This window comes from Apodemus sylvaticus, chromosome 4 (genome assembly GCF_947179515.1).
Source record: "Apodemus sylvaticus chromosome 4, mApoSyl1.1, whole genome shotgun sequence".
NCBI lineage: Eukaryota > Metazoa > Chordata > Mammalia > Rodentia > Muridae > Apodemus > Apodemus sylvaticus.
In genome coordinates, this window is record NC_067475.1 from 165,066,889 (window position 1) to 165,324,069 (window position 257,181).

Below are 257,181 nucleotides of genomic sequence, written 5' to 3' on the forward strand. Positions count from 1 at the left end.
CTTCACATGTAGGAGAGGATGGCCTTTCCAAACATCAACGAAAGAATATGCCATTGGTCCTGTGATGGATCGATGCCCCAGTGTAGGAGAATGCCAGGTCAGGAAAGTGAGAGGGGTATTTGGTAAGCAGGAGGAAGGGGATTTGATAAGGGGTTTTCGGAGTGGTAAGGAGGAAAGGGGATACCATTTGAAATTAAGCAAATCAAATATCTAATAAAAGAAAAAAAAGACAACTTAGACTATGTAGGGAGACTGACAAGCGGCTGCGAAGCCAAGCTAGCATCTGTGGTGGATTAGCCTCGACTGCTCTGCAGCAAAGTTCAGATGCCTTTGAGCTTCATTGTCAGAAGAAAGTGTTACAGTGATGTAGATGCCACGAGGACTAAGTATAGCTTATACACAAAGTGCTCAGAATGACAGCAAACCTGAATCAGATAATCAATAAGTAGTACTTCCTCTATTACTATTCCTAAAAGACGTAACTAAGGGACCTAGGCAGATATAATATTGTTTGGTATAAATGAATTTCAACATCGAGATAAACCTTGAAAAGCCAATTGAAAGAAATGCTACTTACTTGAAGTATACTAAATATTTAAGAAATTATGAGACTTCATTTTCCAGAATTATCTCTGAATAAATGATATCCAAAATTAAAAAATAAAGCAAGTAACCTATAAGGTTACAAATGGATCAAGTGTTTTACTCCTACATCTACTAAAGAGAATAGGAGGATAAAAATTTTGGTAATAGGTAAAACAAACATAATACATATACAGTCATACATGTGCATTCATAAATATTTGGAAAAACAAGAAGGGCACAATGAAAATATTATTTTCAATTAACTGTATACCACAGGATTTTTTCTTTTCTAATTAGCCTACCTAGTGAATTTCACATACTGGTTATTCTAATAATATAAGATGGTGTTAAATTATCTTACTCATAGGTTTCCATACATGTTATAATTTATTTCTCTTTTTTCTGATAAAAATCTTGATACAGAACAAACACGGGAGCCTGGAAAAATGGTCCAGAAGACAAAAGAACCCACGTGGTAACGAACAACCATACATTATCTACAGCTTTAGGGATCTAGTGCCCTTTTTTGGCCTTCAAAATACTGCACACATAGGAGGCACAGCAATACAAGCAGTTAAAACACTCATATACATAAAAATAGCAATAAATACTTCTTCTAAATAATTTTTAAAACAATAATAACTTAAGACTGGAAGAGATTATTTGGTTCATAACTCCAGGTTACAGTTCATCATTTCTAGGAAACCAAGATAGAAACTTAAGTAGCTAGTTATGTCAAATCATAGTGCAAGACAGAAACAAGTGAAATTTGCATAGTTCTCTCGCTCTGACAGTATCCTGCTTTCTCAAGTCTAATGTAGATGTTGACACCCTGCTTTCAGAATGCTGCTGCCCACAGTGAACTGGATCTCCCTGCAAAATTATCAATCAAGGCGATCTCCCACATACACCCTTGGGCAACCTAACCTGAATACATGTTCAATTGAAGCTATTCCCAGATAATGCTTGATTGTGTCATGAAACTTAAACATAGCCATCACACAACTTTTTTTTTTTTTTAAATTTAAAGACAGGGGGTGGGGTGGGAGCTAGAAAGTTACTCAGGAAGAAAGTGTGGAGACACAACCGTTATTTTCAAAATATAAAGTATTAAAGACATTTTAAAGTAATTATTTCTGCTCCAAATCATGGCATTGAAATAAAATTTTCTTTTTGGTGTACTACAAATACAGATGTGAAACACAGATGGCAGGTCAACGTGGACTGGACCTCGGAACCATTAGTCAAGGAGAAGTGCAAGAGAGAGAGGGAAAGCAGAGTTGGACACATGTGAAGTTTCCAAACACATCAGCAGAATTCACAAAGGCAGAGAGATCTAGAAGACAAGCCCATCTAGTCAGAGACCATCAGTTGACTGACCTTGACCTCGGCCTTTCCTGAGAATGAGGCCTCCAGAGCAAAGAGAAAGAACATAGCTGAAAGGGTGTAGTTCAGAGCAAGAGGAAGCATAAAATCTTGAACCTGGATAAAATGACAGAGAAATGTGTGCAAGGCTAGTGAAGAGTCCACAAATCCTAGGGACACTGAGGTTACGGCCCAGGCTGCAGCAGGAGACTGTGAAGGTTAGTGCAGTGAGTATAGTAGTGGGTATAGGTTCAAGGTCTGCGTTATACCGTAATCACAAGAGATGAACAAATTAGTCCAATCCAATCACCCTGGAAACTTGATTTTAATCATTCTTGTAGTTTGTAAATACACAATATAAACTTTGTATTTTACTTACTAGGGTGTGCGTTATGTTAGTATGCATACATTATATACATATCCATATATACATATATGAAATTAATCATATTAAATCTATACAATCTGTATAATTTTTTAAAATTGAAATCCTAATTCTAATGTAAATAATTCTCTGATATTCTGTGGGCATTTTATTACCCTGATCCATTTTATCTAACACATAAAATTTTTTTAATTTATTTTTTCAGTTTGCTTCTGATTCTAAGGATATAATTTAACCAATAATTTGTTTCCAATTAGATGTAGTCAGAACTTAAAAATAAATTTTTATGTGCAGTTTCAACATGGATTTGGAATAGTTAGATGGGAGACACTTAAAATCTCACCAGATGATCTCCAGAATATTGTGACAACTTGGATATCCACCAGGGTTTTAAAATACTGAATACATAAACACACACAATCAATTGCTAATATTCATATGTTAAAATGAAATTTTCTAGTGGCTTTAATTCTAAATGATGAAATTAGGTATTACTCAGTTACTTATACCTATATGCAACCTGAGAATTACTGGAAATAATTCAAATTTATACTTTATTGTCAATGAAGGATATAATTATTTATACTATTATATGATTTATGACTTATTTATACTTATATACAACCAAAGAATTACTTGAAATAATTGAAATTTATACTTTATTGTCAATCAATCAATTAGTAATTTAGTAAAATAAATTACTAATGTTAGTAATTTATTTTAATTCAAGTACCTTGGGATCTATCATGAATGATGCAAACACAGTGGGTTGCAGAGCAGAAGGAACAGTCAACTGAGACCATTCTGTACATATTGACTGATAGGATCAAGAATAAACTTAATCTGAGATCTGATGAAGTAGAATAGTAGAATAGTTTATTTAAAAATTGATATATATATATATATATATATATACTGAAAATTAAACCTAATGACTTCAAATATAACATGTCTTCCTGACTTTTAGTCCCAGTTCACAAGTATTTTTGCATCTTTATAATCATGTTTTATATTTACATATATACATATATATTTACATATGTATTATATGATTGTGTATAGATATACACTAATATTTTGACATATATAAAAATAATACTTATATGAATAATTTTATAGCATATGTTTATGTTAGTCTTTAAGAACTTGCTTTATTATTAACCTAATACAACATTTTAGGCTTCTTCACTTCTTTTGTAGCACAAAATAAATCTTATATGAAATCTCTTTTGTCATATGTGTGTTTACTTGCACAATGGCATGAGCACTTACACAATGTAGATCTTAGAACCACTATCATTGACCCAATAATTTTAGACAATCATTAATGTTTCATAGATACCTTAGTTGGTTATTTTGTTGCTATGACAAGAAACCATGAACAAAGCAACTTATAAAAGAAATAACTTGGGACTTATGGCTCTATAGTGTTGGAGTCCATGACCCTCATAGCAAGGAGCATATTAGCAGGCAGACAGGCAGGTGGGGGTGATCCTACAGCCTTGACTGAGAATGCATATCTTGATCCACAAATAAGAGATTGAGAAAACTGGAAATGGTATGAGTCTTTTAAAACCTTAAAGCTCACCACAATGACATGTCTTCCACCAAGTCCATACCTCCTAATCTTTCCCAAACAGTTCTACCAACTGGGGACCCAGTATTCAAACATGTAAATCTATGGGGACCATTCTTATTCAAACCACCACAGATAGGCAATGTTAATGTTAAAGTTAACTTCTTCAAACAAGTTTACATTTTTGTCACTATTGGTGAAGGTGATCCTGTTCCTTATATTCTTGAGAACCCTGAAACTCAGAGACCAAGGGGGAGAAACCATCTAAGCATAGACACCTCTAAGCAACATAGATATGATGACTCCAGAACCCTTTACCAAATCCTCCATAATTAAACAAGCTGCAGCTTAGATAGTAGCACAGCAACTATACCATAAAAGTGTGTTTCTACTTCATATGTTAAACAAAATTTAAAGCCCTAATTTTATGTTCAAAGGGTAGTATTTTTAGGGGTTATTAAGTTTGGGAAAAGTATAAATATAAACTATGCTCTCAAATGCTGGAGGAAGTTAGGAGTCATTCAAAGTTCGAAGGTGGAGTCTGGAAAGACAACTGTGACTGCTCATAGTGTACTTAAGAACTTTTCATGTCCAGATAGGGAATAAATCATTTTGCTATGTGTCTGACTCATTCTCTGAATCATTTTATGCTCAGATGTTAATTATGCCATCTACATGCATAACTGACAAGTTTACTTTTCCAAAATAAACACTGTGTTAAGAAATGGCACTTGCCTTCCCATTGTTGGCACCAGCAGCTAATGGAAAAGCTCTCTAAAGCTAATCGCTTGCTGGCTAACTGACCAATCCTTGCCCCTCAACTCAGCCCAAGAAAACCTAATGGTCTCTGACAGAGGAACTCCATTTTCCATAGCTGATGATACATCCTTCCCTTAGAATCAGAAAAATCATTATTACCTCAGAGCCAATGTTTCTTCTTTTTCAGGGTGAGGCAATTAGAATAATCTGTTACAATGGACAAGGTATATTCAGATCAAGACCCTTGAATGCCTCCTGTTCTCTAAGATAGACTGAGTGATCTTCAAAGCCATCCCTAGAATAGCTTTTCTCAGACATGGAGGCTGGATCAGGCAGAAGGCACCCCATCTCATCTTCACTTGGCCATACAAAAGATGGAAGAAAAAACAGCTTGGCCACAAGTATGTGAAGGCTCTGCTTAAGCGGGCATATGGGGTTCACACTCAGGTTTTCACTTTAACATTTTAAAAAGAGCCCTCAGCCATCAAGCCAAATAGCTGTCTCACTCCATACAAGGAAAAGCTATGAAAGAGGAAGTTGTCTTTGTCACAATGCCCTCCGTAATTTTAGAAGAAAGAGAGGAAATTTATACCTGATAGAGTGAGTCCTGTGTTGTGGTTTTAGAGGAGAAAGCAATAGCAAAATAGTAGCTGGAAATCCCCAAATATTTTGAGATGGAAAAGCATATTTCTGAACATCACATTCACTAAAATACTGAAAGAAAAATTTAAAATACTTGTAATAAATACAAATGAAACCCTACTTATCAAAACGTTTGATTTCAGTATTAGCAGTACTTAAAAGGAAGTATATTTAGTAGTATTAGAAAATAAAATAACGTAATATTCTACCTTAAAAAGTAAAAAAGGAACAATAAATTGAATAGTAAATTCAATTCAAATAAATTACCCAAAATTGAATAGTAAAATATATAATAAAAATAAATATATAATAAAAACAGAAATCAGTGAAGTCGAGCACAGAAAATCAGGAGGAAATCAGTGAAGCAAAAGTGTGATTGTGTGGAAAGGTGATAAACTCTTAAGTTCTTAGACTGACCACCTGCAAAACCCTGGGTAAGGAACAAATTATTAGTGTTATAAACAAAAAATAAGGATAATTTCTGAGCATTGAAAGGGCAATAAGAACTGTAGGAATGACCCAGTGGGCAAAGCACTTACCATATAAGCACCTTAAACTAGGACTTTAGCTTAAATGTCCAGAATGTAAACCCAGACACCCATGACAAGCAGCACTCTCAGTGTCCCTGCAGAAAGATGGGACATGGAGACAGAATCCCTACAAACTTATAGACCATCTACCTCATGCACACAGAAGTGAACCAGAAAGGGAACTGTTTTCAACAAGAAAGAATGACACTCATTATTGTCTTCTGATCTCCAAACACAGATCTTGGCATGAGCATGTTGCGTGTAATATTAAAAATCAGTCCTCACCATTGCCAGCTAGGCACTAGCCAGCAGTTTTAGTCTGTTCTCAGCCTGGCACATAGCCTAAGACTGCAGGTTTCCCTTTGCCAAAGCCTGTCCCACCAAGCTGGCACTGCCTCTCCAGAGCTCCAGAATCACTCTCTCCTCCCATGGCTGACTGCTTGGCCAGTACTCCCAAGTTTCCGCAGCTAGCTGGGGCACGCCCTGGCCAACCCAATGCTCTGCTGTGGTCATCTTTCCCTGGAGCTCGGTTGAGCGGCGGCAAAATGGAAAATACAGACAACCTTACTTTATTTTTTTATTTTGATGCGATATATTTTTTATTTACATTTCAAATGATTTCGCCTTTCCTGGCTCCCCACTCCTCAAAAGTCCCATAAGCCCTCTTCCCTCCCCCTGTTCCCCCATCCACCCCTTCCCACTTCCCTGTTCTGGTATTGCCCTAGAGTGCTGCACTGAGCCTTTCCAGAACCAGGGGCTACTCCTCCGTTCTTCTTGGACATCATTTGACATGTGGATTTTGTCTTGGGTATTCCAAGTTTCTAGGCTAATATCCGCATATCAGTGAGTATATACCATGACTGATCTTTTGAGACTGGGTTACTTCACTTAGTATGATGTTCTCCAGTTCCATCCATATGTCTAAGAATTTCATGAATTCAGTGCTTCTAATGGCTGACTAGTACTCCATTGTGTAAATATACCACATTTTTTTTGTATCTATTCCTCCGTTGAGGGACACCTGGGTTCTTTCCAGCTTCTGGCTATTATAAATAGGGCTGCTATGAACATAGTGGAGTATGTGTCCTTATTACATACTGGGGAATCCTCTGGGTATATGCCCAGGAGTGGTATAGCAGAGTCCTCCGAAGGGACGTGCCCAGTTTTCTGAGGAACCGCCAGACTGATTTCCAGAGGGGTTGTACCAATTTGCAACCCCCACCAGCAGTGGAGGAGTGTTCCTCTTTCTCCACATCCTCTCCAGCACCTGTTTTCTCCTCAGTTTTTTTATCTTAGTCATTCTGACTGGTGTGAGGTAAAATCTCAGGGTTGTTTTGATTTGCATTTCCCTAATGACTAATGATGTTGAACATTTTTTAAGATGCTTCTCAGCCATCCAAAGCAAATCAGTAGCCTTCCACTACTCAAAGGATAAGCAGGCTGAGAAAGAAATTAGGAAAATGACACCCTTCACAATAGCCACAAACAATATAAAGTACCTTGGTGTGACTCTGACCAAACAAGTGAAAGATCTGTATGACAAGAACTTCAAGTTTCTGAAGAAGGAAATCGAAGAAGACCACAGAAAATGGAAAAACCTCCCATGCTCATGGATTGGCAGGATTAATATAGTTAAAATGGCCATCTTGCCAAAAGCAATATACAGATTCAACACAATACCCATCAAAATCCCAATCCTATGAAGAACTCAGTTCTTCATAGAGTTAGAAAGAGCAATTCTCAAATTCATCTAGAATAACAAAAAATCAAGGATAGCTAAAACTACTCTCAACAGTAAAAGAACTTCTGGGGGAATTAGTATCCTCAAACATTACTACAGAGCAATAGTGTTAAAAACTGCATAGTATTTGTACAGTGACAAGCAGGCAGATCAATGGAATAGGACTGAAGATCCAGAAATGAACCCACACACCTATGGCCACTTGATCCTCGACAAAGGAGCTGAAAACATCCAGTGGAAAAATGCTAGCCTTTTCAACAAATGGTCCTGGTTCAACTGGAGGTCAGCATGCAGAAGAATGCGGATCGATCAATTCTTATCTCCTTGTACTAAGCTCAACTCCAAGTGGATCAAGAGCCTCCACATAAAACCAGACACTCTGAAGCTAATAGAAAAGAAAGTGGGGAAGACCCTTGAGGACATGGGCACAGGGGAAAAGTTCCTGAACAGAACACCAATAGCATATGCTCTAAGATCAAGAATTGACAAATGGGACCTCATCAAATTACAAAGTTTCTGTAAAGCAAAGGATACCATCAAAAGGACAAATTGGCAACCAACAAATTGGGAAAAGATCTTCACCAACCCTACATCTGACAGAGGGCTGATATCCAATATATACAAAGAACTCAAGAAGTTAGACCCCAGAAAACCAAATAACCCTATTAAAAAAATGGAGTACAGAGCTAAACAAATAATTTTTACCTGAATCTTAGTTTAAATAATACAATCGTTGGGTGCAGAACCTAGCATCCTAAATTCACCAACTATTCTATGTTAGAAATCTTCTGGTGGCAGATCCTGGTGGATTCTGCCACCCAAACTAACAGTGCTCAGCCTACATCTTTTGTGCCTTGCTCCCATAGTCCAAAAGGAAGTCCCCTTCTCCTGCCCTCCCTCAGACTAGCAAAACCCACCTTCTTTTCACCCAGTGATCAGCTTCTTGTAGACTTTATTATTTAATCAATCAGGGGAAAATTTTGCTATAGGGCAAAATTGATCTGCACACACACATATACATTATATGCATATCATTTACATTGTACATATTTACATATACATCCAGAGTAGCAAGCAGATAGCTGAAGCTCTATGATAATGAATTAGATAATCTTGAAGGAATGCATAAATTTCTCAAAGATAGCATCTCTCAAGTTCACACAAAAAGAAACTCAGAGTAGATGAAATTACGGAAATTAAACCAGAAGCTCTGTTCAAGCTTAAATCAATAAAAATGTATTTTGCTGGATGTATTTATCAATTGTTGTACATTCAGTAAAAGTACACCATTCATCTCTAAGGTGAATCAAACTCTGCTTTGACTGTAGACACATATCTTTGACCTGAGTTTAATCGTCACAGAACACATTTATAAAACTGCATGGAGGTGAGAGCAAGCAGTCCCAATGCTAGGATATGGAGACAGGCAGATGGTGACCAGCCAGCCTAGCCTATGTCGCGGGTTCTCATCCAGTGAGAGACTTAGTCTCCAAAAAAAAAATGGTGGCAGCGTCGAAGGAACTACAGTGAGATTGTTCTCTGGTCTCTATCTTCACGTGTGGATTTGTGTATCTACCCATATACACACGCATAGTGCCACACACACGAGCACACATACACAAACACACAAAAGGAAATGAGTTCTCAAGCCGTGGGAAGACACAGAGGAACTTAGATGCATGCTGAAAATAAAAAAAGAAATTATCTGAAGAGGTTATGTAGTGACTGACTCTAACTGCATGATTGTCCAGCAGGGGGTGCTGTGAGGGCAGGGAGTAAGCCAGGCCAGGGGCTTCTCCGCAGGATGTTTAGGATAATGACAATTATCCTAACCTGTGCCGCAGCAGCTCAGGTCCGTGATGGTGATGGGACCACCGCAGTTCATTAGGACTCTTGATTGTGGAGAACCTTCTGAATCTGCGGACCTAGAGCTCTTGGGAACTCTGCACTTTCTGCTGCCATTTCCTCTAAACATACTGGGGTGGGCTCTGAGTTCCCAAGCCAGTCCCAGTGTCTTCCCATTCACTTTGCCTGTGGATCCGGATGCCAACCTCTCTGTAACTCTCTGTAGACACTATGTCTTCCTGTGTGCCGCCATGCTTCTCACCACGATAACAGACTGAAGTTCTAAAACTGTAAGAAAGCCCCGATTAAATGTTCTCTTTCATAAGAGTCGCCATGATCATGGTGCCTCTTCAAAGCAATAGTCTGACTAAGGCAGAGACAAGTCGGTCCCTTTGAGTGACACTCCTAATCCTATCTCCATCGATTATTCCTGATGTAACACGCAGCCTTCCTTGTGTTTTCTGTTCTTTTATGTATATATATATATATATATATATATATATATATATATATATATATATATATATATATACACACACACACACACACACACACACACACACAAAGAGATCTTATACATTTAACAACGTTTGAAACCATGTATAAGGATCCGTCTATAATTTTTTTTGCTCCAAAAATAAAATGAAATAAAATAAAAATAAGGAGGAAAACAAAAGGAACAGTAATGTGTCATTACTCCTTGCTACACCACCATCTGGAAACTGTTTTTATTTAGTGCCCAAAACTCTACTCCAGCAAATTCAAATCAGTGCCATGTCCCCAAAACAAACAAAAGCTAAATCAAAAAAACTTAAACAAGGCACATAAAAAGCTCTGAAATACACCCTGAGATGCATATAAATGGCTCTGACTAGTGTGGCTTGTTTTTACCATTTACCAACACTGAAATAATAAACCACCTCCTCAAACTTAAGGGAACTAAAATGGAAACAGTATCTCCTGCCTTTCAAAATTATCTTAATGTTTCATTTTTAACAAAATGTTGAATTAAGGGCCGAGAAGACTCAGAGATTAAGAGCATTGGCTGCTCTTACAAAGCATCTGTGTTCAGTTCCAAGGACACACATGGTGGCTATAACTCTAGATCCAGGTTATCTGATTTCCTCCTCTGACCTGCCCAGCTCCTCCACACATGAAGTGTACACAAATGTATGCGACTGTGCATATTCATAGAAGTAATAAAATAATTTATTTTTATTTTTAATTTATAAAAAACCTACACATTTAATGGAACCATTTTTATTTTCATCTAAAAGTTTAGGAGAGTGTTTCAATTGAGTCAAAAAATTAAAGATTTACAAGCTTTTCTATAAAAGGCCAGATATTTAATATTTCTAGCTTCGTTAAAAACAAGATCTCTAAAAAGTCAATTTTTTCTTTATTTCTTCCTTGACCAAGTTATCATTGAGTAGGGCATTGCTCAGCTTCCATGTGTATATGCGATTTCTGTTGTTTCTGTTGCTATTGAAGACCAGCCTTAGTCCATGGCTATTTCAATCTTCTTGTTTCTGTTGAGATCTGTTTTGTGACCGATTATATGGTCAGTTTTGGAGAAGGTACTGTGAATTGCCAAGAAGAAGGTATATTCTTTTGATTTAGGATGTTCTATAGATATCAGTTAAATCCATTTGGTTCATAACTTCTACTAGTTTCCCTGTTTCTATGTTTAGTTTCTGTTCTCATGATCTGTCCAAATGAGAAATGGGCATAATATTTGAAATGTGAATAAAGAAAATATCTAATAAAAAGGAAAAAACAAACCAAAACAAGCAAAGAAACAAATAAAACAAGATCTCTGCTACTACCAACTTTGCCTTTAAAGGCATTAGCTATAGAAAACAAAAGGCTAATCCAACAAACCCTGTGGGACAGAAGCAGACGTACTGGCTAGATTGATTCAAACTCCTGTCTGCCGCCAAAGTGGCCTGGAAGCCACTGAGTGGCCTGGAAGCACTACTCCAATGAGTACTGCCACTCAGGAGAGAGCGGGCGTTCACTTTGTGTTGGATGATTTCCCTTCTCAAAGCATGACAATGTTCTACCATTTCCACTAAAAACTCCACAGTTTCATTTCAGATCCCTTAGCTGCAACTGGTAGCATTGATACCAAATGTAATAACTGAATTTTATCACTGGACATTTGTGTGTCTTATGTAGTTAAATTGTATTTTAAAAATGAACACCAAGCTCATCACTGAGTAAGTGAGTGTTTGCAAACTAAAGGGTCCGCCCTTTGGCAGTAAATCGATGTCCTGAGGGCTGGGACCTCAACTGGTCTGCCCTTACCAGGATTGCCTTCTGTTGCCTGCTCAAGAGCAGAGCTTCTTCTGTCCCAGAGTACTCTTAATTATACCTTCCCTATTGGATGTTTTCTATCCGTTAAAACATATATTCCTATTTTCTTTAAGAACTAAAATTTCTTGATCTCATTTCCCAGGTTGTTACTGCCAATGACTTGGCCCTCCATCGTAAAACACTCACAGGATTTGTGCAAATGTCTGCCTGGCTCCAATTGTGTCTACTTTTATAGCTATTTTTGCCAAGTCCACCCGTGATTTTTATGGTATCAAATCCTAGGGTTGCTCACAGATTTGAGAAGAGATCGTCAATGCTTTAACTCCAATATGAGACAAGGTCACATTACAATACCCAGCATGTGGCTATGGTTCCAATCCGTGACAAGTTTGTGAAGAGAAGCCCTGCCGGTGCAATGTTTAAGGCGGAGCCGTCCCGCCTTTGCACTGGTTACACCAGAACATCTGGGCAAGAATGAAGAGCTACGAGGAAACCTAACCTAGGATGCATTGCTTATTTCTACATTGTTTTGTTTAAATGGCAATACAAATTACTTCAAAACTAGAACTACGAAAACCATGCAATACACACCCAAATAAGAAGACAGTGCCACAACAGCAGCAAATGCCTGTTCTTTTATGTTTATCCACATGCACTGTTCTTTTAACATATGGCAGTAATGGGAGTCAGCAACATTTTATGACTAATTAATTTATTTATTCACTTGACATCCTAATCTCCCTCCCCTAATCCCAGTCCTGCCTTTAAAAGTACTTCCCCTACTACCCTCTTGCTTTCTCCTCAGAAAATGAGAACCCCTTCAGGACCACCCTACCCTGGGGCATCCAGTCATAGCAGGACCAAGGGCATCATCCCCCACTGCGGCCCATTCAGGCAATCCAGCTAGGGGAAGGGGATCCAATGGCAGACAACAGAGTTAGAGATAGGGTCCCCTCCAATTTCAGCAATATCCTTGATGTACATTAATTTTCCAATTTCTATAATGCACATTTCCTTTTTATCATTACTGAAGCTTATATTTTGATCCTTGTAAGTTATATTTTGATCCTTGTAAGATGGTTAACTATTACTCTATTTAATCAGAATATAAAAGTAAGAAACTTACACAATTTCCAAGTATGAGCCTGCTTCAAACACTATAAAGTTTCTTAGGCAGGATTAGTTGAATAAATTTACCCATTTTTTAAAAAATCTTCTTATTTGAATTCCAGTTAACAACAGTTCTTATATACATTAAATATCTTTTTCTTCTGTTTGACTTTTCTATTCAGATTATCTAATATTGATTTCTTCTTTTGTTTTCATGTGCGCTGGATGAACTTTTTTAATTTTTGACACTAAACTCTTTGGACAAGTCTCTCCCACACACATGGACTAACTTTGAACCTATTAATCAAGTCTTGATTTCTTCCATGTGTGAATCTTACTCTTGTTGGTTAGTGGTTGGTTCATGGAGACCAAGAGAAATGTAGAGAAATTCTATACAGGAACACAAGTATCCTTGTATACCAAATCCATGAAGGCTGTTAGTAATCCTCAAGGCTGAGCGAGCCCCCCCTCACCATTCTCTCCAGAAATACAGCTGCAAGCTTGGGACTTGTGGACTCGACCTAGGTGAGGTAGTTTGTTGATAATGGTGTTGTTAGGTGATACTTCTTCTAGTTTCATGTTTTGAAACCATTTAATATAATGTTTACAAATGGAAAATTCCTTTGCCAATGGGTTGGCCCTGTGCTATTCAGTGCTATTTGCCAACTATTTCATTTTCATTTTCCATGAGGTCTATACTCAAGTTTGTTGAGGTTTTAGGTCATCCTGTGCTCACAAGACTCCTAGAGTGATGCTGAAGGAATTGGGCTTTATTCAAGTGTTTAGCTATATTCAGCGCTGCCTCTCCCAAGCTAGGTTGAAAGATTCTCTCTGTCTGTGAGTGTCTCTCTCTATCTCCCTCCATGTCTGTGTCTGTCTCTGTGTCTCTCTGTGTCTCTTTTTGTCTCTGTCTATATCTGTCTCTGTGTTTCCGTGTCTCTGTGTCTCTGTCTATGACTCTGTCTCTCTGTCTCTGTTCTCTCACTTTCTCTCTCTCTCTCTCTCTCTCTCTCTCTCTCTCTCTCTCTCTCTCTCTGTGTGTGTGTGTGTGTGTGTGTGTGTGTACTGTGCACATGAGCATGCACACCTGTGCATCTGTTTCTATGGTTGCAGTTGTGTGTGTAATTGCATGCATGAGAAGGTCATAGAACAACTTTCAGTATAATTTCTCAAGAACCAACCTTGTTGATACAGCATTTCACATTGGACTGGATAGAACTTACTAAATGGCTAGGCTGGCCGGCTCAGGGACCCACCTGTTTTTGCCTCACCTCTATTAGAATTACAAATGTAACCCACTATTTTTGTATAGTGGTGCATTATAAACAACACCACTATTTTTGTTTGGTTTTACATAAGTTCTAAGGTTCAAACTAAGGTTCATATGCTTTCAAAGCATTCTTTTCACTGAAATGTCACCCATGCTGTGAAGGAAAATTTCACAGGCACTCTTAGTTACTGACAGCAATTCTAATGCTTTTCTTAGCCTTCACATTGATTCCTCAATTCCTCTTCCAGTTTCTGACTTCCATGTCTGTAGGCTTCTTTCCCATGAACATTTTGGATTGTTTCCATCTTTGTGGTGAGGAGAGGTCAGGATTAGCTACTTGTCTTATGTTTTGATATCAGTTTCATCATTATTTCAAAAATGATCTTGTTCACTGATAATTCAACAAGCAGTTTGCCTTTTCAACCTGATATATTATGTATGTTCTATGAAATTAATACTCTGAAAAATCTGAAATATTTTTCTCAACTTTAACCCTTCTCTAATGTTTTTCGGGAGTTTGTGGATTTGCAGCTGCTGTTTGCCCTAGTCAATTTTCTAGACTGATTTTCAAAATGATTGGCAAGAGCCACCCAGTCCAACAGACTTCTCAGAAAGGCTTGTCTGACTCTGGGACGATAGGGACTGTTACAGCAGCTCTGGTGCTCCCCCTTCATGACAGTGGGACCCCGAGCTCTGTTTCTGCTGCAATCATGTTGGCCTTCTTAGACTCATTCTGGACTCTGGTTATAAAGGCCCTTATTTTACCCTTCTAGAAGTACATTCTCTCTCTTTTTACCATTTCTTTCAATATTCACATCTAATCACTGAAATATTCATAATTGCTTTGTAAACATTAAGCACAGTCCATGAAGGCATTAATTATTAAATAATCACTAGAGAGAAAAGGTTTCATTATTTGACAATTGTATGATTACATACATAAAATCCAAGTATTTTTTTTTTATAAATGTTGTAATAAGGTGGGAGAATTCATTAGTCTCACCAATTTTAAGGTTTACATACAAATTTCCATTGATTTTTATTATGATGACCAGGCTCTACACCACACACATGCGCGCGCACACACACACACACACACACACACACACACACACATATCTCTAAGGACAATTAAACAATAAAATGAATGAAGAGATGTATTTGCAAATAAAAGCTAGTTTGCTAAAATGGATATTGTTCTGCAATTACTCTTTAAAAGAAAGATATCTAAATTTAAATTAAAATATATCTAATCATGAACCGTAATTTAAAATTCATGTGGAAAGTCAATAAAAACAAAACTATTCTGAGAAAAAACAAAAAATAAAGAGATAAACATAAAACATTAAACATTTAAAAAACAAATATTATAAAAATATAAATATTAAAGAATAGAAGGAAGAAGAATGTTTAAGAATTTCTACCTATGTAGAAATTTTGCATTGACCAACATATATATAATGATAGCCAGACATCTATATATTTTTAATATCCCAGCCATGGATTATATATAAATATAAATCCAGTATGCATACTAACTTCCTCTGATATACATATGGCTATATAAAATGTTGACCAAATTTTCAAACCAAGTAGAAAATTATATACCATTTATAAGATTATGTATTTAACATAATTCTTGTTTAAAAATGAAAATTAGGCAATGCCTATTAACAGTTTAGAATATTAAATATTTTTAAATGATGGGGCAAGCATGAAGAAATTTCAGATAGTCGTCAGGGTGATATCCAGAGTGCCATACAGTCAGGTTACAGAGTTCAGTACTCACTCAGCAATGGAAAACGTCTCCAGATCATCTCCTTTCTCTTCAAGCAAAGAAGTATTATGCTTATGCTATGTCAATGGTCAAATAGAGCTAACAGGCATCTATAGATTATTCCACTTAGAGAATTGATAATATGTATTTTATCCAGCAACTCACAGAATGTTCTCTAAATTGTCTATTTTTAGGCCATTAGTAAAGTTTCACTAAATAGGATGGGGCTCAGATTACATTCCTATATATTATCAAGTAACTTGGAATATTATTAAAGAAAATCAATAGCTGTACAAATAATGTGAGCAACCATGCATTCTTTCAGACTTCTCTATGTGTGCAAGGTAATCACCCACAGTTGTGAACTTCCCTCTTAGGATTGGGTACTTAGTACTTAGTACTTAGTACTTGTTACTACATAGTCAAGGAAAATACAGGAAGGGCCAAACCTTGGAGATAGAGAGGAAAAAGAACAACAGATTTCAATCATATGTAGAATATCATTAAGAAGTAGTTTAAATATTTGTTTTCAAAAATGGAAAATTAGGGCTGGAGTGAAGGCTCAGTGGTTAAGAGCACTGACTGCTCTTCTGAAGGTCCTGAGTTAATTCCCAGCAGCCACATGGTGGATCACAACCATCCATAATGAGATAGGACACCCTCTTCTGGGGTGTCTGAAGATAACAACAGTGCACTTACATATAATAAATAAATAAATCTTTAAAAAAGAAAAATTATTAAAAAGTAAATTTATTTGTAGAGACATATGACCTACTAAATTTAAACCTAGTGGAAAAAACAACTTAAACCCATAGCAAGCACTACTATTGAAGCATATTGGAAATTTTCCCAAATACTGAGAGTCCAGGACTAGATGAATTCAAGCGCCAAATTCTGCCAGATATTTAATGGTGAAATAAGAGCGATAATCCCCAAGGTGCTCCACAAAATAGAGAAGTAATGCTGGCAAGCTCATTTTATGACCTGTTGTTAGCTTGATCCCCAAACTAAATAAAGATAAATAAAAACAAAAATTATAGACTACTAATTCAACTAAACTTGGGTGATGAAATTTTCAGTAAAATACATGAGAACCAAATTCAGCGGTTCTTCCAAAACACGTGCTATGATCTACATGGCTTAATTTAGGAATGGAAGGATGGTTCAATACATGCACATCCAAAAGTGGAGTGCTGTATATAAATAGACCCAAGGACAGAAATAACATAATCATGTCAATAGGTATTAAAAATGTCTTTGAAAGTATCCCTACACTTTATGATAAGATGTGAGAGATAATCATACAAATATATATATATATAATTATCAATAATCAAAATTAATTAATAAAAAGCTAAAAATAGAAGAAACATACATAATACAGTCTTGATATATACCATTACTTCCTATATTTTTCCAATAGATATTTCCAGAGCAGTCACCTTGTTTTAATTACAAATGTAAAAGAGTGGCACTTATGATCCAAAAATTGTGAGTTAAATATAACAACATCCATACTTTGGTCTTCCTTCTTCTTAAGCTCCATAGAAGAGGAAACAAAATAATCACAGGAGGTAGAGGGAGGGAAGGGTATGGGGGGGAGGAAGGAGAAGGAGGAGGGAAAAGGAGGCAGAATCAGGCATTGGAAGGGGCAGGAGAGAAGCACAGAGGGTCAGTTAATCAAATAGAAATATGTAGCAGTGGAGGATGAGTGACTGGGGGCAGCCACTAGAAAGTCCCAAATGCCAGAGAAGCAAGAGGCTCCCAAGACCCAACATGCATGACTTTAGTTGAAATATCCAGCAAAGAGGAGAGAGCCTGTAGAGACCACCTCCAGGAAGTAGGCATAGCCCCACCCATTTCAAAAGTGTTAACCCAGAAATGTTCCTGTCCAAAGAAAAGACAGGGACCAAATATGTAAGAGAGTCTGAAGGAAAGGCCATCCAGAGACTGCCCCACCCAAGAATCCGCCCTGCCTGGAGATCCAGCCCATCTGCAGACACCAAACCCAGACACTACTGCTGACGCCAGTAAGTGCTTGCTGACAGGAGCCTGGCATGGCTCTTCCCTGAGAGGTTCTAGCAGCACCTGACCGATACAGCCGCAGATGCTCATATCCAACCATCTTACTGAGTCCAGGGACCCCAGTGGAAGAACTAGGGGAAGGACCGAAAGAGCTGAAGGGGATGTCAACACCATAGAAAGAGCAATATCAACTAAGCAGATCACCCAGAGCCCCCGGAGACTAAACCACCCAAGAGTAGACATAGAGGGATCCAAGGTTCTAGATACATATGTAGCAGAGGATGGCCTTATCTTACATGAACAGGAGGGGAGGCCCTTGGCCTTGTGGAGGGTCGAAGCCCCAGCATAGAGGGATGTTAGAGCAGTGAGGCGAGAGTGGGTAGAGGAACACTCTCGTAGAGGCAAAGGGGGGTGCAGGGAGGATGGAGTGAGGGGGTTGGGGAGGGGTAACCGAGAAGGGGGATATCATTTGAAATGTAAATGAATAAAATGATTAAAAATAATTAGTTAAGAAAAAATAAATATAAATCATGATTCAGAAAATAAAATACATAAATAATCTGAGTGTTTTTAAGTACAACATTAATTAAAATAGTAAACTAAATTTTGGCCTTTATGGTTAATCATATATTGAATATGATTTTCAGCAAAAATTCTTTGCTACTTAAAAATACTGTTTCCTCTTGTGAAGGGAAAGTTGAATTTTTTTAAGGCTGTGGCCATTGGTGGGTGACCAAAATGCAGTGGATGACTCTACATTATGAATATTTGCTCAGCATGAACTGTGTTTAGTGGGTTATTAAAGGAATAAACACAAAGGACACAAACTTTGGAAGAGCAGAGATGTAGGGCATGGACTAGCTGGAGTTAAAGAAAGGAATAGAGGGTGAATAGGATTAAAATTATTGAAAAAGAATTAAATGACACACACATACATGTACACAAAGTTTTACAGAGCATTTTACAAGCTATCTTGGATGTGGTACTTCCAATATAATATAGATAATTATGTCAGTGAGTACTTAACACAAATTATTCAAGGTATGTTTGATATGGTTACAAAAAACACAAAAATATGATCAGGTAATCATATATTTACCTCTCACTTTCACTATATGTTTTAAATGAGCCAACAAGAGGTATCTGCACCCAGGCATGTTAGTACATTCCTCTAGTTCTAAAATACAAGAAGCAGAGGCAATTGAACAGTCACAACTTCAAATATAGCTTGACCTACATAGAAAATGTCAGACCAGTCAGACTACATAGCAAAACCCTGAAGCAAGGAAAATAACAAATGCTACATCTGCTAATGGCGGACATTTGCCGTCATGGATTGATAGATGATCCATCTTAATGGAGATGAATCCCACAACTAAAGTGACACCAAGAACATGTATATGTATAATATTTATTGCTTATTCAATTTATTTCTTAATCAAATATATCATATCATATGTGATGTATCATATTAGATACATAGATAGATAGATAGATTAATGTTACATCTGAAAATATAACAAATTCGAAAATAGAAAGCTAATTGTATGATTGAATCAAGATGTTGGTGTACGGATTACGTAGTATTATTATGTGTACTAAAATGAAATATATTTTTCAAGCTGCCTTAAAATTATGTCCAACAAGGCCATTCTCTGATGCCTATGAGTCTGGAGCCATGGGTAACATATGTGCACTATCTGGTTGATTGTTTTGTTCCTGGGAGCTCTGGGAGTCGTGGGTGACTCATATCCTTGTTCCTCCTGTGGTGCGGCTAACCCCTTCGGGTTCTTGAGTCCCTTCACTAGCTCCTCCATTGGGGACCCTGTGCTCAGATCAATGGCTGGCTGAGAGTGCCCCCTCTGTGTTTGTCATGCCCTAGCCGAGCCTCCCAGGTGACAGCTATACCCAGCTCCAGTCAGCAAGTACTTGTGGGCATCGATAAGATACCCTAGTATTTTATCATGGGGTAGTCTAGATGGGGTAGTCTCTAGATGGTCTTTCCCTCAGATTCTGCTCCACACTTTGTCTCTATATCTCCTCCTTGTGTGGGTATTTTGTTCCTCTTCTAAGAAGGACCAGAGTATCCATACTTTTTTCTTCCTCCTTCTTGGGTATCATTTGATATGTGAATTGTGTCTTGGGTATTCCAAGCTTGTGGGCTAATATCCACTTATCAGTAAGTGCATAACATGTGCATTCCTTTGTGATTGGATTACCTCACTCAGGATGATATTTTCCAGTTCCACCAATCTACCTAAGAATTTCATGAATTCATTGTTTTTAATAGCTGAGTAGTATTCAATAGTGTGAATATACCACATTTTCTGTATCCATTCCTCTGCTGAGGAACATCTGGGTTCTTTCCAGGTTCTGGCTATTGTAAATAGGGCTGCTATGAACAGAGTGGAGCATGTGTCCTCATTACATGCTAGAGAATCCTCTAGATATATGCCCAGGGGTGGTATAGCAGGGTTGTCCAGTAGTATTATGCCCAGTTTTCTGAGGAACCGCCAAACTGATTTCCAGAGTGGTTGTACCAGCTTGCAATCCCACCAGCAGTGGAAAAGTGTTCCTCTTTCTCTACATCCTCACCAGCACCTGCTGTCTCCTGAGTTTTTTAATTTTAGCCATTCTGACTGGTGTGAGGTGAAATCTCAGGGTTGTTTTGATTTGCATTTCCGATGACTAAGGATGTTGAACATTTCTTTAGGTGCTTCTCAACCATTCGATATTCCTCAGGTGAAAATTCTTTGTTTACCTTTGTACTCCATTTTTTAATGGGGATATTTGGCTCTCTGGAGTCTAACTTCTTGAGTTCTTTATATATACTGGATATTAGCCCTCTGTAGGATGTAAGGTTGCTGAAGATTTTTTCTCAGTTTGTTGGTTGCTGTTTTGTTTTTTTTGACAGTGTCCTTTGCCTTACAGAAACTTTGTAATTTTATGAGGTCTCATTTGTCAATTCTTGATCTTAGAGCATAAGCGATTGGTATTCTGTTGAGGAAATTTTCCCCTGTGCCCATGTGCTCAACGGGCTTCTCCAGTTTCTTTTCTATTAGGTTCAGTGTGTCTGGTTTTATGGGGAGGTCCTTGAGCCACTTGGACTTGAGCTTAGTACAAGGAGACAAGAAGGGATAGATTTGCATTCTTCTGCATGCTAGCCACCAGTTGAACCAGCACCATTTCAAAAACAAAAGGCTATTTTTGTACATGGGATGGTTTTAGCTCATTTGTCATAGATCAAGTGACTATAGGTGTGTGGTTCATTTCTGGGTCTTCAATTCTATTCCACTGATATACCTGTCTGTCTCTGTACCAATACCATGCTGCTTTTAACACAATTGTTCTGTAGTACTGCTTGAGGTCTGGGAAACTGATTCCTCCAGAAGTTCTTTTACTGTTGAGAATAGTTTTAGCTATCCTGGATTATTTGTTATTCCAAATGAATTTGAGAATTGTTCTTTCTAACTCTATGAAGAATTGGGTTGAAATTTTGATCCCATAGATTGCTTTTGGCAAGATGGCCATTTTTACTTTATTAATCCTGCCAATCTATGAGCATGGGATATCTTTCCATCTTCTGAGGTCTTCATCAATTTCTTCAGAGACTTGAAGTTCTTGTCATACAGATCTATCACTTGCTTGGTTAGAGTCACCCCAAGATTCTTTATGTTATTTGTAACTATAGTAAAGGGTGTCATTTCCCTAATTTCTTTCTCAGCCTGTTTATCTTTTGAGTATAGGAAGACAACTGATTTGTTTGACTTAATTTTATATCCGGCCACTTTGCTGAAGTTGTTTATGAGCTGTAAGAGTTCTCTGGTAGGGACAACACCAATACAAGGAGGGAAACTCCACCCTGAAAAAAGCAAGATAGTAACCTTTCATCAAACCCAAAAGAAGTTAAGCAATCAAATTTAAAAAATAACGTCAAAAATGATAGGAAGTAACAATCACTATTCCTTAATATCTCTTAACATCAATGGACTCAATGCCCCAATAAAAAGACACAGACTAACTGACTGGATACGTAAACAGGACCCTACATTTTGCTGCTTACAGGAAACACACCTCAGGGTCAAAGACAAACACTACCTTAGAGTAAAAGGCTGGAAGACAATTTTACAAGCAAATGGTCTCAGGAAACAAGCTGGAGTAGCCATTTTAATATCAGATAAAATTGACTTTCAACCCAAAGTCATCAAAAGAGACTCTGAGGGACACTTCTTGCTGGTCAAAGGAAAAATACAACAAGAAGAACTCTCAATCCTGAACATCTATGCTCCAAATGCAAGGGCACCCTCTTTCATAAAAGAAACTTTATTAAAACTCAAAGCACACATTACACCTAACACAATAATTGTGGGTGACTTCAACACTGCACTTTCCTCAATGGACCGATCAGGAAAACAGAAACTAAACAAGGACACAATGAAACTAATTGAAGCTTTGGACCAATTAGACTTAACTGATATATATAGAACATTCTATCCTAAAACAAAAGAATATACCTTTTTTTCAGCACCTCATGGTACCTTCTCCAAAATCGACCATATAATTGGTCACAAGACAGACCTCAACAAATATAAAAAGATAGAACTAATCCCATGCCTCCTATCTGATCACTATGGAATAAAAGTGGTCTTCAATAGCAACAGAAACAACAGAAAACCCACATACACGTGGAAATTGAACAATACTCTACTCAATGACACCTTGGTCAAGGAAGAAATAAAGAAAGAAATTAAAGACTTTTTAGAACACAATGAAAATGAAAACACAACATACCCAAATCTATGGGACACAATGAAAGCAGTGCTAAGAGGAAAACTCATAGCCCTGAGTGCCTCCAAAAAGAAAATGGAGAGAGCATACATTACCAACTTAATGACACACCTGAAAGCCCTAGAACAAAAAGAAGCTATTTCACCCAGGAGGAGTAGAAGGCAGGAAATCATCAAACTCAGGGCCGAAATCAATCAAGTAGAAACAAAGAGAACCATACAAAAAATCAACAAAACTAGGAGCTGGTTCTTTGAGAAAATCAACAAGATAGATAAACCCTTAGCCAGACTGACCAAAGGGCACAGAGAAAGTATCCAAATTAACAAACTTAGAAATGAAAAGGGAGACATAACAACGGAAACTGAGGAAATCCAAAAAATCATCAGATCCTACTACAAGAGCCTGTACTCAACACAACTGGAGAATCTGGAGGAAATGGACAATTTCCTTGACAGATACCAAATACCAAAATTAAATCAGGACCAACTAGACCATCTAAACAGTCCCATAAAGCCTAAAGAAATAGAAGGAGTCATAGAAAGTCTTCCAACCAAAAAAAGCACAGGACCAGATGGTTTCAGTGCAGAATTCTACCAGACCTTCAAAGAAGAGTTAACACCAATACTCTTCAAACTATTCCACAAAATAGAAACAGAAGGAACACTACCCAATTCCTTCTACGAAGCCACAATTACGCTGATACCAAAGCCACACAAAGATCCAACAAAGAAAGAGAACTTCAGACCAATTTCCCTTATGAACATCGATGCAAAAATACTCAACAAAATTCTTGCCAACCGAATCCAAGAACACATCAAAACGATCATCCACCATGATCAAGTAGGCTTTATCCCGGGAATGCAGGGTTGGTTCAATATACGGAAATCCATCAATACAATCCACTACATAAACAAACTCAAAGAACAAAACCACATGGTCATTTCATTGGATGCTGAAAAAGCATTTGACAAAATTCAGCATCCTTTCATGCTTAAAGTCTTGGAGAGAACAGGAATTCACGGCCCATACCTAAACATAGTAAAAGCAATATACAGCAAACCGGTAGCCAGCATCAAACTAAACGGAGAGAAACTTGAAGCAATCCCACTGAAATCAGGGACCAGACAAGGCTGCCCCCTTTCTCCTTATCTTTTCAATATTGTACTTGAGGTACTAGCTCGGGCAATTCGACAACATAAGGAGGTCAAAGGGATACAAATTGGAAAGGAGGAAGTCAAACTATCATTATTTGCAGACGACATGATCGTCTACCTAAGTGACCCAAAGAACTCCACTAGAGAGCTCCTACAGCTGATAAACAACTTCAGCAAAGTGGCAGGTTACAAAATCAACTCAAGCAAATCAGTGGCCTTCCTATACTCAAAGGATAAGCAGGCTGAGAAAGAAATTAGGGAAATGACCCCCTTCACAATAGCCACAAACAGTATAAAGTATCTTGGGGTGACTCTTACCAAACATGCGAAAGATCTGTATGGCAAGAACTTCAAGACTCTGAAGAAGGAAATGGAAGAAGACCTCAAAAAATGGGAAAACCTCCCATGCTCATGGATCGGTAGAATCAATATAGTTAAAATGGCCATTTTGCCTAAAGCACTATACAGATTCAATGCAATACCCATCAAAATCCCAACTCAATTCTTCACAGAGTTAGAAAGAGCAATTATCAAATTCATCTGGAACAACAAAAAACCCAGGATAGCTAAAACTATTCTCAGCAACAAAAGAAAATCTGGGGGAATCAGTATCCCTGACCTCAAGCAATACTACAAAGCAATAGTGTTAAAAACTGCATGGTATTGGTACAGTGACAGGCAGGAGGATCAATGGAACAGGATTGAAGATCCAGAAATGAACCCACACACCTATGGCCACTTGATCCTCGACAAAGAGGCTGAAAACATCCAATGGAAAAAAGATAGCCTTTTCAACAAATGGTGCTGGTTCAACTGGAGGTCAGCATGCAGAAGAATGCGAATTGATCCATCCTTGTCTCCTTGTACTAAGCTCAAATCCAAATGGATCAAGGACCTCCACATAAAGCCAGACACTCTGAAGCTAATAGAAAAGAAACTGGGGAAGACCCTTGAGGACATCGGTACAGGGAGAAAGTTTCTGAACAGAACACCAATAGCGTATGCTCTAAGAGCAAGAATTGACAAATGGGACCTCATAAGGTTACAGAGTTTCTGTAAGGCAAAGGACACCATCAAGAGGACAGATCGGCAACCAACAAATTGGGAAAAGATCTTCACCAATCCTACATCAGATAGAGGGCTAATATCCAATATATATAAAGAACTCAAGAAGTTAGACTCCAGAAAACCGAACAACCCTATTAAAAAATGGGGTACAGAGTTAAACAAAGAATTCTCACCTGAAGAACTTCGGATGGCGGAGAAGCATCTTAAAAAATGCTCCACTTCATTAGTCATTAGGGAAATGCAAATCAAAACAACCCTAAGATTTCATCTTACACCAGTCAGAATGGCTAAGATTAAAAATTCAGGAGACAGCAGGTGTTGGAGAGGGTGCGGAGAAAGAGGAACACTCCTCCACTGCTGGTGGGGCTGCAAATTGGTACAACCACTCTGGAAAGCAGTCTGGCGGTTCCTCCGAAAACTGGGCACCTCACTTCCAGAAGATCCTGCTATACCACTCCTGGGCATATACCCAGAGGATTCCCCACCATGTAATAAGGATACATGCTCTACTATGTTCATAGCAGCCCTATTTATAATTGCCAGATGCTGGAAAGAACCCAGGTATCCCTCAACAGAAGAGTGGATACAAAAAATGTGGTATATCTACACAATGGAGTACTATTCAGCCATTAGAAACAATGAATTCATGAAATTCTTAGGCAAATGGATGGAGCTAGAGAACATCATACTAAGTGAGGTAACCCAGACTCAAAAGGTGAATCATGGTATGCACTCACTAATAAGTGGTTATTAACCTAGAAAACTGGAATACCCAAAACATAATCCACACATCAAATGAGATACAAGAAGAAAGCAGGAGTGGTCCCTGGTTCTGGAAAGACTCAGTGAAACAGTATTTGGCAAAACCAGAACGGGGAACTGGGAAGGGGTGGGAGGGAGGACAGGGGAAGAGAAGGGGGCTTACGGGACTTTCGGGGAGTGGGGGGGGCTAGAAAAGGGGAAATCATACCACATTTTTTGCATCCACTCTTCTGTTGAGGGATACCTGGGTTCTTTCCAGCATCTAGCAATTATAAATAGGGCTGCTATGAACATAGTAGAGCATGTATCCTTATTACATGGTGGGGAGTCTTCTGGGTATATGCCCAGGAGTGGTATAGCAGGATCTTCTGGCAGTGAGGTGCCCAGTTTTCGGAGGAACCGCCAGACTGATTTCCAGAGTGGTTGTACCAATTTGCAACCCCACCAGCAGTGGAGGAGTGTTCCTCTTTCTCCACACCCTCTCCAACACCTGCTGTCTCCTGAATTTTTAATCTTAGCCATTCTGACTGGTGTAAGATGAAATCTTAGGGTTGTTTTGATTTGCATTTCCCTAATGACTAATGAAGTTGAGCATTTTTTAAGATGCTTCTCCGCCATCCGAAGTTCTTCAGGTGAGAATTCTTTGTTTAACTCTGTAGCCCATTTTTTAATAGGGTTGTTCGGTTTTCTGGGGTCTAACTTCTTGAGTTCTTTATATATATTGGATATTAGCCCTCTATCTGATGTAGGATTGGTGAAGATCTTTTCCCAATTTGTTGGTTGCCGATTTGTCCTCTTGATGGTGTCCTTTGCCTTACAGAAACTTTGTAATTTTATGAGATGGTTGGGAAGAATTTTATTGAGTATTTTTGCATTGATATTCATAAGGGAAATTGTTCTGAAATTCTTTCTTTGTTTATTGAATTCTTATTATAGTACTGAAAATTCACCTGAATCATAGCGAATGATTTCAATTTAAACTCAGGAACATTGAAAGAAAGAACATGGAAAATGTAAAGACTCATATGCATTAAGATATTATTGCATGATGGTAGGCTGAGAAAAAACATTTTTCTGTAATTGAATTATTTTGCTCATTTGTCTCATTTCTATGTTGATCTTGGAAAACTAAGACTTCACTCAAGTTCAAAGTTTTATGTTATTTTAAGATTACAGAATATATAAGAAGGGCTGATTACAGTGAGGGCAGACTTTGGAAACAAGAGCTAGGACGGGGATCAAGAGATGATGGAGTCACTTCACAAATCCTGAAAATCAGTCTCCAGAGACCACAAAAGGTGCAGATCTGAGTTTACTGTGCAGCCCATAAGCTTATATACAGTATCTGAGCTAATCCCATGCTCCTAGGTCCTCTGCCAATTGTTTCTCTAGGCACACATGGAGAGGGATCATCACGCATCTGGGATTCCGTGAAGATGGGGAAAACAGAACCTGGCCTAGGTTCCTTTTTGTTATCTCACCAGTGTTCTGCCAGGGCCTGCCTTAGATCTAATGCCCTGTGTGACAAGGAGTCGCAGGAGCCTGGCCTCATTGCTCTCTATTCCACTTTTCCTTCACATGGTTGATCTCCACATCCCCAATACAGGCTCACAGATTTCTTCTGGGTTGGTTTTGTTTGTTTAACCAAATGCATTGTCTTAGGCTTGCATTGCTAATGATAATATGACCAAGGCAACTCTGATATAGGCACATATTTAATTGGGCCCGGCTTACAGTTTCAGAGGTTTAGGAAGAAATGCAGATTTAGTGCAGGAAGAAATGGTGTTGGAGGAGTCAAGAGTGATTTTTTTTTGTTTTTTTGTTTTTTGTTTTTTTGTTTTTTTGTTTTTTTTATTCGATATATTTTTATTTACATTTCAAATGATTTCCCCTTTTCTAGCCCCCCACTCCCCGAAAGTCCCATAAGCCCCCTTCTCTCCCCCTGTCCTCCCACCCACCCCTTCCCACTTCCCCGTTCTGGTTTTGCCTTATACTGCTTCACTGAGTCTTTCCAGAACAAGGGGCCACTCCTCCTTTCTTCCTGTACCTCATTTGATGTATGGATTATGTTTGGGGTATTCCAGTTGTCTAGGTTAATATCCACTTATTAGTGAGTGCATACCATGATTCACCTTTTGAGTCTGGGTTACCTCATTTAGTATGATGTTTTCTAGCTCCATCCATTTGCCTAAGAATTTCATGAATTCATTGTTTCTAATGGCTGAATAGTACTCCATTGTGTAGATATACCACATTTTTTTGCATCCACTCTTCTGTTGAGGGATACCTGGGTTCTTTCCAGCATCTGGCTATTATAAATAGGGCTGCTATGAACATAGTAGAGCATGTATCCTTATTACATGGTGGGGAATCCTCTGGGTATATGCCCAGGAGTGGTATAGCAGGATCTTCTGGAAGTGAGGTGCCCAGTTTTTGGAGGAACCGCCAGACTGATTTCCAGAGTGGTTGTACCAATTTGCAAACCCACCAGCAGTGGAGGAGTGTTCCTTTTTCCCCACATCCTCTCCAACACCTGCTGTCTCCTGAATTTTTAATCTTAGCCATTCTGACTGGTGTAAGGTGAAATCTCAGGGTTGTTTTGATTTGCATTTCCCTAATGACTAATGAAGTTAAGCATTTTTTAAGATGCTTCTCCGCCATCCGAAGTTCTTCAGGTGAGAATTCTTTGTTTAACTCTGTACCCCATTTTTTAATAGGGTTGTTTGGTTTTCTGGAGTCTAACTTCTTGAGTTCTTTATATATATTGGATATTAGCCCTCTATGTGATGTAGGATTGGTGAAGATCTTTTCCCAATTTGTTGGTTGTCGATTTGTCCTTTTGATGGTGTCCTTTGCCGTACAACTGGAGGTCAGCATGCAGAAGAATGCGAATTGATCCATCCTTGTCTCCTTGTACTAAGCTCAAATCCAAATGGATCAAGGACCTCCACATAAAGTACAGGGAGAAAGTTTCTGAACAGAACACCAATAGCGTATGCTCTAAGATCAAGAATTGACAAATGGGACCTCATAAAATTACAAAGTTTCTGTACGCCAAGAGAGATTCTATATCTTGATCCAAAGGCAGCCCTTGAGGAAGCTGGCTTCTGCAGGCAGCCAGAAGGGGGCGCTCCTTCCATACTGGGCAGAGCTTGAGCACAGAGACATCAAAGCCCACACTTACAGGGACACTCTTCCTCTAACAAGGTCACATCTCTTCCAATAATGCCACACCTCCTAAAAGCGCCACTTCCTTTTGGTCAAACATATTCACAACCCCACATGGACTTTGTGTGCTACTAGTAATAAAGGCAACTATAGAAAGTGTACCGAAAAGCATACTGTAACATGTTGGAGGGCTCATTGTAGTTCTGCATAGGAGATGCAAATTTTACTGGAGAGCATACTTACAGATCAGTACTATCTGTCACGATGCTGTGACCCTTTAATGTACTTTTTCATGTGTGGAGACCCCAACCATAAAATTATTTTCATGGCTCTTTCATACTTTTGCTACGTTTGTAGATGCAGTGAAAATATATTTTGGAGATAGAAGTATGACAAAGTAGTCTCCACCTAGAAGTTGAGAACTGATGTTCTAAAAGACCTTTGAGCAAGGTAACTCAGACCCAAAAGGACATGCATAGTATGATGGTATGTACTCACTAATAAGTAGATATTAGCCAAAAATAAATAAATAAATAAATAAATAAAGTAAAAAAGTAATAAAAATAAAGGAAAGAATACCCAAGATACAGTCCACAGAACTCAAAAAGATGAAGTGCCCAAGTGAGGACTCCTCAGTCCCACTTGGGAGGGAGAAGAAAGCAATCACAAGTAGGGAGGGAGGGACCTGGGAGGGAAAGTGGACAGGGCAGGGAGTAGTCTGGGGGAGAGGGGAACCTGATCTGGTATTGGGTGAGGGAAAAGGACTGAAGCTCAGAGGGCCAGCAGAAAGAATGGAAACAGGCAACCTCGGGGGATAGGAGGTTGGGAGGATGCTCCAGAATGAACCAGAGACCTAGGAGGTGAGAGACTCACAGGACTCAAAGGGATGGACCTTAAATAAAATGCCCAACAGTAGGACAGGGAACATATAGAGTCCACCTCCAGCAGGAAGACAGGGCATCAAATGAGGTGGGGGGCATCCCACAGTCACAACTCTGACCCATAATTGTTCCTGCCTGAAAGAATTACAGGGATGGAAATGGAGAGAAGTCTGAGGAAAAGAAGGTCCAGCTACAGGCCCTAAGTGGGATCTAGCTCAAGAGGAATTTCCAAGGCCTGATACTATCACTGAGGCTATGGAGCACTCACAAAAAAAGGACCTAGCATGACCACACTCCAGATGACCCAACAAGCATCTGAAAGTGTCAGATGCAGATATTTGCACCCAACCAGTGGACAGAAGCAGCTGACCCCTGTTGTTGAATTAGGGAAGGCTGAAAGAAGCTAAGAAGGGCGACCCTGTAGAAGGACCAGCAGTCCAATTAATCTGGACCCCTGAGATCTCTCAAACACTGTACCACCAAACACCAGCTGATATGAGGCCCACAACGCACATATAGTAGCAGACTGCTGGGTGTGAGTTCATTCAGAGATGCTACACCTAACTCTCAATAGATTAGAGTCCCCAGGGAGTTTAGAGGTCAGGTGGGGTGGGGGTGGGGACATTCACATGGAAACAGGGAGTGGAAGGAGGTATGGGATGTGGAACAGTCAGAGGTGGACAGGGTGGAGATAAAATATGGAGTGTAAAAATTAATTAACTAATTAATTAAAAATATTTTAAAGCCATTTTTCTGAATTATTTATAAGTAACAAAATACTGAGCCTTACTACCTATTGGACTATATAACATAGGGTAGACTGTAGAAGAAATAGAAGAGAAAAGAACTTGTGTCTCTGATATCCTAGTCCTAGCTGCATAGTGTAGTTTCATAATTCAAGTGATTTGGAGATCCTATGGCTTAATAGACAGACTCTGGATCATAAACAAAAGGTCTAAGGATAGAAATGTAAGTGGAGTTCAACTATTTCATCTCATGTCTGAACTTAGCATCCAAAGCCTTTCTTCTTGCTACACGAATCACCATTTATCTACCACTACCCGAGTATCAGGAGTTTATGGTGATTTTTCCCCTTTGGAGGTTAGAAAAGACCAGAGGCAGCTTGAGCATGGAGACCTAACTGAGAGTTATTGTCATATCATCTCAGAGTAAAGGGAAGTCATTGTCAAAGGGCACACTGTGCTTTATAAAACCCTCCGTTAAAATAGCGATTTGTCTACTGATCCAAAAGAGTTATTCACAAAGAAAAATATAAATATATGATATCCAAAAAATGGCATTTCCATAAGCAAAGCAAAACTTCATCGATAAGAATTCTAGAATTTGAGTAGATCCTCAAGTAAAATTAACAAATGCCAAGTGAACCTTCATATATACCTGTTGAAAAGACACAGAGAGATAGTGTCCTGGGAGGGAATGTTGCACTTCATTTAGTGTTAGGAAGGCAGGAGACTACCATAGGAGTTACTTAACATAGTTGTCCCACATCGGTGATAGAGATGAGACTGTGAATGTCACTCATGAGGGTTGGGGAGTCTCCCAAGGGAAACATCACAGTTGTGTGGATGCCACCTGCCTCATTAAACTATTAGCAAACTCCAGATAAGCCTGTGTACATTTTTAAATAAATGCTTGCAATTTAGACCTCTAAAAGTATTCATCATCCTCAACAAGTTGTAAACTAGAACAATTCTGAGATTTTTATCATACCCCAGGGAGAATAGCTAAGATTTAAAAAACCGGGTTTTTGATAATTGTTGATATATTTATATGCAGCTGCACTGACATTTTTCCTCCTTTTTATACAATTTCTATCTAACTTCATTGTTCTTTCCTCTTTTTGTTTTACCCATTTCCATGCATTTAAATGGTCTCTTACAAGCTTTTATTTTTTCTAGCGTGCTTAAAAGATATATACTATTTATAAAATAACTAGTGGCTTATTGAAGCTCTCAGGGCCCATATTTGATGTAAACTTTTGAACAATAAAATATTTTAAACACAGAATGAGAGGGAAGAGGAGGAAGAAGAGGAGGAGGAAGATGATAATGAAGACAATGATGAAAGAGACAATAGCAAATGCTAATGAGGATGTTCTAGAGGAAAAACCTTCATTTGCTCTTCATAAGACTGAAAACTGATGCTGCCACTGTGGAAATCAGGTTAGATAATCCTCAAGAATTTAAAAATAAATCCACTACAAGACCTAGCTGAGTATCTCCTTGGCATATGCCCAAAGGACTCACCTTCCTGCTCTACAGATATTTGTCAGCCATGTTTGTTGCTGATCTATTCATAATAGACAGAAAACAATATAAATTCCTTCAACTGATGAGTATATAACAAGAAATGCTAAACACATATGCACACACACACACACACACACATGCACACACACATATACACTAGACTGCTGTAGCTATGGTGAAAATGAAATTGTGAATAAATGGAGCTTGAAAATTTTACATGGACTGTGGTAACTCAGATCTGAAAAGACAAATTGCAAATGTTTTCACTCATTTTGGATTCCTAGCTCCAAAACTTCAGATGTTAGTGAATAACCTGGAGTAACCACAGAAACTAAAAGAGCTCTAGAAAAGGGAGTAGGAAAATGCAGGTTATAAGAAGGGGGAAATTGGGAATATTTAACTGGCGAAGTTATAGAAGGGCAACATATGAGAGGGAAGAGGTATAAATAACATTAAGATTATGAACAAGCCATAATAAACCATTATTTATCCTAAATTATATACATTACATGAATTTGTGCATGTGTCTGTGTATGTATGTATAGTTCAAATGAAGTTATGCCACTTGGAATAATAATACCCCTCCCAAGAATCCCAAGGAAAGCTCCAGTACCAGGTATGAGAAAACTTAGAGATGTTGGTCAGGGCAGTTCAAGAGATTCCCAAACAGTATAGGCTATTGATGCGGGGCCTCGACTGCCTCCCAGAAGTTAAAGGTAAGTCTTTCTTGCTTAAGACATTATGCACTTCCAATACAGAACGTGCAGGGATTGAAGCGGATTGGGCTGGAAAGCATTCTCCCTGAGGAATAGATCTCATCACATTGAGTTAACATGAAAGCTACTAAGGGGGGAAAGAAATCAACAGTTCTAAACAGCTGTGAAGCACAATGACCAGTACTGCAAGATGGCCCCAAAGGTGCAGTAAAGGCATTTATTTTCTGGAGGCAAGCACACTGTCTCGTTTGACTTAAGACACACTCAACTGGAAATAATCCATGCCTGGTACTATAAACTTCGCCAATTATCTATGATCTGTGAGATCGTGAATATATAAACAACATCATGAGCTCTTTTGCACTGATTACCTATTATTCTAATATAATCATGATGTGTGCAGCAATTCCATTTTAAAGTAGATTTGTTAATATCTATTTCACATATCTACCTTTAATCTCAGCACTAAAGGGGCAGAGGCAAGCAGGTCTGCACATCAAAATCAAACTGGTCTACAAAGTCTGGTCTTCAAAGTATTTTCTAGGGCATCTAGGGCTAAATAGTAAGACCCTGTCTCAAAGAAAATCAAAGAAAGAAAAAACTTAAGATCAGTTATTTAAAATCTGCAATTCAACTTTTATTACACTCACAATATCATCTTCCTAAGAATTTTGAAACATCTGCATAAGCCACCCCCCCCAAAACAACTGCATGTCTACTCATTTCTCAATCCCTTGCCAGCCTACATTATAAAAAGCTCATTTCTGACTCTAAAAATTGACTTATATTGAAATTTGTAAACGAAGGAAGAAAGGAAGGAAGGAAGGAAGGAAGGAAGGAAGGAAGGAAGGAAGGAAGAAATGAAGGAAGAAAAAAGAAAGAAAAAAGAAACCACACAATATGCATGCATTTGTGTCTGATATCTTTTGGGCTGTTTTCAAGATTTGTTTATGTTGTCACTTATATCAGTGTTCTCTGTGGGTAATAGACTTCACTATATGCTGTATTAGGCATCAGCATTGTCACAGCTAACTAAGTTCTACAATCAGATGTCTTAAAATAACTGCAATGTGCAAATGCATACTACTTTGAGATTTTATTATATACCAGTCAGAATCGCCAAGATTGAAAACAAAAATCACAGTCATGTTAGACAGGATGTGAGCCAAGTGGAACACTCACCCAATACTAATGGGGTTGCAAACTTGTACAGACACTGTGGAGAGCCATGAAACAGTTCACTGGGAGACTGGGAATTAATCTACCTCAAAATCTAGCTATACCGCTAGCTATACCCAAAGAACTCTACATTCTACTATGGAGACACTTGTTATTTATGTTCATTGCTGCTCTATTCATAATAACCAGAAATTGGAAATGAACTAGATGTCCATCAATTAATGAATAGGTAAAGATAATGCAGAACCTTTACAAAATGGATTATTACTCACGTATTTAAAAACAAAAACATGAAATTCACAGGTAAATAGGTGGAGCTATTAAAAAAAATTCCTGAGTGAGGTAGCTCAGACTCCAAAAGACAAATATTTGCTTCTATGTGGATGTCAGCTATTGAGTCTTCGAAAGGCAGGTTAAATCTTTATAGCTGCAGAGATTAGGCCAAGACTAAGAGACTAGGCTGGGGGTGTGGAAGATCTCCCTAGGAAAGGGAACTAGAATAGTTATGGATGGATTAGGAAGAGGGAGGACAGAGATGCAAGGATAACACCGAGAAGTGGATAGAAGCAGAGAGAAGGGAATACAAGGAGGACCAGCTAACACCAGGGGTCATTTGAAAGTTTATATGTAAACCTAATATGCAAGAAAAATTGAAAAATACATATGAATATAAAATAAATCTAAATTAGAATCACTAAATAATGGATTTGACAAAAAACCAACTCTTCCCACCAAAAGAAATCTTCAGTTTCTGGAATGGATTACATCTAGTCTAGTTATTAGCCAAAGGTACCCCATGGAAACTCCCCAAACAAACCAATATATTTCCAATGCAATAGATTTTTCTCCACAAATGGACAGCAAGGCTCTCTTGCTGAAGATGTTCATAGAACTCACTGAATACAGGAAACCCACACTTGTGCCTGCTTACAGCCTTTACCCTACTGGCTAGTGTTCATTCCACCAGAGGAGAAAGGTAAAAATCATCTCAGAGCAAACCCTTTGATCTGTCACCACTGATTATAAGTAAGGCCCACTCCATGAAATGGGACCCATGCCTAACACTACTTGGTGATCTTATGGGAAAATCCCAAGGCTACTACTGTTTTACTAATGAAACATAGCACTAAAATGACCCCTGATGAAATTTTGTATAACCATAGATCACTGTATTTCCCTGTGGCCATCAAGAGAAGCTTCCTCCTACAGTAGATAGGAAAAAATACAGAGACACAATGTGGACAAGGTGTAAAGTGAGAGATCTTGGAACACATAGTCCTTAATGGGATGTTTCTATAAAATCCCTTCCCTCAGTGTTTAGGGAACCCTTTGGAAGAGGAGGCAGAAAGCTTTGAGGAACCAGCCGGGTACTGACCTGCAGTTCTTTTTCCGTTGTGTCTTTATTTAGTTTGGCTATAGAGTTATCAAACCCTTCCGTCAAGACTCCCAGATATCTGCAGAAAAGTAGGTAGAAAGATTGATGGATGGGATGAAGAACAGAAAGAAAACAAGGCCTTTTAGCAACAACAGGGCTGACACACAGACGCTCAAAAACAAAACAAAACAAACATGGCAGCATGGACAGGGCCTGAGCTTGTCTAAGCCACATGACATCCCAGGCTAGAAGTAGACACAGCTCCCATTCCTAACCCAGAAGCTACCTCCTCCGATTGATAGCGGCTTGTAAAGAAAACTTATTTTTTCTCCAATGAAGTCTAATGGCTACAAAAATCATGTTTTAAGGACAGGTCCAATGCCCAGCAGTAGAACTCAATGGTATTTTGGAGGTTTTTCTGTCTCACAGGGCTTTGTCTGGAATTTTTATTTTTCTATTTCTTTTTGGTTGGTTTGTTTATTACCTTACAGATGTTTTGCTTATGTATTATGGTTTCTGATTTTGTTTTCATTCGTTCTCTCTCTCTCTCTCTCTCTCTCTCTCTCTCTCTCTCTCTCTCTTCTCTCTCTCTCTCTCCCTCTGTGTGTGTGTGTATCAGTATCGTATGTGCTTCTTACTCTTTTTATTTATCTCCTTTCCTGTTCGTTTGTGTGCTTTGTTTTTTTTAATTTTATCTTATTTTATTATTATCATTTTTCAGCTGCCTACTTTTATTATATTGTAATGAAAGAGAAACAAAAGGGTGTGAATATGGGTGGGTTGGGGATGAAAAAAAACATACTCAGAATATATTTTATTTAAAAAGTCTGTTTTTAAATTTAAAAAACCTCAGAAATTTAATAATTCTCTTTTTTGATATGACCATGTGTCTAGAGCGTGTCCAAATGTTTATTGTAAGAATTTGTTGGTTTTAGTTAAAAATAATCTATGGGGGTGTAAAAAAAGAATTTACCCAAGATTCTCAGTTTGTAAATGGACTTTGTTAACTCAGTTGTTTCAGATTTCAGAATGAAGTCTTTTGATAGCCCACTAAAGGGTATGTGACCACAACATAGTGGCTAACAACCAACAACAATGGGGAACAGAGGATGTCCCAAGAAGACAAGATTATAATGAGGCCATTGTCCCTTAAAATTCAATTTTATAAATGTCTACTCTGTGAAACTTTTGGTGTTAACTCAGTAGTAGCATCTTCCATGTTTATGGGATATTTCACATAAAATCATTTATGAAAAGAATATCACCCCACATTCACATATTAAAAAAATAAAGCACATACAAAAAAAGCAATTACAATAAGAGCAAAAGCCAGAGAAAACAATTTTCCTAATTTTTTCTAGTGATAGTTATAAATAGTGTGGAAGAGCAGGTAGATGGCTCTTAAGGTCATTTCTCGGTCAGACAGTCTGTTGGAACTTTCCTTGAGTTCCTTGAGGCATTAAATCTATCTATTCCAACTGTGTAAGAATGAAGAAAGCCCTTCAGTAAGTCTAGACTTTAGATTGTGTGTAAATCAAAACCTAGAGCCATCATTTCTCTCAAGGCTTTAAATGCTATATCAGATGACAGTAGTGCTTTTTAGGAATATTTTTCATCAGTGGTAGTTGGTGAGTAGTACTTACCTCCTTTTCCTCTGTCCTAAACATCTAGTACAAGGCCAGATATCAAGTAGATGATCAATAAATAAGAATGTATCTTCTGTGGCACATCAAAAAGAGTTCCAAGATCCATAAATAAGGTTGTGTTTGGTATATCACAGTATATTAAATAAAATTCATAGGATGAACTGGATACTAAAGGATCAATAATAGATAGATAGATAGATAGATAGATAGATAGATAGATCAATAAAAGGCTCTCCTCTTGGAACCTCAGTTTTCTTTTTCCTAAAGTGAGTTGATTGGGTCACATGTGTAAGCTGATCTTTTATTCATTCAACAGTCACTTAATTACCACGCTCTATCACACTCTAAAGACAAGCCTTCTGGGAGCTTAACTCCATTAATGTGAAAACTAGACCAATAAACGAAGAATTATAAAACAGTGTAAAATGTTCTGTTAAGGGAATGCCACTGACTAGGAGCTGTTCACTCTGCTCTAAGAGCTAGTGAGAAGGCCCTGTGATCAATTGCATTGTCAGTGAAGGCCCATATGCTTGATCTAGCGAGTGCAGGTGAGGGTGCCTACGTATGATGATGAAGCGTGGAGCTGAGAAAGGACAGTGTGGACAGAAATACCCATGAATTTGAAGGGAGCAGAGCATTATATGGCATCAGAATGTCTTGCTGAAGAGTCTTGATGCAGAGGAGTGGGAGCTGCTGGGAAGGGGACTTGGGGAAGTATAAAGTACTGATTACATTTGGTCATACGACATCGCTTAAGCAATATGTGTACAGTTGGCAGAAACAGGATTGGTAGCATCAAGTATAGGTGGTAATGAAGGTAACAGTGGTCCAGAGTAAAATTAACAGACGGTGGGTCTGTAGGTAAGGTAACAGTGGGCTGAGGTAGAACAGAGTGAACTAGATGGGGTTTAACAAATATAATTATTGTTTAATCAATACTTTTTAAATTTTATTTATTTATTTGCATTCCAAATGTTGCCCCCTGCTGGTCACCCCTCCATGCGTTCTTCACCCCATACCCTCTCCCCTTCAGTGCTGAGAGGGTGCTCCCTCATACACACACCCACTCCCACCTCACACTGCTCTCATACCCCTTCCCTGGGGCTTCGAGTTTCTACAGGATTAAGTGCATCCTTTCCCACCGAGACCAGACACAGCAGTCCTCTGCTACACATGTAGTGAAGGCCCATCCACGTGTGCTCTTCGGTTGGTGGCTTAGTCCCTGGGAGCCCTGAGTGGTCCAGGTTAGCTGATACTGTTCTTCCTATCGGGTTGCCATCTCCTTCCGTTCCTTCAGTCCTTCCCCTAACTCTTCCATATTGCTCCTTACCTCAGTCCAACGGTAAGTATCTGCATCCATCTCAGTCAGTTGCTAGTAGAACCTCTCAGAGGACAGCCATGCCAGGCTCCTGTCTGCAAATACAACATGGCATTACTAACAGTGTCAGGGTTTGGTGCCAGCTCCTGGGATGGACCCCAAACCTTGTTGTGCTGACATTGTCTGTGTCTCCTTAATCCTCCTCCTCTTCATTTGCTCAAATATTAAAAGGATGATTTTCCTTCACTCGTTCTTTTCTTATTCTGTTGCTTTGGAAATTAAGAATAAATGTTTTTAATCCAGTTTATCCATTCATAAAACAAATAAATAAATGATGTGCAGATCCATGGTTTTATTCTGTTTTGCAAATTGATGTGCACTAAGAGCTATGCTGATATCTATTAAAGAACAATGCGTTTTGACCAGAGCTGACAAGTTAGCACCTATAAAAACATTCATCCTTTTGTTGTTTATAATTATCCTGCCATCTTGTCGTGCTTAGGGTCCTTATTTCAAACTGTGTAACTTATCTCAGTCTTGGTGTCATTGAGATAGGTCTTCTGAATGTCTTTTCCAGATCCTCTGTGCCTGCTTACAAGACTCAGTCACTATAGAATCTATACCTGTTGAAATTCCCTAGTAGAGTTAGGGGGTGGGGAGGGTCCTAGAATTTCACTGAGTGTCCAGTCATGCCTACCTTCATAGATATGAAACTCAACCCTAGTTGCAGGTACCCTTGGGGTCTTGGGAAACTGTTAGAGAGCATAGGCTGGGGTGTGCTAACGGGGCCCCACCCACGTTTGGTGAAGATTCCTCAGTCCTTCAACCAGAAACCTTTCACCCATGCACTATAAGCAAGCTCTGGAATGGCCTTTGGTGGACTTGATTTGGTTTGTCTTTGGGACCTTGTTGAGAGGGAATAGGCATGGTTTAGTTCTCTGTGGGGGAGAAATTCTCTCAGCACCTTAGGCAATCAAGCCACAATGAATGGACATGGCAGTATTTGTATCTGTAGTCTTCTACAGAGAGGAGGCGTGGGAATTAATAGAGATTTTCTTTATCACTTGGGTTGCACTTTGAGATGCCTGAGCCTAGGAGAGCCTCGTGGGAAAACAGACCACAAGCCTAAGGATCAAATTGGAACAGGAAATGCATCACTCACAATAAAATAATAAGGGGAGAGATGTTTGGAAAGCAGCCTTACTTCCACATACCCATCAGCAAATCATATTCAGTAACTACCCCAGATGAAACACTGTAATGGCGTCACCATTAACTGTGACTAAGGTTTCAATAATGTTATCCATCTCTAAAGTGATTGCTTCTCTTGTGGATGAGATCTGTGTCTGAGACAGTTCTGTGCTGCTTAATATTTTACAGCCTCCTGAAATATATTTTCCTATTTCCTTTCTTTGATAACTCTCTTCCTCTTCTTACAATTGTGATGAAATCATTTGCTTTTCCCCCAAGCATCCCATTACCTCCTTGTCTTCAGCTGCCAGTGGGGTGCTTTCCTCCTGTATTAGCCTAGTACAACACTACAATATTATTTCCTATTTGTAACTAAGCAGGGATTCTATAATGTCCAAATTAGGATACTTTTGAGATTAAAAAAGGAGCAGATAATAACTATAATTTTACAGATCGGCAACCAACAAATTGGGAAAAGATCTTCACCAATCCGACATTTTGAAATCAAGTGTCTGCTGACATATAATTTAGGACTTATAGAAGGCCTATAAATATTTTAAAAATAAGACTTTTTCTTACAAAGCAACATGTCTGTTTTGGTTATCAGTGAAAAGTTCAGTATTATATAAACCATTTTTAAAAAACACAGAAAAAGAATGACTGCCCTTGTTGTATATTTATATAATTAATACATACTCCTAAGAGCACATGTTTTATTTTGTCATTTCTATGTACTTCTGAAGAATGCTTTTGAAGTGCATCTTTTTTATTATTTTTAAAACAAATCTGTTTGTAATATTCAAATCTGTAATTCTTCTTAAGTGCAAAACACTGAGATTTTCAATTGCTTAGTCTTTGTAGAATGTAGTGTTTTATTAATTTTAAATTTACATTTTAGTTAATGTAAAAAATAACTACTTGCATAGGATTCTTAAGGTTCACCCAAACTGAAGTATATGATAGTTTGTTCCTATATTAAATGTACATTATTATACACATACACCACATTAAGCATTTTTATCAGAAAACTTAGTTGCAATGCACCAAAGAATGGTACATGAAAGGGAAATAGCTTATTGTAGTTTGGGATTTAACCATGTGTTAATTTGAAAACTGTTCATTAAATGAGTCCCATACAGGACTATGAGAATTTTTCCTAATTTTTTTTAAGGAAACCATTAACGAAATATTTTCTTTAATATATGAAATATCAAGAAGAGATGTTAAACCACATGGGATGCTTGAACAACAGATGCTAGGCACGTGCACAGCAAGTGTATAGTTGCCCAGCTTCCATAGTAAGCACACTTCTGTAAGGACGGAAGGGTGGCATCAGGATCTGTAATGACGGAAGTGTAGCATCAGGATCTTGGTACACACTTCTAAATGGCACCGTGAAGCCATTTTTCAATTATTATGATTTAAGGACATGGGGGGAGATTGTAGGAGTCAGAGAGGATGGAGATTGCCAGGGGAATGTGGTTCTGTGTATCAACCAAGCAGGACTCACACAGGCTCACAGAGATCCAAATGGCAAGGACCGAGCCTGATGGCTCCTCTGTGTGTATGTTATGGCCACTACCTTGGTGTTTCTGTGGGACTTCTGACTGGGAGCGGTGCATCTCCTCCTCTTATGTCTGCTCTTGACCCCTTTCTCTCCTATTGGGTTGTCTTGTCCAGTCTTGATATCAGGTGGTGTACATTATCTTTGTTTTATTTGGTTGCTGTCTTTGGGAAGGAAATCGATGGGGAGTGGATCTGGAGGAAAGAGGGCGTGGGGGGGAGTTGAAAGGAGTCAATGGGAAACTATGGTGGGATATGTTTATGAGAGAATAATCTGTTTCAATAAAAATAAAAACTAATTTTTGAATGTCCATCTTTAAAAGTAATTGAATAAATTCCATGAAGCCTTATTTTGAGATCCATAACCCAATTCTGTTCTCAATCATCATAATCTAGGCCTAAATCAAACAATAGTTCAAAATTTATTTTCTTGATTTATAATTTTAACAATTAATAATACATGTAAATTAATATAATACTCATTTTTTAGATTTTTCTAAAAATATAAAATGATTTGCAATGCATTATTTTAGTTAATTCTCATATCTCATATTACTGATTTTACAGGGATGTAATTACATCTATGGAGGTCAGATCAGCCCACTGAAACACTGACCATGAAACAGAGAGCAGTGTTATTACAACATTATAATCAGCAGAGCTGCTGCTGAGACTGTAAAGTGACCACGCTCAGCTGTCTTCCCCTCCCTCACCCTCTCCCTCCCTCTCTCTCTGTCTCTTTCTGTCTCTCTGTATGGAGGTGTGTATGCTCACATAAGTGCATGATTATAAAACCCAAGGAAAATCAGTTGTCACCCTCTGAAGCTATCCACACACTTTTTATTTATCAGATTGGATCATTCAGGGGACCTGGTGCTCATGGACAAAAGCTAGACTAGATGAATAGTGGGGCTTAGGAATCCTCCTGGCTCTATTTTCTCAGTGTCGGCACTCAAAGTTCCACCTGGCTTTTTGTGGGTGTTGGAGATCAGACTCAGGCCCCCATGCTTACACGGCATGAACTTTACTATCTCACTAAAATGTACACACACACACCACACACACACACACACACATACACATCACACACACACACACATACACACACATTGGGAATTGCAGAGTTTAAAACCTACTTTCCCCATCTGCCTGCTGAAGTGTCAGGACACTAGTTTATGAAATAAACTTTTCATAGACAGTGAGCGGGGAACAGATACAGTTGGTTAGAAGCCGGAGGCGAGGAACCACACAGGTACAATAGATGAGTCAATGCACAGCACAAGGGCTGGATCCTCTTCTGTTGTAAAGGGAAGGCTAGGGCTTTAGCAGCTGTGGCGGGGTAAGTCATCAGGCCATAGACTGAGGGACTGAGGGAGGGACGATACACTCTCGAAGTCTATGTCATTTCTGCCCTGTGGTCTTCCAGGTGAGGTACACTTGAGGTCACTGCGGTTCCCACCACACGTGCCGCTGGTATCTTTGCTACAGAGGAAGTGGATGGAGTGTCCCCAACACAGGCTTCATCTGTGTCTGCTCTTCACGGACTTAGGCAGGTGACTGAAAGGACAGCTTTGCAGTCGCTCCTGTATCTGTGAAAGTCTGCATTTTTTAAATAATCATCTTGAAATACGCCAGGAAATGTATGTGGGGTGGTGTGTTTGGTTCTTGCAGGGAACCAACACTTGGGAAAGGAGGAAGTAAAACCTGGCAGAGGCACAGCGGCTCTGCAATGTCTGAGAACTCCAGCGCGCTCCAGGGGGAATTCCAGAACAGACCAGTCCTGCAGGGTCGCAGCAAGCTGTGGGAAGAAGCCTTCTCTTTATTTTATCAGTCTACGGATGTAAGGCATGGGCTCTGGCCAGGACAGCAATCTCCAGCCCAGACAAATTCTAGTGACAGGGACGACAGCTGAAGGCTGTCTAATGACAAACCTTCCAGCAGTTAGAGAAACAAGATCTTTATCCCTAAAGGGCCTCGGGGCTATAGATCACAGTAGCAGTGACAGCCATTGCCTACAGTTTCATTAACCTTAGTAAATGGATTTTTACCCCATCCACTCAGGGAGAAGGGGAAGGGCTGGCAAAGGATTATGGGAGGAGGCGACCTGGAGGGGAGCAGTGAGCCGGACCTAAGTGAATAAGTAAATAACTAAACTAAATTTTAAGATGTTAACTATCCTGAAACTCACTTTTTACATATTAAAGTGCTGTAGACTATATTTGAAAACACCTAAAGTCTCTCAAATTATAACTATCAGTGTGTGTGTATGTGTGTGTTGTTCAGCCTTCTGTTAAAGAATGTGTAGTGCTGAATTAGTTAAACCGCTGTGGCTCTCGGTAGGTCACCTCTGCGCTGTGCCCACCCAGAAGTTCTGGATTCACTAATGAAGGACACACACACACACACACACACACACACACACCAGCTAATTCGCCTTGGTTAGCTCAATGGCTGGACACTTTCCCCACAGTTCCCTCTGGTATTCCTGAGTTAACATCTTTTAAAATCTGTTTCATCTCTGCCACCCCAGACCTAATGGAGGAATGGTCCCTGGGGTCACTGCCCCTGAGTCTCACTTGTTGGCTGGTCTTCAAGTCTCTTGCTCCCCTATCATGGCAATGCCCCTCCTCTTCTCCCTCAGCCGAAAAGTCCTGCCTCTGTCTCCCTGCTCAGCCCTATAGCTCTATAGCAATTCTTTATCTCTAATCAAAGCCATCCTGGGGCAGGGACCCTCGGCATCTGGAAGCCTCGCTTTTGGGAGTCTAATTAGGCAAGCATCAGAAGCAGTTCCGACACCTGTGTTCTTTCCATTAAGCCAGGGACGGCCGTCGGAAGCACTGCTGCAGTGTTCTCTCACTATAGAGCAGACCACTATACACTTAGCATTGTCTTCATCGGTTCAAAGGTCCACAGTTCCAATGTCCACAGGACTCTGCAGGCTTTTCGGTTGGTGTGTCACGAGAAGGAAATCATCGCCGCTGAACTGAGGTGCCTTTGGCACATGAGGTTTTCTTTCAAGCTCATTTAAGCTGTTCTTAGAAATCAGCGGCTTGTTGTTGTGGGGCTAAAGCTTCTAGGTATATTCTAGATTCCTACTAGATCACTCGTGCAGGGAGCCAGTCTATGTTGTGTTTCTGTTACAAAAATGCTTGAAATGATAAGCTTAAAAGAAGAAGAACTTCTTTGGCCTCAGTTTTGGTTTATTAGGTGTGGCCAGGTGACCTCATTACTTTTAGTTCTGTGGTGAAGCAGGACAACATGGCAGGACTGTAAGAATCTGGTCACCACGTGGCACTCGATACATAAACAAGGAGGAGAAAATATCACAGCCCTATGCCCTCTTCATTGGAAATATCAAATAACCTAAGTACTCTTTTGTCCCTTCTGTCCAATCTCATAAGATATCTACAGCCTCCCAACACAGGCTAGAGCACAGATATTTAAATCACATTTGTCTTAAAAGAACAATTATCAAAGCCATAGCAAATCCAATTGGCCACACAGAGAGTGAGATCATTGGAAGGATCTACCTGAAGCCCCCTTCCAGGGCTGAGAAGTAGGCTAGGGAAACTTAGAATTACATGTAGGGCAACGTAGCCAAGTAATCACTCAGACAACTCATTTCTGAAAGTACAGAGATGTGCAAAGTCAGAAATATGTCAGGCTAATATATCTTCTAATGAGGAAGAAATTATCTGTCAATTTAACAAGGATGTTCCAGGAAATTAGCATTTCATTTTAATATATGCTGCAGCTAAAGTCTAGAGATGATTCTAAGTAACTATGTGCCAAAACATAATAATTTGAAACATATTCAAATTAACATATCAAATTCAAATTTCATATTTCTAGCACTGTTATTATACAAATAATATTGAATTTAACATCAATATGATAAAGAATACTTTATTTTTAGAAAACAAAGCTGAATTCAACAAAACCATTATCATAAGTACAATTTAGTATTTGTATTTACCTTGTAGAGTTTTCTTTCCTATGGCCAATGGATACTGGATTTTTGTATGTATATGTATGTGTTCTGTACACATGTTTATATATGTATTTATGTTCATGTGTGCATGTGCATGTGTCTGTGTGTCTGTATGTGTGTGTATGTCTGTGTGTTCACATGCACATGATTGTGTATGAACATGCATGTGGAGGTCATGGGTGGATATCAGACACTTTTCCCAGTCATTACTGAGGCTTCGAGGTTACAACTGTTAAGCATTCCAGAATAAGTCCCTGGAATAATAATTATTATTATTCATAATAACATGAATCTTTGTGTTATGTTCACCCACTGTGACATCTGATTCCCTTCAAGGGACCTCTTGGATGAGCTTTTTAAAAGCCCTTCCTTACCAGGGGACCTGGACCCGATCACTCCAGTTTGGCAGAGGTGTTTTGATGTGCGGAAGGATCAGACATGCGATCCCTTCCTCCCAAGTGTTTCTCTAGACTTCATGTGACAGCTCACATCCAGCCCCTGGGATAGCTCCTATAGCAAATGACATCGTCATCTTTTCAGGCAAAAAGAGTTCTAGCTCAACCTGCTCCGGAGAAGCTATGCAAGGATGGTTTATAATGTCATGAATGAATAAAGTCACTCATGTTATGTAGTGAAAAGGAGCCTAGTGGTCCTGCACAGTGGTATATTCACATAGAAAAGATATATACATGCCTTCAACTCAGCCTCCTCAGCCTATCCTGGTCTCATTTAACATTACACTATACACATTTTAAATTAATTTACACAATAGAATATACTAAACATAAGTGGTCTGAAAACAGGCATGAGGACATACATGCAATGACTATAGAGATACTGAAGTCTTAAATGCCACCAAGTTTTCTGAGTAATATGGCAAGGTGTATCCTACCTCTGCCTAAAGAGTTTATCCCTGATTTTCTTGAAAGTAATTGCCTTCCAGGGCAAGGTATGTATTCTTCTAGAGAATCCAGCTTCATGATCTCTGTCTCCTTCAGGAGATCCTGAAGAATATCTCCTGAATTAATTAGATTTTAGCACCTGCAGTGCTTCAAGGTTTTTAAGTAGACTGAACTCCCAGCAGACCTCTGTGTATACAATATACAATGAAACCCACAAAGATAAAACAATCATGGTCTTTCCAATATATACATTAGAACTTTGAGAATGGGCTAGAGAAAGATTTTAAGAATATGGCAAATGGTAGAAGGAATATGAAGTTTAAGGCTGTTTTATTGACCTCATCAATAAAGATGGCCTTTAAAGCATTCTGGCAACTTATTTGATTTGCTGACTGAAACAGCACATGAATGAGATTTATACTCAATTAATTTGGAATGCCAGTATTACCCTTACCCATACAAAGTAAAGTGCCTGAAAAATATGAAACTAGAATGAATTTATTACCATGTAAGGCCTTGTCATCCAATCAGGACAATACAGAAAAATAGTTTTTATGCCAACCTTTAGGACAAAAAAAATTGTGGTATATATTTTTAAAACACAAAGAACATCCCAGCATCATCAGGTGATTTCTGTTTATTCTTCTTCATAACTAAAATTATAGCAGCAACTATAAGTTAAAAGGGAAAATGAAATGACATAGTACCAGGAGCTGAGAGTTGTTATGTGCTCATTAAGAAAAGATGTATATAATTACTGTAATGAATATCAGAGTCAGATAAATACCAGAATAATCTAATTCCAAGAGACCTATAGCCTCTGAAATTAACTGTAGTATTCTATAAAAGAAACAGTTTATTAAATTCTTATTGGTGAGTGCAAGTGGAAATCTTCCACATCTAGTAAACAGAAATCTAATTTGTAAAGGGAAAACAGAGAAGCAGAGCCCTCAGTCAGTGTCCAGACTGGGAAATTACAGTCCTGGAGGGTATTTGGTGAGGGGAAGTTTTGCTGGCTCCTTTGAGGAAGAATCCACTACATGACCAAAACTTCATATAGTTGGTCTTTCTTCTCATCTTGTTCAATGAGAGCCACGGCTATTGCACAGGGAGATTACGCTTAAGGGAAGGGAAAATCAACGCTCTGAGGACTGTAATAATTATAAAATTTGTTTCTTTGTTTTATTTAAATACACTTATATATATATATATTAAATTAATATATAAGTTTATTTTCTCATCACTGACAAAATTCCCAATAGAAGTTATTTTCAGGATGGGGAGGTTTTTTGTCTCACAGTTTGATAATGTGCTTACATCAAGGTAAAAAGGTTCTAGTATTAGTAGCTTACAGATGAGACTCCTCATATCTCCACATATCATAAATCAGAAGTCAGACTGAATGTGTGAAACATGGCTCTAACTGTAAAAGCCTGCACCCAGTGACACACTTTCTCTCACTAGGCCTGAAATTCTACAGCCTCCATGCAGTGAGCCACCAGTCAGGTACCATGTATTTAAACACCTGAGCCTGTAGAGTATTTCATACTCAAACTGAAGCATTTTGTCAATGGCTGCCACAAGCCCAAAACAATTCATAAAAAACAGTAAATTCAATGCAAATTTAAAAGTCTCCATTATTTTTTTCTTTCTTTTCTTTTTTTTAATTCGATAGTTTTTTATTTACATTTCAAATGTTTTCCCCTTTCCTGGATCCCCACTTCCTAAAAGTCCCATAAGCCGTCTTCCCTCCCCCTGTTTCCCCATCCACCCTTTCCCACTTCCCTGTTCTGGTATTGCCCTAGAGTGCTGCACTGAGCCTTTCCAGAACCAGGGTCCACTCCTCCATTCTTCTTGGACATCAGTTGATATGTGGATTATGTCTTGAGTATTCCAAGTTTCTAGGCTAATATCTGCTTATCAGTGAGTGCATGCCATGATTGATCTTTTGAGACTGGGTTACCTCACTTAGTATGATGTTCTCCAGCTCCATCTATTTGTCTAAGAATTTCATGAATTCATTATTTCTAATGGCTGAATAATACTCCATTGTGTTTATATACCACATTTTTTGTATCCATTCCTCCTTTGAGGGACATCTGGGTTCTTTCCAGCTTCTGGCTATTATAAATAGGGCTGCTATGAACATAGTGGAGAATGTGTCCTTATTACATGCTGGGGAATCCTCTGGGTATATGCCCAGGAGTGGTATAGCAGGCTTAGTACAAGGAGATAAGAATGGATCAGTTTGCATTCATCTGCATGCTGACCTCCAGTTGAACCAGCACCATTTGTTGAAAAGGCTATCTTTTTTCCACTCGATGTTTTCAGCTACTTTGTCGAAGATCAAGTGGCCATAGGTGTGGTTTTATTATAGCAATTCCGGTATTTTCAAAATTATAAAACCCAATGTCTCTTCTAAGACTCAATTCAAATTCTTAGCTATATAAACCTGTGAAAAGAAACTAAATATTTACAGTATGTAGTAGTCAGAATTAAACATTCCCATTTCAAATGGATGGAAAAATGTGCATTATAAGGAATGAAGGGACCAAAGCAAGACTGAAACACAATGGGGCAAACACTAACTCTTACATCTCCAAGCCCAGGACTCAGAGTGGCATCATTTAGGTTTCAACAAGCTTAAGTATTCCTACCTACACACCCTACTGCCTGAAGCATCATTTGTCTCTCTGGGCCTGGCTCTGTATGTTTAATAACTTTTCTCAGGCATCCCATGTTCTTAGCCTCCTCAGCATCTTGGGGTCTCTGTTGAAATGCTTGGTTTTACTGTTCCTCCATCCTCCCTCTTAGAGACTATCTTAAGGTAATCTGATCATGGTATAGATTAGTTATACTCATCAGCAACATTTCTGGAAATCTGATGCAACCTTTCCTGACTCCACAACTTCTACCTTCTTCATGACTCTAAGGCAGTGCAATGTGGACGCTGCTTCCTTGTTCCGCTATAGGCTTTGTATGCGTCCTGACCATGTTCTGCAAGAGCTACAGTGGCTTGTGTGTATCTGAGCTTCTAAACTTGGGAAAGTACTTCTCTAGAGGTCATTTTGTTCAGGGAGTCTCTACAACACTTTGTTGAAGCACTATAATTTTATTGACTATTCATTATCTAGTGAGCTTTCAGTTTCCTACCTTGGAATCTTTAAGGCACTCTTCTCAAGTTCCACTGTAAAGTTTCTAACTAGTCAGGAATCACAGCTGTATCCCACCTGCACCCAGAGCCTGAACCCTTCTTCACAGCTTCCGCTGGGCTCACACAATTCATGACAAGCTACATATTTTTCCCATCATTCTGCTTAACTTTTGATCTCACTGAAATTCTGGTTAAATGCAGCAAGCAGTAACAGTCCCACAGTCTGACTGCTGTGCAGCCTTGAACTTCCTTCTGCCAAATGAAGTAGACCACGATTTTTTAAATTAAACCTCACTATGATATTCAGGACATAAGTAGAATGTAGTAACAGTTGTGTCAAAATATATTTGACATCTTACCTACTTCCAAATTAAGTTCATGTTTCCCTCTAAAGAATCATGAACGCATTCTTACTGACTGGTATTGAAGCTACCTATGGCCAGAATTGTCTATGATGTCCTGTATAAAGCATCCTAGAGATTCTGTTTCCCATGACTTTAAATTATTACATCTTTGTACAAAGTGACCAACTCCTATTTCTACTTACAGCCTGATCATATTATCATATTAAATAACTCCATGTCTTGCTAACCATTTCATGTATTAGTAATTTATATTACTCCTGTGACAAAGTAACAGACAGCAGAATGTGGTTGGAAAGCTTCATATAGCTATTGACTAGAAAACAGAGAACTTAGGCCAGAATTCAGACTGACCTATGGCCTCCAAAGCAGGCTAATGACCAATATTTCCCAACTAAATGTGCTTCCTAAAGTTTCCATCTCTCAGACCAAACAGCACCAACTGGAAGCAAGTAGATTAATGACCCTCATTTGGTAGGACCTTTCAGATTCAAGCTATTTACATGGAATACTTTGGTTGTGCTATCTCATTGTCTTGTCTTCCACCTTAAGTTAATTACTTCACATAAAATTATCAGCAAAGAAAATATCATCTGGGAACTATGAATCCTGTTCTGAGGAAGTAGTAAGTATCCTTTAATATGTTAATAGAATAGTAAGACCATGGTAAGTGGAATTTTAATTTTATTTCTAGACTTATTTAGAGTTAAAATGTAAGTTACAGATTATGTATTGGGGATCAGCACTCGGAGTGACGCTTCCCTGCCATCTTCGATCCCTGACAGAGCAGACTGGCAGCAGCAGGTACTGAGATTTCCCAAGTTTAAGATCTCTGGGGGCGCAAACTGCTGGGAGTCTGCCTGTGCCCAGGACCTAGGTAGACGAGCAGTTCGTCTGTATGCCAGCCAGTTGTGGGTTCTGTGCCCTACATGGTGATCAGCACTTGGAGTGACCCCCCCCCCCACCATCTTCACTCCATGACAGAGCAGATAGGCAGGACCAGGATCACTTAGACAACCCAGTATAACATTGCTTGGGACAAGACACAGCAGGGCTCCAATGGCACACAAGAGGAAGGCAGCACATCAGCAATCTGTACCAGTGGAAACCCAGTTATCCAGTGGTATGGAAATAGCTTTGTAGGCTCACAGGAGGTTAAAGCACTAGCCAGTGACAACAAGACCAACTAACACCAGTGAGAACCAGATGGCAAAATGCAAAAGTAGGAACGTTACTAACAGAAATCAAGGCAATATGGCAGCATCTGAACAAATTCTCCAACAACAGCACGTCCTAGATACGCCAACACATCAGAAAAACAAGATTTGGATTTAAAATCACTCATCATGATGCTGTTACAGGAACACATAAAGGACATAAATAAATCTCTTAAAGAAATTCAGGAGAAAGCAGATCAAAAGTTAGAAGCACTAACAAGGGAAACAAAAAGTCATTTAAAGAAATTCAGGAGAATATGGGTCAAAAGATAGAAGCCAATGAGGAGGAAATGCAAAAATGACTTAAAGAAATACAGGAGAACTTGAGTCAACAGGCAGAAGTCATGAAAGAAGAAACACAAAAATCTCTTAAAGAATTACAGGAAACCACAAACAAGCAAGTGAAGGAACTGAGCAAAACCATATAGGATCTAAAAACAGAAGTAGAAACAATTAAGAAATCACAAAGGGAGATAACTTTGGAGATAGAAAACCTTGGGAAGAAATCAGGGGCCATAGATGCAAATATCAACAACAGAATATAACGGATAGAAAAAAGAATCTCAGATGCTGAAGATACCATAGAAACTATGGACTCAACAAAGAAAATGCAAAAGCTTATAACCCAAAATATCCAGGAAATCCAGGACACAATGAGAAGGCCAAACCTAAGGATTATAGGCATAGATGAGAGTGAAGATTTACAACTTAAAGGACCAGCAAATATTATCAACAAAATTATGGAAGAAAACTTCCCTAACCTAAAGAGAGAGATGCCCATGAATATACAAGAAGCCTACATAATTCCAAACAGACTGGGCCAGAACAGAAATACCTCCCATCACATAATAATTAAAACCCCAAATGTACTAAACAAAGAAAGAATATTAAAATCAGTAAGAGAAAAGGGACAAGTAACATATAAAGAAAGACCTATCAGAATTACACCAGACTTCTCAGCAGAAACCTTGAAAACTAGAAGATCCTGGGCAGATCTCATGCAGACTCTAAGAAAACACAAATGCCAACCAAGACTACCATACCCACAAAAACTCTCACTCTCTATAGATGGAGAAACCAAGAAATTCCATGACAAAATCAAATTTACACAAACCCAGCCCTACAAAGGGTAATGGGGAAAAACACCAATATAAGGAGGGAAACTATACCCTGGAAAAAGCAAGATAGTAACCTTCATTCATCAAATCCAAAAGAAGATAACCACTCAAATATAAAATTAACATCAAAAATGACAGGAAGAAATAATCACTATTCCTTAATATCTCTTAACATCAATGGACTCAATTCCCCAATAAAAAGAAATAGACTAACAGACTGGATACATAAACAGGAACCTACATTTTGCTGCACACAGGAAACACACCACAGTGTCAAAGGCAAACACTACCTTAGAGTAGAAGGCTGGAAGACAATATTACAAGCAAATGGTCTCAGTAAACAAGCTGGAGTAGCCACTCTAATATCAGATAAAATTGACTTTCAACCTAAAGTCATCAAAAGAGACAGGAAGGTCACTGCTTGCTGGTCAAAGGAAAAATCCACCAAGAAGAACTCTCAATTCTGAACATCTATTCTCCAAATGCAATGAACCCTCATTCATAAAAGAAACTTTACTAAAGCTCACAGCACGCATTGCATCTAACAATGGGTGAGTTCAACACTCCACTATCCTCAATGAACTGGTCAGGAAAACAGAAACTAAACAGGAACATAGTGAAACTAATTGAAGCTTAGGATCAATTAGATTTAACAGATATATATAGAACATTTCACCCTAAAGCAAAAGAATATACCTTTTTCTCAGCACCTCATGGTACCTTCTCCAAAATTAATCATATAATTGTTCACAAGACAAACCTCAACAAACATAAGAAGATGGAAATAATCCCATGCCTCCTATCAGATCACTATGGAGTAAAAGTGGTCTTCAATAGCAACAAAAACAACAGAAAGTCCACATACACATGGAAGCTGACAATGCTCTATTCAATGATATCTTGGTCAAGGAAGAAAAAAGGAAATAAATCAAAACCTTTTTAAATTTTAATGAAAATGAAGGCATAAAATATCCAAATTTTTGGGACACAATAAAAGCAGGACTAAGAGGAAAACTCATAGCTCTGTGTGCCTCCAAAAAGAATATGGAGAGAGAATACACTAGCAGCTTAACGACACACCTGAAAGCTTTAGAACAGAAAGAAGCTTCTCTTTCTTTGTTGGTCCTTTGTGTGGTTTTGGTATCAGTGTAATTGTGGCTTCATAGAACTAGTTGGGTAGTGTTCCTTCTGTTTCTATTTTCTACTCCCAAGAGGAGTAGAAGTCAGGAAATCATCAAACTCAGGGCTGAAATCAACCAAGTTGAAACAAAAAGAACTATACAAAGAATCAACAAAACCAGGAGCAGGTTCTTTGAGAAAAATCAACAAGATAGATAAACCCTTAGCCAGACTACCCAAAGGTCATAAAGACAGTATCTAAATTAACAAAATTAGAAATGAAAAGGGAGATATAATAGCGGAAACTGAAGAAATTCAAAAAAATCATCAGATCTTACTACAAAAGCCTATACTTGGAGAATTTGGAGGAAATGGACAATTTCTTAGACAGATACCAAATACCAAAATTAAATCAGGATCAAATAGATCATCTAAACAGTCCCATAACCCCTAATGAAATAGAAGGGGTCATAGAAAGCCTTTCAAGCAAAAAAAAAAAAAAAAAAAAAAAAAAAAAAAAAAAAATCACAGGACCAGATGGTTTTAGTGCCGAATTCTTTCAGGCCTTCAAAGAAGACCTAATACAAATACTCTTCAAATTATTCCACAAAATAGAAACAGAAGGAACACTACCCAACTCGTTCTATGAAGCCACAATTACACTGATACCAAAACCACACAAAGGACCAACAAAGAAAGAGAACTTCAGACCAATTTCCCTTATGAACATTGATGCAAAAATACTCAATAAAATTCTTGCCAACTGAATTCAAGAACACATTAAAACAATCATTCACCATGATCAAGTAGGCTTCATCCAAAGAATGCAGGGATGGTTCAATATACAGAAAACTATCAATGCAATCCACTACATAAACAAACTCAAACAAACAAACAAACAAACAAAAAACCCACATGACCATTTCATTGGAAACTGAAAAAGCATTTGACAAAATTCAACATCCTTTCATGCTTAAAGTCTTGGAAAGAACAGGAATTCAAGGCCCATACCTAAACATAGTAAAAGCTATATACAGCAAACCAGTAGCCAAGATCAAACTAAATGGAGAAAAACTTCCAGCAATCCCACTAAAATCAGGGACTAGACAAGGCTGACCCCTCTCTCCATATCTTTTCAATATAGTACTTTAGGTACTAGCTAAGGCAATTAGACAACATAAGGAGGTCAAAGGGATACAAATTGGAAAGGAAGAAATCAAACTATCACTATTTGTAGATGATATGATAGTATACTTAAGTGACCCAAAAAAACTCCACCAGAGAACTCCTACAGCTGATAAACAACTTCAGCAGAGTTGCAGGTTATAAAATCAACTCAAGCAAATCAGTAGCCTTCCTATACTCAAAGGATAATCAGGCTGAGAAGGAAATTAGGGAAATGACACCTTTCACAATAGCCACAAACAATATAAAGTGACTCTGACCAAACAAGTGAAAGATCTGTATGACAAGAACTTCAAGTCTCTGAAGGAGGAAACGGAAGAAGACCTCAGAAAATGGAAAAATCTGTCATGCTCATGGATTGGCAGGATTAATATAGTTAAAATGGCCGTTTTGCCATAAGCAATGTACAGATTCAATGCAATACCCATGAAAATCCCAACTCAGTTCTTCATAGAGTTAGAAAGAGCAATTCTCAAATTCATCTGGAATAACAAAAACTAAGGATAGCTAAAACTATTATCAACAACAAAAGAAATTCTGGGGCAATCAGTATCCTGGACCTCAAGCAACACTACAGAACAATAGTGTTAAAAACTGCATGGTATTGGTACAGTGACAGAAGGTTGATCAATGGAATAGTATTGAAGATCCAAAAGTGAACCCACACACCTATGGCCACTTGATCTTTGACAAAGGAGCTGAAACATCCAGTTGAAAAAAGATAGTCTTTTCAGCAAATGGTGCTGGTTCAACTGGAGGTCAGCATGCAAATTCATCTGTCTTTATCTTCTTGTACTAAGCTCAACTCCAAGTGGATAAAAGACCTCCATATAAAACCAAACACACTGAACCTAATAGAAAAGAAACTGGGAAACACCCTTGAGGACATGGGCACAGGGGAAATGTTCCTGAACAGAACACCAATAGCTTATGCTCGAAGAAAAAGAATTGACAAATGGGACCTCATAAAATTACAAAGTTTTTGTAAGGCAAAGGACACCATCAAGAGGACTAATCGGGAACCAACAAATTGGGAAAAGATCTTCACCAACCTTACATCTGACAGAGGGCTAATATCCAATATATAAGGAACATGTATCCTTATTACATGCTGGAGAATCCTCTGGGTATATGCCCAGGAGAGGTATATCAGGGTTCTCCGGAAGTGACTATGTTCATAGCAGTCCTATTTATAATAGTCAGAAGCTGGAGAGAACCCAGGTGTCCTTCAACAGAGAAATGAATACAAAAACTGTGGTATATATACACAATGGAGTACTATTCAGCCATTAGAAACAATGAATTCATGAAATTCTTAGACAAATGGATGGAGCTGGAGAACATCATACTAAGTGAGGTAACCCAGACTCAAAAGATCAATCATGGCATGCACTCACTGATAAGCAGATATTAGCCTAGAAACTTGGATTACCCAAGTCATAATCTACATACCGAATGATGTCCAAGAAGAACGGAGGATTGACCCCTGGTTCTGGAAAGGCTCAGAGAAGAAGTATAGGGCAATACCAGAACAGGGAAGTGGGAAGGGGTGGATGGGGGAACAGGGAGAGGGAAGAGGACTTATGGGACTTTCAGGGAGTGGGGAGCCAGGAAAGGGGAAAACATTTGAAGTGTAAATAAAAAAATATATCGAATTAAAAAAAATGAAAGAGTAATTGTCAAATTCATCTGGAATAACAAAAAACCCCAGATAGCTAAAACTATTCTCAATAGTAAAAGAACTTCTGAGGGAATCAGTATCCCTGACCTCAAACATTACTACAGAGCAATAGTGTTAAAAACTGCATTGTATTGGTACAGTGACAGGCAAGTGGATCAATGGAATAGGGTTGAAGACCCAGAAATGAACCCACACACCTATGGTCACTTGATCTTCAACAAAGGAGCTGAGAACATCCAGTGGAAAAAAGATAGCCTTTTCAACAAATGGTGCTGGTTCAATTGGAGGTCAGCATGCAGAAGCATGCAAATTGATCCATTCTTATCTCCTTGTACTAAGCTCAACTTCAAGTGGATCAAGGACTTCCACATAAAACCTGACACACTGAACCTAATAGAAAAGAAACTGGGGAAGACCCTTGAGGACATGGGCACAGGGGAAAAAGTTCCTGAACTGAACACCAATATCTTACACTTTAAGATCAAGAATTGAGAAATGGGACCTAAAAAAATTACAAAGTTTCTGTAAGGCAGAGGACACTGTTAGAAGGACAAAACAGGAACCAATAAATTCAGAAAGGATCTTCTCCAACCCTACATCTGACAGAGGGCTAATATCCAATATGTACAAAGAACTCAAGAAGTTAGACCCCAGAGAACTAAATAACCCTAGTAAAAATGGAGTACAGAGCTAAACAAAGAATTTTTACCTGAAGAACTTCGGATGGCTGAGATGCACCTCAGAAATGTTCAACATCATTAATCATTAGGGAAATTCAGATCAAAACAACCCTGAGATTTCACCTCACACCAGTCAGAATGGCTAAGGTTTAAAAACTCAGGAGACAGTAGGTGTTCGCAAGAATGTGGAGAAAGAGGAACATTCCTCCACTGCTGGTGGGATTGCGAGATGGTACAACCATTATGGAAATCAGTCTGGAGGTTCCTCAGAAAACTGGACATGACACTTCCTGAGGACCCAGCTATACCTCTCCTGGGCATGCACCCAAAGGATTCCCCGCAATGCAGTAAGGACACATGCTCCACTATGTTCATAGCAGCCTTATTTATAATAGTCAGAAGCTGGAAAGAACCCAGATGTCCCTCATTGGAGGAATGGATACAGAAAATGTGGTATATTTATACAATGGAATACTACTCAGCAATTAAAAACAATGAATTAATGAAATTCTTAGGCAAATGGTTGTAACTGGAAAATAATGAGGTAATCCAATTACAAAAGAATACACATGGAATGCAATCACTGATAAGTCGATATTAATTAGCCCAGAAGCTGTGAATTCTCAAGACACAATTAGCATATCAAATGTTTCCCAAAAAGAAGGAAGGAGAGGGCCCTGGTTCTGAAAAGACTTGATCCAGCATTGTAAGGGCATACCAGGACAGAGTAGTGGGAGGGGGGTGATTGGGAAATTGGAGGAGGGAAGAGGGCTTATGGGACTTATGGGGAGGGGGGAACTGGGAAAGAGAAAAGCATTTGGAATATAAACAAACTATATAGAAAATAAAAAAAAGAAAGAACATGGAAAAAAAGGATTAGGTATTGGTGCGAAATGATTGGTGAACTCTGTTGGTGACTTTGATGTGCCAATTGGAATAGATTTCAGAATCCAGTTAATCAAATATTAATCTATATGTGGTCAACAGGCATAAATAAGGAATCTACTCAATGAAGAAAACTAAAATTTGAAATAGTTATTAATACTGTATTTATATTTAAATACTAGGTACATTTATAAATTAATCCATCATGTTTAAGCATTTTTCCCAGATTTTTGATTGCTGATACATTCCCAGTAGTTATGAATCATATATTCCTGTTTTAAATAGTTCAATCCTAATAATATAATTGTAGGAATTGATCTATCTCTCTGATGTTGGTCATGGTTCACTGTATGATTCTTCTTAAGAGTCTTATGATTCTTTATCTATCTTTAGAATCAGTTATAATCCCTTATATTTATAATTTTCCTTCTGTGACATTTCTTAAGATAGTGAGTCAATTGTCTATAATGTTATTATTTGAAAGTAAACTCTTATCTTTCATATCTAGAAATTCAAATCAAAACATAGTATCTATTATATAGGATGGCTAAGATTAAAAAATAAGCATACACACACATATAAAGTGCTAAACAGCTGGGCGGTGGTGGCATATGCCTTTAATCCCAGCACTTGGGAGGCAGAGACAGGCAGATTTCTGAGTTCGAGGCCAGTGTGGTCTACAGAGTGAGTTCCAGAAAAGCCAGAGATACAGGGAGAAACCCTGTCTGGAAAAATCAAAATAAATAAATAAATAAATAAATAAATAAATAAATAAATAAGGTGCTAACGGGATGTGAAAATGGAAAACATCTATGTATGTTTGGTGAAAATGTAAATTGAGATAATTCTTATGGAAAATAATACAAAATTTCTTCTAGAAAATTATAAGCGATTATAACCATCAATTCAACTTCTTAGTATATAAAAATTAGTCAAAATCAAGATCTTTCCATCAGTACTTCTACACTCATGTTAGCACTCTCCCCAACAGAAAGGACAAACAAAACTAAAATTAAATGATAACACATGTGTGTCAGAACATGTTCTAAGAATGGAGTCCTGTGAGAAGAATTCTGAGTGCTTGTGAGAACACACCAAGAAGACAAGACAGAGTCTTGGGACCTCAATTTCTTCAAAACAAAATTGTTCTTGGAGTGTGTTTTTGGGCTTCTCCCAGTTGTACTGGATTGCAGTCAGTTTATTTGGTCAGTTGTAAAAAGCAATCAAAGTCTACTATTTCCTATATTAGGATTTCATTAAATTCCCTGAGGTTTTCACATGTAGACATGGCCGTATAAAGTCTCCTAGAACTTGCTCCCGTTGTTCTTCAGCCTTTAAAAAAAAAATACTTGTGCTGGTAGTTTTGACTGAGGCTGCTATTTTAAAGATGATTACAAGGATTTTTTTGTTTTGTTTTTTAAATTATAATGAGAAGGATATAGTATTGTGAGCTATGGGCACTATGCTGTAGAGAAAAATCACTAAAATATATTTATCATGATTAAGTAAAACTTTTATCTATTAAAGTCTTTACCTGACCCTACTCTATACCATGGTGTTCTCTGCTTTGATTAGTTTAAGTTCATAGAGACATCATGTAATTAGGCTTAATATTATTTCTCTTTTCTGGATATTTCAGTACAGAAATACAGTACTATATATCTATAGTAGAATGCCTTTAGATTCACTTATATTGCCTCAACTGTCAGGTTATATTCTACTGTTAAGTTATATTCTATTATATAATATGTTACCTATTTTTTCATTCACCTGTAAGTAACTGGTAGGACCATTCTCAATCTTGTAAATAATCCAACAGTTAATGTGAGAGTATACAATAACTCCAATATACTGATGTCAACCCATTTGACATTTGATAAAGGATGGGTGAAGAATTTCTAGATCGTGTAGAGTCGTTCTCAGTTCAAAACTAAATGAACTAACAAAATAAAAGGCAAGGGAACATGACGACCCTTTGAGGGTGACAGGTATAACTATTACTATAATTACAATGACAGCTTCATGAACATTTTCAGGTCTGAACTCATTAAATTGTACATATGTACAAATTTGGTTTATTTTTCAATTAAATTTAACAAATAAGCAAAATAAAATGGTTGAGCAAACACATAACAAATATTTTCAATGTGCAGCATATTTTGCTATGCCAATAAGATATTATCTCATTTAATCAGTACATAGATTTTAGTTGTTACACTATTATTTCAGATTACAGGTGAACAAAGAGGAGGGAATTAATTGGCTATAAATCACATAGCTATTGAGCTAAGTTCTGTATAACTCTAGAGTTCACACATTCAAAGCATTATTTGTTGTTTCATAATGGTTGGCACCTAATGATTAATTATTTAATTAATTTACATCAAACCCTGCCCCTCCCAGAGCCTCATTCTAGTCCGTGTGTTCTTTGGTTGGTGACTCAGTCTATGAGAGCACCCAGAGATCCAGGTTAGTTAACTTTGTTGGTCCTCCGGTGGGGTTCCTATCCTCTTCAGGGCCTTCAATCCTTCTCCCAACTGTTCTGTGAGAGTCCTTGACCTCCATCCAATGTTTGGCGGTGAGTATTTGCACCAATTTCAGGAAGCTGTTGGGTAGAACCTCTCGGAGGACAGATAGACAGCTATGCTAGGCTCCTATCTGCAAAGCATAACAGAGTATCCTTAATAATGTCAAGGATTGTTATTTTCCCATGAGATGGGTTTCAAGTTGGGCCTTTTATTAGTTGACCATTCCTTCAGTCTGTGCTACATCTTTGTTTCTGCATTTCTTTTGACATGATACATTTTTGAGTCAAAAGTTTTGTGGATGTTTTCTTGACTTAATCCTTCCACCCTCCATCTTGTCTGACTACTGGAGGTGGTCTCTGCAGGTTCCATGTCCCCACTATTAGGCATCTTGGCTAAGATCACCCACATTGACTCCTGAGAGCCTCCCCCATCTTAGGTCTCTAGGACTTCCTAATGATTACCCCCATCAACCCACCCCCACCCCAGCAGCTGCAGATTTCCATTCATTTCCTGGCACTCCAGGTCTTTCTCCTGTCTCTCTGTACACCTGATCCTTCCCTCCATTCCCCTCCCACTGCATTCTTGTTTCTAACTTCTTTGATTATGTGGGGGTGCATCATGGGTACTCTTTACTTTCTGGCTAATATCCACTTATCAGTGAGTACATGCCTACTTTCTAGTTCTATCCATTTATCTGCAAAATTCATGATTTCCTGTTTTTAATAGCTGAATATTATCCCATTGCATAATGAACCACATCTTCTGTATCTATTCTTTACTTGAGGACATCTGGATTGTTTCCATTTTCTGACTATTACAAATAAAGCTGCTATTAACATAGTAGAACACGTGTCCTTGTGGTATGGTGGAGCATCTTTTGGGTATATGCTTAGGAGCATTGTAGCTAAGTATTCAAGTAGGCTTGTTTCTAATTTTCTGAAAAATCACCAGATTGATTTCAAGAGGGATTGTACAAGTTTGCAATCCCACCAACAATGGAAAAATGTTCTCCTTTCTTCACACCCTTGCCAGCATGTATCATTACTTGAGTTTCTATTTAGTTTAAGGGGATCTCAGGTTTGTTTTGATTTGCATTTCCGTGATGACTAAGGATGTTGATGTCTTTCATTATTTCTTGACCATTCAAGATTCTTCTGTTGAGCATAATCTGTTTAGCTCTGTATCTCTTTTTTAATTGGGTTATTTGATTTTTTAAAGCCTAACTTTTGAGTTCTTTATATATTGTGGATATTTTCCATCTGTCAGGTATAGATGAAGATCGTTTCCCAATCTGTAGGCTGCCAATTTGTCCTATTAACAGTGTCCTTTGCCTTACAGATGCTTTTCAGATTTTTGAAGTGCCATTTATCAATTGTTGATCTTAGAGCATGAGCCCTTGGTGTTCTGTTTAGGAAACTGATCACCCCATTAGAAACTAAGAAAGCCTTTGACAAAAATCAAACACCCCTTTATGTTAAAGTCTTAGCAAGATCAGGGATTCAAGGCACATACCTATACACAATAAAAGCAGTATACAGCAAACCAAATAAAATTAAATGGAAAGAAACTTGAAGAAATCCCAATAAAATTAAGGACACGACAAGGCTGCCCACTCTCTCCTTACCTATTCAATGTAGTACTTGGAGTTCTAGTTAGAGCAATAAGACAACAAAAGGAGAGCAAGAGCATACAAATTGGAAAGGAAAAAGTTAAGGTATCACTATTTGAGGAAGATAATATAGTTTTCATAAGTGACCACAAAATTCTACCAGAGATCTTTTCTAGCTAATAAATAACTTCAGCATAGTGTCTGGGTATAAAATTGACTCAAATAAATCAGTAGACTTCCTTTATATTTGTATAAATATTGCCATTTGGATAAATGGGCAGAGGAAGAAAATTAAGAAACAATACCCTTCATAATAGCCACAAATAATATAAAATATTCTGGTATAACTCTAACAAAGAAAGTGAAAGATCTTTATGAGAAGAACTTCAAGTCCTTGAAGAAAGTACTTGGAAAAGTTATTAGAAGATGGAGAGAGCCGGGCGTGGTGGCGCACGCCTTTAATCCCAGCAGTTGGGAGGCAGAAGCAGGTGGATTTCTGAGTTTAAGGCCAGCCTGGTCTACAGAGTGAGTTCCAGGACAGCGAGAACTACACAGAGAAACCCTGCCTCGAAAAAAAAAAAAAAAAAAAAAAAAAAAGAACATGGAGAGATCTCCAATTAGAATTAATGTAGTTAAAAATGACCATCTTACCAAAAGCAATCTACAGATTAAATGCAATCCCTTCAAAATTTCAACACAACTTTTTACAGACCTTGAAAAAGCAATTCTCAACTTCATATGGAAAAACAAAAAACCAGTATAACTAAATCTACCCTGTACAATAAAAGAATGTCTGGAGGAATCACCATCCCTGACCTCAAGCTGTGCTACAGAGCAATAGTGATAAAAAACTGAATGGTATTTGTACAGAAACAGGCAGGTTGATGAATAGAATCAAAGCAAACACCCAGAAATAAACCCACATACCTACAGACACTTGATTTTGACAAAGAGGGCAAAACCATATAGTAGGGAAAAGACAGCATCTTCAGCAAATGGTTCCTATATAACTGAATATATACATGTTGATAAATTTAAATAGACTATATTTATCACTTTGCAAAAATCAAGTGAAAGTGGCTCAAGGACCTCAACATAAAACAAGATACACTAAACGTTGTAGAAGAGAAAGTGGGAAATAATCTTGAACATATTGGTACAGGATACAATGATTAATTTCAAAAATAGATGAATGTTTCAATACTACTGTTCAAAATAAAATAAGTTATCTTCCTTCATAGTCTGCCTGACTTCATTCAAGCTACACAACTATTTCATTACCATCTGTGACTTTTATATCACTGCTACCCAATCCATGAAAGAAACTATTTAAAAAGAGGGAAGGTTCGTTTTGCTCCTTTTCACAGGGTCATCCTTGGTTGCCTTTACCCATATGCTTGACTGGAGGAGGGAGCATGTGGAGGAGCTGCTCCACTCCACAGCAGACAGGAAACATAGAAATGAGCTGACTGCGACAAATGCTCTTCAGGGCATTGCCCAAGTGAAGCACTTCCTCCATCAAGGTACCATCTCCTGGTTTCTAAAACTCCTCAAACTAGTGCCATGCATTCGTCACTGAGCCTGTGTTGCCATAGTCCCATTACAATAATTTCCATAAACATATTTTGTTTTGTTTTGCCTGTCTGTAGTCACTCCCCTCTTTATTCTGTTTCTAACAGCTACTATCTCTAAAATTTGGCTATTTTGTGATGTCACATAAACAGAATAGTGTCAGCTGTGACCCACATGCTTCACATTTTGAGACATTTGAGAGACATGCAAGTTGTCACAAATACAAATAATAATCTTCACTTAATAACTGGTCATCTTAAAGTGTTTTAAAATTCTGCAGCGTTTAGCCATTTTCCAATATATGACCCATGCTGTCCCCACGTTGGAAGTGTAAGAGATTGAAAGGGAGCCTAACATCCAGGTTTTCAGGTTCTCAGGAAAATCGTTTAAACTTATTTGGGTTGTCTTGAAATATGAGATTGTTGTTCAAGATGATAAAAAACTGTCAAGTTATTTTCCATAGAATCTGTGCTATTTTTACACTCCAACCAGAAATAAGTGAGTTTCTTTCCACCATTGCCAACATTGTTCACAGTATATTCATCTTGACATGTACCAGTAAAGCTTGCAGCAATTTAGAACACTTTTCTACTTTATCTCTTCATTTCCTTTTACGGTTTATAGAACCTGATAATATTTATAATGCTTTAAACATTCCACCCATGTGCACTGAAAGCTGCCTCATAGGGCTTGATTTCTCAAATAGTGTTTCTTTAGTAGCCAACAGCATTAGGACTCAGTTATGAGACCCGTCTATAGGCATCTTGATTCTGTTATCAAGCTTGAAAGGCTCGGGCTTCCTGGTTTCTGCTCTGATCTCTGACTGTGCAAGATGTGGTTTCCTTGCTTTAGTGAAAATCTTAACTTTGCATGAGGCCACCTTCCATTCAGCCTAGCAGGGAAATGAATTGTCTGTTTTTGCTGCCTGAGTATAAAGAGGTCAGACTGTCTGTCTTCTCTAGAGGCAGAGTGAATAAAAATGGTTCCTTATAGGCTGCATGGTAAGAGCAGATAACTCACTTCTGACACAATCAAGGGAAAGTCGTTCTTTACCTTTGAGAGGATTATGAAAGTCTGCCATCTTTACTCCACCTGTGCTGATGTGACTCAAGAAAATATAAATCGTCTTGTGGCATTCAATTGGAATCAAGTTTTCAAGGCCGACTTGTTATTGTCACACTCTTGCTTGCTTCACTGAAAAAAAGAAAAACAAGATATTCTTCCTTTTCTATTCCTCTCTTTTTCTATTGGGCTCAGTTCTCATGTCAAGGACTATGTAGCAAAATGCACATCACAGAAATGCACCACCATCCCATTTCTCATATATGGGCACTTACCACTTGGGTTAATTTTCTCTTACTGTCTTCCATAATGTTCCAATTGCCCTACATGTAGACATAGAACAATTGTGAAATATATATTTCAGATTTTAAACTGACATCCACGGTAGTTTCTGGAAAGTATAGCTGCTCCATCCTTCTTTATAGTCTTTTTATTATTTTCTTCGTCGTTATATCATCATCTAACATCTAATATGAAATATATCTAATATGAAAACTAATAACAAAGAGTCAGGTTTTGAAAGTGGAAGACTGATAAAAACAAATAGCTTAGAAATCTGGAAAAATTCCTGCTTTCCTCATCACTCCGAAAGCCAAGAGATTTTTCTTTTCCAGGTCACAAACATTGCCCATGACTAAACAGAAAATGGGTAAACTAGAGCAGGGAAGATTCTGGTAGTACATTGAGGAAATCTACTGCTGGACATGGAAACGCCCCAGCTGTGTCAGGTGAGGTGAGTTAAGTAACAGGCTTTATTATAGAACACAGTGAAAAAATCCACCCACTGTATGTCCCAACCCTTAGAGTCATTTGGGCCCAGATACTGGTAGACATCTGTAGAGATCTTGACTAAAGGATTCACATCCTCTGACATTTCTTCCAATTTTTCTTATAATTATTTCTGGATAAGCAGAAAATCCATCTCCTGTTAGCCTGAGATTAGACTCCTCAAGAGCTAGCTTGTGAACTGCATCTCTAACCACAGAAGGCATTGGAGCCAAAGTAGGGAAACAGTGAGTTTGTTTCCAGGTACAAACTAGGCAAGGATGACTCCCCACACGTGACGTTCTCCAGGCTAGCATGCCCTGCAGGTGTCACAGAACAGGAAACTTCACCCCCACTAGGTCACCCATTCCTAATCACTGGAGTAGAAATTTCAAAATTAGTTCCTTGATCTCTGCTCCAGAGGAATTGAGCCCTAAACTGAACTGCAGGGACATTTGCAGCACACATCTTAAGCCATTTCTTCAGTAAGGAAAACAGTTACACATTCTTGTTTTATAAAAATGCCATTGTCTTTTCCTTCAATCACTGTTAAGAAACTGAATGTACAGTGCGGATCTGTATTCTTTATAAGTGTTTTCATGCTGAGCGTTAGCATCAGTGTGCACTGCCGCTGCTCCAGATTCAAATTCAAGATGAAAAGACTCTGACTAGGACTAAACAAGTAGCCAAACTAGTATTTTAGCCCCATGAAAGCAAAGTAATTTAAAAAAACATAACATGTTCATTTTAAGCTCTTTGACATGGGGCTGTACTGACATTCCAGAGGAAAATAGAGTTTATAAAGCAAAACAGTCAACAGTGACTTCTGTAAAAATCACCATAGACTATGATCAAAATGCAGTAACATGCTTATTTATTCACCAATATTGATTTGCCATGTGTCTTGTGGTATTAGGAAGGAAAAATGGTTCCTAGTTAACCTTTGATAGGTATAAACTAATGGTAAGGGAATGAGTGACTTGCCTAAGAAAATAACAAAGGACTACGCTATTAGATATCATCATCTCATGGTTTCCTGCAAGATGGAGCAGCAGCTTAGAACAGCTGTCAGTGAGCATGCAATACTCAGATGCATGAACACAAACCCATTAAATCAATATCACGATCCAATTGCTTGATCACCTTTCAAGACAATATTGAGTTGTCGGGCAATAGACAGAGATCCCATTTCTCAGCAGTAAGAACATACGTAGGAAGATGTGTGCAGAGGACAGAAAATATCAAAAGATTTCTACCCTAAAGGATTAGAGGCAGGAGCTCGACTGCTGGTGAAGAATACAATAATGCAAATGTGTCAACACAATTGATTTTTTGAAATAATCTCTTTGAACAGAATACTCACCTTTCTTTCGAAAGGTCGTTAGGTTGAGAAAACCAATTCATGATCACTGCAGAGGTCAGAGGCCACTTTTCAGTTTCTCTGTGTGTTTCACAGCACTTATGAAACAGCATTGAGAGATGGAGATATATATTTTTGATACTATTTCTAAGAAGAAAGGGTATAATGTGGCTAGAACTATAAAGAGCAGAGCTCTGTCTGAGAATGTATTCATCATGGGCTAGATTACTTTTAAAGAATTGATATATTTGACCATGAAGGTCATTAACAATAAATAGATTCTCTTTTCTAAATGTCTAACAGAATTTTGAATAAATTTAACTTTTCATTCATTCCTAGACACACACACACACACACACACACACACACACACAAAAGCATGCATACACGCATGCACTCATGCACATGCACACATTTCTATATTTTAGTCATCTGATTTGAAAACTGCTTCAATCTACGTCAATATCTATGCCAGATCTATAGTCTTAACTGAAAATGCAAGTTATAAATATAATGGGACATGGTTAGCATCTGAAAGCCATCTCTGTCTTCTAAGTTGGGAGCACCGCAGTCCCTCTTAAGGTCCTCTTGATTTAAAATTACTTCTTGCTTATGTCATAGCAAACCTTGGCGTCTTTATTTGCCTGTGCTGTACCAGCTTCTAGGACTTGGCTCTTTGCTTGTCTACAGAGAAGGCACTCAGCCTTTGCGGCTCAGCTCCATAATTAATTTCTTTACATACAAGTAGTTGTGGTTTTTGTATCTTAATTTTTATCTGTAATTTTTCTAGTTCATTTTTATTTACATAAAACCACAGACAGTTACAATTTTATCAGTGTAGTCACACTCTGTTGTTGTAGTCGGCTACATAGCAAAGGTTCACAGATGAACAGCAAGAGAAGATACACATTTTTGCTGCTGTAAATAAAGAAATACCGCTTAAGTGACATAAAGCTAAAAGACGACGTTATATGAATATCTTTGATTAAACTCAGTGTGTCACAATACAAAACAAATATTCATTAACATGGGAACAGAACGTTTAGAGGACAAAGTAATTGGCAGGGCTGAGAAGAACATACGGGAATGTGAAGTAACAATACTCAGAATGCATTATGTGTATGCATGAAATTATCAAAGAACAAATCTAAGTTTTAAAATGCCTTCTATCATTTGCTATTGCTACACTTGTGTGTAGTGGGTGTGTAAGTGTGTGTGCATGCTCACAATATGTAAGCCTATGTCTATTCACATCTACTTGTGTGGAGGCCAGAGGTTGCAATCACATTTTCTTCTCAACACTTCATTTTATTTGCTCCCATGTAATTCAGACCTTGCTAACTCAGCTAGCTTAGAGCCGGCTGCCCCAGGTGCCCATCTCCTCCTTTTAATTGCTGGAATTACAGGTGGCTGCCACACTTGCTTGTCCTTTATGTGAGTGCTGGGGATCTGACCTCTGGCCTTCACGCTTGCTTGGCAAGGGCTTTAGCCTGCTGAGCCACCTTAATAGTCTAACCATAGCCATTGTTGAAGAAAGAGTAGCATTCATTCACACAGGAACCACAATGCAAAGGTTGCTGTTTGTGCCTCACAATGACCTTCAATGACCGTTCAGATTTCCCTGTTAATTGTAGCTAAGAACATGTCCAATAAAGTTGTGGTGTGTGTGTGTGTGTGTGTGTGTGTGTGTGTGTGTGTGAGAGAGAGAGAGAGAGAGAGAGAGGGGGGGGGGAGAGAGAGGGAGAAAGAGATCCATCTTTTATTGAATCAGCACTGCAGAACAGACACACAAACACTCCAAGCAGGACATACTGCAGGCAGAGTTTTCCAATAAGACTTCATAAAACTGGGACAATATAGTTCTGGTTTTCAAAATGTTATGCTTTAAATGAAAGTTATGGTTGGTTTAAGTAAGCTGTTTAGATTTTCCAACGATTAGGACAAAGAATCGTGTCACACAACTAATCATGTCCCATCAGCTGCAATTTAAGAGTGGAAAGACAGGAGACAGTGCCACAGCCCTGATGAGCATGTGATGGGAAGCCCGAAGGAAAGGCTGTAGCCCAGAGGTAAGATGGGTGGGTTGGCAGATGCAAGGTTGCTGTTCTCAATAAGTCTATCATAAATGTAGCCTTCAGATCAAAAGAGCTGAGGTGTTTCCCAAGAAATGATGGAAGCAAGAACCAATTCTTATAAGTTGTCCTCTGACTGGCACAGATGGTCAAAAACATGTACATGTATATACATACAGAGAAGCTGATTGATAGGTAGATAGGTAGATAGATGGATAGGTAGGTAGATGGATGGATGAATGGATGGATGGATGGATGGATGGATGGACGGATGGACGGATGGACGGATGAATGGATGGATGGATGGATGGATGGATGGATGGATGGATGGATGGACGGACGGACGGACGGACGGACAGACAGACAGACAGACAGATAGATAGATAGATAGATAGATAGATAGATAGATAGATAGATCATCCCATAGGACAAAGATTTTCACACCTGTGACATTTACATGACTCTGGGTACATAGGTTCATAAAGTAAGTAGAAAAGTAAGGCATTATTAACAATGAACCTTAATGAATTGGTTTTATCATAAGTCCTTAGTATACATCTAGCTGTAGCATTTAATAACAATGAACACAGTTGAATACCTGAGCGATGAATGTGCTCGTGCATTTTTACATAAAAAATAAATGTTGGGTTCATGTGTGATACTGAAGGCTAGAATGGATCATCTAGTGATATTTTAAATTTGTATTTACCAATGTTGTAGACATTTTGACAAGCATATTTTTGAAAAAAATTGCAGAAGTCCATTTTATTGTGCTAATATCAGGCTGTTATCATTAGGAATTTTTTTTTGAAAATGAAAATGAACCCTGGCAACATTGCTCAGAAGATAAAGCCACTTTCCCCCATCTCTGATAACCTGAGCTAGATTCCCAAAACACACACAGTGGAAGCAAGAACCAATTCCCACAACTTGTCCTCTGACTATCACCTATCACACATGGACAATAATTAATGTGCTTCACTGGACCAGGGGTTACTGATGGCTGTGAGTCACCATCTGATTGCTAGAAGCTAAATACAGGTCCTCTGCAAGAGCAACAAGTGCTCATAGCTGATGATCTATCTCTCTAGCCCCAGCAAACAATTTTTAAGATGAAATACCCTATCAAATAAAAACTGAAAGCATACTAATTTGTTACTTTCATAATGAAGAATGGTGGCAGGAACATTTATAATTGCTGTCATAATTAAGTCATTATACTATAAGACATAATGAAGTCATTATATATAAGAAAAAATCTTTGAAGGCAAGGTAAATACACTATGGATCCTGGTGTGATAGTCTTGAAACTGTCAAGATGTTTCAGGCCACACTGATTGACTTTACATGGCATGATCACATGTCCTGTACAATATGTGCCTGTTATGTGCTCAGAGGCTGTAATGAAGTTGTGGAATGTAGCACAGGACAACCCTTCTCCCCAAACAGCTCAAATTCATCATATACTTGATTTTTGATTCATTTCAACAATTCATTTTGATTGTTGTGAATAAAATTCTTGTAACTTCCAGTTTTGTAATTCCTACTTTCACCTAAGTAACCCCATGTGGCCTTGATATCCACAACTTGGGACTGAAAAGGTGGTTCAGTTGTTAAGGGATTTGATTGCTCTTCCACAGGACAGGAGTTCAATTCCCAGTGCTCACAATGAGCTCACAGTCATTTGTAAGTTTACGTTTAGTATATGGGATCCAATGCCATCTGGCCTTCATGGGCACTGAACATGCATGGTGCACAGATGTACATGTGAAGGAAACACCCATACACATAATAAGTATATTGATTTAAAAAACAAAGCTCAACTGAAGCAGAGCCACAGGTATTATTAATGAGAACAGACACACATACATGTACCCCTAAACTCAGTACTTCAACATTGCCAAAATGCAAGAAGAGAGGCAAGAGTCAAGGAGAAAATCACAAAAGATAGTTGACAAACCTTAAACATCATGTTTCCTAATATGCCCTCTGAACGGATGACTTTGGATAAGGGAGATTTTAAAATATACATGAAGGTAATTATTGAAACAATTAAAATATAGCCTAAGACTTAATGTCATCCTACCATGAAATTAACATTCTACACTATTTTGCCTCTAGTTTTAAGGGAATGAAATAGATAATGATTATATTCTGCACAATCAGTTTTATGTGAGAAGTATAGGAAAAGAGGGAGGCTATCTTGAGAACTAAGTGCAGTTGTTAGCATTGCTAACATATTTTAAAAATATACATGCTCATAGCATCTATTAAAACCTGGAAAGCCATTCTTAAAAAGAACAAAACTCTGCAATTGATAAGCACAAATAAGAAAATTAGGAATGAAAACCACACAAAGATCCAACAAAGAAAGAGAACTTCAGGCCAATTTCTCTTACGAATATTGATGCAAAAATAATTAATAATTTTCTTGCCAACCGAATCCAAGAGCACATCAAAACGATCATCCACCATGATCAAGTAGGCTTCATCCCAGGGATGCAGGGATGGTTCAATATATGGAAATCCATAAATGCTATCCACTACATAAACAAACTCAAAGGAAAAAACCATATGATCATCTCATTAGATGCTGAAAAAGCATTTGACAAAATCCAGCATCCTTTCATGCTAAAAATATTGGAAAGAACAGGAATTCAAGGCCCATACCTGAACATCATTAAAGCAATATACAGCAAACTGGTAGCCAACATCAAACTAAATGGAGAGAAACTTGAAGCAGCCCCACTAAAATCAGGGACTAGACAAGGCTGTCCTCTCTCTCCATATCTTTTCAATATAGTACTTGAAGTTCTAGCTAGAGCAATTAGACAACATACGGAGGTCAAGGGGATACAAATTGGAAAGGAAGAAGTCAAATTATCACTATATGCAGATGACATGATAGTCTACTTAAGTGACCTGAAAACCTCCACCAGAGAACTCCTACAGCTGATAAACAACTTCAGCAAAGTGGCTGGTTATAAAATCAACTCAAGCAAATTAGTTGCCTTCCTATACTCAAAGGATAAGCAGGCTGAGAAAGAAGTTAGGGAAATGACACCCTTCAAAATAGCCACAAACAATATAAAGTATCTTGGTGTGACTCTAACCAAACAAGTCAAAGATCTATATGACAAGAACTTCAGGTCTCTGAAGAAGGAAACTGAAGACCTCAGAAAATGGAAAAATCTGCCATGCTAGTGGATTGGCAGGATTAATATAGTTAAAAATGGCCATCTTGCCAAAAGTGATCTACAGATTCAATGCAATCCCGATCAAAATCCCAACACAGTTCTTCACAGAGTTAGAAAAAGCAATTCTCAAATTCATCTGGAATAACAAGAAACCCAGGATAACTAAAACTATTCTCAACAACAAAAGAAATTCTGGGGGGATCAGTATCCCTGACTTCAAGCAATACTACAGAGCAATAGTGTTAAAAACTGCATGGTATTGGCACAGTGACAGACAAGTGGACCAATGGAATAGAATTGAAGACCCAGAAATGAATCCACACACCAGAAGAATCACTTGATCTTCTACAAAGGAGACAAAAACATCCAGTGGAAAAAAGAGAGCCTTTTCAACAAATGGTGCTGGTTCAATTGGAGGTCATCATGCAGAAGAATGCGAATTGATCCATTCTTATCTCCATGTACTAAACTTCACTCCAAGTAGATCAAGGACCTCCATGTAAAACCAGACACACTGAAACTAATAGAAAAGAAACTGGGGAAGACCCTTGAGGACATGGGCATAGGGGAAAAGTTCCTGAACAGCTCACCAATAGCTTATGCTTTAAGATCAAGAATTGACAAATGGGACCTCATAAAACTACAAAGTTTCTGTAAGGCAAAGGACACTGTTAAAAGGACAAAAAGCAACCATCAAATTGGGAAATGATATTCACCAACCCCACATTTGATATATGGCTAATATCCAATATATACAAAGAACTCAAGAACTTAGACCCCAGGGAACCAAATAACCCTATTAAAAAATGGGGTACAGATCTAAAGAAAGAATTTTCACCTGAAGAAATTTGGATGGCCGAGAGGCACCTTAAGAAGTGCTCAACATCATTAGGGAAATGCAGATCAAAACAACCCTGAGATTTCACCTTACACCAGTCAGAATGGCTAAGGTCAAAAACTCAGGAGATAGCAGGTGTTGGCGAGGATGTGGAGAAAGAGGAACATTCCTCCACTGCTGGTGGGGCTTCAAGATGGTACAACCACTGTGGAAATCAGTCTGGAGGTTCCTCAGAAAACTGGACATGAGACTTCCAGAGGACCCTGCTATACCTCTCCTGGGCATATACCCAAAGGATTCCCCGGCATGCAAGACATATGCTCCATCATGTTCATAGCAGCCTTATTTATAATAGCCAGAAGCTGGAAAGAACCCAGATGCCCCTCAAAGGAGGAATGGATACAGAAAATGTGGTATATTTACACAGTGGAATACTACTCAGCAATTAGAAACAATGAATTCACAAAGTTTTTAGGCAAATGGTTTGATGTGGAAAATATCATCCTAAGCGAGGTAACCCAATCACAAAAGAATATACATGGAATGCAATCTCTGATAACTGGATATTAATTAGCCCAGAAGCCCTGAATAACCAAGGCACAAATTGCATAACAAATGACTCCCATGAAGAAGTATTGAGAGGGTCCTGATCCTGGAAAGGATTGATCTATCATTGGAGGGGAATATAAGGACAGAGAAAAAGGAGGGAGGTGATTGGAGAACGGATGGAGAAAAGAAGGTTTATGGGACATATGGGGAGGGGGGATCCGGGAAAGGGGAAATCATTTGGAATGTAAACAAAGAATATAGAAAATAAAAATATTTTAAAAAGTAACTAATACAGAAAATAAAAAAAAGAAAATTAGGAATGTGTTCTTCCTTCTAATTTTCTGAGCAATAACAAATTCTACTAAAATAAAATTGTTTCTGTAAGAAAAGTTAATAAAACAAGGACAAAAATAACCTAAAAATAGATGGCATACAGGGGCCTAATTTAATAGTCCTTTGTAGTAGCTATTTTCAGATGAGTCAGAAATTTGCCATCTGGTTGGTTATTTGCTTATTATTTGTAGTTTGCCTGGTGGCTGCTTATATTTTAAATAGCTGCAGTAGCAGCACAGATTGATGGGTATATGAAATAATGTTAAAGAAACAAACTCTGAACAGCTGAAAGGCAAGAACTGAGTGTACTCATCCTTACAGTGTTTAGTAGTGAGGCTATTCATACACAAAACCAGTGAGTTAGGGTTTCAATTAGGGTTGAAAGTTATTTCCAAGACTGCAGTTACTAAATTCCAGGCTTTTGACTCACACAAAATTATGGTTGGTTCCCAACCTCCCTAAAGCTTCTTTAATACACTTCCTCAGGTTGTAATGACCCCAACCATAAAATTATTTTTGTTGCTGCTTAATTGACTGTAACTTCATAGTGTTATGAATTGGAATGTAAATATTTTTGGAAGTAGAGCTTTGCTGAAGAGGTTGTGATCAACACATTGAAGACTAAATTTCTGTTGGTTCTTGTTAGCTTGTTGAGAAATATTAAACTGCTGCCTGTATACTTGCCTTCCAGAAGAGGGCATCAGGTCCCTTTATAGATGGTCAGGAACCAACATGTGGGTGCTAGAAATTGGATTTAGGACTTCTGGAACAGTAGTCAGTGTTCTTAATCTCTGAGTCATCTGTCGAGCTAGACCTATCCCCACCCCCACCCTACACATATGCAGCTGGCATGCAGCTTGATCTGCAAAAACTGGAGGGCTTAGCCTGACTCTTTTGCCTGCCCTACCTGGGCTGCCTTGGCTGGCCTCAGAGGGAGAGGATGGACCTAGTCCTGCAGTGACATGAGGAGTTCCTGAAAAGGGGCAAGGGTGGTGGTGGAGACAATACCCTTCTCAGAGATGAAGGGGAGGGAAGGATGGGAGAAGGGGCCTTGTGAGGGGGGACTGGAAGGAAAGGGATAGCTGAGATATGGATATAAAGTGAACGAATGAATGAATGACTGAATGGGAAAAATCCTAACCTGTCTCTCCCTTTGTCTTTTCAATCTTCTCTAATGTGTACTGCAAGTGCCAAGGGAGAATTCTAAGAGTGTATGGCCATGTGTGCATGTTTGAAAACCTCAGCTATTGGAAAAGACTCCCTGTGCATAGGAATATCACCTCTCGTGAGCATATACCCAAAATACGCCCCACTCCACATACTCCACTATGTTCATAGTGGCCCACTGCACATACCCCACTGTGTTCACAGTGGCCCACTGCACATACCCCTCTATGTTCACAGTGGCCCACTGCACATACTCCACTATGTTCATAGTGGCCCACTGCATATACTCCACTATGTTCATAGTGGCCCACTCCACATACTCCACTATGTTCACAGTGGCCCACTGCACATACTCCACTATGTTCATAGTGGCCCACTCCACATACTCCACTATGTTCACAGTGGCCCACTGCACATACTCCACTATGTTCATAGTGGCCCACTGCACATACTCCACTATGTTCACAGTGGCCCACTGCACATACCTCACTATGTTCACAGTGGCCCACTGCACATACTCCACTATGTTCATAGTGGCCCACTGCACACACTCCACTATGTTCATAGTGGCCCACTGCACATACCCCACTATGTTCATAGTGGCCCACTGCACATACCCCACTATGTTCATAGTGGCCCACTGCATATACTCCACTATGTTCACAGTGGCCCACTCCACATACTCCACTATGTTCACAGTGGCCCACTGCACATACTCCACTATGTTCATAGTGGCCCACTCCACATACTCCACTATGTTCACAGTGGCCCACTGCACATACTCCACTATGTTCATAGTGGCCCACTGCACATACCCCACTGTGTTCACAGTGGCCCACTGCACATACCCCACTATGTTCACAGTGGCCCACTGCACATACTCCACTATGTTCCTAGTGGCCCACTGCATATACTCCACTATGTTCATAGTGGCCTTCTTTGTGATAGCCAGAAGCTAGAAGCAACAGATGTCTAATAATGGAAGAATGGATACAGAAAATGTGGTTCATTTACACAGTGGAATACTATTCAGCTATTAAGAACAAGGACATCTGGATGGTCCTTCCCGTGGACTCTGCTACCTCACCCAGGGATCCATCCCATATACAGTTACAAAACTCAGACCCTATTATCAATGCCCACAAGTGCTTGCTGACTGGAGCTGGATATAGCTCTCACCTGGGAGGTGACAAATACAGAGGGGGCCACTCTCAGCCAGCCATTTGAACTGAGCACAGGTTCTCCAATAGAGGAGCTAGAAAAAGGACCCGAGGAGTTAACTGGGTTTATAGCGCCACAGGAGGAACAACAATGAGTCACCCAGTACTCCCAGAGCTCCCAGGGACAAAACCATCAACCAAAGAGTACACATGGAGTTACCCATGGCCCCAGACACATAGGCAGCAGAGGATGGTCTTGTTAGATACTAAAGGGAGGAGAGGCCCTTGGTCCTGGAAAGACTTGGTGCAGTAGTGTAGAGGAATACCAGGACAGGGAAGCGGGGGTGGGTTGATTGGAGAAAGGGAGATGGCTTATGGGATTTTCGGGGGAGGAAGGAACCAGGAAAGGGGACAACATTTGAAATGTAAATAAAGAATATATCTAATAAAAAAAAAAAGAACAAGGACATCATGACTTTTGTAGGCAAAAGGATGGAACTAGAAAACATCATTCTGAGTGAGGTACCTCATATGCAAAAAGACATGAATGGCAAGTACTCACTAATAAGTGGATATTAGCCAAAAAAAAAAAAAAAAAAAAAAAAAGCACTGAATACCCAGGATACAATCCACAGAACTCAAGAAGGCTAATATGTTGAAGGGCCCAAGTGAGGTTGCCTCAACTGCATTTGGGAGGGAGAAGATGGCAATCACGGGGTGGGAGATAGGAAGTAAGGACATGTGTAGGAGAGGGGAAGGATGGGGGAAGGGGGAACATGATCAGGTACTGGGTAGGGGAACAGGAATGAAGCCCTGAAAGCTAGCAGAAAGAATGGAAACAGGCAACCTTGGGGGTAGGAGGTCGGGGGACACCCTGGAATGTAGCAGAGACCTGGGAGGTGATAGATGCTCAGGGTGTAACCTTAGATGAAATGCCCCAAAGTAGGGAGACAGAACTTGTAGAGTCCTCCTGCAGTTGGAAGACAGGGCATCCAGTGGAGGAATAGAGCTGTCATCCCACAGTCAAAACTCTGCCCCAGAATTGCCCCTGTTTAAAAGAACTGTAGGGACAAAAATGGAGAAGAGACTGAGGGAAAGGGGTCCAGTGACAGGATCAAACTGGAATCCAGCTCAAGGGGAGTCTCCAAGCCTGACACTATTACTGATGTTAGGTTGTGCTTACAGACAGGAGCCTAGAATGAGAGGCCCAATAAGCAGCTGAGTCAGTTGCAGATACTTACACCCAACCAATGGAGAGAAGCCAGGGACCCCTGTGGTTGAATTAGAGAAAAGCTGGAAAAGGGTGCGGAGGAGGGCAGCCCTATAGGAGGACCAGCAGTCTCAGTTAACTTGGATCCCCGAGATCTCTCAAACACTGGACCACCAACCAGGCAGCACACACCAGCTGATATACACCAACATATATTGAGCAGAGGACTGCCGGGTCTAGGTTCAGTCAGAGAAGGAGCACCTAACCCTCAAGAGACTGGAGGCCCCAGGGAGTTTGGAGGTCTGGTGGCGTGGGGTGGGGGTATGGTGACATCTCTTGGAGATGAGGAAGGAGGAATGAGTAACTGTCGGAGGGCAGACCAAAAGGGAATAAAGACTGGATTATAAAAAAAAAATGTAACAACAATAATAATATTGTGAATGCAATGTAATACTGGAAATGATGCTTTTTACAAGTAAGTCACAATGAAGAGGTTCGGACATGTGAGTCATTGCTTTGGGGCACCAATGAGAGACAGCAGAATGGATGAGACTGCTGCCTCCCTGCTGCGTCTCTGTGAAAGCCTTCCCCTGCTTGTTTATTATTTATTATTTATTTATCTATTTATTTTGCATGGCATTTTGAATGTTACATTAAAGTTCACAGAGTTTCCAAGAAAAATCCCCTTGCAGTCTTGCATAGTATTTACATTGTGAAGCAAATATTGTTTGTGCCTAACAGTATTCATGACAAATTGGGGAAATGGGTATCTTTTAAGAGCCCCCTGGACTTTTCCCCGAAAAGGAAATATGGTCTTCTTGGAACCGACAAGAAGAAAGATAGCCCAGCTGCACGGACGTGTGTCTGGTAGCACTTGCCAACTGCCCACCGTGCCCAGCCTGCTCCTAGCACTCTGCCCTCAACTTCTCTTGCCCTTAAGCAAATTTTCCTTTATAGTAACATATCAAAATATTAAATCATCAAATCTAATGAGTCATGTGGTTTAAAGTATAACTTTTTTTAAGTCTAGAAGTTTTGACAGGAAATGTTTTTGAAAACAAAGAACTATGTATTATAGGAATTTATGTGGAAAATTAAAGAATATGGCTATTATTATATCTTAACATGGATCTAAGCAATCAGACATTCTTTTAATTAATCATACATCAGGGATAATATTTCTTCCACAGTGTGTGCTTCTTTGACTGGTTGTTTTTCTGTGATTCACACTGGAGTGTAAGTTAGATTAATATTGATACAGTATCAATTCATTGAAAGCTGTCATGCCAAAAGAACATGATTTCACAGGCCTGCAATCCTAGCACTTGGGAGGCTGAAGCAGGAAAACCGCTCACAACTTTCAAGTCAGTTTAGTCTACACTGGGTTCCAGGCCAGTCAAGCCATGTAGCAGGATCTTGTCTTTAAAAAGAAAACAGAAAAAAAGAAAAAAAGAGAGAAAAGAAGAAGAGTAAATAATCCTTTCTGCTTATAAATGAGTAAACCAATTTATCCCTTTGTAAGAAATAATCTACAAGAAATGGATCCTTTCTTTGTGTTGTCAAATGCAGTGAAGATAAGGATGAGGAAGGCCACTTCAGGAGAGGCGATTTCCGGAGGAACAGCAGAGTGAGGAACAGCAGTTCAGCACTGTTCCTCCTGACACCACGCTGCCTCAGCTCCTCGTGAACTCCTCTCCTTTTGCACTTACTCTTTAAACCTTGTTCTTCTGGGCAAAATCCCAGGCTCCCAGTTATCAAGAAAGGTGAGCAGACAGGCACATAGGAGAAGATGAGAACTGAAGTCTCTGGGTTGAAGTTAATTCCTGTGCTTGCCCTTTCCCCTGTTTGCATACCCAGTTATCCAAGATGGCGCTAACAACACATTGATGAGCCTGTTTCACACACAGCCATATTATTTATTTTCACCAACTCACTGTCATTGTGACCCATAACCAATCCAGTTCTGTGGTTTATAATTTTCAACAGCATGAAGGACAGAGGCTCACAAAAGGCAAATGTAGTTTTTTTTTTCTAATTAAGCCCTCTTAGAAAAGGTCAGGGCCAACTTATACTTTTGAAGGTGATCTCTCCAAAGAAACTAGCAAGAACTGGTTTCAGAAGAAGTACTGGATTGTTCTCAAATGAAAGTATCCTGGACATCAGCTGTGTAATGATGAGAAGAAGGTAGCAAAATCCCAATGAAAATAGTGGGAGTGCAATGGACACAAATGAAGGGAAAAAAATCACAATGGAATTTTGTTTTTAAGGAAGGAAGAATGACAGGGACAGGACAGCCAATCTCAGTAAAAAGATGTGGAAAGTATGTGCCCTCAGCAGGCCAGTCCTGGGAAGGGAATCAGAGTCAAAGGAGTCCTGAGCACTAGGGCTTATAAACAGGAAGAAGGAAGCATCTGAGTTACGTTGTTCCAAAGAAGAATCACAGTGCTGATGTCCTGGCTGTTTGATTATCATCTCTAAATGAAAATAAAGTCAGTGTCACTTAGATCAACACTAGACCTAGATAAAAGAATACATTCCTCTTTTAGTGCGCTGTGAGTCTTGTCTGGTGGAGGAGGGTGGGGAAAAAAGTTGTAAGTGAACAATTTCACCATTTTAAAAATGAGCAGTGATCCTAGGGCTGTCCATGTTAGGTCAGAGGTCGGTGAGAGGATCGGAGTATGCTGTCTGCTTGTGAAGTAGACAGTTTACACCAGAGATCCAGGGTATCCTTCAGTTCTGCTCAGTGAAAATACTCACACTGTGGCACATGCCCCATCAAGACCCTGAGCTGTTAAATGCTTTCATTGCAATCCAATGTCTTTCATGACTACAAAACACATACTTGGGGACATGAGTCATCTCAGCACAGAAAACACCACTTAATTTGTACTACTAGAATTCTTTCAGTTTTCCACAAATAGCTACAATCTCCTGCAGTTCCAGACTGTGTAGGGGGAAAATGTTTGGTTCATAGAATAATAAGAAACATAATTAGCCAGGCAGTGGTGGTGCATGTCTTTAACCCCAGCACTCGGGAGGCAGAGGCAGGCAGAGTTCTAGGCCAGCCTGGTCTACAGAGTGAGTTCCAGTACAGCCAGGGCTACACAGAGAAACCCTGTCTCAAAAAACGAAACCAAAAAAAAAAAAAAAAAAAAAAAAGAAAAAAGAAAAAAAACGTAACTGATATTCCTTATAAATAGGTTATTTATAATCAGCCGTGTCCTGGTTATCTGATATGTAAATTTTCCTTCGTGAAATTCTCACAAAACTCCAGAACCTAATAATCAACAATTCCTGAATGAAATATTTGAAGAAAACTGGGTTCCAGGATTCCAAATATTTCACAGTTCAGAAAGGTAATACTCTCTAAATAAATAAATGGGAAGCATCCTAAACTGGCTCTCCATCTGTCCTTTCAGTGGCCTCTGCTGTCTGCCGCTTGTGCTAAGGGAGGATTCTAGGAGTGCAGGGCCAGGTGTGCATGCTTGAACACCTGCTTCTCCAACTGTTAAAGGCCAGCATGACTGCCTGGGAATCAGGATATCCTGAAAGCAACCTAATACCGGAAATGATGGTTTTACAGGCAAGCCATAATGAAGAGAATTTGACACATGATGTTCACTTATATATATGGATTTGGAGTAAAACATGATGGTGTGTGCATTCATGTACACACATACTCTCAAACATGTATGCAAAATAAGATAAATTAAGATGGTAAATTATTCTGCCATTAAATGAAATTACTTCAAACCTTACCCTTGTAAGATTATGGTTTTAAGATTATGAACCGAGATTTTGGATCTCGTTTCCCAACTGTTAAATTTCAAGCCTTAGCATGGGCAACTCTGTGCTACAGTTATTGTAACAAGTTACTTGGTTGTTAACTGAAGTTCACAACTCCTTTACATTTTCTTATATGCTCTGCCTGTCTTTCATTTCCCAGCATACGACAGTACCTTTATCCACCATGCCTCTCATATTTCCTCTTGAGTGCAGCAAAGTTCTTCATACTTTCTTCTTCTGACATATTCTGATGACTAAACTGAATCATGGTCTGTGTAACCCACTGCCAACATGTCATAGGTTGCAAGCACATTCTTTTTTTTTTTTTAATTTTTTTTATTCGATATAATTTATTTACATTTCAAGTGATTTCCCCTTTTCTAGCCCCCCCCACTCTCCAAAAGTCCCATAAGCCCCCTTCTCTTCCCCTGTCCTCCCTCCCACCCCTTCCCAGTTCCCCGTTCTGGTTTTGCCGAATACTGTTTCACTGAGTCTTTCCAGAACCAGGGACCACTCCTCCTTTCTTCTTGTATCTCATTTGATGTGTGGATTATGTTTTGGGTATTCCAGTTTTCTAGGTTAATAACCACTTATTAGTGAGTGCATACCATGATTCACCTTTTGAGTCTGGGTTACCTCACTTAGTATGATGTTCTCTAGCTCCATCCATTTGCCTAAGAATTTCATGAATTCATTGTTTCTAATGGCTGAATAGTACTCCATTGTGTAGATATACCACATTTTTTGCATCCACTCTTCTGTTGAGGGATACCTGGGTTCTTTCCAGCATCTGGCAATTATAAATAGGGCTGCTATGAACATAGTAGAGCATGTATCCTTATTACATGGTGGGGAATCCTCTGGGTATATGCCCAGGAGTGGTATAGCAGGATCTTCTGGAAGTGAGGTGCCCAGTTTTCGGAGGAACCGCCAGACTGATTTCCAGAGTGGTTGTACCAATTTGCAACCCCACCAGCAGTGGAGGAGTGTTCCTCTTTCACCACACCCTCTCCAACACCTGCTGTCTCCTGAATTTTTAATCTTAGCCATTCTGACTGGTGTAAGATGAAATCTTAGGGTTGTTTTGATTTGCATTTCCCTAATGACTAATGAAGTTGAGCATTTTTTAAGATGCTTCTCCGCCATCCGAAGTTCTTCAGGTGAGAATTCTTTGTTTAACTCTGTACCCCATTTTTTAATAGGGTTGTTCGGTTTTCTGGAGTCTAACTTCTTGAGTTCTTTATATATATTGGATATTAGCCCTCTATCTGATGTAGGATTGGTGAAGATCTTTTCCCAATTTGTTGGTTGCCGATCTGTCCTCTTGATGGTGTCCTTTGCCTTACAGAAACTCTGTAACCTTATGAGGTCCCAATTGTCAATTCTTGCTCTTAGAGCATACGCTATTGGTGTTCTGTTCAGAAACTTTCTCCCTGTACCGATGTCCTCAAGGGTCTTCCCCAGTTTCTTTTCTATTAGCTTCAGAGTGTCTGGCTTTATGTGGAGGTCCTTGATCCATTTGGATTTGAGCTTAGTACAAGGAGACAAGGATGGATCAATTCGCATTCTTCTGCATGCTGACCTCCAGTTGAACCAGCACCATTTGTTGAAAAGGCTATCTTTTTTCCATTGGATGTTTTCAGCCTCTTTGTCGAGGATCAAGTGGCCATAGGTGAAGCACATTCTTTTTACTGCAAATTTCTGTTACTTTTGCCTTGGTCCCATCTCTGAAATCATAAACGTCATGGCTCTGCATTGTGCATCTGTGCTTACCACTTCGCATCACAGACAGACAGACAACCATTGCAGCCCGTGCCCACCTATAGACAAGGAAAGGATACTTCATCCTGAAGGAGATCGAAGCTCTCCTACATTATCTGGAGTAGTTCTGAAGAGAGATTTGTCTATTCTGTCCCATTTACTAATTTCTTCAATTATTTATGGTGTAATAAAAAGTTATTTTTTTAATTTGGGTAGTATTCTAATGTTATTTATATTCAAACACTTTCAACTGTGGTTACTGAGATTCTTCCAATTGACTCAGTTCTTACAGGCCCCACCCTTTCTCAAAATTAGTCACATCTCTAATGTGCCACAGTACTTGTTTTGTTGAAGGATAATATAAAATCAGATGCAGGCCCCAGGGATGGTCATTGTATCAGTTACTTTTCCAGACCCACACAGGTTGAAGAATAGGGCTTATATGCATTATATGTATACATGCAGTAAATTCATTTCTATACTATCTATGAATGTTTCTATGTATGATCCCAGAACGTGACTATGCACATCTTCAAATGTGTTGTAAGTCAGCACCAGTGTGCTAACACTAGAAGGTAGAAACTTGGGAGGTGAGTCTATCACATGGTCAGAGACCAGTTAAATAAGATTACTGCCCCTGTTTCAAGGGCCCCACTAGGCTCCATCACTCCTGCCACCTGAGAATTTAGCAACAAGTCACCAGAAAACCAGCATCACCAGAAACCAAAACTGCTATTGCCTTGTGTTTTTACTTCCTAGTCTGCGGAACTATAAGCAATACATTTCTCCACTATACAGTTTATGGATAAACTAAGACACTAACAACCTGTGCCTATTTTCATATAACTGAGTCTCTACTGTTTCTGTGGTTATAATCCATTCCCTCATGGGCTATCTATCTCAATTTTCCTCTTGTTGTCTGTAATGTTTTTCCGACAGATACACCCAACTGTCCACTTAAATGAGTTAGCATTCAGAATAAATGACACATTTTCCGGACCATTCCTTCGTGTTGTTTTTTAAAGTGGCCTTTCCCAGTGCGCAATGTGGTTTCTTTTCCCTTTGAGTTTATCAAGTTTCTTTTCAGGAACATTTTAACAATTTGCTGATAAAATGCGATGAGTTAACCCTATAGTGGAGGCCTTTGTTGATGTTTTCCCTTATATCTTAGGGTCCTCCATCTCTTGAAAGGCTTTCAGTTTTCACCCATGAATGTTACCCTTTGTTGTAATGCTCTGTGGGTTTCAGAAAATGGACAGGGTTTTGTAACTTAGGTTACAAAATTGTAAAGTATGATCTCATGCTGAACTTCATTTTGGGTCTGTTATTTTGGCTAATTTATAATGTCATATAAATAAAACTATGTCTTTGTGTAGTCTAATCAGACTGACATCTATAAAATATCACTCATTTAATACTCATCTGTTTTTTAAAACATGGTTTGCAGTTCATTCCTTTTTAAAAATTGGTAACATTGAGTTCTACACATGTAACATGTAGTTTAACCATTTTCATAGTATAGGGCATGCCACTAAATCCAATTTGGGGCCATATTGAATAAAGCTTCTATAAACAGGTTTGGGCACAGTTCTGGATGGCTATAAATTTTCCTATCACTTCATAAATACCCGAGAATGTGGTCATGATAACTAATCATTCATGAAGAACAAGTCTACCAAGATGTCTTTTATATTGTTTGAACCCTTTACCATTGCCAGCTATCTGTGGTGCTGGCTACTACAGGCTTTAGCTTTCCTGGTAGGGATGCAGGGGCATCTCGTTATGATTCACAGTGTGCTTCGCTAATCTGACGCCAGCTCTTTGCATCAGCTTTTGAACCAACTGATTAGATATCTGTTAAGCTCTTTGAACCTATTTTTGAAAATTAGGTTGTTTGTTTTCTTGATGGCGTCTGGGAGTTTTTCTGTATTGAATATAGTTTTAAAGAATGTGTCTCGCAAACATATTCTCTGTCTCCAGCATATCTTTTTCATATTTTAAGAGTGAGCCTCTATTTCAATTTTTGGATTCTATCTTATCTTACTGTCTTTCATCATTTCTGATTTTGTTGTGTCTAAAATCTCATTACCAATGTTATATATTTTCTTCTAAGTCAGTGGTTCTTGACTCTCTTAACGCTGCACTCTTTTAATACAGTTCCTCATGTAGTAGTGACCCCCAACCATACAATTATGTACATTGATACTTCACAACTATAGTTTTGATACAGTTATGAATCATAAAATAATATCTGATATGCAGGATATCTGACATTCAGAATATCTGAGACACCCAACGGGTCATGATAGGTTGAGAGTCACTTAATCTAAATTTTCACAGTTTGCATTTCATTTAAGTTGATGCCTATTGTATTAGTTTGGGTTCTTCAGAGTCATAGAACTTATGGATAGTCTTTATATAGTTAGGGAATTTGTCAATGACTTACAGTCTATAGTCCAACTCCCCAACAATGATCAGCAGCAGCTGTGGATGGAAGTCCAAGGATCTAGCAGTTTTTCAGTCCCACGAAGCAAGCAGGCAAGGAAGAGTGAGAGAATCTTCCTTCTTCCAATGTCCTTATATATCTCCAGCAGAGGGTGTAGCCCAGATTAAAGGCTGTAGGTCTCCAACAGAGGGTGTGGCCCCGTGTGGGACTCCAGCAGAGGGTGTGGCCCAGATTAAAGGTGTGTGCATCCATGCCTTTAATCCCAAATGATCTTGAACTTGGAGATCTTCTTGTCTTAGCCACTATGCTTCAAGGTCTCCATGCCAAGATCCAGGTCAGAAACTTATATCTCTGAGCCTCCAAATTAGGATCATAGATGAGCCTTCTAATTCTAGACTGTAGTTCATACCAGATATAGTCAAGTTGACAACCAGGAATAGCCACCACACCTATTTTGAAATAATTTTTGGAATGTGTAAATCTGAATCGAAGTTTCTTCTGTTTCTTTTTTATTTCATGTTTGTACCTCTTTGAATTTTCATATGATGTATATTATATGCACCTCCACCATTCAGGGTTCTCTCGTCCCATCCCCACTCACCTACTCCCTTTAATTTTTGTTTTTGTTTTTGTTTTTGTTTTGTTTTTGTTTTGTTTTTGAAATACTTTTTTATTAGATACATTCTTTATTTACATTTCTGTTCCCCCCCCCCGAAAAGTTCCCTAAACCATCCCCCCTCCGCTGTTCACCAATCCACCCACTCCCACTTCTCTGTCTTGGCCTTCTCAGGACCAAGGGCCTCTTCTCCCTTTGATGTCCAACAGGGCCATTCTCTTCTATTCATGCAGCTGGAGCCATGGGTCCCTCCATGTGTACTCTTTGGTTGATGGTTTAGTCCCTGGGAGCTCTGGGGGTACTGGGTGGCTCATACTGTTGTTCCTCCTATGGCACTGCAAACCCCTTCAGCTCCTTGGGTCCTTTCTCTAGCTCCTCCACTGGGGACCCTGTGCTCAGTTCAATGGTTGGCTGAGAGTGTCCCCCTCTGTATTTGTCATGCATTAGCAGAGCTCCCAGGTGGCAGCTGTATCAGGCTCCAATCAGCAAGCACTTATTGGCATTCACAATAGAGTCTGTGTTTTGTAACTGTATATGGGACGGATCCACAGGTGGGGCAGTCTCTGAATGGTCTTTCCCTCAGTCTCTGCTCCACACTTTGTCTCTGTATCTTCTCCTGTGGGTATTTTGTTCCCCTTCTAAGAAGGACCAGAGTATCCATACTTTGTTCTTCTGTCTTCTTGAGCTTCATTTGATCTGTGAATTGTATCTTGGGTATTCCAACCTTCTGGGCTAATATCCACTTATCAGTGAGTGCATAACATGTGTGTCCTTTGTGTTGGGTTACCTCACTCAGGATGATGTTCTCCAGTTCCATTTTTCTAAGAATTTCATGAATTCACTGTTTTTAATGGCTGAATAGTACTCCATTGTGTATATATGCCACATTTTCTGTATCCATTCCTCTGTTGAGTGACATCTGGGTTCTTTCAGGATTCTGGCTATTATAAATAAGGATGCTACGAATATAGTGGACCATTTGTCTTTATTACATGCTGGAGAATCCTCTGGGTATATGCCCAGGGGTGGCACATCAGGGTTCTCCAATAGTATTATGGCCAGTTTTCTGAGCAACCACCAAACTGATTTCCAGAGTGGTTGTACAAGCTTGCAAGTGTTCCTCTTTCTCCATATCCTCACCAGTACTTGCTGTCACCTGAGTTTTTAACCTTAGCCATTCTGACTGGTGTGAGGTGAAATCTCAGGGTTGTTTTGATTTGCATTTCCCTGATGACTAATGATGTTGAGCTTAAGGTGCTTCTTGGCCAATCGAATTTCTTCAGGTGAAATTTCATTGTTTAGATCTGTACCCCTTTTTTAATAGGGTTATTTGGTTCCCTGGGGTCTAATTTCTTGAGTTCTTTGTATATATTGATATTAGCCCTCTATCGGATGTAGGGTTGGTGAAGATCTTTTCCCAATCTGTTGGTTGACGTTTTGTCCTTTTGACAGTGTCCTTTGCCTTACAGAAACTTTGTAATTTTATGAGGTCCCATTTGTCAATTCTTGATCTTAGAGCATAAGCCATTGGTGTTCTGTTCAGGAACTTTTCCCCTGTGCCCATGTCCTCAGGGGTTTTCCCCAGTATTCTTTCTATTAGTTTCAGTGTGTCTGTTTTTATGTGGAGGTCCTTAATCCACTTGGAGTTGAGCTTAGCACAAGGAGATAAGAATGGATCAATTCGCAATCTTCTGCATGCTGACCTCCAGTTGAACTAGCACCATTTCTTAAAAAGGCTATCTTTTTTCCACTGGATGTTTTCCGCTCCTTTGTCTAAGATCAAGTGACCATAGGTGTGTGGATTCATTTCTGGGTCTTCAATTCTATTCCACTGGTCCACTTGCCTGTCACTGTACCAATACCATGCAGTTTTTAACACTATTGCTCTGTAATATTTCTTGAGGTCTGGGATACTGATTCACCGAGATATTCTTTTACTGTTGAGAATAGTTTTAGCTATCCTGGGTTTTTTGTTATTCCAGATGAATTTGAGAATTGCTTTTTCTAACTCTATGAAGAACTGAGTTGGGATTTTGATGGGTATTGCGTTGATTTGGTATATTGCTTTTGGCAAGATGGCCATTTTAATTATATTAATCCTGCCAATCCAAGAGCATGGAAGATTTCTCCATTTTCTGAGGTCTTCTTTCATTTCCTTCTTCAGAGACTTGAAGTTCTTGTCATACAGATCTTTTATTTGTTTGGTTAGAGTCACCCCAAGATACTTTATATAGTTTGAGGCTATTGTGAAGGGTTTCATTTCCCTAACTTCTTTCTCAGCCTATTTATCCTTTAAGTATAGGAAGGCTACTGATTTGCTTGAGTTGATTTTATAACCTGCAACTTTGCTGCAGTTGTTTATCAGCTGTAGGAGTTCTCTGGTGGAGTTTTTTGGATCACTTAAGTATATTATCATATCATCTGCAAATAGTGATAATTTGATTTCTTCCTTTCCAATTTGTATCCCTTTGACATCCTTATTTTGTCTAATTTCTCTAGCTAGAACTTCAAGTACTATATTGAAAAGGTATGGAGAGAGGGGGCAGCCTTATCTAGTCCCAGAATTTAGTGGGATTGCTTCAAGTTTCTCTCCATTTCGTTTGGTGTTGTCTACTGGTTTCCTATATATTGCTTTAACTATGTTAAGGTATGGGCCTTGAATTCCTGTTCTTTCCAAGACTTTTAGCATGAAAAGATGCTGAATTTTGTCAAATGCTTTTCAGCATCCAATGAAATGACCATGTGGTTTTTTTTCTTTGAGTTTGTTTATGTAGTGGATTGTATTGATGGAGTTCCTTATATTGATCCATCCCTGCATCCCTGTGATGAAGCCTACTTGATCATGGTGGATGATCGTTTTGATGTGTTCTTGGATTCGGTTGGCAAGAATTTTATTGAGTATTTTTGCATCGATATTCATAAGGGAAATTGGCCTTAAGTTCTCTTTCTTTGTTGCATCTTTGTGTGGTTTTGGTATCATTGTAATTGTGGCTTTGTAGAAAGAATTTGGGAGTGTTCCTTCTGTTTCTATTTTGTGGAATTTTTTGAAAAGTATTGGTGTTAGGTCTTCTTTGAAGGTCTGATAGAATTCTGCACTAAAACCATCTGGTCCCATGCTTTTTTTGGTTGGGAGACTTTCTATGACTCCTTCTATTTCTTTAAGGGTTATGGGACTGTTTGGATGGTTGATTTGATCCTGATTTAATTTTGGTCTTTGATATCTGTCTAGGAAACAATCCATTTCCTCCAGATTCTCCAGTGTGTTGAGTATAGGCTTTTGTAGTAGGATCTGATGATTTTTTGAATTTCCTCAGTTTCTGTTGTTTTATTTCCCTTTTCATTTCTAATTTTGTTAATCTGGATACTGTCTCTTTGCCCTTTGGTTAGTCTGGCTAAGGGTTTATCTATCTTGTTGATTTTCTCAAAGAACCAGCTCCTGGTTTTGTTGATTCTTTGTATGGTTCTCTTTGTTTCTACTTGATTGATTTCAGCCCTGAGTTTGATGATTTCCTGTCTTCTACTCCTCCTAGGTGAATTAGCTTTCATTGTGTCCCATAGATTTGGGCATGTTGTGTCTTCATTTTCATTAAATTCTAAAAAGTCTTTGATTTCCTTCTGTATTTCTTCCTTAACCGAGGTATCATTGAGTAGAGTATTGTTCAGTTTCCACGTGTATGTGGGCTTTCTGTTGTTTTTGTTGCTATTGAAGACCACCCTTACTCCATAGTGATCTGATAGGAGGCATGGGATTATTTCAATCTTCTTATATTTATTGAGGTCTGTCTTGTGACCAATTATATGATCGATTTTGGAGAAGGTACCATGAAGTACTTAGAAAAAGGTATATTCTTTTGCTTTAGGATGAAATGTTTTATATATATCTATTAACTCTTATTGGTCCAAAGCTTCAATTACTTTCACTGTGTTCCTGTTCTGTTTCTGTTTTCCTGATTGGTCCATCGAGGAGAGTGGAGTGTTGAAGTCACCCGCAATTATTGTGTTAGGTGCAATGTGTGCTTTGAGCTTTAGTAACGTTTCTTTTACGAATGAGGGTGCCTTTGCATTAGGAGCATAGATGTTCAGGACTGAGAGTTCTTCTTGGTGTATTTTTCCTTGACCAGCAAGAAGTGTCCCTCAGAGTCTCTTTTGATGACTTTGGGTTGAAAGTCAATTTTATCTGATATTAGAATGGCTACTCCAGCTTGTTTCCTGAGACCATTTGCTTGTAAAATTGTCTTCCAGCCTTTTACTCTAAGGTAGTGTTTGTCTTTGACACTGAGGTGTGGTTCCTGTATGCAGCAAAATGTGGGTTCCTGTTTAGGTATCCAGTCTGTTAGTCTATGTCTTTTTATTGGGGAATTGAGTCCATTGATGTTAAGAGATATTAAGGAATAGTGATTATGACTTCCTGTAATTTTGATGTTATTTTTTATATTTGGTTATCTTCTTTTGGGTTTGATGAAAGAAGGTTACTATCTTGCTTTTTCCAGGGTGAAGTTTCCCTCCTTGTATTGGTATTCTCCTTCTATTATCCTTTGTAGGGCTGGGTTTGTGGAAAGATATTGGGTAAACTTGGTTTTGTCATGGAATATCTTAGTTTCTCCATCTATGGTGATTGAGAGTTTTGTTGGGTATAGTAGTTTTGGTTGGCAATTGTGTTCTCTTAGAGTCTGCATGAGATCTGCCCAGGATCTTCTAGCTTTCATAGTCTCTGGTGAGAAGTCTGGTGTGATTGTGATAGGTCTTCCTTTATATGTTACTTGGCCTTTTTCTCTTACTGCCTTTAATATTCTTTCTTTGTTTAGAACATTTGGGGTTTTGATTATTATGTGATGGGAGGTATTTCTGTTCTGGTCCAGTCTGTTTGGAGTTCTATTGGCTTCTTGTATATTCATGGGCATCTCTCTCTTTAGGTTAGGGAAGTTTTGTTCCATACTTTTATTGAAGATATTTGCTGGCCCTTTAAGTTGTAAATCTTCACTCTCATCTATGCCTATAATCCTTAGCTTTGGCCTTCTCATTGTGTCCTGGATTTCCTGGATGTTTTGGCTTGCAAACTTTTTGCATTTTGCATTTTCTTTAACACTTGAGTCCATGGTTTCTATGGTATCTTTGGTATCTGAGATTCTTTTTTTTTTTTTTTTTTTTTAGTTTTCTTTTTTTTTTTTTGTCTTTTTTTTTTATTTGATATAATTTATTTACATTTCAAATGATTTCCCCTTTTCTAGCCCCCCCCACTCCCCGAAAGTCCCGTAAGCCCCCTTCTCTTCCCCTGTCCTCCCTCCCACCCCTTCCCAGTTCCCCGTTCTGGTTTTGCCAAATACTGTTTCACTGAGTCTTTCCAGAACCAGGGACCACTCCTGCTTTCTTCTTGTATCTCATTTGATGTGTGGATTATGTTTTGGGTATTCCAGTTTTCTAGGTTAATAACCACTTATTAGTGAGTGCATACCATGATTCACCTTTTGAGTCTGGGTTACCTCACTTAGTATGATGTTCTCTAGCTCCATCCATTTGCCTAAGAATTTCATGAATTCATTGTTTCTAATGGCTGAATAGTACTCCATTGTGTAGATATACCACATTTTTTGTATCCACTCTTCTGTTGAGGGATACCTGGGTTCTTTCCAGCATCTGGCAATTATAAATAGGGCTGCTATGAACATAGTAGAGCATGTATCCTTATTACATGGTGGGGAATCCTCTGGGTATATGCCCAGGAGTGGTATAGCAGGATCTTCTGGAAGTGAGGTGCCCAGTTTTCGGAGGAACCGCCAGACTGCTTTCCAGAGTGGTTGTACCAATTTGCAACCCCACCAGCAGTGGAGGAGTGTTCCTCTTTCTCCGCACCCTCTCCAACACCTGCTGTCTCCTGAATTTTTAATCTTAGCCATTCTGACTGGTGTAAGATGAAATCTTAGGGTTGTTTTGATTTGCATTTCCCTAATGACTAATGAAGTGGAGCATTTTTTAAGATGCTTCTCCGCCATCCGAAGTTCTTCAGGTGAGAATTCTTTGTTTAACTCTGTACCCCATTTTTTAATAGGGTTGTTCGGTTTTCTGGAGTCTAACTTCTTGAGTTCTTTATATATATTGGATATTAGCCCTCTATCTGATGTAGGATTGGTGAAGATCTTTTCCCAATTTGTTGGTTGCCGATCTGTCCTCTTGACGGTGTCCTTTGCCTTACAGAAACTCTGTAACCTTATGAGGTCCCATTTGTCAATTCTTGCTCTTAGAGCATACGCTATTGGTGTTCTGTTCAGAAACTTTCTCCCTGTACCGATGTCCTCAAGGGTCTTCCCCAGTTTCTTTTCTATTAGCTTCAGAGTGTCTGGCTTTATGTGGAGGTCCTTGATCCATTTGGATTTGAGCTTAGTACAAGGAGACAAGGATGGATCAATTCGCATTCTTCTGCATGCTGACCTCCAGTTGAACCAGCACCATTTGTTGAAAAGGCTATCTTTTTTCCATTGGATGTTTTCAGCCTCTTTGTCGAGGATCAAGTGGCCATAGGTGTGTGGGTTCATTTCTGGATCTTCAATCCTGTTCCATTGATCCTCCTGCCTGTCACTGTACCAATACCATGCAGTTTTTAACACTATTGCTCTGTAGTATTGCTTGAGGTCAGGGATACTGATTCCCCCAGATTTTCTTTTGTTGCTGAGAATAGTTTTAGCTATCCTGGGTTTTTTGTTGTTCCAGATGAATTTGATAATTGCTCTTTCTAACTCTGTGAAGAATTGAGTTGGGATTTTGATGGGTATTGCATTGAATCTGTATAGTGCTTTAGGCAAAATGGCCATTTTAACTATATTGATTCTACCGATCCATGAGCATGGGAGGTTTTCCCATTTTTTGAGGTCTTCTTCCATTTCCTTCTTCAGAGTCTTGAAGTTCTTGCCATACAGATCTTTCGCATGTTTGGTAAGAGTCACCCCAAGATACTTTATACTGTTTGTGGCTATTGTGAAGGGGGTCATTTCCCTAATTTCTTTCTCAGCCTGCTTATCCTTTGAGTATAGGAAGGCCACTGATTTGCTTGAGTTGATTTTGTAACCTGCCACTTTGCTGAAGTTGTTTATCAGCTGTAGGAGCTCTCTAGTGGAGTTCTTTGGGTCACTTAGGTAGACGATCATGTCGTCTGCAAATAATGATAGTTTGACTTCCTCCTTTCCAATTTGTATCCCTTTGACCTCCTTATGTTGTCGAATTGCCCGAGCTAGTACCTCAAGTACAATATTGAAAAGATAAGGAGAAAGGGGGCAGCCTTGTCTGGTCCCTGATTTCAGTGGGATTGCTTCAAGTTTCTCTCCGTTTAGTTTGATGCTGGCTACCGGTTTGCTGTATATTGCTTTTACTATGTTTAGGTATGGGCCTTGAATTCCTGTTCTCTCCAAGACTTTAAGCATGAAAGGATGCTGAATTTTGTCAAATGCTTTTTCAGCATCCAATGAAATGACCATATGATTTTGTTCTTTGAGTTTGTTTATGTAGTGGATTGTATTGATGGATTTCCGTATATTGAACCAACCCTGCATTCCCGGGATAAAGCCTACTTGATCATGGTGGATGATCGTTTTGATGTGTTCTTGGATTCGGTTGGCAAGAATTTTGTTGAGTATTTTTGCATCGATGTTCATAAGGGAAATTGGTCTGAAGTTCTCTTTCTTTGTTGGATCTTTGTGTGGCTTTGGTATCAGCGTAATTGTGGCTTCGTAGAAGGAATTGGGTAGTGTTCCTTCTGTTTCTATTTTGTGGAATGGTATCTGAGATTCTTTCTTCCATCTCTTGTATTCTGTTGTTGATATTTGCATCTAAGGCCCCTGATTTCTTCTCAAGGTTTTCTATCTCCAAAGTTGTCTCCCTTTGTGATCTCTTAATTGTTTCTACTTCTGCTTTTAGATCCTGGATGGTTTTGCTCAGCTCCTTCACTTGCTTGTTTGTGTTTTCCTGTAATTCTTTAAGAGATTTTTGTGTTTCCTCTTTTATGACTTCATCCTTTTTACCAAAGTTCTCCTGTATTTCTTTAAGTGATTTTTGTGTTTCCTCCTTATTGGCTTCTATCTTTTGACCCGTGTTCTCCTGAATTTCTTTTAATGATTTTTGTGTTTCCCTTATATGGGCTTCTAACTTAACTGCTGGTCTCCCAACACTGAGTGACTGGGATCCATTTTCTCCTGAATATCTCTAAGAGATTTATTTATGTCCTTCATGTGTTCCTGTAACAGCATCATGACCAGTGATTTTAAATCCAAATCTTGTTTTTCTGGTGTGTTGTGGTATCCAGGACTTGCTCTTAATGGAGAATTGGGTTCAGATGCTGCCATATTGCCTTGATTTCTGTTAGTAACATTCCTATGTTTGCCTTTTGCCATCTAGTGCTTACTGGTGTTAGTTGATCTTGTTGTCACTGACCGGTGCTTCAACCTCCTGTGAACCTGTAAGGCTATTTCCACAACACGGGATGACTAGGTTTCCCCTGGCACAGATTGCTGATGTGCTGCCCTCCTCTTAGGTGCTGTTGGAGCCCTGGTGTGTCCTGCCCCAAGCAATGTTAGATTTGGTTTATCTCTGTGGACTGAACCTGGTGCTGCCCATCTGCTCTGTCAGGGAGCAAAGATGGCAGCGGGAATCCCGCAGGGCACCGGCCCCATGCCTGGCTGGCACACAGAGGAACTACTGCTCTCCCAGGTTCTGGGCACAGGTGGCAGCCTGCAGCTCGGTGGTCTGCATCCCCAGAGATCTTAGACTCAGTATAGCTTAGTACCTGGGATTGCCTGTCCAGTCTGGCTGGGGACAAAGGTGACGGCTGCTGACATCTCCACAGCAGAGTACCGGTGCCTGCCTGGCACACTGATGAACCGCTGCTCTCCCAGGTCCTGGGCACTGGCAGAGGCCTACACCTCAGTGGTCTGTGTCCCCAGAGGTCTTAGACTCTGGATAACTCAGTACCTGGGGTCACCTGTACCGTCTGGCTGGGGACAAAAATCTTCTTTTTGTTTCTTGCTTTATTCTGTATGACTATTGTCTCTTGGAGGCCTATTTTTTTCTTAAAGGAAATGGTATTGAAGTGAATCTTGAGGAGAGTGGAGATTGGGAGAATCTGGGAAGAGTAGATGGAGAGGAAAGTAGTCAGTCTGTATTGTGTAAGAGAAGAATCTATTTTCAATTAAAAATTAATTAATTAATCAAAGAATAAAATAGAGTTTACATCTTATGTACATTATTTTTCTTATTTTGTTCTTTATTTTATGAAATGGCCAGAATATGGTATAATGAGACTTAGAGTTTAAGAACTACCTTGACTTGCAGATATCTGCTTGAATGTGCTGTAAAACTACCCTAACAGAAGATGAATGAATTACAAGCATCCACTGGCTGTCTGAATTCATGGGATGGATGAAGTTCCAACTGAAAAAGTAAAGCACACTGAAGATGCTTAACACTACCCCCGTCTGGATTCTCCTCACATGGCCAGTACCACCTCTCTCAGCATGAACTAGGCACTGTGCCTTAAAGAATCTGCAGGCACTGTTGCCAAGATGCTGTAGCCACTCTTCATGGAATGATGTCTTCCCTACTCAGATTCTTTACTTCCATTCTGGATTCACATTGCTGAGTAAAAATATCCCATTTCCCAGGACCAGATCCTTCCTCCATTTTTTTTTTCTGATAGTGTTCTGTCATCAATGTATGCCCATCTATATTACTTGTGTTTCCCAAAGATCCAGTATGGGCTGGAGTAGCAGAAGTTCCTTAACCAGTCATTCATGGACTATAGTGGAGGCATTTTAGCCATAGTGGAGATTCAGTGCCAAGATATATTACCTAGACACAAGGTACTAATAAAGCCACACATATTGCATACCTGTGTCACTGGAATAGATGTGTTGTAACATGGACCATACTCAAATTTCAGCCACACAAATTAAAGGCATTTTTTTTATTTAGTTCTCATCTCAAGGACAAAGGAGAAACATCAACATCTACTCTTCAGAACATCTCCCTAAGTTCATCATAAGAAATCAGAGATATTCCTAGAAGCTTGGAATATGCACATGAGATTTTCCATGTGATCCACATCTGATGCTCAGCGGGGTGTCTGTATGTCTTATTTTCTTTGTAGAACAAATCTTAATATAGTAACGTCATACATTCTTAGCAGAGAGGCACACAATTATGTTTCTAATAAGAAGCTAAAGACAGCAGAAGCCTCTCATACATAAATGAGAATATGGTATGAATAAAGAGGTACATACCACACCACAGGAAACCTAAACCATACTAAGACCTTTCTGTGGTGGGAAATGGTGTGTGCTGCTGGAGGGAGGGAAAGAAGCAACCTAAGGAGGCTTGCGGACAGCTTGCTGGTTCCTTATGGCACAAGTGAGCTGTAAATAGTTCCGATGACTTGGCATGTGACAGGCACTTAGCTGTTACCAAATTAAAGTGAGTTTCTGGAGCATGTCATGTCTGTGAGCCTGACATTTGTGGGAATAGCTGTCTGAGAAAAAGCTTTTAGCATTTTCTCAGCGGTGACTAAATGTGAAATATGAGACTTTGTCCTCTCAGCTGAATGAAGCATCACGGAGAATTGGTGGTGATTATATTAATTTTGGTCTGAAGAAAATGTTAGATCTTCTTAGTATATTTAGCATCACTCTTTCCTACTAAACAAAAAGACAAGCTACCCAGCTCTGAGTAGCAACACTTGAGTAACTTGGCTTGAGTGAACAACACTCAAGTAAGTTCAAAAATGGTTGTCATGTTGTTGAGTGAGTTGAAACTAGCATCTAGGGAAATACACTTGTAAACATCCAAAGCCTTAATTATGTGGAAAATACAGATATAATAAATTTTAAAGAGTATCATGGGAAAAAGGATTGAATCATTAGGATTCAATCAAGTTCAATCGATGATCAAACCAAAAGCTTTCTAGTTGGCTGGTCACAAACACACCATGCAGCCTGCAACTAAAACTGCAAATTCTTATTTCTTCTCTGCTGTCTAGTAAACTCTGCTCATCCTTGGACAGATAGCAATACCTTGGAAAGCCAGCCTCATTTTGTAGGGTGGCAGTCCTAGGAGTGGTGTGTTTGCCAGGCTGGAATCTTGTCACACTGAAGAGCTGACTGTAGAACTTCCCAGTGGCACACACTGAGACTTCTGGGATTAAATATCAAGACTGAGAGCACTGGGTAGACCACGCATGGTGCTCCCCTCCCTGGTGACACGAGAATAGTTCTGATTTCTGTTAAAGACTATTTCATAAGCACTATCTGAGTTGTTATTCAGAGTGTTGGAGAAGTGCCCTTCTTGCTAACATTGGGAATTTAAAAGGAGCAATGCCTGTAGCAGAGGTAAGTGCATTTTCTCTTTCTCCAGCTGCCTGCTGTGCATGGGAGGGAGCATTTCAAATCTATCAGAATTAATGGACCGCTATTTTCATGTCAGCAGATAGAATTTCGTGAGGCTTTTATGAACAATTGCAAATCCAGTTGCTGTGACTGCTAATGTATCACAGGTGTGGCTTTTCTATATGGATTGCCAGTGAAGCACCAGACCATTCCTCATTCACTTTTGCATGCTCCTACTTCCTATGTTACCATGCTTGTACAATTATCTCACTTAGTAATAAACAATCCTCAGTCAGGGAAACCAGACATTGAAATTTGGAGAGTCTCAAGAATCCCGTTTATCTTTTATGCTAGCTTGTCTCCACAGACATTACAAACAGTAAAATCTAACTTTAGTAATTTCTAAGTGATTTCTTGTGACAGACCTTTGCAATCAGACATATTGCTTCCTCACAACATCATGAGATCCTATATGTACTGCTACACAACTGAATAAACTGAGGCACAGGGCATTCATCTGGTCATGTGAGACATTTGCAGCTATTCAGCAGCAAAACCAAAACAATATTGACCTAGGGCTGTCCTGTTACTTTTATTTTTGACAATTTTATACATGTGTTTAATGGACTCTGATCATATTTGCCATCAATTCTTATTATTTTCCATTCTTTCTTACCCTTTCTTCCCAACTAATCTTCCTCCTGCTTTTATCGATTTTAGTTGATTGTAGTCTATTTTTGTCTGTTTCCCTTTCGTAGCGTTCTCCGTGCCCCTGATGGGGTGACAGAGATACACCTTTGGGGGCTGAGCACTCAGCACCCACTATTCTCAACACTGTGGCCTCTCTGCATTCACCGATGCCCACTGCACAAAGCAGCTCCTCTTACCCAGCTTTGGAGCCGCACCGGTGTGTGAGAATAAACACTAAATTTCAAAATATGCTTTGAGTACATGCCCACATAGCACATTAGTACTATGTTCCTCCTAGGGCCTGTGACCTCCCCAGCCATACCTGTTTAAGCATGATTACACTGTCAAGTATATGTTCCCTCCCATGGAGCAGGACTGAAGTCAAACTTGAAGGCAATGGTTATCCCCCAACAGCCTTGACTTTACTGTTCCAGTAGGTGTATCTTGACTGAAGGGTCTGCAGTATTGTACATGGCGTCTCCAGCTGGGTAAGATCAATGGTGACTTTGCTCCCCATTAGCGATCTTCCTAAATAGCATCTTCTGGTACTATGAATGCTGACCAGCAAAGAAGAAACTTCAGGTTGACTTTTTTCTTGATCATGCATCCAAGTTTGCGGTGCCTATAGCAGTTGTTCTTCCTTCCCACATCTCGCTGGTAGACAAGAAGGTAATGGAAATAGACTGAGATGCTCTGGGAATCTCTGGGGCCTCCCTCACCAACACTCCATGGAGCGGTGGTCTTAATCACACTTCTATTGCATCAAGGCTATAGAAAAGTTAGAGACTGAGAAAATGCATCATTCTCAAAACATTCATCAGGTCCAATACCTATGGGTAATTTTCAAGAGCTTCACACAGACAGCAGTTCCCTGATAACCAACTTAACTTTTAATAGCATTTTTCTTTACAAACTTAAAGTAAATATTTCTGTGATAGCCTTCAGCTATGAGACTTTGAAGATCCCAAATAATTAAAACAGATTCTTTTTTTTTTTCATTTTTTTCAAGATAGGGACGGTTTCTCTCTGTAGTCCTGGCTGTCCTGGAACTCATTCTGTAGACCAGGTTGGCCTCAAACTCAGAAATACTTCTGCCTCTGCCTCCCAAGTGCTAAGATTAAAGGCATGTGCCACCACTGCCCAGACACTTTTTAATTTTATATAAATTATATAACCTTTCAGCCAGTCATTCTGTCACTATATTCTATGACAAAGAAAGCAGAATAAAATATTCAATAATAGGAAGAAAATGATAACTGCTTCCCAGATGAAATCCAGCTCTCACCAAAGTCTCTATTCAAGTGCTCAGAATTATAAGCACCATCCTGTGTGAAATTGTACTTACTGTTCTAAATTTCATTTTATTTTTCTTAAATAAATTTTAATGTATTTCCTTTTGTGTGTATGGGTGTTTTCTCTGCATGTATGCCTGTGCATCCTTTGCACATTTGTGGATGCCAAAAGAGGGCATCAGATTTCCCTGGAACTGGAGTTACAGATGGTTGTGGGCTTCCATGAGGGTGCTGGGAATTGAACCCAGGTCCTCTGGAAAAGGAGCCATTGCTCTTCAGTGCTGAGCTATTTCTTTAGTGCCTAAAATCACTTTCTATGGATATTCATTAAATGCATTTGAAATTCCTTGGAGCACTTACATTTCATTTCAAACCACAGAGTTCTTGATAAATGTTTTAGTTATTATTCTCATGAATGTTTGCTTGTTGTGTTTTTTTGTATAGACTGGTTCCCCTGCTTCCAGATTTTGAGTAGTTCTTTCTAAAATGACAGTCATTCCCAAGACTAACTGGGTAGAGCAATATCCCATTAAAATATAGTAGGCACTGAGTAAGTGAACTCATTTTATTTCAACTACTATATGTTTTATGTGTAATAATCAAGTCACATCTCCACTTCCATGCCTTCTTTTTTCCTATGGAAATTATGGTAGGCCATTTTTTCATAGAGATATTTGCCATTCAATAATTCATTCCATTCTAAAACAGAATTCTTGCACTTTTCCAGTGCCCTGGCATAGTCATAGGCTCCAGGAAACTATAATGATCAAATTGAATCTCTTTCTTTAGAAACAAAACTTTCAGTTTAATATTGTTGGGATTAAGTTGGGTAACAGAATGTTAAAGTGTGATATATGCAAGCTCTGAATTAGCTTTAGTCTTAAAAGTCCAGTAGCTATTTTAGTAAGTAACCCATAGAATTAACTTCATCTACAGAGTATAGCAGGGTGAAGAATGTCAGTTATTACTTGGGAAGTTCAGAAATTGTAAACCAAAGAAAAACAGAATAAAGGAAGTAGATAACTGTACAACGTGCATGCTTGATTTTGTTCAATATTCTAAGGAAATCTGTACAGAGATGGGTATTTTTACAGCTGAGAAGAAGGTAAGGAAAAGAATATGAGAAGAAAGGAAATAGCCACTGAAGTAGTAGGAATAGTTCAGTACAAAGTAGAGAGATAATGCTATATAGCTTGTTATTGAGAAAGAATAAAAAGAACCGAGCATTCTGACAGAATGTGGAAAAGAAGAGGGAATGTAATGCATAAGCCAACCCCAAGTCACCTTATACGCATTCGTATGTACCACTCTATGTTCAATCCTGGAAATGGTTTTGTTCTCTATATGGTAGAATAACATGAAGGTTTTAAGTCAGAAGATAATAGGGTTGGATGTGCAGTGTAGAAATTTCAGGAGCAGTCTAGAGAATAGACACAAGGATTACAAAATAATGAGGGTAATAAGGGAAGTAACATTGTGAGAAAAGTGGGTAGGCATGTTATAAATCAGTGAAAGAGATAAGAGAAAAACTGGGGAAAGGAGTAGACACAGAACAGGTGGAGGAAAACAAAATGGCATCGTATTTTTGTTTGTGGGAGTGATGTTGTATAGTGAAGAGGTGAAGGGTCTTCAGCACACATTCAAAGATCTTCAGGTGAAAATTCTTTGTTTAGCTCTGTACCCCATTTTTAATAGGATTATTTGGCTCTCTGGAGTCTACCTTCTTGAGTTCATTTTATATATTAGATACTAGACCTCTGTTGGATGTAGGGTTGGTGAAGATCCTTTCCCAATTTGTTGGTTTCCCTTTTGTCCTTTTGACAGTGTTTATAATTTTATGAGGTCTCATTTGCCAATTCTTTTTTTTTTTCTGAGACAGGGTTTCTCTGTATAGCCCTGGCTGTCCTGGAAATCACTCTGTAGACCAGGCTGGCCTCGAACTCAGAAATCCGCCTGCCTCTGCCTCCCAGAGTGCTGGGATTACAGGCATGCGCCACCACCACCCGGCCCATTTGTCAATTCTTGATCTTAGAGCATAAGCTATTGGTGTTTTGTTCAGGAACTTTTCACCTGTGCCCATGTCCTCAAGGGTCTTCTTCAGTTTCCTTTCTATTAGTTTCAGTGTGTCTAGTTTTATGTGGAGATCTTTGATCCACTTGAAGTTGAGCTTTGTACAAGGAGATAAGAATGGATCAATTCACATTCTTCTGCATGCTGATCTCCAGTGGAGCCAGCACCATTTCTTGAAAAAGCTTTTTCCACTGGATAGATTCAGCTCCTTTGTTAACTATCAAGTGACCATAGGTCTGTGGGTTCATTTCTGGGTCTTCAATCTTATTCCATTGATCTACCTGCCTGTCACTGTACCAATACCATGCAGTTTTTATCACTATTGCTCTGTAATACTGCTTGAGGTCTGGGATACTGATTCCCCCAGAATTTCTTTTGTTGTTGAGAATAGTTTTAGCTATCCTGGGTGTTTTGTTATTCCAGATGAATTTGAGAATTGCTCTTTCTAACTCTATGAAGAACTGAGTTGGGATTTTGATGGGGATTGCATTGAATCTGTATATTGCTTTGGCAAGATGGCCCTTTTTACTATATTAGTCCTGCCAATTCATGAGCATGGAAGACTTTTCTTTTCTTTTTTTTTTTTTTGTTTATTCTTCTTTTTTTTCATTCGATATAATTTATTTACATTTCAAATGATTTCCCCTTTTCTAGCCCCCCCACTCCTCGAAAGTCCCGTAAGCCCCCTTCTCTTCCCCTGTCCTCCCATCCACCCCTTCCCACTTCCCTGTTCTGGTTTTGCTGAATACTGTTTCACTGAGTCTTTCCAGAACCAGGGGCCACTCCTCCTTTCTTCTTGTACCTCATTTGATGTGTGGATTATGTTTTGGGTATTCCAGTTTTCTAGGTTAATATCCACTTATTAGTGAGTGCATACCATGATTCACCTTTTGAGTCTGGGTTACCTCACTTAGTATGATATTCTCTAGCTCCATCCATTTGCCTAAGAATTTCATGAATTCATTGTTTCTAATGGCTGAATAGTACTCCATTGTGTAGATATACCACATTTTTTGCATCCACTCTTCTGTTGAGGGATACCTGGGTTCTTTCCAGCATCTGGCAATTATAAATAGGGCTGCTATGAACATAGTAGAACATGTATCCTTATTACATGGTGGGGAGTCTTCTGGGTATATGCCCAGGAGTGGTATAGCAGGATCTTCTGGAAGTGAGGTGCCCAGTTTTCGGAGGAACCGCCAGACTGATTTCCAGAGTGGTTGTACCAATTTGCAACCCCACCAGCAGTGGAGGAGTGTTCCTCTTTCTCCACACCCTCTCCAACACCTGCTGTCTCCTGAATTTTTAATCTTAGCCATTCTGACTGGTGTAAGATGAAATCTCAGGGTTGTTTTGATTTGCACTTCCCTAATGACTAATGAAGTTGAGCATTTTTTAAGATGCTTCTCCGCCATCCGAAGTTCTTCAGGTGAGAATTCTTTGTTTAACTCTGTACCCCATTTTTAATAGGGTTGTTTGGTTTTCTGGAGTCTAACTATGGAAGACTTTTCTTAAGAAATGTTCAGCATCATTAGTCATTAGGAAAATGCAAATCAAAACAACACTGAGATTTCACCTCATACCAGTCAGAATGGCTAAGATTAAAAATTCAGGAGATAGCAGGTGTTGGCAAGGATGTGGAGAAAGAAGAACACTCCTCCACTGCTGGTAGGAATGCAAGATGTTACAGCCACTCTGGAAATCAGTCTGGAGGTTCCTCAGAAAACTGGGCATGACACTTCTTGAGGACCCTGCTATACCACTTCTGGGCGTATACCCAAAGGATTTCCTGGTATGCAATAAGGACACATGCTCCACTATGTTCATAGCAGCCTTATTTATAATAGCCAGAAGCTGGAAAGAACCCAGATATCCCTCATTGGAGGAATGGATACAGAAAATGTGGTATATTTACACAATGGAATACTACTCAGCAATTAAAAACAATGAATTAATGAAATTCTTAGGCAAATGGTTGGAACTGAAAAATATCATCCTAAGTGAGGTAACTCATTCACAAAAGAACACACATGGAATGCAGTCACTGATAAGTGGATATTATCCCAGAAGCTCTGAATACACAAGACACAACTCACATATCATATCATTCCCAAGAAGAAGGAAGGAGAGGGCCCTGGTCCTCGAAAGGCTTGATGCAGCATTGTAGGGGATTACCAGGACAGAGAAGTGGGAGGGCGTTGATTGGGGACTGGGCGGAGGGAAGAGGGCTTATGGAACTTATGCGGAGGGAGCAACTGGGAAAGGGAAAATTATTTGGAATGTAAACAAAAAATATAGAAAATAAAAATGCCAGTAAAAATAAAGTCAATTCTAATGTCATTTGGAAAAAAAGAGTCTTCAGCAGAAGAAAGAGGAAGGGTGGAGAAAGCAGAGATGGAGAGAGGAGAGAGGTAGGGAGGGATGGATAGATGGATAAGAGTAGTTTACATGTTATTATGCTTTAATATACACAGATAGAAACTAGATTGACAGAAAGATGTAACAGATGCCACTGTCATCATTAGGAACATCTCTGGTAAGTGCAGAACTTTCTGTAGTTAAAAATTAAGAGCTTGGGGCCATGAACTTGCTGCAGTTTGTAAAATACTTGCAATATAAGCATGTGAATCTGGGTTCATGTCCACAGGGCCCATCTAAAATTCTCAATGTAATGTTAGTTTGTAATTACAGCACTGGGCAGACAGGTGGGAGACGGGTGGGATGATCCAGCTTACTGACCCACAAGAACAGCTGAGGCATGATCTCCAGAATCAATGAGAGGTCCTGTCTCAAAAATAAGACAGACAGTGCTTGAAAAAGATATCTACTGTCAATCTCCACACGAATGCACACATGAGAACACACACACACACATGTGTATACAGCTATACAAATTTTTTTAAAGGGAGGAATAAAAGGGGAGAAAGCACTATAAGAAATAGTTGATGGTGTCATGTAGGTCATGTAGAAACTAAATACAATGAAGAAATGCAGTTCATTAGAAAACATAAATGTTCCCAGTTGAGAAAATTTTGAGAAGTATAGCTTACAAAGAGATCTAATGTTCATATCTCAATTTTCCATACTTTTCAAATATTTGATAGATGTTCCCATTGCATCACTTTTTAAGACAACATACTGAGATAAGCAAATATTGATTGACTTGATATCTTATAATAATGATTAAATTTCTTTTTTCTTGTTAACACTGGCTGTGGAATAAGGCATGTAACTATCAAAGTCCAGCAAAAACAAAAACAAAAACAAACAAAAAAAGCAGCCACCATTTTCTGAGAATTCAAATCATTTTTCCTCCTCAGCTAGGTGGAAGGTGTTGGCTTTTTCCTCTGTTTGCCCTCCTTTCTGACCCTATGAGAATGAGAAAATTGAGGTGACATGGAGTAGTTGTCGGCAGAAAATGCTCTAAGAGCCAGCAGCCTTCTAATCTGCCCTCTAGCTCTTTCATGGATTTCTTGGCTATAACTGTTCAGGTTGAGAGCTCTGAAGACTATTATACCTTTCTAGATCTTGGAATGCTGGCTGCCTACCGACTTCCAACAGTTCTGCTTCCTTCAGTCCTCACATCAAGAAAATCCTGTTAGGCTCGTGAAAGGTCTTCCTTTGCTCTTGACAGAGAGCCCTCTTTAAAGCACCATCAGCAGGCCCCCTTGCTCTCCTTCCCATCATCTCTGAGTAGAAGCGGGCTATCACAAGGCCCACCGCAGTCGCCAATACACCAGCCAGGCTAGCAGGTGGGTTAAAGTTAGTGTGATTCCTGCCTGCTCCAGGCTGTGTGGACACGTCAGACTCCACAAGAAGTTCTCAGGTTTCCATATTCCATGCACATCATCCTTCCTGTCTGCAAATTCAGCTCGGGAATGTGCTCAACAAAGTCCAAGTTGATCCCTGTTAAAAAATAAATAAATAAAACAAGATATTTTTTCCTTCTTTGCCATGTTTCTCAGTGAAACCTCTTAGTGTGCTATCACAGATTGGTAAGAACTTTCTGAGGTTTTTTTTTTTTTTTTGACTGTCCTAAAGCAATCAATGAGCTAAGTATTCTGTTTTTGTTGTTGTTGTTGTTTTGTTTTGTTTTGTTTGTTTTTGGTTTTGCTTTTTTTTCCCCCCGAGACAGGGTTTCTCTGTAGCCCTGGCTCTCCCGGAACTCACTCTGTAGACCAGGCTGGCCTCAAACTCAAAAAGCCACCTGCCTCTGCCTCCCAAGTGCTGGGATTACAGGTGTGCGCCACCACCACCTGGCTCATTGAGAAAGAAAAGTCCATCACGTTTTGCATCTTGAATTTTACTCTGTAGCTTACTAACACTTCATGCGCTATAAGTTACAACAGGAATGACGAATTACACAGTGCTTATGCGACCATGTGGCCCCGTGGCCAGCTGTAACCAAGGGGTCATACTCTGCTTCCTCCTCTGTTTGCTGTTCTTCCTTTTCTCTCTTCTCCAGCCTCCTCCTGACTCCCACTCAGTCTGTTTGCTACCCATGACATTTTTCCCAGTTTCTTTCAATTTACCCCCCACAAATGATTGCTGTAGAATGTATACAGAACTGTTTCATTGCAGCCTATGCCATTTGTTTCAGTAAATTTGTTTCAAAGGTGGTTACATCCCATGAGCCAAGCAAAGAGCCCATGAAACAATTGCTGCTTGTTAACCGATCTAGATTTACAATTCTCAGTCCGACAGTGCAGTGGAAGCCAGAGACCTGGAACCAGGCAAACGTCATTGCAATGGACATTTGCCATGAAGCTGCTTGGGCAAAGAGTGTACTGTAAACACATGACTGTTTCCATGGCAGGAATTAGGGGAGGGCTTGGTTTTCTGCTATTTGTTTGTTTGTTTGGTTACTTTGGTTATTGTTTATTTTATTTCTTTATTTTTGGCTTTCTTTGGTGGGAAGGTTGCAGGGGCTAAGGGTGGATATGAAGGGAGTAGCCTCAACACCATCAATAAAACTTTTTTCTCATCAAACCCAACAGTAGCCTTCCAATGCTATATATCACCATTTCTTGTAGTCCTATATGAGTCTTATGTAGCACATGCCGTGCTTCGCCATCTTGCCCTCTTTCCAGACACCCTGCCCTTACCTCATTATTTGCAGTGCATGCTCTGTTGTCTATATACCTTGTGGCTCTGCCCACTTTTTTCTTTGCACTCTGTATACAACAGGGTTTTGAGTTAGAACTGTCTAATCATTTTGGATCTAACAATCTTGTTCTAATATATATATCCACTGATTTAACTACATGCTGATTCCATGTGTATTTGTATCTTTTCTTTATTTCTCAGCCACTAAGTCAAAAAGGTTTTATTGTCCATAGGACAATATACTTTGCCACCATATATACTTTGCTCCAATATAAAGGTAGATATATTTAGCAATTGTTATAGCCCTCAGAGTCGCTTCTCGGCCTTTTGGCTAAGATCAAATATATGTAGCCTGCACAGCTACATAGTGCTCTTAAGATTTACTTGTTTACATTTTATGTATATGTATGTATTTGTTCAGATATGTATGTGTATCACCTGTGTGCTTTGTGACCCCAGAGGCAGAAGGAAGTACTGGGTCCTCTGTAACTGAAGTTGCAGAGGCCATCATGAGGGTTCTAGGAAGCAAACTCCAGTCCTCTGTAAAGGCTTCTACTCTCTCGTATAGCCCCATGATTCTTGATATATTAAGTGAATTCTTGACACTTAAGGAAAGGTGTTCTTGACAACTCAAAATGTCGCCTGACTCCTGTGCTTTCATCTTAATGATGTAACATTATAAGAACCCCAATTATATGTCAACCCCCTCCACCCCAACAGTAATTAAAACTGAGTCTATTTTAAGAATCTTGGCTCATTGTCCTCACTGCCACTGAGGAACCTCCTTATGTCTGCAGTAGTGTAGGAACCACAATCTCCGAGAAATCAGACACTCAAGGTAAAGGTGTGGATGCTGAGTAAGAGCTGGGTGACAAGAGGGAGGCTGTTGTAGACAAATCGTTTAGGCTTCCTGTGAGCACAGCCAGAGAGCTGTCTTTCTTCTGCCCATCCCATGAGCAGAAGGCATGTAAAATCGGGGGACTCCACAAGACCCTAACTTTATGGCTCCCCAATGCCAGATTTTCAATCTAGAGATGTGTGAAAACACTTTTCTGTTCCTCATAAGCCATTCAGTCTATGGTTTTCCAGTTAGCAAGCCCAACACAATACCTACTTTGGGGTAACATACACTAGTTTCTGTGATAAGATTATAGTAATTTTTTCCTTTAAAAGAAGAACAAACAAAAAATTTTGTTGTGAGGTTTCCTGATACCCAGATGTGAGAGCATGGAAGGCAGTCTGTATTGTGGTTGAGCTAGGTTTAAACTCCAGAGACCGAGCAGACAATTCTGTAAGGAAGTCTGTAAGGCTGTCTGTTATGTGCCCAGACATTAGGCTCTTGGCACAAGGCCTCAGCTCTCCATAATTCTGTGGCCATCAGTCATGCAACACTGCAAGCCCCTGGTATTGTTTGGACTCCACCCCCACAGTTACCTGGCAACAGCCCTCTCTTGCCCTCTTACTCTCCCTATCTCCGCACTCCCGTCCTCTTCTTTCATGTGGCCATGGCTGGCCTCGACTTTTCACTCCTCACAACTTTCCACGCACAATAAACGCTTTAAAACCATGGACTGTCTCTCCTCATCTGGACCCACAGTGCTGGAGCAGTGGAGCAGGCCCTCCTCTGTCTCACGAAGGAGGCCTGAGCTCCCAGCCATGTCTCTGCCAATCCAAGCAGCAGACTGAGCAAACCATGACACTCCTCCCTGAGGGAGGGCCAGAGCTCTCCTCCCTGCCCTTTTTCCCATGGCCCCACACTAGATCAAGCCTGCAGGACCCACCTACATTCTCAGCTCTTCTTCAGCATCCTGAAACTGCCGGAAGACTGAGAGCATTGTTGTCCCAGGCCTCCATGCAACCCGGGGACCAGGACCTCAGACTGGGGGGGGGGGGGGTAGGAGTGTGGGGCGGGAGGGATCCCGCAGCTTCCCACAGCCTGACACACTTCCTCATAGACTAACTACCTAGAGCTATCCAGGAAATTTTGTTAAGCCTATGTTTAATTCAATGAATCCTCTCAACCAATACACTCAACACTTACTATCTGTTAAGTATTGTATTAGTTTTAGTGGAGTTGCTTTGAGTGTCTCCTCATTTTTCTCTTCCTTTAATTATGAAAATAGTTTGGTTAAAGCAAACAAAGATACCCAGAGAATTGGCTCAGAGTATGTACAAGAGGTAATAATGAGGCTTTTCAATTGAAAACATGGAAAAGAATTAAAAAACAGATGTGAGGCTGAGAAGCTATTTCTAAGCTGAAATATTCAGTTTCCATAAGTACTAGTCTGCATGCCCTGCTTTCTGGTCACTCCCTGTGTTTTCTCTGCTTTCTATGTTTTCTCAGCCTGTGTGGTGTGCAGGCAGCACAAAGCAGGCCTGCAGATGGGGAAAACTGCTTTGTATTTCAGGTTGGGGAGGATTCTTTCCTTATTCTGGTGAAGGGATAATTTGTTCTGGCCTATTTTACATCACTCAATGAAAATTTTGTCCCAGACATATGTGCACCTTAGTGTAAAACATCAGCTTATTTTTGATCAATTACACACTAGCAGCTCATTCATGGGAATAATTTATAAAAAAATCCACAAACTCTCAGGGTGTTTTTACTTCCCCCATCCTGGAAGAATTATTTATTTATCTTTTTTTCCAACAAAAGGTGGAGAAATACAAAGAAAAAAATCAATTATTAGAAAGATTTGTCTGTGGAATTTTGTAGCAAAAAGCACGGAATAGTATTTTAGCGCAGTTTCCTCAGACCAAGCTCCAAGGGCAAGAGGCTATTGGCGCAGCGTAAGATGCGCATTTCACAGGCAGCAAAAGCGTTACTAACAATGTCACATAAATGTTCTTTTCTGCTTCAAACATAGGTCCTGACTGAACAAAGTGCACATTGTCCCAATTGCAAATAAGTTGGACTATATTGAAAAGCATCAACATCAAAACACAACCAAACTCAAGCTCAGTCAAATGCTAACTAAGCCTGTAATTGGCACGGAGTATTCTAGGTTCCTATTCTTCTACTCCTTCCTTGTAGATTCGGTGTGATTAGAGGAGCATAAATACAGCTCCCCACAATGAGAGCACTGGAACCCCTGTGTGCCAGGGTTCTTGTTTGCATATGGCTTTATTCATGACTCTAAGTTCTTTTTATAGTTTTCCTGACTTTTACATATGCAGGAGAGGAATCCCTGTTCTCTCAGAGAAATAAATATTTTGTATTTTATCTACTATTATTTCCACAAGAAATGGGGGGAATTGTTGCTGCCTTCTATGTTTGACAACGAGAGACTGGAGAAGATTGGGGTATCGAGTCTCTTCTCATTTTTCACCCATCAGATCACCAAGCATTAGAAAGAGCACATACTGGATTAAGGTTTGTACTATTGGCCTCAAGAGCTTAGTTGCAAATTTCCATGTCAGTATCCCCATGTGCAAAGTTGCTAAATCCAAAACCCAATAAATCTGCGCGTTTGTATTTTTAGACTTTATTTCCCTAAATGAAATAAATGGGAGTAATATTAGTTACATCAGTGCCACCACTGAAGCACCCACTGAGCTCAGATAACAGGAGCAACAATAACAATAAAGTTTTATAGCTTTTTTCCTCAAAGGAAATTAGAACACTTTACCAACATTATTGTCTCATTAATCCACATGTCTTTGAAAAATGGAGCAGTGCACGTGGGTGGAAACCTATGAGTTCGGGGAGGCACACAGGACCTGAAAATCCTCTAGGTGATAAGTAGACAAGATAATGTGTGTGAGACCCGGTGAGTGCCCTCTGCCCACTGCCTTAGACCTACTCCCAGTGTCTGTCTCTGTCTCCCACTCCTTTTACTGCACCCAAGTCTTCTTTCTACAGTAGTAAAGCTTGAGACAAGATCATTTTAGTTGGATGGGGGAATATTTGGTTTTACCCCAAAGTATCCTGACTTTCTTAGAAAAATATCATAAAAATATTTTCCATTGTTTAGTTGTTTTACAGGAACATCAATATCTCCAATCTTCAGCAAAGTCTTCAAAAGTAAGGACAAATAAATATTCTCCCTCTGCGTCTTCGTAGAGTTCGAGGAATTTTGTCTTTGGTACACCATAATGCCTGTATTTTGAGCAATTGGATGAAGAAAAGAGGATTCCACTGAGTGGAGATCTGGGACACTTTAATAGTTGTGGACATGCAAAGGTAGCTTGACTATAAACTGATAGCCTCGCAAGCCTGAGGACCGAGGACCCAGTGTAAACACAAGAAGCTTACTGTGGTGGTTTGCTTTTGGAATCTGAAAGCTGGGGAACAGAGACAGGCAGATCCCTGGGTCTCACTGCTCAGTCAGTTTAATATAATTAATGTTTTCCAACCAATGAAAGATTCTGTATCTACTTTCAATAGTGATAGATGCACTTAAGAGTAACACTCAAGATTTTCCTCTGGCCTCCACATGTACAGCCACACCCACTCATTCAACTGCACACATAAAATCATGCACATAGACAGACAGACAGACAGGCAGGCAGACAGACAGACAGGCAGGCAGGCATGCACTCATATACACATATCAAAAAAAATTTTTAATGAGACTTAGAATTCCAAGAATTCAAGCTATAACTTACATGATAAACTGTATGCATGGATTTTTTGTTGCCCCAAAGTCTTCCCTACACTATTTTCTAAATGTTGTAACTTAGTACTGGGTGTATTATGGGGAAAACTTTACACCAATGCTTAGTGGGGATGTTAAGTGATGAAGAGTGTATCACCAGAGGCCACATGATGGTGATGATTGCGAAAGTCTTTCCATTGAACAAGTCAGAGCATATTAAATTGAAATCTGGTCTATAAAATCCATCTGACTTTTGCCCAGCAAGACTCCTAAGTGGAAATTCCACATTCATTTGTAATCCAGAGGAAATGTGTGTTTAACTTCGAAGTATGGGGTTTATTTTCTGAAGATGCTCTAATAGGTAGCATTTGAAATACTTAGATAGAACATGTATTCATAAGGGACAGCCACACTGTCAGACTCTCTCTGCACAAGCTTTGAAACAGAATCAGTGCTACTTCGGGCACGCCAGTGAGCATTTAGGTCCATGAGACAGTGAACCTAAGGGTGTCTCAGTGGGCTCTGTCACTAGCAAAATAAAACCTAGCTGCAGGAATGATCTTCATCTCATTGAAATCATGGTGCCCAGTCACTGGTTTTAATACCACCTTCATTTTCCTAGAAGGGAATATGCACACAAATGAAGAACAGGCCACATCTGCCAGTCAGAATGAATGGAAATGCAGTGAATAACTCGTTGGCAAGGCTTTAGATTCAGCAATAAGTTCTATTTTGTAAGGGTAATTTGTAAGGCACAAATTGGTAACAATAGGCTCAAATAATTAAGACTAGGAGACACGAATAATGCCACAATATCTCAAGATTGTTGGTTTTAAAGATGGAGGAACCAGAATAAGTATGATTGCATTTTCAAAGGCTGAAAAGATGCAGAACAATGTGATACTAAACAAAAGAAAAGCTTGGCAGTTTGCTGGGAAATTTTCTCAACAGGGGGATGTATTATCCAGGAGCAAGTCCCCCCACCCGTGCCCCGCAGGGCTGCTGTAAATGCTCCAGGATTCCTGTCATTTCATGGGAAATGCATAAAGCTGCCATGGGAGCTGGACAAGGTGACCTGCCAGACCTCCTGTCGCTAAGCTCTGTGATTTAAAGGTTCTATGCTATTACCCAGCAAGAAGCACTGCTATTTAGCGATTCCATTTGTAAAATGACCCCACAGGTTTTTCTCTCATTGTTTCCACCTTTGCTGAACTCTCATTTTTTTCCAGCTGACAAAGTGAGACTCAGATAATAGTACATAGCATCAGAGGTTTGGTAAGGTGGCTGAAGGAGACCTAAACAGGAGTAAATGTTTGCTTGCTAGGAAAAAATAAGAATAGGAAACTAGAGGAAAGGTGAGAAGATCATCTTTGCTCGCCAGTGAGTTTCTCTGCATCTAAATGGGATTTTGATGTAGACACCACATTCCTCTAAGAAAAGCTATAGTTGAGTGCAGAAAACCTGCACATTAATCTTCCTTTTGACAAGTCTAAGAAAAAGAGCAAACAAAGGTGCTAATTTAACACCAGCTCATTGCAGTTCTCAGGTTGTAAGTGAATTCTCTAAGGAAGCAGAGGATGGTGACGCCCTTTGGATGACATTGAGCACCAACACATTGTTAGACGCCTTTTAGTCAGTGTTTCTGGTCTGGAACCCATGCATGCCCTTTATGTGATTCAAGAAAGGCTTTATCTTCTGGTCCAGATGGACCTGTATTCACTCGATGAAAACCCATCAGAAAGCAATCCTTTCTGGGATCCAAATAGAAACATAAGCTGGTGTTTAACTCTTCCCTCTGCTTTGTGAGCAAGGCACAGTATGGAAGACAAGTGTGGTCTAAGAGATGGTGGAGTACCACAGGCTACAATATACCTTGGCGGGACTCAGAATTCACGGTGGCTTGCTGGCTATTGCCTGATTTTAATGCTTTAACTAGGCTAGTACTATAGTATGCACTACACCACAATCCATCTCAGAAACATTGCTTCCCAAGGCTAATTAAGAGAAATGTGAACAAATTCCCTGGTTCAGAGAACATCAAGAAGAGGAAAATAATTCAATATTTTTTATCTCCTAGTCATCTCCCTTTTCTTTTTCTGTTTTTTTTTTACATGACTGTTAAAATGTGTAGTTCTTAATCATGACCCCAAATCAGTGCCTCAAGTAGTTGAGCCTACAGATATCTAGATGATGTCATGAGTTGACAGTGCCCCACGTAGCCCTCTATGAAAAACCCACTTGGGGAGGGCGCCAATCAATGAGAGGAGGAGGAGGTGCCCAACACTCTCTTCTTTCTGCTACCTTCACAGGCACCACCTCAAAGCATCCACTAGCCTGAAATCAAAGCAGTACAACTAACCAAGCAATGACAGGGAACAGCCCTCCCTTTCCTCAGGACTTGCAGGCTTCTGCTCAAGAATGTATGTCATTTTCCATATCAGCCTACGTTGACAACCTTCTGTGTGCTGCTTCAGTGCCGACTCTATAATGGATCTGTCTACCAGTAAATCCTCAGTTTCTGTAGCTTCTACCTGTGTATTTTCTTTTCCTTTCCCTGTCCTTTTATATATACCTCCAGGTTGGCACTTACTGTGTAATTGTGAACCAACTGGTTAAACATATATATTTCCACACAAGGCATATAAGTGTTCCCAAAATGTAGCCAAGTGTTAGCAATTTGCATCAGGGGGATGTGTGGGAATGAAATAGGTGGGTAAATTTATTCAAGAGAATTAATAATAAAATAATTATCAAATTTTGGGAATACAATCCAACCCAGACCTTGTACCCTTTGAAATAATCTTGAATTTTTATACAAATATACTTAGGTAGGTCTTAACTCCTTGCTTGGTAACTTTTTACAATAGGCACCTCTAGGCCTTTCAAAACACCCCTAGTTCATTCTCAGAATGGAAATGATATCCATAAAGGCCTTTGAGAAAGCTTTGTCTCTCTCTTGTTAAAATGCCAAAGTAACATGTCAGTGATTTATGTGTCTGTAAATTAAGCAGGGTATGCTTAGTAAAATGTGTCTGTTGCTAATTAACTGCTAGAAGAGGGAAACAGAACTGCTTATACTTCCAGTGCGGGCTGCCACCTGGAGTCCCACAGCCTGGGGTTCCGGAATGGAAACTCATTTGTGGCATAGACTTCCTAAAATGAGGACAATGCAAAATGCTTGAGTTTTGACTCATTTCACACACTGGATCTGAATTATAGTCGGGCTGCTTAAGGTACCACAGGCCCAAAGTCTTTCCTAGAAACCTTTTTCAACTCCGAATCCTGAGCTAAGGAACAGCTGAGGTGCATTACTATGGAAGTGAAAATCTTGTGAAGTCAGGACCACCAGGATGTCTGAATTCTCTGAAATACAGACCAATGCCAGCAGAAAATCTGGGTTCCTCAGAACACCGTGCACCTGGAGTATTCAAGTGGCATCTGTTTGCCACTCAGAAATCCACTCTCAGCTCCCACAGTCTGGCTCTGAGATTTTAGTTTTCTTCTGAGCTTTGACTTTTTTTTCTGGCAGGAGGTTTCACTGTTTAAGGATGGCCTTGAACTCTGCACAGTCAGCCTAGAGCTCAGGATCCACTGCTCTAGTCACCCTAGTGCAGGGATCACAAGAATGCGTCACCACACCTAGCTGTAGAAGTGAGTGTTTTGGAGAATAAATTCTACCTGCAGATTTCAGAGTTCTCTAAGGAACATGTAGCAATCTCAGAATATTTCTAAGTCTTACTATGAAAAAATAACAAAATTCTATCCCTTTCACTTTTACACTTAATTAGGTTATACAAATTTAATCATGAGAAAATTTATAACATCCATTAAAGTTAAATGATCTTAAAAGAGGTAGAATGATGCTATCCTCATGCACTTCAGAGAACCACTGTTCTAAAGTTTATTTTCATTAGTTTTATTGAATTTCTACTAGTCCTTAAAACCTTTTCTTTCAATCTAGTCAATTCAATAATTCAGTGATTAGAAGAATCTTTTTGACATACAAAAATACTTGAAAAATTATACTAGAACGTATTTGAAATAGCAATACCACTGTTTATTAGCTTCAGCTGAGGCCATTATCAAGGACTTGCTGAGAATATAGACTGGATTTCAGCGTCATACAGCTGTGTGTGAACATAAACCTCACACACACATCGGCTTGCTGTAGCTAGCTGATCCGATTTAACTGCTGTTACTGGCCTGTGACTTGCTTTTGCTGAGGTAATACTAGATGAGAAACAGTTTCATCTCCATGCTGAATAAAGATTAAGTTATTGAGTATGTGATACTTGACAGATCTGTATGGGAGATTGCTTTGTGGAAATTCCCTTGCAATCCACAGTAAAGCCTGATTCAAAAAATAGCTTTCCAGAGGACCCTGCTATACCTCTCCTGAGCATATACCCAAAGGATTCCCCAGCAAGCAATAAGGACACATGCTCCATTATGTTCATAGCAGCCTTATTTATAATAGTCAGAAGCTGGAAAGAACCCAGATGTCCCTCAATGGAGGAATGGATACAGAAAATATGGTATATTTACACAACAGAATACTACTCAGCAATTGAAAACAATGAATTCATGAAATTCTTAAGCAAAATCCTAAGTGAGGTAACCCAATCACAAAAGAATACACATGGAATGCAGTCACTGATAAGTGGATTTTAATTAGCCCAGAAGCTCTGAATACCCAAGACACAATTAGAATAACAAATGACTCCCATGAAGAAGTAAGGAGAGGGCCCTGATCTGGGAAAGGCTTGATCCAGCATTGTAGGGGATTACCAGGACAGAGAAAAAGGAGGGAGGTGTTTGGAGAATGGGTGGAGAGAAGAAGGCTTATGGGACATATGGGGAGGGGAGAACTGGAAAAGGGGAAATAATTTGGAATGTAAACAAAGAATATAGAAAATTTTTAAAAAGAAAAGAAAAAATAGCTTTCTACTATAACTTTCTAGAAGCTTGGGTAAATAAATGTAGTTCTGTGGGTCACTAGGTTGAATATACTCAGGTTCTGAGTGACAAACAAATACAAATCCAAGGAAGTTTTCAGTTATAATTACACCAACGGTTTTTACTTATTAGGTTAAAGAGATAAATTTATTGGCATTTTAAAAATTAGTAATGTTACAAATGTCCTTAGAATAACCAAACTATTTCCAATTTTGCAAATAACAAATCCATTTAGTATTAACTTTCTGTCATTTATTAAATGTATATATTTAACATTATAAAATGTCTCATATTTTGTGTGTATTCCTCTCTATTAGACAACTGAACTGACAGTTTAGTGGAGAAATTGACATAAAGCTTTGACAAATCATTATTTCTATTGTGTCTTCCTCTGCTGAGCTACTGAAGCTTTGCCAGACACTGAGATAAAATAATAACCTTTACCCATCTATCCAGGAAGGTAATTGTCTTCCTCCATGCACAAACCTTAAGTGTGCTAATATTTCATATACAATTTCCAAGTGCAGATTACTTACACTTCAGATTTTATACAGAGAGGAGACATAGAATGACACCTCTGCCTGTTGGTGTAAGTGTGGCCTTTTAGAGAAAAAGTGTGTCACTTGGGGCCGGGTGAGGCTTCACATGCTCAAGCCATGGCCAGTGTAGCATTCACTTCCTGCTGACTGCTCTCCAGATGTACAACTCTCAGCTCCTTCTCCAGCACTGCCTCTGCCTGCGTGCTGCCCTGTGTCCCACCATGACAATAGCATAATGGACTAAACCTCTGAAACTGTAAACCAGCCACAGTTAAATGTTTTCTTTTATAAGAGTTTCTTGCTCATGGTGCCTTTTCACAGCAGTAAAATTCTAATAAAGAATATATATGTGTGTGAGAGAGTGTATGTGTGTGTGTGTATTCATCAATAGTTTTCCATACTTTATCAAAATTTAAACAGATATTCACATCTACAATATTTATTATATAAGCTAGCATTTATTTTTCTGTTAAGATACAATTCTACGGTTATAAATTAACTTCCCCACATAGATTCACATAGGTTTGAATTTAAATAGACTTTCTTAACTATTTAACTTTTTTCGTGTCTATAAAAAGTTGTTCAATTAAAATATTCCTCCTCAAAACTGAGGACTTCTTAGCAGACACACCGGTGTATTTATCATATCAGTTACATGCATGTGTGATTATTGATTGAGTGTAGGGAGCACCTACCTTGCTTGCACAGTATTATTAGCACACAGCACGGAACACATTTGATGCCTAAGCAATAATTAAAGGACAAAGGAATTCCTATCTTCACAATATATTGATAATGTTGAAATTTTATTGCATGTATTTCATTCAATCACATGCAAAGTAACTCTACAGAGTTTCCTTAGTGTTTATCACAGTTTAGTGATTGTGGATATGATAAACTATATGCTGTGTAGAAACATAATCTAAGTGGCAGTTCTATCTCAGGCTCTGTGTTAAGTAACTCATCACAACCAATGTTTCTAGAGTCAAGGCTTTCCTGTCTCCCTTATTTATGTTCTCATATGCTATTTTCCAATGGCTGTTCCGTTTAGAAGACCTATGATAATAAGTATAACTCCTTCATGTAGTAAGAGAGACAAGCTATTTTTAGGCAGCCAACACCCAACTATATTCTCTGGTTGTTCAAAAAAGTACTAAAATTGTGTTGCTGAACTAAGATTCTAGATGCAACGTCTGTTGAAGCATTTTTTTTTTTTTTTTTTTTTTGAGGATAAATGTTTGCACTGTTTGTCTAGTCAAGAAGCTCTGGAATTTCACTTGCTGGGAAAAACAAACATTGCCCTGTGCTCTTAAAGTCCCAGCACAATGACTGTTCAGCAGTTTCAGGACTCCTTGGGAATTATGGCATTGACCTCAATACGCCCTATATAATTTAGGGTAATATATTAACAGAAACGAGCAAGATGAAAATTGAAAAAAGTTTAACCTCCAAAGCCTAGGTAAATATTTAAGCTCTGATTCTCCAATCCAAGGTGGTTTTCTTTCATGTTTTCCATATGTAAGGTTTTCCATTCTAAAAGAGCCCTGCTCTGCCTGACCCGTTCACCTCAGTGGTCAGAGGCTGAGGCTCCGCAGCCTCTCTCGGCAGAGTTACAGCCTCTCTCGGCAGAGTTAGTTTTCGCTGCTTGTGTGCATGCTCCTCTCGCCCACCTCACAGCCCAGATTTTTATCTCTTGCCTTTCTGTTCTTCATTCCAGTCCTTTATGTGGAAAAATGTCAATGTGGTTTTCTTGATTCACTTGCCCCCTTCACACATTTAGGCGATTCTGTATGTAACAAGACATCGTCTCTGCGGGCACCAGACACATCCAGAGTGCGTCACCAAAATAACAAAGGCTTAGATTTCACGTTCAAGCAATCTAGGTTTGTGCTTGCTTATTTGTTTACGATTTTTCTTTTTAAGACAGTCTTGTGTAGCCATGCAGGCTTCAAATTTCTGTGTAACCGAGGATAACCCTGTACTTCTACTTCGTATCCTCCTGGCCCCCACCCCCAATGCTGACGCTGTAGTTGTGTACTAACACACTTGGCTCAAATATAGCTGTAGTATTTGTATACTTTTCAAGTCCTAGGAGTCTAAGCACATTTCTTATATTTCAAAACTTACATTGATAAAATATAAATAATAATCTAATCACTTTGATAAACTTAAGAAGTACTTGTGATGTGACAGATTTTTAATATGCATTAATGTAAATTTTTGAATGGTATTTTTCCATGATATTTCCTTGAATTCCACAATGAATGGCATAAAAAAGAAGTCTCGAAACCTTCTTCTATCCCTGAAGTACATGAATTAAAGTAAAACCAAATGCAAAGGCACCCCAAAGTAAGCCAATGCTGTCTCAGCTGGAGTGACCACAGGGGGCTGGGGCCAAAGGCACTTTGGAATTTTAAAGCCCTCCAGGTACTCTAAAGAAAGCTGGGGAATTTTAGAGACCATGTCTCCCTGAACTTCTAGATTATGAAGTCACCTGCAATATTTATTACATAATTAAATAAGTCTCTATGCTCAAATCTTTGATTCTTTACCCATAACTGAAGCACATGAATTTATACTTTCAGTGTATCATTGCTAAATCTTATAGTCAGGCAGATTTAGAAACATGCTCTTAGCAGATTGGATGCACATAGTAGACATTCAGTAAGTGTTTAGAATTAAACTGCATTAAAGAATATAACATCAGAGGAAATATTATACATGTGTATCTTAAGCAGAAATTTTCTAACGTATTAAAATCTGTGGGTGAAATATTAATATCAGAACTACAAGCCAGATTGCCTGTTTTGACATTTTAAAACTATTCACGCTCTCTTTACAAAGCCATTTAGCTTCTCAGTTTCCGTATTTGTCTAATGATAACCATGATGAGATGATATCTCTGAAGTTTATATACTGAATACCAAGCTACATCCAATTTTTATTACTTTGCAGCATTTCCCTTAAGTGTTTTTCCTGGAAACGCTGACCCCTCTTCTCAGACCCCAGATGTTTGAGTCTTCAGCTGCAGGTTGCTGCTCTTCCGTGTGTAGCTCGGCTGGGCTGGGAACCCGTGCCCTCTGCCTCCATGCGTGTCCCGGCTGGGAGCCCGCGCCCTCTGCCTCCATGCGTGTCCCGGCTGGGAGCCCGCGCCCTCTGCCTCCATACGTGTCCCAGCTTATCTTTGTTTAGGAGCTTCACCTGTCCTGTCTGCAGGGGGAATCAGGGGTCTGCTCCTCTGCTTCCTGCCAGGATGTTCCCTCTTCAGCATCGGGAGGTCATTATCAGCAGCGATACACAACCATTATCCTGACTGGTAACACTGCCGTCATACCAAATAAAAGCCGCACTTAGTTTTATTAGTGGGTAAAGGTATTCTCACTTCTGAGGGAATGTAGCTTTAAGCTTAAGATGTTTAGACAGCCAGAACTGAAACAGATAACAAAACCAACATGTTAAAGAATAAGATAATTAACTATTAATTTCCAATTTTTTTCATTAATTATATGGTAGAAAAGGCACTGACCACAAGTATTTGATCTGAGTAAACCTGGATGACCACATAACCCCCTAGGGCATTATGTGTTCCTGAAAGAACAATGTTATGCTCATTAAATAAAATTGTTATTTTACCACTATTTTAAGCAAGAAAGCATATATTTAAAATTACTAAATTTTAAGCAATTAACATGCAAGTGATAAGAAAAATAATGATATATTTTAAATTTTTCATGAAATGTATTTCAATAAAAAACATAATTTGAAAAAGGTAAAAGAATGGTTATTTTAAAGAAACTAAAATTTAGTGTTTGAATTTGATTAATATTCACTAGTTAGTGTTTGAATTTTACACTAATATTCATCTCATTAAACCGATTCGTAATGTAAATCTCAGGTACACCTTGAACGCCCAGGACACCCTGGATCATTAATTTGCCCTCAGTGATCATAAGGAAGAGAGCATTCCATTTCCTATACCAGAATGGAAGACAGATTTCCCCGTAGGACATCCACTATTTGATTTAAGGTTAAATAAATAAATAGATGAATAAATAAATAAATAAATAAATTTTGTACGATGCTACTGCATGTTCTGAAAGATAAGGTAGAAGATGAAGAGAAGAAAAAATAACTCATCCCATTTTTCAATCTCCTGCAGATTGTGCTACGAATTTATTTGCTTAATAATTTTCTTTTGGAGAAATTCACACCTGAGTGATGCATCTGTGTGGCTCCTGCCCACTGCTCCGCTCCACGGGGCCACATCTCTCCCAGTTTTATAGATGGCTAACTGTAGTCATCAAGATGATTACACCTGCAATCAACTACAATTTAACTCCTGGAACTCCTGTGAGAGTTCTTCCTTCCTTCCTTCCTTCCTCCCTCCCTCCCTCCCTCCCTTCCTCCCTCCCTCCCCTCCCTCCTTCCCTCCCTTCCTTCCTTCCTTCCTTCCTTCCTTCCTTCCTTCCTTCCTTCCTTCCTTCCTTCCTTCCTTCCTTCCTTCCTTCTTTTTTACCCTTTTATTAAAAGTAGATTCTTTTCTCATACAACATCTCCTGACAACAGAATCCCCTCCCTCTATTCCTCACAGTTCCTCCTGCCTCCCTTCCCATCTGGATTTGCTCCCTTAAAATCTTTCACTAGGAAAGAACAGTTTTTAATCTGAGATAAAATCAAATATAACAACACAAAATATGGCAAAACAAAAAATTATCACAGTGAAATTGGACAAGGCAACCCAGCATAATGAAAAGAGCCCCAAGAGAAGTCACATGAATCAGAGGCCCACTCATGTGCACAGTCAAGAATTCTATAGCAATAGTAAACTGGGGCTGAAGAGGTGGCTCAGTGGTTAAGAGCACTGACTGCTCTTCTGAACGTCCAGAGTTCAAATCTTACCAACCACATGGTGGCTCACAACCATTTGTAATGAGATCTGATGCCCTCTTCTGGAGTGTCTGAAGACAGCTACAGTACTCACATATAATAAATAAATCTTAAAAAAAGAAAAAGAAAGAAATAGTAAATGGAAAGCTATGGTATATATGCAGAGGCCCCTGATGCAGACCCATGTCTGTCCTGTTCTAGCCGCTTCAGTCGCCATGACCTCATCTAATGATTTAGGGGTCTTGTTCTCCAGGTGTCATCCATACCTATATCTGGTTCTTGGTGACTCAAGCAGTATCAGGTGTGTGTTCATTTTGTGGAGTGTGCTTTCGGTTAAATCAGACATTGAATGGTAGAAATATTTTCTCATTTTGCAGGCTTCTGTTTCTTCCTGTGTTGTCTTATGCAGCCTTTCAGTTTCATGAGTTTCTATTCATTGTTAATCGTAGTACCTGTGCTCTCAGTGTTCTGCTCAGGAAATTTTCTTCTGTGCCAAGGAGTTAAGGCTATTTCACAGTGGTTCCGGGCATCTTCTTTTATGGTAAGATATTTAATCCACTTGGACATGAGCTTTGTGCAGCATGATCCATACGGATTTATTTGCATTCACCTACATGCAGACTTCCAATTTGACCAGCATCATTTGTCACAGATACTTTCTTTTTTGCTAGAGTGTATTTCTGGCCTCCTTATAAAAAATACTAGATTTTATATGTGAATCTTCAGTTTGATTCATTGATCAACTTGTCTGTTTTTATGCCAATACCATGATGCTTTTATTATTATACCTGTATAATGCAGCTTGAAATCAGGAGTGGTGAGCAGTTCTTTTAATGTTTAGGCTTGTTTCAGTTATTCTATCTTATTATTTGGTCTTGTTGCTGTTGTTGTTTTTTCATATGCAGCTAAGCTATTCCTTTCAAGATCCATGAAGAACTGTACTGGAATTTTGATGGGGATTGAATTTCTGGATTGCTTTTGGTAGGATGCAATTTTTCTTTGTTAATCCTACAGATTGTGAGCATGTGAGACTTTCCATTTTCTGCTATCTTTTTCAATAACTTGGAAGTTTTAATCATACAATTTGTTTTACTTGCTAAGAGTTATATGAAGATATTATTTATGGCTACTGCAAAGTATGTTATTTCCCTGATTTTTTCTCAACCTGTTTGTCAATGTATATTGGAAGGCTACTGATTTTTTCTTTTTAGTTAATCTTGTATTCTGTCACTATGCTGAAAGTGATTATCAGTTGTAAGAGTTCCACGGTGGAATTTTTAGTGTCACATATATAGTATCTTATCATCTGCAAATAAGGATATGTTGATTTCTCTCCACTTTGTATCTCCTTGATCTCACTCAGTTGTTTTATTGCTCTAGCTAAAACTTCAAATACTCTATTAAATAGATACAGAGAGAGTAGGCCACCTGGTGCTGTCCCTGGTTTTAGTGGAATTGCTAGGAGTGTCTCCCCATTTAAGATGATATGGGATTGTTGCAAACCACCTTTATTATGTTGAGGTATTTTTCTTTTATCTTTAATCTCTCCAGGAACTTTATCTTGAAGGACTGTTGGATTTATTTTGTCAGAGGCCTTTTCTGTACCTAATGAGATGATCATGTGGCTTTTCCTTTCAGTTTGTTTATATGTGGATTACGTGTATTTATTTGTGTGTATTGAATAATTTTTGAATCCCTAGGATGAAGCCCACTCAATAATGGTGGATGATCTTTTGAATGTATTCTTGGAGTTACTTTGCAAGTATTTTATTGAATAGTTTTGTATGAGTGAAACTGATCTGTAATCCTCTTTGCTGGGTGTTTATGTGATCTGCATATCAGCGTGACTGTGGCATCGTAAAATGCATTTGGCAATATTCCTTCTGTTTCTGTCCTGTGGAATAATTTGAGGAATATTGCCATTATATCTTCTTTAAAAGTCTAGAAGAATTCTATGCTAAAACAGAACTCTGTGCTGGACCTGGTTTTGTTCATTTGTTCGGGTTTTTGTTTTGTGTATTTGTTTGTTTTTGGTTGGGATACTTTAATGGCAGCTTCTATTTTACCAGGGTTCTAAGTCTATTTAAATTATTTATTTGTTTATGATTTATCTTTAGTAAGTGTTGCCTATCAAGACCATTAGAGAGATTGTCTTAATAGGATTTTTTTTGGTGGGCCTTAGTCTGAACCATACCTTCAAGGGAAGGACAAAGAAAAGTGCATGAATATCATTTGATATGTGAATTTTGTCTTGGGTATTCCAAGCTTCTAGACTAATATCCACTTATCAGTGAGTACATACTGTTAGTGTTTTTTGTGATTGGGTTACCTCACTCAAGATGATATTCTCCAGTTCTATCCATTTGTCTAAGAATTTCATGAATTTATTGTTTTTAATGGTTGAATAGTACTCCATTGTGTGTATATATATACCACATTTTCTATATCCATTCTTCCATTGAGGGACATCTGGGTTCTTTCAGGATTCTGGCTATTATAAATAGGGCTGCTATGAACATAGTGGAGCATGTGTCCTTATTACATGCGGGAGAATCCTCTGGGTATATGCCCAAGAGTGGTATAGTGGAGTCCTCGGGTAGTATCATTCCCAGTTTTCTGAGGAACTGTCAGACTGACTTCCAGAGTGGTAATACCAGTTTGCAATCCCACTAGCAGTGGAGGAGTATTCCTCTTTCTCTACAACCTCTCCAGCACCTATTCTCTCCTGTGTTTTTATTCTTAGCCATTCTGACTGGTGTGAGGTAAAAATCTCAGGGTTGTTTTGATTTGCATTTCCCTAATGACTAAGGATGTTAAACATTTCTTTAGGTGCTTCTCAGCCATTTGACATTCTTCAGGTGAAAATTCTTTGTTTAGCTCTGATGCCCAAGAACAATGTATGGAAACTCTAGTCCTTCTTAGAAGGAGGAACAAAATACCCTCAGAAGGAGATACAGAGACAAAGAGTGGAGCAGAGTCTGAAGAAAAGATCATCCAGATACTACCCCACCTAGGAATCCATCCCATATACAATTACAAAGCCCAGACACTATTGTGGACACCCACAAGTGCTTGCTGACAGGAGCCAGATATAGCTGTCACCTGGGAGGCTCTGCTAGTGCATGACAAACACAGAGGGGAAAAACTCTCAGCCAGCCATTGAACTGAGCACAGGGTCCCCAATAGATGAGATAAAGGACCAAAGGAGTTGAAGGGGTTTGCAGCACCATAGGAGGAACAACAATATGAGTCACCCAGTACTCCCAGAGCTCCCAGGGTCAAATCCATCAACCAAAGAATACACTTGGAGTTACCCATAGCCCTAGACACATCAGCAGCAGAGAATGATCTTGTTGGACAGCAAATGGGGGAGAGGCCCTTGGTCCTTGAAAGACTTGATACAGTAGTGTAGAGGAATACCAGGACAGGGAAGCGGGAGGGGGGGGTGTTGATTTGGGAAGGGGAGATGGCTTATGGGATTTTCGGGGGAGGGGGAAACCAGGAAAGGGGACAACATTTGAAGTGTAAATAAAGACTATACCTAATTAAAAAAAGAAAAAGAAAGAAAGAAGAAAGAAAGAAAGAAAGAAAGAAAGAAAGAAAGAAAGAAAGAAAGAAAGAAAAGTACATGGATGAAGGAAGCTTTCTCTTTGCCTGCTTGCCCTTACTCTCACTAGCAGTTTCATTTGCCCTGTTATATCCAAGGTTTTCAGAATCCCAATTCCAATGGAGACTGAAAAGCAGCAGCAATTGAAGAATGTTCCCAGGCTCCAGCACTGGTGGGACTCCAGAAACATCCAATCTCATGGTCCGAATGACTGGATTCTTAGAGCTTCCATTGTGGTACAGCCATTGCTGCATTACACAGCTTATATCCTATGGGTCAGTGTAATAAATCTCCTTTAATCTCTCAGCCTTTATACTTTGGAGAACCCTGATAATACACACGTGACTCTCTGCACTACTTATATGTACCTGTGTCCAGGCATGGACACTTGTAATGGGAAGCCCATTTGGGAGCTTGTCTCTGAAGGAAATTGACTCTCCAGCTCTGCAGGCATTGTCTATTTGTCTAAATGCAGGACATGGTGTGATTTCCTCCAATCCATATTGGTAGTCAACTGGTAGTGTTGCTGTGTGGATCTTGTTCAGCCAACTATATTGTTAGGTGCTCTTTTCACAATGGTGGCCCTTGTCTTCCAGCTCTCATAATCTTTTTGCCTCTTGTTCCACCATTTCCCAGAGCCTTAGCTATAGAAACCACAGTGCAGATGTTTGTGATGAGTATCCAGCTTGCGGGGCTAACAGTTGAAGTTGAACAGGTGATTAACACCTGCAGCCTAACAGCTGAGGATTAAGCAATGTCAGCAGGAACTGCTGGGCTCTAACTTTCAGCCTACTTACTAGTCAGAAGTCACAGAAAGAAAAATGGGACACTTAAAGAAGTGGTTAATGAGTTTATTACTAAGTTGTAAAGAGTTTCCTATGAAAGCTATCTAAGAGGGAAAAGTGGAAAGATCCTAAGTGGAGAAAGGGAAAAATTCTTCTAAGTGGGGAAAGGTAAAAAGTGAGAGAAAGCAGGAGAGAGAAGGAGGAAAAGAGCGTGTGCCAGAGAAAAGAGAGAGAGAGAAAGTAGTGAAAAGGAGAGAAGAGAGAAGTAGTGCCCTTTCTCTTTTGTCTTCAGTACTTATAAGTCTTTCAGAATACATGATCACGTGTTACAAAGTTCATCACAAGTTCACACAAAAATCAAATCATAAATTGAAATAGAAGTTTACAACAGAGAATGTTTGCATGCATAGCCATTAGGAGTAATTATCTAGATAGTAACATCTATCACTCTTCTTCTCTACAGGTTCATAGAAAGTTTAAAACCATAACTAAGTTATAAGTGAAGTTTTGTATAGATAAACCCAGTCATTACTTCATCTTCTGTCCTAGCATCTATAATAAATCCTAGTTCCCTTTTTATGACCTTTGGTTAATTGTTTTACAACCTCTTGGAATGTGCTCTGAGTAGGAGAAAGTCTGGTTGCCATCTTAGAGCAATTAACTTGTGACACTTGGGAGACTGGCAGAGTTCTCATTGCCGTTTTGACTATCAGAAAAGGACCTAATAGAAGTTCCACTATTAAAGAGCTTAATAATCACAAATATAATTTTAGGAATTCTTATAGAATCATCATTAAAACTTAAGTCATCTATTTGTCTACATAGCATCACTATAAGACAATACATCTTCATGGATCTGCAGAGATCTGCTCTAAAGGGGTGTGCTATTACTTATTATTATGTATGTATAATAATAACAGGAAAAGCATATTAATAGCAGGAATCTTTCCTAAAATTAGTCCCCCACAGCCTTGCTGAATGGGGGCTCACCTGTCACAGATTATATAATAATCCAAAGCACGCATTTCAGGATGATCACCTGCTAGTATATTAGTTTGTCCCCTTATGGCTCCTGGCACTCCCTGATGTGGACACTGGGAACAAACTTGGTCCTCTGGAAGAACTAGCATGTTCTGTTAAAGACTGACCCACCTCTCCAGTTCTAGTCATTCTTTTTTTTTAATTAGATATATTCTTTATTTACATTTCAAATGTTCCCTTTCCTGGTTCACCCTTCCCCCGAAAATCCCATAAGCCATCTCCCCTTCCCCAATCAACCCACCCCCGCTTCCCTATCCTGGCATTACTCTACACTACTGCACCAAGTCTTTCCAGGACCAAGGGCCTCTCCTTCCTTTGGTGTCTAACAAGACCATCCTCTGCTGCTGATGTATATGGAGCCATGGGTAACTCCATGTGTACTCTTTGGTTGATGGTATTGTCCCTGGGAGCTCTGGGAATACTGGGTGACTCATATTGTTGTTCCTCCTATGGTATTGCAAACTCCTTCAGCTCTTGGGTCCTTTCTCTAGCTCCCCTATTGGGGTTCCTGTGCTCAGTTCAATGGCTGGCTGAGAGTGCCCCTCTCTGTATTTGTCATGCACTAGGAGACCCTCCTAGGTGATAGCTATATCTGGCTCCAGTCAGACAGCACTTGTGGACACACACAATAGTGCCTGGGTTTTGTAACTGTATATAGGATGCATCCTTGGGTGGAATAGTCTCTGGATGCTCTTGCACTCAGACTCTGCTCAATCTTTGGCTTTGTATCTCCTTCTGTGGGTATTTTTCCTCTTTCTACAATGGATCCAAGGATCTATACTTTGTTCTGCCTTCTTAGGCATCATTTGATATGTGAATTGGGTCTTGGGTATTCCAAGCTTCTAGGCTAATATCCACTTATCGGTGAGTGCATACGATTGTTGTATTCCATAGCTGCCTGCAGCTATTATGAACTGGGTTGCTGGAACAGAAGCTGAGGGATAGATGGGGAAGGGGTAAAAAGAAAGAAGGGCCAAGACAATATTTCACTGATCAAGGCCGGAAACTTTAATGGCGGTCAGACCTTTTAACAGTTTGGGCAAACCCTTCCCCCCCAGACTCCAGGCTGAGTTCCGGTGGAAGTTGTTTAGCTTCTCTTGGAGGTCCCTGTCTTGACTGCTCCGCAGCTGGGTGAGTCACCTGCTTAATTCAGGAATTCCTAGACCTGGAGGAACAATGAGCTTAACCTTCACTGAGCTTCTCCACCCTAGGATAAAAATTCCTGCTTTAACCTACTTCCCTATTATGTCCTTCCAGCAGATTCCTGCCCGAAGCCAGAGATTGTCCTTGACCAATGTCAAACTCAAACCATGTGCATGACTGCCCCAATATGGCTCTGTACATACCATGAGTGTTCTTTTGTGATTGGGTTATCTCACTCAGGATGATATTCTCCAGTTCCATCCATTTGTCTAAGAATTTCATGAATTCATTGTTTTTAATGGCTGAATCCAAGGATCCATTGTATATATACCACATTTTCTATAGTTCTCACTCACAGCTTGAAAATCTTCATTATGTAGATCAAGAAATTCTTTTCTAACATGTAAGTTGACTTTAATATTATATACATGAGAATAATTAGCCCAAATAAAAAACCCAATGAGTTGAAGCTTCTACCCCAATAAGCATAGTACCAAATTTCCCCAGTTAGTTTCTGGCAAATAAATATTGCATTATCTTGGAATAAGATTGGGAAGACCCAATTAGTGGTGGCCTCTTCCATTGACAACTGGTAGCTGGAATCTAAATATTTCTAGGATGTGAGTACCTCTCTGTATTGATTGTTTTTCAATTATGTTCTAAAATAAAGAAGTGTTTACTTAGGCATATGGTATCAGAGGCAGGGGAGATGCAAAAGGAAGTGACAAATATGTCTGCAGCAGCAAGAAGCTGAAAGAACGTGCATTCCTATGCAGACATTAGTGAAAGGGTAAGGAAGTGTCAAGCTCATACATCTCAAGGTTCATCACCTTCATCCTTTAGTGAGGTGCTGGAGAAATATCTCCGTACTTAAACACACTGGCTGCTTATATCAAGGATGCAGTTCAAATTCCTGGCACCTGCATGGTAATGTGCTATCATTTTAATTTTAAATTCTTGTTCCAGGGGTAACACCCTCTTCAAACTTCTACAGGCACCACACACACACACACACACACACACACACACATGATAGAATATACAGGCAGACAGAATACCCATACACATAAAATTAAATAATAAAAATAATTCAATGCTTGCACCTGGTATCATACTTGCTCCAGCAGGAGTCACTTCCGAAAGCTTTCATAACTTCACAAACCACCAACCGAGGAACAAGTGTTCATGTGTGTGTTAGGTTCGTTTCTTTCTACGAAAGTAGCACATCAGATTCAACCCTTCTAATAGGTTCACCTAAACCAATGTATTCTGCTCTAAAAGTTCATATATATTTAAAAGTTCATTTTGAAATAGAATTTCATTCTATTCTAGTCATTTCATATATATCTTTCTAGAGCATTCTGAAAATTGACAATGATTATTATGTTCGGTGTAAATCTTATAAATAGTCATCTTATAAGGCAATTATACCAGGGAATGTTGCTAAGGAGCCTTCCATAAGCTGAGCTCCTGTGACATGGAAAGAAGGACAAACTATACCTTCATATAGATGTGGAGAACTTCAGAAATTCACTAGCAGTCTACACTCTCCCAAACACTACTGCTTTGAACATCAGGGTCCCAACTCTTCCTAATAGATTTTGCCCATTCACACAGGATAATGAGGTTGTGAATTTACCTTCTGCAATCAATATAAATACATTTTATTTCTGCCTTTTTGGAGACACTGCCAGACACCTTCAAAAATATAAGGGGCAGGTAGCTTTACATTTATCATAAAAATAATCTGGATTTTCAAATGTTTCTTCACAGACTGAAGACTTGAAATCTCATTGTCCATTTGACCCCCTCCTTGTATAAAGAGCAACCCCCTTAGGGGCTTCGGAATCTTTGTAGCCATAAGAGTCAAACACAGCAATCACTTATCATGGAGATGCCTCAAAGGGTCCTGTTCGCTCACCAAACACATCATTGCACTCAACTGTAGATGGGAGGTGTGCTAACCTGCTCAGGAATACTGTGTCATGACTAATGCTGTCCTCATTTCCATGCAGAAAAAAGTCTACACCAATCCTTGATGATAATACAAACATTTAAAAAGGTAAACAAAAATATTCAGGACAAAATATTTATAAGTCTTTAATATATAGGATTACAATTAGAAGTAAAGCATAACTTTTTCACTCACTGAGAAGACCAACTACACAAGAGGAAATAAACAAGACCACATAAATTGCCAACTACACATGAGACAATAGGCAAAGGAGGTATGGTTATTTGATTAAGTGGGTACTTAGTCTTTAAGTAATAGTCCCTTTTAATCTTATTTATTTGCCTTAAGTTTATTAGATCATCGAAATGAGGTTTATTCTGGTTGGTTCAGTAAATACTTTTTGTCATCTTTTTTATGAGGTTTATTCTTATACTTTTAAAAGGTATTGATATAATTTCTATATTTTCATGTATGGCTACCCTAAAAAATTTAATATTAGCTCTTCTGCTTCTCATCTGCACCTGGGAGCTAAGACTGTTCCACAGCCCTCTGTACGCAAACCCAGCCAGGAGAGAGCTGGTCTCCCAGGAGTCCAATCACTCCTGGACCCAGAGATGAGGTCACCATTTTCTCTCCAATAACTCTCCAAAGTGGGACCAGCCAGAAGCACACAGCACACAGTGGAGCAGCTGGGACAGGATCCTTTCCGTTTCCAGGAGCTGGGGCTATTCCACTGCACTCTATACACAGGTCTCACCAGAAGATAGCTAGTCTCCCAGAAGTGCTGACACAGGCTTACAGGCCCACAAGAGGGACAAGCTCCGACTAGAGACAGCAAGACCAACTAACATCAGAGATAACCAGATGACAAAAGGCAAGCCTAAAAACCTTACCAACAGAAACCAAGGCTACTTGGTATCATTGGAAACCAGTTTTCCCTCAGCAGCAAACCCTGGATAACCCAACACACCAGAAAAGCAAGATTTGGATTTAAAATCACATCTCATGATGCTGATAGAGGACTATAAGAAGAACATAAATAACTCCATTAAAGAAATACAGAGAACACAGGTAAACAGGTAGAAACCCTTAAAGAAGAAACAAAAAACAATCCCTTAAAGAATCACAGGAAAACACAACCAAACAGGTGAAGGAATTGAGAAAAACCATCCAGCATCTAAAAATGAAAGTAGAAACAATAAACAAATCACAAAGGGAAACAACCCTGCAGACAGAAAACCTAGGAAAGAGATAAGGAATCATTTATGCAAGCATCACCAACATAATACAAGAGATAGAAGAGATAATCTCCGGTGCAGAAGATACCATAGAAAACACTGACACAACAGTCAAAAAGCAATCTTCAAGAAATGACTGAAACGGTGCTTACTATTCAGAAACAGATTCTTTGGCAGTCGTGGTGCTTCAAAACTGATGGGGCCTAGATGTCTTGACAGCTAAAGAAAGTGGTCTTTGCCTGTTCCTTCAAGCAGAATACTGTTTCTACCACTTCTGGATAGTGAGAAATAAAATCCAGCAGCTACAGTCAGACATGAAGAATTTTAGGGATTGTGAGACCTCCAGTTCTGGGACTTTTTGAAAACCCTATATGGAAGTGGACACTCCCATTTGTAACGCCTTTTCCAGTCATCTTCCTGGTGTTGTCATTCACTCCCTGCCTCATTAGTCTTGTTTCTACCTTCCTCCAATGGAAATACAAAAAATTTCTAACCAAATTATTAATCAGTTCCTGTTACAGAATTACCAGCCGCTGCCCACAGAATAGCCTCTGTCCACAGAAGTAACTGATGTGAACATTTCCCAAGTGGATCCTGATAGTGAAAGTCAACTATATCCCAAAATTGATGATGCCCCTACATAGCAGGAAATAGCTTAAGAGACACAGCGCCCTCATTTCCTTCTCACCATTGACTTCCCCCTCCTCTTTTTCTTCTCTTTAAAATAATTAGAAGGAGGAGTGTTGATGCCAGGACTCTCTGAAACCAGTGATGTCACAGACGACAATATGGCCTGCTGCCAAGAAAACGGCCTCCATATTCTCAGAACTGATTGGGTTCACTTTTACCTGTAACCGCATCACCATCTGTGTATATATACAAGGAATCTCTCTCCTTCTCTCTCTCTCTCTCTCTCTCTCTCTCTCTCTCTCTCTCTCTCTTTCCCCTCTTCTCTTTATAGCACCACCTTTGCCCTTTCCCCTCTCAATAAACCTCATGAGTAACTGTTAAAAAAATGCAAAATGCATAAAGCTCCTACACAAAACAACCAGGAAATTCAAGACATAATGAGAAGACCAAACCTAAGGATAATAGGTATAGAAGACAGTGAAGACTCCCAAATTAAATGGCCAGTAAATATCTTCAACAAAATTATAGAAGAAAACTTCCCTAACCTAAAGAAAGAGATGCCCATGAACATACAAGAAGCCTACTGAACTCCAAATAGATTGCACCAGGAAAGAAATTCCTCCCACCACATAATCAAACCACCAAATGCACAAAACAAAGAAAGAATATTAAAGGCAGTAGGGGAAAAGGGTCAAGTAACAATTAAATGGAGATCTATCAGAATTACACCAAACTTCTCCTTAGAGACTAAAAAAGCCAGAAGACCCTAAGAGAAAACAAATGCCAACCCGGGCTACCATATCCAGCAAAATTCTCAATTACCATAGATGAAGAAACCAAGATATTCCTTGACAAAACCAAATTACTCAATATCGTTACACAAATTCAGCCCTACAAACGATAATAAATGGAAAACTCCAACACAAGGAGGGAAACTACCCCCTAGAAAAAGCAAGAAAATAATCTTCTTTTAACAAAAGAAAATGAAGATACCCACATAAATATAATTCCACCTCTAACAACAAAATGATGAAGCAACAATCACTTTTCCTTATTATCAATGGAATCAATTCCACAACAACAACAACAAACCATAGACTAAGTAGCTGGATACATAACCAGGACCCAATATTTTGCTGCATACAAGAAACATACCTCAGTGACAAAGATAGACACTACCTCAAAGTAAAAGACTGGAAACCAGTTTTCCAAGCAAATGATTCCAAAAACAATCGGGACTAGCCATTATAACATTGAGTAAAACTGACTTTCAACATAAAGTTATCAAAAATATAAGGAAGGACACTTCATACTCATCAAAGGAAAAATGTACAAAAAGAACTCTCAATTCTGATCATCTGTGATCCAAATGCAAGGACACCCACATTCATAAAAACTTTACTAAAGCTCAAAGCATGCATTGCACATCACACAATAATAGTGGGAAACTACAATACCCAACTCTCATCAATGGACAGGTATTGGAAACAAAAACTAAACAGGGAAACAGTGAAACTAACCAATGTTATGAATCAAATGGATTTAACATATATACACAGAAAATTTTATTCTAAAACAAAAGTATATACCTTCTTCTTAGCATCTCATGGTACCTTCTCCAAAATTGATCATATCTTTGGTCATAAAACAGTCTTCAACAAGAAGATTGAAATAATCCCATGCATCCTATCAAATCACCACAGACTAAGGATAGTCTTCAATAGCAGCAAAAACAACAGAAAGTCCACATACACATGGAATCTGAACAACACTACTCAATGATAACTTAGTCAAGGAAGAAACAAAGAAAGAAATGAAAGACTTCTTAGAATTTAATGAAAATGAAGGCACAACATACCCAAACTTATCAGACACAATGAAAGCAGTGATAAGAGAAAAAATCATAGCTCTGAGTGCCTCCAAAATGAAACTGGGGAGAGCATACACTAGCAGCTTAACAGCACATCTGATAGCTCTAAAACAAAAAGAAGCAAATACACTGTAGAGGAGTAGAAGGCAGGATATCATCAAACTCAGGGATGAAATCAATCAAGTAGAAACAAAAAGAAATATACAGAGAATCAACCAACACCAGAGCTGGATCTTTGAGAAGATCAACAAGATAGATAAACCCTTAGCCAGACTAACCAGAGCACACAGAGGAAGTATCCAAATTAACAAAACCAGAAATGAAAAGGGAGATATAACAACAGAAACCAAAGAAATCCAAAAAAATCACCAAATCCTACTACAAAGGCCTATACATAACACAACTGGAAAATCTGGATGAAATGGACAATTTTCTAGACAGGTACCAAAGTTAAATCAGGATCAGATAACCAATCTAAACAATCCCATATCCCCTAAAGAAATAGAAGCAGTCATTAAAAGTCTCCCAACCTAAAAAAGCCCAGGACCAGATGGGTTTAATGCAGAGTTCTATGGAAGACCTAATACCAATACCCTTCAAAGTATTCAACAAAATAGAAACAGAAGGAACACTGACCAATTCATTCTATGATGCCACAACTACCTTGATACCTAAACCACACAAAAACCCAACAAAGAACTAGTACTTCAGACCAAGCTCAAGAAGAAGGAAGACCAAAGGGTAGGTGCTTCAGTCCTTTGTAGAAAGAGGAACAAAATACTCATAGGAGCAAATTGAGAGCCAATGTCTGGAGCAAAGACTGGAGGAAAGGCCATCCAGAGACTGTCCCACCTTGGGATCCAGTCCAAACCCAGACACTATTGTGGATGCCAAGAAGTGCTTGCTAACAGGACTCTGATATAGCTGTCTCCCGAGAGGCTTTGCCAGTGCCTGACAATTACAGAGGTGAATGCTCTCAATCAACCATTGAACTGAGTGCAGGGTCCCCAATGGATGAGCTACAGAAAGGACCCAAGGAGCTGAAGGGGTTTGCAGTGCCATAGGAGGAACAACAATATGAACCAAGCAGTACCCTCAGAGTTCCCAGGGACTAAACCACCAAACAAAGAATATACATGTAGGGACCTATGGCTCTAGTCATATATGTAGCATAGAATGGCCTTGTTGGACATCAATGAGAGGAGAGGCCCTTGGTCTTGTGAAGGCTCAATGCCCCAGTGTAGGGGAATGCCAGTTTAGGGAAGCAGGAGTGGGTAGCTTGGTGAGCAGGGGATGGAGAGATTGGATGGGGATTGTCAGAGGGGAATCAAGGAATGGGAATAACATTTGAAATGTAAACAAAGAAAATATATAATAAAAAAGAATAAACCAGAAAAAATTAATATTAAAATGCCAAGTTACAAAGTGCTTTCTATATTTAGTTTATGTGAGCACACTGCAGCTGTTTTCAAACACACCACAAGAGGGTAACTGATCCCATTACAAGTAGTTGTGAGTCACCATGTGGTTGCTGGGAATTGAACTCAGGACCTCTGGAAGAGCAGTCTGTGCTCTTAACCTCCGAGCCAAGAAATGCTTGATGAAAGAAGCCTGCTATGGCTGTCTCCTGCGAGGCCCTGCCAGAGCCTTGTAAATACAGAGGCAGATTATCCCAGCCAACCACTGGACTGAACACAGGGTCCCCAATGGAGGAGTTAGAGAAAGGACTGAAGGAGATGAAGGGGTTTGCAACCTCATGGGAAGAACAACAATATCAACCAACCAGAACCCTCCAGAGCTCCTAGGGACTAAACCATCAACCAAGGAGTACACATGGCTCCAGCTGCATATGCTCAGTTCCCCTGAGTAGGGGAATTGAGGGCAGGGAGGGTGGGGTGCGTGGAGGAACACCCTCACAGAAGCAGGGTAAGAGAGGATAGGATACTGTGTTTCCGGGAGAGGTGGGAAACTGGGAAAAGGGATAACATTTAAAATGTAAATAAAGAAAATATCCAATAAAAAGACAAAACAAAAAAATAAACAAAAACAGAAATTTTTTTCTGGACCTGCTTTTGCAATAAGAGAGCTTGCAACTCTTATCCCTGAGTCTCATTCCACACTTCACACCTCTGCTGAGTAGAATTTCATATCTCAGCAGTTTATTTCAAAATATAAACATCAAGGGCTAGAGAGATGGCTCAGTGGGTAAGAGCACTGACTGTTCTTCCAAAGGTCATGAGTTCAAATCTCAGCACCCACATGGTGGCTCACAACTATCCATAAAGAGATCTGACATCCTCTTCTTAGGTGTCTGACAACATCTACAGTGTACTTACATATAATAAATAAATCTTTAAAAAATATAAACATCATTTTATATGTTTATCACAAACGTGGATCCATATTCTTGCTTATATTTATTTGAGTGTTTACATACAAAGTTCTTTTATTCTTCATTTAATTGTATTTCATACTCTGTGTAGGAAAACAATTATTTCCAATTGTATATATCTCCTCCATGTTTGTTACATGAACTTGGAATATTTGTGCTCACTTATGAAGAGTAGTAAAAACATCAGGTTATTTTTCACTCCGTGCTATAAGCATATTACTACTGATTTTATTGGTGTGCAATTTATTTCTCTATGGTTTTTAAATATCCCTTTACTTTAGTAGTGTGTTGCAAAACCAAGATGTATTAAAGCATTGGTTTCATTTTCATTTTTATTTGTATAAGGATAACTTATGAATCTCAGAGACAAGGATCCATGCTTTTAATGAACTGTAAAAATCTTAAGCTTCATCTGTAAGTAGTTTCTCTTCATTTTATTAATTTTTGTCTTTGAGAAGCATGATCACATACATTTGATACATTTTGATTACGTGTTCCTTTGATTTCAAATATTCATTATCTGTACTGAACATTATACTAATTTCTGATATCATCTTTATCACAATCTTTCTTATTTACTAGGGTTAATCTCTTTGTGAACTTTAGTTTTGATTGTGAATTTATATCCATAAACTTTTTCTGTAAAATATTTTATTTATTCATGTATTTCCTTTCCATCCCAATATCTGCCCCTCTCTTCCCAATACTCCTTCACGCAGAACCTCCCCCCATTTCCCCTCTTGTTCTCTGAGAAAGGGGGGCCCCCTCTGGGTATCACATCATTCTCCCCTTCCCCCACACCCCAAAGATCAAGTCGCTGAAGGACTAGGAGCATCCTCTCCACACTGAGGCCAAACATGGCTGCCTACTTAGGGGAACCGGATCCGCAGGTAGGCAGCATATTCACGGAAAGGCCGACAACTCCAGTTGATGGGTCAGTTGTTGTGGAACCCGCATGAGGATTAAGCTGTACATCTGCTATATTTGTATAGGTAGCCTAGGTCCCGCCTGCCCTAGCTCTTTGGTTGGTTGTCCAGTCTCTGGGAGCTTCCAAGGGTCTGGGTTAGTTGACTCTGTTGGTCTTCCCGTGTAGATCATGTCCTCTTCTGGTCCTCCATTCCTTTACCTAACTCTCCCATAAGACTTGCCGAGCTCCATCTAGGTTTGGCAATGGATCTCAGCATCTCTTTCCATTGTCTGCTGGGTGGAGCCTCTCAGAGGACAGTTATTTTAGGCTCCTGTCTGCAAGCATAACAGAATATCATTTATAATTTCAGGGACTGGTGCTTGCCCACAGGATGGGTCTCAAGTTGGGCCATTCCTTTGTTGGCCATTGCCTCAGTCTCTGCTCTATTTTTGTCCCTGCATGACTTGGAAGCAGGATACATTTTGGGTGGAAAGTGTTGTGGGTGGATTATGTTATCCCTCCACTGAGAGTCCTACCTGGCTACAGCAATGGACAGTTCATGATCCTATCTCCCATTGCTAGGAGTCTTAGCTAGCGTCTCCCCCATAGATACACTGGCCCCACCTTTGTTCTAGCTCTCTGCTACATCTTAGAGATTAACCCCCTGGCAAATTCCCTTTCTGTCTTGCCCGCTCACCCTACATATGATTCCCCCACCCCATATACTTCCCTTCTCATCCCCTTTCCCAGTAAGTTCCCTTCCATCCACCTCTGATACCTATGTCATTTCCCTTTTGAGAAAGATGCAAACCTGCTCCCTTGGGCCTTGCTATTTGGCTTATTGTGGTCTGTGGATAACAACATAGTTATCTATACTTTATGGCTAATATTCACTTATAAGTGAATACACACCATGAATATCCTTTTTGGGTCTGGATTACCTCACTCAGGATGATATTTTCAATTTTATCCATTTGCCTGCAAATCTTAATAGTTGAGTAGTATTCCACTGTGTAAATAAACCACATTTTCTTTATCCATTCTTCAGTTGAGGTTCATCTAAGTTGTATCCAGTTTCTGGCTATTACAAATAAAGCTGATATGAACACAGTGGAGCATGTGTCCTTGTAGTAAGGTGGAGCATCTTTTGGGTATATGCCCAGGAGTGGTATAGCTGTCTCTTAAGACAGAAGTATTCTCAATTTTCTGAGAAACTGGCCAGATTGTTTTCCAGAGTGGTGGTACAAGTTTACACTCTCACCAGCAATGGAGGAGTATTCCTCTTCCTCCACAACCTTGGGGGAATCTGCTGTCCCTTGAGTTTTTGATCCTACCCATTCTGATGGGTGTAAGGTGGAATCTCAGAGTCATGTTGATTTGCATTTCCCTGATGACTACGGACATTAAACATTTGATTTTTGGGGTCATTGGAGAATCCTTTGTTGGTGATTCTCTTTTTCATTCTGTATCCCGCTTTTTAATTTAGTTATTTGGATTTTCATATGTAATATCTTAAGTTCTTTATATATTTTGGATATTAGCTCTCTTCTAGCCTTCTTTAGAGTATTTCTGGTTTTCTGCCTACAGAATTTATGATGTTATTTTACACTGCTGTTTTTAATGTCTCCTTTCTGTTTCATTTTACTGAAGAATTCAATGCATGTCATATTTTGTTTGCTAAATCAACACAAGTACTGTAATCTGAACTCCAAACCAATGTGGTTATACTTTTGTGGCAGAAATGTTTGTGTTATCTGTTTGATCACTGTTTGCACCAGCCAACACACACACACACATGCTTCCTTGTCTTTTACCTTTATCCACAGGACATTTTTCTGATGTTGTTGGTGAGTTCCACCTTAGCTTATTAGCATTTTTTATTTCCACTCTGCTCAGTAAATTCATTTATACTCCCCTCCTCCTTGCCTGAGCCCAAGATGGGTCTCCTGGGAAAACTCTCTATTTGGATTTATTCTGTAGAGAAAACTATGTATTTCATTCTGATTTCCCAATCAGTTTTCTAGCTCTTTGGTTTTTAACCCTTAATGATGCCTTTATATCACAGTTGGCACACTTTAAGTGATCCATTCCATTTTTTTCATAGAAATGCACTTTGTGTATAGGTACTCAGAGGAAATAGTCTTCATTATCATCTGAAAGTGAAACTCCAACATTTATCTCCAACTTCATTTTCATAAGAGTTCCTTAGAGAAAAATTTTAATTTCCAAAAAGTTGTAAATGCTTTTTGTACTTATTAAAACATTATTACAAGGTATGACCTGCAGATTTCCCCCAAGTGAAAAGTTTACTGAAATTTTTTATGTGGCCTGTTCTATATTCCTTCTGGTAATGGTGTCAAAAAATTTACTCTCAACAAGTAAACCTATCTTTGTCTATGTCTTATTTATTTTATATAAGTAATTTCTCCTTAAATATTTGACATCATGACAATGTCTGTAAATGGTTACTTGATGCTTCCCAGCCTGTCTCCGTCTGTCTCTGCATGGTGTTTCTTTGCTTCTGCTACAGCCTGTTTCGCTCTGCCATCCATGTCTCTGCATGGTGTTTGTTTGCTTCTGCTACAGCCTGTTTTGCTCTGCCATCCATGTCTGTGCATGGTGTTTCTTTGCTTCTGCTACAGCCCGTTTCGCTCTGCCATCCATGTCTGTGCATGGTGTTTCTTTGCTTCTGCTACAGCCTGTTTCGCTCTGCCATCCATGTCTCTGCATGGTATTTGTTTGCTTCTGCTACAGCCTGTTTTGCTCTGCCATCCATGTCTGTGCATGGTGTTTCTTTGCTTCTGCTACAGCCCGTTTCGCTCTGCCATCCATGTCTGTGCATGGTGTTTCTTTGCTTCTGCTACAGCCTGTTTCACTCTGCCATCCATGTCTCTGCATGGTGTTTGTTTGCTTCTGCTACAGCCTGTTTTGCTCTGCCATCCATGTCTGTGCATGGTGTTTCTTTGCTTCTGCTACAGCCTGGTTCGCTCTGCCATCCATGTTTCTCCATGGTGTTTGTTTGCTTCTGCTACAGCCTGTTTCGCTCTGCCATCCATGTCTGTGCACGAATGCTTCCTCTTCTTCCAGTTACGAGCTCAGCTAGGCACTGTATTTCAGTTTCCACCACAGCTTTGCTTTTCCTCCACTTGGATCTTTTTATGAGTTTATCTTTTATATTTTACATTTTCATTAATTTGTATGTCATACTTATTTAAATCTTTAGAATAGTGCAGTTTTTCAATATGTGTGTGCTTCAGTGGACTTTGGTTTCTTTTTGCTTCTGAATGTAAGTGAAATGTTCAATCTAAGGAGCACATCACAGTGTTCAATACTGTTTATCTGTACTGTTTCTTTCTATCTCTAGTACCCTGTATGGACATTTTCTTTGTTTGGTTTCTATGGTGATTTATAAGACATACAATGCTTCATATCTACACTGACTACATAAACATTAGCAATCTTTCATTAATAAATATTGTTCACTGACAATTTCAGATATATGTATACAATAAGTTTTGGTTATTCTGCTGGCCCTGAACTTTCTTATTTCCCTTCCACCTGTCCAGCTCAGTTTCTGTCTTAAAAATCACTTTTTTACATTTATTATTCTTTGTTTTGATATGTGTTTTACAGAGTATAACCTATGTCTTAATGTCTGACCTTGGGCTTGGCATTTTCTGTGCTCACCAGTGAGTACATAAAGAAGCAACTACATCTCTCCCCTTCCCACATGTTTATAAGAAAAATTCATCTACTTATTAGCTAAAACAAATATTTCAAATAAGACTTTCATTCTTATGTGACTTTCCCCATAGCTTGCTCCTTTTGGGGATGTGTGTTCTGATTAATCACTTATTCAACTAGCAAATTGCATCCTTTGGGAGTGAATGTAAGTAATGTGCTTTTTGAAGTTTTGCATATAACAAAAGACCTTCCCATGGACAAAACACATTATCAAAAATTCGAGGGCATACAGGACTTTTCGGTGGTTAGCATATCTTTTTTCAAAAACAAAGAAAAACTTTATTTCTCCTCAGGTGTTTAGATATGGAGGAAGACTTATGTTGTCAACATTTAAATAATTATAGTTATTAGAAAAAAGTATCATGTAAGACACATAGTAATCCCTCGGTAATAACGAAAGCAGTAAATAGAACCTTGTACAGTACAAACAAGAATGGGCCTTCCTTGCACTTTCTCTACATTATTCTTTATGAAAGAAGCAAGGAGGCCACAGCAGAGAGAAGGCGGGGCTCCACAATGCCCTCCACATCAGGGACCTTCTTGCTGCTTCTTTGCAGAGCTTGACTAACTTAGCCAGGACTAATCTTGCAACTCTCTAATTTTCTAATAGAGATTACAACTGTGTGTTTAAAAAAGGAGACAAAAAATGAATTGTCTGTCCTCTTGAAGACAATAAATACGTGTACTTGTCTTCCACAATGAAACTTATAGTATAAGTCATCTATAGGCTTACAAATTTATTTGTATTTCTGAATGTCTTCATAGGAAAAGTGGTGTGGCTTGGGCTCTAGAGTCTTTGCCAACATCACTAAGCACACACCCCTTAGCACAAAAGCTGTTCCTGCAAGCCCATGCTGTACAGGCCATGTGGCTGTGCTTGGAATCACTGGCTTAAACTGTGGCTTTTGCAGTCATCTGCTTTAGTGAAGGATGTTTAACAAAGCCTTGAGAATGTTGGAAATTTAAGATACCAATGATTACAGCATTATGCTGTACAATAATGCTTAATGTAGTTTGTAATACTGATGTCTGCCAAAAATTGGGAACTTAAGATCTTGTTAAGTTATAGCCTAGGTTAAGTTATTATTTTTTTTGTATCTTATTTATTATGTATGACTGAGTTTTACTCTATAGGATGTATGTCTTTCTCTATAGGTCAGCACCTTGTCCTTACCTGCTCTCCTAGGTTTTCAGATATTATAATCCAAGGTCCAGGGACAAAGCATCTCCATCTGACGGTGGAGGTCCTGTCTTCACATGGTGCATCCTTCCCGTGGCAGCTGCATTTCCACTCTCCATGCATCACAAGCTCATCGGCTTCATCCTGTATCAGGGATGGCCACACATATCCCCTCAGTCGCTCCTCTAGAGCTTTCCCAGATATGCTAATTCTCTTCAGTGAGCCTCTATGTTCCCAAGGAACTCCATTCCTAAGTTCGGACTGGTCCTATTATCCACCAACAGGTCTCAGACTTATTTGTTTTTAGCAAAACATAAATAATTCTCAATTAACTAGAATTGCCTGTGTTACGCTAAAATCTTTTGAGGTGACAAGGAAATTATTTGTGAAGTTCCATATTTATTATTATTATTTTAATTTTATTCATATTGGGGGTAGGGTCACATGTTACTTATCAATGTGGAAGTCAGAGGACAACGTGAAAGGGTTCTTTCCTTCTTCCTGGGCATAGAACTCAGCTCACCAAGCTGGGAAGCAAGCATCTTTACTCAGTAAGCAAACTTTATGGCCCAAAGGGTGGATTTTTGAGCTCATTATCTGATAGAAAAATCTTCATTGCTTATAATTAAGATGGTCTCTATTCTATATTACATAGTGTAGGCTTCTTTTTAAATAATAATTGACTTATCTGTTTTGACACTGACTTTACTTATGTAACCTGTCTGGTCTCAACACAGGGTCCTCATTCTGAGTACTGTAATGACCGATGTTTACCGCCATGTGGAGACTGGTGTTTATCACCACGTTGTTGTTATGTTATTACCATAACATAACTAAATAACTTACTTGCCATTAGGCATGCACTTTAGCATGTGCAAGAGAAATCCAAGCATGTTGTTTGTCTTTTATTCAATTATGTAAGGGTTAGCAGTGTTTCTACAAGATCACCTAGTGAATTTATTCTTAAAATGTTGTTCTTTATTCTAACCTATGATATGCCTATAAAAATTCAAGAAGGATAAAGTTTTTTTCAAGACTCTGGGATGAAAAATTCTCATTAAAATTTGTCCTTCAAATTGCTTTGTTTCTGTAATAATTTAGTTGGCCTCTCGAATTTCAAAATAGTTTGTCTTTCTTATATAAATATTTGGACATAGTCCCTGATCACTAAACATTTTTCTAGTGATTATTTCCAGTTAAGAGCCTTTCCTAAGCATTCTGCATGTCCTGTCTCACCACATTTCATACCAGAACTTAAGCCCCGTGGTCACCTTTCAGTCGATAAGAAAAACTGACATTCACTTTATTACTGCATGGGACAAATGGGCTTCTTAGGAAGAATTCTACATTAGTGAGAGAAACCTCAATCTTTACTATAGAAATGTTGGATTTAGTGGGAAAATATGCAACAAAAGTGGTTGGTTTTAAAAAAAAATCCTGTTATACATGTTATTTTAAATATGCCATATGTACCCCATTGCAAATTATATTTCCATTTTAATAAGTTAACTGAGGCACAAAATAACTAAGGAGGACATCTAATGTAATTTGGTAAGTAAAGGACTTAAATGTTAACTTGTAGCATGAGTTCCAAGCTCCAGGTTGCTGCTATTATGCTAAACATGGACCTGGGGGAGCACAGCAAGCCTGTGCCCAGCGGGCTCCGGGAGTGGTGCTTCTCCATCTGCCCCACGGCCTCGAGAGTTCTGAATTTTGCACGAGGCTCATCTCATTAACACTAACCAGGCTTTATGCTCCTTTTCTCAGGCCTTTAAAAATGCATTGCAGAAGATGAAAACCACTGACTCCAAGTCAAGTGAAAACGAACGCTCGCAGCGCACCCTCCCCTGGGGCAGATACTTTCTGCAGATGCGTCATTTATTAGTGAGAGTGGGGCAAACCTGGGATACTTGAGTGAAACATATTCAGAGTTATTAAATTTGAAATAAAAGTATAAAAGCATAAACATCAAGAGGTTGATTTGCACAAACACTTGTAAACACGAGCTTTATTACTGTCATACATCCTCAGAATTAATGAAGACTTATTTATTTTCCAGTAAGTGAAATAAACCACATCGGTGACATGTGCTATTAGAAGTGTGATGGGGTTGGAGGTCTGTTGTAATGTCTTTTTGTTGTAGTTGTTTTTGTTTTGGTTTTGGTTTTTGATGTTATTGTTTTGTTTCATTTTTTTTTTTGGTTTTGTTTTTCAACATAGAATAATCTTTAATGAAGTTCTTCCCAATTACACAGGTCACATGATGAAAAGAAGACATAAGTCAAGAAAGAAGGTGAGTTTTGAACTGAGCACTGCATTAGTTACACCACAGAACTTGAATTATTCAAGCATTCAAATCACAAGACACAGCATTATTTTGTTGTCCATTTAAAGTCTATTTCCATTTTTATTTATATTTAACTGAGATTGAACTACACATATCCATGCTTAGAAGTAAAAGTTTCTCCACATAGATTACATATCTACAACAAACTCGACCTTTTAACAGAGCTCTGCCACCAACCTTTTACCCAAACGACCAATCTTAATTTTATCAATAATGTTATAGCTGGCGCAGTGCAAATGTGAATGTAAAGACTATGAAAATGATTTTCCTTTTGTCAGCAATATTAATAACAATAAAGTTGTTCATAAAATGAAAAGATCCTTTGAATACAAGGTACATGGAAAGTCCTTCAAGCGTGAGCCCCTCATGTGATAGGACTATTCATGCTGGGATAAAGTCATATAAGCAGTGTGGGAAAGTTTTTTGTTCATTGGGCAAGCCTGTTAAAATATCAGAAAATTTGTTCTGTGGAGCAGCCCTGGAAGTGTTGTAACTATCTTTTAATTGTATTTCCTTAGGACCATCTCTTTATTAGTTGAGGGCTACCTGCTGTGGCAGGCTGAGGAGGCAGCATTCACTTCATGTGAATTAGAACAGAGCATGAAACTGAGGCCAAACACACACACACACACACACACACACACACACACACAACACTAGGCCTTTAGCTGTGTCTGAAGGTATGATCAGGTAAGGGAGGACTCACAAGAGCTGATGAGACTCAAAGAAACTACACACTAAAGGACTTGACTTGTGTGCTCACAGGTATCTGGGGCGACCAAGAGAGAAACATCTGGCCCAGGGACCAATCTCCGTGAAGTAGGAGGCCTACTGACTGACTCTGTGGCCCACAGAACATTATGGTTCCTTAGGTGCCGAAGCTAGAAGGTAAATGAACTCATTTGGCTTCCAGAGGATTAACACTGGCTGATCCATTATACACAGATTTGTTAGAGAACATCTGTGCTTTGTACAGAAAAATTCAAAACAGCAAGTTTATGTACTTGATTATTTTCACTATTTGAAAATAGCCTTTATTTACCCACATATTGTGCTACATGCAATTATTATGCAGTTATGCAAATATCAAAGGAATACTTGGTCTAAAATGTTGGTCGTCAGCTGGTGTCTTCATGCAAACATGGGGGAAGTATTGCACATTTGTAAGCAGTTTCAGGAGAGTAAGCAGTTAAAGAGAAGGATGATTCATCAGTACTGACTTGGGATTGATCCGTTTCACCTCTATTCATTATTCATATTTTTCAACCAAGATAATATTCTAGCAATTACAGTGAAACTCCATTGACTTCAACTTAGGAACACAAGTTGAAACAGCTATCTTTTACTTCGTGCAGTGGGAGGGAGCGGCCCGCCTGCAGCTGTGGGAAGCAATGGAAGGCAATATGTCAACCCTGCAGTTTGGAGTTGGATCTGTTCCCAGATCTCACTCATCTGCTTTGTGACCTTGGGTAATTTGTTTAACCTCTGCACACAACAATTTTCACAGCCACAAAACAAGATTGATGACATTACTATACAGAAAAAACAAAACCAACTTTGGGACACTTAATAGTGAGGTACAGAAGCAATAGATAAATGGAATTCTTTCAAAAGCTGCCGCTCCTTAGAGTTGGATTACTAGGCATAGGAGACAAAAGGAAATTCTTGGAGATAGTGGACATATTTGCCATCTTAAGTACTGTGGTAACAGTTTCATGTTGCGCACATAAATCTATAGGAGGAGCGACAGAGGCAGGGCAGAGAGAGACACCGGAAACTGCAGGGACAGGGCAGCTGACAAAGATTGGCTCTGAGAGCTCTAGCACTCTCAGTTATGGTATACAGCCCGCGCGCCTGCGGAAACAGTTGGATAACTTCCTTCCTCACATCATGTGCATATAATATTTGTGGAAAGTTTTTGAAACACTTGATTCTCTATGAGAGAAAATGAAATTTTAGATGACGGAAAGAAATGACTTGAGAATAACATGCGGACCCTATTTGCCATACATGTATTAGGCTGACATCGCCAACTATGAAAAAGACTCACAATTCTAGAACACCAGAACTCCTCTTAAATATTTGATGATGATACCCGTCCAGATAAGCAATGTATACAAATAAGTAAACATGGAGTGGAAGAGATTGGGGTTGCAGAAAAAAATAAATAAAGATCATCATTTGTAGGCTGAAAATATTCCAGAAAAATTGAAACTAGGATCTAAGATGCATTGGAGGAAAATTCTCTTGAAGCAAGAGATTGGTGAGTATCAAAAATTAAATTATATACCTGAAATATCAGAAAGTACAAAAAACTCAAAACCATGCAAAAATAGTATATTATATAAAAACTGTTAACCAAAATGATGTGGGATATGTAACAGGAAAGGACCTTAGGCACCTTCTGTATGAAATCCCTGGTGAAACCCAAAAGCATGAAATGCAATGGCCTGCGTTTTTAAATGTGAAACATAAAACTTAGAAAGTTACCATTTCAGTCATATTTCTTTTGGGGGGAATCCATAGATTTGGAGGCTCCCTCTGGTGGTTGAATAAAATATAATTTTGCATTAGCCATACACAGTTTTGAATAAAATAAAGACAGTTGAAATGAATCCCCCTACTAAATGAACATCTTTTCCTTTTTCAGGATGTGATTGCCACCAGCAATGAGGACAGCCGTGGTGACCGCAGCGGCACAGACATGATGGAACCTGTTCAACTCTGACTCAACACTGCCACAAACAAAGGACGTAACTGAAAACAATCTGGCAAAAATAAAAAAGGAAGATGAATTGGTTGAAGAAACCCATTTTTAAAGTGGACAAAATTCTACGCAAAAAACAAAATTGAGAAAAACATCCTGAGGCTCACAAACAAGACACAACCTACGGCCATAAGAACAATGGAGAGACTGACATCTCCTGAGCACAGAGTGTTTATTGTTTAGATCACTTCTTCTGTTACTGCAGAGCAATGATAGACGTTTTTAAGAGAAAAATCATCCTGTGAGGGTTTCTTTAATGGGGATATTTATATATACATCCTTTCCAAATTAAAAGAACTCATTCTCATAAATGAATGGCTTTGGTTCATTCTCAGAACTTTCTTCTTTCCACTAAAAGGTGATGGACTCTTTTTTAAAAAAATATTTTTAATTAATTAATAAATTAATTTTTTACACTCCAGATTTTATTCCTCCACCCATGTCTACCCTCCAACTATTCCATATCACATGCCTCTTCCCCACCCTACCTGAATCCACGAGGATGTCCCGACCCCGACCTCTAAATTCCCAGGGGCCTCCAGTCTCTTGAGGGTTAGGTGCATCAACCCTGAGTGAACTCAGACCCAGCAGTCCTGCAGGCCTCATATAAGCTGTTGTGTGCTGCCTGGTTGGTGGTCCAGTGTCTGAGAGATCTTGGGGGTCCAGGTTAATTGAGACTGCCGGTCCTCCTACAGGGCCACCCTCCTCCTCAGCTTCTTTCAACCTTTCCCTAATTCAACCACAGGAGTCAGTAGCTTCACTCCATTGCTTTGGTGTAAATATCCACATCTGACTCTTTCAGCTGCTTGTTGGGTTTTGTGGAGTCTGGTCATGCTAGGTCCATTTTTGTGAGCACACCATAGCCTCAGTAATAGTGTCAGGCCTTGGGACCTCCCCTTGAGCTGAATCCAACTTTGCGCCTGTCATTGGACCTGGTTTTCTTCAGGATCCTCTCCATTTCCATGCTTGCAGGTCTTTCAGACAGGAACAGTTGTGGGTCAGAGTTTTGCCTGTGGGATTCTGATATTCTTCATTTGATGCCCTGTCTTCATGGTGGAGGTGGCCTCTTAAGTTCCCTCTTGCTACTGTCAGGCATTACATCTAATTTCCCTCCATTTGTGTCCTGAGAGTCTCTCACCTCACAGGTCTCTGGAGCATTCGGGAAGGTCTTCCAACCTCTTACCTCCCCAGGGTGCCAGTTTCCATTCTTTCTTCTGGCCGTCAGGGCTTTAATCCTTTTCCCTCTCCTAATACCAGATCAGGTTCCCCTCTCCATCTGCAGACTCCCATTCACATGCCTTCCCAGGTCCCTCTGTTCCTCCCCACTTGTGATTGCTTTCTTCATCCTCCCAAGTGGGACTGAGCTGTCCTCACTTGAGCCCTTCATCCTATTGACCTTTTTGAGTTCTATAGACTGTATCTTAAGTATTTCGGGGGGGGGGCTAATAACCACTTATTAGTGAGTACATACCATTCATGTCCTTTTGTATTAGAGTTACCCAACTCAGGATGATCTTTCTGCTTCTATCCATTTGCCTGAAAAACTCAGGATGTCCTCATTCTTAATAGCTGAGTAGTATTCCATCGTGTAAATGAGACATATTTTCTGTATCCATTCTTCTGTTGTGGGACACCTGGGTTGTTTCCAGCCTCTGGCTGTCACAACTAAGGCCAGTATGAACATACTGGAACTTAATTTGCAGAAAATAGTTGTTTCCCATCAGCAGTGGAGGAATGTTCCTCTTTCTCCACATCCTCACCAATATGTGTTGTCAGTTGAGGTTTTGATCTTAGCCATTCTGATTGTTTTAAGGTAGAATCTCAGGGTCATTTTGATTTGTATTTCTCTGATCACTAAGGACTTTGAACATTTCTTTAGGTGCTTCTCAGCCATTTGAGACTCCTCTGTTGGGAATTCTCAGTTTAGTTTAGTTCTATACCCCATTTTTTGATTGGGTTGTTCAGTTTTTTAGTTGTTAGCTTCTTGAGTTCTTTATATATTGTGGATATTAGCCCTCTATCAGATGTGGAATTAGTGACTTTTTTTTCTGAATCTGGATGCCCACACTGCCCATATCTATTCAATACTGTATTCGAAGTGCTAGCTAGAGCAATAAGACAAAAAGAGATCAAGGGGATACGAATTGGCAAAGAAGAAATAAAGGTATCCTATTTGCAGATAATATGATAGTATACATAAGCAACCCCAAAAATTCTACCAGAGAACTTCTCCAGCTGATAAACAACTTCAGCAAAGTGGCTGGATATAAAATTATTTCAAATAAATCAGTAGCCTTCCTTTATACAAATGATAAACAGGCTGAGAAATAAATTAGGGAAACAACTACCTTCACAATAACCACAAATAATATAAAATATCTTGGGGAAACTCTAACCAAACAAGTGAAAGACCTGTATGACAATAACTTCAAGTCTCTCAAGAAAGAAATTGAAGATCTCCAAAAATGGAGAGATCTCCCAAGTTCATGCTCATGGATTGGCAGAATTAATATAGTAAAAATGGCCATCCTACCAAAGGCAATCTACAGATTAATGCAATCCTTCTCAAAATCCCAACACGATTCTTCAAAGACATGGAAAGAGCAATTCTCAAATTGATCTGGAAAAAGAACCAGAAAAGCCAAAACAATTCTTAACAATAAAAGAATGGCTGGGGGAATCACCATCCCTGACCTCAAGCTTTACTACAAAGCAATAGTGATAAAAACTGCATGATATTGCTACAGGTACAGAGAGGTTGATCAACGGAATAGAATTGAAGACCCAGAAATAAAACCACACACTTATGGACACTTTATCTTTGAAAAACATGCCAAAAATATACAATGGAAAAAAGAAAGCATCTTCAGTAAATGGTGCTGATCTAACTGGCTGTGTGTATGTAGAAAAATGAAAATAGACACCTTTCACAAAGCTCAAGTCCAAGTGGATCAGGGACCTCAGCATAAGACTAAGATACACTGAATCTAATAAAAGAAAAAGTGGGAAAGAGCCTTGAATTTATTGGCATGGGGAAAATTTCCTAAATTTCCAATGGCTCCAATGCTCATGCTCTAAGATCAAGAATTGATAAATGGGACCTCATGAAACCGGAAAGCTTCTGTAAGGCAAAGGACATAGTCAATAAAAGAAAGGTGTCAGACTCTTAAGTGACCAGTTTCCATAGACAACTGAACAAAGTTATTCTTCCCAAAACATTGAAAGGATCTGAACTGTCTCTTGTGATGGAATGTAGGAATCTCAGAAATCTCTACCACAATCAAGGCTCTTTATCACCTGTTTCCTCTGTTGATGTTTAATCAGTATTAAATGTAGACAGTGTGCTACTTCATTCTATCCACTTGACACAAACCTATACAGACATTAGAAGAAGGAACATCGATTGAACAATTGTCTCCATCTGATGAGCGTGGGGTTGTGTCTGTGAGACATTTCCATGGTTATTAAGTGATTTAGAAAGGCTCACGCCACTGAAAACAATGCCATGCCTGGCTCAGTGAATGTGGCCTCTGTAAAAACGTAGCTAAGAAATGCAGGGGCACAAGCCAGTAAGCAGCATTTCTCCATGGTCCCTGCTTCAGTCCCTGCTTCGGGCATGCTTTGAGTTCATGCATCAGCTGCCCTCAGTGATAGAATGTGACCAGTAAGCAAAACAAACCCCTTCTTCCCCATGTTGATTTCAGTCAGTGGTTTCTCACATAGTGAAGCATACTAGAAGAGACAGTGTCCTCAAAGCAGAGTTATAGGACAGTGGATCTTATTTTCAGAAATTCTTCACAAGTATGAAGTCTAGTACTTCTTCCCAGCACTCACCAAATTTTTCATGGATCCAGTTCATTCACCAGATTAACTCGGGGCATCATGAAGAAAGTGAGTTTCATTTTTCCTCTGTTCCTCGCCAAAATCAATTTTCATTGCTATACATTAATAACTACAATATTTCAGAAGGGGACATTTTCCTCCCTAGGCAAACTAAACTATTATCTCAGATTTATAGGATAACATTTCAGAATTTGAGTATTCTCAGAAATTATCAAATTGTGAAAAGACAATACAATTGGCCTGACTTCTACTATCATGTATATTTATACAAAGGCATATTCATTCTTACATAGCCAGGGTTGTTTTTAAAGAAAAACAGAAAAGGGGAGATTGTCCCAAAAGTCAAGTCATGTAAACTGGGTTCCTCTTTCTTTCGAATGCTCCCCTAGCTATTAAGTGAGTGGTGTCATAAAAGTCTTCACAAGTATTTATTGAGCAATTTATTGCATAATCTGGAATGTGATGGTGAGAAATCACCTAGCTACTGAAAGTTGCCAAGTCTTAAGGAGTCAGCCATCAAATAACATGAATGTTGCCTCCAAGAACTTATCTTCATATTTTGGCCTCCTATGTGTTTCCACAGGACACCTTTAGAGCCATGTCCAGAGAGAGGAAAACACAATCTCTGATCAGCTTTAGGACATGGTTCAGATTAGGCATGCGTGGACGATGAGAAGAAAGAAGAAAGGGACGTGAAGGGGAAGCAGCCAGAGTATGTCTGTTTTACACAGTCACAACACATTTCATAATAAAATTCATCTCTCCTGTCCTCTCCGCCTGCAAACACTAAGGAACTGATATTTATCAGAGCATATTTGGGGTAAAATTTCATAATAAGCTTTCTAGGAATGGAGCTCTTAAAAGAATAAATGACAGGAGTACCTCTGTGTTTTCATTTTTTTATCTATTAATTTATTTATTCACTTTGCATCTCAGTTTTCTGTATGCTTTCTAACATTCACTATAGGTGTGTGTGCATTAATACAGATGTTATGACATTTATATGCCATGTACATGTATAAATTATCCATATTTATGTTCCAATTATACAATTGTACATGTGTGTATAATGGCCTATTGCTAGTTGCAAATAGCAATATAGATGACTGCATATATTAGTCATCTAAGAAGCATAAAATGTACTGAAGCTGGAGAGATGGCTCAGTGGTTAAGAATGCTTACGAGTGTTCTTTGCGTGGAGGACAAGGGTTCGGTTGCCAGTGCCTACTCAGGAGGCTCACAAGTATTTATTACTCCAGTATCAGGGGCACACGCACTGGAGCCACAAGCATATCACTCACAGACATCTGTCGACTGACCTTCCTCCAAACATCTTACTTCTTCTCATGCCCCCCCCCCCTTCCCAGCCTCTGTTGCCCATCTTTGCTGCGGTGGAGGAGACCGCCCCATTCCCATTCCTCTCATTCATTAACACCCAGATTAATGGAGCAGGAGTAATGGTGGCAAAAGAAGTATCAGGAGATGAGGGTACCAAATATCAGCCCTGGTACCTAGGATTCTAGTGAGCCCTTTCATTGGTGGTTTTAATCTGTAACCTCTGAGGTTTAGTTGTGATTAGAGTAGAAACCAGATGCAATGTTTTTCTCTACCCCAATATATGCTGTGGAAAGAGTCATGTAATCAACTAAAACATCTGCATTTAACTAGATCTGGACTTGTTTTCTTCAGGACCCTGCCAGGACTACTGTATGTAGGCATCATATGTTCACGTAATGATGCCAAGGAGGACATACTGCTAGCATAAGTTCTAGATTGCCTTCTTTTTACACAGGACATGATTGCTTGTAATTTAAAGAAAAAGAGCTGATTGCTACCCTCTATTGTACCTAGTTCCACAGAATTGGTGGTTATCCACTAGAACTCTCTGGCCTCCAGTTCCATGTGTCTAACTCCAGAGAACTCTTGTCAGTCTCTTCCATTATATATCCAGTCCTAACAATGGAATCCAAGGCTTGTCTCTCCAGGGCCATCAAGGACCCTCCTGGAGGGGTGTGGGCAGTGTTGCTTGGTATTCATACTTTCAGAACAAGGAATGAGCTGTAGTATGTCAGTTATTCCTATTGCCCTGTGCTGTCCTACTGAGTCAGTATTGACAGCAATGTTAGTATCCCTAGACCTGATTCTGACTCAGGCTTTATCACAATCTCAGCAGGCTCAACTCCAAAGCCCTAGGTGAAATGTGTATGCCCAAGTATGTAAATCCAAGTTCTTTCCACAAATACAAAACAAAACATAAAACTATTGAAACCAAATGTGAGAAAAATATCTTATAAACTATGAGCCCCATGCCTTCTCCTGCAACAAGTCTGTGCCTGAGTCTCCAGACTGTTGATGAATTCCTTTGAGATATATGTGCCAGAAGCCATTCCTCGTAGCGCTAGTGTCCTGCATGCTTGCAAAATCAGCACCACTGGATCCCTTCCAGGTTTTCGCATTAGAAGTGTCTCTAGACCTGTTACCCAAGCTGACCCGAAGGCTTATTGAAGCACTTCTATGGTAGCCAAGAACCGGGTAAGATAGCAGAGTCCTGAGGCCATAACACTAGGGAACAAGTGGACAGACTGCACTGAGGGCCATGCTCCAGAGCCATTTTGCCCTTCTAGATCACTGGGGCTCTAACAGTTTACTGCAGCCTTGAAGTCCTGTGAACTATATACAGCATTTTCTCCATAGTCTTGATGAGGAACACCAGGCTTCATTTAAGTCTTATTTATTTATTTATTTAGTCAGTCAGTCATCTATCTATCTGTCTGTCTGTCTATCAAAGGTCAGCTTGGCCACATCATCCTTCATCTTTGTTTTCTTAATTATAAATTATCTAATACTATAAAATATCTAAGTTATTTTCTTCTCTCTCAGTTTAAATCACCTAGAAGAAAGCCATGGGACTTTGACTATTCTGCTTAGAAGTCTCTTCCACTAAATGTTCTTAAGCCCCTCCCTCCACAAAGCCTTCACACACGGGCATGATTCAGCCAAGTTCTGTGCTACTTTATAAAGACAGTGGCTTTTATGGAAGTTTCCAATACCTGCTCCCCATATATGGTAATAACATTAGAATAGGTGTCATTGTTCACATTTCTCCCAACATTACATAATTTCTGAGGAAATTAGCCTTTCCCTGTGGCTGTTCTCTTTGCCTAAGACATTGCCAGAATTTCCCTTAATGACACATTTTGTAAATATCGACCTTTTCTACTTTTTTTTTAAAAAATTATTTTGTTAGTCATTTCATACATAATTTTAATCCCCCCATCTCTAATTCCTCCCATGTATCCTTTAACTTCCTAAACTTATGACATCTTCCTCTATAATTATTATTCCATACACATACACACATAAACACACACACATACACACACACATATGCACACACTCACACAGATAGTAGTGAACTCATTATGTGCTAGCCTTTATGGCTGACCACTTGACATTGGATAGCTCACAAGGAAGCTCATCATAGAGAAGGCCGATTCCCCCTGTCTTAGCAGCCATTGATTGTTTGCATTTCTCCATCTAGGTGTCATGGAAAATTGTGAAACTTCCCCTCAGTATGCTGGCATTGTAGGCCTGTACAGCCGTTATGCAGGTCTTGCTCAGGTGGCTGTGTTGTTGAGCAGAAGACACCTGATCCTCTGGCTACTGCCATCATTCTATCCCCTCTTCTCCCATTCTGTGATAGACATAAATGACCAGAGCCAAAGACTGTACTATCCAGCAATCAAAACAGATGAGTGTACATACACTGTTGTAGAGAACCTGACCTCATGATGACAAACCTCCTCTTGTAATGATGAAGTGAATCTGTTTATGACTGCAGAGCCCTCATGACCTGAACACATCTTTAAGAGTTCGCCGCTCAACAGTATTGAATTTGTAGTTAATGTTTAAACACTGAGAACTATAAGAGGACATTCAACACTTTAGTTCTTGTAGAGGCCATGGAATCTGACACCCTCTTCTGGCTTCTTTGGCAATATGCAAGTTTGTGGTCCACATAAGCACTCACCTGCGTGCATGTGTGTGTATGTGTGTGTGTGTGTGTCTGTCTGCGTGCACGCGTATGTGTGCACGTGCACACACACACACAAATAAATATTTGCAAAATACTTCACATTTGCAAATATTAGGAAATATAATACCATGTTTCTCAGTGCATCTTTGTGTGACAAGATTATCCTTTAGAACTGCTGATCTACTAATTCCACTGTGTTTAAATGGGATTTTTTTTTAATGCAACACCTTAAATGCATTTTGTTTTGCTGTTTTGTTTTGTTTTGAGACACAGTCTTTCTATGTAGACTTGCCTGTCCTGTAGCAGGCCTGTATATAGAAAGTTGGCATCAAACTCAGAGCTCTGTTTGTTTCTGCTTCTGACGTTCCAGGATTAAAGGCTGGTGCCAGCATTGCCCCCTAGGGTATTCATGCAGTTATGCTACTATTTCTTCTAAACTACTAGGTACATGTGTTGTTTCCATTTGCTGTTCCTCACATGTGAGAAGTGATGAATCAAGCAAGATCTTCATTGCCTTCAAGGTAGAAATAATTGCTAAGAAAGAGAGGGAAAATGAGCTGGAAGCCAGAGTTTTTCATGATTAGCTTTGCATAGTTAGTTTATGTTCAGAGGTCTATTCATTCCTTTTGCCTGCTTTATCTACAAAAGCAAAATGATGCTGTGACATCAGTGTCACAGACAGACTGTTCTATCTAACACCTTATTTTTCACCTGTGATACTTTATAGAAAACATTAAAGATGCTAGATTCAAAATGGCTGCTGATATGTTGCACATTATGGATGTCTTGTAAAAATGTAATGCTCTATTGTAAGAGGATGGCACTGAACATCCTCCAGTAGATATTCTTGACATGAATCTGGTCTGGGGAACTTACTTTGAGAAATTTCTCATGAGAAGGGGACCATCTTGTCATTCAGACATCAAGTGCCCACAGATGTTTTTCTCATTGAAGTTATGTGAAAGAAAAAAAATTAGGGACTTCTTGTGAAAACTATTACAGCTTCTCAGAAACTGAGACATATATCATAGATACAAACCAGACGAATTGCAATGGAGAAAGAAATGCTGGTCAGTTCTGAAACTAGTAAATGCTGCCAACAACAGATTGCAAATTTTGGCATGAGTTATCAATTATAATAAGTAGAGACAATGTGAAAAAATAAGTATTTAAAAGTACACAACCTCGTTTTCTGAAAATATTCAGTTACCAATGAAGGTAAGGTCTTTCAGTTCTCAAAACAGGTGGGTCATACATAAGGGATCAGAATAGAGTGGCAACCTGGAGAAAGATGGAACTTCGCCATGGACTGTCTGTGCCCCGGGCTACTTAAACATGAAACTCTGGACAGACTCTCCTCAGCACTCCTGAGTTCTGTTGTCAGTGTCTGTTCAGTAGACTCACTCTTTTTAATAACATTATTAATACATTTTAATACTATAAATTAGATCGATGGTTTCACTGTAGGTCTCATTCCTTCCTTTCTTCCTTCTTCCTTTAACAAACACATTAGAACTACTTTCATGCTTCTCTTCTCTTCTCTCTCTCTCTCTCTCTCTCTCGTCTCTCTTCCTCTTTTTCTCTCTTGTTTTCTCTTCTGAGATGAGGTTTTGTTTTGTAGATAAAGTTGAGACTCTCTGTGTAGTCCAGCTTGTCCCAGAACTGTGTGTGGATCCTACTGACTCAGTGTCAGGATTACTAGTTTGTATCAACACACATAGATCCATGTTTCTTTAAAGATATTCTCCAACTTGGCAGTGACAAAGGTATTATCATGGTCTCGGGTGAGAAAATTTCACAAACATACAACTCGGTTGTGCAACTTGCAGAAGGAGAAAACCCAGGTCACCACACAAAGAGCATCTAGTCCCTAGTCCCGGGGCATTTGTTCAGCCTGGGTTTTTACCTCCCTAGCTAACGTAGGCGAATAATTAAAGATCAATCCAGGACAATCTCCAGATAGCCTGCCAACTTACTCATTCTAGAACTCACATAACACATTAGAACTCAAGGATCCTACATTTTCTTTCTCACAATCACGTACAGGGCAAAAAGAGGCAAAAATAGAGATTGTCATGGCCACATCCCTTCCATACATTCCGCAGGCACAGCATAACTGAATTTATATTTAATTTTGAGGGCTACACTCAAACCAAGAAACCGAAAAGGGACCCATAGACAACCTATTTATTCTACTAAGGGAATAAAATATGTTATTTTACAGTCTTTATTCTAAGAGGAACAAAAGTTCATTAAAATGTGGCAGAAATCATAATGTGCAAATCAGACAGCATATTCTATTAAAAAATATGGTCTTCATGGCATGGAAGAAAAATTTAAAGAAAAACCATAATATTGAGAGAATTATAAATCTATGAGATAAAAACTATTACTTAGTGGGAATTGCTTTCTCCTTCAAGTTCTCCATAAGGTAATGTCTTGACATAAGGTCTCTTCCTTTTCTCTGTTTATACATTTGATAATCTATTTAAATATGTGTTTCAGGAATCAAACTGTTGTGCAACAAATTAACAAAGAGAACCTGGGCAAAGCCATCAATTAACACCACAGTTTTCAAGGAAATTCAGACTTTGAAGGAGAGATCATTTCATTAGGCACAGATAAAAGGGGAAAGATATCTAATAAAAATAGTGTAAGCCTAAAGCAAACCTTGACCAAGATGGTATAAAAAATCAAAATTAGTTTGATTTAGAGGACTGGAAAAAACATTCTTCTAACTCATTCTTCTAACTCTAAGCCTGGAAGTACATCTGTTAGTGGACGTATCCAGACTCCATCTACCTTGGCTGGGAAATTCTTGTATGCATCATTTTCATGTGGTACAGAAAGTCCTGGCACAAATATGAAGTATTTTTGCTAAGTTGATAGACCCAAAAATGGTAGAATATCCCCCTTTCAGTCTTTGGCTTTCCTTTCTGTCTGTATATTAACAGAAATTACTAAAAGGGAGTTTCCCATCATGTCCACAAACACCCACACTCTTATTCATTCATAAAACATTTCTGAATAAAAGGTTTCCTGGCCGAGATATCATTTTATCAATGCAAATGTTACCCTAATTTATAATAATGTTTCTACAACCCTGATCTACAAATTTTGTTGAGAAACAAGTAGATATTTTTTTAAACAAAGTTTAGTTTTCTTATAAATTTAAACTTAGCTGAACATGGCTTCACCATCAATATTAATTATTTTTTTAAATTTTTTTATTCGATATAATTTATTTACATTTCAAATGATTTCCCCTTTTCTAGCCCCCCACTCCCCGAAAGTCCCGTAAGCCCCCTTCTCTTCCCCTGTCCTCCCACCCACCCCTTCCCACTTTTAATGCAATGATGAACTAATTTATGAAATGCCAACATTTAGAGAAGAAGATAGTGCAGAGCGAACCAAAGTGCAATCAGGGGTGTTTCACTGGTGAGAGGGGCAGTAACTTCCAGAGTCTTCAGAAGCAGAGGCAGGAGCAGGCAGGCAGGGCCTCGGATCTAGTGTGTATTTCACTAGCCCTAGAGTGCTGAGTAGGTTGGAGGTGGAATTGCTAGAAAGACGCCCTTACACCCACTCAGCATTCCTTGTGCATGATGAATAGTTTACCCATGCTCCCTGACTGGCAGTCCTCAGAACTGCTTCTCTGCCTCCTGCTGCTCTGACCCATCCCTATCTGCCCGAGGTCACTCTTTGCTGGGATTTCCTACTTTGTTAGGAAATTTGAAGTGATCTGAAGTTGCTCTTCTAGGACCACTCATGACATGTTCCTATAGCAAACTCCCTATGCAACCCAACTTAATCCACCAAGTTAATTTTGTCGTTTCTACGATTTGCAAAAGCACTTTCTCCAATTTTACACCATACCATCATGATCGTCTCCCCTTGAGTAAGTTATTTTATTCTATTCTATCCTATTTTATACTGTGGGTCTCTTGCAGGAACTGTGATAGGATGGGGTCCCATAGCTGCAGCCTCCTATAAGCCACACATCTTTGACAGCGTAGCTTCTCTCTTTCAAATATCCACAGGTTACGTGACACTCTTGTTTGATTTCACAAAGAGAGTGTCAGTATCATCTTTCGCAGAATAATTTTTCTTTTGTTCATTCTGCCTCTTTCTCTCCACACACACCCCTCCCCTTTGTCCTTAAAGAGTTGCTTCAAACCCATTGCCATGATTTTTGCCTTTCTTCTTTTTCTCCTTCTGCCTAATCATCATCTTTACCTAGAAAGTAGGAGTTTAGGGCATAGCCTGAACTCACACAGTGAGGTAGGTAGCCTTGTCTGTAGTAACTAACCTTTAGTGTATTATTTGCTGTTTCTATATCTCAGTTTCTTCTAAAAGAAGATTAACAAAACATCCATCAGTGTGAAAAGTCCTGGAAGCAGGATTACTTCTTTACTCCTAGTCTGAGTTTATTCTCCACCCAATTGAACTAAGGTTTGTATTTTGCATTACTTTGTCCTGTAAATATAAGATATATCCCGAGCCTTAGTTTCACAAGGCCCTATGTTCTCTTGCTCTTCCTCCTTCAAATCCTGTGGTGGAATAGACATCTCTGTAATATTGACTAGAAAACAACAGATAATGCCTTAAAAAATCCTAAGGGAAAATATTGGCAACATAAAAGTCTATAATCAAATACACATTGCAAACAAGGGGAAAAGGATAATCACATTATAAGGAAATTCTCAGAATATAAATCAGTATGTCTTGGTGTAACACAAGGAATTCACAACAAACTTCTAAGTGAGTGAAAATAAATGAAATAAAGGAAAATTCACGAAAGTACCTCTGAGAAAATAAAAACAGAATTATCAGAGAAAACAGGCACTCAGGCAGGGAAGCCCAACACTAAGAGTCTCTGAGGATGAGCTCAATACTTTTTGATATCATGGGGCTCTAAAGGTAGAGTCAAAGTCTGGGCACTGCGAAAACAGAGTGCTCCAAACACTGCCTGTTTTAATCTGAGAGTCCAAAATGTTGTCTCTTCACAATAAGTTATAACAACATGAACCAGTCCTTCCTTAGAACTTTAGCTCAGTTTTCGTAAGTGGACGATCTGTGAACTATAAAGCCAAAGATCTCAGGTTAAGATGGACCCGACTGGAAGTACCACGACTTACTTAGAAAAAGGAAATAGAATACCCCCTCCAAAGGAAGCTATTGATCACACCACAACTCCAACTATTTTTTACAAACTAAGTTTAAAACGTGTATCCAGCACACATTGTGGTTATAATCACTATCCGACCACAGGATAAGAACAAGGCTTGAGAAATTAAGCAAAGAGAATCACATCCACAAATACCTCATGGCTTACCACAAATGCTGTTTACATTTATAAAATGAATGCTCAGTCAATAAAAATGCACACATAATGTACATATACACACTAAAAGCAAACAAATTAACAACATGATAAAAACATTAGAAGACAGTAGTGTGGATCAGGAAAAGACAAATAAGTGGAAAATACGATGAAGAGGGTCAGAGACTTGGGGATATGATGGGAGAGTCTAGCATCTCAGGGGTACACATCAGACAGACTGTAATAGAGCACTGCAGTACAGAATGGAATTGAAGAAGAAATAACTGTTGAAACATTTTGAGCTGCAGGTTCAAAAATAGTCATGATTACAAAACAAAATAAATACCTATAAGCACTTATAATACATTATTTCAGAAAAGGAAAATCTAATGTGGACTGAATACTCTGTGTGTGATAAGCTATTTCAAGTACTACGGGCACCTCTCATGTACAGGGTTGAGTTCACAAGTGATAGGATATTTGTGCCATTTCTTGATTTGAGAAGGTGGAATTAATCACACTGTGGTCGGCTTTCAAAAATAGGATATTTCTGAGAACAAAATTAAGAAGATACACACATAATCATTTCTTGTAGACAAAACAAACAAACAAATACACTGGATTTCCTTATTAATAGCTTTTTTTCTTGTCAAGGTTAAATATGTGTAATTCTTTAGCCATTTCCTCTCTGTGGAACACCCACTTGCATGACTAAATGTCAAGAGCTTATTCTTTGCCAATAAATATTCTAGATATTGAGGCCACATCTGTAGAAAATAAAGTCTCGTGTTGTTATATTATAGTGGCAAGAAAAGAAAATAGGCAAGTAAATGTGTGATATGTCAAATGCAGACAAATGGTATGGATGGATAAACATATCAGAGGACCAGGGAGACTGTGTGGAGGAGACCCCGTGGTATTTCCCACTGACCTCACTCTTTGCATTGCGTTATATATAAATTAGTCAAAAAGATCCTGAGGATAAAGGAATTTTAGTTTTTGAAGGGTCGGAGTAGGACTTACACAGAGTGGAAGCATTAGAGCAGGGAATTGTTATAAAGCAGATATTATAAAATCAAGAACTCAGAAAAACAGAGGCACCATTTAAACCCTGGGGAATTCCAGTAAAATATGCAAACCCTCAGCCCAACACGCAAGACTGGAAATCCTAGTGATGTCAGCTTGCATCGACCCTGTCTCCGCCTAGCCCTGAGCTCTGAGGACCCGCAGTCCCCGGCACTTCACCCCACCTGCCTGGCTGCTGGGATCATTTGGACTTGTGAATTCTCTAATAAGAACGCACTAATTTTTAGAGAATTATTAAATCAGTTTTCTTATTTTTCAAGAATCAAGCCCATTATTGAATCACAAGAATTTTACAAATAATATACTGAAATTCTGAACCCTACCTTATAAGAAGTTTTTTTTTAAAAAAAAATACTTGGCTATAATTTTATTTCATTCACTTATATTTATATATTAAATTTAATATAAGTGTGTATTATATTTATTTATATGTACGTGTGTGAATGCCATGAGTGGCTTGTAGGTATAGGTCAGAGGGAAATTTGTGAGAGTTGTTTCTCTCTGCTATGGGGGTCACAGGGATTGAATTTGGGTTGTCAAATTTGCCAGCAAGCACCTTCATTCACAGAGCTAACTTTGACCCTCTTGAAACATTCTGAGACAAGTATACCTCAGTACTTAATAGGTGCAAACATTTATGGTGGAATTTTGGAGGAAAATCATTAAGAAATGAACCCACTTTGTTGGTTGCCGATTTGTCCTTTTGATGGTGTCCTTTGCTTTACAGAAACTTTGTAATTTTATGACGTTCCATTTGTCAATTCATGATCTTAGAGCATAAGCTATTGGTGTTCTGTTTAGGAACTTTCCCCCTGTACTGATGTCCTCAAGGGTCTTCCCCAGTTTCTTTTCTATTAGCTTTAGAGGGTCTGGCTTTATGTGGAGGTCCATGATCCACTTGGAGTTGAACTTAGTACAAGGAGACAAGGATGGATCAATTCGCATTCTTCTGCATGCTGACCTCCAATTGAACCAGCACCATTTGTTGAAAAGGCTATCTTTTATCCATTGGATGTTTTCAGGCCCTTTGTCGAGGATCAAGTGGCCATAGGTGTGTGGGTTCATTTCTGGATCTTCAATCCTGTTGCATTGATCCACCTACCTGTCACTGTACCAATGCCATGCAGTTTTTAACACTATTGCTCGGTAGTGTTGCTTGAGGTCAGGGATACTGATTCCCCCAGAATTTCTTTTGTTGTTGAGAACAGTTTTAGCTATCCTGGGTTTTTTGTTATTCCAGATGAATTTGAGAATTGTTCTTTCTAACTCTATGAAGAATTGAGTTGGGATTTTGATGGGTATTGTGTTGAATCTGTATATTGCTTTTAGCAAAATGGCCATTTTAACTATATTAATCCTGCTGATCCATGAGCATGGGAGGTTTTTCCATTTTTTGAGGTCTTCTTCCATTTCCTTCTTCAGAGTCTTGAAGTTCTTGTCATACACATCTTTCACATGTTTGGTAAGAGTCACCCCAAGTTATTTAATTGGCAACCAACAAATTGGGAAAAGATCTTCACCAACCCTATATCAGATAGAGGGCTAATATCCAACATATACAAAGAACTCAAGAAGTTAGACCCCAGAAAACCAAATAACCCTATTAAAAATGGGGTACAGAGTTAAACAAACAATTCTCACCTGAAGAACTTTGGATGGTGGAGAAACATCTTAAAAAATGCTCAACTTCATTAGTCATCAGGGAAATGCAAATCCAAACAACCCTGAGATTTCACCTTACACCAGTCAGAATGGCTAAGATTAAAAACTCAGGAGACAGCAGGTGTTGGCAAGGATGTGGAGAAAGAAGAACACTCCTCCACTGCTGGTGGGGTTGCAAATTGGTACAACCACTCTGGAAATCAGTCTGGCGGTTCCTCAGAAAACTGGGCACCTCACTTCTGAAAGATCCTGCTATACCACTCCTGGGCATATACCCAGAGGATTTCCCAGCATGTAATAAGGATACATGCTCCACTATGTTCATAGAAGCCCTATTAATAATAGCCAGAAGCTGGAAAGAACCCAGGTATCTCTCAACAGAAGAATGGATGCAAAAAATGTGGCATATATACACAATGGAGTACTATTCGGCCATTAGAAACAATGAATTTATGAAATTCTTAGGCAAAACTGGAGAACATGATCCTAAGTGAGGTAACCCAGTCTCAAAAGATCAATCATGGTATGCACTCATTAATAAGTGGATATTAGCCTAGAAAACTGGAATACCCAAAACATAATCCACACATCAAATGAGGTACAAGAAGAATGGAGGAGTGGCCCCTGGTTCTGGAAAGACTCAGTGTAGCAGTATAGGGCAAAACCAGAACAGGGAAGTCGGAAGGGGTGGATGGGAGAACAGGGGGAGGGAAAGGGGCTTATGTGACTTTTGAGGAGTGGGGGGCTAGAAGGGGGAAAATTATTTGAAATGTAAATAAAAATATATCGAATAAAAAATATTTTCCAATAAAATATAACTACTAACAAAAAAAGAAAGAAATGAACCCACAGCATGGCAAGGTAATTTTAGTCTTTATATTAATGGCTAATGTGCAGAGATTCTTCTTGCTGGTCAATCAGTGCATGTCTGCCACAATATGAATTGCCAGTTTCAGAGAAGTCTTTTCCTGATAGGATGGCTGGATGAAATGAGAATGACATGAGATATTTTCAAAGTATTTAAAGTATATTGGGCAATATGGAAGGAATATAAACAGAGTGATTTACAACATATATCTGTTAATCAATTAATGTAGCTTGAAAATGATCAACTTCTCATCCACAATTGAAGTTGAGGGATTATTTTTATTTATAATTTCCAACACAAACTTCAAAACCGCCATCAAAACAACTGTGAAAACAGTTTATAAAACATGTTTTATAGATGCAATTTTTGCAACACAACCTTCCATCTGCCAAAACACTTGCAAAACTGTATTTACAGGGCCACCTAGAAACCACTAGGAGTCATCATAAACATTGCTGAAACTAAATAGCTTCCAGAAGTCAGTGTTCCAAATAAAACCTGGCAACTCTGGAATGCTTTCTAGATTGCTTGCCTCAACAGGTTATGTCTTTTGTATTCTTTAGAAACAGTAGGAACATTAGAGTGAAGCTAACTTTACAATGTAAATGAGTGCATTCAAGTTCATAAGAACCTTAAAAGGAAACATATGAATGCTCTTTCATGTTTAACTGTCTTCCTATTATTAGAACACAAAACATACACACAAGCACACACACACACATATTGATTTTAAGTCTACCTGCACACATTTTTTAAAAAAAATATCTTGTAATATTATCATCTATCCCAGTTAAAAATATATATCTATTAATCCCAGAAAAGGAACTATCCCTTAAAGTTAGAATTATGTTTTAGACATAGTTTTATATGTTAGTTGATACTTTGGTTTCTGATAAATCACAAATTCATATGATTTAAAGGTGGAGTCCATTCATGTTTGGAGTCACCGAGGGTGAGACACTCCACCTAGCCTGTCTCTTAGGGTCACTCTACTGAATGATGCACCCACCTCATATGTGATCATCTGTGATCTCTTCCTGAGCTCCTGAGTGTCCACTGAGCAGTCAACCACAAACAAGACAGGTGTCTTATTTTAAAAACTGTGAACATCTAATAACATAAGTTATGCAGCAGCCAATACCATGGATCTAGTCAACAGATAGGCATCAAATACCTAGTGCAAGACAAACACTCAACCTGTATCAGTACCAAAATAAGAGTCTAGGTGTCCAGTACATTACAATCTGGGAAACTGTCAAAACAGAGTATAGCTGATCAGTATTGGAAAGGGAAAATGACTTGTTTCCTATGGGTAGCAATACACCCAAGAAAGAAACTTAACCACAATTCTAAGGATAAATACGAGACATGCAGGCTAAAAGCAACTAGTAAGAATGCATCAAAACTAAAAATAACCTGTAATAACATTTTAGCTGTAAAATTACTGGCCATTTACAAATTAAATAGCTAACATATAGATATTTATATTCAAATATGGAGAAAAATATTTACTAATTAGGCCAGAAATTATAAAATAGGAAGAACTTTCCACACAAAACTTTTGTCCGCTGTATTTCTGTGAGCTAATTTAAAATAAGTATCACTGAAAGAAATTAGTTCAACCATGTGTTTTATTAAATAACCATTAATGGGAAGGTTATTATTTAACTCACTTTGGAATATAGTATTTCATATTATATTTGTTATTTGGAGAATGATATAAGAAACAAAAAATAAATGTTAAGCACAATTTAAATAAATGTTGAACAATAATTTTCAAGCTATTGTTTCGAATAATATTTACGACCTATAAGAGCTACATAAGCAACAAATGTAAAAGTGTGTGTGTTAAATGATATATGTGATTTGAATACTAAAAGTCATTATTTTCAAAGAAGACAAAATATGATCAATTCATGGAAATGACGTGTGAAGATATATTAACATAAGTCATAGCATATACAACATAAGCTTCTAATAATAAACCCTATAGGAAACTAAACTCCAATGTGATGAACTTTCATTATCTGGATTGTTTCAAATGAGGAAAGAAAACAACACCAAATAGAAATGTGGCAATTGGTAGCTGAACACAGGAGACTGTGGAACAATTATGCATAATGCGATCTTCTTTGGGTTAATAAATAAATGTATGCAGGCTTTCTACATATGGACAAATGGGCAGGATGGTACCAGTATTCTCATTACAACCAAGCCAGTCAAAGTTTCACATCTTAAATAATGTAATTTAGTCATGGGACATTCATAGAAATTTTACTGAGCATTTTTGGCATCTTTGTCCTTTAAATTTACTTAATCTATAAATTAAAAGATAGCATCTATATTGACTCTGTGGTTAAATTTTGTTGCAATTTATAATCTGTAAAAGAATATGACTAAGTAGAAATTCTTTTGATTATTCTATGTTCATGTAGTGTAATATGTACCATATTGCATGGTGCATAGTGTTATTTGGTTAAATGTTTTTAATTCAACGGAGGGCTGTGAAGGAGACTCAGAGTGAGGTCAATCTTGACAATTTCCAAGCAGAGATATGACCCTGATTTAAAAAAAAAAAAAAAAACGGATGGCTAGATTTCCTAGTATCATCATATTGCACTTGGAGTGGTAAAATCAATACAGTTGTCAAGGAATTCCACAGGCAAAAGGGAACATCACTATTGTGTGTCTTTGACAGCTGCACTTTGTTGCTATGCAGTACCAGCGCAGGCACGTGCGGAGGGACTGCTGGTAGACCTCAGTAGAAATGGGAGACACGAAGCCTTGGGAACAGTGTCCTTGGGAAATATGTACTGTTTGAGCTTCATTCTGATTCACAGGGAAGCAAAGTTCCAGTGGATTCCATTTGCCGATATGCTATATTGAATTCGCTACGCTTAAAGAAGCGAGATGGCCAGAAGGAAGGCACCAAAGAAGTCTGCTTTGAAGAGCAGGGTGGCCATAAAGTTAATCTCTGGTGGTTTAAAACTCACCAAAAATCTTATTTCTAAAAAAGAAAAAGATTGCACCAAGTCTAATCCAGGTCAACAAGATGAGAACTTTTGGTTTAAGACTTCAGCAATATTAAAGTTATGAAAGAACAATATAGCTCCTGCCCAACTTGAAATCACAACAAAACAAAACAAATCAAAACAAAACAAAAACCTAAGATTCTGACCAGACTGATAACTACTTTCTAGAGTCTAAGAACTTTTTAAAGGTAGCTTATTAAAGTTCTTGATAATCCTCTCTTGTGCTGTTTCTCTTTGCTTGGTTTGGCTGCAGTTAGGTTTTAGAAAATGATGGTCACTGCACTGTAGTTCTTAGCTATAGGGTTATTCTTGAATAGCCAGCAAACGCGTGCGTACAATAATATGTGATTCATTTGTTTTTCATTGTTTTGGTCTCAATGTAGGCAACATGGCCATGTAAACACAAAGAGGATGGGTATAGAAAAACTCACAGAAATCGAATAGGAAACCCACAAAATATTTGATTTTTGGTGAAGGTCTCAATTCCATAAAATTTGCTTTAGAAATTTAATAATCTTGTATAGTTTAGAATTGCCATTAAAGAGATCTCACTTTTCAAACAAAAATTAGTTTATTTAAATTTTATTTTGATGAGTGTGTGCATGTATGTGCATGGGGGTGGTATATGACAATGCATGTGGAGGTCAGAGGTTAGTAGTCAGCACCTGTCTTACAGTATTTCTGAGACAGGATCTCTTGTGTCCTGGTATACTGAAGCCAGTCTAGCTGGCCCATGTACTTCCAGGCATTCTCCTGTCTCTGTCTCTCTTTTCATCACAGGAATGTTGGACATGGGTTACACTACCAGCTTTCTCATGGGTTTGGTGAATACATCTCAGGTCGTAAAATCCTGTGAAGCATTTTAGCTGCTGGGCTATCTTTGCAGCCCTAAATTGAAGTTTAAAGTTTTCAGAGAATGAAAGCTACACCAGACAACACTTTAAAGAGGGCAAATCACACACACACACACACACACACACACACACACACACACACACACACACACACACACGGCAGGAGGGAGAGAGAGAGATGGAGGGAGAAAGAGATCACAAAAGAGAGAAACATGTTTAGGAAACTTCTAAATATCAAGAGAACTGCCAGTTTGTCAAAGACACAAAAGAAATCAACATAAACAACTCCCTTTCATAGTATTCCAGCACTATGCCACACCCCATTCTTATCTACAAATCATTATCTGTCACAAAAACCTTAATCACTCAGTATTTCTGCCTTATGAGATTCCAGTGTGTGTGTGTGTGTGTGTGTGTGTGTGCGCATGAGTATGTGTTATTACTTTCATGGCGCTCAAGATGCCTGGAACTGACACATACCATGGTATAATGGTCTTCTTTAGAAACTCAGGGAGTTACAATGTCCCTCTAGGCTACTTTATTAATGCTATTATTGTAATAGAGCTAATCATTCCATATCCTATGTAAGAGTTCATAATTATCCAAGAATCTAAAGTAATGATAAATATGCTGGAATAAACCTAGTTTACTGGAAGGAGAAAAACAAAGTAGCCCTCTAATGTGACAATAAACTTATTTAAATTAGAGAGTCTTCCATATTACGGAAATGTAAAATGTCTGCTAAATGTAAGAACTGTGCATGTCACCAGAAGCTGAGGCATTTAACTGCTGGTCGCTAGCTGGGGTTGTAACATTCCTGGATACTGGCATAGCTTTACCAGGAGTTATGATTCGCTACGATCAAAGCAAGTCAAGACTTGTTCATGCTGATGTCTCTATTTTCCCACAGGACATAACTGGATATAGTCTGTGACTCAGAAGGCAATCTTTTGACTACATCAAATTCTAGACTGACTGGAACAGTTACTGTTGTCTATGAGTACAAAACAACAACTGGGTGTCTTCAAACAGTAATTGTATAACACAGAGAGAAGCTACCAAGAGATGTATGCAAAATGCTTTCAATTTTTTTCAAATTCTCATTATGAAAAATTTGCTGTAGGAACAATTTCTTTGCCTATAAAGGCAGAAATTTAAAGCTTAGTCCTTTCCCAACTCTAGTATATATTTTAAAAGTCCTGACTGGCAGACATATTCACTAACACCCAAAAGACCCGAGTGAAACAAACTTCCTACTCTACGGCTGTTCTTTCTAGAAGGTAACTGAGCAATACTGGGCCCAGCAAGGCCTGTGCCAGCAGAGTGTAAGGGAGTGTGCAAAGACTAACTCAGAGTCAAAAAGCTACTGAAACATCACAGATTCTGACTGTTGAGCATTCTAAAAGACTGAAATTGCCCTGAAGAGAATATAAGAAAGATGCAGGTCATTTTTGATTCTTGATTCCATTCTTCCGACTATTTAAGAATGGAATTTTCTTATTATATTTTTAAATGTGCTTAAATCCTTCTCAAATCTGAAATCTTCCATTGTGCTTGATACGCTCGTGAAGCCCAGGGACACTCCTCTCATCATTACCAGACATCTCTGAAAATTTGCCCCACCTTTGTACCCTCAGTTCATGCCCCACAGATATCTACACTCATCTGTCTGTGTGGTTGTCTTCAGGACTAAGTTACCCAAGGCAGCATGAGCTTCAGTCGCTTTCCTTTGCAGACGTTAGGGGTTTTGAAGACACTGATAGCTGACTGTTGTAAGATGTGTTCTCCTATCATCCTGGGCTGCGAACTTTCCCACTTGGCTGCCACTATATTTGCTTTGTTGGTGGACACAGGTTTTGTTTCCCTCTCTAGTCTATAAGGCTTGTGTCTCAAGGTCTCTCTCTACATACATTACCCCTTCATTCTTTTAGTATTTAAGTTTCATTATTTTCCCTGGCTCTAACCATTCATGATATGTTATATTTACATCTCAACAGCAGAGCTGCTCATCTCCAATTGTATCATCAGAAAAGAAAGAATTTCTTTCTGACTCACATAGTGACCAAAGTAGACAGTAGCATGCTGTCACGGACTTCATTACCTGAGACTAAATATGCTTTGTTCTTGAACTTCCATATGTCCTCCACAAAAATAGTTTCATGAAACATTTTTACAGTCATTTAGAAGCACAGTTCTCAGTTTCTTTTTTGTTATTAGCAAAACCTGATAAAATTGGCTGAATCTCACTTACTTGTGATAAGAAGAAGAAATAGATCCCAGTTATGGCAAAATGATAAATTTCAATCTGGAGAGCAGCAATTTACATGTAGTATCATTGTCAATTTATGCTTCATTCAGAAATGTAACAAGAAAAATGACACATAAATAGTTGCTCGATTGCCAATTAGTTATATCCAAAATTCTCTCTGTGCAAAAAACTTGAAACTCATATCTGATTTAGAATTATGGACTAGGAAATTATTTTCTTACTGGAAGAGTGGATTGATCACTAACAATAAAATGGGCTTAAACTTCCTTTACTCTCTGGTTAAAATAGTGCCTCATTATTTCCTTCTAAACACGCTGAATTTTTAAATGACACTCCCATTTCCCTTTCAATATAAAATCACCTTAAAAGCATGAGTCGCAGTCTAGAGTGAACAGGCACAGTCAGTTCAGCAACTGCATTGTGAGGTTCAGAGCAAGTGCAGAGTCCCTTTGTTTAAATGCAATGTAAAATGTCCCTGGCCTTAACCGTAGACCAAGAACGGATCTCTCAAACCATAAGACTCAGACACCTATGCACCTCACATATCTATAGTATGTGAGTGTGTGTGTGTATGTGTGTGTGTGTGAATATTTCCTATTTTGATATTTTTGTGTAGAAAAATGAATCATAGGAATTTCAGAAAATATCCATGCACACAACACAATAGAATTTAGATCTCTGCATTGACAGACAGACAGATAATTGTATTTAGTCAGGTAAAATGAGTATAGATAATTAAGCAAGAAAGTAAATTTTTATCATGAATGTTGGTGTATGCATGGTGTCTCAGTGGTCACGAGGCTTTAATAAGGAGTGTCTGCCTAAAGCACACCTGACAACAGAGAAAGAAATAACTAACTATATTGACTAATAGTTGTAAAATGTGGAAATTTAAAAAGACATTGCTTATCATTAATAATTTTCTGTCTTAAATCAGCATCCTATAATGCATCTCAGTACTTCATGTTATACAGTGTTAATCATTTTTGCAATTATTTCTTCATTCTTTCCTCTTCCTCCCCTTTCTTCTCTTTCTCTCTCACTCTCTCCCATTCTCCTCCTCCTCCACCCCTTCCCCTCCTCTCCTCCTCCTCCTCCTTCCCTTCCTCCCTTCATCCCATTGCTTCCCCTCCTACTACTATTATTACTACTACCACTACCATGACTACTATTACCACTACTACTACTACTACTACTACTACCACTACTACTACTTCTACTTCCACTGCTATTACTACTGCTATGACTAGTGCTACTCCTCTTCTTCCACCGCCACCTCTGTCTTCTTTTTTACGTGATGGAATCTAGGAGGTCATGCAGAATACACAAGCTTGCAGACTCTGAGCTATATTCCCACTCCTCTTTTACTTTGTTGCTTTTAAAGACATGGTCTCTTTCATTCAACAAAACAGGTACTGAACTTTTAATTCTCCTGCCTCTGAGCAGCTAGGGTTACAGGTCTCCACCACCAGGCCTGGCATGTTTATTTATTAATCAACTTTATTTATTTAATTATCAACATTCTAAAAATTCATGAAACACCCACTCTTACCAATCTGTATGTTCAATTTGTATTTAAAAAGCAATGTGGATGTGGCTCTGTGGTGCAATGGATAGCACATTAGACTTCTAATGATACTTCTGGAGGACCCTGCTATACCACTCCTGGGCGTATACCCAGAGGATTCCCTGGCATGCAATAAGGACACATGCTCCACTATGTTCATAGCAGCCTTATTTATAATAGCCAGAAACTGGAAAGAACCCAGATGTCCCTCAACGGAGGAATGGATACAGAAAATGTGGTATATTTACACAATGGAATACTACTCAGCAATTAAAAACAATGAATTTATGAAATTCTTAAACAAATGGATGGAACTGGAGAACATCATCCTAAGTGAGGTAACCCAGTCTCAAAAGAACACTCATGGAATGCACTCACTGATAAGTGGATATTAGCCTAGAAGCTTGGAATACCCAAGACACAATGCACATATCAAATCATGCCCAAGAAGAAGGAAGGAGAGGCCCTGGGTCCTGGAAAGGCTCAGTGCAGCAGTGTCGGAGAATACCAGGACAGGGAAGCGGGGAGGGGTGGATTGGGGAAGGGGGAGGAGACGGCTTATGGGACTTTCCAGGAGGGGGGACCCAGGAAAGGGAAAATCACTTAAAATGTAAATAAAGAATATATCGAATAAAAAAATATAAAAAGAAAAAAGAAAGTCAACAGACAGCAATTACTAAGATTGAGAAAAAAATAAAAAGCAATGGTAGATTTAAAGAGATGGGTTGACTTTTTCAAAATGACACTAATTTTCTTAGAATTTTCTCCTACTACAATGTAGTGGAGAGGTCTTCATTTTCACCTAACCTCTGAAATTCCAATGCTTTCTAAATATTCTTTTCAGAAGACATTCTTAACACTTCTGCACAGAGTCCTGTGAAACAAATTTACTTCTCCTTTCCTGGAACTTTAGATACTTTCTCCTCATTTTACTCAAATTCTGCCTATGCACAAACCTTGTTCTGTCTGCCTTTCTGGTGACTGCACCAGGGAGGAAGGCAGATTTCCCATTATGCTCTATTGATGGGTGTTCTTTGACTCTTCTCTGAAAAGCCCAACAACAGATGGGGCAAAGCACAGAATGTAAGCTACTGTACCCCTACTGTACCCCTACTGCACCCCTACTGCACCCTACTGTACCCCTACTGCACCCCTACTGTGCCCCTACTGCACCCTACTGTACCCCTACTGTGCCCCTACTGTACCCCTACTGCACCCCTACCGCACCCCTACTGCACCCTACTGTACCCCTACTGCACCCCTACTGTGCCCCTACTGTACCCCTACTGTGCCCCTACTGTACCCCTACTGCACCCCTACTGTGCCCCTACTGTACCCCTACTGCACCCCTACCGCACCCCTACTGCACCCCTACTGCACCCCTACTGCACCCCTACTGTGCCCTACTGTACCCCTACTGCACCCTACTGTACCCCTACTGTGCCCCTACTGTACCCCTACTGCACCCCTACTGTGCCCCTACTGTACCCCTACTGCACCCCTACCGCACCCCTACTGCACCCTACTCCACCCCTACTGTACCCTTACTGCACCCTACTGCACCCTACTGCACCCCTACTGTACCCTTACTGTACCCCAAGGCCCGGGAGATTGAGACGGCCATCAGGACCCTAGGCGCACTTGTGGAGTTCGTCTTTAATATCCCTGCAGCTTCCTTTCTGTCTGTCTGCCTCTTTTCTGCCTTTCTTCAGTGACAGGCTTGGAAGCCTGTGCTTCCCCGTCCCCACCCCCCTCCCCAGGCTCGGTTTCCTGATTCCATCTGCCAGCTCTTCCCTGTTTGCTTTCTCTTTCCTCTATTTCCTTCCTTTCGTGGATATTCTTCCAAGTTCCATCCTTGGAGCTCTCTTCTGCCCTGCCATACTGCAAGGCTGGAGTCTAATCCTATTCTAGAGAGCCCTTCTCCGTGGACGATAGGAAGCTGTCTGGAGAGCAGGACTGCCGTGAGGACGGCACGATGGTCAAAGCTCCTGATGCTTTGAGAAGGATGAAAGCTGAGAGACAACAGAAGTTCTTGATCAGCACTGCAGTCACCAGGTAAGGTTCATTTTGGAAGTGCACTGAAAGCACAGGTTTAACATTGTGGAGAGTGAGAGTCCCCAGCAGAGCCCACAGACGAGTGTCCAGTTAGAATCCTATCGTCCACGCTCTAATGCACAGACAGTCCCAGTCTCATTCCTTCCTCTCTGCCTCTTTTCACTGTTAACACCACGACAGAATCTGAAACTCCTGTCCAGACGTCAGTATAGGAACCACAAACTCCAGACACCTTCCTGAGGTCCCCCAGAGGGTTAAGGGCATACCCACAACCTTCCTAGTCTCCTGCTATACTCCATTATCCCCAAGGTTCTCTTATACAAGGGCTTCCAAGCAGACTCTTTAAAGCCTGACTGCGGGTGTTTTTTATCCAAATTCAGCCATGTGAACTTAACTCTGTTACTTAAGGAAGCCTCTGTTCCCATGTGCATCTTTCAACTGCAGATAAGAAACCGGAATGCTTCGCAAAAAAACTCCAGATGCCAAAATACATGTAAATTCCTGACTAACAGTACTGGCATTGAGCAAATACTAGAGAGATATGAGAGATATGACCCTGATCTCAGATCGCTCTTGTTACTGGTTTACACTGCCCACCTTCACCTAAGCAGGCTTTCTCCTGATTGTGAGAGACAACACTCTATCAGGAATCACCTCGGTAATTTAGGCCTATTGCAAACTTAAAGAAAGAATCACTATGGTTATTAGCCTTGTCAGGAGATAACTGTGGGAGTTAGTTATTATGCAGAACTTCTATGTCGTCCCCCCTCCGCAAACTAATGAGAGTTTTGTTTTTCTGAAGCTACCACTTACATACTAGACCGGGTGGACTCACAGAATTATTTGTTCTTACAGTCCCACCTGAGCAGGTGCATTGCACAGAAGACAGGGAGAAGAAAAAACAAAACAAAACTAGAGAGCCTAGAGGGGCAGAGGGCGTGACCCTCTTAATCATCCTTCACTTCCTTTTTTTTTTAAGTTGACTTGGCAAAGTCAGCCACATCGGCGGCAGAAGCAGTGACTCCTCCTCAGTGGAACTGACTTGCGAGAGTGAGCTTTCTCTGCTGCACATTTGTGGCTTCTGTGGACATATTAGTAACCGGTAGTTTTAGCTCCCAGTCTCCCAGAGTTGCCAAAGCGGTTAGAAGTCATTCGGAAAACCTATTAGCCGAATCTTTCTGATCCAGAAGGCCAGCTGGCTTCTCCTGAAGTACTTTCGAAATTTGCAGCAACCACTGATCCTGGTCCAGGTGACTGGGGAAGACGCTGAGGGTATAAACCCAAACATTGAACCTGAAGACCCGGCGCAAAGTAGAAACTGAAAGTACCCAGCTTACTCTGCCGGCTGATCCTACGGAAGTCATGGCAAAGCCAGAGCGCCTGGGTGGCCGCCGGTGATGCATGCGGCCCCTCCTGGGATGGATGGACCAGGCGCAGCGTGGGTGAGAGGAGTCAGCTGCCTGGACTGCCCTGCCCAGCACCGGCTTGCGGCCACTCGGCGGATGACCGGGGTCCTGGGCGTGATTATGGGTGGTGAGAGCCCGCTCCTGCTGCAGTCCCAGTCATCATGACTACACCCACCTCCCGCAGACCATGTTCCATGGTAAGCGCTGCTCTCTAGTGCGCACGAGTAGGTGCGCCTAGCGCGCCGGGGACTCTGGGACACTCCGGGACGTGCCACCCGCCCCCGCGCCTCCGCATGTCCGGGAATAGCCCGGCCTTGTACTTTGGACCGGCTGAGAGCATGGCCTCTCCCATGGTCAGCCACTACCCGCGCTGAGCTCGGTGGCCCAGAGCCATTGGCACCTGGGCGTACAACCCTGGGCGGGCGGGGAGGGACAGTTCCTGAGCCTGTTTTCAGATCCCCAGCCCCAGAGCCACAATGCCAGAGCCGCAAAGGCGGTGACCCCCTGCAGCCAAGACTCAGTAGTCAGTGGCTATCAGCCACACATTGTCCCTAGCCAGTACCTCTTGAAAGCAGCTGCTTCCTGGCTGTGCAGTTACTCACAGGCTGCCTGGGTTCAGAGAGTTGCTGGACTCTCGCAGCTCAGAACTTCATGGAGAATGAAAGACTTGCTCCTGGGATGCGCTTTTAAACCCTAAAGGACAGATCATTGGAAAACCCCCTCTTCTTCCCTCAGTAAGTCTTGGGAGTTTCCGACCCAGGCTCTAAGTTGCCTTGTTTGCTGGGAACCCAAGTCCTGGGGCTGAGATTGCAAAAGGTCAGATTTTTTTCCCTTCTATATATTTGCTACTAAGGGAGGCAGAACTCTAAGTACCCATGAATACAAATTCTTAGCTCCCTGATCAGATCTAAGAGGCTTGCATTAGTTTGAAATAAATAAGGATTTAAAATGGACAAGAACAGAATTGACAGAGGCTGGAATCCACTTGTAGCTAGAACTAATATGATGCTTACAAATTCTGTAAGCGAGGAGGAGATGAGAACTGAAGGGAGTGTGAGGATGAGGGTCTGTCTGCCTAAGGAAATGCAGATGTTTTAAATATTTCCTCACACAGGAGACCTGCGAGGGTGCAGGATCCAGCCCGAGGCTCTTTCCTTTTGCAGCCCCACGGTATTGGTTTCCTGCCCACTGTTGTAGGTCCAATGACTTCCCCCTCTTAGGTACTATCGAACTAAGAACCAACATATGAGGGAGTACTTGTCAGAAACCGAATAAAAGGTGTGGAGACCTGGGAGACTGCCCAGGAAACTGACAGAAGGCTCTTAGCCAGGGTGGCGCTCCAGGAGTTACTGTACAATTAGAAACACTGTATCCCTGTTTCCTTTGCGATGCCCTGGGCTCTGAAATTGCCTCGTTTTTTGCTTCGCTCCCGACTTTAACCCTTGGATTACCTACCATCTGAAGAGATAAAAGGACAAAGGAGAGCAAAGGTGTGATTTAAACAAGGAGGCTTTTCCCCCTGAGATACATGCATATCAGCCATGCCTCATAGGTGTTAGTATCAAAAATATGAAAATATTAAGCTCTTGAGAGTTAAAGTGAGTAGCTTTTTTTTTCTTTCATTTTCTGTCCACAATTCACTAGCGGCGTAAACTCCATCAAGGTTGTATGCTGTGCTGTTCTTTAGTTTCCACCTTGTTATTTTGGGGCATAAAGTAAACAAGGATTCACTGGCTGGCCCTCAGTTGTGCTGCCTCATTAAGAATCAGCACATATTATATTATATTTGTATGCTAACAAAGGAAAATATGAGAAACAGAGGAAGCCCGAAGATCTATCTGTAAAGAAGAATTAGAAATTTCACCTCAGCGTGTACACTTCTTGAACAAAAATAGAAATTTCCTTTATAGAACCAGTCTCACAGCCCATGGATATGAAGTATTGTTATCCTGCCTCTTGGCAGATAACTTTATTTTTTAATTTATTTATTTTTATTCTTTAATCCTTTTTTACAGTCCAGATTTCAGACTCCTCCTGGTCGGCCCCCCAACTGCTCCCCATTCCAAATTTCCTCCCCAGTCCCTACCCACCCCTGTCTCCAAAAGGATGTCCCCATCCCCCACCTCCAGGTCTCCCCACTCTCTGGGGCCTCAAGTCTCTCAATGGTTAGGTGCATCTTCTCTCACTGAGGCCAGACCAGGCAGTCCTCTGCTGTATGTGAGCTGGGGACAGATAACTTTATATAATATATTGAAACATTTATTCTTTACCTTCAAATAGGAGCAGATGCTGTAGTTTCAGAGCTTGGCCAGGAAGCACCTTTGTGAAGTTTATGCAGAAGACAATGACTGTTTTGTACTTCCTCTCACTATCTGTCCATGCAATCATGCTGTAGGAAGCTGATAGCTGACTCCCTAGACACTTCAACCAGAGCCTCAGATGCAACTCCTCTCTTCCATGGAAACATTGTTTTGGAGAATTGTTCTTTGGGTTCCAGAGCTGCTCTACTGTAAGCACCTAGTGAGCTGTATATGTACATCATAAAGTGGCCATAGAATTGAATTATCAGTTGAAATAGACACAGGAAAGGACTCTGAAGGAATACTCCTTAAAGAGGATGAGGAACGTTCCCAAGGCCTCAACCCTAGATAAAGGATTACAGACAACAAAGAAATGCTGAGAGGGAGAGAAATAGACATCCCCAGAGAGGAGCAGACAAATTGTTTATCCAAACTGTCAGCCCTGAAAGCATATATACGAGTAAGATTATACAGACTGAGCATGTTGTATTTATGCATTTAGGAGGATAGATAGATAGATAGATAGATAGATGATAGATAGATAGATAGATAGATGGATAGATAGATGATAGATAGATGATAGATAGATAGATGGATAGATAGATGGATAGATAGGTAGATAGATAGATAGATAAATAGATAGATAGATAGAGATAGATAGGTAGATAGATGTATAGGTAGGTAGGTAGATAGATAGGGAGATAGATAGATAGATAGATAGATAGAGATAGGTAGATAGATAGGTAGATAGATGGATAGATTGGTAGGTAGATAGATAGATATATAGATAGATAGATAGAGAGAGAGAGATAGGTAGATAGATAGATAGATAGATAGGTAGATAGATAGAGCACAACACTTAATGAAATAAGAGGTCATTAATTTGAAATAGAGCAAGGAAGGATATATATGAGGGTTTGGGGAAGAAATAGATTGAAGAAATAAAATAATTACTTTGTAATCTCAAAAACTAAAATAAACTGATAGATGACTGTCTATAATGGACCCAAGAATCTAATTTTATTATGTCCACTTTGACCTCATAACTTAAGCAGTTGAGGATCAAATGTATTATTTGGCTTACTTTTAAAACAAACAAGAATTTTTAGACAGCTATCATTCTGGTTTAACCAAATTCCCCACTGAAAACAAATTCTCCAGTTTCAAACCTTGTGAGAGATTTAAAGACAATACTACAAGCCAACACTTGTCTTGTAACGCTTCTACAGTTTGTTTTATCTGTGACCTAATGAAAAGTTCCGTGGAAGCTGAGGACTGAGCTATAAATCAAAAGTAGCAAAATATGGAAAGTGCTGAATCCCGATGCCATTGGGACAACAGTGCTCAGTAAGCCTTCAAACCAGAAAAATCTTAATCTGTTACTGTGCTTGTATGTGGAAGTAGCAACTGTAACCACAGAACTAAGTACACACTGCTGATGGTAGATCTGGGAACCCATGGGAGATGCGTCAGACATTGAGAGAGCATTGAAGGTTTTCCCTTTAGAGATCAGGTTCAGGAAGTTGAAATGAAACTCAGCTATTTAGTCAGTCACACGAAATCCTCAATTCTCTATACTCTAAATCTCCTTGTTTATATTATTTATATATTTTATAATATATTAAGTATATATTATAATATATTAAAATATGCATTGTACTGTTCTGATCTGTCAGCAGCTACCTTACTTAATTAAAATAGTCTACAGATGAAGGGCTATATATTGTAGAAATTGTTTAGAATTGAAAATTTTATGTAGCACACACATACAGAGAATATTCCATCAAAGCAACTCTATGAAGCACTGAAAAATTATTTCCCGGTGAGCTGTAAGTTCACATCAATCTGGGAAGCATATTTCTGAAAACTGGCAATCTTAGAAAGTAAAACAAAGGAACTTATTAAAACAGAGAATGGACCTTTGAAATGACTTTTAGATGTAGATGTGGATTTATCTCTTTTCGCTAATGACATCATCACTTTCTTCTTTGAGTTCAAGTCACATCCCCACCTCTTTCATTTGTCTGGTCCCCCCAAAACATAACTTTTGGAGACCTATAAGGCAAAAGATGAAATAAAAATCCTGTTGCTATAAAAATTATTTAGGTGGCTATGATACAATTGAGTAGTAATTGATACCTGTGTGTCCCAGGCGACGGACAGTAACAGGAGAAGACTGGGTGAGGAGTATAATGAGAAAGTGCCTTTCAAACAGAGTAGCAGCAGACAAGATGCTATCAGTTGATTATGGGTGATTACCATTTTCTCCCCCTCTTGAAGCAGATACAGGACAGATTAGGACAAATATATTTACACAATGGAGTACTATTCAGCCATTAGAAACAATGAATTCATGAAATTTTTAGACAAATGGATGGAGCTGGAGAACATCATCCTAAGTGAGGTAACCCAGTCTCAAAAGATCAGTCATGGTATGCACTCACTGATAAGTGGATATTAGCCTAGAAACTTTGAATACCCAAGACATAATCCACATATTAAATGTTGTCCAAGAAGAACGGAGGAGTGGTCCCTGGTTCTGGAAAGACTCAGTGCAGCAGTATAGGGGAATTCCAGAACAGGGAAGTGGGAAGGGGTGAATGGAGGAACGGGGAGGGAAGAGGGCTTGTGGGACTTTCAGGGAGTGGGGAGCCAGAAAAGGGGAAATCATTTGAAGTGCAAATAAAAAATATATCGAATAAATAAAAAAAATAAATAAAAAAGTAGATAAAGGCAGTTTTGTTAGGAGTCTGCTCTCCTGTGGGTTCACAAATCTCACAGGTGGAGGTCAGTGAAGTCAGACACGCAGGATTAAAGCGAGGGGGGGGCGTTGTAGAGCTTAGGCAGGGAGTGCGGATGCCCAGCAAGGAGCTGGGATGGGGCATACATGGTCAAAAACTGAGCCCAGGTGGCCACTCTCGGATGGGCTGCTGGAAACTCCGGGATGAGGAGTGCTGGCATGTTAGCCTAGAGTTGTTTTCGTTTTTGCTTTTGTTTGCTTTTCTTTTTTTTTCCCCCAAGCAGGGGCTCCGTGTGCAGGCAGGATTGGGGAAAGCTGGGCAGCTTCCAAGCAGGGTTTCCAGCTTGTGCAGGAGAAGAGCAGGAGTTCCATCCTAAGGTCCCTCCCTCTGTGGGTATAGGGATGCTGTTCAGATCCTGCTACTTCCTGCTGAAGAGGGGCGGTGTTGGGAGGGAGAGCTGGGAACAGGTGGGGTCATGCTCATCCGAGGCGTGGAGTGGGTAACATTTGGTTGTTTGTTACTTGAGACTTTTATGAATCCATTTGTGGATAGGAGGAGGTGGCAAGGTGCTGGGAAGAATGAGGCTGGCCACGTGACGGGTAAGACTGTGAGAAAGAACTGAATGGAGATGTGTCTTGGTTGTATTGGGGGAATTCTGCAGACAATCTGTGGAGTGACTTGGTCCAGGTCTCCACCAGGTCAGAGGCATTGATATAAGAGTAGCAGGGACATGCAGGTGCCACACTTATCAGTCATGAGGATAGTTCTGAGGGCCATTGAAGCCTATTAGAATCGTATTGAGTTTAGAGAGAGACAGAGAGACAGAGAGACAGAGAGACAGAGACAGAGACAGAGACAGAGGCAGAAAGCAAAACTGAGAGAGGGAAACAGACAAAGAGAGAAAGAGACAGGGAATGAAACAGACAGACAGAGACAGACAGAGAGACAGAGACAAAGAGACAGAGACAGCGACAGAGATACAGAGACAGAGACCAAAACAGAGAGAGGGAGAGAGACAGAGACAGACACAGAGACAGAGAGAGATACAGAGACAGACAAAGAGATCGAAACAGAGAGAGGGAGAGAGACAAAGAGAAAGAGACAGGGAAAGAGGAGGACAGACAGAGACAGAGAAACAGAGAGACAGAGAGACAGAGACAGAGGCAAAGAGAGAAACAGAAACAGAGAGACACACAGAGATTTTAGACATGTTAGACAATAGATTTACACCTTTTTGTCACAGTAGAGGTTTGGGAAACATTAAATGTGATTACTATTAAAGCTTTGATCTTTGAATTCTTTTTTTTTAATTAGGTATATTCTGTATTTACACTTCAAATGTTGTCCCCTTTCCTGGTTCACTGCTCCCTCAAAAATCCCGTAGGCCATCTCCCCTTTCCCAAACCACCCCCCCTTCCCTGTCCTGGTATGCCTCTACAGATCTTTTAATTCTTAATGCAACCATAATATAGCTAGGGGAAGAATCTGCAGCATTTTTAAAAAATCTATCTTAAGTCATTTTTTCTTCTTTGTCTTTTAACCTTTATAACTTGTATTTATTAACTTAAAACATCTTTTAGACTATAAATCAGCTTTCTTAGATCCTTAGAATTTAAACTTTTATATCTGCAGACTCCCTATGAATTTTATATCTCCTTTTATCCAGCTATTTACCATGAGTCATAGGTGACTGATCATTGAGAGCAGTTGTTGTGAAGTGAGTTCCTTTAGATAAAGGAATATTGAAATTTTATGTTGAATTTTTTAGTGTAATAATGAGATAAATTGTGTCTAGCAGTGGAAGTCTTGGAGAGTGAGGTGTGAGGGCCAATGAAGAGGACTGAGAAGGCAGCTGCAGCCTTGCTTTCTGCTGTTCAATGGGTCCTCAAACCCATCAGAGTCCCGAGAAGGATCAGTTTTATCTGAGTAAGGAGGAACTACAAGGGTAAGCAGTTTCAGAGTCTATTAGAAATGACACAGACTCACGGGACTATCCAGACAGTCAGTCAGCCAAGGTTTCTCTGTGGTCAGTGGGGCATCCATTTTGGTCATCAGGACCAGAAAATCTGACAGACTGACCTGCCTTGTTTGGGCAGGCGAGTCAGTCAGCTCCCCAGTGTCCACCTGTCCACAGTTTGGACCATGTGTTGTCAACAGTCGAGACAAAGGACACTTTATAGCCCAGTATTCAGCTTTGCCACATTTGAAGCAAGCTTCAGGAGGAGGCTCTTCTGTGCCAGTGTTCTTTGGAGAAGATCAGGGTGCTGTCAGGAGCCAGTGTGTCTCTATTATGAAAAGTTTTTATTTATTAAACATTTTAAATGCCATATTCTATAGATCTCTGAAGTGTCTGAGGACCATTTGTGTATCTAAGTATATCTAAATAGACAACTGTTTGCTTTTTGGCTATTTAGTTTTTGTTTGAAAATACTTGAAAATATATATAGGAGGCTAAATGAAGCTTATTTTGGTAATTACTCATGATTATAAGTATACTTATGAACCTATTAAAGAATATGATTGTTTATAGGTAACTGATAACTTGTATGTCCTTGACAGGTTATAATAAGTGCTGTCTGTTGTGTTTAACCTGAAGGCAGTGCTAGGAAAGGAAAGGCTTAATAAGTTGGGAAAATGCGGCAATAGTCCATGGGCCTAAGGAACAAGGAGGAGCTGTGGCCCAGGCATAGGTTTAAGGAAGCTGTGGTTCCTGGAGGAATAGGTGCGGCCATTATGTTAAGGGATGTGGGAGAGGTTGATGTGCTCAGCACGTGGGCACTGAGGCCTTCCCACAGGCCAGGCTGGATTGCAGAGTGGTTAGGGTGGACATGGGAGTGAGTGTATGTAGCCTTGCCCGATGGGGCGAGGAAAAAAGCTGGGTTGGCAGGAGGAAGAGTGCTGTTGGAGCTTTATCAGAGCTCAGGCAAAATGAATGGAAGGAATGAGGCAGAGGGGGGTGGGGGTTACAGGAGCCAGGGCCATGTGGGACACACAGCAGGCTAAAGGATAGGACTCCAGAATTTAGAATCAAACTCTGAGACAAGTAAGTGATCCCTACGCACTCTAGGAGGATTAGATTGGCAGCATGGTTTGGAACAAACATTGCAGTTACAAAAGGAAGAGGGGAGAAGAGGCAGGGCGCTGTCAGTAGAGGAGAGTGGGGTGTGGGGTCCAGGTCCTTGGAGGCAAGGCGTCTGCTGGAATGAACATCCTTGTTAATAGGACCTGAGCCTTAGAATATTGGCTACAAAGGAAAGGGCAAGGGTATGGTTTCCAACAAACCTGGCCAGAATGGATTCAGACCATTTGCCCACATTATCAGAAGAAATGTTAAAAATGTGGAGGATTTTAACACAAGAATGCTCTCTGGTGGCCATTTGCTGAAGCCAGGTCATAGAACAAAGCCTGAGATAGTCCTAATTTGGACAAATTTTGTAGCAGGTGCCTCAGGAGTGTCTGAGTATCGGATTTAGACTCTGTTGCCCATCTTCCGGACTTGCGGAGACCTATGATACAGTGTCCCACGTGATAGCCTGGGGTAAGACAGTGGCGAGTAAGGAAACCGTGTAAAGGATATCTCTGAATCTAAAGACTAGGCCATGGCTTAGCGTCCCTGTAAGCCCAAAGTTGATCACTTCAGATGAAGAGGGAGAGAGAGAGAAAGGAGCAGACCCCATGCAACCAGGGGCCCAGCCCACTGGGCCGGGGGCTCAACTTCTCCTGGATTTCAGAACCAAGATGATAGTAATTTTCTTCCATCCATGAGACAGATATAGGCCAGATTAGACCAGATTAAAAGTAGATGAAGGCAGGTTTATTAGAAGGCAGCTCTTGGGTGGGTTCACTGGCCTTACGAATAGAAGCCAGTCAAGTCATACACTGGCTTCTGGGCTGAAAAGCAAGGAGGGGGGTATAGAGTTTAGGTGAGGAATGATGACATGCTTCCTAGAAACTGGGATGGTGTCCATACATGATCAAAAAATGAGAGAAGAGGAGTGATGGCTGTTTCCTGTGCTTAGCATGACCTAGTTGCCTGTAGTTCTTTGTCTATGGATGAAGCTCTGTGATATTCCACAACTTCTGCCAAGCCCACTTTCTTTATTTGTAAAAAAAAAATGGGTACTCAGATGATAATTTATGGTGGATATTCCTGCCTTTCTAATACCATGGAAGAAATAGTACAATAGTACATATCATCCTTATGATATCCTTACATTCTTTAAGCTTTTTCCACTGTCAATTCCTTGGGTTTAGAGAAATATTGTTTAGACTCAAATAGAGAGGATGCACATAAAATTCTGAACAGTAGGATTTTAAAAAGTTAAATTTGGAAAATCATGATAAGTATATGTTCAATATAACTGAGTTCATGGGAAAATGAAAGCAAGATATGTAGACTTATGAAGAAATAGGTTTTTTTTAACGTTTTTTCCGTACCAGTGGTTTCCATCTTAATTATTTACTCCAAGTGATTCCATTTTGAATCTCCTTCCTTTTAATTAAACAGTTCACTCTGCTTGGCACAACTTATTGAATGTAGTCATAAACATCAGCTGAGAGGTCATGAGTCTATCGTATGAGATTTTCCTAACATGGAAGGAATTTAAAGAGAGCTATGCTTGAACAGAATCTAGGTCTTTGGGAAAACAGATACACAAAATCATGACATAAGGGAAAGAGTTTTCAAACATGATTTAACATGATCAGATTAGGTGAAAGTAAAACTCTGTAAGTCCATCATTATAAAGACTCACCATGGTGCAAACAACAAAGAGGTAACCCCTTCACATCGCTCTTCTAGGGAAGGACTGGGTTTACCATCATGGGGACCATGGTTTCTGTGTAACTAAATATTCACATGGCATCTGTCCCATATGTTAAATAAGATATGACTTTAAGACGCCTTAAGAAACCATAGCATAACTCTTTTATTGTAGATATGATTTCTTTCAGGGACTTTTAACATAAACACAACTACAAAGCTGTCACCCCTCCCCATCGGATATCTCTCAGAAATCTGTGATTGTATCCTAGCTGCTCTGCATAAATGGGGATACAACCTACACACGAAACAAGAACCCTAATCCTAGCCTGGTTGCTGCACTTAATTGTGATCCTTTTCACTGTATAGCTGTTCCTATGCAATGCCAGAATTGAGATGTATTTTTAAATTATTAGACATAGGTGTTCTATCCCACTGTAAGACACAACCGCAGGTAACACGCTGGGCCATCTATCCTATGCTCATTAACTGCTGGATTCAGTTTCTTTTAGATATATCTTTGGAATTCCTCCCCTGATCCTTGTTCTGCTGCCCGTCACAGCATCTGACTGCCACATTAAAGACAAAGAAGGGAAAGCGTATGAGAGTGTGTTGATGATCAGCATCGATGAATTGGTACGTGCTGCGTCGTTTTGCTTACATTCTCACGCGGAAATTAGAAAATATGCTTTTGGTAGGCAGTTCTATGATCATATAGCCATTGTACTTGCTGACAAGAAAGGAGGCAAGTGTGGAATAGAATAAGGTGAACAGGAACTATGCCCCTTTGTGGGTGGCATTACTCTGTCCTTTAGGAATACATCGTTCCTGGAAACTGAGTCTAATACTATTGCATTTTCTTCCAAATAAGTGGAATCCATCATGATACCCTGTATTTGTTGGCTTCCAGTTTATCCTGCTCATCCTGGGATGTGCTTTACATTAGGAGACAAAAAAAAAAAAAAAAAAAAACAGAATATAACATCTGAAAATTGTGGTGAGAAGTAGCACATAGCTATTTTATCGTAATTGTATCGTTGCATATAAATCCATGTATATAGTTTCTACTGTGTACAGCATATAATTTTTCTCTAAGTTACTGCTTACTTTCTGTGAATAGATTATTTCCCCAAATAATGGGTTTTATAGCTTGAAGAAAATGGAACATTTGAGGAAAAGGTACAAAACTTTCCATGTGCTCCTTGCCCATTGCAGTTCCAGGCATTATAATGTAGTGGATGTGTTACAATAAATGAACCAATACTAATGTTCTGATTTTAGATTTTATTCTCTGTGTTATGACATTTTTTGGGTGGGCCATATCAGCATAGTATCACACACCATGGATTCACTGTTGTCCCCTCCCTCATCCCATGTTCAACCAACCCATCACCCCCTCCCCGGAATCATTGGTGTCTGCTGACCTATCCTTTGAGTTTGTCCTGGAATGGTAGGCAGTTGCAATCATGTTCTTATGTCAATCATTTAAACGTGGTTATTTCACTTAGATATGTGAGTCAGATTCCTCCTTATAATGTATGCAATTATCTTGTCATCTACACATCTTATTTGCTGAGACCTACGTCTCTACATCTTTAAAACAGAGTTTCTTAGCCATTGCCATGAGATGGCTCTCCAGGGGATTGTACCTTCCTTTGGTTTCTTTCATCAGAATTCTGTATCCATCCACATACAGATCCCATCCATAACTGGTAGACCTATACTAATATAGTTCACACTTCAGCAAGATTCTGAATAATGCTAGTTTTCATTACAAATTGTAATTATTCATTGCTGGTAAATATACAGACATTTAGTTTTTGTTTGTTTACATTGTATCTTGCAATCTTTTTTAAAATGACTACTTTATTCCAGAAGTTTGTGGCTGAAGACATTTCTTTGAGGTTTCCTCGCAGACAATAAAGTAATGTAAAAATTATCCTGTAAGGTTTATTTAATAAATGATCTTATCTTTTTAGTCAGACTGAAGCCTTATGTGGCAAAGTCCCTTCCAGTTGTTCATAAGACATTGCTTAAGGTCCCTCTTGTCTACATACTTCCATTGAAGTGGGTTGATATCTTGGGAAAATGGCTGCCTCTTGAAGAGGTGCAGAAAATGACAAGTGGTCACTGAAACCCAGTACACAAAGTTCTATGCTGTTTGCTAACTGACAGACAGAGAAAAGGGTGCCTACTAAACAGTAATTTCCACATTTTATATATCATGATATTTGGGTATTGAGTACGTTAAATCAATCTTTTCCATAAGAAGCTATGACTAATTCAATCTTATTTTCTGTGCACAGAAATAAAATAATAGTAGTATTTCAATACTAGTTGGTGAGCAAAACAACATATGCAGAGAAAATATTGAAAGAAATGGGGGAGGGGGATAAAAGAGGGGAAGAGGAGATTGTTGAAAATGTAGTGAAAGAGATTTATTTAACCAATTAATTGCATATTTTTTCATGAAAATATAAAATAGGTTATCTCAATATATTCAGTAAGATTTATTTATTTTTTTACATATGAGTACACCGTCATTGCTCTCTTCAGACACAGCAGAAGAGGGCACCAGAGCACATTATAGATGGTTACTGGGAATTGAACTCAGGACCTCTGGAAGAGCAGTTGGTGCTCTTATCTGCTGATCCACCTCTCCATCACTCAATACATTCAATAAGAAACCAGAGCAGCACTGATACTATCCCCAGTAACAAACATTCCTACAAAGATGGACCAAGAAGGCACACTCAAACTGAATACTGCCATGAGGATATGATCATAAAGATGGTTTCTGTTAATCTTAGGAAAAGAGGAGAGAAAGTCACAAAATTGCCACTACCAACAGGATTACAGAGTACCTTTAGCCACTCGAGCATACTAAAAACTTGAAAGATTTTAGGATTTGCTTCTGAGGGGAACTTCAGTAGTGCTGGTGTACATAGACCAACTGCTTGCTGTGACCTGGGTCTCTTCCTATGCAAATTGCTTAAGGCAAATTCTGTAAAAAGAAAGATGCTCTCAGCAAGTTTCTTTTTATTAATGTTTATTTTAACCTTCTTTGTGTGAGCAGTGCAAGTGCATCTAGGTACCTATTGAGGACAGATGGGGGATTGTGTCCCTTGGTGCTGGAGGCACAGGCTGCGAAGTCACATAAACTGATGCTCAGAGCCAAACCCCAGTCCTCTGCAAGCTCAGTGTTCTTAACTGCTGAGTTATCTTTCTAGCCCCCACTATTTATTTTAATTCACATTTCTTTAATTGCTAGTTACGCATTATTTTTATTTGTTCAGCATATGATTTGAAGGGGAGGCTAACTGAAGAGACGGAACAATGCTCAAGTGCACTAACTGTTTCCCTATGACCACTGGTTTGATTCCCAGCACCCACATGGATAACACCCATCTATAATTCCAGTTTTGGAGGATCCCAGGACTCAGGAAACAGAGGCTGGAGAATCTTTCTCAATCTGAGGCCAGCCCACTCTACAGAGTGAATTCCAGGAAGGTCAGGGCAACACATAAAAACCCTGTCTTAAAAAACCAAATGGATGATAGATAGATGATAGATAGATAGATAGATAGATAGATAGATAGATAGATAGATAGATAGGACAGATAGTCAATCAGATTGATAAATTAAATAAATAAATACTATTAGCGTGGGAAAGTAGAGAGATGATTCCATTTGGTCACGTGAATTGGATGCATTTCTAGAAGGCTCCTGGTTTGATTTCCAATACCCAAATGGCTAATATCAATCTGTAATTCCAGTTTCCTAGGATCCACCACCCTTTGCTAATGCTGCTGAACACAAGACATGGACATGGTTCACATATATAGACTTATACAAAGCACCAACATCCACAAAATAAAAATAAATCTAAAGGGTTATTTATGGCAGAGTCATTTTAAAGAGCACAAGTCAGTTGCATTTAATATAACCAAAATGCACAATTGTTTGCCATTGCTAAGTCAGATTATATTACTTCAAAAGAATTTCTGTATTTATTAGCTAGCTGCTGCTAGCCATACATCTTGCTTCTATCTAAACAGAATTGGCTTTCATAGGCATTTCATGTAAGTGGAGTCTGATAGTACAGAGGTTTTACTGGACTCCTTTGAGTTAGATTGATGATCCCAGATGCCTCCCTTTTGAAACATTTCCTTTCCTAGAGCCAGTTATTTGTATGTAGATGTTCATAGTATTTTCTTATGCTTCTGCATAGCTGTAGCATCAGTTGCAATGTCTTCTTTTACACATTTCCTTATATATGATATATGATGTATGATGTATGATATATGATATATGATATATGGTACATATAATATATATGTAAAAGGTTATATATAAGAATATAAATTATATAGAATTATATAGAATATAATTTTATTTATTTTATATTTCTTATTTAAGAGATTATTTTGTTCTCTCCTTTTCTCTAATAGTTGTCAAATCTGTTTATATTTTCAAAATATTAACTCATTTACTTGATTTTTGGCTTATAGTGTCAGTTATTTTTGCTCTAAAATTTGTTTTATACTAAAATTTTGCTTTTTATTTTGTTGTTTGGAGTCTTTGATGTGTATTGTTAGGTTGTTTATAAATTTTTTATTTACTTTTAATGTATTCATTAATATTATAAACAAAGAACTAATAAAAATGTATCTCACGGATTGTTAACAATTGCTCTCCATTGATTTCTAATTTAATTCCATTGTGCTCTACAAAGATACAATAATTCCTTTAAAAAATATATTACTTTTTTACTTATAACTTAACATATGATCTTTATTAGACCAGAGGGGCAGGAAACACTTCCACGGCTGTCTGATTAAGCAAGCTTTATTAAAAAGCAGACAAGTGTCTGGCCAGATGGCTGCCTCACCCTTAATCTGGACTTCAGAGAGCAACACCTCATTGACTTTTGAGGATTCTTATGGAGAAACATGAGGATTAATAGCAAAAAGCTGTGAAGTAATTGGCTGTTAGACAGAAGGTGATAACCATGAGTGCAAGAATATATCACGTGGAATCATCTTGCGAAGTCATCAAGGTTTCTGGGAGGACATATTTTCATTAGGCAAAAGAACAACCAGGCATCACAGGTTCAGTTTAGCAAGACAAAGGGAAGGATATGCAGTGTGGATTACAAATTCAGGGTTAGAGAGCTGGAGAGATGGCTCAGCTGTTAAGAGCACTGACTGCTCTTCCAGAGGCCCTGAGTTCAAACTCCCAGCATCCACACAGTGGCTCATAACCATCTATAATGAGATCTGATGTCCTCTTCTGGGGTGTCTGAAAACAGCTACAGTGTCCTGTTACAAATTCAGGGTTGGTTAAAAACATGGTTTGCAGGACACATTAGGCTTAGGAAACTAATATTATTGTAAGTTATAGAAACTTAATAACATATGACAATAGAGCTCCTTAACAACAATGCGACTGTGCCCTGCAAAGACAGATGATACGATTCTTATGCTTTGTAACCTAGCATATGATCTATCCTGAAGAATGTTTTGTGTCGCAAGGAAGAAAATGTATAGTTTGCTGCTGTTAAATGAAATGTCCCCTTAATATGTGTTAGGTCCATTTATTCTATAGTATGATTCAACTCTAATTCTTACTTGCTGATTTTCTGTTTGAATTATTTCTCTGATGTGAAAATAAAAAGACAGAGTTTCTAATTAGCTAGCATTGTTTTGAGTCTCTACTGCTAGGCATATAAGTTATTGCTTTATGTATTGGGCAGTCCAGAGTTAGAAATATATGTGTTAATTAATATATATTCGGCTGATTGATTCCTTTATCAAAATAGTATAACCTTCATTGCCTTTTGTTTCTTTGCATGGTTTATCGTTCTCCAACACTTTCAACCCGTGCTTCTCTTTGCCAGTGAAGTAGGTTTCCAGCATATCGTTGTATAATTGGCTCTTGCCTTTTGTTTATTTTTTTCCCAGGAATCTGTCTTTGGATTGGTGATTTGCATGTGCTTATCTGCAAGGTCGTTATCTATACATTTAAGCTTCCTTTAATCATTTGGTCATTTTCCTTTTAAGTTTCATAAGATATGTCTAGCTTGTGATAGCCAAGCAGCAAATTTATAATCCTCTGGATTCAGATTTCAAGTACTGGGATTATAGGTGTGACAAACAAGCCATTTTACTATGGTCTTGTTTTGTGAGTCTTGCTGTCTTGTGAGTCCTTCATTTTTTCTTTATTACCTTGTAGCTTGGTGCATCTCAATCTCCTCACTTTGTTGTCCTTCTTTTGTATGTGTTTCTTCTGCCAATGAACCTGTACAGTGGTACATTTTAAGAACAGTCGCTTCCATCCTTGCTTCCCATGAAGGACTCTGGTCTGGTGCTGGTAGTTCTGTCAGTTTTTGCTTTTCTAGAAAGGACTTATTTCTCCTTCACTTACAGATGATAGAGTTGATGGATAAAAGTCTTGGTTGGCTATTTTTTCTGTTTTAATATTTCCTTCTATTTCTTTCTGGAATATATGTTTTGTGTCCTTCTTTCTTTCTTTCTTTTTTTTGAAAATCTGTTGTCAGTCTAATCAGGTTTCAGTTTATATGTGACACTTTTCCTGAACTATTTTTGAATTCTGTGTGTTTCATACTTTTACATTCTGCATACAAAAATATATAGAAGTGCTTTTTTTAATGAGTCTAGTCAGGATATTATTAAATGATGTCTTCAGGCTTTCTGTGTATGTGTCCTCCTAGATTTTCTGTGACATAAATTGTTTTCTTTTTATAATAAAATTGAAGATTAACATGGAAAATATTTCTGACCAAATTCAAGAAATATATAGAAAAACATGTTAAATTGACTATTTCATGGAAAATTATACAGAAAAACTGGTAGGCATAAAAATATTTCTAAGTTGGTTGAAAGTGGAAGTATAAACATTTTCTGATAAAACTGAAGATTTACATGGAAATTATTTCTGATAAAATTGAAGAAATATATAGAAAAAGATGTTAAAATTTAAGATTATCATGGAAAATAATACAGATAAAATGCTAGACATAAAAACTAAATTAACTGGAAAGCGAACTACAAAAATTTGTTTATAAAATTGAAGATTTACATGAAAAATACTTCTGTTAGTCTATGCCTTTTTATTAGGGAATTGAGTCCATTGATGTTAAGAGATATTAAAGAAAAGTGATTGCTGTTTCCTGTTATTTTTGGTGTTATTTTTATGTTTGTGTGGTTACTTTCTTTTGGGTTTGTTGGAGGAAGATTACTTTCTTGCTTTTTCTATGATGTAGTTTCCCTCCTTATGTTGGCATTTTCTATCTGTTATACTTTGTAGTGCTGGATTTGTGGAAAGATATTGTGTAAATTTGGTTTTATCATGGAATATCTTGGTTTCTTCATCTATGGTGATTGAAAGTTTTGCTGGGTATAGTAGTCTGGGCTGGCATTTATGTTCTCTTATGGTCTGTATGAGACCTGTGCAGGATCTTCTAGCTTTTATTGTCTTTGTTGAGAAGTCTGGTGTAATTCTGATAGGTCTGCCTTTATAAGTTACTTGACCTTTTCCCCTTATTGCTTTTAATATTCTTTGTTTAGTGTATTTGGCGTTTTGATTATTATGTGATGAGAGGAATTTCTGTTCTGATCCAGTCTGTTTGGAGTTCTGTAGGCTTCTTGTATGTTCATGGACATCTCTTTCTTTAGGTTAGGGAAGTTTTCTTCTATAATTTTGTTGAAGATATTTACAGACCCCTTAAGTTGGAAATATTTGCTCCCTTCTATACTTACAATCCTTTGGTTTGGTCTTCTCATTGTGTCCTGGATTTCCTGGATGTTTTGAGTTACAAGCCTTTTGCATTTCGCATTTTCTTTGACTATAGGATCAATGCTTTCTATGGTATCTTCAGTACCTGAGATTCTTTCTTCTATCTCTTGTATTCTGTTGTTGATGCATGCATCTATGACTCCTGATTTATTTCCAAGGTTTTCTATCTCCAGAGTTGTCTCCCTTTGTGATTTCTTCATTATTTCTACTTCCATTTTTAGATCCTGGATGGTTTTGTTTTCAGTTCCTTAACTTGTTTGTGTTTTCCTGTAATTATTTAAGGAAATTTTGTGTTTCTTCTTTAAGGGCTTTTACCTGTTGACCCATGTTTTCCTGTATGTCTTTAAGGGAGTTATTTATATCCTTCTTGAAGTCCTCTATCAGCATCATGAGATACAATTTTAAATACAACTCTTGCTTTTCCGGTGTGTTGGACTATCTGGGACTTGCTGTGGTGAAAGAACTGGGTTCTGATGTTGCCAAGTAGCCTTGGTTTCTGTTGGTAGGATTCTTGTGCTTGCCTTTCACCATTTGGCTATCTCTGGTATTAGTTGGTCTTCCTGTCTCGGGCTGGAGCATGTCCCTCCTGTGGGCCTGTAAGCCTGTGTCTGTACTCCTGGGAGACCAGAAGACTCCTGTCCCAGCAGGTCCACTGATGGTAGGCCCTGTGTGCTCCTAGCTGTTCCCTCCAGAGAGAAGGTGGAGATCTCATCTCTGTGCTCAGAAGTGAAAGCACTGCTAGGAGATCCCTCTCTCCTGGCAGGCCGTGCACTCACGCACTCAAAGCTGTGGAGCCACCTGGCTCCCTCGTGCAAATATAAATTTTCTTCCTTCCTTCCTTCCTTCCTCCTTCCTTCCTTCTTTCCTTCCTTCCTTCCTTCCTTCCTTCCTTCCTTCCTTCCTTCCTTCCTTCCTTCCTTCCTTCCTTCCTTTCTTTCTTTCTTTCTTTCTTTCTTTCTTTCTTTCTTTCTTTCTTTCTTTCTTTCTTTCTTTCTTCTTCTCTCTCTCTCTCTCTCTCTCTCTCTCTCTCTCTCTCTCTCTCTCTCTCTCTCTCTCTCTTTTTTGAGACAGGGTTTCTCTGTGTAGCCCTGGCTGTCTTGGAACTCACTCTGTAGACCAGGCTGGCCTCAAACTCAGAGATCCACCTGCCTCTGTCTCCCAAGTGCTGGGATTAAAGGCGTGCACTACCACTGCCCGGCATAAATTGTTTTCTTAATGTTACCTTGAATTTTTTAATATTTCTTTATGCATTATCTGTCCCTTTATTGCTTTCATTTTTTCTATTGTTTCTTTATTCTTTATTCTTTATTATTTATTGTTTCTATTGTTTCTCTATTCTTCTTCCAAATTTAGAGATTTATGTTTATGTAGCTCTCTATATTTCTTTAAATTTAAGGCAGGAGAAATCTTAAACCTCCTAAGATTTCTGATGACTTGATATTTCTTTTCTCATTTCATTGTGTCACCTATCTACATCCTCTTGCATTTCAATGAGATTCTTTAACTTCCTTACTTTGATTTTTTCAGGCAGTTTAAGGATTTGCTTTTAATTGGGATCTATTTGTAGAAAAAAAATCTCCTCTCATTGAAAGTATCCAAACTATAGTTTTTTGACTTTTCATGATCCTTTGGTCCCTACAGTGAAGTCTGCACATGTACTAAAATACTTGTTTTATTGAGTATTCTCTGTATGAGAATAATGTTTCCATTTAAATAAGCATGGTATCAGTTGATCCTTTGCCTGAGTCCAGATGACTTTACAAGTTCAATGTCCATTCGATTTCTTTAGGTGTCAGCAACATCAAAGAGTCTGTGAGTGCCTTGATAGTCTAGATTGAAGTGACTCATGAATGAAGTGCTTTATCTTTTCAGATAATAGAGACTTCCACATATGTATCTCCTCAGACACGTTAGAACCAAGCACTGTGGCCCTTTGATATGTGATGGCAGCAGTCATGGTCCTGTTGATGCACAATCTGTAGGACTGCCTCCAGGTCCCACAAGATAGGAAGGGGTGGGGTGGCAAGTGTTGTGGAAATACACATGGTTCTGAAGCTTCAGGAAAATAGAAAATTATCTTCTCCAATTCCTATAGAAGGAATATAGTGATATTCATGTGTGTGGTACTGTCAAAAGCAGTCTTTGGGTTACAAAACAAGAAGGGTCCCTTTTAAGGAACATGTAGGACAAGCACAATGATACCAGTAGTTTTGCACCATCAGCTTTGGTCAAAGTAGATGGACCATGGGAGAGATTGTTTTAGGTTTTATGGGAACAAATATAAATGATACAACAAGTTGTGATACTGGTGGCTGGAGTCAAGGGGGGTCCTAGATATTTGATACTTTAAGGTCTAGCACAGAAAATAACCATAATACTGAGTCTTGTGACATTCTTGCTAATTATAGCATGTGCATGACCATGTGTGTGTGCATGCACATGCACGCACGCGCACACACACACACACACACACACACACACACACAACACACACACACAGCTTCTCAAGTTCCTATTAAATATATGTGGATGATAAACTTCAAACCCTAGACCATTAATTGAAGAAGAGACCTTCAATACATTAAAGGATGAATAAAAGTACTGATGGGATTTGTAGATTGGATGGTTGCAGTGGATAGGATTATTTCAGTGTCTTTCAAATCAAATGCAAGCAATTCATAGAACGTGTAGGATTCTGAAAATTTAGGATTCTGAGAGATCTGTGGTTTGTCCTGTGAAATACAACAGCACCATTGCTCCTGATAGGGTCATAGGCTCTCATGTGATGCCTTAGGGCTTAAAGCACTGTATCAAATGAGAGGGACAGTTGGCATACCTGGCTCATTCCTGATGTTAGAGAAAAATGCTGTTTGTCTGCCCTTAATATATGATTATTACAAGTTTGTTGTAATATTTTCATTAACCATGAGGAACTTTCTGATATGAATAAGTTTAAAGTGTTCTATAACAGTGTTTTATTCATTAAAACCACTTGTTTAATTCTAACTTGTATTGTTACACTAATTAGATCTTTGTCATCAGAACAGGTTTCTGGTCACATTTAAAAATAGCATGACTACTACAAATGGCCACTATCTGAGAATGGCTCAAACTAATTACTGTCAATAAAAAGTTGTCTTGATATTACAAATTATGATCTAATAATTGATAAATTTGTAACTTATGTCTTTGCCTCTATTTTTCTTCTGGTTACCTAACAGACTGAATCTTATTCTTTGCACTTATAAATTTTTAAATAGCTTTTGATCCACAGTATTTCTGTGAACTTCAAAAAGCATTTAATTCAAATATAATTTGAAATATATAGCTACCTGTACTGTCTATACTAGGGAACTAATTATCACTTATGACCTCTTTTCCTTGTATTTACTGTATGTTAGTTAATTTATTAGCATTTGGCCTAACATTGAATCCTGACCTCCTGGGTCACCCTTAATACTCCCCTCTTCTTCCTCTCACTCATCATGAAATTCCACAGTTTAGTACATTTCCATACCATTTGTTTTTCCAATAACTTATTAGGACAGGTAACCTCCAGATCTCCCCGAAACTTCTTCCAAAGCAGCATTGATTCACTCCCAGGCTCTGCTGTGCACCCTTCCTCTTTCTGACATTTGAGTTATTGTTCCTAAATTCAGACTGGTCCTATCTCTCTTTTAGAAGAAAAACACTCTATTGTATTTAACAACTCTTTCAAACTCTGAGCTTCAACTTTGCATTCAATAAATTTGCTCACAGAGTTGTTAAAGAAAGATCAAATTCTCATAAACTATTTCTTAAAAAAATATGTCTAAATATCAATAGCAAGATAGGATAGGTAAAACCATTTAGCAAATTAAAGGACAAAGGATAGGGAGAGGTAGAGAGAGAAGAGAAAGAGGAAGAAGAGGAAGAAGAAGAAGGAGAAGAAGAAGAAGAGGAAGAAGAAGAGGAAGAAGAAGGGGAAGAAGAAGAAGGGGAAGAAGAAGGGGAAGAAGAAGAGGAAGAAGAAGAGGAAGAAGAAGAAGAGGAAGAAGAGGAAGAAGAAGAAGAGGAAGAGGAAGAAGAAGAGGAAGAAGAAGGGGAAGAAGAAGAAGGGGAAGAAGAAGGGGAAGAAGAAGAGGAAGAAGAAAAGGAAGAAGAAGAGGAAGAAGAAGAGGAAGAAGAAGAGGAAGAAGAAGAGGAAGAAGAAGAGGAAGAAGAAGAGGAAGAAGAAGAAGAAGAGGAAGAAGAAGAAGAAGAGGAAGAAGAAGAAGAAGAGGAAGAAGAAGAGGAAGAAGAAGCTGCCATGGCCTAGAGACCTGAATTCAGTTTATTGAACTCATATAAAGATAGAAGAGGTTCAGTTCTACTAAATTGTCCTCTTGCTTTTGCACATTATATACTCACATATATAATAATTATAAAATTGAAAACATTATAGTTCTTAGTATACAATGTGTAATGTGTGCAATTAAGAGACAAAAATTTAAAACCACCACAATAAAAATTAAATCATATTATAGGCCAGACTATACAACATTCCCTATATTTAAATATAAGAACGTAAATGAATACATTATCATTTAAGAAAAAAAGTTGACTTTTAAGATATAATTTTGTTTATTTTACAATTGTTTGTTAAAACAAAACAAAACAAAATATACCAATAAATCAAATAAAAGACAAATCAGGCTGGAGGGATGGCCCATGGTTAAGAACACATACATAGGATGTTAAACATTTCTTTAGGTGCTTCTCGGCCATTCCATATTCCTCAGTTGAAAATTCTTTGTTTAGCTCTGTACCCCATTTTTAATAGGGTTATTTGGCTCTCTGGAGCCTAACTTCTTGAGTTCTTTGTATATATTGGATATCAGCCTTCTATTGGACATGAGATTTGTTAAGATCTTTTCCCAATCTGTTGGTTGCTGTTTTGTCCTCTTGACAATGTGCTTGCCTTACAGAAGCTTTGCAATTTTATGAGGTCCCATTTTTCAATTCTTGATCTTAGAGCATAAGCCATTGGTGTTCTGTCCCCTGTGCCCATGTGTTTGAGGCTCTTCTCCATTTTCTCTTCTATTAGTTTTGGTGTATATGGTTTTATGTGGGGGTCCTTGATCCACTTGGACTTGAGCTTTGTATAGGGACATACGAATGGATCAGTTTGCATTCTTGTACATGTTGACCTCCAGTTGTACCAGCACCATTTGTTGAAAATGCTGTCTTTTTTCCCCACACCTTTGTCAAAGATCAAGTGACCATACATCTGTGGGTTCATTTCTAAATTTTCAATTCTATGCCATTGATATTCCTGCCATCTCTGTACCGATACCACACAGTTTTTTATCACTATTGCTCTGAAATACAGCTTGAGCTCAGGGATGGTGATTCCCTGAGAAGTTCTTTTACTGTTGAGAATAGTTTTTACTATCCTGGGATTGGGATTTTTGTTATTTCAAATTGTTCTTTCTAACACTATGAAGAATTGAGTTGGAATTTTGATGGGCATTGCATTGAATATGTAGATTGCTTTCAGCAAGATTGCCATTTTTACTATATTAACCATCATTAGTCGTCAGAGAAATGCAAATCAAAACAACTCTCAGATTCCACCTCACACCAGTCAGAATAGTTATGATCAAAAACCCAGGTGACAGCAGATGCTGGTGAGAATGTGGAGAAAGAGCAACACTTCTCCATTTTTGGTGGGATAGAAAATTGACATATCCCCTCTGGAAATTAGTCTTGCGGTTCCTCAGAAAATTGGGCACAGTATTACCTGAGGACCCAGCTATACCACTCCTGAGCATATGCTCAGAAGATTCTCCAACATATAACAAGGAATCATGCTCCACTATGTTCATAGCAGCCTTGTTTCTAATATCCAGAAACTGGAAAGAACCCAGATACCCTTTAACCAAGGAATGGATACAGAAAATGTGGTACATTTACACAATGGAGTACTACTCAGCTATTAAAAACAATGACTTCATGAAATTCTTAGATAAATGGATGGAACTAGAAAATATCATGCTGAGTGACATAACCCAGTCACAAAAGAGTACACGTGGTGTGCACTCCCTGATAAGTGGAAATTAGCCCAGAAGCTCGGAATACCCAACATACAATTTACAGACCACATGAAGCTCAAGAAGAAGACCAAAATGTGGGTGCTTCAATCCTTCTTAGAAGGGGGAACAAAATTCTCATGAGAGTAAATTCAGAGACATAGTGTGGAGCAGAGACTGAAGGAAAGGTAGTTCAGAGACTGTCCCACCTGGGGATCCATCCCATATACTACAGTCACCAAACCCAGACACTAATGTGGATGCCAATGCGTGCTGACAGGAGCCTGATGTGGCTGTCTCCTGAGAGGATCTGCCAGAGCCTGAAAAATACAGAGGCAGATGCTTGCAACCAACCACTGGACTGAGCATGGGTCCACAATGGAAAAGTTAAGAGAAAAAAACTGAAGGAGATGAAGAGATTTGCACCCTCATAGGAAGAACAACAATGTCACCAACCAGACCCCAGAGAGCTCCTGTGGACTAAAGCACCAACCAAGGAGCACACATGGGGGACCCATGCCTTCAGCAGCACATGTAGCAGAGGTTGGCCTTGTTGGGCATCAGTGGGAGGAGAGGCCCTGGTCCTATGAAGGCTTGATGCCCCAGTGAGAGGGCAGAGAGGTAGGAGTAAGTACACGGGTGGGGGAGCACCCTCATAGAAGCAGGGGGAAGGGAAATGGAATAGGGGGGTTCTGGAGGTGAAACTGGGAAGGGCGATAGCATTTAAAATGCAAATAATGAAAGTATTCAAGGGGGAGAAAAAGAACACATACTTGTAGAGGACACAAGTTTGTTTTCCAAAACTAATGTTAGGTCTCTCAACCTGCCTTTAATTCCATGCTGCATGGGGGCCTATTGCTCTCTCTGCCACCTGTGGGCACCTGTACTCAGGGGAACATAACCAAACAGACAGGCACAGGAATACTCACATATCAAATTACAAAAACTGAGTATATTTTCAATAAAAATGTCAATACTGTGTGGCTACAAGAAATTCACTTTTAAAGTAAGCACATACAGTGATTAAAAGTAGAGGGTCGGAGAATAATATATCATGTTAGCAGTGATCAAAGTTGAAATGCCGTATTTATATCAGATAAAGCTTGGTGTAGGCAAGAAATGACCGCCAGGGATAAAAACTGCCATCGTATGATAATAAAAGTGTCCACTGTTCTGGAAAGAACACTAATCTTTAATAAGCACGTGCCTTATAAAGACATCAGAATCTGATCTTTATAATAATAAACTACATGAAGACATTAGCAACATCCCTATTAAATACTTTAGTAATTTCTTACTGCTAATTGACAGATTCAGCGAGAGACAATCCAAACAAAGGTATCAATGAGCGAAAAGGCAGTGTGTCAGTCTTATCTGATTGCAATTATATACTTTGTCACATAAGAGCATGAAAATTGTTTTTTCACTAGCATTTTTTTGGGACATTCGTCAAAACTGGGGAGATACAATACATTTTAAAGGGAAAATCATGTAAAATATACTGCGAAATTTAAACATAATTAAACTAATAAAATCAGTAAGACAGTTAGAAAACAAAGGGAGACTAAATATCCCATCTTCAGATTATGTATTTCAAGTATTTAATAGGGAAGTTGTTAATGTCTTCATGAAGCTTATTATTATAAAGATCAGATTCTGATGTCTTTATAAGACACATGCTTATTAAAGATTAGTGTTCCTTCCAGAACAGAGGACACTTTCATCATTATATGATGGCAATTTTTACCCCTGGTAGATCATCAGTTCTCAAAGTTAATTAAATTTTTTCAATCAAATGAAATGAATGTTTGCATTGAAATAAGAGTGGGTGTGTTTAGAGCATTGGTTGTATGCATTAGGAAAGATGGAAGATAGAAATCACCAATCCAACCTGAAAATTAGACAGAAAAAAAAAACAAAACTATTTGGAAACAAGAAATATTAATAACCAGCTTGGAAGCTGAGCCAAGGAAACAGTGTCCATGACGAATAGGAAGACTCCACATACACTAACGGCTCTGTCCCTCTGACTTCTGTAGAATCCATGTAGATCCAAACTAAAGCTTTCAGGCTATTGTGTGACACCTGAAACCAAATTTTTAAAAATTATTTCTATTTATGTGTGTGTGTGTGTGTGTGTGTGTGTGTGCGCGCGCGCCAGACAGTGTGTGCTGCGGCCTGTGAGGCCAGAAGCGGGTGTCGGAGCCCCTGTGGCTGGAGCTTACAGGCAGTGGTGAACCATCTGACATGTTGCTGGAAATTGAACCTGGACCTTTTGCAAAAGCAGTAAGGACTCTATTGCTGGACCTCACCTACATTCCCTGTAACTGGATTTAAAATTTACAAAATGCCATAAGTTTTTAAATAACCAGGACAGTACTAAACCAAAACATTTGAATTGGCACTATAATTTAAAATAACTCGTAAGGCTAGAGAGATGAAAATGGTATATAAATAAGCAATTGAGCATCCACATTTGAAACAATGAAACAACAAATCTAAACAGACATGCATTTTCCCCTAAGGATAGCATAAGAAGAACAACATGTCAAATGTCATAAACGGCAGAAGAATCACAGAAAATAATCAAGGAGAAAGCACGCATTTAATTGGGTTTGATATGTTTTGGATAAGTTTTTCATAGGACCTTCTGTTCAAGAAAAAGATGATAAATGTGTTCATTAAATTTCAGTCTATACACGTGTAAAAACTCAGAACCTTACAAAACATTGGGTGAAAATTCACTGAATTTAAGTGGATAGCAATGATTCAGCAATGGTTTCTGAGTTATAGTGAGGACGTTCACTAATATAGGACATTATTATAGGGAAAAAATAGGCTGAAAGAAAGGAAGAAGTATCTGAGAATCTCTAATCAGAAATATTAAAATCAATATAATTTTAATGGTTCACTTAATTAAACACTTATTAAACCAGCATCTACTATTGTAACCCACCAAGGGAGGAATGGATTCTGTGTTCTATGTTTAATGACTTGCAGTGACTAAACGGGGAGAATGTGAAATTTTCCTTATGGGTTGTACATAAACTGTTAAATAATGTATTCAATTGTACAAGACACTGGTCTGTCGTCCCGAGTCTGAGGCCAGTGAGGTTAACAGTTTTGAAGGAGAGATTAGTCTCTTAATGAAATAATTACAACATAACTGGGTGGTTACAGTTTAAAGTGTTGAAGGTAGCAACTCATTCAACCTGGGTGTTTAGTATTTATACCTAAAAGTGAATAGACCCTGAGTAAGTTCAGAAAATGCAGATGCCAGAACATGCCAGGTGGAGGAAGGGAACTCGATTTTGTAAGGCCAAGTAGTACAGAGTGGGTCATATTAGGGGCGGAGTGGTAGATGGAGATGTGTCCCTGGCAGGAAACTAGCAGGGGAGCCTACTGACGGCTGTGTCACCATTCACGTCTGACCCTAGACTGAACAGCGTGCCAGCACAGAGCCACAGTAAAACATATAAACGGTAGCAGGTGTGCTTTGGACCCCTGGGGATGTGTGATTGGCAATATTGTCACTTTTACAGAAAAATATGCAATAGTTGAAATAAGAAACAGACTTACATGCGAGACAACTAAGTACAGAAACTTCTCAGAGCTATGGGAAGGCAATGTCCCAGCACCTGGAGAGTAAGAGAAGAAGGCTTTCCTAGGTCTGAGCAAGCAGGGAATGCTCTGGCCACAACAGGATTAAAAGCCTGCCTTAGAGAGGGAGGCCTCTTCCAACTGCTTTCGCACAAGCCTCCTTTATCATCAAGACTTGTTGGCCTTACGCTTGGCTGGTGGCTGTCAGATGCCAGTGCTTTTGAAGACTCATGTATAGCTAATAAACTTGTGCTTTAGTAGTTACTTTATCAAAGCTATACTAATTTTATTAGTTTTAAATCTAGACCCGTGTAAACATTAAACACTGCTGCTTTCAATCTTTTTGCTATATTCTTAAAAAGTTGAATATAGTCAAATGACTGGTTATTATTATGTAACTTTTGATCATATAATGGTAATATCTATGCTTATTTGATTTTCAAGTAATTCAGACTATTTGCATAAGCTACTAATTCATTGGTCATTGTTAGTACTAAGGACAGTGATAGAGAAATGTAATTGACATACAGGGTTTTCTGTACACCCTGATGTCTCCAGTGAGCAATGTCTGTGGGTCATATATAATGGCACAAGAGATCAGGCATGAACCTGCAGACCACTCGCTAGCTATGACAGAACAAATGAATTAATCCTTCTGGACATGCCAAATGATTTTTCATTTTATAGAAATCACAGACAGGTCTTCATTAATTTCTGTCTTCAAAATTTAATTGAGTCATTATTTTTTAAATAAAATACTACATAGAACTCCAGTGAGATCATAAGTTATAACAGGCCTCTGTCATGGAGTGACTACTACTCAGTGGGCCTTGAGGTTACTATGTGGAATCTTAAACTTCATGGATGTGTTTGTGTGTGTGTGTGTGTGTGTGTGTGTGTGAGTGTAAACCATTGTTATGAGCTAATCTTTCATTTGACACAAGATGTTCAAACACACACTCCCTCAAATCAACCCACCCTAAGAAGAGGAACAATAAACTGGACGTAAAAACATTTGAGTCAGAGACTCTATGCCATTGTCTATCAGACTTTGATGAAATCATTTAATTCTTTCAGAGCCTTGATTTTCTCATTTATAATTAGACTTTTGATTTGCAAAATTTCTGGGGTCTATTCTTTTTTTTTTTGGATTTGGTTTTATCGAGACAGGGTTTCTCTGTGTAGCTGAGCTTCTTCCTGGCTGTCCTGGAACTCACTCTGTAGACCAGGCTGGCCTTGAACTCAGAAATCCGCCTGCCTCTGCCTCCCAGAATGCTGGGATTACAGGCGTGCACCACCACCGCCCAGCTGTCTATTCTTACTATAAAATTATTTACTTCCAATAGCATGATTAATTTTAGGTCTATGGTCTCTTTCACTGATGTATAACTAAGTCTACTTAGAAGACTTTGAGAGGGATACTCAAGCAGACAAATATAATAATACCATTCTGCATGACAGAGAAGTTTATACACATTTTATGGTTTGTTGCATTATACCAAGTGCAAGTGGCTATGCAGCCAGGATTACAATAACTGTGGGGCAAGTCTCCATTTGACATGAACATTGCTTTCCAAGGAAATCTGCCAATTGTTAAATCATAATTCCTGCAACATTCTTTCTTATCACCAGTCTTACTTAAGCACATCTTAACTAACACAAAGTGATAAAACAGCACACTGTATGCTGAAGTTGTATGAATTGTAGAGCTGGGAAGGCACCCTACAAGTAGAGGACATACAGTCACCTCCAGGAAAAGGAGTCCAGTGCAGACACAATTCTGGAGAAGACTGTGTTTAATAGCATATATATATAATCCATATATATATATGGATTGCCTTTTGTATGATCTTTATTTTCCACTCAATAATATTAGTGTTTTTAGCAAATTTTATGAATTGACTTTTTATGCTGAAGCTCATCTAACTGATTGTATAGAGATATCGTCCTAAGCGAAACCCAACCACTTCAATGTTTATTAAGTAACTGGTTTTCATCATACAGCATTTGGTGGAGTACCTTTGTAATAATATTCTGAAATACTGTACTTGAGAATACAGTATTGTATAGGTTCTTTTTGGAAGGCTTGTCTTTGCATTTCCCCCCTGTAATTCTCTATAGTAAATTGTACTAATTATTAAAACATTTACTTCCCTATCTCTTCTACTATTTTATATGCAGTTGACACACTCAATATGACCACATTGCCTTAGGAGTGTAGACTGAATGAGCAGAAGGCAGGCTTGTGTCTCCTGTGCTGCTCTTGGCCATAAGGAGTAGGAGAGAAATAAAATTATGCCTTTGTTTATTTAAATATTTTTTATTTAAGTTATTTACTACAGTGTAGCACACAATAAAAGTTCTACATTAACTTTAGTAGGATTCATTTTAGGAATATTTAAGCATACATCAGTGTGCTTAATTGAGTATGATTTGTTTCTTGCATGTCAGAAAAATAATATTCATGCTCATAATGAGGAAATAATTGTCCATGCAGGAAGACTACAGATAGGTTCTTTGTTAACTTTGTTAAGCATAGGGCAGCCTAAGGAGAGACTGGGGGTAAAGGAGTTTATAGACATTTCCTTAGCTTTGACAAATGCCAGTTATCTGCTACCTTTGCAAAGTTGTTCATTGATTAACTTGTAATGAGATATATAAAATATTGGATATATTGAATAAAATATTGGATATATTGAACAAAATTCAAACCTATAAATGTCTGGGTTTCTGCCATTTTTTGTTTTAGGCAGAAATCATAGAACATGGCTTACAATTTGGGCATTGATTATCATATAATTTACTTACCCAATGGCTGTTCTAAATTGAAGCATGCCTGTCAGTTTAATAAGATATTGACAGATTAAAGCCATAGCTTTTAATCAACTCGCCGGTTGCAAGTTTCCAGCAAGGCAGAATTATTGCAAGCAACCTTTCTCCTGTTTCCGCATTTGTTCTTCCTTTTACTCTCTTCCTCCCACAATTCATGTTTACCCATCACTGAATTTGTTTTTCAGGCAATGTGAATAAGTTAAATTTTCAGAAATGCATTTCTGAATATTGCTGAGTATTTCCTAAACAAGATTATCATTACAGAGAACTGCTTAGACCAAATTATTGCCTGGTGCTATACTTTCTCAGTAGTCATTCCAGAATGCAGGATTAACTTCTATTAGTCACGAATTAAAATTGAGGAAATATCTAGTACTAAGCTCTTTTAAAGGACACTCAAAATTTAATGTTTTTAGCATTTTATGTTGATTATGAACAGACGTTGCTGTATTGAGTTATATGTACATAAAATATTTTAAAGTCAATATATACATTGGTAAATAAATAAAAGCCATAACCAATATGTGAATGGGACTAAGATTTAAATGTATTTTTGATAGAATTTATCTTTACAAATCTTCTATTAACTCAGCTCATTAAAACTTGTGAATGAGCATAGTGGAGCATGTGTCTTTATTGCATGCCGGGGAATCCTCTGGGTATATGCCCAGGAGTGGTATAGCGGGGTCCTCTGGAAGTATCATTCCCAGTTTTCTGAGGAACCACCAGACTGACTTCCAGAGTGGTTGTTCCAGCTTGCAACACCACCAGCAGTGGAGAAGTGTTCCTCTTTCTCCACATCCTCACCAGCACCTGTTTTCTTCTGACTTTTTGATCTTAGCCATTATGACTGGTGTGAGGTGAAATCTCAGGGATGTTTTGATTTGCATTTCCCTGATGACTAAGGATGTTGAACATGCCTTTAGGTGCTTCTCAGCCATTCGATATTCCTCAGGTGAAAATTCTTTGTTTAGCTCTGTACCCCATTTTTAAGGGGGATATTTGGCTCTCTGGAGTCTACCTTCTTGAGTTCTTTGTATATCTTGGATATAAGCCCTCTGTCGGATGTAGTGTTGGTAAAGATCTTTTCCCAATTTGTCCTTTTGACAATGGCCTTTGCCTTACAGAAACTTACAGAACAGTTTTATGAGGTCCCATTTGTCAATTCTTGATCTTAGAGCATAAGCTATTGTGGTATATATACACAATGGAGTACCATTCAGCCATTAGAAACAATGAATTCATCAAATTCTTAGACAAATGGATGGAACTGGAGAATATCATCCTAAGTGAGGTAACCCAGACTCAAAAGATCAGTCATGGTATTCACTCACTGATAAGTGGATATTAGCCTAGAAGCTTGGAATACCCAAGACACAATCCACATATCAAATGATGCCCAAGAAGAAGGAAGGAGTAGCCCCTGGTCCTGGAGAGCCTCAGTGCAGCAGTGTAGGGGGAATACCAGGACAGGGAAGTGGGAAGGGGTGGATTAGGGAACAGGGGGAGGAAAAAGGGCTTATGGGACTTTTGGTGAGGGGGGATCCAGGAAAGGGAAAAATCACTTGAAATGTAAATAAAGAATATATCGAATAAAAAAAAGAAAGACCTTTTGAATGAAGTTCTTTATCATAAAGACGTCATAGTGCGTAAGGATTAAGCATGAAAGCCACCTTATTTGGATGTCAGCCTTTTTATGATTATTTTATTTATTTACATTTCAAGTGTTGTCCTCCTTTCCAGTCTCCCTTCCTCAAACCCATCCCCTCCCCCCTCTTTACCTCTAAGAAGGTGTCCCCCACCTACCCATCCATTCCAGCCTCACCTCTCTAGCATCCCTCTACGCTGGACCAACAGGTCTAAAGGCCTCCCCTCCCATTGACTCCAGACAAGGCAATCATCTGTTACAAATGTAACTGGAGCCATGTACCCGTCCATGTGCACTCTTTGGTTGGTGATTTAATCCCTGGGAGCTCTGCTGTATATGGGGGTCTAGATAGTTGATATTGTTGTTCTTCCTATGGGTAGCAATCCCCTTCAGCTCCTTCAGTCCTTCCCCTAATTCTTCTATTGGGGTCCCCGGGCTCAGTCTGATGGCTGACTGTGAGTATCAGCATCTGTAATAGTCAGGTGCTGGTAGAACCTCTCAGAGGACAGCTATACCAGGCTCCTGTCAGCACGTGCTTCTTGGCATCAGCAATAGTGTCAGGTTTTGGTGTCTGCATGTGGGATGGATCCTAAGGTGGGTTGGTCTCTGGATGGCCTTTCCTTCAGTCTCTGCTCCATTTTGCCAGTAAGATTTGTTGATAGAGGTTAGCTTTTAAGACATTGTTACAAATGCTATAAAATTCCTATAACCACTGAGGTCAGTAATTTATTAAGGGAGATCAGGGGCCAGGAGAGGTCTTTCTAAGGAAGTAGAAACAGAATACTGTTATGGAGAAACTAGAATAGGATTAAACAGCGGTGGTGATAGAAGAAAAGGGTAAATGAGGAATAATGGAGAGTGACAAATCCCACTAAAGGACATTTGAAAAAAACACGTAGAGTTTTCTAAAATATATGCATATATGAATGAAATCTAAATGGAATCATTAATATTAGGAGAGATTGTATCCCAACTGGATGACTGAGTGCAGCAAGTAAAACTTCCAGTGTCAGGAATGGTGTACATCTTCTTGAGTCTTTAGACAAGGGGCCCATGGAAACCCCCAAACATCACAGACTATGTCCAAGGCTATTTATTGTTTGTTCTTCATCCACTGATCATGAAGCCACATGGCAGAAGACAACATTTACATATCTCATTATACACTAAGAAGTTGAGCTGGAGTCTAGAGAGAGGCTTTACTTCTATTGACTAGAATTCATGATACTGGAAGGTACTCTGCACATTACCAGAGAAAAATGGTAACTTCCAACCCAGCCATGGCCCGCGATACCTAAAAGAGTGACCTGCTGGTAATGTATGATAAGGCACAACAAAAGCACAAATATTATGGGATTAACCAACTACTTCCTGATTTGATTTAAGGTCCACTCTATGAGATGGAACCCATGCTTGACACTGCTAAGGTCCACTCCATGAGATGGAACCCATGTTTGACACTGCTAAAGTACCCAAGAACTTAAGACTAAATATGCCCTGAGCCTAGGGGAAAACCAAATACTGTATTCTGCCAAAAGAACATTGTTGAGGTTTGTTCTTGTCTTATGTATTGTAATGCTAAATACTGACCCCCATGTCTGATTGCCTCAGGGACGAGGAGATCCGCATATACACCAAGTTAGGCTACGTATGGAACCTTGCTCCTTAATTTAAAACTATTGGTTAAATAACGATGCCAACAGCCTATATCTGGGCAGAAGAGAGATAGGCAGAGTTTTGATTCCTGGGCTTGGGGTCTGAGGCAGGACCATGATAGGGAGGAGAGAGGAGACAGGGAGGGGAGAAAATGCCTCGGGGTAAGGGATCATGAGAATTGGCCACGAGGGCTAGCCAGAGCAATCCAGGCAGAGCATGGCAAGTCACATATCGAAGTTATTGGCAGGGAAGCAGAAATAATAGCACAGGGGGTAAATTCTGCCCAGCTCTCGTGCTTTAGAGGCTTACCATAAATATGAAAGTTTTGTGTCTTTTCTCTGGGAACTGAACCCTTGATTTACATTAAATATTTACTACAACAGAACATATCAATAAAATGATTCCTAATGACATTTCTTATAACTATTTGGTATTTTCCAAAAAAGAACTAGTCCTTATTTTTCCAAATGTAAATGTACTGATTTGGGTTGCTTGTAAGTTTTTTTTATAAAAATCTGTAATCAGAGTGTATCCTTTATTATGTATAGATTCAATATTTGCAGGCTTTCAGACCTTTAGGCACTTGAGTAATAAACCTGTTACTTTGTATATGTATGTGCATGCATGTGTTTGTGTGTATATGCATGTGTATGCACGTATGTGCATGTGTGTGTTTGTGCCTTTGTATGTTTGTATGTGTGTGCATGTATGTGTTTGTATGTTTATGTGTGTGTGCATGTGTGTATGTGCATGCATGTATGTGTATATCTGTGCATTTGTGCATGTTTGTGTGTGCATGTGTGTGCACACATGCATGTTTGTTTTATGTGTATTGTGTGCACATATGTGTATATGCATATGTGTGCATGTGTATGTGTGTGTCCTTGTGTGTATGTGTTTACTTCCTCAGTGTGCTATTTATGTTATCTTTGCTTATTGTAAACACAGTTTTTGAAAACAGGGTTTCATCTATCTGGACTCTAATGTGCTATATAGTTAAAGATGAATTTAACTCTTGATTTTCCTTCCACCATTAACAAATTCCTGGGATTACAGATATTTAACAACATGTACAGTCATTTGTCAATGATTGGGGGTTGGATTTCCCATTTCAACTTCATGAAAAAATTTTAAATAATAAAATTAATTTTAAGATCAATGTAATCTCACAAAAACAAATTTGTCCCAAGAGGATAGAATTCGCATCTCACTGGCCTCCAGGTAAACTGCTCTAACATCACTCTAGTACAGTGGTACATGTGCTATAATCTAGGATTCTACACAATGTTATCATCCTGTGCCCATATTTTACATCAGAGTTCTTTCATGGTGAAAAATCAAACTATGGGTTGATTTCTCAAATATGAAATATTCAAATCATAGACCCATACAAAAAAGTTGCACTGCTCCATTTGTCCTTCACAGCCTTTTCTCTAAAAGCCACGGGTATTTTTGTCTTTATACTTAAACACTTCTTTCACTCACAAAATGCATGTCTATTTCCTTGGGTCTTCTTGTGGTCTGACAGCCTTCTTTCAGGACAAAGTATCCCATTGTCTAGAGTGCCATAGGTTATGCACGTACCTGCTGAGACACATTTTCATTGCTTCACAATTGAGAAAATGACAGAGCCACTTTAAAGGGGTATTTGCCCATTTGTATGAGCATGCTTTAAAATCCTCTGGGCAAATACTGAGGAGCAAGATTGCTGAGTGAAAGAAAAGTTTGCTCAATTTTGTAAGATAAACAACCAAACTGTCTTCGAAAATGGAAGTGCCATCTTGCATTCCCACAGGCAATAACTGAGAATTCGTATTGCTCCATACCCTGTCCACTGTTTGGTGTGTTTTAGACTCTAGATATTGCAAAAGCCACGAAATGGATGTGGTCATTCACTATTTGCATTTCCTTTCCCTGGGGACACATGAGGCTGAATATCTCTCATATACTTTGTCATCCAGTATCTTTGTGGCCAACCAGCGGCTTACAGTCGAGCAGGGCTCACCTGAAAGGAGAGCTGCAAATGAGAAGGGTGAGGGGGTGAGAGAACCACGGAGCCAAGACAATGTTCTGACTGGTGGGTCACAGTCTTTGTGAGGCGACCACCTGGTGGGGTCGCATCAGTCAGGACTGAGGACTCCGTTCTCTATCTGAATGAGTTGCTCTTTCTCTCGTTGTTGTTTGATAACTCTGCTCAACAATTTAAAAACAAGACTCTTTATGGTATACTTCTTGTGAAATGTTTTCTGAGTCTGTAACATTCTCTTGACACTTTTTGCAAAGCAAAATTATAAACATGAGTTTGCACTTATCAGTGATTTCTCTCGTACATTTAAAGATCACACTTTAGAAATTGTTGTGTTTAAGCATGAAAATTGTCATCTAGGTTTCCTCTATGTTGTAATCTATCAGGGTTTAGTTTTGCACCTTACATCATTAATTCACTTGAATCATTTTGATGAAAAAGTGTGATATTTGAGTTCACTTTCTTTTGATCATGATGTTTAATTAGAGCAATTATGAAACAAGTCTTTTAATTAGACAGATAATTTACTTTAAAAAATTAAAAATTTACTAAGACATCAGTAAGCCATTATATAATAACAGATGATAAGCAAGCATTCCAATATTTACCTATATACACTGACCCTCTTTCTAAGCCAAGCCAGTATGCTATTAACATGCTACTCAAAAACACATCATTCCTGTATTTGTCACTATAAAGATAGTCAACCGTTTCTATTTACTTTTAGAATTTAGAAAGGTCTTTTAACATGTTTTTATGACTGAATAACTTCTTCTGGGCCCTTTCTTTTTATTAGGATGCTATATTTGTTAATATATCAAACATGTTACCTCCTCTTGATTTATTTAGCCATCACTGCCACGGCACTTTCTCTCCAGAGAAAGCTAATTCTAACTCTGTCTTCTATGTCTTAAGTCTCCCTGTACCTTTATTCCTGGGTGACTTATATTGCAGAACTTGGTCCAGGGGCTTGATCCTAAACAAAGCCTTAATGGGATTTCCTAAGTACACTCTGCCTGTAGCCCTTCATGGTACTTGCTTACGGCTGTGGTTAAAATTCATGACCCAAAGCACCTCGGGGTACAAAGGTTTATTTCACTTCATGGTGGTAGTCTATCAAGAAGGAAAGTCAGGGCAGGAACTCAAGACAGAAGCCTGAGGGCAGGAACTGAAGCAGACACCATAAGGAAATGCTTCTTCCTGGCATTCGGCCCGTGGCTTGTTCAGTTTGCTTTTCTATAATGCTAGAACCAACTACATTGGGATAGGCACTCCCACATCCATCATTAATCAATAAAATTCCCTACAGACAAGCCTACAGGAATATAATAAAGGTATTTTCTCAACTGAGGTTCCCCTTCTCAGATAATTAGTTTCTGTCATGTTAACAACAACAACGACAAAACCTACCGGGGTACTACCATTTATCTTTTATAATTTCACAATTACCAAGTTGGTAATTAATTGTGGCTATTGGATTAATATCTGTTTTTGCCACGAAACAGTAACACATTGAGATAATGAACTATATGCAACTTAGAGATGTATATTCGTTACTAAATTTCACAGGATAGATGCTTAAAAAATACTTGACCAAGTTTAAGTGACTTTAAAAATATTTATTATATTAATTACTGATTAAATACAGTCTATTAAGCTCTAAATGTTGTAGCAATTAAAACAGGATTATGGAAACAGAGACCATAAGTTCAACATTTTATAAGGTCCATCTCATGAGACATTGATGGACTAAGATTTGTCCAAGCATGGATTGTGATGATTGCAATAAAAAAAATAGAACACTTTTGTAGGAAACAATTTTTCAACATCTAGAACCAAACTTAAGATTGAATCTTAAGTATTTTGGATATTAAAATTAAGTATTTTGGATATCAAGGATCAATCTCCAAAACTAGATATAAGGAAGTAGCCAATCAGCACTTAGAAACTACCTAGAAGCCATTTATGCAAGAAATGCATACAAATTTGCCCAGAGTACTCCAATGAGGATTTACTGTGAGCACTACTGGCATTTTCTTCTATAAGAAAATCCAACTGTGGCCTGGTCCTTTCTGATGGGGCACACTCTTGACTGGTCTGCTCCAGTTAAGAAACCATATCCTGACCCATCCTAGAGGACATACTGCACTCAGAGCCACTGAGGACCCACTAGACTCAGAGAAATTCAGGACCCACTTAACTCAGAGGAATTGCTGTACTCAGAGCAGTTGGACATCCTGATTGCTTCACTGAAGATCCAACAGTCTGAAGGCCTCACAGGAGATCTACTGCAGTCAGGGCAACATATAAGCAACTCTTTGCCCCTGTGAAAAGCCCACAGTTGGAAGGCCCCACAGGTGGTGTGCTACAGCCAGGACTGCAGGCCTACCAGGAGACCTGAAGTATCCTAGGGACAAAAGAAGCAGACTTCAGACAGTCATCCAGACCAACAAACACCAGGGATATCCAGATGGCAAAAGGCAAGCACAAGACTATAAGCAACAAAGCCAATATACGTGGGAATGATCAGAACCCAGTTATCCCACCACAGCAAGACCTGAATACAACAGCTGAAATACAGGAATCTCTCCTAAAATCTTATCTCATGAAGATAGTAGAGTCCCTTAAGGAGGATATCAATAACTCACTGAAAGAAATATAGGAAAACACAGGTAAACAGGTGAAGGAATTGAACAAAATGATCCAAGACCTAAAAGTATAAGTAGAAACAATAATGAAAACACAAATGGCGGCAAACCTGGAAATGGAAAACCAGGAAAGAGGTCAGAAATTACAGATGTAAGAATCATCAAAAGAATATAAGAGAAAGAAGAGAGAATATCAGGTATAGAAGATACCATAGAAGAGATTGAGACAGCTGTCAAAGAAAATTCAAAACATAAAAAACCTCCTAACCCAAAGCATCCAGGGAATTAAGGACACAATGATGAAAAGACCAAATCTAAGAATAATCAGAATAGAGGAGAATAAAGATGCCCAGCTCAAAGGACATGAAAATGTCTTCAGCAAAATCATAGAAGAAATTCCCCCCCAACAAAGAAAGAGATGGCCATAAAGGTACAAGAAGATCAAATAAATAGGACCAGAAAAGAAAATCCTCTTGTTACCTAATAATCAAAACACTAAACCACAGAACAAAAATAGACTATTAAAAGCTGAAAAGGAAAATGGCCAAGTACCATAGACCTATCAGAATTACACCAGACTTTACAACAGAGACTATGAAAGCCAGAAGAGCCTAGTCAGAGATCATGCAGACCATAAGAGAACACAAATGCCAGCCCAGTGTACTACACTCAGCAAAACTCTCATTCAACACAGATGGAGAAACCAAAATATACCAGGAAAAAGCCAAATTCAAACTATCAATATATCAATCCAGCCATACAGAGGATCCTAGAAGATAAACTCCAACACAAGGAAGGTAACTGTACCAAAGAAAAGACAAGATATTAAGCATCTCACAACAAAGTCAAAAGGAGAGAACCACAAGCACATAAAACCACCTACATAAACAAATATATCAGGAACCAACAATCATCTCTCCTTAATATCTGTAAATATTAATGGACTCAACCTCAACTTACCTATAAAAAAGACATAAGCAAACAGACTGGATATACAAACAAGATCCAGCATTTTGCTACATATAAGTAATGCACTTCAATAACAAAGACAGATACTATATCAGAGTAAAAGAAAAGAAAAAGGTCTTCCAAGCAAATGGTCTGTGGAAACAAGCAGAAGTTGCCATCCTAATATCCAATAAGATAGATTTTCAACCAAAAGTTATCAAGCATGATGAAAAAGGACACTTCATATTCATCAAGGGGAAAATCCACCAAAATCCTCAATCCTCAACATCTATGCCCCAAATGCAAGAGCTCCTACATTCATACAAGAAAGTTTACTAAAGCTCAGAAGACACATTGAACCACACACAATAATAGTAGGAGACTTTAACACCCCACTCTCATCAATGGACAGGACATTGAAACAGAAACTGAACAGAGTAACAGTGAAACTACAAGAGGTTATGAACCAAATATATTTAACAGACATCTACAGAACATTTTACCCTAAAACAAAAGAATACACCTTCTTCTCAGCACCTTATGGTACCTTCTCCAAAATCAACCATATTATTGGTCACAAAACAATCCTTGACCATTACAAGAAGATTGAAATAATACTATGCATCTTTATGATCAATATGATTTAAGGATGGTCTTCAATAAAAGCAAAAACTACAGAAAGCCCACATACACTTGGAAACTAAACAACTTTTACTCAGTGATAACATGGTCAGGGAAGAATAAAGAAATAAATTAAAGACTTCCTGGAATTTAATAAAATGTTGACACATCATACCCAAACATATGGGACACTATGAAAGCCATGCTAAGAGGAAAGTTCATAGCACTTAGTGCCCAGGTAAAGAAAGTTGAGAGATTACACAATGACAACTAAAAAGCACACCCGAGAGCTCTAGAACAAAAAGACCACATCCAAGATGAGTAGAAGGCAGGAAATAGTCAAACTCGGGACTGAAATCAACCAAATAGAAACAAAGAAAGCAACACAAATAATCAACAAAACCAGAAGCTGGCTCTTTGAAAGAATCAACAAGATAGATAAACACCTAGCCAAACAAACTAAAGCGCAGAGAGGCAGCATTCAAACTAACAAAATCAGAAATGAAAAAGGAGACATAACAGAAATGGAAGAAATTCAAAAAATCATCAGATACTACTATAAAAGCCTATACTCACTATACCAAAACTAGAAAATCTAGATGAAATGGATGGCTTTCTAGACAGACACCATATACCAAAGTTCAATCAAGAGCAGGTAAACTATTGAAACTGATCCATATTGCACAAGGATATATAAAAAGTCATTAAAATCCTCCTAACCTAAAAAAGCCCAGGGCCAGATGGATTTAGTGCAGAATTCTACCAGACATTCAATGAAGACCAGATACCAATTTTTCTCAAAGTAGTTAATAGAACAGAAATAGAAGAAGCACTACCTAACTCGTGCTATGAAGCCACAATTACTCTGATACCTAAACCACACAAGCATCCAACCAAAAATTGAGACCTTCACACCAGTCTCACTTTTGATTATCAATGCAAAAATACTCAGTAAACTTCTTGCAAACTGAATCCAAGAACACATTAAACCATCATTAACCAAGATCAAGTAGACTCTGTCTCAGGGATGCAAGATTGGTTTAATATATGAAAACCCTTTAACATAATTCACTATATGAACATCTCAAAGAAAAAAAATCATATGATCATCTCCTTAGATGCAGAAAAAGCATTTGACAAAATACAATACCCTTTCATGTTAAAAGTATTGGATAGATCAGGAATACTAAGCCCATAGTTAAACATAATAAAAGCAATATATAGCAAATCAACAGCCCATATCAAAGTAAATAGAGAGGTACTTCAAGAAATCCCACTAAAATCAGGAACAAAACAAGGATGCACACTTTCCCCATATCTACTTAATATAGTACTTGGCAAAGTGCTAGCTAGAACAATAAAACAACAAAGAGAGATAAGGAAATATAAAATGGCAAGGAAGAAATAAAATTATCCCTATTTGCAGATGATTGGATAGTACACATAAGGGACTCCAAAATCTCTACCAGAAAACTTCTCCAGCTGAAAAACAACTTCAGCAAAGTGGCTACATATAAAATCAACTCAAATAAATCAGTATCCTTCCTTTATACAAAAGATAAACAGGCTGAAAAAGAAATTAGTGAAACAACCCCCTTCACAATAACCACAAATAATATAAAATATCTTGGGGTAACTCTAACCAAACAACTGAAAGTCTTGCATGGCAATAATTTCAGGTCTCTCAAGAAAGAAATCGAAGATCTCAGAAAGTGGAAAGATATCCCATGCTCATGGATTAGCAGAATTAACATAGTAAAAATGGCCATCCTATCAAAGGCAATCAATAGATCCAATGCAATACCCATCAAAATCTCAACACAATTCTTCAAAGACATGGAAAGAGCAATTCTCAAATTCATCTGGAAAGGCAAAAACAATCCAGAATAGCGAAAGCAATTCTTTTTTTTTTTTTTTTTTTTTTTTTTTTGCTTTTTTTTTTTTTGGCTTTTTATTCGATATATTCTTTTTTTTTTTTTTTATTATTCGATATAATTTATTTACATTTCAAATGATTTCCCCTCTTCTAGCCCCCCCACTCCCCGAAAGTCCCGCAAGCCCCCTTCTCTTCCCCAGTCCTCCCACCCACCCCTTCCCACTTCCCCGTTCTGGTTTTGCCGAATACTGTTTCACTGAGTCTTTCCAGAACCAGGGGTCACTCCTCCTTTCTTCTTGTACCTCATTTGATGTGTGGATTATGTTTTGGGTATTCCAGCTTTCTAGGTTAATATCCACTTATTAGTGAGTGCATACCATGATTCACCTTTTGAGTCTGGGTTACCTCACTTAGTATGATATTCTCTAGCTCCATCCATTTGCCTAAGAATTTCATGAATTCATTGTTTCTAATGGCTGAATAGTACTCCATTGTGTAGATATACCACATTTTTTGCATCCACTCTTCTGTTGAGGGATACCTGGGTTCTTTCCAGCATCTGGCAATTACAAATAGGGCTGCTATGAACATAGTAGAACATGTATCCTTATTACATGGTGGGGAGTCTTCTGGGTATATGCCCAGGAGTGGTATAGCAGGATCTTCTGGAAGTAAGGTGCCCAGTTTTCGGAGGAACCGCCAGACTGATTTCCAGAGTGGTTGTACCAATTTGCAATCCCACCAGCAGTGGAGGAGTGTTCCTCTTTCTCCACACCCACTCCAACACCTGCTGTCTCCTGAATTTTTAATCTTAGCCATTCTGACTGGTGTAAGATGAAATCTTAGGGTTGTTTTGATTTGCATTTCCCTAATGACTAATGAAGTTGAGCATTTTTTAAGATGCTTCTCCGCCATCCGAAGTTCTTCAGGTGAGAATTCTTTGTTTAACTCTGTACCCCATTTTTTAATAGGGTTGTTTGGTTTTCTGGAGTCTAACTTCTTAAGTTCTTTATATATATTGGATATTAGCCCTCTATCTGATGTAGGATTGGTGAAGATCTTTTCCCAATTTGTTGGTTGCCGATTTGTCCTCTTGATGGTGTCCTTTGCCTTACAGAAACTTTGTAATTTTATGAGGTCCCATTTGTCAATTCTTGCTCTTAGAGCATACGCTATTGGTGTTCTGTTCAGAAACTTTCTCCCTGTACCGATGTCCTCAAGGGTCTTCCCCAATTTCTTTTCTATTAGCTTCAGAGTGTCTGGCTTTATGTGGAGGTCCTTGATCCATTTGGATTTGAGCTTAGTACAAGGAGACAAGGATGGATCAATTCGCATTCTTCTGCATGCTGACCTCCAGTTGAACCAGCACCATTTGTTGAAAAGGCTATCTTTTTTCCATTGGATGTTTTCAGCCTCTTTGTCGAGGATCAAGTGGCCATAGGTGTGTGGGTTCATTTCTGGATCTTCAATCCTGTTCCATTGATCCTCCTGCCTGTCACTGTACCAATACCATGCAGTTTTTAACACTATTGCTCTGTAGTATTGCTTGAGGTCAGGGATACTGATTCCCCCAGATTTCCTTTTGTTGCTGAGAATAGTTTTAGCTATCCTGGGTTTTTTGTTGTTCCAGATGAATTTGATAATTGCTCTTTCTAACTCTGTGAAGAATTGAGTTGGGATTTTGATGGGTATTGCATTGAATCTGTATAGTGCTTTAGGCAAAATGGCCATTTTAACTATATTGATTCTACCGATCCATGAGCATGGGAGGTTTTCCCATTTTTTGAGGTCTTCTTCCATTTCCTTCTTCAGAGTCTTGAAGTTCTTGTCATACAGATCTTTCACATGTTTGGTAAGAGTCACCCCAAGATACTTTATACTGTTTGTGGCTATTGTGAAGGGGGTCATTTCCCTAATTTCTTTCTCAGCCTGCTTATCCTTTGAGTATAGGAAGGCCACTGATTTGCTTGAGTTGACTTTATAACCTGCCACTTTGCTGAAGTTGTTTATCAGCTGTAGGAGCTCTCTAGTGGAGTTCTTTGGGTCACTTAGGTAGACGATCATGTCGTCTGCAAATAATGATAGTTTGACTTCTTCCTTTCCAATTTGTATCCCTTTGACCTCCTTATGTTGTCGAATTGCCCGAGCTAGTACCTCAAGTACAATATTGAAAAGATAAGGAGAAAGGGGGCAACCTTGTCTGGTCCCTGATTTCAGTGGGATTGCTTCAAGTTTCTCTCCATTTAGTTTGATGCTGGCTACCGGTTTGCTGTATATTGCTTTTACTATGTTTAGGTATGGGCCTTGAATTCCTGTTCTCTCCAAGACTTTAAGCATAAAGGGATGCTGAATTTTGTCAAATGCTTTTTCAGCATCCAATGAAATGACCATGTGGTTTTGTTCTTTGAGTTTGTTTATGTAGTGGATTGTATTGATGGATTTCCGTATATTGAACCAACCCTGCATTCCCGGGATAAAGCCTACTTGATCATGGTGGATGATCGTTTTGATGTGTTCTTGGATTCGGTTGGCAAGAATTTTATTGAGTATTTTTGCATCGATGTTCATAAGGGAAATTGGTCTGAAGTTCTCTTTCTTTGTTGGATCTTTGTGTGGCTTTGGTATCAGCGTAATTGTGGCTTCGTAGAAGGAATTGGGTAGTGTTCCTTCTGTTTCTATTTTGTGGAATAGTTTGAAGAGTATTGGTGTTAACTCTTCTTTGAAGGTCTGGTAGAATTCTGCACTGAAGCCATCTGGTCCTGTGCTTTTTTTGGTTGGAAGACTTTCTATGACTCCTTCTATTTCTTTAGGCATTATGGGACTGTTTAGATGGTCTAGTTGGTCCTGATTTAATTTTGGTATTTGGTATCTGTCAAGGAAATTGTCCATTTCCTCCAGATTCTCCAGTTGTGTTGAGTATAGGCTCTTGTAGTAGGATCTGATGATTTTTTGGATTTCCTCAGTTTCCGTTGTTATATCTCCCTTTTCATTTCTAAGTTTGTTAATTTGGATACTTTCTCTGTGCCCTTTGGTCATTCTGGCTAAGGGTTTATCTATCTTGTTGATTTTCTCAAAGAACCAGCTCCTGGTATTGTTGATTTTTTGTATGGTTCTCTTTGTTTCTACTTGATTGATTTCGGCCCTGAGTTTGATGATTTCCTGCCTTCTACTCCTCCTGGGCGAAATAGCTTCTTTTTGTTCCAGGGCTTTCAGGTGTGTCATTAAGCTGGTAATGTATGCTCTCTCCATTTTCTTTTTGGAGGCACTCAGGGCTATGAGTTTTCCTCTTAGCACTGCTTTCATTGTGTCCCATAGATTTGGGTATGTTGTGTTTTCATTTTCATTGTGTTCTAAAAAGTCTTTAATTTCTTTCTTTATTTCTTCCTTGACCAAGGTATCATTGAGTAGAGTATTGTTCAGTTTCCACGTGTATGTGGGCTTTCTGTTGTTTCTGTTGCTATTGAAGACCACTTTTACTCCATAGTGATCAGATAGGAGGCATGGGATTAGTTCGATCTTCTTATATTTGTTGAGGTCTGTCTTGTGACCAATTATATGGTCGATTTTGGAGAAGGTACCATGAGGTGCTGAGAAAAAGGTATATTCTTTTGTTTTAGGATAGAATGTTCTATATATATCTGTTAAATCTAATTGGTCCAAAGCTTCAATTAGTTTCATTGTGTCCCTGTTTAGTTTCTGTTTTCCTGATCGGTCCATTGAGGAAAGTGCAGTGTTGAAGTCACCCACAATTATTGTGTTAGGTGCAATGTGTGCTTTGAGTTTTAATAAAGTTTCTTTTACGAAAGAGGGTGCCCTTGCATTTGGGGCATAGATGTTCAGGATTGACAGTTCTTCTTTTTGTATTTTTCCTTTGACCAGCAAGAAGTGTCCCTCAGGGTCTCTTTTGATGACTTTGGGTTGAAAGTCAATTTTATCTGATATTAAAATGGCTACTCCAGCTTGTTTCCTGAGACCATTTGCTTGTAAAATTGTCTTCCAGCCTTTTACTCTAAGGTAGTGTTTGTCTTTGACCCTGAGGTGTGTTTCCTGTAAGCAGCAAAATGTAGGGTCCTGTTTACGTATCCATTCAGTTAGTCTGTGTCTTTTTATTGGGGCATTAAGTCCATTGATGTTAAGAGATATTAAGGAATAGTGATTGTTACTTCCTATCATTTTTGACGTTATTTTTTAAATTTGAATGCTTAACTTCTTTTGGGTTTGATGAAAGGTTACTATCTTGCTTTTTCCAGGGTGAAGTTTCCCTCCTTGTATTGGTGTTGTCCTCCTATTATCCTTTTTAGGGCCGGGTTTGTGGATAGATATTGGGTAAACTTGGTTTTGTCATGAAATATCTTAGTTTCTCCATCTATGGTGATTGAGAGTTTTGCTGGATATAGTAGTTTTGGTTGGCATTTGTGTTCTCTTAGAGTCTGCATGAGATCTGCCCAGGACCTTCTAGCCTTCATAGTCTCAGGTGAAAAGTCTGCTGTGATTCTGATAGGTCTTCCTTTATATGTTACTTGGCCTTTTTCTCTTACTGCCTTTAGTATTCTTTCTTTGTTTAGAACATTTGGTGTTTTGATTATTATGTGACGGGAAGTATTTCTGTTCTGGTCCAGTCTGTTTGGAGTTCTGTAGGCTTCTTGTATATTCATGGGCATCTCTCTCTTTAGGTTAGGGAAGTTTTCTTCCATAATTTTATTGAAGATATTTGCTGGCCCTTTAAGTTGTAAATCTTCACTTTCATCTATGCCTATAATCCTTAGGTTTGGTCTTCTCATTGTGTCCTGGATTTCCTGGATATTTTGGGTTACAAGCTTTTTGCATTTTGCATTTTCTTTAACTGTTGAGTCCATGGTTTCTATGGAATCTTCAGCATCTGAGATTCTTTCTTCTATCTCTTGTATTCTGTTGTTGATATTTGTATCTCTGTCCCCTGATTTCTTCCCAAGGCTTTCTATCTCCAAAGTTGTCTCCCTTTGAGTTTTCTTAGTTGTTTCTACTTCTGATTTTAGATCCTGGATGGTTTTGCTTAGCTCCTTCACTTGCATGTTTGTGTTTTCCTGTAATTCTTTAAGAGATTTTTGTGTTTCCTCTTTCATGAGCTCAGCCTGTTGACCAAAGTTCTCCTGTATTTCTTTAAGAGATTTTTGTGTTTCGTCTTTCATGACCTCAGCCTGTTGAGCAAAGTTCTCCTGTATTTCTTTAAGTGTTTTTTGCATTTCCTCCTTGTTGGCTTTTGTATTCTCCTGGATTTCTTTCAATGATTTTTGTGTTTCCCTTGCAAGGGCTTCTAACTTTTGATCCATTTTCTCCTGAATTTCTTTATGTATGACCTTCATGTGTTCCTGTACCAGCATCATGACCAGTGATTTTAAATCCAAATCTTGTTTTACTGGTGTGATGGGGTATCCAGGACATGTTGGTAGAGGAGAATTGGGTTCAGATGTTGCCATATTGCCTTGATTTCTGTTAGTGACGTTCCTGCGTTTGCCTTTTGCCATCTAGATCTCACTGGTGTTAGTTTATCTTGTCAGTGCTGGACTCACCAGTGCAAGCTGCCCCTTCCCAGTTGGCCTCTGGTGCACAGCTTACCTCCTGCACTGCTTGTAGACAGTGTGCTGCTGCCCAGGCTGTTCCGATCCCAAAGCAGGCAGCCGAAGGCTCCCGCTGGGGCCCGCTGGATTCACTGGAGCACACTGACTTCTCCCAGCTGGCCGCCCGGAAGCCCAGCTAGCCACTTGCAGGACTTGAAGATGTAATGCTGCCGCCCAGACTGATCTGGATCCGGAAGCGGAGAGAGTAGAGCTAGGGGCTTCTGCCTGAGGCCTTGCCCCAGATTGTGTCTGTGGAGCAGATGGAGCCCGTGTGCACTCCCAGGGAGTGCCGACCGTGTATGCTACTGTGACCTCCCCTGTGTTCCGCTCACTCAGCTGGGCAGCCGATCTGCCAACCGGGCTGTCGCACACAAGGTTAGCCTGGCCGCCCAGTCCCTGAGTCCAGGCAAAAGCCTGGGAGGCCAAGGTCCGAGCAAAGTTCCCCTGGGGCTATGACTGATAATTGGGTTTGCCAGGTGACTAGGATGGCGGGCGTGCGCGCCCGCGCTCCCTGAAAGCGCCGGGAGAGTCTGCTTTGCTAACAATCACCTGGGCGGGTTGACTCACAGATGGCCCACCAAGCCGCCCAGTTCTTGGGGTCAGTCCTGTGCCTTTTGGGGCCTGGACCCCCGCTTTGTTAGCCTTAGGCTATGCCTGTTACAGGTCTGCCCGCCTGAGCTCTCTGTCGTCCTGCAGGCAAAATGGCGGCGGCGCGCTCGCAGGCCTGGGCAAAAAACCTCCTGGTTGGGTTGGCACCCCGATGGCCCCCCGACCCGCCCAGGGCCTGGGTGCAGGCCAACGCCCGTCGGGCTCAGACCACCGCGGTGTTGGCCTCGGATTATGTTTGTGTACCTCAGTCTGTCCGATTCCTGGAGTACGGATCCAAGATGGATGCTCCTCTCCTGACTGGTGGGAGGCCGAGTTCTGAAGTGGCCTCCGTGCAGGAAAGGCGCCGCACAACTGCAGCTGCTTGCTGCCCGGCTGGTCAGCGAAGGTCAGTGGTCGTGGGCGCAGGGCCTAACTGGTCCCTGTGACGCCTTGGTTCCACTGCTGATGGCCCTTCAGCTGGAGCAGCCACTGCTGCCGCTGCCGCCGCCGCCGCTGCCGCCGATCTCTGTCGATATATTCTTTATTTACATTTCAAGTGAGTTTCCCGTTCCTGGGTCCCCCCTGAACAAAAATCCCATAATCCCCTTTCCCAACCCCATTCCCCAATCCACCCCTTCCCACTTCCCTATCCTGCTCTTCCCTAACACTGCTCCACTGAGCTTTTCCAGGACTAGGGGGGGCAATCCTTCCTTCTTGGGCATCATTTGATCTGTGCATTGTGTCTTGGGTACTCCAAGCCTCTAGGCTAATATCCATTTATCAGTGAGTGCATACCATGAGTGTTCTTTTGTGATTGGGTTACCTCACTTACGATGATGTTCTTCAGTTTCATCCATTTGTCTAAGAATTTGATGAATTCATTGTTTCTAATGGCTGAATAGTACTCCATTGTGTATATATGCCACATTTTTTTGTACCCATTCCTCCGTTGAGGGATACCTGGGTTCTTTCCAGCTTCTGGCTATTATAAATAGGGCTGCTATGAACATAGTGGAGCATGTATCCTTATTACATGTTGGGGAATCCTCTGGGTATATGCCCAGAAGTGGTATAAACAGGGTCCTCTGGAAGTATCATTCCCAGTTTTCTGAGGAACCACCAGACTGACTTCCAGAGTGGTTGTACCAGCTTGCAGCACCACCAGCCGTGGAGGAGTGTTCCTCTTTCTCCACATCCCCGCCAGCACCTGTTTTCTCCTGACTTTTTGATCTTAGCCATTATGACTGGTGTGAGGTGAAATCTCAGGGTTGTTTTGACTTGCATTTCCCTGATGACTAAGGTTGGTGAACATTTCTTTAGGTGCTTCTCAGCCATTCGATATTCCTCACGTCAAAATTCTTTGTTTAGCTCTGTACCCCATTTTTAAGGGGGATATTTGGCTCTCTGGAGTCTACCTTCTTGAGTTCTTTGTATATCTTGGATATAAGCCCTCTGTCGGATGTAGTGTTGGTAAAGATCTTTTCCCAATTTGTTGGCTGTCCGTTTTGCTTGAGTTAATATTATATCCAGCCACCTTGCAGAAATTGTTTATCAGTTGTAGGAGTTCTTTGGTAGAATTTTTTGGGTCACCTAAGTATACTATCATATAATCTGCAAATAGTGATAGTTTGACTTCTTCCTTTCCAATTTGTATCCCTTTCACCTCCTTGTGTTGTCTATTTACTCTAGCTAGAACTTCAAGTACTATATTGAATAAATATGGAGAGAAAGGGCAGCCTTGTCTAGTCCCTGATTTTAGTGGGATTGCTTCAAGTTTCTCTCCATTTAGTTTGATGTTGGCTACTGGTTTGCTGTATATTGCTTTTACTATGTTTAGGTATGGGCCTTGAATTCCTGTTCTTTCCAAGACCTTTAACATGAAAGGATGCTGAATTTTGTCAAATGCTTTTTCAGCATCTAATGAAATGACCGTGTGGTTTTTTTTTCCTTTGCGTTTGTTTATGTAGTAGATTACATTTATGGATTTCTATAGATTGAACCATTCCTACATCCCTGTAATGAGGCCTACTTGATCGTGGTGAATGATTGTTTTGATGTGTTCTTGGATTTCGTTGGCAAGAATTTTATTGAGCATTTTTGCATCAATATTCATAAGGGAAATTGGTCTAAGGTTCTCTTTTTTTGTTGGATGTTTGTGTGGTTTAGGCCCGGTTAAGAGCACTGACTGCTCTTCCAGAGTTCCTGAGTTCAAATCCCAGCAATCACATGGTGGTTCACAGCCATCTATAATGGGATCTGATGCCCTCTTCTCGTTTGTCTGAAGATAGCTATAGTGTGAAAACAATTCTTTTTCCCCTCCCCTGGGAATTTATTTTTTATTGAATATAATCTTCATTTACATTCCTTTTTATTTATTTTTTTATTTACATTTCAAATGATTTCCCCTTTCCTGGCTCCCCACTCCCCAAAAGTCCCATAAGCCCGCTTCCCTCCCCCTGTTCCCCTATCTACCCCTTCCCACTTCCCTGTTCTGGAATTGCCCTATACTGCTTTACTGAGCCTTTCCACAACCAGGGGTCACTCCTAAGTTCTTCTTGGACATCATTAAGAATGTCAGGAGGAAACATCTCTGACTTCAAGCTTAACTGCAGAGCAATAGTGATAAAAAAAACTGCACAATATTGGTACAGAGATAGATACAATGATCAGTGGATTGATCACCAGAATTGAAGACCCAGAAGTAAAACCACACACATATGGATACTTGATCTTTGACAAAGAAGCCAAAAATATACAATGGAAAAAAGAAAGCATCTTCAATAAATGGTGCTGGTCTAACTGGCTGGTATGTAAACAAGTGAAAATAGACCCATATTTGTCACCTTACACAAAGCTCAAGTCCAAGTAGGTCAAGGACCTCAACCTAAAACCAGATACACTGAATCTAATAAAAGAGAAAGCGAGAAAAAGACTTGAACTCATTGGCACAGGGGCAAATTTCCTAAACAGAAATCAAATGACTCATGCTCTAAGGTCAATAATTGATTAACGGGACCTCAAAACACTGGAAAACTTCTGTAAGGCAAAGGACAGGGTCAATAAGACAAATAGGCAACCAACAGATTAGAAAACAAACAAAAACAAAAACAAAAAAAGAACTTCACTAACCCACATCCAATAGAGGACTAATATCCAAAATATTTAAAGAACTCAAGAAACTATCAAAAAACCAACCATCCTAATCAAAAAATAGGGTATAGAACTAACCTGAGATTTCACAACTGAGTAATCTCGAATGGCTGAGAAGCACCAAAAGAAATGTTCAAAGTCCTTAGTGATCCCAGAAATGCAAATCAAAACGACCCTGAGATTTCACCTTACACCAGTCAGAATGGGTGAGCTCAAAGAAACAGGTGACAAAGCATGTTGGAGAGGATGAAGAGAAAGATGAACACTCCTCCATTGCTGGTTGGATAGCAAACTGGTACAACCACTCTGGAAATCAATCTCGAAGTTCCTTAGAAAATCAGAAATAGAGCTGCCTGAAGATCCAGCTATACCACTCTCGGGAGTATACAGAAAAGATGCCCCACCATGCCACAGGGGCACATGTCCATAGTGGTGTTATTTTTGATTGCCAGAAGCTGGAAACAACCCAACAACAGAACAACAACAGAAAAATTGATACTGAAAATGTGGTTCATTTATACAATGGAATACTACTCAGCTATTAAGAAAAAGAACATCCTTAGTTTTGCAGGCAAATAGAACTAGAAAATATCATCCTGAGTGAGGTAACTCAGACCCAAAAGGACATGAATAGTGTGAATGCACTAATAAATGGATGTTAGCAAAAAAAAAAAAATTACAGAGTACACAAGATACAGTCCACAGAACTCAAAATGTTCAACAAGCTGAAGTGACCAAGTGAGGATGCCTCACTCCTACTTGGGAGTGAAAACAAAGCAATCACAAGTAGGGAGGGAGGGAGGGACCTGGGAAGGAAAGTGGACAAGTGGATGGGGTTGGGGGAAAAGGACTGAAGCCCTGAGAGCCAGCAGAAAGAATGTGTAAACAGGCAACCTTGGGAGATAGGAGGTTGGGGGGTCCCTCTAGAATGAACCACAGACCTGAGAGGTGAGAAACTCTCAGGAATCAAAGGGGGGACCTTTGATGAAATGCCTGACAGTAGGGAGAAGGAACTTGTAGAGCCCACCTCCAGCAGGAAGACAGGGTGTCAAATGAGGGAGAGGAGGGCCATTGCACAGTCACAACTCTAACCTGTAATTGTTCCTGTCTGAAAGAATTATAGGGATGGAAATAGAGAGGAGACTGAGGAAAAGAAGGACCAGTGACAGGCCCAAAGTGAGATCAAGCTCAAGGGGAGGTCCCAGTGTCTGACACAATTCCTGAGGCTATGCAGCACTCCTAAAAAGGGACCCAGCATGACCACACTCCAGAAGACCCAACAAGCAGCTGAAAGAGTTAGATGCTGATATTTGCATCTGAACAATGGACAGAAGCAGCTGACCCCTGTTGTTGAACTAGGGAAGGCTGGAAGAAGCTGAGGAGAAGGGCAATCCTGTAGGAGGAACAGCAGTCTCAATTAATCTGGACCCCTGAGATCTCTTAAACACTGGGCCACCAAACAGGCAGCATACACCAGCTTGCTTATATGAGGCCCCCAACACACATACAGTAGAGGACTGCGGGGTCTGTGTTCATTCAAAGGTGATGCACCTAACCCTCAAGAGACAAGAGGCCCCAGGGAGTTTAGAGGTCAGATAGAATGGGGGATAGGGACATTCACATGGAGACAGGGGAGTGGGAAGGAAGTATGGGATGTGGAACAGCCAAAGGGTGGACGGGGGGGAGGGGATAAAATGTGGAGTATAAAAAATTAATTAATTAAAAAAAGAAAAAACAAAAGAACTATTCTATGGCAAAAATACAGCAACTGGGTAATAGAAGAGCTGGCCAGAATGTGTAACTTTATCTGTAACTTCCCTTATTTTTGATCTGATAACTGATGTCTATCAATAGATTTTAGTATACATTGAAGGCAGGTAACATTCATTTCTCAGATTCATAGATACACACTGAGATTCATTCTTCCCAAATGATTCATTTAAATCATATGATGGAGGAATATGGCCACTTTTACATATGGCTACACAAGTCTTGAATACTTCTTTTGAAATAGACTTCAATTACTTCCTATTGAAGGTAGACTGGGATTAATGGTTCCTCTTTAGCCAACAAAGGTGATAAGTGCAGTATGCGTCTTCTAAAACTGAATCAGAAAATGTAGAGAGCGTCTTCCTTTTGTTTGTTGAACACCTGAAGCAGTGCAGGACACTGATGTTTGTGGGCTCAGGAAAGGCATACAGCCTGCAGACAGGCTCTGGTGGTGAAACTCTGAGAGGTCCTGTAACAACTAAATTAGTGAGGCACCTTGAGAATAAATCCTCAAGTTCTAGTCACAACCCGGTGACTACAGACAGGGATAACATCTTAATGGTGTTTTAGGACAGATGTGGATCCAGCAGCCTCTTCCAAATTATAACCTTCAGAAATAACAAAGGGTAAGTTTTTTATTATTATTTGTGCTGCCATTACTGTAATTTATGAAACAGTGATAGATAATGAACAACTTGCTTCCTGGTGTTTGGCCCCATGTAAATTACAAGAAGCCAGTCTCAAGAGTGAAGTATGCTCTGGTCTAATCTGTTCATGTCCACAACTGGAGTCAATTTTTAGGTGGAATCCAATATTTACAAAAAGAACAACATACTTCTCTATAATAAGTTAGATTATGTCACTCAAACATATCAAATTCTCATCTCAGAAATTTATGGTAATGGAATCTTTGAAAATGTGATTAAATCAAAGATTTGTCATGGAGAAATTATACTGGAAAACTAGATAAGCTATTGCAAATGGCTTTTTAAGACAGAAACCTGAGAGTCTGAAGGCATAATGATGGAATATGGTGGTGTAACCATAAGCTAGGGACACTAGGAGTGCTGGCAGCCAGCAGGAGACTGAAAGGCCAGAGTCTAGATGATCCCTGAGTCCTCACTTGATGCTGACTTTAAATTTCTGGTCTCTAGGAATGCAACAAAATGCATTTTTCTTTTCTTTTCTTTTCTTTTCTTTTCTTTTCTTTTCCTTTCTTTTCCTTTCTTTTCTTCTCTTTTTTGAACCAACATGTTTCTGGTAATTTCCTATAGCAGCCATGGGAAGTGGATTCATTCTCCCACAAGGATTTATTTATAAAGTCAAAAGTACTATTTGTTGATTCAACCCAATGTGAATAAATGAATAATAAATTAACACAAAGCATAAGTAAAGTAAAATAGAAAAATTGTAAAAAATGATTAGGGCCAATGAGGGGTTAGTGGGTAGACGTGCTTGTTTGGAAGCCTACAGACATGAGTTCAGTCCCTGGGTCTCACAGGGAGACAGAAGAGGACCCTCAAGTGCTGCCCTCTATTTTCCACACACCTGTACTCTTCTGCTTGTATGCACTAAATGGATTACCTATAAAACCAGTCGAAAATGCTAACATTTTTCTTATGTTCTTTAAGAAACTAACAGAAAATGAGTCAAGATTAATATCAGAGAAGCAAAAAATGGAAAAAAATGGTGAGCTCTTTGTGTTTTCAGGGGAAAATAAAGACTGAAATATATGCTGGTCATTAGTGCCTTGTTAAGTAATATATAAGGTTTTGTAGAAAACACACATAAAACAAAAAATTAAAGGATAAATACACTTAAAAAGTAATGTAGAAGTTATGTGCAGTGATTAATGTTTGTAAATAGCGGTATAAGAGGTACAGTTGTTTGGAAGACTTTGGAAATTTGGACATGAAATGTTGGTTAAATAATAAGTCTTGCGAGGTTCTCATAAAAGCATGAAAAACAGCAGTGCTGATGGCAATTTGTCTACGGAGGCACGGGGGCGGGGGAGAACAATATCAACTGGACTAGAGTGTATTCTTGCTATACTTTGGCAAAGAATGTGGCTACGTTCTACCAACAAACCTACCTGTGGTTAAATTGAAGAATTTTCTACTAATATTGTTCACAGAGGAGATTTCAAGACAGCCTAATATTAATTGTGCCAAGTATTGATTTTATTCACTCTTATGCACATCTACAATGAAGAGAAGCAAACAAGGCAAAGAGAAATGCATAATGTAAAGTTTGGGGAGAAAAAGAGAAGCAAGACATTTGATATTGGAGCTCAATCACGGGAGAAGCTTAAAGCCCTGATACTGGATGGAAAAGGGGGAGTAGAAACCTCTGGACAAGACCCTACTCAGCTAATCCTGCCACCAAGGAAAGTAAAAGACCTGAAATTTTTCTTTGACCAAAAGGACAGTGGAAAGCGTATGCAAATGCAATTCAAGATGGGGACAGGTTTGAACTCCAGCAAGCAGGAGAGCTTGGCAGCTTCAGCTATGTAGTTTTTGGCTTTAGAAATAAGTGGGACACAGGAAAGGTACTGTGGACTGCTCCATGGTTTAGGGAAGCTGTTAAAGTAAAGGCGCGTGGCAGTGGGCTCTCTGCAGAGAAGTCCAGGAAAGCCACTGTGCAAAGCTGTGGATCTAAAGGATGGATTGTGATGAGGATCACACTATGTTGAAAACTTACAGTATGGTGTATCTGCCAGGGAGAGAAGCTGTAGGCAGGTTGTGGAACCAGCCCAAGGGTGATAAGTGTGTTCCTTCTGCAAAGGAAGTGCGGGAGATATGAAGCGCTATCTACTCAGCTCTTTGACATTAGGCAGAGAGATACAGAATTTGGAGTTTGTTCTACTGAATTTGAGTCTTGCTTTGGTCCAGTGTTTCATTAATAAGTCCCTGTTCCCCCCTTTTAGAATGATAATATATTTCTGTACCACTGTGTATTGGAAGTATGTGATAAGCATTTTGATTTTTGCTTTTGTGGGGTTTTACAATTAAGAAATAGGTTAAAGTCTCAAGAAGATTCAAGACTTAGAATTGTAGGCAGTCTTGAAACTAAAAGACTATGGAGACTTTCGAAGTTGGCTGATGCATTTTACATTCTGATACAGCTAGAAGTCAATGGGGACCAGGGACTTTTAATGGGGACCAGGGACTTTTGAATGAGAATGGCCCCATGGACTCATGTATTTTAATGCTTAGTTCTATGCTGGTAAAATTGTTTGGGAAGGAGTAGGTGTGGCTTTGTTGCAGAGGTGTGTCACTGAGAAATGCTTTGAGGATTCAAAAGCCATTTGCAGGCCCAGACTCTGTCTTTGCCTGTGGGTCAAGATGGAAAGATCTTAGCTAACACTCTACTGTCATGCCTGACTGCTTCCTGCCATGGTAATCATGGACTATACATCTAAAACTGTAAGCAAGGCCCCAGTTAAATAATTTCTAAGAGTTTCCTTGATCTGGTGTCTCCTCTCAACAATAGATGAACAACTAAGACAAGGTTAAGTATGTAATAGAAAAAAACTGCAAGGTATAAGCTAATGAAATTGAAGACCTTTTCTAGGAGCAATTCACACTGCAGATCATAGTGATTTTGACTTATATATTGTGGCTGGTCCAAATTTATAATAAACTATAAATGATGTTTACATGAGCCAACATACCTGTAGGAATCTATTATTTTGACACTTGTAAAATCAAGAAGTTGTTTTCTTTCATTATAATTCATACTCTGGACTGCTATTGATAGGCTTGAATGGTAACTTCAGAAGGCAACTCTGACATCTTACATGCTCATGTATGATGATGCTATCATCACACTGAAAATTAAGTTTTGGTCAAATACTTGGCAAACATACAAAAGAGCTTAACACTCTCTTCTGTAAGCATATGAAATTGTATTAGTTTCTTATAGCATTGGCCTAACCAAAATCAATTTTGAAATATTGTTATGAAATTTTCTAGAATGTTCCAAAAATTTAATTCACTGATATATTTCATATGAGACTTGTATGTTTAATAAAAAAATATACGCATAATTTTGTCATTCTTGGGGTTAAATAAATCTTGATAGAAAAATGACTTAGTAGACAAATAACTGTTTACTACGTTTAGTTATAAGATGATAGTTTTAGAAGATATATTTCTTGCTCTTGTGATGATTCCAGTGTGCCTTGGGTGACTGGTCCAGACACATTTCCAAAGGCATGCTTCTGAACGTTATGACTCGATCATATTTAGAGGATGCAGGGACCCATCTGCCAAATGCCAGATGAAACCAGGTTGCTGTTTTCTTAAATTACTTTCAATATAGGGTTTTGCAGAAATATTTGATAAATGGTCATCAATAAGTGTTGAATTTTAAACAATTATGTGTTTGGGCACTACTTCATACAGGTAAAACAGGAAATGCATGCATTCTAAAGTCAGGAGACCACTCCTCCTTTGCATGAGTAATATGAACAATGCACACTCCCCTGAATTGTAGACAGATGAAAATCAGAATCACTTACTAATCGTGACCTTGCTCTACTTACTGTTTTAACAATATCTAGACTAAGGCTTTCTGAAATCTTGAAGCTCCAATAGCCTGGAATCACCAGTCTACTGGACAGAGATAGTTGAGGTTGATCTTAAGAGATTCTGAATCTTATTTGAGATGACATTGTATACATTTGCTTATTTTTCATGTAAAGAAAAACTATTCTTGATGACAATAAGGAGAATCAGGCAAATTTACTTTCCTTAAAGTGTGCATATGAGTATCCGATATTATAATGCTATATGTCTATATGTTAAAGATATTCTCTGCATTTAACTATATTGTTTTATATTATTACAGGACAAAATGACAGGAACTGAGAGCAATTGCCCAAATAATGAACCAAACTTTTTTAGAAAACATCTATGTGATGATACAAAGGTAATGATGATTTGGACTTTATTATGAGCTTGGTTTTATACACAATTGTGTTAGATAATTAATTCCATAATCTTCTTATACTAATGACAGGTTTACTATTTGCCTATTATAAGGTACTGTTGTCTATTATATGTTAATTTTACAGATACTCTATCCCCAATAGATACAAAGTACATAAAAATGTGTTGTCCTTGTTTCCTGATGCTTACCTTGAAAATACTCAAAACACCGACTATGAAGGCACAAGTGTCTAGTTTCCCTTACAGCTTTTATGACAGAAAGTTCTTGTCAAAATGATTGCACACACACACACACACAAAATTTAGTAGACAGTCTGATATTTTTTTGTATTTGCTGAAGTTTCTGCCAAAGTCAACTCTAGTTGGTCAATTACAATGGAAAAACATATCCACAAGTTCCAAAAGTTTATACATTTTCCCCAAAGAAGCAAGAGATGCTCTTTGACATTTGGTAGTCTTTCTAAAACTTACATATCTATTAACCTCACAATATCACATAATCATAAATTCTTTTTATTTATTAACTAATTTGTCTAAAAAAGCTTATGTCATGCCACGGGTTACACGGCCCTTCACTTCTTTTATTACCATCTATTCTTTCGGGGTTCAAGTGTTGTAAATGGTAACAAACAAAACAAAACAAAACAAAAGAAAACAAAAACAATAGAAAAGCCACACATACCTTTCTTTACTAGTGTTCTCAGCAGTCTTCCTCTTTAGTTGTCCTGTTTAAAGTACATGGTCTTGTAATATGTTCACCCATAACCGATAAAGCCACATGTTCATAATGGAGAAACGACTTCTTAAAAGTCAGATAATCATTAAACCAAATTCTGGGCACTTCATGTTCTCTGTCTCCTTGCAGCCAAACAGTTTCGTTCCTGTTACTCATCAGTCATGTGACTAACAGGAATAGAAAGCTGGGGTAGAGGGAGTGTACCTAAAGGACAGGGCTCTAGTCTTATGCTAACAACACTTTTGATTTTTTTTTCTTCTAATAGGAAGCTGCTTTTCTAAATCGTGCTGCTCGCAAGTTGAAGCAATTTCTTAAAATGAATATCAGTGAAGAATTCAATGTCCACTTACTAACAGTATCACAAGGCACACAAACACTGGTGAACTGCACGAGTAAGGTGAGAATGAACTGTTCATTGTGAACCATGCCACATTCTTCCTGCTCAGGACACGGCCATTCCCTGGTCCCCACTATTGTCACAGAACTCTAAGTGCTGCTTATCACTTTAGTTAAGGAGTACTTTCCCCACTCTAGAAGGAAGCCTCAGCCTTGGGAAAGCTACTCATGCCTCGCTGCAAAGTCAGAAAGCCCGTTTGAATCTGCTTTAAAGGCCTTGCCAGTCAGGGCCCTTGGACAATGATCATGCTGGGTTGTGCATTGTGGCATCTTTTTCACAGTTCTACTATGGTTGAGTTGTTTATCAACACAGATGAGAAAACTTAATGATTCTTTGCCAGGAAGCAGGTGGGCTTTCACACACTTCAGTAGGAAGCCATAACCATTCCAACTTGAAGTATAAAAATTAAAGTACACAAATATGTGACCCAGAAGCACCATAAAAATGACAAAGGCCTTATCCCAGAATTAAGAAAGTTTAGAATATTTGTGTCTCCAGAATTTCAGAGGTAAAAGCAAGATTTATTTCCACCCACTTTTTCTGTATTATGTAAACATAACTATCCATGGTAAAAGTTGAGGATAGCTCACAAACAATTCTATGCATGCTCACAGTCCTTACAGAAAATGATGGTGGTTCTGCATATAACCCATACATAGCTACCCATGTACTCTAAAGTGTGTGTAGGCCTTTTAAAATTCCCACAGCAATGTGAATGATAGTCATTATGTGTGGTTTGAAGAATAATGACAAAAAAACTAGCTCACACATGTTCAGTATAGGAGCATTTTTCTTCAAGTATATTCCAATCGCAGTTGATTCAATCTAAGGATGCGGCACTTCCAGACATGTGCTACACCAACGCTAATGCCATGGAAGCACCAACTGCATTGCTCCTGCTCAAGTACAGCAACGTAGTCACTTCAGATGTTCTGTGTCTCCACTGTAAAGAGTCACGTCACGCTCAAAATTACCCAGACTTCTTTTCAAAATCTGTCATCCACTCTTTGAAGTTATTTAAAAGTTACATGCTTGTGTTACTTAAGTGTATAACTAATAGAGATTTGAATTGTGACTAAATTAAGAAGAGAGGAGCTCAAGATGTACGCACTGCAACTGTGTCCCAAGAGGCCTCAACTTCTTCGTGGCTTATTATCCTTATTTGCAGAATGAAGCAAAATCATCAAGGCTTATCTATAGACAGAATAAAGTAAGATATGAAGTACTGAAAATAATATCTGACCTAGAAAATACTCAATTACCTGAATTTTTACTCCATGAAGAACCACTCAACTGTGTCTGTCATGTGACTCAGAGGGATATGATACCTGCTGTATATTATCCATACTGTACTAGGAGCATTTAAAAATTCTTAATTAGTAAGGATAAAACAATGTATGAGGCAGATAGTAGACATAATTTATTAAATATTAGGTTTTTATATCATATTCTAAGATATCAGTTGAATCAGGTATAATATTATTAATCTAAATACCTTCAGTGTTAAATATTTTCACTAAAATTGTTTTTCTCATATGAAAAGTTCATTTCAATTATTTGAAAAATGTGTCTTTTCTGAAATTTTAGACTGTTGTATCCACTATTACAGGGTGAAATGACATATAAAACATTAAGCACAGAGGCCTTGATTTTCCTATCAATCATAACTATCAACACAGGTCACAGTTTAAGATGCCATGCAAGGGTTTTCATTCTGGAATATTAGATAGTATTTTCATCTAATGTGATAAAAAACAAAAAGCAAATATTTTGAAAATCATTTTATTAAAATATTACATTAAATCTATTGAATTTATTTCCTAGGAAGAAAAAAACTTAAAAGAACAGAAAAAGAATGATCCCTGTTTCCTAAAGAGACTACTGAGAGAGATAAAAACTTGTTGGAATAAAATTTTGAAGGGCAGTATATAAACAGGACATGTAGTAGCAACCTACAAGAATCTACCGGATTATACACTTGGGGAGGTTGAAGCCCGCCCAGAAGTTTCTGGATGCCTTCTGGTCAAGTAAACCAAGCATCTGGGAAATGCACAGTGAGGTAACGGATGATGGACATGGATGAGGTAACGGATGATGGACATGGATGAGGTAACGGATGATGGACATGGATGAGGTCATGGATGATGGACATGGATGAGGTCATGGATGATGGGCATGAGACAGGGAGCTGACCCCTGCTGTCAGCATATACACATGGAGATGGATCAACCACACAGAGTTTGTAAAGCAACCATGTCATCTGTAATGCTTTTTAAACCATTCCAAATATTTCTAACACTATCAAGTCTACAAAAATCAAAATCTATGGAGATTCAGAGTCGCCACTGTTTTGTTAACAACCACTGGGGGAGTGGAACTGTCCTGTTATAGACTGGAGACACTGGAGGGCTCACAGTGATGGTTAATGCTCTTGAAGACAAGAGTCATGTCTTAAAACAGTAGCAGCAGCAGCAGCAGCAACAGCAGCAGCAGCAGCAGCAGCAGCAGCAGCAGCAGCAAAAAGAAGCTTACGGCACTTAAGGCATCGACAAATGTAGTTAAATATGAATGTATAACACATAACTTCAGTAAAGAGCATAGCAGATATTTTTTATAAAAAAGTATTTCTAAAGACAGAAATGTACTTAGCCCAAAGATACTGAACCTTAGTATTCAGTCACTTTTGCCATTTATGTATAATAAAGCTTGTATAACTGAGTTTTCAATTTGGGAAGTATATTTTTAAAAGAATAATATATGCTAGACTTTTAATTAATGTATATACTTAATTTTGACAATATATATAGTATTTTCATACACTAGCAGTTGCCTACTTTGGATAGTGTCTCTTTTTAAAATAAATGACCTGTGTTAACACCCTCAAGTTCCTTTACTCTCGCGTGTTCACTGCTGCACGGCCATTTGATCCAATCTTCATTGAACACGTATCCTTTACCACACTCACGCCAAGATTCAGCATGAGACTAGGACCCTACAACTTGGTTAAGAGGGGAAACACTAATTTCTTGTTTTACAGTAGAGTCTTATTTGTACGTAAGGCAGGCTGCGATTGAAGACACGCGGCAATATGCTGAGCTGGAAAAATTTTTTATGTTGAATTCATGTCTTTTACAAGATGCCTACATATATCTTATGTACATACCCGTTTAAATCCTTTTCTGAAAGGCCTGCTGTCTTCCTTCAGTTGTAATGGAAGGAAACACTATCCCGCAGAGGCCACCTTTCTGACAGAGATGAGGGTTTGCTTGTACTGAACTCCCATTTCCCTTGCTCTTTCCAGCCACTTGAGCATCTAGCTGTGTACATGCTGGATGTATCTCACCTACACCTGCTCCACTGGCACCTTCCGTGTGGCCACGCCTTCTTGCGCCTCCTTTTCCCAGGCCCTATAATGTTCTACTCAATGGCACAGATAGCTGGGATTAACACAGTTTGGAGAGAAGCACCGATGGTTCATTTCAGAAGTTCGTTTCATAATCACCATTTGCCCAGAAAACCAGTTCTCTCGACTTGTTTGGAACACATGGTACCTTAAGAAACTCCGTTCTTTGTGGACTTCCTGCTTAGAGCTCCTGGATCCGCTAAGGGGCAGCCCTTCATTTTGAAGCACTGGTGAAATGGCTGAGCCGGTAGCCAGAGAACTGAGAGCATGTGCATGTGGAAGGTCCTCTGTGCCTGAAGGCTGTCAGGATGGCTCCCTAGCAGTACCGAACAATATTCTGACTGTGGCAAATTAATGGATAATATTTTTAAATGCTTATTAAAAGCTTTTAACATTTCTTCGTTGGTTCTTATCACGAAGGTCTAACTAACTGTAGGTAAAATTCTTCATTCAATGTGTACTAAGTGCATCAGAAGTTAGCCACCCTTTTATATTCTGATGCCCTCATTGTTTCCTAGCAACTGGCAAAGCAAACAGAAGCAAAGGAATCTTCATTCTGATAATTCCCTTATAAACATGGTAAACCTGAACCTGAAGTTTTTCTCCCGGGCCACGCTTCCACTTTCAGTTAGTTTCAAGATCTACCTACACCAAAGACTTCATGGAAACACAAGCCTCTCTTTAAATTCAGCAGTATTTAGCATGCTTTGTACTAATACAAACTTTGTATGTTTATTAAGCCCTTACTTAGAAGTATCCTTCATATTCTATTCAGACTCTGCTTAAATTTTAAGCACCTTTATCTGTAGAGGGTAGTTCTGATGATCTGATCAGAAATCTGCATGTGAATGCTACCAGGATTGGATCCCATTTTCTGTTCTTCAAAATCTCCATGTTATTTTGAGTTGCAAATATTACTTTCTGTGAGCAATTTTAGGCTGGATTTTCGTCCAAAAATAGAATCTATAAAACTATTGTACCACGAGACAATGAAAAAGATAGGTGTGCTGTTGCACCGAGAACCAATACCTAAATAGAAAAGAGGTGGGGAACATGGGTGTACATTTGCAGGAGGCTGAGGAAGGAGGACGCCTTGAGAGCGAGTTTGAAGCTATCCTGGGCATTATAATAGATTCAGCTATCTGTAGTTTATGCTATTATTGTTTAATGTGCATGCTGACTCTCCTGCTGAGGCTCATAGGGAATCACCAATGCGATCCTGCAGTAAGTGAATGTGAAATGAAGTCCGGAAGTTACCTTGGGCATTGGTAAGCCGAAGGAGTGGGGAAGCATAAATATTTATAAAGAACAGACACCTAAACTAAGAGAATCACTGCACTTCTAATCCACTTAGAATTTGCTAACTCCTTTTCTCAAGGTAACATAGGTTGGAGAGATCTCTGTCCTTTACCTATGAAAGTCCCTTTAAAGTTATCATAGAATAAATGAGAAAGTAAAAAAGGAATGCTCACTTACGAATGTTTGGTACAACATTAAAAAAGTGTAATCAGTTAATAAACTTTGCCTCCACAGTAAGACAGAATATGTGAATCAAGAGCAATATTGTTTTAATGTAAGTTCTTTTTTAAAAAATTATTTATCATTTCATTCGTTTACATCTCAATTGCTACCCTACTTCCTGGATACCCACTCCCCCAATCCCCTATCCCATAATATGCCACTTCCTCGCTCCCCCTCTGACATCCCCATCCCACATCTGCCCTCCCCATCCCCTCTGCCTGTATGAGAGTGCCCACCCACCCATACTCTCCACCCCACCATTCCAGCATCCCCCTACTCAACAAACCTCCCCAGGACCAAGGGCCTCCCCTCTAGTTGTTTTGGGGCAAGGCCATCCTCTGCTATGTAAGGATCAGCCCTTAAAGGATGTGAAGTTATGGACCGAGGGAAGTGTATGTAGTATGGTGAAGAAATGAAACCACTTCTTGTCTTAAGTTTTACAGCATAATACTTGTTTAAAAACTGAGCACTACTAATACACTCAGTAATATACTCGGCCAGTTTAAGGAATAAGACAACTGCTTTTTACTTTTCATCAACTAGATATCAAAGAATAGACACTCAGAACACATGCTTAATTCAAATCACGTCATTTTCTTACCCCCATCTTAATCTGAATAAGTCCAAGTCCTAGTCTGGCTTTTCCTTTTATTTGGTCTTTAGACAATCTTATAAAGCCCAGGCTTGCCTCAAACTCCTTATACAGTCAAGGAAGACTTGCTTTCTTGATGCCAACTGCTAGGATTACAGGGATGTGCTACTGAAGCTCATTTCAGCCTGTGCTGGGACTGGATCCAAAGTTCTGTGTGTGCTAGGAAAGCACCCTGTCAACTATGTTCACCCACCTCTGCAAGAGCTGACTTCCCACACGCTTCAAGCATGCTGAATATTCGTTGAGAGAATCAACCAGAAGTTAAGGTAAATACATAGCTGCACAAAAAACTAGCTCACTCTGTTTAAAGGCTTGTGCTCAGATATTACTGTCTTAATGAAATGGTTCTTAATGTCCTATCCAAAACAGAACTCACTTTGCCTCCTCTTCCTGTCTTCTACCTAATCACTTCCATACCTGGGTTTTTCTCCACAGCAGTATCACAGTATCCTCAAAACTATATTTATTCATCTTTATTTTCAATCTTCTCCCACTACAATTTCTAAAGTTCAAACTTGCTATTATTTTAACTTCCATATTCACTATACCTAACATATTTAAATATGTTAGCCAATTCCATAATACACTAAGATATGTATGTATAGTCAAGATAATTTTTTTTTAAATTCAGTTTACAATTATCCAACACCATCCTTAAGATGGGGAAGATGTCTCAATTCAGCATATTATAAATTTCACACTAAACACGATAGATTTAAGTAGTTTCCAGAGCCTCACACATTGCAAAAGGGAATCCTAAGGTAAGACCATCGGTTGCTTTTATGTATGAAGGAGCAGATCCCAGGGTAGTTAGACCTAACTTGCTCCTAAACTGAGTGTCGGCCTCCCTATTCCACCATCATGTGTGGGGACTGAAGGCTACTGCTTATTATACACTGTTTAACAATCCAGGTGTGAGCTTTCATCATGCCTGTCAGCTAACTGAACTGAGACACTTAGACATTTATTAAAGGCTATTAAATAATTAAGAGACTCTCTGAGAAAGCCACACAGACATGTTAGGTGTTGTTAGTCAAAAACAAAGCAAAATTCAGGTGTCAGAGTATTTCAGTCTGAGCAGGCCAGCCAGCTTAGGTACGCCCCCACGGAATAGGCCCTGCCAAGTGCCTCTTACTTGCTTGCTATGGCTGTTCCTAAAATATGATGTCAGGCTTCAGATTCTCCAGTTTTTGAATGTGAACTTTCAATAGTAACATCCAAGGGCTGTTGGGTCTTTAATGCTGGACTGGATCTACATCACTACTGAAAAGCAGCTGTCAATTTCCAGCCTACAGGTGGGACTGTGGGACTGTGGGACTGTGATATAAACTCTGATGGGACTACAGATTCAGCCTCTGATGTGGAAATTAAATCTTACAAGTACCTTGCATATTTATATAAGTATATATCTATAATAGAACATACACACACCTGTGTGTGTGTGTGTGTGTGTGTGTGTGTGTGTATGATCTAGTAATTCTCTTCTTTTGGAGAATCCTAATACAGATCTGCTCAGGTATCTACAGTCACAAAGTCATAAATACCCTTAGTTAGAAAAAAGGATGGAAAGCTAAGCAGACTACAATTTAGAGGCAAAGAGACTCAATCCAGAAAATTCACCAAAGACAGGAGCATTTTCAAAGACACCTCACATAGGAAAGCAAAATGTTCACTATAGAGCCAGGCAGTGGTGGTGCACACCTTTAATCCCAGCACCTGGGAGACAGAGGCAGGCAGATTTCTGAGTTTGAGGCCAGCCTGGTCTTCAGAGTGAGTTCTCGAACAGCCAGAGCTACACAGAGAAACCCTGTCTCGAAAAAAACAAACAAACAAAAAAGTTCATTATAAATATCAACAAAATTTAAGTTTAAAACTACAACACATACAAGCTTTTTCACCTTTGAATGTTACTTAGGCAATGTTTAATTTCATATACTGCTCATTATTTTTTACCTAAGCAACGAGGGGGTGAGTCTTTAAGTCTTTTATCCATAATAAACAGCTTCCTGGTAACAGCACCAGGAGCATCAGTCTCTCTAGAGACATAGAGAATTAGGACAATATTTACTAAATGGACCAAGATAAACAAACAAATAAACAAGTAAACAAGTAAACAAAATATCAGAAAGGCAGAAACATAATGCTCACCTAAATGGCCTTCCAACTTTACATTACAATATACTCCAAAAATTGTTCCACTCTTTTGAAATAAGTGGAGTCTTTACATAAAGTTGAGAAATAAATTTTTTTAAACATTTTTTTAAATTTATTGATATATTTATTTACATTTCAAATGATTTCCCCTTTTCTGGATCCCCACTTCCCGAAAGTCCCATCAGTCCCCTTCCCTCCCCCTGTTTTCCCACCCAACCCTTCCCACTTCCCTATTCTGATTTTGCTCTATACTGCTTCACTGAGTCTTTCCAGAACACTGAGTCTTCTTGTACCTCATTTGATGTGTGGATTATGTTTTGGATATTCCAGTTTTCTAGGTTAATATCCACTTATCAGTGAGTGCATACCATGATTCATCTTTTGAGTCTGGGTTACCTCACTTAGTATGATGTTCTCTAGCTCCATCCATTTGCCTAAGAATTTCATGAATTCATTGTTTCTAATGGCTGAATAGTACTCCATTGTGTAGATATACCACATTTTTTGCATCCACTCTTCTGTTGAGGGATACCTGTGTTCTTTCCAGCTTCTGCCAATTATAAATAGGGCTGCTATGAACATAATGGAACATGTATCCTTATTACATGCTGGGGAATCCTCTGGGTATATGCCCAGGAGTGGTATAGCAGGATCTTCTGGAAGTGAGGTGCCCAGTTTTCTGAGGAACCGCCAGACTGATTTCCAGAGTGGTTGTGCCAATTTGCAACCCCACCAGCAGTGGAGGAGTGTTCCTCTTTCTCCACATCCTCGCCAACACCTGCTGTCTCCTGAATTTTTAATCTTAGCCATTCTGACTGGTGTAAATTTAAAACTGCATTCTTATGAGGTTTACGTGAAATTTCCATGGAAGCAGTATAAGTTTGAGGAAACAAAATCACTTTCTATTAAAAGTACATTTCTTGACCAAATTAATTGGGACACAAAAAGGGTAAAGTTTTAAATCCTTTCAAAGCTGTATAACACACCTACTTCAATACCTAGCTGCATAACAACCACCTACTGGCTATTCAAACTAAGTCTTATTTTTATTTCAAGTAGAGTAAAATTCATTTAAAGTAAAGAGAATAACAAAATGAAACAGATGGGTTTCAAAAGTCTCGAGTAAATTTCAGAAAAACTATTTCATTAAAATCTTACTTTGGATTAACTGCACTTTTCACAATAAATTTCACAAAGGGATCATGCACACTATAGAAGCTTGAATATAACATGAGGAGTTTTAGATAAGATATTGTCAATAAATAAGATAAAAAAAAAGGTGGATGGAAGAATAGGGGGATGGAAGAGGGCTTATGGGACTTGCGGACCCAGAAAAGGGGAAAACATTTGCAATGTAAATAAAAATAAATAAAAAAAAGATATTGTCACACTATGAGGGACTAATTCTGAAAACTAGAATCCTCATTACTTGCTTCAAAAAGGGTATAAACATTTAGAAAGTCTGCAGGGTGGAAAATTTAAATACAATTTAAAAAATATTCCAGTAGAAGAAAACAAAACATAGTAAATAAATGTGTGCCTTTTATTTGGACAGTTTTAACATTATTGAAGTATTCCATGCACAATTTAAAAGTATATTTTCTTAGCAATTAAATATAAATTTGCTATCTTTGCTTACGTTATTCATACACCTCTAAGGTGAAATGCTTGAACAATAGTTGGCTATGCAATAGTCCTGAGTGACATTTAGCTAAAACTTGTTGGAAGACAATAGATATTAAGTATTTCTTTAAGTTACTACCATGGTGGTGCCCCAGATGTTTAAACTAGCTTTCTAAGATATCAATATCTGGATATCTAAAATCCTAACACAAGCAACAGAAAGTTACTCACAAATCTCTGCAATTCTGTTTTACAAATCAAAACTTTGAGAAACCTTTAAAATGATGATCGGAGGGGAAACCTGGGAGGGAAAAGGAGTTGGAGGATATAAGGAAGACAATGTCAGGTACTGGAGGGGGCAGGAGAGAGGTACAGAGGTCAAGAAATTGAATACAAATATGTAGCAGAGCGGATGAGAAACTGGGGATACCCACTGGAGTGTCCCAGATGCCAGGGAAATGAGAGGCTCCCAGGACCCAATGGGGATGACTTAGGCAGAGAAGGGGATAGAACCTGTAGAGACCACATCCAGTAGATAAGCATGGGCCCCAGTCATAGGATGGAGCCACACACCCATCTCAAAGTTTTTAACCCAGAAATGCCTCTGTCCAAGGAAAAATAGGGACAAAAAATGGAACATAGACTGATGGATGGGCCATCTGAGGACTGCCACACCCGGGATCCATCCTCTCTGCAGACACCAAACCCAACATTGTTGCTGCGATCAAGAGGCACTTGCTGACAGGGACCTGTTATGACTGCTCCTTGAGAGATTGAACTGACCAATACAAATGTGGATGCTTGGAGCCAACCATCAGACTGAGCCTAGGGACCCTGGTGGGGGAGCTGGAAGAAGGACTGGAGGAGCGAAGGGGGATTGCAACCCCATAGGAAGAACAACAGCCGACCAGACCAGCCATGCTCCCAGGAACTAGACCACCAACCAAGGAGTGTAGAGAGGGAGGGCTCCATGGCTCCAGAGACATGGGAGAATGGCCTTGTCTGACAGGAATGGAAAGGGATGCCCTTCTTCCTGTGGGGGTTTGATGCTCCAGCATAGGAGGATGCTGGAGGGGTGGGGTGGGAGAAGGTGGGTGGGGTAGGGAGTGGTGAGGGAGGTTGTAGGATGGGTGGTTTGTGGAGGGATAACCATGAAGTGGGATATCATCTCAGATGTACATGAATGGAATGATTAATTAATAAAATTTAATAAATTAAGTAAATAAAATTACTCAAGGCCAAGAATAGTAAGTTATACAAAAGCACCCTCTAGTGGCAACAGAAGCAACTCACATATAAGAGAAAGTAAATAATGGGCATTTCAATATGTACTCAAAATGTTTCTAAAATGAGCATTCTAGAGGATGCAGAAACCGAGGAGCAGCATGGGACAGGATCCTTCCTGTTTCCACCTGTGCCTGGAGCTGATCCTGTGCCACAGCACTCTATACTCAAATACCGCCAGGAGAGAGCTAGCCTCCCAGGACTGCCAGCACACCCGTGAGCACAGGTAAGACCACCACTTCTGCTCAGAGGGATCTGCCTTGAATCCTCAAGCCTCCGGAACTGAGGAGCAGCTTGGGACAAGATATTTCTGGTTTTCATCTGCTCCCTGAACTAACCCTGTCCCATAGTTCTCCACACTCAAATACCACCATGAAAGAGCTGGCCTCCCAGGAGTGCCAACACACCTGTGAGCACAGGTAAGACTAGCACTTATGTTCAAATTCTTGGCCCAAGAGGGACCTGCCCAGAGCCATCTGGACACAGGGACCAAGGAACAGCGAAGGACAGGATCTTTCCAGTTATCATCTGCACCCCAGAGCTGATCCTATGCCATAGCTCTCCATATCCAATTTTTTCCTGGAGAGAACCAGTCTCCCAGGAGAACTGAGACACAGCTTTGCAGGACTGACAAGCCACAGTTATAGAAAGCAAGACCAGCTAACACCAGAGATAACCAGATGGCAAGTGGGAAGGACAAGAACATTAGCAACAGAAACCAACGCTACTTGGAATCATTAGAACACAGTTCTCCCACCACAGCGAGCCCTGGATACTCCAACACATCAGAAAAGCAAAAATCTGATTTAAAATTACATCTCATGATGATGATAGAGGACTTTAAGAAGGGCATAAATAACTCCCTTAAAGAAATACAGGAGAACACAGGTAAACAGCTAGAACACAAAAATCCCTTCAAGATTTTCAGAAAAACACAACCAAACAGGTGAAGGAATTAAACAAAGCTGTCCAGAATCTAAAAATGGAAATATAAATAATAAAGAAACCACAAAGAAAACTTAGGAGAGAGTTCAGCAGTCATAGATGCAAGCATCACCAACAGAAGAAAAGAGATAAAAGAAGAGAATCTCAGGCGCAGAAGATACCATAGAAAACATTCACACAATAGTCAAAGAAAATGCAAAATGCAGAAAGCTCCTAACCCAAAACATCCAGAAAATCCAGGACACAATGAGAAGACCAAACCTAAGGATAATAGGTATAGAAGAGAGTAAAGATTCCCAAATTAAAGGGCCAGTAAATATCTTCAACAAAATTATGAAAGAAAACTTCTATAACCTAAAGAAAAAAATGCACATAAACATAGAAGTCTACAGAACTCCAAACAGACTGGACCAGAAAAGAAATTCTGCGCATCACATAATAGTCAAAACACCAAATGCACCAAACAGAGAAATAATATTAATATTAAGGGAACAATATCAAGTAACATATAAAGGCAGACCTATAAGAATTACACCAGACTTCTCACCAGAGACTATGAAAGCTAGAAGATACTATGCAGATGTTATGCAGACACTAAGAAAACCCAAATGCCAGCCCAGACTTCTATACCTAGCAAAACTCTCAACTACCATATATGGAGAAACCAAGATATTCCATAGAAAAATCAAATCTACACAATCTCTTTCCATAAATCCAGCTGTACAAAGGATAATAGATGGAAAACAGGAGGGAAAATTCACCCTAGAAAAAGCAATAGAGTAATCTTCTTTCAAGGAACACAAAAGATAGCCACAAAACATAAAAATAACATCAAAAATAACAGGAAGCAACAATCATTATTCCTTAATATCACTTAATATCCATGGACTCAATTCACCAATAAAGACATAGACTCACAGACTAAATATAGAAACAGGGTACAGCATTTGCTGCATATAGGAAATGCAACTCAGTTTCAAAGACAGACACTACCAGAGTAAAGGGTTGGAAAACAATTTTCCAAGCAAATGTCCCCAAGAAACAAGCTGGACTAGCTATTCTAATATGGAATAAAATCAACTTTCAAACAAAATTTATCAAAAAGGATAAGAAACGACATATTCATCATCAAAGGAAAAAAAATCTATCAAGAAGAAATCACAATTCTGAACATCTATCCTCCAAATGCAAGGGAACACAAATTCATAAAAGAAACTTTACTACAGCTCAAAGCACAAATTGCACCTCACACAATAGTAGGTAGTGGGAGACTTCAACACCCCACTCTCAGCAATGGAGAGATCGTGGAAACACAACCTAAACAGAGGCACAGTGAAACTAACAGAAGTAGTGGGCAAAATAGATTTAACAGATATCTACAAAACATTTCATCCTAAAACAAAAGAATATACCTTCTTCTCATGGTACCTACTCCAAAACTGACCGCATAATTGGTCACAAAACAGACCCCAACAGATATAAGAAGATTAAAATAATTCCATGCATCCTATCAGATCTCCACAGAATAAGGCTGGTCTTCAATAACAAAAACAACAGAAAGCCAACATATACATGGAAACTAAACAACTCTCTACTCAATGATAATTTTGTCAAAGCAGAAATAAAGAAATAAAAGAGTTTGTAGAATTTAATGAAAATCTAGGCACAAAATACCCAAATTTATGAGACACATGAAAGCGGTGCTAAGAGGGAAACTCAAACTTTGTGTGCCTCCAAAAATAAACTGGACAGAGCATACACTAGTAGCGTGACAGCACAGCTGAAAGCTCTAGAACTAGAAGAAGCAAATGCACCCAAGACTAGTAGATGGCAGGAAATAAATGCAGGGCTGAAATCAACCAAGTTGGAACAAAAATAACTATACAAAGAATCACTAAAACCAGGGGCTGGTTCTTTGAGAAAATCAACAAGTTAGGTAAAATCTTGGCCAGACTAACCAGAAGGCACAGAGACAGAGTCCAAATTAACAAAATGAGAAATGAAAAGGGAGACATAACAACAGAATCAGAAAATTCAAAAAAAATTCATCAGATCCTACTTTAAAAGCCTAAATTCAACAGACCTGGAAAATCTGGATGAAATGGACAATTTCCTAGACAGATACCAAATACCAAAGTTAAATCAGGATCAGATAAATCATCTAAAGAGTACCATAACCCCTAAAGAAATAGAAGTACAGGACCAGATGGGTTTAGTGCAGAATTCTATCAGACCTTCAAAGAAGACCTAATACCAATAAGCTACAAAGCATTCCACAAAATAGAAACAGAAGGAACACTACCCAATTTGTTCTATGAAACCTCAGTTACCCTAATACCAAACCCACACAAAGACCCAACAAAGAAAGAGAACTTCAGAACATTTTCCCTTTTGAATACCAATGTAAAAATACTGAATAAAATTCTCACAAACCAAATCCAAGAACACATTAAAACAATCATTCACCATGGTCAAGTAGGCTTCATCTTAGGGAAGCAGGGATGGTTCAATATATGGAAATCCATCAATGCAATCCACTACATAAACTCAAAGGAAAAAAAATCACATGATCATTTCAAAAATCATTTGACAAAATTAAAAAAAAAGCATTTGACAAAATTCAATATCCCTTCATGTTAAAAGTTTTGGAATGATGAGGAATTCGAGGCTCATACTAAACCCAGAAAAGCAATATACAGCAAGCAAGTAGCCTACATCAAACTAAATGGAGAGAAACTTGAAGCAATCCCACAGAAATCAGGGACTAGACAAGACTGCCCTCTCTCTCTCTCTCTCTCTCTCTCTCTCTCTCTCTCTCTCTCTTTCTATCTATCTATCTATCTATCTATTCAATACAGAACTTGTAGTTCTAGCTAGAGCAATTAGACCAAAAAAGAAGGTCAAAGGAATACAAATTGGAAAGAAGGCAAAATATCAATATTTGCAGATGATATGATAGTATACTTAAGTGACCCCAAAAATTCCACCAGAGAAATCCTACAGCTGATAAACAATTTCAGCTAAGTGGGCGGATATAAAATTAACTCAAATCAGTAGTCTTCCTTTTTTATTATTCGATATATTTTTATTTACATTTCAAATGATTTCCCCTTTTTAAGCCTCCCACTCCCCGAAAGTACCATAAGCCCCCTTCCCTCCCCCTGTTCTCCCACCTACCCCTTCCCACTTCCCTGTTCTGGTTTTGCCCTATACTGCCTCACTGAGTCTTTCCAGAACCAGGGGCCACTCCTCCGTTCTTCTTGTACCTCATTTGATATGTGAATTATGTTTTAGGTATTCTAGTTTTCTAGGTTAATATCCACTTATTAGTGAGTGCATACTATGATTGATCTTTTGAGACTGGGTTACCTCACTTAGTATGATGTTCTCCAGCTCTATCCATTTGCCTATGAATTTCATGAATTCATTGTTTCTAATAGCTGAATAGTACTCCATTGTGTAGATATACCACATTTTTTTGCATCCACTCTTCTGTTGAGGGATACCTGGGTTCTTTCCAGCTTCTGGCTATTTTAAATAGGGCTGCTATGAACATAGTGGAGCATGTATCCTTATTACATGTTGAGGAATCCTCTGGGTATATGCCCAGGAGTGGTATAGCAGGATCTTCTGGAAGTGAGGTGCCCAGTTTTCTGAGGAACTGCAAACTGATTTCCAGAGTTGTTGTACCAATTTGCAACCCCACCAGCAATGGAGGAGTGTTCCTCTTTCTTCACATCCTCGCCAACATCCTGAATTTTTAATCTTAGCCATTCTTGAGGACATCAGTACAGGGGGAAAGTTTGTGAACAGATCACCAATAGCGTATGCTCTAAGATCAAAAATTGACAAATGGGACCTCATAAAATTACAAAGTTTCTGTAAGGCAAAGGACACCATCAAAAGGACAAATCGGCAACCAACAAATTGGGAAAAGATCTTCACCAACCCTACATCAAATAGAAGGCTAATATCCAATATATATAAAGAACTCGAGAAGTTAGACTCCAGAAAACCAAATAACCCTATTAAAAATGGGGTACAGAGTTAAACAAAGAATTTTCACCTGAAGAACTTCGGATGGCAGAGAAGCATCTTAAAAAATGCTCAACTTCATTAGTCATCAGGGAAATGCAAATCAAAACAACCCTGAGATTTCACCTTACACCAGTCAGAATGGCTAAGATTAAAAACTCAGGAGACAGCAGGTGTTGGCGAGGATGTGGAGTAGTCTTCCTCTACTCAAAAGATAAATGGGCTGAGAAAGAAATTAGGAAAACAACACCCTTCACAAACCATATAAAATATCTTGGTGTGATTCTATCCAAACAAGTGAATGATCTGTATAACAGGAAATTCAAGTCTGAAGAAAGAAATCAAAGAAGACCTCAGAAGATGGAAAGATCTCCCATGCTCTTTGATTGACAGGATTAATATAGTACAAATGGCCATCTTGCCAAAGCAATCTACAGGTTCAATGCAATTTCCATCAAAATTACAACTCAATTCTTCATAGAATTAAAAAGAACAATTCTCAAATTCATTTGGAATAACAAAAAACCCAGGATATCAAAAACTATTCTCAAGAATAGAAGAACTTCTTAGGGAATCACTATCCCTGACCTCAAGCTGTACTACAGAGCAATAGTGATAAAAACTGTATGGTATTGGTACAGTGACAGGCAGGTAGATCAGTGGGATAGAACTGAAGACCCAGAAAAGAATCCACACACCTATGGTCACTTGATCTTTGACAAAGGAACTAAAACCATCCAGTGGAAAAAAGACAGCATTTTCAACAAATGGCGCTGGTTCAACTGGCAGTCAACTTGTAGAAGAATGCAAATTGATTCATTCTTATCTCCCTGTATAAAGCACAAATCCAAGAGGATCAAGGACCTCCACATAAAACCAAATACACTGGATCTAATAGAAGAAAAAATAGGGAGAAATCTCAAACACATTGGAACAGGGGAAAATTCCTGAAGAGAACACTAATGGCTTATGCTCTAAGAAACAACAAATGAGATCTCATAAAATTTTAAGGGGAAGGACAATAGGACAAAATGGCAACCAACAGATTAGGAAAAGATGTTTACAAATCTCTTATTTGATATACAGCTAATATCCACTGTATACAAAGAACTCATGATGTTAGACTCCAGAGAACCAAATAACCCTATTAAAAATGGGGTACAGAGCCCCTTCCTCCCAGTCTTTTCAGGCTGGGGCAGACTCTTAGCTGCTCTGCTCCAGTAAAGACACCATATCCTGACCCATCCTAGAGGACCCTCGACACTCAAAGCAGCTGGTAAGAACACCCCCCATCCCCACTCCAGAATCCACAACTGTTGCTGGGAACTTGGTAGATGCAGGACCCACCAACCACCAAAACCCCTGCCTTCCTGAATTCCATTCCACTTTCTCCCTTTCTTCTCCTTCTGCCCAGTCCTTCCTGCTCAGGGAGACTCTTAGATGGTCTGCTCCAGTGAATACACCATATACTGACCCATCCTAGAAGACCAACTGCACTCAGAGCAGTTGAGGACCAGCTATACTCAGAGTAGTTGAGGAACTACTGCACTCAGAGTAGCTGGACCACAGCTAGGCTGCTTCACTGAACAACAGTCTAAAGGCCTCCCAGGATATCTACTGCAAGAAGAGCACACAGTTGGAAGGCCCCACAGGTTGTCTGCTACAGTCAAGGCTGCAGGCCTACCAGGAGACCTGAAGCATCCCAGGGACAAAAGGGGCAGACTCCAGACCTCCAGACCATCACCCAGACCAACAAATACCAGGGTTACCTAAATGTCTAAAGGCAAGCACAAGACCATAAGCAACAGAAGCCAATATACATCAGCAGTATCAGAAACCAGTTCTCTAACCACAGTAAGCTCTGAATACAACAACAAACTTGAAAATCAGGAATCTGTCTAAATTCCCATCTCATAAAGATAATAGAGTACTTTAAGGAGAAATACAGGAAAACACAGGTAAACAGGTGAAGGAATTGAATAAAGCAATATAATACCTAAAAGTAGAAGTAGAAAGAATAATGACAACACAAATGTAGGCAAACCTGGAAATGGAAAATCCTAGGAAAGAAGTCAGAAATTACAGATGCAAGTATCACCAACAGAATACAAAAGATAGAAGAGAAACTATCAGGTATAGAAGATATTCTAGAAGAGATTGACACAACTGTCAAAGAAAATTCAAAACATAAAAAATTCCTAACCCAAAGCATCCAGGAAATTCAGGACACAATGAAAAGACCAAATCTAAGAATAATTGGAATAGGGGAGAATGAAGATTCCCAGGTCCAAGGACCTGATGACTTTAACAAAATCATTTTTTGAAGAAGAAAATTTCCCCAACCTAAAGAAAGAGATGGCCATAAAGATACAAGAAGACCAAATAAATGGGACCAAAACAGAAAATCCTCTCATCACGTAATAATCAAAACACTAAACACACAAAACAAAGAGAAAATATTGAAAGCTGCAAGGGAAACGTGCCAAGTAACATACAAAGGTAGACCTATCAGATCCCCAATGGTGAAGCTAAAGAAAGGACCCAAGGAGCTGAAGGAGTTTGCAGCACCATAGGAGGAACAATAATATGAGCCACCCAGTATCCCCAGAGCTCCCAGGGACTAAACCATCAACCAAAGAGAACATGTGGAGGGACCCATAGGTCCAGATGCATAGGCAGCAAAGGTTGGCCATGTTGAACATCAAAGGGAGGAGAGGCCCTTGGTCCCAAGAAAGCTAGATGCCACAGTGTAGGGGAATACTAGGACAGGGAAGCCGGAGTGGGTGGATTGGTAAACAGGGGGAGGGGTTTGAGGATTTGTGGTGGTGGGGACCAGGAAAGGGGACAACATTTAAAATGTAAATAAATAATATATCTAATAAAAAAATACTGAAGGAAAAAAATAAAAAGAATTACACCTGACTTCAAGGGAGAAGAGCGTGGTTAGAGATCATGCAGACTATAAGAGAACAAAAGTGACAGCCAAGACTACTTTCCCCAGCAAAATTCTCAATCAACATAGATGAAGAAACCAAAATATTCCAGGACAAAACCAAATTCAAACGATATCTATCTACAATTCCAGTCCTACAGAGGATCCTAGAAGGAAAACTCCAACACAAGAAACATACCTGTACCAAAGAAAGGACACGATATCAAGCATCTCACAACAAAGCCAAAAGGAGAGAACCACAATCACATAAAGCCACCTAAACAAACAAAGATATCAGAAACCAACAGTCATCTCTCTTTAATATCTCTCAATATTAATGGACCCAACTCACTAATAAAAAGTCATAAGCTAATAGACTGGGTACACAAACAAGACCCAGAATTTTTCTGCATACAAGAAACATATACCTCAATAAGAAAGACAGACACTATCTTAGGGTAAAAGGATGGAAAAAGGTCTTCCAAGCCAATGGTCCCAGGAAACAAGCAGGAGTTGCCATCCTAATATCCAATAAAATAGACTTTCAACCCAAACTAATCAAGTGCAATGAATAAGGACATTTCATATTCATCAAGGGAAAAATAAACCAAGAGAAAGCCTCAATTCTCAACATCTATGCCCCAAATGCAAGAGTTCCTACATTCATAATAAAAAAAAATGTTACTAAAGCTCAAAACACACATTGAATCCCACACAATAATAGTGGGAGAATTCAACACCCAACTCTCACCAATAGACAGGTCATTGAAACAGAAACTACACAGAGACAAAATGAAACTAAGAGAGGTTATGAACCAAATGGATTTAACAGATTCCTGCAGGATATTTCTTTTACCCTAAAACAAAAGAATACACTTTCTTCTAAAATTGGCTATATAATTGGTCACAAAACAACTCTTACCTTATACAGGAAGACTGAAATAATACCACGCATCCTATCAGATCAGCATGGCCTAAGGCTGGTCTTCAATAACAGCAAAAAACTACAGAAAGCCCACATACTTGTAGAAACTGAACAACTCTTTACTCAGTGATAACTTGGTCAGGGAAAAATAGAGAAATAAATTAAAGACGTCCTGGAATTTAATGAAAATATTGACATAGCATATCCAAACTCATGAGACACATGAAAGCAGTGTCAAGAAGAATTTTCAGAGCACAAAGTGCACTGATAAAGAAACTGGAGAGATCTTACACTAAGAACTTAACAGCATAACTGAGAGCGCTAGAACAAAAGGAAGCAAACTCAACCAAAAGGAGTAGACAGGAGGAAATAGTCAAACTCAGAGCAGAAATCAGCCAAATAGAAACAAAGAAAACAATACATAGAATCAACAAAACCCAAAGCTGGTTCTTTGAGAGAATCAACTAGATAAACCCACAGAAAACTAACTAATGGGCCAAGAAACAGTATACAAATTAACAAAATCAGAAATAAAAAGGGAGTTATAACAGCAGAAACATAGGAAATACAAAAAAGAAGTCATCAGATCCTACTACAAAAGCCTGTACCCAACAAAACTGGAAAATATAGATGAAATGGATGGTTTTCTAGAGAGATAACATATACCAAAGTTAAATCAAGAGCAGGTAAACTATCTAAACTGGCTCTTATCTCAAGGAAATAAAAGAAGTCATTAGAAACCTCCAAACCAAAAGAGCCAAGGGCCAGATGGATTTAGTGCAGAATTCTATCAGACCTTCAAAGGAGACAGGATACCAATTTTTCTCAAACTATTCCATAAAAAAGAAAGAGAAAGAGAACACTACCTAACTCATTCTATGAAGCCACAATGACTCTGACACCTAAACCACATAAGGATCCAACCAAAAAAGAGAACTTCAGACCAATTTCACTTATGAATTTTGATGCAAATTACTCAATAAAATTCTTGCATACTGAATCCAAGAACACATTAAAACCATCATTAACCAAGATCAAGTAGTCTTCACCTCAGGGATGCAAGGTTGGTTTAATATATGAAAATCCACTAATGTAATCCAGTATAAAAACAAACTCAAAGAAAAAAGTCATATGATCATCCCCTCAGATGCAGAAAAAGCACTTGAAAAAAATACAATATCTGTTCATGTTAAAAGTATTGGAGAGATCAGGAATTCGAGACCCGCACCTAAACATAATAAAAGCAATTTACAGCAAAATAACAGTCAAAATCAAATGGAGACAAACTTGAAGCAATCCCACTGAAATTGGGACAAGACAAGGATGCCCACTCTATTGTATCTATTGTGTATATCCGAGTATCTATTCAATATAATACTTGGAAAAGTGCTAGCAAGAATAAGACAACAAAAAGAGATCAAGGGGGATATAAATTGGCAAAGAAGAAATAAAAGTATCACTATTTGCTGAAGATATGATAGTATACATAAGAACCCCCAAGCATACTGCCAGAGAGCTTTTCCAGCTGATAAACAACTTGAGCAAAATAGCCTGATATAAAATTAACTCAAATAAATCAGTATCCCTCCTTTATACAAATGATAAACAGGTTGAGAAGGAAATTAGGGAAAATACTCCCTTCACAATATCTACAAATAATATAAATTATATTGGGGTAACTCTAAGCAAACAAGTGAAAGACCTGTATGACAATAACTTCAAGTATCTCAAAAAAGAAATTGAAGATTTCAGAAAATGGAGAGATCTCCCATGCTCATGGATTGGCAGAATTAATATAGTAAAAAGGGCCATTCTACCAAAGGCAATCTATAGATTCAATGGAATCCCCATCAAAATCCCAACACAACTCTTCAAAGACATGGAAAGAGCGACTCTCAAAATTCATCTGGAAAGGCAAGAAAAAACAAAAACAAAACAAAAAAAAAAAAAACAAAAAAGCAAAAAAAAAAAAACAAAAACAAAAACCTAGAATAGTGAAAACAATTCTTAACAATAAAAGAATTTGCACCTGAAGAACTTCAGATGGCTGAGAAGCACCTTAAGAAATGTTCAACACCATTAGTCATTAGGGAAATGCAAATCAAAAAACCCCTGAGGTTTCACCTCACACCAGTCAGAATGGCTAAGATTAAAAACTCAGGAACACTTTACTGCTGGTGGGATTGCAAGATGGTACAACCACTCTGGAAATCAGCCTGGCAGTTCCTCAGAAAACTGGGCACGACACTTCTGGAGGATCCTGCTATACCACTCCTAGGCATATACCCAGAGGATTCCCCAGCATGTAATAAGGATACATGCTCCACTATGTTCATAGCAACCTTATTTATAATAGCCAGAAGCTGAAAAGAACCCAGATATCCCTCAATGGAGGAATGGATACAGAAAATGTGGTATATTTTCACAATGGAATACTACTCTGCAATTAAAAACAATGAATTCATAAAATTTCTAGGCAAATGGTTGGAACTGGAAAATATCATCCTAAGTGAGGTAACCCAATCACAAAAGAAAACACATGGAATGCAATCACTGATAAGTGGATATTAATTAGCCCAGAATCTCTAAATACCCAAGACACAATCCACATCTCAAATGATATCCAAGAAGAAGGAAGGAGTGGCCCCTGGTTCTGGAAAGGCTCAGTGCAGCAGTGTAGGGGAATACCAAAACAGGGAAGTGGGAAGGGGTGGATGGGGGAACAGGGGGAGGGAAGAGGGCTTATGGGGCTTTCGGGGTGGGGGAACCCAGGAAAGGGGAAATCATTTGAAATGTAAATAAAGAATATAACGAATTAAAAAAAAAAAGAACGGCTGGGTAAATCAACATCCCTGACCTCAAGCTTTACTACAGAGAATAGTGATAAGAAATGGAAAGGTATTGGTACAGAGACAGACACAATGATCAATGGAATAGAACTGAAGACCCAGAAATAAAACCACACACTTAGGGACACTTGATCTTTGACAAAGAAACCAAAGATATATATGGAACAAAGAAAGCATCTTCTATAATTTGTGCTGGTCTGTATGTATAGAAATGAAAATAGACCCATATTTGTCACCTTGCACAAAGCTCAAGTCCATGTGGATCAAGGACTTCAACCAAAAACCAGATACACTGAATGTGATAGAAGAGAAAGTGAGGAACAACCTTGAATTCATTGGCACAGGTGCAAATTTCCTAAACAGAACACCAATGGCTCATACTCTTAAGATCAAGAATTGATAAATGGGACCTTATGAAAGTATAAAGCTTCTGTGAGGCAAAGGACATAGTCAATAAGACAAATCGGCAAACCACAGATTGGGGAAAAAAATCTTCACTAACCCCAAATCCAATAGAGGGCTAATATCCAAAATATATAAAGAAAACAAGAAACTAATTACCAAAAAAAAATCAAACAACCCAATTAAAAATGGGGTATAAAATTAAACTGAGATTTCACAACTGAGGAGTCTCAAGTGGCTGAGAAGCACCTAAAGAAATGTTCAAAGTCCTTAGTGATCCCAGAAATGCAAATCAAATCGACCCTGAGATTCCACCTTACACCAATCAGAATGGCTAAAATCAAAACCTCAGGTGACAACACATGTTGGAGAGGATGTGGAGAAAGAGGTACATCCTCCATTGCTGGTGGGATTGCAAACTGGTACAACCATTCTGGAAATCAATCTGGAGGTTTCTCAGAAAATTGGATTTAGATCTACCTGAAGACCCAGTTATACCACTCTTGGGAACATATCCAAAAGATGCCCCACCATGCCACAGGAACATGTGTTCCACGATGTCTATAGCAGCCCTTTTTATGATAGCCAGAAGCTGGAAACAACCTAGATGTACCATGACAGAAGAATGGATAGAGAAAATGTGGTACATTTACACAATGGAGTACTATTCAGTTATTAAGAATGAAGGCATCCTGAGTTTTGCAGGCAAATGAATAGAATTAGAAAATATCCTGAGCAAGGTAACTCAGACCCAAAAGTACACACATTGTACTCACTGTGTATCACTGGATATTAGCCCAAAAGTCCAGAATGCCCAAGATTCAATTCGCAGACCATATGAAGCCCAAGAAGGAAGACCAAAATATGGATGCTTCAGTGCTTCTTAGAAGGATGAACAAAATACTCATAAGAGGAAATGTGGAGCAGAGACTGAAGGAAAGGCCATCCAGAGACTGCCCCACCTAGGGATCCATCCCATACACAGCCACCAAACATGGACACTATTGTGGATGCAGGGAAGAGCTGACAGAAGCTTGATATGGCTGTCTCCTGAGAGGCTCTGCCAGAACCAGACAAATACAGAGGTGGATGCTCACAGCACTGAGCACAGAGGTCCCTGATGGAGGAGTTGGAGAAAGAACTGAAGGAACTGAGGGGGTTTGTAAACCCATGGAGGGACAAACTGTCAACTGGCCAGACCCCCCTAGAGTTCCTGGGTACTGGACCACCAACCAAAGAGTACACATGGAGGGACACATGGCTCAGGGGGCATACGTGGCAGAGGATGGCTTTGTTGGACATCAGTGGG

The 257,181-nt window shown here is 39.1% G+C and overlaps 1 protein-coding gene and 1 long non-coding RNA gene across 6 annotated transcripts; one reads left to right on the forward strand and one right to left on the reverse strand.

Moving 5' to 3' along the window:
• Positions 1-102,014: 102,014 nt before the first annotated feature.
• Positions 102,015-175,142, reverse strand: LOC127683548 (uncharacterized). 5 transcript variants are annotated; one of them, XR_007977579.1, is made up of 4 exons: positions 174,994-175,142; positions 141,314-141,463; positions 120,153-120,256; positions 114,929-119,370 (listed from the first exon to the last, which is right to left on the reverse strand). It is a non-coding gene; the product is annotated as an uncharacterized LOC127683548 (long non-coding RNA). The 5 variants fall into 5 exon arrangements; XR_007977577.1 differs by lacking the exons at positions 114,929-119,370; positions 120,153-120,256 and adding exons at positions 127,246-127,426; positions 128,508-128,614 and having other exon boundaries at positions 174,994-175,140; XR_007977576.1 differs by lacking the exons at positions 114,929-119,370; positions 120,153-120,256 and adding an exon at positions 102,015-104,648 and having other exon boundaries at positions 174,994-175,126.
• On the forward strand, positions 173,942-235,959 carry Il7 (interleukin 7). The gene is made up of 5 exons (XM_052180892.1): positions 173,942-174,628; positions 184,737-184,870; positions 231,914-231,994; positions 233,016-233,147; positions 234,972-235,959. The coding sequence occupies exons 1-5, from the start codon at positions 174,619-174,621 to the stop codon at positions 235,077-235,079; spliced, it is 465 nt and encodes a 154-aa protein (XP_052036852.1). The 5' UTR covers positions 173,942-174,618; the 3' UTR covers positions 235,080-235,959.
• Positions 235,960-257,181: the final 21,222 nt, after the last annotated feature.

Coding starts and splice junctions, on each gene's coding strand:
- Il7 (XM_052180892.1), top strand. Junction 231,995..233,015: donor ATCTATGTGATGATACAAAG/GTAATGATGATT, acceptor TTCTTCTAATAG/GAAGCTGCTTTTCTAAATCG. Junction 233,148..234,971: donor TGGTGAACTGCACGAGTAAG/GTGAGAATGAAC, acceptor TTTATTTCCTAG/GAAGAAAAAAACTTAAAAGA.